Here is a 288,358-nt window from a genome sequence, read left to right on the forward strand (position 1 = left end):
ACACCCCAAACCCCTCCTTCCCAGCCCCATTCCGAGCCCACACCCCCAGCCAGAGCCCTCAACCCCCCCGCACCCTAACCCTTTGCTCCAGCCCTGAGCCCCCTCTCACACTCCAAACCCCTTGGCCCCACCCCCACCACACATCACTGCCATAGTGGTGCATATAACAAAATTCATTCTGCATATGGACGTAAAAAATTAGAGGAAACACTGCTTAAGACCCATTAATCTGATGTTACCTGGGCCCAAGCACTTAGGAAGTGGGATAAACAATTTGTAAACAAAAGGTGGGAAACAAATAGAACAGGTACACCACCTTCGACCAATGCATCAAATGTCTGTTTGGATGAGGGGGCTGGACAGGATAAGCCCACTGATGCTGAAGAGAGTGGTGGTGGATGTTGTCTTCTATAATCCCTGTACTTTCTCCTCAGCGGATCTTGAGACTTGGAAGCAAAATCCTGGTATCTGCATGGCAGTTGAGGATTAAACTGTTGTTTCTTTGTTGCCTGAGTATAGTACCCTATGTCGCCCCGGAATCTTTTAGGCTTCTAGGTCCTCGATGGTCTACTGGACTTCTGAGGAGATCCCAGACGACTGTAACCATGAACATCTCATAGAAATGGGTGATGCCAGGGTTTGAGCTGCCATGTTAGTGCCATCTAAACTGTCCTGAATAGCAATTCTACCAACTAGCTTGCCCTCACCCATTATCACTTCAAAATTTTGTCTACGGTCCTCTGGTAACTTGTCTTTAAATTTATAATGCTTTCCCAAAGGGTGAAGTCATAGTAGCTCAGCAGTGCCTGTTGGTTTGCAATCCTGAGTTGCAGATTCCCTGTAGAAGAAAGGTTGCATCCAACAAGTCCAGCCTCTTCAAAACTTTGCCTTTGGCTGTCGATGGTTGGTGTCCTTGTTCATTAGCATACTCTCCTGTTCATTAGCAACTGCCACCACCAAGGAACTTGCGGAAAGGTGAAAGTATAAATGGTCATACCCCTTAGAGGGGATATAGTATCTCTGTTCAGCTTGTTTTGCTGTTGGGATAAGGAGGATGGTGTCTGCCACAGTGCCTTGACTGGCTCTATAATGGCTTCCTTAATTGGGAAACCACTCTGGAAGAATGTCCACTAACTTGTGACAGCTTTCACGCATCTCCTCTGCTTGAATGTCAAGAATAGAGGACACCCTTCTCAATAGATTTTGATGAGCTCTGTAGTCTTCTGGTGGTAGTTGATTCCTTGCTGCCTCAATAGCCTCATCTGGCAATGAAGAGGATGCCACAAGATTCTGAGGTGGTGGCTGCTCCATGACTTGTGCTGGGGAAAGCTGCCTGAGTGACTTCTGGCTGCTCAGTAGTGGGTACCGGAGAATGATGCTCTTGGTGCCGATAACCCGAGAGCAGTCTCAATGACAAAGAACTAGGTGGTTGAGGGGGGGTCCTAGTGGGAAAATGGGTGCCCCACATGACCAGAATGGCCACTCATATGGACCTGAGACCCATCCTTGACTGGGCAATTGCTCCTTAGAAGGAGGCCAGTGCTGTGAGTGTGGCATGACCTATAGTTCCCGTCTCTGATGGACAGTATGCCCTCTGTCTTGGATGTCATAAAGATGAATGCACCTCTGAGTCCGATGAGGAAGAATCTGAAATGTCTGACAATGAGGCACAGGGGGCCAGAATCAGTTGAAACTGGGGGTGGGTAGTCTGGTACCAGGGATATCATCCTAGGCATGCCCTTGAACTACACTGGCCTTTGCGGAAGCTTGGGAGGTAACGGTACTATGAGGGAAGCACTGCAAGCATCGGTACTGAGTGTAAACCTTCTTGTGCTGTTGAGGATTTCGGTACTGAGAAGCTTAGAAGGTCCCTTGAAGCTGCTTAGGCCTCCACATGATTGAGAGCAAGCAATGACTGGTCCTTGGGAACTTGGAGTAACCAGAATGTTGCTGTGATTCTGGGTGTAAAGGACCATCTGTGACAAAGGTAGGCTTACCTGGGTGGCAAACAGATCAGAGTACCCAAGTCTGTGACTCCATATAAGGGCCATTATAGTGTCTGAGGGGTTTACACTTGCTAATTTCATGGTGAAACCTAAGTATAGAACTCTCAACTAATTTGGGGTTTGTGCCCAGCTTTTTAACAGTCTGTCCTGAGGTTGGTATTCACACTTGATTAGAGCCACTGCTGGACAGCTTGACACCTTCCACTCCTACTCAGCCAGATAATTTAAAAATATTTCAGGATTTTTTGTGTCACATAGAAGAGACTTTAGACATTCCTGTGGAGGTTGTGCAAGAAAAACTGCATATGCCACTATATAATCTGCACTCCTCTTATGCCTGGTCAGATTACCATGATCATTAATGAGGGGCTACTAGAACAAGAAAAACATTTGTGGCAGACTCCAGCATCTTTGTTGCTCTCTCCCAGTGCTGGTGCCACGACTACACAGCCATGTTAAACCGCTGCTGTGGCAGCGCTTTAACATGGCTAGTAAAGACATGGCCCCTAGCTGCATGAGGCCACACCAGGGGAATTGCTCAACCTTGCCTGGAGACAGCAATGCCCACCCAGACATGCCTGGACTTGTGCTTTCCAAGCACATGGATTGAGGGTATAAAACCAAACACCGGGGGCCCATGCTTGGCCTTTCTCCTTCACCCACCTATACTGCAAGCAACGGGGACACTCTGAAGACTCCAGCTGAGGGGATGTTAATGAGTCCCCCAAAATATTTTGTGTTCCCAAGAAATTATTATTACAATTATGCCTAGAGACTTAAACTGAGCTGAAGATCCATTGGGCTAGGTACTATACAAAGAGTAAGAGAGAGTCACTGACCTGAATAGATTACAGTCTAAGGTCCTGATTCTCCATGTGTCTACTCATTTAAATTTACAACGGTGAGTAGTTGCATTGATTGTACAATAATAAAGTTAATCATGTACGTAAGTGGTCATATCAGGGCCTAATTTATGCAAAACGTGCGAGGAAAGGGACATAACATACAAGCAAAGTGATGTAATGACTTGAAGTGTCAATCAATTTTTTTATTTTGAGTTTTAATTTTTAAATCTGTAAATGCTGCAGTGCACAGACATTTTCTATATTGATGTTTGACACATTACTACACTGATGTGCTTTTTGAGAAGACATTCTCTACTTCGGTCATGAGTGACACTATGTTTAAGTATCATGGTGATAATAGTGTACAAAAAATAGCTAGAGAAAGACACAATGTTGCCTTGCGAAGTGCCTGTGGCTGCAGCTGCCTGGGCAAATGAGATAGGTTACCCATGTAGCCACTCAGAGGACAAAGTGAACAAGCTTTCTTCTCCTTTTCATGGGTAACGTCATACCATTGCATGCCTGACGTCAAGCCCTCAAGGGTGACGTAACCACCCATACAACCAATCACAGCTCGAAAGATGACGTAAACGACCTTAGCAACAGGCCCAGTCCGAGCCGGCCAATTAGAAAATCGATGGGGGTGGCAGGTAGCCAATGGGATACGGCGAGGGAGGAAGGCGGCAGGAGGCCGGTCGTCTCCCTCATCTTCCCTCTGACAAGATGGCGGCGGCGCTGGCGATGGCGGCACTAACGGCTTTGTGTCCCTTCAGTGCCTGAGCTCGGTTCCGGCCTGGCCGGGGGTACCGAGCAGCGGCGACATGACCGCGGAGCCCATGAGGTACGGACCGAAACACCCTCCCGCCAGGGTCTGACTGGCCCCCGCTGAGGAGAGGCGGCTGGGGATACTGTAGTCGCTTTCCTCCCACCCATGGAGTAGAGGCGGCAGCGCCGCTCCCCGCTGCGGGCCGGTACCGCAGGAGGGTGGAGGGGGATGCTGGGGAAGGCATCGCCAGAGAAGGCCGCGGGGCTGAGTAAGGGATCGCGGGCGAGAGGCCAGGCAGGGGGAGGGGACCGGCGGGACGGAGGTTAAGTGCGGTCTGGCTGCTGCCTGCGTGCGCGGGACTTAACCCGGCCGGGCTGAGGGAGAGAGGGGCCCGTGGGCTTGGGGGCAGTGCTGCGCCCCCGGCTCGGCCTGGTCCCTCTGCCCGTCCCACTGCGGGGCGGAGGGGGCCCCGCTCCGAAGCCTGCGTTCTGAAGGTTGGGGGCGTTGATGCTTCGTTTCCATTCTCTGTCTTGCCCGGAGAGAGCCGGAGCGGGACCTGGCTTGGCAGAGCAGGTTGAGGGGCGGTGCCGTCTCCTGACCCCCAGCCCTGGATAGAGATTTTTGCGTCATCGAATGTCTTGGTACCACAGTGGTCCTGCCTCTTCTCTCCTCCTTCCCCAACGTGTTTCTCCCACAGTGAAAGTTCCTTCTCCTTTACTGCCCCTCCACAGTAAAGGATCTATTTTTGTATCACGATCAGTGTCTGCCACCGCAGGAGAGCTGATCTTCACACAAGGTGTTCACCCTAAGCATCTAGGCAGACTTTTTTCTAGCTTGCAGACTGGAAACGTTCTCTCCTCCCTCCCAGCAGGGGAGGCTTCTTGCAGTTCTTTGCTTTCTAGGACCTACTCTTGTCTGCTGTGTTTAAATTCCTTTCTTTGCTGCATACAGTAAATTATGCTATGCAAGGCCACAAATCAGTGCCGACAGACAGGTGCTATGTTTTACCATTAATACATAATTAGTTTTGTGCGCTTTCCAACATACAGACATTTCAGGGGAAGGTGACTAAGGAGCATGGTCCATCAACTGCACAGCACTCTGAATGCTTAAGATGTGATATGAATAATAAACAAATGATTGTCAGTTAACCTTCATGATTGTTGACTAGCCTTGTCCACAAAATCAAAACAAAAATTGAAGGGAGAGTAGCATCACATGAACTTGTATTATGATTCTCAGTAAAGATTCTTAAGTAATCATAATTGTTTACATGGATTTTTTTGCTCTGTAGCTCTAAACTCTTTTTGACATCTTTGCAGTTGGTAGCACACTAACAGTACAGCATCCTCTTTGTGAAGTTTGGGTTTGATTACATTTCTATTTGTTTGTATTATTTTTCAGTCAAAACATAGGGGGGGGGGGGGGACTGATTTTTTTCCTTTGCTTTCCCTTGTTTGCGTAGTTGTTTGTAATTTACCATAAACTCCCAGTAGGGTTTCTGCTAGTACTGATAGAAATGGTAATTTTCTCCCCTTATATGTTCCCTGCCCTGAAAGCCTTTTAATTTCTTAGTTAGCTGTGCCTGAAGGCCTCTAGCAGTGTAAACAAAAATACTAACCCAGTTAACATAAAGCAGGTTGACCAAATCCAGGAGCAGAAACTACAACAAACAAGCTGTCCCTAACATAAAATAGGGTGACCTTAAACAGATACAACACAGACCCTGTGATGGTGTATATACATTGATTTATTATTTTACAGAAGGAGCAATCTCCTCAGACACCCTCCCCCCCCCCCCCAGACACCCTCCATGAGCCTTTGGGTCATGGTCTCCAAAGTTTGGGAAACACTGGTTTGAAATGTTCAGTATGAGAATATAAAACAGAAGCAGTGTAGTCACTGGAACAAATTAACCCTTAAAGCAGGGGTTCTAAACCTTTTTCTGAGGCCCCCTCAACATGCTATAAAAACTCCATGGCTCACCAGTGCCACAACAACTGTTTTTCTGCATATAAAAGCCAGGGCCAGCATTAGGGGGTAGCAAACAGGGCAGTTGCCTGGGAGCCCCCACGCAGCTACATTGCTCAGGGTTCAGGGCACTGGGCTTCAGACCCATGCGGTGGGGCTTCAGCTTTGTGCCCTGAGCCCCAGTGAGTCTAATGCTGGCCCTGCTTGGCGGGCCCCCTGAAGCTTGCTTGTGGCTTCCCAGGGGGCCCTGGATGACTGGTTGAGAATCACTGTCTTAAAGGATCCTTCATGAGTAATGGTAACACACTGTTTTGGGGGTGTGTGAGATTTGGTATAGGAGGGGGTAACAAACTTGGTTATTTTCTTAGAGGAAGAAATTAGTCACAGAATTATTCTGTGCTGGTAGTATGGGGTGAAAAATTGATAACTTTGGAATGTACTTAGAAATATTTTCAAAAAGTCAAACAATACTAAAGATAGTTTGAGTACAAAATATCTACTGCTGGCTTCTTTCAAATTAAATTATTGCTGCATTACACAACATGCAACATGTCATGCTGCAACATCACTCGTTCAAAGTAAATGGATGCAGGTTACCTTAAGAAAGAAAAATGAGATCAGGTTTCCCACCAAGATTTTAGGGCAAATCTCTCAACATATGCTCTGTACAAGACAACTATTGAATGTATTAACTTAAAAGCTAAAGCAGAGTTGTTAGTTCTATTGAACTATGCATTATTAATCTGTAGCATCATTAAGGTTGCATTGAAAAAGGCCCCTTTACTCAGCAGAAGACAGGTAAATTTTCTACAAAGGTGTTGTATGAAGTTTTTTCTAACTGCAGAAGAAACATTTTAAAATAACTCCCTTTCCAAGTTTTCTCTGTCTTCATATTTCTTTGAGTTCTGCATAGTCCACTCAAACTTCACATCTGTTCTGGTAATATCTTGGACGTAGGCCATTTCTGAATGTTTAACATTAAACATCTAGTTAGCTATTCTTCTTATTTGTCATAACCTTAGTACCTCCCCAAGATTAGCAGCAGAACTGCTCAGTTACTTTAATTTTAAACGCTGGCAACCTGGGTTCCAAAAGCATGACCCCAAAAAAGTCTATTTTCAATAAAATTTCATTTTTGACTGGGTTTCCAATCAGTTCTATCCCTGACTTGCCAGCTGTGCTCTGTACCAGAAAAGATGAACCAGAAAAGCTTGCTGGACAGCAGTAGGCGCTGGGGTGGACTGTGGGGTGATATCAGACGGTGAGCAGAGATGCAGGAGTCAGGGAGAAAGAACGGGGCTTGTGGGAGAGAATGGGGTTAAGCAGGGATGATTAAAGAGAGAGTCACCCATGGCACAGTTTCTGTGCCAAGGCATTAGTACAGTGGCACAGTTTCTGTGCCAAGACAGTACATCAAGGGCTACTCTCATACTGCTGCTCTCCTCTCCACCTCTTCCCCTGGTTCAACTCAGCTTAAGCCCAACGTTTCAATCATATTCCCTGCTTACTTCCCATGGTGCCCTACAACTTCATGCCTCATACACAATCCCACTCACCCATAGAACAAAGGCTGCAAGTTGTCCAAGATGAAATATATTTGGGCTATGGATTATGAAAAGCAGGTAGTTCAAGCTGAGAAGGGGAGTTAATAAGTGGATCAGAGCTGGGCATCGAATGACTTAACTGCTTATTTTCTTGCTGTTTAGAGTTTAGAACAGGCATCAAACATATGGGCCAGGTCCAGCCCAACTGATGTATTTATGTAGCCTATGTGACATTCAGATTGTGCAAAATACTAGCTTTCATTTAAAAAAAAAAAATGTTTATGGCCCTCCCAGTTTTGAAGAAAACCTTCCAAATGTGAAAAACAGTAAAGAGATGTAGTAATGCCTTCCCAAATCTGCAAACAACCTAAAACAATGGCTTAGAACAGTGAACTCCCATATCCCCTATTAATCTCAATGGAATGGCAACAAAAACCTTTTAATGTGAACACTAGCTATCGCACTGCTGATCATTTTAACAGATGGGAGTGAAGCTCACAGGAGGGGTAGAGGGAATAGAAGTTGCTGCAGGAAAGGAAAGACAGAGGAAAAAGTAGAGGCTATACAAAAAGACAAGGAAGCGGGAGAGAAACAGAGAAAGAAGGGTAAAAAAGGAAGAAAAACAAAGGATAGAAACAGTAGCAGCCCAAACAAGGAGCATATTTTCACTGTAGACTAGTGCAGAATAAGTGTGTGTTACTCTGAAGTTCTAGCTGCAGAGTATACGGTGCCTTGAAAGTTCTTGTAACATTTAGAGACCAGACAGCTGTCACTGAAAGATAAAATTAAGGCTTTTTTTCAGAGGAAAGCTTGAAGCCTTGAAAAATCAACAAGGCTTGATTACTCAGACTAGCAGTGTCAACACCAGTGCCCTTCAGGCGACTTATTTGGTGTGTCTGCAAATCACACAGTTGTGTATGGTGTATATTAGGGTTACCATACGTCCTCTTTTTCCCGGACATGTCCGGCTTTTCGGCAGTCAAACCCCCGTCCGGGGGGAATTGCCAAAAGCCGAACATGTCCGGGAAAATGACGGCTCTGCTCCTCCCCTGACTCTTCGGCTCTGTTTAAGAGCCGAGCTGCCCGAGCGCTGCGGGTGTCGGGCAGCCCCCTTGCCTCCGGACCCTGCGCCGCCGGAGCCCGGGAGGGGAAGTGCCCGGCTGGGGGCGCAGGGTCCGGAGGCATAGGGGCTGCCCAAAGCCTGAGCGCTACTGGCTTCACGGTTTGCCGGGCAGCCTCCAGACCCTGCGCCCCCGGCTGGGCGCTTCCCCTCCCGGGCTCCGGCGGCGCAGGGTCCGGAGGCACGAGGGCTGCCCGAAGCCGGTAGCGCTGGGGCAGCTCGGCTCTTAAACGGAGCCGAAGAGTCAGGGGAGGAGCAGAGCCTCCAGCCGCAGCGGCTCTGCTCCTCCCCGACTCTTCGGCTCCGTTTAAGAGCCGGGCTGCCCGAGCGCTACCGGCTTCGGGCAGCCCCCGTGCCTCCGGACCCTGCGCCGCCGGAGCCCGGGAGGGGAAGTGCCCGGCTGGGGGCGCAAGGTCCGGGGGCATAGGGGCTGCCCAAAGCCCGAGCGCTACTGGCTTCACGGTTTGCCGGGCAGCCTCCAGACCCTGTGCCCCCGGCTGGGCGCTTCCCCTCCCGGGCTCCAGCTGCGCTGGGGAAGCGCCGGCCGGGGGCGCAGGGTCTGGGGGCTGCCCGGCAAACCGTGAAGCCGGTAGCACTGGGGCAGCCCTTTCCGCGTGGCTGGGAGTGGGAGGGAGGAGGGGGCGGAGTTAGGGTGGGGAAGGGGCGGAATTGGGGCGGGGCTAGGGGTCGGGAAATGGGCAGGGCCAGGGCCCGTGGAGGGTCCTCTTTTTTTATTTATTAGATATGGTAACCCTAGTGTATATGATTGTTTCAGAATTTTGTTAGGGTTAGAAACATCTACCAGATAACATGGTTTCTCATGTTTGTGACATGGTTGAAGATATATGAGAGAAACTGCTTTCATAACTTTGGAAAAGTCTCTAGCTGGCAATTCAGCTTGATGAGTCAAAAGGAATCTGAAGATATCTCTCTGAGAGTATGTCTACACTGCGAAGTTGTCCACAAAACTTTTGTCTTTCACGGGTACTTAAAGCCCACCCCACCCCCCACAAAAGACAAAAGTTTTGCTAACGCAAGTGGCAGTGTGAACACGGCTTTGTCTTCTGCTGACAAAGCTAACACCGCTCCAGGGCTGGAAATATTTTGTGGGCAAAAGTGCTGACAAAGTACTGACAAAGAGCGTTTACACACGCTGACTTTTAGTGACAAGGCTGTGTCCACACAGCCTTGTGCTAAAAGCTGCGTGGTGTAGACAAGCCCTAAGATACTGCCTGATCTGAGGGGTGGTTTGATATCTCTGGTGCTACACAGCTAATTTTTGTAAAGTAGGTTTCTGATGGTTCTGTTTGAGACTTGATCTTCTGTAAAGCACAACAGTAGAATGCCATTCAAGACATTTCAAAATGTGTTTAGACTTCCACATTTCGTAGGAGCTGTGTATGATTATCTGGATGCATAGTGCCAAAGTGGTGACAGATAAGGGTAGTGTACTAGTCCACTGATGAAGAACATCACACCAAATACATCCCTGCCTCACTGTTTCATAAACTGCTAAACTGTTGATAAGAAAATGTCTGAATGTCTGTGTCAGGTCATAGATGAATTCAGAACTTTTGCATTGCTCTGTAACTACCAACAATCCTTTCAGACTGAAGAGTTGTGAGACGATTTTCCTTCTGTCTCACAGATGGGAAAGAGATGTAGTGACAAGTGAAGTGTTAACTTGATTCTTTTAATTACAAGCAAAAGTGGAGATTTCCCATAATAATCAACGATCTCCCTGTAGTGAGGGAGCGTGGCCTCCCTCCCAGATGGACAGGGAAACTCCCTCACTTAGCGCCTGGTGGGCGGAGCCAGGGCATCCACACCCACCCCGCTGGAAATAAAAGGGCGGGACAGGAACCAGAAGTATAATGGGTGGGCCCTCAAGCTCAGTTGGGCCAGAGCCGCCGGAGGAGAAGGACATCTCCCACCTGCGGCTCGAGCTTGAGCCTGATGGACCCCACTACAGCACCAAAGCCCCAGGTGCTGGGGATGCCGAGGAGCTGTTGGGGCTGCTATTAGCTGTCTACTCTGGGAAGACTGATGATGACCCTGAGACCCAAGTACCACACAATGGGAGTGTAGGAAGTAGCCCAAGGGAACCAGATGATCCAGTTGTATTGTGACCTGAAACAAGGTCAGCATGTTTTGGGCAGATCCCCGCTGACCAGTGACAGAACACTCTGCCCAGCCCTGGGCTGGGATCCGATCGAGTTGGGTGGGCTCAGGTCCCCCTACTACTCCACCCCTGGGGTGGCAGCCTCCCCATCTCAGGCCAAGATGCGTCTGTTGTCTGCCGGAGCTAGGACATCAGACTGTTTGCTGTCTGTCCAGACAGAGAGCTGAACACCTAATTGTTTGGTGCTCCTCTGTGCCTAGGGGCAGGGTCCCTAGACTCCTTTGCTGCTATGCCCTGACTGCAAGGCACGGCTACTTAACTGTTTGGTGTTCTGTCCTGCTGGAAGCTCAAGCTGCCAGTGCTAATTCCCCCTGAACTTGACGCCTACAGCAAGGGGATGTGGCCTCCCTCCCAGATGGACAGGGAGGGATGAACCGACCTCCTACACTCCCCTTGCTGACACTCTAAATAATTCATATGGGTGGCATATTTAGCCTACCTCATTGACATCTTTGATCACCTGAACCCACTGAACACTTATTTCAGGGCAGAATATGAATGATTCTGCCTGCACAAACAGGGTTAGAAACATTCTTTAGAAAATTTGTTCTTCTGAAGTGCAAAGAAAACCTGGAGTCATGACATTCTGTACCTTGGGGGAGCGCTTTGTAACTCCCGTATTCCTCATTTATATATGATTGTGATCTTGCATATAAAGCAGGCCCTGTGAGTATTGGGGGAAAGGTTATGATCTGCTGATCATTTCCTTTCTCTATCCGTATATGTATATCATTAATGCATATGAAGTTATGAGAATTGTGTTGTATGGTTGTCACTAAAACATGCTATAAGTTGGGGAATCTCCCCAGAGGCAACGGAAAGGAAAGTAGACACCCGGGTGGGGTGTCAAATAACCCATCACCAGCCATTGTCCAGCAAGGGAGCTACAATGCAATGACTCACCTGCATGAGGCCACACCGGGGGAATTGCTCAACCTTGCCTGGAGACTCAGCAATGCCCACCCAGACATGCCTGGACTTGTGTTTTCCAAGCACGTGGACTGAGGGTATAAAACCAAACACAGGGGGCTCATGCTTGGCCTTTCTCCTTCACCCACCTACACTGTAAGTAACAAGGACACTCACAAGACTGAAGACTCCAACTGAGGGGACTGGCACAGATTTCAAGGGTGAAATGCGTACTATGAAGTGGGGTGAGAAAAACTGTTTAATCTAGATGTTGCCCAGCCTAATAGGGTTGAGAGTTTAGGCTGCATGCTTACATTTTTTTTTCTTTTGGTAACTAACTCAGGCAAAAAGTCAATCACTTAATATCACTTAAAATCTGTCACTTGTAGTCAATACATTTGTTTTACCGTTTATCTTTACCAGTGAGTTTGTATGAAGTGTGTGGCAAATCTGCTCAGGTTTTGCAAAGGCTGGTGTAGATCTACTTTCCATTGATGAAGTGGTGAACCAATTAATAAATTTGCACTGCTCATTTTGAGCAGTGCAAGATGGTATATTCCTGAGGTACAGTGCTGGGAGCTGGGGGGATTTGGCTCTGGTGCTTTTCTCTGTATGATTCATGAGAGGCTCTGGGAGCATTCATGCAATCTAGCTGGCTGTGGGTCTCCACATGTGGTTGCGCTGAGTGATCACAGCGCCTGGAGGGGTTTGCTGTTGGTCACTAGCAAGGCATTATGAGAGACGGCCCAGGTTGAAGAGAGTTCAGGGGGCACAGCAGTCTCTCAGTCCCAGGCTGCACCCCGGGGATCCCATCATGGTCATTTTTATCTTCTTTGAGGGAATTTAGGATGCTATCAGACTATCAAGTACTCGTAAATCACCTTTGAAGGGAACTTATGACTTAATTATTAGACTGTTTTTCTACTGTCTCATAGTTGTGGAAAGAAGTTTACCGCTATTGTCTTTACCTTTGGTGGTGTTGATGCTGACTGGGTCATTGCAAAAAAACTGACGGACCACTCTTGGGCCAAAACCCACAACTAACTTGTCTATGGAGTTTCTGCTAGAGAATTGTCTGTCTTCTGAAGGAATCGCCAGCCATCTTTAGTTGCAGAAGCCATGGAAGTTTTAATCTCACCTTCATCCCTTATTTCCGTAAGTCAGGTTTCTTTTCAGTGGCGATTTTTTTTATCACAACTGCCTGTCTATTGAAAGTGAAGTAGAATTGTATCGCCCTAATTCCATTTTGTCTGAAATATCATTCATCAGCAAAGCAGGTTCATTCATCAGATACAATTGTGAATGTATATAGATAGTTCAGCCTGCACCCAATTTAACAAGAAAGAGGTGCTTCTCTACTTGAAAGAGGTGAAGAGAAAGTAGAAGTCAGGAAGAATGGTTGTAGCTGAGGGTATGTATGAAAGAATTGCACAACATCACCAAGGCAATTCAGATGGATAAAAGCACACTAAGTATAAGAACATAACTTTCTACATCCAGAATTTCAGTTTCTATGTCCATTTAGCTTCCCCCTTTCCTTTTAACAGGCTGAATATTGAGAAGAATTACAAGTCCTCAAATGTGGATTTTTGTACTCCGAAAACAAACCTTATTCATATATGTATTAGTGAAATGATAACTAAAACTCAGGAATGCACCTGAGAGAAAGGGGTCATAGTCCACAAATAAATATATGAATTGGTTGCCACCTTTGTGGAAACAGGCAGTGCTGGAGCACCAGATGAGGACAGGAGAGCAAGATCAGTTCAGACATATATCTAAATGAATTTAACAGTAACAGTCTTCACAAAGAATGTGATAGGATAAACTTAATCTTGTTTGGGGACCTTCTTCAGAAAATCTGAATAGGAAGAAGTCTTCAAAATAGTATCTGAGTTGCCTTTGTTATCATTAATTTTTTTGTTTTTTGCTGAAATGCTAATTTTTGAAGCATTGGTTGAAAAATGAAACTCTTCAGAGGCAGGAGTGTGTGTGGTTTTAGGATGAAATTAAGCTCAGTGCAAATGTGTACTGTATTAAGACTAAAATAGATTGGGGCATGGAGGGGGGCGGGGAAGGGAGGAATTGTGGTGGTCAGTGTATATTATCCAAGCTCAAGGTGAAGTGAAGAGACTTGAGCCTGGATAAGACTGTGAAATAAATATTATGTAGACCAAAGGTGCCTCTGCCTAAACAGTTTTTATTGCTTGTTTACTATCAGCAGTTGCACATTTAACAGAAACATAGGCTACCAGGAAAACTGAGCAGGAATGAAAATTGTGCAGTAAACTCTGGAGAGAAAATAGAGCAAACCAAGACAACTGATATCTTAAGAACTGGTGTGTCCTTGTTTCAGGCATAAATGAAATACAGACCAACCTTTAGACTTTAATGTGAGGAAACACTAACCTGGGACCCTTTGCCGGACCTATTTGGCTGTCGCTAGTCCATGACAAAGATATTTGGCAACGTCCTAGGGAGGCCTTCATTCAAAATGAGGTAATGATGCAGCATCATAGAGAGTTTGTTGGAAACAGTTCAGAGGAAAAAACAGAAAATAATAAAAGCAATTTTTGTATTAAAACAGTGAAGTATTTATCTGTCATTGGGTGTAATCCTTGCTTCTGTATATCTAAAACTGTTTTACATGAAAATGACTATTGCCTGTCTGTTTCTGTTTGGTTTTTTATGCTAAACTTTTGCTTTGATTATGCTTTTGGGGGGGGAATCTAGCATTACCAATAGCAGTGTTTCTTAACCTTTTTGTCCTGGCAACCTCCTTTGGACATTTTTTTAAAAAAATATTTTTCCCCCTCTACCCCCCCCCCCCCCCCCACACAGATTAAGCTCAGGACTTCAGCTTCAACTTCTCACGGCTCAGGGTTTCAGCCCAGCATGGGGCTGAAACGTGTAAACTCGCTTTGCAGGGTCTCCTGTGGCGTGGGGCCCCAGGCAATTGCCCTGATTCCTATCCCCTGCTTGTGACACCCCCCCCCCCCCCCAAATCTCTCCAGCAACCCTTGTGAGGATCACAACCCCCAGGTTGAGAAACACTGCCTTATGGTATTTTTATCTATCAAAACTCTCTGTATGCTTAACATTCCTTCACTTGTTCTCCAGTACCTATTTTTTTTCTATTTTCAAGCTTGTCCTAAGTAGTCTTCCTAGTTATCAACTTCTCAGCTTGGTTATTTGAAAAGAAAAATGTTTACCCTTTTAGTGCAACAGTGCAACCTTCAGGAAAACCCATGCTATTGTCAGGTAGTTTGGATACCATCTGAATAAAACTAAATTGTTTAATCTTCCTCGAATAGAGTACAGATTCTCTTAGTGAACTTTTGTTCACCTGTTCTCCATTTCCCTTTTATGAACAGTTAGTGTCTCTAGAGAGTCTTTCGTGATGTTTCCTTTCCTTACTCATTATACTTTGAGGGCATTTCATTCATGTCCCCAAATGGCCTAAAGTTTGCTGGGTATCCTTTGATTAGACCCCTGTGATTATAAAGTCAGTTCTTACCGAAATAAGATATTAATCAAGTAATAAGTTAATGAAATCTAAGAATAGCACCTCAGGATATAATACAGTAATATGGGACATGATGCCTGCGCCGTCTTTTTAAAAAAATCATTACTTTGATAGTCTGCTATTTTTGAGGACATTCATGGTTTGAATTTTCAGGTTGCTACCAAACTAAACTTAATTTAAATTGTTCTGGTAATTGAGTCACAGATGTAAGCAAAGACTGACTTGAAATTGCTTATTTAGCATATACATTTGAAATCATTTACAAAAATGTTCAGTTTTAGCCCAATATTTTGAGCTACCACAACTGCTGCCCCAGTTGAAAACTGTTAATGAGTTTTGAACATTTAAATTAACTACCACAAAGGACATAACTTAAATTGTTTTATATAGATATAGTAGTAAAAACATACTTTTTATGTCATAGGATGGTTTGATTTTTTTACTATGTATTTTGGACTACTATTTGTATACTGTATGATGTGTTAAGTACTTAGTGCAAGGCAGATTTATTCACTTCTCCTATGACTGGTTATCTGTAAATGAGTAAAATATTTAATTGTATACATTGTCTACTTCAGCCCTTTTCAATTTGTCTGTTCCATGTTCTTGAGTCATTTTTCATGTGTATAACTGTCAGACCACAGCCCGACACATTTTATGGGAGAGTACTCTGTAGTCTCTTCCCTTTTGATGGAGACCTCTGAATTGGGGTAAGGCTCTAGACATCTTTTCTTCTGGGTGTAGCGTCCCTTCAGGGTTATCTGTGTGACAGTTCTGAAACGACTGTCTGAAAGTAATGGTCTCATCAAACAAGATTCATAGAGACTAGAGAGAAAACAACATTTAAAAAACATTTAACTGTATGCATAAAGTCCAGTTTGAAACTGAAAACCTTAACTAGGTAGCCTCACTATAGTTTTACTTACAATGAAATAAGAACACTTTAAATTTTTGTCCGCTATTAGATCAGGGAACATTTTGGAGACTTTTTCACTTTTCCTCTCTCCCACTCTTCCACTCTGGCTATGGCTAGCTTATCATACCAGGCACACTTCAGAGTTATTTACATAAATGTTCTCTCTGATGGGGTCATCATTGCTTTAATGAAATAACAATTGTATATTTTAAAGTCATGCATTCTAATGTCCACTGATCTTGTTTAAACTGATTCAAGGGGTTTTATTTTATTTACTTTGCCTTTCTTTTTCATATATTTATTGGAAGGTGCGTTCCTGCCATAATAGATTTTTCAGTCCTCGTTTGCATTTCCTCTATCGCCTGTGTGCTTGTCTTAATGAAAGATATTAACTTTGAAATCAGTTAATTTTCAGTCCCTTAAAGAAATAGTTATATTTCTTTTAGTCATTCCATCTTATCAGAATCCCAACTGTAGATGAAATATGAATTCACAGATGCAAAATCCATCACATTGTAACTGACTTTACCACTTAACTGACACTTTTGGAAGTAAACATATTTAAATGTTGTAATAGGGTGACCAGATGTCCCGATTTTATAGGGACAGTCCTGATATTTGGGGCTTCTTTTTTATAGGGGCTCCTATTACCCCCCACCCTCGTCCCGATTTTTCACACTTGCTATCTGGTCACCCTATGTTGTAAGTACTTAATACTAAACAGACATTGGTCACTATTGACATAGGCTATACGCAGCAGTGATTTTTGAGGTGAAGAAAATCACTCTTGTTACCAATCACTTTAGCCATCCAGCTCCCCAGAATTTTAATTGTGTGAAATTGCAGTGTTGTAGCCATGTTGGTTCCAGGATATGAAAGAGGCGAGATGGGTGAGGTAATATCTTTTATTAGACCAACTTTTGTTGGTGAAAGAGACAAGATTTTGAGCTACACAGTGCTCTTTTTCAGGTCAGAGATACTACGTCATCCACCTTGTCTCTCTATTATGTGAAATGGAAGTTATAGAGGATGGGAGAGTAAAGTGAATTAATACTCCTGTTTATGACAATTTACCCAACCTCTGTCTGCAATTTAAAAAAAAAAAAAAAAAAAATCTGCATAGATTTTAGAATCAGTAAAAAGCTACTTAAATTGTGGCCACTGAGTACTCATTATGCTGCAAGATGCCATTTTACCTTTTAAAGTGGAAAGTGATAATGATTTAACATTTTATAGTTGCCTAAAAAAGGTAGTGAAAATCTTGTGTACTTTAAATATTAAAAAAGCTACAACTGACTAAAGAATCTGCAGACATGTGAGCTTGTGTTCTGATAAAGTAAGCTAATGAAGAACACAAAAATTACTCTTAAAGAGATGGTCTTGGAAGATTTTTAATTTAACAGCGGTTCCTACACCATTGATTGTCAGGAACCATTCAAAATTCAATATGTTATATGTGTGGATAACTTTAAAAAGAGTGGGGTTTCAAAGAGGAATGTGGAAGTAGTTTAGTAAAAAGGAAGGGTATATAGAAATTTATAGTTAGAGTAATTAGTTAATTATGAGGTAGTCCATACCTGTATTTTGAAGATGCGTGAGGAAAGTAATTCTAAATAATACATTTTGGAAAGTCACAAATTAATAGTTTGTATTTTTAAAGCACTTCCATCTAAGGATCTCAAAATTTTTGGAGTATATCTAGATTAGGAATTTTTTTTTTACTCATTTATCTTAGTCTAGATATACTCTAAATGTTTGTAAGGCACTTTAACTAACATGTTTTAAAACCCTAGTGTATTTTAACTTTCTCGGTCTACGCTAAGGTTTTAAAACATTTTAATAGACATTAAAAAAAGTGTTATCCTATCCTATGCTACCCTTATAAAATTAAGACTTACAACACCACTGTGAATGCAGGTCATTACCAAATATATACTGTAGGGAACAATGCTACATGGCAAAGGAATAGACTGTAGGACTTAATGGTTCTATTCTATTTCTGATTTTTTATTAAGAATTTTTTAAAAATTACCATTTAAAGGGTACACAGTCGAAAATTGGATGTCCTGAAAATAGTTTTAAAAAGCACAATTTGGATGTGTCCCTTTAATGGCAGTGTTGAGGGGTTATCTTACACAGGGGTTAGTCTAGCTGATTATGTATGATTTTTTCAGTAACTGTACAAACAGCTGGAAAATGGCATATGAGCACAGGAAAGCTTTTGGACAGTGGTCTCCAACCTTTTTACGCACAAGATCACTTTTTGAATTTAAGATCAACCCAGGATCTACCCGGCCCCATCCTCACTCTCCGTCGCTCGCTCTCCCCCCCACCCTCACTCACCTTCACCGGGCTGGGGCAGGAGGTTTGGGTGTGGGAGGGGGTGCAGGCTCTGGGCTGGAGCTGTGGGGTTTGGAGTGTGGGAGAGGGCTTGGGGCTGAGCCTGGGACAGGGGATTGGAGTGCAGGTGAGGGGTATGGGCTCTGGAAGGGAGTTTGAGTGCAGGAGGGGGCTCTGGGCTAAGGTAGGGGCTTGGGGTGCAGGAGAGGATGAGGGGTGTAAGCTCTGGGAAGGAATTTGGATGTGGGGTACAGGCTCAGGACTGGGCCAGAAGGTTAGGGCCTGGGTCTAGGAGAGAATTTGGATTCAGGAGGGGGCTCTGGCTGGGGCAGAGTGTTGGGGTGCAGTAGGGGGTGAGGGCTCTGGGAAGGAGTTGGGTGCGGGCTCAGAGCTGGGGCAGGGGGTTGGGATGCAGGAGGGGGTGCAAGATGCAGGCTGCGGCTGGGAGGCGCTTACCATAGGCAGTTCCTGGTCGGTGGTGCAGCAGGGCTAAGACAGTCTGCCTGCCTGCCCTGGCCCCACACCGCTCCTGGAAGCAGCTGGCATGTCTCTGCGGCCTGGGGGCCCGCAGGTGGTTCTGCGTGCTGCCGCTGCCCCCGTCCTCCAGTGCCAACTCCGCAGCTTCTATTGGCTGGGAACTGCGATCAGTGGGAACTGCATGGGCAGCGGGCATGGGCCTGTGCCGGCTGCTTCCGGGAGTGGCGTGGGGCCAGGGCAAGCAGGCAGCCTGCTGAGCCCTGCTGCGCCACCAGACTTTTAGCAGCCAGCGATTCACTGGCAGAGGCTCCAGGATCGACCAGTCGATTGCAATTGACTGGTTGGTGACCACTGCTTTAGGAGGTGGGAGAAAAATATGTGGAGGGCCTGAGACAAGAAACCTTTTTAAATAAGCAGTGCTAATAAGATAACTGGGTGAATTAGAGCCTTGTCTTATTCATAAGAAAACTTGTGTACATGGGAGAGAAATGACCAATGGTTCTTGTTCTAAAAAACTGGCTAATTTAAAATTCTGTTGGCAATCGTATCAGTGAACTAATTCAAGTAAAGATATCAGGCAATCATGTGATCCTACACAATTGTCTTTTGACAAGGTACACATGTTGCTGGTTATCTTCTGAGACACTCAGTAAATAAATTGGGATGGCTGGTTTGATGTAAGCTTTGTATGGATAAGTTAAAATAATGTCTGATTCCATGCATCTTTACAATTTTTTTTTCTTTAGGCTGTGTAGAGAAACTGCTAGCAATTGCTGTTTGGGTTATGTATCCACAGACAGACCAATATAAGTGATTCAAATTTTTAACTATTATTTAAAGAATCTCTTAGTTAAGCACAATGTTTTACCTATGTTCTTTTCTTTTAATTTCTTTGAATAGCAATGCACTTTTCTTGGCTTTTGTGAATCTTTCATTTTTTTAATGACATGAAATACAGCTTTTAAAAATGTGACATGCTTTATTGTTAACTTTATACTAATGTAGTCCTAAATGCTTATATTTCAGTGCCAAATCTGCACTTATAATTTTTTTTCAAAATTACGAGTGGGTTATTTTTGCTTATTTTGGTGTCCCGTTTTGAGATAGATGCCTTGGTAAAAAACAAAGCCTTGCTTTGGAAGATCTTCAGTTCTTCTATGCATATGTAGTACTTAAGAACAAGCAGCATTCATTTCAAACTTGAACTATATATTAATTAATAAAGTAGCATGAGATAGTGAGACTAATTTCAAGTGACACTTCTGTGTTTTATCAGTGAAAGCAAGTTGAATACGTTGGTGCAGAAGCTTCATGACTTTTTGGCTCACTCATCCGAAGAATCTGAGGACGCAAACTCGCCTCCAAGACTATCTGTGAGCAAAAGTATAGGTAAAAATATATATATTTTCCCTCTTTTAAATGTACACTCTTATTCAACATCTTGGAATGTAGTGCAATAAAATGCATTTTGATGTACAGATATGCAATATTGTTCTTGCTGTTTCCTTCTTAAGTGGAGATATCTGGATAAATATGCAGTAGATTCTTGTCGTTTGTGAATATAAATGTTCTGTATGTTAAAACATTATAAAAACAACAAAAAAGTATACCAGTATTTGTTCCTCAGTATTCCGTTTCATGGAAGTTAAACTGTGTGTTCTTGGGGTTTGGGATGTTTGTATCTTCCTCTGGGGTACTTTTGGTTCAGATTTCTCATGGTTCCCTATATTAACACTGTGTAATAGACATATCTTGTTTTTCTGCTGAAGTTAAGATCTTTTGACCCTCACAATTGTGGAACAGAGTGTGGGGGAGTTGCTTTCATGTTAATTCACAAAGTGTTTTCACAATTAAGTCAGAAACCACTGAAAACAAAAGGGCTCTTCTAAAGTAAATGATTAAGTTTCTTCTTGAAAATTATTGGTATCTCCAAAAAATCTAATAGGTAAGTGCTGGATTTAAAAACAAACAAACTTAATTTTAACTACATTCAATAATGAAAGCTTTTAAAATAAACACACAGGAGAAAATTATAATCTAATGTATAGTAGGAATCTGGCTTTGTTATAGATATAGACCTTTTTAGACTCGAACTTTCTTAAAATGTTTTCCATAGCAATTAACTTAAAAACTGTTATGAAGTGACTGTGAGAGGAAAGTTGGGATTGTATTAGCTGAGGAATATAGTTTCTTCTATTTTCACACAGATCCATGGGATCTCTAAAGGGACGCTTTCAAGAGAAATAGTTAACTTTTCACTAACAACTCATTTACCTTATTAAAATTGACAGAAATTTAAAATCTAATTTTACTTGATTACCATCTGTGGTTTTTCTCTTGTACTTCTCAGATCATATAGTGAAATAAGAGTGGTCATTTTCACTTTGTAGTTACTTCAGCTTTCTTGTTCTCCTGATATAACAGGATGCAACTGTTTTGCATTTCTAATGTTGTTTAGGAATATTTGAAATAAAAATTATTTTTATACGAAAAAAATAAGTGCTCTGTCAGATACTCAGCATTGATTTCAATGGAGCTAAGAGAATTTACATCAACTGAAGATCTTTATATTCATATTGGGTTATGTAAAACTTCTGTTAAAATCACAAACTTCTGCTATACTTGATAATATCCATTAAATCAAAGGGAGTTCTGCTTAAAATTTCATTTGAAGTATAGCATTTCTGAAAATATTGTCCCCTTATTACTGCACTGTAGTGTCAACACTGACTGTACGATTCAGTTTCTGTTTGGTACTTCAATACTTTATTTCAGGGCACCTTTGCCAAAACCAAACTGTGACATGGATAAACAGATAATATCTGTCATTGTGAAGTTGTTCTGAGGAGGATACTGTTTGCAGCACCTCTTTCCCGGTCCTGTGTAGTTACAAATGTGACTCTAGCTCTTGTCCGTGAAATAGAGAATTACCGTGGAGTAGAGATACACCGATTGCTTACTCCTTTTGACAAATTTCCAGGGTGTGTTTGGGTGATATCACACACATATACATTATATATAATTACAAAACACTACTGTTCCCTTGTGCGTACGAATAATGATAGTCTTTACTCCTTTGGTTGCATGCTATTTTTCCATAGGACCTCCTTCAGTGCCCTGCTCTGGGGATGAATTGTGTAATAAAAAAAGATTGTCTGTAAAGGCACCTTCCTCATTTGTTGGAAGGTGTCTAGTGAATGAGGCAGAGGATTTCAGAAAGAGAAAGGAGGTCTCATGGTCTTCATTGTTGTCCTGGAGAACTGGATTTTGGCCGTGCCTCTGCCACAGAGTTCCTGTGTGATGCTAAACAAGTCACTTAAACCAAACCTTTGAGGTGCTTGCTAATTGTGTGTGTCTCATTTTCTGAGTACCTAGCTTGATATCTTGAAATCTGATTGTCAGAAGTGCTGAACACTCATAATTGAAATCAATGGGAGTTGTCCTTTGAACATATTCTGAAAGTATTCTGAAAAATCAGATCCTAGGATTTTCAAATTGGGTCCCCAAAATTAGTGGATGTTTTTGACCATAATCTCTGTGCCTCAGTTCCCCATCTGTAAAAGCGGGATAATATCACCCCCACATCTCAGAGAAGTTTTGAGAAGACCAATTAATTTTTCTTTGAAGCACTCAGCTTACTATAGTGATGAGCACCATAGAAAAGCCCATGTGGAAATAATTTTTTCTTCATAACAGGATTTGAACAGTCTACAATAAATTGAACAATGAGGAGAAAACAGAATATTGAATAGCTGCTCATTAATCACTGTTTATCCAGTGCACTGAATGAGGGCTGCAGTCCTGTAGAAAAATACTATGTGATCATATAGTTTAACACTATATCGTAAAGCATGCACACAAGGGGACTGAATGAAGCTTGTTTGGGCAACTTTAATCTTGGAAGTTCCTAAGTTTTGTGTGCCTGATTATGCAACCTTAGTGGTCTTTTAACTTAGTTTTTGTGTGTGTAACTTTTTCTCATTTTTTTTTTTTTAAAAAACAACTTCGTTTTTTTCAGTTTGCTGTCATGTGGCATCACAACACCACATGGGTGGAACCTTTAGATACACTACACAGACTTCTGCCACTTGAACTAGTGGAGTAACTGATAGCAATAGTAAGTTGTTATCCTCTATGTGGATCAGTACTAGAGGGACATCAAACACACATTTAACCAGTGGTTTTCACAGATATTTGCTGACAGAGGAGGAATAGTGAGACTCAGGAATCTGCCATTCCAGGCTCTGGAGGGGAGTGTTCTCTAGTGGTCACAGCCACTTCTACCCATTTCCTCCAAACTTGACCCCCTTCTGCCTCATCCCTTCCAAGGTGTTCCAGTCCTTCCCCTTCCCCTCCCCGGCTCCTTGCACCAGTCCTAGTATCCTTATCTTCCTAGGCTCTACTCAAGCTTCTCGTTCCAGTCTTCTTGCCCAGCAAGTTCTTATTTCCCCCTCCTGTCATAGTTCAGATCTCTGACTTCATCATTCTCTCATCCCCTCCCCACACCTAGTCATGGTCTCTGCCCAGCCAGTTCTGATTTCACTCCCTTTTGAGCTTCTTGCCCACTCTCTGTCCTCCCTACCCCTCCTACTCCTCATTGCATTCTCCTTGTCCAGTCTGTCTACCCCTTCCCCACTCTGACTCCTAGTCTTCTTGCCCAGCAAGTCAGTCTCCCCTCAGCTTCCTGCTCCAGCCACTTCATGTCCAACTGCATAACTGTTGTCTCAGTCTCACCAGACTTTGTGTGCCAGTATACGTTCCTTCCTGCCCAGTCTGGCTTCTGTCTCCTGTGTATTTGAATCGGGCAGCTTCCTCCTTCATACTGCACTGCCTGGATGTGTTACAAAAGAGTAGAGGTGTCATTGAGAACATAGGAAAGACAGGCTCCCTGCTCTCAATTCCCCACCCTGATGCTCTCTCAGGTCTGTACCCCTAGACTGGAGAGAACATACTCAGTTGCTGTGTGGTGATGACATGTTCAGTGTGGTCAGCACTGTGATGCGAGGGGTGCAACATGCTCAGTCACTCTGTGGGCACGGTGAGAGTCCGGTAACACGTAGGTGCAGTGAGATTTGAGCATGCTCAGTGAAGATGGATTCTTCAGAAATTTAACTGCTAAAATCAAAGTATTCTCTGCTGAGCATGTGCAAACTGAAATTGTTACTATTTAACCAAAGTTAGGTGACTTTTAATGGGGATGCCAAGAGGCACATCCTTAGCACGTCACCCCTCAGCCAAATTTCAAGTCATTAGTTGTCACAATTTTGGCATGAGTGTACCTTATACCCCTCTCTTGGTCTCTTAAGGGCACCCGCTTAGGGTTAGGTACTCAGCCGTCGCCGCTCAAGTGGAGACATGCATCTCTCTTCCTCTTGATGGGGATTTTAAGGCTTCCCTTCCCAACTCCCTGCACTTTGATATCTCTAGCAAGCCAGTCTACTTAAAGGCCAGTCTACCTGTGCTTTGCTTTCTGTCGAAGGCTATGAACAGCATATAACCATCAGTTTCAAGTTACCATACTGCTCTTTCTAAGCAAGCATGTTTATTCTTAAGGTAAAAGCATTATAAGTGGGGGAGGGGGAGAAAAGTTCCTTCAGGCAATCTAAAAGCTTACCATAGGTTACTCATTATTCTTATAGGGCCTTAGTAGGCCAGAGTCTTTCCAACCCTTCCACAAGGGTTCAGGCCCGCTTGGACAGAAGGTCCTGTCTGTTTGCTAGATCAGAAAGAAGTCAGTTTAAATGCAGCCCTTTTAAGCCAAAAGTCCTTTCTTGGTTTTCCTAGTCTCTTGTAACCCAGTTTGAGTCCCTGTATGCAAATACCCCAGCAGGTCGTACCTGTCTGGTACAATGAGTGATTCTCCTTAATCACCCTACAGTGTTTTAGTTCCTGAAGGAGCTGTAGTAATTCATCCCCATGGAGTAGAACACAGTCATACATATAATTCCTGGCCCACAGTGATACATAAGCATAATATAATGTTTCCCCAAAGACACTGCATATGGTTGCAATATCTGTCACAATAGTCACAGGGTTTAAGGCCTGAAGGGACCACCAGATCAGCTAGCCCGACCTCCTGTATGTCACGTGCCACCAACACCACCCAGCGCCCACATGCTAAACCCAACAATTGAAATGTGACCAAAATGTTAAAGCCCACATAACACTAAACTGTTATGTGCCAGAGGCAGAGAATAGGAGGGACTGAACTGCACCAATGCCTCAAACCCCTGCAATGGCAGGGAATTGATTAAGTGAGAGATACCAAGATGACCCCAGCAAGTGACATGCACCTCATGCTGCAAAAGAAGGTGAACCCCTCCCCAAAGTCACTGCCAATCTGACTTGGGGGGAAATTCCTTCCTGACGCCACATGGTGATCAGAGCCTGAGGATGTTAGCAAGAAAAATCCAGCTAAACACCTTGCTGCAAAACAGAGGGACATGAGAGCACTTAAGAGAAATGGTCTGAAGAATTTAATACATAGAAAACATACTTTTCCTTACTTTCACTTTCATAAACACCTGCATTGTATTGGCTGAAATTTTTCAAAAAAACATTAAGCCTGAGGCAGACACAGCCAGTGTGGAAAAATTCAACCCAAACAGTTTGCATAGTTATAAGCAACTGAAAATAGGTCTTATAATGTAAAGAGTGCTATGAACCTAATCTATAATAATCACGTGATATCCTTATGAAAAATAACATTTTTGTACTTCCCATTAATCCATTTCCTGTGAGACTACTTCTAACATTCTAAACCTTTGAGCAATTTCATATAGCTGCATTATAAAGAATGCTGAAACAGAAATATTCCCTTCTCCCCCTCAAAAAACCTGTAACATTTCTCTCAGAATTACACTAAGTGGGGATGCAGAACAGGTAATAATCAGTCCTGGACCAATGACATGTTTAAGGTTTAATATCCCACAACCCATTAGGGCTAGAAATAGGTTGGTATATCTGGAAAAAGGAGAATCCACAATATCAAATGGGATACATCACTTACTTTTAGCTGTGCTAGACAGGTCCTTGATATATCAGTCCTTAAAGTCACAATGTTATGTACAGAGATTTCGGGAATTTATTGGTTGTTACTGCTTTTCGTGTAAAGCATATATAGTTCTTTATTGGTGGAAAAAGGTTGAAAAATAGTAGCAATGACATTTAAAAAAAAAATTCTAATTTTTTTTGTAAATTATTTGGCATATGTGCAATAAATGATGCTGTGGTGTTATGCAAAGGTTTTATTGTGATGATATAAATCTCACTCCTCATCCCCACTGACTAATTGTCCAATTAGTAATGTTTTTTAATAATGCTGATAAAATGTTTATACCAAACCATCATTTATAATTTAAAGAATTGTTAGTGGTTTCTACCATTCAGTGAATTATACTTTTTCCCCCCCCTGCCCAGGTAAAAGTAGTGGGCCTGAAAATAGTCCAACTCCAATGGAAAACAACAGGGAAGAGGTAGGAATAAAGTATATGGTGCATTTGATTTATAGTAATGCTGGTAATACAAAAATGGCTGGTATAAAATATATTGATTAAATTTGAATTAAAATCTGTATTGGATTACACTACCATATCTGCTGAATGTGAAAGTTGATTAGGGAACTTTTTTTCTAAAAGTTGAATTAAAAAACCACAATATAACCTTTTAAATGTATATGAATGACATCCATTATGACTTAGGAGCAATTAAGCATTCACAATTTAAAAATAAAAATAATAAATTCAATGTGCTTTCATAGTTTTGACTATTTCCGTATTTTTCCTATTCATAATGCATGAATAAATGTATACTTTGTGGAAGGTATCACATTGTACTATCATGAGGCTTCTAACCACTATTAAATCTTTGCTGAGAAGTGGGGAGCTGCTGAAATTTTGTGAATTATCATGGTTGAGGATTGGCAAATGGCATAACAGTAAGTTATACCCCTATTCATGGAAGTATTAAGGCTGTCAATTAATCGCAGTTAATTCACACAATTAACTAAAAAAAACCCCCTAATCACGATTAAAAAAACAATTGCGATTAATTGCAGTTTTAATTGCACTGTTAAACAATAATAGAATATCAATTGAAATTTATTATAAATACTTTTTGATGTTTTTTTACATTTTCAAATATATTGATTTCAATTACAACACAGAATATGAAGTGATCAGTGTTCACTTGATATTATTACACCTCTACCTCGATATAACGCTGTCCTCGGGAGCCAAAAAACTTACCGTGTTATAGGTGAAATCGCGTTATATTGAACTTGCTTTGATCTGCCGGAGTGCGCAGCCCCGCCCCCCCCCCCCCCCCCCCCCCGAGCACTGCTTTACCGCGTTATATCCGAATTTATGTTATATCGGGTCGCGTTATATTGGGGTAGAGGTGTATTTTTGATTAGTTATTTGCACTTTGTAAAAGGTAAACAAAAGATACTGTTTTTCAGTTCACCACATATAAGTACTGTAGTGTGATTTCTTTATCGTGAAAGTGTAACTCATAAATGTAGATTTTGTTTTGTTACATAACTGCACTCAAAAACAAAAGAATGTAAGCCTTTAGAGCCTACATAGTCCATTTAGTTCTACTTCTTGTTCAGCCAGTCGCTAAGAGAAACAAGTTTGTTTACATTTATGGGAGATAATGCTACCCACTTCTTATTTATAATTTCACCTGAAAGTGAAAACGGGTTTGCGTGGCACTTTTGTAGCTGGCATTGCAAGGTATTTATGTGTTAGATATGCTAAACTTTCGTACGCCCCTTCATGCTTCGGCCACCATTCCAGAGGACATGCTTCCATGCTGATGACGGGTTCTACTCCATAATGATCCAAAGCAATTCAGAATGATGCACGTTCATTTTCATCATCTGAGTCAGATGCCACCAACAGAAGGTTGATTTTCTTTTTTGGTGATTCGGGTTCTGTAGTTTCTGCATCATAGTGTTGCTCTTTTAAGACTTCTGTCAGCATGTTCCACATCTTGTCCCTCTCAGATTTTCGGCAGCACTTCAGATTCTTAAACCTTGGGTCGAGTGCTGTAGCTATCTTTAGAAATCTCACATTTGTTCTTTCTTTGTGTTTTGTCAAATCTACAGTGACAGTGTTCTTAAATCGAACAGTGTGCTGGGTCATCATCCGAGACTGCTATAACATGAAATATATGGCAGAATGCAGGTAAAACACAAAGCAGGAGATATAGAATTCTCCCCAAGGAGTTCAGTCACATATTTAATTAATGCTTTATTTTTTTTAATGAGCATCATCAGCATGGAAGCATGTCCTCTGGAATTGTGGCCGAAGCATGAAGGGACATATGAAGGTTTAGCATATCTCGCACGTAAAGCGAGCAGCATTATCTCCCGTAAATGTAAACAAACTTGTTTGTCTTAGCGATTGGCTGAACAAGAAGTAGGACTGAGTGGACTTGTTGGCTCTAAAAGTTACCTTGTTTTGTTTTTGAGTGCAGTTATATAACAAAACAAAATCTACATCTGTAAGTTACACTTTCATGATAGAGATCGCACTACAGTACTTCTATGAGGTGAACTGAAAAACAGTATCTTTTGTTTACCTTTTTTACAGTGCAAATATCTGTAATCAAAAATAATATAAAGTGAGCACTCTACACTTTGTATTCTGTTATAATTGAAATCAATATATTTGACAATGTAAAAAAAAAAAAAAAAAGTCCAAAAATATTTATCATTTCAATTGGTATTCTATTATAAACAGTGCAATTAATCACACCCTCAAGTGACTCACGAATATTGATGATATGCTCTTGAGTGAGCCACACCCAGTCTTTAGCCCAGAAAGTTGTGAAGTGCGAGCCTTAACTGTTAAATGGACCCTTTGGGATGGGGGATTGCAGGGAAATAAAATCTTATTCAAGGGTCCTCTACTATTTTTAATACTTCCTTAATTTCCTGCAAATTTGGTGCATAAGAAATACGGTGTATGATTCTGTGAATTTCTCAAATCACAATAATATTCCTTTATAATTTCTGATGCAGTGTATGCTTGGTGGGGTTCAAAGTATACATTAATTTTAAGAGATCTTAATCCAGGTAGTAATTTATAAACTAAAAAGTCTCGCCATTGAACCCAGCTACATTTACAAGCAAAACTTCAATTTTTGTTCTGCTGCCCTTGATATGACATGTAGTATTAACAAGAAATGGGATATGATTGGTTTAAACCCAGGTAGAAATTGACTTCTGAGTTGCTGCTGTATACCTAAGAATCCAAGAAATTAAATTTTTGTTGATGTATGTTCTGGTCACACACTAACAGAAGTTTGTGACTTCAAATTTTTCCTTGTTTTTAGGGCAATAGCTCTTCAGAAAGATCCAAATCTTTAGGATCATCACGTTCAAAAAGGTTAGTTTGAAAAGGAAAATGTGAATAATACTATTTGTAACTAAGTGTCTTCCCTGACTTGGTCTACAGAAACAATCCACGCCGGGCCAGATTACCATAAAGTGTAGATTGGCATGGAGCCATTAACCTCAGGCTGATTTACACCAGCTGAGGAGGCTCATTATATCAAGTCCAAATTTACCCCCTTCCTGGAGTATGGCTTGATTAACAAAGTCTTTATGGTATCTTGTTTTCTATCTCAAGGCTCATCAGGCATAAATGCTCATTGGGTTCCTCTTTCAGGACTACGCACCCCACACCCAGGATTTTTTTCCCTTGGAAAAATCATTTCTTTGTATCCAAGTGGGGTAATGAGTTTACCCTGCCTCAGTGAGTCAGTAATACTCAGTATCAGAGGGGTAGCCGTGTTAGTCTGAATCTGTAAAAAGCAACAGAGGGTCCTGTGGCACCTTTAAGACTAACAGAAGTATTGGGAGCATAAGCTTTCGTGGGTAAGAACCTCACTTCTTCAGATGCAAGTCATACCCAGTTTACTCTTTACCTATAAAATCAATACCTGGTAACAGTATGGGATATTTCAGGCATACACTGCCAGCCTGATGCACTTCAGTTTATTAATTTTTTTTTTTTTTTTTTTTGTTTGTTTTGTTGCTCTCTTTCAAGAAGTAATGCACTAAGGTAATTGCTTATCAGTTTGTGCCTAAAGAAAACAAATTCTCAGTGTGGCCAAAAATAACTGCATTTTAGCAACCTTACACTGATCACATTCCTTCTTGTCTTTTGCTGTCTTATGGTAAACCTTACGGTTCTGGCCTTCACAGCCTTTTAAAATATGTAAAACAAAACAACATATCTTTTCTCTGGGCGGATTAAAAAAAAACCTATGTATCTCTAAGAACAAAATTTCCCTTCTGTTGTTTACTGTTGTCACTCTTGCCCAGTCTATTTCTCTCTGCTTCGTCATCTCATGCAGTTTAAATTAGATTAAAAAATAGAATTTAAAATTACAAGGTTCCTGATCCATTGAGATTGTGTTTGATTGCAAAGCACCATGTACACCTAAATTGCTATAAAATATTTATCACAAATGTGGATTTTTTTTCTGTTCATACAGGAAACCTACAGTTGTAACAAAGTATGTTGGATCAGATGATGAACAAACCTTACCCGAAACTGTAAATGAAGATGTTTCAAATGAAAACTCAGAAAATGATGTTGATATGAAAAGCTTACCTAAAGGTAGATCATGCGTTTTCTGTGTGTCTGAGTTCTGTGAATTAGTGTCAAGACTGTGATGGAATATGCATAATAGCCACAAAGGGAAACGTTGCATACTTTGTCTGGTTTTATTTATTTTATTTTTTTTGTAATATGCCAACCTTAGCAAGCAGGATACTGAGGACCTACTATGATTATAGCATTCAAAAGGTTAAAATATTTTGTTTTAAATGTCTGCTTTGAACCCCACATACATAAATCACTGGATCTACCAGGATGCACTGATACTTAATTCAAAATATGCATTGAAATCCATATTTTTGTGGAAATAAAGACATGAAACAGGAAATGGTATTTTGGTTTTGGTTTTTTGTAAACATTCTGGGTAAAATTTTCATAAGTATCTAAGTCCCATTTGAGAATGGGATTTAGTTCTTGTAAGTGACTGACTTTGAAAAATTTACTTTTAAGCAAAGGGTATCAGAGGTTAGGCCAGATCTTGAAATATATTTAAAAACAAAACAAAACAAAAAAACTTGTAATTTTGGGTTATTTTTAGGTACAATACTTTTAAAACACCCTCTACACCATATTTTTAGTTTTAGCATGGTTTAAAAACAACAACAAAAAAGCTTGCTTTTCTTAGCTCTATAAAAGCCATAGTATCCCAGAGAGACCACTACTGCCCCTTGTGCCAGAAGCAGTCATTGTAGGGTTATTTTTACAGAATGTTGTATTACTGCAAGTTCCCAGGAGACACAGGATTGAAACCCAGCTCTAAATATGAGATTACACTTTTTTCTTCCTGTAACTTTGGTTAGCACTGTTCGGTTTTGTTTAAACATTAGTAAATTTAAGAATTTTGTAAAAAAGAAAATGAGATTTTTGTCCTGTTGGTGGGGGAGGGAAGAAATTTCTATGGCTTTTGAGAGATGCTCAGTTAGCTGTCCTAAAACTCCTGGAGCCACAGAACAGTTGCATTGCAAGCTCACCCACATTGTCTCACTGTTATGCTTTATTCTGTTCTTCATGGACTGCATCTGGGGGTAGAGAGGATAGTTCGCTCTCCAGGGTCCATTCAGTTTTTGATCTCTGTCGTAAAATTGCAATATCAGTGCCAGTTCGAGGTGTGTGGTATTGATATTTGTAATATGGACACATGTGCAGTAGGATATGTGTTGTTTATCAGTCAGTCATCATATAGCTTGTTGGGGAAAAATATATGCAATGTTGGCTTTTATTTAAACAGGAGTCTTGCAGTTCACTGGAATGTCACTTGGATATGTAATGGTTTCCAACTTTTAAATGAAATCATTCTAGGTACAGTGGTTGTACAACCAGAGCCAGTGCTGAATGAAGACAAAGATGATTTTAAAGGGCCTGAATTTAGAAGCAGAAATATCGTTAAAATGAAACCTGAAGCTCCCAAAAAGCGTGGAGGTAAATACATTTTATAACATGTTTAAAATGGGTTTAAACTGCTGTTTATAGCCACATTTGGTACATCCAAAAATTGTACATATTTCCTAAAAATACCTCCACTCTTCTGGCTTTTAGTTCACTAAGGGTTCTGTCCTGCCGAAATTAGCCTCCATTGCTGTTCCTACAGTGCAGCAATGAAAGCTAAGATTAGTTTTTGTAAAATGTCCTGCCTTGGGTAGCCATAGCATGCTTCATTAGGTATTCTGTGTAAATCTTCTTCACTCTATTCCCAAGAGTTTGATTCCACTCTGCTATTTTGCCATACCCTTTTTTAGGGAACAGTGGCATACCATTGCATACACCAGAATTTAAAAAAACATGGTTGATCTGGTAGCCTGTGGGCTGAATCTCACCTGCAGGATAGTTCCATCTGGCCCCTGAACACATATTGTAGAACAAAATGGCATCCTCCGCATAGTGAGACCTTGTACATACAGTACATCTGAAGACAGTGTGTGAAGGGTGCAATTTTGGACTTCTTAAGGCATGCAAGTATAACTGCATGCCTTATTAAAAATGTCATGCATGTCACTGCTAGGGAAAGATGTTGGAATTCCACTGAATGTATTTTCTGAGGCTCCAAGAAATCCATACACATGTAAGCAGAGACAGAAGATTAGTTGGTGAGGAAGATGTTTTTGTTTTGAAATCCCAGATTAATTTCTTGGCACTTCTCTGGCTATTGGTTTTATACCTTAGGTAATATGTGGAAAGTTGTTATGCCAGCCAATTTTCCTCGACCTCTACTAGAATTGATATGCAAGTACATAAATGTTAATGGATAATATAAGTTCATCTTTTATGGACTTGGCAAATAGAAAAGAACAAGCAAGAGGCCATGCATAAACTACTCTGAAAAAAATAAGTGACTTTACATTCCTTTTCCCTCTATAGTACAGGCAGTTTTGTAATTCACATAGGAAAAATAGTAATCAGTAACTTACTCCAGCCTAGTTATTCCTTTTTTAGTATATTAGTTTATATAAATAACTTTTTTCTTCCTCATATGTAGTTTGGGTAATTAATGGGAACCAAAAAAAAAAATGACCGTGAAAAAGTTTATTTGCTCTTTTGTGTGTGCATGTGTGAGGTATTTTAGGAGTTTTTTTGAACATTGATCTTTCCTCTAACTAGATGGTTTATTTTTAATTATATTATTAGATGTTACATTCAGGACAGAATCTCATGGTTTTTTTTCTGAAGTGATAAAGGGCGATCACTGAGGTCGTTCCTGCTCACCGCCACATGGTCCGAATTGGAGCCTCTAGTGTTCTCTTGTCTCTTGTGATGTACCTTTTAAAACACAGGGAAAAAAAGACTCTCTTATTCTTTTAAATGGTATTTTTGTTATTTTTGTAGTAGTTTTAGTGTTCGTAGTAGTTTTTAGTATTTTAAGGACGTTGGGACGCCATTTTGCCGCTCTCCCTCCACTCTTCCAGCACCCATGCCTGGGTACTGGATTATGCTGAAGACACTGGGGTTCAAGAGCTGCGCTTTCTGCCCTCGCTCGTTCTCAGTCCGACAAGCACCAACGCTGCCTTTACACATTGCATCCAAGTGCAGTATCTGCCTCTCCTTCCCAAGCCATACCCAAGAAGGCTGGGTTCTCAACCTCAAGAAGCACCTCATGGAGGTTGCTATGAAGCTGCAGTTGGATCTAGATCAGGGGACCCCCTCGTAGATTGGTCTGAGCAATCGAGGAGAGTGCCTCCTACCAAGGAGCTCCAGTCCGGTTCTGCTGGTACTAGTGCTGTGGACCCCGGGCTGGGGCCTAGTCATGAGTGAATATAATGGCAGTAAGTTTTCCTCCAGGCCCAAGAAGGATACTGCTCCATCCACGAGTTCTGTCCACAGGGAAGTGGCACGTTCCAAAGCTTCCAAGCATGATAAAAAGTTGCAGAGACCATTGCATCTGCTGGTTCCATCCACTGAGCCACGTACGCCTTCCAGGTTGGCACCGCTGAAGTTAATGGAACCTTTGGTTCTGAGGCAGTCCTCTGTTCGGCTCCTTTTCTGGCTCTGGTTACGACTACAGTGCGTGCCACTGACACCAGGGAGACTTGAGTTGGCCCCTGAGCCTCATGAGCTCTTTGTCACGGAGGAAGTGAGATCTCGGTGATGGCACTTGAAAACACGTTCTAGGGGAGTACGCTCTCTTACATTAGACTTGCCTGTTACTCTATGGCTTCCATGGTTCTGCTGGTTCCAATGGCACCACCATTCATACCAGACTGACTTTTCAGCATTGGAGGACTTGGACAGAGTCTGCCCCTCCCATACTACCAATAAAAGTACCCCAAGTTCTGCTGACTCAATGGCAGTACCCTCCCTTTCCCCAGCAACAGAGCCATTGATACTCTGCTCCTTGGGGTTCTCCATAGCAACTGCCGGATCTGCCTGGTTGGTCCTACCTGGGTCGCAAGGTATTCTCCTCTGCCAGCCTCCAATTTCGTATCTCCAGTTACTTGGCTCTATTAGCTAAATACAATTTCCTTACCTACAGGAAGTTGGCAGACCTTGCAGACAAACTTCCCCGGCAGGATTGAGCTCGCTTCCAGGCTATCCTACAGGAGGGGAAACTAGTTGTGAGAACAAGATTCCTGGACGTAGCAGACATTTCTTTGCAGATGATGGCTATGGGGATTGCTATGTGGAGGGAATCATGGCTGCTTTTGTCAGGTTTCCCAGGGGAAGTCCAGAATAGCATAGAGTGGTGTCCCTAAACTGTGGGGCATGCCCCCCTGAGGGGGCACGGAGGAATGTTTGAGGGGGTGCATGGTGGGGCCTGTATCAGCCCCCATGCGGGGAGGGAGCACCAGCCAGTCGCAGGTCCGGCCCCAGGCCAGCTCCGCCTATAACCTCCGCCCATCCCCAGTTCTGCCTCCAGCTCTGCCTTCAGCCCAATCTCATCTGCTGAGCCAACTATGTGGTGGTGGTGGTGGGGCATAGACGCATTCCATTACTGGTAGGGGGGAGGAAGGGTGACAGGAAAAGTTTGGGCACCACTGCCATAGAGGACCTCCTTTTCAGTGAATCTTATTTCTTCAGTCAGAACACCTGATTCCCTTCACTCCCTTGAAGACTCCAGAGCCACTCTGTGATCTCTGGGTATCTACATATCTGCATCCAAGTGCGTGTTTTACCAACCGCAACTGGTGCAACATTCTAGAGCTCCCCATTTCTTCCACCAGGAGTCCTGTAGCTGCCTCACAAATGGCAACATGCCCTCCGGGTTCTTCTTCACAACCTATAGCATCTCATACTCAGTCTTTGTAGAGGGCACCTAGAGAGCCGGCAACCACCCTACCTCATGCCATACTTCTGACCCACCCCCTTCAGGAAGCATTTAGCACACTTGTTTCCAGTTTGGAGTGCAATAATAATGGACAAATGGGTCCTGGATGTCATTTGACATGGCTATATGATCGAGTTCACAACGTTACCTCATCCATGTCCTCTGGCCTCGCCTCAGGGACCACACTCACGACAGTATCCTTGCTCTAGAAGTGGTCTCCCTATCGCAAAGGGGAATGATAGAACGTGTTCCTGTGACCAGTCTGGCCACAGGGTTCTATTTCACTTATTTCCTAGTCCCCAAGAACATAGGCGGTGGATATAATAGGCCAGGAGAGGCTCTGCCTCCCTTGTCCCAGCCACCAGACCCCTAGTTGTGCTGTTTGGTGATGACATTTTTGCTTTATTATGCCCCATGCAGGTTCCGGGGCGGCTGAGGAAGCAGTATGTGCTATTCAGCTTTCCGGGTTCATCAGTAATCTCCCTGGACTCCAGAGAGATTACTGAGGAACCCAGGAAGCAGAGTTTGAAATATCATCTCAGCCACCACGGAACCTGCATTGGGCATATCAAAAGCGTTGGGAGAGACACTTTTCCCTGGGGCGGTTTGTGGTCTGGGGAGGGGAGGTGTAGCTACAGCTGTCCTAGGGCATGGGCAGGGCAGGGCGCTCCGGACAAGTGGGAGGAGGGCTCGAGGCTTCAGCCAGCCCGGGGCTTCTCCCAGCCGGGAGAGGAAGGGGCATGCTTGGGGATTCAGCCAGCTGGGGGAGTGGGTGCACTTGGGGATTCAGCCAGCCCAGGGCTCCTCTGGTGTGGGGGGACGGGAACAGGACACATAGGTTCGGGGTTTCTTGGGGAGGGGCCACTTGTGTCTTGGGCCACGGCCCGGGCGGGGCTGCAGCTGGAAGTGGCAGAATTGGGGGTTCCACCTGCTGCCCATGCTGAAGAAGAAGACTGATCTTAAATCTCTGTCGTCTCAACCGCTTCATATGCAAGCCAAAGTTTCATATGGTCACCATAGCAGCCACCATTATTTTGTTAGAAAGAGGCATGTTGTTTATGGCCCTTTATCTGTAGGACGCTTACTTCTACGTGATATCCATTCTACCCACAGACATTTCTTGAGATTCACGGCAGGCCTTTATCAGTTCCAATACAGGATTTTACCGTTCCAAATCACCACTGCTCCATGGGTCTTCACCAAAGTTTTCTTGGTACTGGCAGCCCACCTCTGGCGCCAAGGGATCCTTATATTCCCATCTCTCGATGATTGGCTGCTAGCAGCGTAATGAAAAGGGGAGGGTTGCGCCTTGACCTCCATGCTGCTCACACTCCACTCCACTCCTCTTTGCGGGTGAGTGTAAACATTGAAAAATTGCCTTTGGATCCTATACAGTCCCTGAAATTGATTGGGGCCCACATCCATGCAATCTTGGCATGCGCCTACCTACTTGAGGACAGGTTCCAGAGCCTACAAGAGCTGAGTTTCCAAGGCGATTTCGAGTCCTTCTATTCAGCCTAAGACTTACCTTTGTCTTCTTGGCCACATGGCAGCTGGCACATATGTTACTGCCTTCACTTGTCTCCACTTTTGCTGCCTACAGTTGTGGCTCCAGAGGACCTATTCTCCCACACGTCACACCATGGATTTCCTACTGACTGTTTCCCACAAGGTTCTCTCCTCCCTCAAGTGGTGGATAGACCCAGGCCAGGTCTACACCAGGATACCATTCCTTCTATCCTCACCAAGCATGACAATCATAACAGAGGTGTCCTCGTTGGATAGGGCGCCCACACGAGTAAGCACATGACTCAAGGGAGTTGGACTGCTCTGGAATCCGGGATGCACATCAACATTCTGGAACTTCAGTCCGTGTGAAGAGCGTGTCCTACATTTCTCCCATCTATCCACTCCTGTTATGTTCTCACCATGTCAGACAACACCACCGCTGTTTGCTACATCAACCAACAAGGGGCCTGCGCTTTGTGTGGAGGCAGTTCGTTTTTAGGATTGGTGCATTGCCCACAAGATCCTGTTGTCGGCAGTAGGGATGTAAAAGTTTAACCAGTTAACCAATAAGCATCAGTCTTATTGGTTTTGGTTAACGATGAGATGAAACCTGAGAGTCTCTGGATTAAGTTTAGAAGTGTGAGCCACAAGGGTGATGTCGTGGTGGGAGTCTGCTATAGACCACCAGACCAGGGGGATGAGGTGGACGAGTCTTTCTTCAGGCAGCTAACAGAAGTTACTAGATCATAGGCCCTGGTTCTCATGGAGAACTTCAGTCACTCCGATATCTGCTGGGAGAACAATACAGCAGTGCATAGACAATCCAGGAAGTTTTTTGGAAAGTGTAGGGGACAATTTCCTGGTGCAGGTGCTGGAGGAACCAACTAGGGGCAGAGCTCTTCTCGACCTGCTGCTCACAAACAGGGAAGAATTACTAGGGGAAGCAAAAGTGGATGGGAACCTGGGAAGGCAATGACCATGAGATGGTCGAGTTCAGGATCCTGACACAAGGAAGAAAGGAGAGCAGCAGAATATGGACCCTGGACTCCCTCAGGGAACTGATGGGCAGGATCCCTTGGGAGAATAACATGAGGGGGAAAGGAGTCCAGGAGAGCGGCTGTATTTTAAAGAATCCTTATTGAGGTTGCAGGAACAAACCACCCCGATGTGTAGAAAGAATAGTAAATATGGCAGGCGACCAGCATAGCCGAACAGTGAAATCCTTGCTGATCTTAAACACAAAGAGAAGCTTACAAGAAGTGGAAGATTGGACAAATGACCAGGGAGGAGTATAAAAATATTGCTCAGGCATGCAGGAGTGAATCAGGAAGACAAAATCACACTTGGAGTTGCAGCTAGCAAGAGATGTTAAGAGTAACAAGAAGTGTTTCTTGAGGTATGTTAACAATAAGAAGGTGGTCAAGGAAAGTGTGGGCCCCTTACTGAATGGGGGAGGCAACGTAGTGACAGAGGATGTGGAAAAAGCTAATGTACTCAATGCTTTTTTTGCCTCTGTCTTCACGAACAAGGTCAGCTCCCAGACTACTGCACTGGGCAGCACAGTATGGGGAGGAGGAGACCAGCCCTCTGTGGAGAAAGAAGTGGTTAAGGACTATTTAGAAAAGCTGGACGAGCACAAGTCCATGGGGCTGGATGTGCTGCATCCGAGGGTGCTAAAGGAGTTGGCGGATGTGACTGCAGAGCCATTGGCCATTATCTTTGAAAACTCACGGCGGTTGGGGAGGTCCCGGATGACTGGAAAAAGCCTAATGTAGTGCCCATCTTTTAAAAAAAAAAAAAAAAAAAAAAGGGAGGAGGAGGATCCGGGGAACCACAGGCCAGTCAGCTTCACCTCAGTCCCTGGAAAAATCATGGAGCAGGTCCTCAAGGAATCAATTTTGAAGCACTTAGAGGAGAAGAAAATGATCAGGAACAGTCAGCATGGATTCACCAAGGACAAGTCATGCCTGACTAACCTAATTGCCTTCTATGACGAGATAACTGGCTCTGTGGATGAGGGGAAAGCAGCGGACATGTTATTCCTTAACTTTAGCAAAGCTTTTGATACTGTCTCCCACAGTATTCTTGCCAGCAAGTTAAAGTAGTATGGGCTGGATGAATGGACTATAAGGTGGATAGAAAGCTGGCTAGATCATTGATCACTACACGTTGATCCCAATGGCTCCATGTCTAGTTGGCAGCTGGTATCAAGCGGAGTGCCCCAAGGGCCGGTCCTGGGGCTGGTTTTGGAGGATGGCGTGGATTGCACCCTCAGCAAGTTTGCAGATGACACTAAACTGGGAGGAGTGGTAGATTTGCTGGAGAGTAGGGATAGGATACAGAGGGACCTAGACAAATTAGAGGATTGGGCCAAAAGAAATCTGATGAGGTTCAACAAGGACAAGTGCAGAGTCCTGCACTTAGGATGGAAGAATCCCATGCACATCTACAGACTAGGGACCAAGTGCTTAGGTAGCAGTTCTGCAGAAAAGGACCTAGGGGTTACAGTGGACGAGAAGCTGGATATGAGTCAACAGTGTGCCCTTGTTGCCAAGAAGGCTGACGACATTTTGGGCTGTAAAAGTAGGAGCACTGCCAACAGATCGAGGGATGTGATCATTCCCCTCTATTCGGCATTGGCGAGGCCTCATCTGGAGTACTGTGTCCAGTTTTGGGCTCCACACTACAAGAAGGATGTGAAAAAATTGGAAAGAGTCCAGCGGAGGGCAACAAAAATGATTAGGGAGCTGCAGCACATGACTTGTGAGGAGAGACTGAGGGTACTGGGATTATTTAGGCTGCAGAAGAGAAGAATGGGGTGATTTGATAGCTACTTTCAACTACCTGAAAGGGGGTTCCAAAGAGGATGGATCTAGACTGTTCTCAGTGGTAGCAGATGACAAGGAGTAATGGTCTCAAGTTGCAGTGGGGGAGGTTGAGGTTGGATATTACGAAAAACTTTTTCATTAGGAGGGTGGTGAAGCACTGGAATGGGTTATCTAGGAAGGTGGTGAAATCTCCTTCCTTAGAGGTTTTTAAGGTCAGGCTTGACAAAGCCCTGGCTGGGATGATTTAGTTGGGGATTGGTCCTGCTTTGAGCAGGGGGTTGGACTAGATGACCTCCTGAGGTCCCTTCCAACCCTGATATTCTATGATTAAACTCCGCTGTCGCCTGGCATCCCAGCTGCTGCCCGGCATCTCAGCTTCCAGCCCAGCATCCAGGGGCTCTCCTGCCGCCCTGCATCCAAGGTTCCGTTGCCAGCGCGGGCCAGCAGTCGGGCCCAGCATAAGACTTGGGGGTGCTGCAGCACCCACCACACTCTTAGTTCCCTGCCTATGTGGATCCTTAACGGCTAACCATTTAACCGATAGAATTTTAATAGTTTTAACGGTTACTATTTTTAAACCCTATTTACATTCCTAGTCAGAAGCATGCCTTTCCAGGACGCAGAACGTAATTGCAGACTCTCTCACCAGGAAATTCATGACTGACCACAAATGGGAGCTCCACGACTCCGTGGTCACCAACATTTTCGACTACTGGAGGACTCCTACCTGGACCTCTTTGCCTCCCATACCAACAGCAAATGCACCCAGTACTGCTCTGGCGGGGGGACTTGGTGCCCTTTCTCAATGCGATGCCCTTTCCCTCCACTGATTGCACCAGATCTATTACACCTTTCCTCCCCTACTGCTCCTGAGGCGTGTCCTACACAAGATCAGACGGGAGAGAGTGACTGTCATTCTGATCAGCCTGTTCTGGTCTTGCCGGTTCTGATTTCCCCTTCTTCTCCACATTAGCATGTTCCCAGCTTCTGCTGCCAGCTTTCCTGGAACTCCTCATTCAACACGGCACGAGGATCCAGCATCCCAATCTACAGACTTCACCTCAGAGCTTGGTTTTTGGATGGACATCTTTATTAGTGTGGGAATGTTCATCAGCAGTATAAGAAATCCTCTCAAGTAGCAGAGAGAAGCCTAGAAGGTGGTCCTATAGGGCCATGTGGAAGCATTTCACAGCATGGGCCCGACAGAGGGGTCCTGCTCCTGAATATGTGGACATCCTTCTTCTTTTGGATTGTCTCCTCTTCCTGAAGATGTCAGGCCTCACTCTCAACTCGATCAAGATACACATAGCCGCTATCAGTCCCTTTCACCCCTCTGTGGTAGGGCACTCCCTTTACACACCTCCCTGACTACCAGGTTTTGGAAGAGCCTCCTATGGACTTATCCTCCTGTTCAACCCATTGCACCTCAATCTTGTCCTCCTGGCATTGATGAAATAGCCCTTTGAACCTCTGGCCTTCTGCTCCCTGTCTCACCGCTCCATGAAGAGTGCCTTCCTGGTACCTATTGCTGCCGCGAGAAGGATTGGCGAACTGAGGGACATGATGGCAGACCTCCCCCCTCTACCATATTCATAAGTACAAAATTTCTCTGAGCTTGCACCCCAAGTTTCTGCCAAAGATGGTATCCCGCTTTCATCTTAACCAGTTCGTACGCTAAACCTCACGCCTCAGCAGCGGAATACCACCTTCACTCCCTCGACATCTGCTGGGCCCTGACTTTCTATCTGCAGAGGACGAAATCGTTCAGAAAGTCTCCTAGACTTTTTATCGCTAGAGCGGGAAGACTTAAAGGCAAGCAGTCTCCACTCAGAAGGCTTCTAAGTGGGTTTCAGGGTGCATTACACCCTATTATCAGTTATTGGAACTGTCTCCACTCCTTGGGGTACAAGCCCACTCCATGAGAGCACAAGTATTGATCACAGCTGCGCTTCATGACTTATTGTTTATGGACTTATGTAGGGAGGCCACATGGAGTTCAGTACATACATTCTCTTCCCATTACGCTTTGATGTGAGACTCTGCAACGGAGCCTCATTCGGTGCAGCTGTTCTCCGTTCCACGGTTCCATCATCATCTTCGCACCCTCCTCTTAGCTAGGTACCCTCAGTGGAATACACTAGGGACCATCGCTTGAAGAAGAAGAGGAGGAGGTTACTTACATGTAGCTGGAGTTCTTTGAGATGTATGGTCTCTATCTGCATTCCAGTCCCACCCTCCTCCTCGTCTGCTGTAGATTTCTTGGTTTGCGATGGAGAAGGAACTGAGGGCATGGTCGGTCCGCCCCGCCCTTTATCACCTCAGATGAAACCATGAGGTGTAGCGAGGGTACATGCATGGACCAATGGACACTACTACATTCAAAATCTCTGGCTCTGGATGCATGGTGCATTTATATAACCCTTCAGTGCCATACAGATAGGGACCGCACATCTCAAAGAACCTCCAATTACATTTATGTAACCTCCTCTTATTACAAATAGATCCTATCAAATTGTCTCTTTTTTTTTTTTTTTTTTTTTTGGTGAGACTAGAAGTTTGGTTCATAAAGGTAATACTATTGATGTACTAGACTTCTGTGAAATGCATTTGACTTGGTACCATACAACATTTTGATTGATTTTATATCATTTTAGGGTTTTTTTTAATGTGGCACATGTTAAATGGATTAAAACTGTTGGATAGGTCTCAAAATGTAATTGTAAATGGGGAATCCATCATCAGGCAGGTGTTTTTTCTATATAGGGTCCCATAGGGACTGGTTCTTGGCCCTATGCAATTTAAAGTTATCAGTGACCTGAAAGAAAACCGAATTACAGAGTGTTTGAAAATTACCCTGCATTCCCACTCAGCCACTCCCCTTCCATGTTATCCTGCACCCTCCTCCCATTCAGTGTCTACCCAGTCTTCTCTCCATCAGCGCTTCTGAATCCCAGTCTGTGACACCCCGCGGCCCCAGCAGCCCCATGTGCCCCATGCTGTCCGTCCACCCATATCCCATGTCTCCTGACCTGGCCCCACAGGCAGGATGCTACGAGGAACACAGCCTCTTCTTTTCCCTATGTGCAGTTGAGGCTGCTCCCTCTTGGAAGCAGCTGCTGTCCCGGCACCCCAGCAGCTCCAGGTGGGTGAAAGCCGTAATTGCAGGACTTCTTTGGCAGAATGTATTTTCTGTGGAGAATAAAATATTCTGTGCAGGACATGAATTCTGCATCTGCACAGTGGTGCAGAATTCCCCCAGGAGTAAAATAAGCACTCCCTACAGAAGGTTACCTTCTGTTAAATGAAGTTTTCCTAATATAGTGCTTCTGAAGAGTCATATATCAGCCCTTCCTTCTTCAGAGTCTATAAATACTCATGAAGAGTGAGGGTCAGAGAATGGGTAGAAGGGTTATGTGACCTTTTATAGTAGTATTTTCTAGAATGCTCAGATCCAAGGGCCCCATTATGGTTATACTGTTAAAGGTTTCTTGGCTCCTGAGCGTGGTATGTGATTCCTACATTGTGGTTCTGCAGCGGTAATGCATTTGCACAACTCAGTTTTTGCAGTAGTAACCTTCTGTTTTGCAACGCTTCATGTCATCTTTATATGATGTATTTCCTGCAGAAATATCTATAGGTCCCAATACATGCAAGGGATGAGTGGGATGTGGAGAGGATAGTTTTGCAGCAACTCTACAGTTTTTCATGTGTCTTCCTGGAAATTCTATATTGCTTGACATTGGAACCCCTTCATGGTTTTGATTCCAAAAGATATGAATTTTCTCTCAGAATCATTAAGCTTGTATGAACTAAGAAGATGCATGGGTTTAACTAAAGGTGTGATAATATTAATGTGTGTAAGGGGGATGATGATAAATTAGTGCAGTGCAGTGTCACACTTCTAATTAAAATGGTGCAACTTTGTGTATAGAGAAGGCCTTTGTGTTGTCTTTACTGGTGCTTTCTACTTTTTCATGTCCAGCTGAGGGGTGAGTGATCGCTCTGTGTAGATTGCAAAACACTATAAAAACAACAGTGCAGTGTTATGTAAAATTTTACATAGTGAATAGTATTCATTACTTGGTGGAAACTTAATTGTATTTTTTTCTAACATATTTATGTGAGTATAGTACTTGTGAAAACTGCCAAGTTGGTACCCCTGGAAATGAAAACCCTCGTTCTATCCATGAAACAAGCATAGCACAGGCTGTGGCAGTGCAGATTTTCCCCATGCTGACATGGTAGTATGCTTCCATCCGATTTTGGAGGGACTACGTCTCCTATGTCTCTTAACCTCTAGATCAGTGGAGGTGCGCGGCAGGAGGAGTGCTGCTTTTTTTTTTTTTTGCTTCGTCAGTTCGGGTGGGAGTCCGAGCAGCTTTTTTTTTATTTTTATTTTTTGCTTCAGAAAAAATGGTAGAGCAGGCACGGCAGAGGGTGCGTGCTCAAAAATTTTTACTGATAGGGTGTGTGATCAAAAAAGTTTGGAGACCACTGCTCTAGATAGTGTCCATTGTATCTTTGGCTGTCTTCTAAATGTGACAGTTTTGGTAATGTTTTGTGTGTGGTTTCCTGTCCACTGTGTAATGGACAGAGACTAGCAACTCCTCTTGCATTAGACACCAAGCACTCATTGGCTGATAATGACTTTTGACAACTATCATCTTGGGCCACATTTGGTCGTGTGACCTAGTTGTGATAGGCTCTGTATTTAATTAGTGATTGCCTCATAACCATCTAACTCCTGTCTTCCTTAACTATTCCTCCTTTTCCCCCCAAATAAAAGTTTTGGTTAAACTGAATGTTTCTGAGACTCTTGCTGCCTGCAGATGTACTGATAAACATGGCCTCATTTTTTATCTTGAAATACTTTTAATGATGGTAATGTAAACCATTTTAGCAAGAACACAGACCTTGTAACTTTATTTAAAAAAAATACTGTAACCTTGCAGTATAGCTTGAATAAAAACAAGCATAACAGTCAGATATTGATATAACCAGGTATTTATTTACCATGCAAATCTGTTGAAATTTCTGTGAGGAGAAGACAGAGTTTTGAATACTCTGATATTCATGAAAATAGAACACTGATAATAGCATATGTAGTATAAAATCACTGACCAGATATACTAATGGCAATATTCTTTGATTCAGATCTTGTCATGGTCATCCATACTAGTAGTCTACAGTATTGAAATAGGCTGTATCTGGCACACCCCTTACTACAGGATGTGGCTATTTACCTTGTGAGCAAGAGAATATTAAACATATATTTCATACTCGGCTTTGGCAGCCAGGAAACTTCTAGGTGGAATTCAGGATTTTAATTACCATTTTCAAAGTGGCACACCTCTGTCAAGAGCTGCTTTCCACACTCTAACCTGCCACACAGTTTGTATTCATATCAATCTAGTGAACCAAGCTTAAGGTCCTAAAGGATGAGGCTTGAGTGGGCATGGAGTTCCTTGGTAACAGGATGTCAACTATGGAATTTTACTGCCAATACCATAATATTATAAAACTACAGCTTTTTCCTATTCTTTGGTTCTGACCTTTATAAGAACCAGTTTAGACACCATGGGAGGGATAAAATCTTCAAAATGTTTGAGGAGTTACAGAAATGGTGCAACTGGCCTGGGATTGGTCAGGTCTTCATGTATTCTTTTTATAGATGTGGTGCTGAACAGGATTGTAAAGTGAAAATACTAGCCAAATGTTTCTTGTCCTCTTCCTGGTAAGCTGAATTGTCAGTTAAGAGATCTTACCATCTTGTCAAAATTAAGGATAATCTACTGATTCTGATCCAGCTATAACCTGCAGTTCTGCAGGATAAAACACCATAAATCTTTGCCTCTAGACTAGGTCTTGGAAAAAATGGGGTTGAGCAAGTCAAACTTGTATATCCTGTTGTGAGGTGTTCGGGACTCAAGTGCTAGCATAGGGAATTCCATAAATAAAATAACATTTTTTCCTTCAGTCACAAAAATGTGTTTCTTGTTAGCCAAAGGAAGGAAAAGCCAAGCATATACAACAGGGGCTGGAAAGCTGTCTTGCTGTACCTATTTTACAAAACCCATCTTAAGCCTGAAGTTGGTTTAAAGATTTGAAATGCCCTTTCCATTTCATATCAAGTACTTTGTTCTAAGTATCCCAAAATATTCTCAAGTCTGTTAACCCACTCTGATGTACCCAACAGCTGAAAATTTCTGACTCTGAATGAGATTTATTGTTTACCTTTCTTTGTAAAGCTTTCTTCTTCTTTACTTAAGCCTAACAGGCTCTAAAGCCATTTAAGGCTCTGTCTCCAATTTCAAAATCTCTGAATCTTTGCCAGTAGTCTGTATTTTGTTATGGAAAAGTTCAGTAGGTTCCTGAACTCTTTTTGGTATTTGTGCCTGATTCTGTGTGTGTGTTTTAAAGCCTTTAAACAAAGTCTCATTTTTTGGATTCACAACCTCCTGAATTGAGACAGGCGGGGCAGGTTGCAGTTGACATAAGTCATCCTGCAGCCTTCTCTTGATTTACTGCTTGATACCAACTTAAAACACTGGCTGTGGGGTTTCTCAGGTGGCTTCCCTTTTTTCTTGTCAGCATCACTGCTTATAAGTAAGAATAAAAGTTGTTAAATTGAACAGTTTGTACTAAAAGACCACACTACAGGTGGAAGCCCTACCACAGCAAACAGGACTAAACTGGAGTGGGAGCTACCAATAGGATGGTCAAGGTGTATTTTTGTCAAACTGTCATTTCAAATACAGAAAACATTTATAAATGACAAGATAAATGTGAACTTCCAGGACAGTGTGTTGAGCAGAATGGTCTGGAGGTGTCCTGTACAATTGCTACAAAATATTGTCTTAATCTATTTTGATCTTATATAACGTTTCACACGAAACCAGAGAGGATTTTATTTATATTTTTAACTTGTTTCATAGACTTGTTTTCCTTATTTCTCATTCAGAAATAAATTTAAAAATCTGAAGGAAATATAATTAAAATATTTATTTATAAACTGCCATGGTATTTTATGAAGAAGAATAACTGAAAGTTGAGCGATTTCACTGTACAATGCAGGACCATGATTAAATGTATTTTTACTGACAATTCAGGTATGTCCTCATAAAATAACAATTTAATCCAAGTGTATAACCTCACAAAGGAAGACATTTCTCCTGGTTAAATTTTATCCGGAAAGGAGATAATGGCCCAAAAACTCTTCATTAGCCTTTTAGAAAAAGGTGAGTGGTCATAGAAAGTTTCCTTGAAAGCTGGGTGGTAAAGCATTAGAGTGGGTTTTGAAGTAAACAAATAATTTGACAAACCAAAATGTTGTAACAAGGAAACACAATAGTTGTTCATAGATTTCTTTTAAAAACTAATATGTGGTTTATAATCCTCTATAGAGGAAGGATTGCATGGAATTGTGAGCTGTACAGCCTGTGGGCAACAGGTGAACCATTTTCAAAAGGATTCAATCTATAGACATCCTACACTGAAAGTCCTTATCTGTAAGGTATGTAATGAGTGAATTGTACTCAATGTGCCTTCTTATTTAAAAAAAAAAAAAAGGTGATCTATCACTACTTGTTTTCTGTGCGTATTGTTTTCTCTTGTTAGCCTTTTAAACTTTGCAGTGTACGTAAACAAGGAAACTGGTAGCAGAAAAGGGAAAAGCAAGTATTAAAATGTGAAGTTACACGGATAAAGCTTATACACCACAAATGTTTAATATATTGTGGTTTCTTTGGAATTTATTTTTAAAGTGTTAATAAATTTGGAATATATCATGAAACTACTCTAATTTTGGTGTTTATGGTTTTATATGCTAATTTATGGGAGCTTTCCCACTGGCTGTGAATGGTCAGTACCACAGTCCAGAATTCTGTAGCACTGATCGCTATGGGTAGATCACCTCCAGTCCATGTCCATTCCATCATGCCCCTACATAAAAGCCTTTTAAGGAAGCAGCATAGGGTGGCTTACATTGGCCCAATGCTGTGCCTGCAATGGGGGAATTCACCCATGCCCTGTTGTGTCAATGCTTTTAAGCTGGTGGAGTGGCATATAGGGTCTGTGATGTGGGCTGTATTTGGCCTTCAGGTATTTTAGTTAGTCCAGTATTATATCCTTAAGAATTGACACACTGGATCTGAACTGAGGTCCATCTTGTCCAGTATCCTGACTCAGACTATGGGGCCAATACCAGCTGCTTCTGAGGAAATTACAAAAACTCTGAAGAAAGTAGCTACAGAATAACCAGTCCACAAGGAACCTTGCTTCCAGTCCCCAGTAAAGCTCTGAATCCTTTCCAAAACTCTTGATTTTTTTTAATCCTTACCATTGTAACTCTGAATAGTCTTGTTACATGTATAAGTGTCCAATCTATTTTTTTAATCTCGCTAAACTCTTAACCTCAACTATGCCTTGTGTCAGTGAGTTCTACTGATTAATTGTGAGGTGATATTTACTTTTATCAGTTTTGCATTTCCTTTCTTTTAAATTCATTGGATGCCACCTTGTTTTTTAATATTATAAAAAGGAGAACAGATCAGGAATTCTCTATATCTTTCATTATTTTCTATCCCTGTGTCATTTCCTTTCTTATTTGTCTTCTAACTAAAGTAAACATTGCCAGACTTTTCAATATCTCATAATGCGGGAATTTTCCTGTCTCTCTTAACAATTCTTGTTGTGTGTCTCTGAATCATGTTTTTGCTATAACTTTTTTTGATATAGGATGACCAGGTATTGAACTCTGTATTCCAGGTGAGGGTGCATCATTACTTCACACACACCACATATAGGCAGATTCCGAAGCTGTTTTTCAGGATTGTGAAGACAGTGGGTACAAGTGAGGGCAGAATTTGGTCTACAGTCTTTAGGCAGCCCTTATTCAAGGAAAACTGATAAGTCACTGGAGCGCTACTTAAATAAAGACTGAATAAGGACGTCAGAATTTGACCTAACAAATTCAGGAACTGCAATCATTACTATTAATCAAGTGAGCTTAATGTTTAGCAGTCTTTGGTGGCACACAAATCTTATTTAAAAAGTTTTAAGCGTAATTTCATAAGCTCTGTTCCTGTACTAATTGTTGTATTGCTAACATCAACAACCACATGAGGTTGAAATGATAGATTGAATAAAATTCTACATTCCAATGAAGGTATGTAATTTTGGTTCTTACTGTGGTGCCAGTGTAGCCTGCTAGTGTAGACGCAGCTTATACCAACAGAAATTTTTCTTTCAGTTTGACATTAGCTACATCAGCGGAAGCCCTCTTCCATTGACATAGTTGCAGCTACACGGGGGGTTTTGTTGGTTTAGCTATGTGGGTCGGGGATTTTTTTGTTTTGTTTTGTTGTTTTTTTCTTTCCACGCCCCTGACCAATGTAGCTATGCAGACATAAGTATAGACCAAAACTGAATATAAAAAATAATAGTCAACTTGGAAGTTTTAGAATACAAAAAAACTGTGGCCTTCAAAAGAAGGCAAACACATTTAATTTTCAAATAAGGCTTGTACCATTCAATTCAGAAAAGTCATTGTTTGGGAGCTGCTGTGTCTTTGGAGACTGTTAAAATTAGTTACAGTTTTGTAAACAGCAGGTGAAAATGAGAGAGAACATTTTAAAGGGGTTTCTAGTTTTCATTTATAGACAGTGATCCGAAGTTCTAAGAACATTTTAAGAGTCTGACTTTAATGCATTCATTAGACTAAGTCATAAAGATTTATTAAATTCCATCTCACTTTAATTGAAAAAAATTCCTTGTCCACCTATTTCCCTTGCAGACTTGCTACAAATATTATATGAGCGATGACATTAGCCGTGATTCAGATGGAATGGATGAACAGTGTAGGTAAGTATGTAAACACCACTATAATATTACCCACATCAATTAAAGCAATAATGAAATGCCCACTGTCCAGCCAACAGGCCCATAATATTATGTTGATATTTCAATTTTAAATTTTAGTACAAACTAGGAAAACATAAATATAAGGAAATCAAATAGTTAGCCCTGTTGGTTAAAAGTTGAATATCACATGTCTAAAACCTAAACATCAGTTTATGTATATTTAGTTAAGTTTCCAACACCAGCTTTATATTTGTCTTCTGATCATTATCCCATAAATAACATTTATCAATGGGCCGCTAAAGCTCACTTTCCCAGAGAAATCTTGATATATTGGTCTGTAAACTGCAAACTCACTAACATATATATATATGAGGTAGAAGCTAAAACCCTCACTCGCTATTATGTCATCAACCAGAGGCCACGTTGTCTCATATTGCTATCCAGATATGGTCCACTCAGAACTTTTGCATCTGTCCAGTAACTGTCCAGTAAACCAAGAATAGGTTTATTCTATCCCGTTCACTTTCTGGTCTTGGTCAGACTATGTGCTCCAGACATGTTCCAAAAAGAAAAATTTTCTCCTACGTACACTGAGTATACACGGTTCAGGACACCTTTTCCTCCCACCCCATCCAGTACCTCATGAAACCCTGCAAAATGGGCCTCAGTAGCCCTGTACCTATGATATAGGTCAGAAAGGGACGTGCAGTTTGTATCTTTGTACTACAAAAGACTGTACTCTTTAATTCTCGTACTGAACAGGGAAGACTTAAGTTTCTTTCATGTGGCAATTTTTTAGGTTCTCTTGCTATCATATGGAGGCTAGGCAAGGGTTTTTGGAGCTGTACTTGAATATTTCTGGTTTTCTGAACTGTTAGTTCAACATTTTAATCTACTGCCTTTCGATGTCTCTTGTTAATTATTGTGCTTCAATAATGTTCTAAATTAGTAGATATCTGCTTGCTATCTTTTGAAATGAAACTTTTGCCTTTGATTAGTAACTTTAAAATATTATAACTGTTTGATAATTTTTAAAGTTTGATTTAATTAAACTTTATTTGTCTAAATAATTAATGTAATTTGGTTTTGGGTAGCATTTTAACATTTCCCAATCATCATTTCAGATGGTGTGCTGAAGGTGGAAATTTAATTTGCTGCGACTTTTGCCATAATGCCTTCTGCAAAAAGTGCATTTTGCGCAATCTGGGTCGAAAGGAGCTCTCAGCCATAATGGATGAAAATAACCAATGGCATTGCTACATTTGCCACCCAGAACCTTTGTTGGACTTGGTCACTGCATGTGACAGTGTTTTTGAAAATTTAGAACAGTTATTGCAACAAAACAAGAAGAAGATCAGAGTTGAGAGTGAGAAAAGTAAAATATATGATCACACACTCAAATTTTCTCCAAAGAGAAATATTTCAAATTGTAATGGAGAAGAAAAGAAATTAGATGACTCATATTCTGGTTCTTTAACCTATTCCTATAAAGCACTAATGGTGCCAAAAGACATGCTTAAAAAGACAAAAAAACTGGTTGAGACCACAACTAATATGAACGCTAGTTTTGTAAGTTTTTTGAAAACGGCAGCAGAAAATTCAGAAATAAACTCTACCATACAGCTACGTCAGCTGAAAGCTTTTAAATCTGTTTTGAGTGACATAAAAAAAGTTCATTTAGCATTAGAAGAAGGTCTGAATCAAGAGATTCAAGCTTTGGATGTTAAAATCAAAGAGAAGAATACCAAAGAGAAAAAAACTGATATTAAACTAGAAAAAAATGAAGTGAAAAGAGATGAAGGAAAGGAACATACAGAGTTGAAAGAGGACACTGTAAAGTCAGTGAAAAAAGCTGTGTCAGAACAGCCTGACAATGAGCCCATGGACCAAAATGTTCCAGCAGCACAACGAACAGAAAACAAGAATACTAGCAGTGAAGATAAAAAGTCTGAGACAAATGAAGAGCCTCAATATGAACCTAATAGTACTGAGGCTTTAGACATGGATATTGTGTCTGTTCCTTCATCAGTCCCTGAAGATATTTTTGAGACTCTAGAATCGGCTATGGAAACTCAGAGTGCAGCAGATGAACAGGGCAATGGAAGTACAGCAACAGAGCTGGAGACAGTAAATGTTAATATAAAATGTGCTACAGCTTCAAAAGACATTAAAGGGGGTACCAAGTTAAAAGCACCAGCTAAAGTAAGAAAAGAATTGTTTGTAAAACTGACTCCTGTTTCCCTTTCTGATTCTCCAGTTAAAGCTGAAGATCAAGACAGTAATCCAGTAAAGGGAGATCAGAATGCTGATGTAATACCCAAGGCAGAAAACTGTGATTCTGGAAAAGAAAATCATTACATTGGTAATGAACGCTCACCTGAAAATGAAACTGTCCCCTTGGTAGAGGAATCTGATCTCAGGAGGTCTCCACGTGTGAAGACTACACCTCTGAGGCGTCAAACAGACATGAATCCTTTAACATCTAATTCAGAAGAGGACAGCAATGACGCATACTGTGAGAAGCGCAAGCAAAAATCATCAACCCAGTCAATGAGAAAAAAAGATAAAAGAAATTCTTCTGACAACACTACTGATCATCCTAAACCTAATAAGCTTTCTAAATCAAAAAAATCAGACATATTGGACCAAAGTTCGGATTCAGATGAGATGCCAGCAGTCCTTAAAGAAGTAGCCATGATGAGTCCTAGTTCCTCGGATATTGATAGCAATAGTGAGACATCCAATAATATTCAGAAGAATGCTTTAAATGATCGAACGAAACAACCAGTGAAGTATGAGAATGGAAAGCGCAAAAGAAAAAGCTCCACTTCTGGTTCAGATTTAGTTGCCAAAAAAGGCAAATCAACTAAAGGCTCCACTTCTGCAAAAAAGAAACGACAGAACCCTTCAGATTCTTCAAATTATGACTCCGAGTTAGAAAGAGAGATAAAGAGTTTGAGTAAAATAGAGTCTGCAAAAAAAGCCAAAAAGAAATACCCCAGAAAAGAAGAGAATTATGATTCTTCTGAAGAAGAACAGAATAAAAAAGGATCTACTAGTAAGAAAAAAATAAATTTGAAGAAACAGCAGGTTGAATCATCTGATGATGCTGAGAAGTCATCCCCAGAGAAAGAGGAGACTAATCATTCTTCTGAAGATAAAAAAATTAGGAAGGGGACAGCAGTCAATGAAAAGAAAAACAGAGATTTAAAAGAAAGAACTCCGAAGGGGAAGCATGACGGATCATCTGATACTGAGAAATCATCCCTGGAGAAAGAGGAGAGTTGCCATTCTTCTGATGGTAAAAAGAGAGCAGAAGCAAAAGAAAAGAAAAACAGAAATTTGAAAAAGAGAAAGGTACAGAATGATTCTTCTTTGGACGGAACTGAGAAGTCTGCAGCGAAGGAGCAGAGTTGTGATTCTTCAGAAGACAAAACCAAGAATAAAAAAGGAACAGAAGGTAAAGAAAACAAAAAAGAAAACTCGAAAAAGAAAAATGATAAGAAAGAACAAGATGGTTCTTCTTCTGATGGAGATAAATCATCCCCAGAGAAAAAGAGTTGCATTTCCTCTGAAAATAAGAGTAAAAATGAAATGGCAGTTGAGGAAAAGAGAGAGAGAAATTTGAGAGAGAGAACATTGAAAAAGTTGCAGAATGATTCATCTTCAGATGCTGAGAAGTCCCCAAAGAAAGAGGAGAGTTCTTCTGAAGATGTTAAACAGAATAAAAAACGAATAGAAGCTAAAGAAAAGAAAAAAGTAAGCCACAAAAAGAAAACCTCCAAAAAAGAACAGAATGACTCATTGTCCTCTTCTGATGAGGAGCCTTATGAAGACAATAAAAAAAAGAGTAAAAAGAGTTCCGCTAAGGAGAATAAAAAGGGTAACTTAAAAGTGGAAAAAAGAATTTCTAAAAAACAGAAGGATGACATCACCTGTTCCTCCTCATCAGATGAGGAAGAAAATGATGACCAGAATTCAGCAATCGATGGAAGCAGTGATGAGCAGAAGATTAAGCCAGTGACTGAAAGCTTAATACTGTCCTCCAACACAGGATTTTGTCAGTCTTCAGGTGTGCAAAGGCCTACAATTTGATTAGTATATTAATATGGGGAGGTCGATAGTATGAGTTGGGTAGTCATATTGATTTAATAATCTAGTAGTGCAAATGCTTAAGTGAAAATATCTGTAAATGTGACTGTGCATTCCAAAACTTAAGCCATATTTCTAAAACCTGTTTTCTAATGTGATCAGAAGTTTTGTGATGCCACTTGCAACCAGTTATCATTTGACTTGTACTAACCTTGGCAAACAGCCTTTTAACTTAATTTACAAATCACCTCGGCTTTTTATTTAATTGTAATACCTTTTCTAGGAAGAGATTTGAAAAACTGGAGCCAGAGTCTGTAATACCTAGTGGTTGCATTGTAGGTTGGCTTTCTTATGCCTATTCTTAGTTGCTTTTGTCTGCCTAATGAATACAGAACATGAATTGGGTTTAGGTAGTAGAGAACAGGAGAGCTCACATCAGATCTTCTAGCTTTGGGTCATGTAAGGGAGAAGAGTATCAAGCCTTGCGGTATAATGTGGCTTTTGGAGGTTTAACTATAGTTATGCATGTGCACTTTTTAAATTGGGCCTGATTATCTTTGTTTCCCATGAAATAGATTCTAGTAATTTTATTTAACTAAAGTGACACCTGTTGCTAAAGTCTATCAGGCTGCTATTTATTACTTGAGCAGATTTTTATGCATTTTAAAAGTGCTTCTGAGAGCATGGGGGCTAATTCTTTTTCTCTCCCAGACTTGAGGGGAGGACCCCCTTTGATCAGCATCTGATTAGTCCTTTATTCTCTTTAAAAAAAAATGCAAAGCATCACAGCTGGAACTTTTAGGCTTGGAGAACCTAAAAATAAACAGGAAGGGTGATCTTGAGGCTAAAACGACACTATCAAGTTTCATTTCCAGCTGAACAACTTATATCTACTGTTGTTACTAAGATTACTCTGAGAGAGAAACTTTTTCCAGACTGTTTCCATTGACATTCTATAGTACTTCTTTCTGTACTTGATTTCACTGCATTTCACCCCCTTCCCCATGACTTGTGAGACTGTAGCTGAAACAGAAGATTCAGTAGGCAGGAGTATGCACAGAGAGGGAAGAATGGGGACGAGAGGGCATTGTTGCTTTTTAGTCTTCCTTCTCAAAAAAGTAACAAAACCAAAAAAATCGAAAATGTATTTCAAAGGAGACTATCAGAAAATTAATTAAAAAAAAAAATTAATTCAGAGAATTCAAGTTGACAGTGTTCCTGTAAAGCACAGACCTCAGGAACTCCCAAGTTCTGTTTCAAGTTCTGCCACAGACTGTTTGACTTCTGGGGAATTATTGAACCTTTGTGTTTTATTATCCCTATTTGTAAAATGGAGAGAATACTTGCCAATTTCATAAGGGTGTTATAGTACTTTATTCAGTAATGTTTGTAAATTACTTTGAGATCTTTGGATAGAAGGCACTATAAAAGAGCATAGTTTTGTTAATATATTGAGCCAATGCTTTTAGAGTAGTATTTACTGATACATTTTGTTCATATATTACTATTCTGATTATAATAGGGTCAAAATCTAAAAGAGTTAGGCAGAAATCTTGTAAAAAAGTTGATTTTCATGTACAATTAGAGTGGAGCTGGAACATGCTAATTTACCTAACAAGCAGTGGTATAATGGGTGTTGTTAAATTCTGAAGGGGTTGTTTTTGTTTTTTAAATCTTCTGCTTTAGGGAAAGATGATCTTATGCTCATTGTTAATGTAGGAGCTTCTAATCTACCTAGTATCAATGGATTGATTTAACCATTCTTAAATTAAAAATTTAAGGCTCTTCGCTGGTCTCTTATTTAAAGAATTTAGACTGTTCAGAAAGTCTGGCAACTGCAGATAGTTCCAGTTCTATTTATAAGATATGTTCCCTGTTTTAAGTTATTTTGATTTGGAATCAGTGCGATTAATTCAGCTCTGAATATGCAGTAAGCACAAATTTTAACATAAAGTTTTCTGTACCTCTCTCGTGTGTTCCACCTAGAGAATACCTTAGAGGAGATTTGGTGTGTTATAAGAGCTACTTAACACTGAGCCATTATTCAAATTCAACAGGTCATTTTAGTGTATGTGTCAGTATGGATTCCAGTGCAGTTGTGCATGCATGTGAGATTGAAGTCTTTGGACTAGAAATGTCTTTTGGAGCCATGTATGTGCTGTGTGTCTACTCACGCTACAGTGCCGGGGAGAAAGGGTGAAGCAACTGTAGCCCTTCCCTCAATTTCTCTTACCACCTATGGCAGTGAGAGTGAACAATGGTGCTTGAGTCGCTACTAATTTTCATTTGCTGATTATTCTACCCAACAATTCTTATCTTGCCAATCATCTGCCTAACTAGTAGGAAATCTTAATGTCCAAAAGACCACTACACAATTTGACATGACATATACAGTAGTTGTTAAGTAGAGGTTCAAAAGTGAAGCTGCTTGATATATAGGTCAATATTGTGGAGCATTAATAAAAGATTTCACTATACCTGACTTTTTTGCCAGTACTATTAGTCCATTTTTCAGTGGGCTATTAAATTTACACAAGTTCATGCCATTTAATATAAAAATGTAAAGAGAATAGAATTAAAGATATAGAATGTTTTTCTTCCTTAAATGGGCGGGCCATAAACTTCAAGATACTACTCAGACAAGGATCTAAGGGTGACAAATGGAAACTTAAACCATTATCTCAATGTCTGGCAGCATTTAGGAATTCAAGCATACCTATATGGTAGAGGAGTATACCACAAACCATAATGGTAATGTACAAGATAACATTATTTCTGCAGCTTCATGAAAGTGCAAGGTGAAGAATTTTATACAGTTTAAAGAGAGACTCCTCTTCCCCAAGTCCTTACATAAAATTACATCAAATAATCTAATAGTGATACCCTATAAGGAAAACGGTTCATCATTTTGTGAATCATATTACACGAATGATATCAAAAAATTGTAAAGAAGTAAGAAGCAGTGTAGCCCATAGGGCAAGTTTGCCCATGATATTCCCCCCATTATATGCACTGGCTTGCCTTCTATTCTATTCTGCTGTAATGCAAGAAGACTACAGGCCTATATCCTGTAAGATATTAGCTGGAGCATAAGTTAGCATAACTGTGGTTAAGTAGGCTGTCTCCCTTAGCACAGATCAATGGTTACCTTTAGATTTGGGGAACTAAGACGTTTGTTCAACAGTAGGAGCTAGAATGTTCCAGTAAGTGCTACTACAAGGAACGTGGAAGTAATAACTGCAAATCCACTTAAGCAAGGGATGACGGTATGATCATGCGCTGAAATGGTAGTCACACATATCAATATGTTAACATATAAAATAAGTGCACCTCAGTATTATACTGGTAAAAAGGCTACATGTAAGCATATGAGCAGATGATGCTTAGGCCCTGTAATAGGGCAGTCACCATGTGGTCCGGGGCTGGTCTTTCCCACTGGGCCTCTTCCATTGCTGTCTGCTTCTTTTCTACTTGACCCTTCAACTCATTGGGGGACTTGTACCATTGGACACTGCATGCCAGAGACAGAGTTGGTCCATTTGTCCCCAGCTAAGGGTGTGAACATGCAATTCTAAAGCTTATACATAGAATGATACCACAGATTACCCTGATCCTGTATTATCTTTATCTTATGTGACTTGGATCATTTCTAGCTTTCTCCATTATTTTAATAAAGGTATCTAAGGTTTTATTTTGCCCTCAGTGTGAGTGTCCTTGTTACTCACCCTGAAACTCCCCACAAAATATCGAACTCCTTAGTGTGAATTCTGTGTAGCCTGATTCTGGGAGAAGAACCTTATTGCAGTCAGATCAATTGGTCATTAATCTAAACATTATCAACCTTAAAAAAGGTCAGGCAACAATAGGAATGAGAGAGCGTCTGAAGCTTATACCTGTGGATTAAAAAAGGTTATTGGAGGGGTGTGGGGGGAGAGGGGGGGATTGCGGCATATGGAAATGGTGGATGAGGCTCAAGCACATGATGGAATGAAGTTAAAAGAGTTGGGTGCTAAGGAACTTGTCCAGCTCCCTTGGATTTCTTTACACCTTTGATTCCCATTGGAATTGAATTGAGCCTTAAGAGACTTTAAGCAGAGGAGAAAATAATTTGTGTGTGGAGTGGACTTCTAAAGGAAGAGAAGCTTCAAGTGTTAACATATTAAAGGTGACCTACAAGTGGAATTTAAAAGTAATCCCCAACACACTAGCAATATCTGTTGAATGTTCCTACTAACCGAGCAGAGGGAAGTATTGAATGCAAGAACTCTACTGACACTTCACCGTTCTTTAGTAGGTCCCCTGATATTCAGTCCTACTGTTGATTGCTGGCTGGCTCCCACTCTATGGCAATGTTACATCAACTAAAGAACCTTGAAAGCCATATGAAGTATCTACTTTACCGCTTATGGACCAATTACTCTTTTCATTGGTGTTCTGTAGCTGCATCAACGTTTCTAACTAAAAACAGTCGGTTAGTAAGAGTGCTAGATATCACTGGACCATCAGAAATTTGTTTTTAAAAAATGATTTTTCAGTGGGTAGACTGAATGTCCATAGACTATACTGGAAGTAGTTTAGCACACATTGCCAGATACTCTTGTGTCATTATAATTCCATTTGCAAGCCAACTTTTAAAAGACTTAATAACATTTTAAGGAAAAAATACAGTGTGAACTAAAAAGGTAGGTGGCAGGGTCAAGATGCTCCCTTCTCTTATATATGTAATTTTAAGGAAGGAAAAAATTTCCTCCTGCTTAAGTTGACTTCTGGTTTTAATAGATAAGTTAGGTACATTAACTTCCTGCATTTGTGAGGTATGTTATATAATAAGCTGAATTTTGATATTGTTGCTCTAAGGCTAATGAACATAGTTCTCAAAATATAAGTCTTCATATATAAATGTGCTTGCTTTAAGATGGATGGGTGTCATGTGGTTTTCCTTGGTAGTACAGAGAGGGAAGTAGATCAGCAGGAGAAACTTTTCCTGCTGGAATAGTTCTTGTGAAGACTAGGCAGCTCAGTTCTGAGTAAGCAAGCTCTTGTATACTTGGAAGTTGATAGTACTGTTGCTTATTTGCCATTATCTTTTCAGTCTATGTGAATTTGGTGATGGGAATTCAGTCATGAACAATAAAATCTTAAATTTTTATTTTTAAAATACCTGAAGAATGGATCATTCAATTATTGTGCATTTTAAAGTAAAATCTATACAGATTATGGCTTCATTTTATATGGTATTAAAGATTTGCTTGCCACTTACAATAGTAGATATAGATGTTAACAAGGCTCTTGCTTCAAAGAGCTTTCTACTGTTAGATATTGTATGGGGGAATACTTATTTGTCTACGTAAGATAGGTCACATATAATAGAAAATTTATATGTGCATTGCTGGTTTTATCCTTATGTCAAATGTCTCTGACTTTTTTCCCAGGGGATGAAGGAGAGACTAAATCGGGGGCTGTTCCAATGGAGGAGGAGGAGGATGATGACGATCCTGAGAATAGGTATGATTCCATCCATAAGGACTTTAAAAAGATTATAACACACCCTAGGCGTGGGCGCAAACCGGCGCAGCGGAACAGCAAGCAGGTTGTAAAAACCAGGACTGCCTGCCTTGTAAAGACTCGCTCACAGGCTTCCCGCAAGTTTGAACGAGAGGCCAGAAAACAGAGGCCAAAATCCAGAAATGCAAAGAAAATATTTAGAAGTGTTAACTAACACACCTTGCATAGGGTGTGTTATAAATGCATTGCAGCACTGTCTGTTTTATATTCCTATGTAAAATGTGGGTTTTGTGATAAGCTCTTCATTGAGACAAGTAAAAGCCTGCTTTGATAAATGTGAATTTCAGCTACTTATATGAATAGATGATAAAAATTGGCATCTGTGCAATATACAGTGATAAAATCTTTATAGTGGATCTTGATTATTAGTGCTACATAATTTTTTTTTTATTAAAACACCTTTTCTCATTAGAAAGATAAACCAATGAGGTTTAATTAATTGATGAGTACCTGAAATCACCTACGTGATGGTTAAGGTCTTGATGCTACAAGCACTCATACATAGGCTTACTTTCCATCAAAGGAACTACTCACATGCGTAGTGAAGCATGTGCATGAGTGATTTCAGGATCTGGGCCTATATATTATTTAGTTTTAAAATTTAAATTTATAAAAACTAATAGATATAACTTTAGTTTTAGGTTGTTTTTTTAAACGTATGTAATATTTTACTATTACAATGTAGTCGTCAAAAAGTAGCTTGGATAGCGAATAAAATAAAATGTAAAAGTTTGGCTTTCTAATTAGTAACAGCATAAACAAAGTATTAATTTAAAGGGACTCAATGCTAAACACTCAATTATGAGCAGGAGTTTCTTTTTGGAAGCTGTTGTAGTTAGATTAAGTTTTTCCAAGAAAACTTTATATAGTATTTCTGAAACTGAATTTTTTTTGTCCTGTAGTAAATGTGGGACCGACTTTGTAACTTTGCAACACAACTGTTGATGGAGTCTGCTTTTCTGCTTCTGAGCCTTATTAGCATAGAACATGGTGTCTGTTCCACAAAGTAACTGCCTTTTGTTACATAGCTGAAGTGAATTTAAAAACATAATTTTGTTATATGGACTTCAGTTGGGTACAGAAATATTGCTGCTAATCTAGCTCTTCTGTATGTTCAGTTTTAAAATGTAAGCATTTTAATTCACTTTTTAAAAAAAAACTTTGTAGGGACTGACAGCACAAGTTCATAAGCACAACATTTAAACATTGTTAACCTTATTTTTATTTAAATATACTTTAATTTCACTCTACCTTTGTTACATTTTTAAGAATTTGTGGTTGATAATTCAGCTGATTTAAAGCAAATATTTATCATAGAAAGCGCAGCATTTTACAGTACAAATGTTAACTGGTAGATTTTACCTATTAGCTTGGGGGGATTATCCTGTTTCTCAATACAACCCCAACAGGTCTTGAACAAAATAGATTTGATCACTAAATATCATTATTTTCTTTTAGGTGTTAAAATCAGTTTATGTAACTTTTAAAACTGAATAATTGTTCAAAATATTTCCTAGATAAAAATGTAAATATACATTTCTGAGTGTAGGGGGAGATAACTGTTACCAAAAACTCTTTCCAACCTTCAGGAAGTAATTGATAACTGAACTCACTAATATTACATTCAATACTCATTGTACTTGGTACCATAATCACTGGTACAAAATTGTAAAAAGATCGAAGACATTTTGAGAAGATTTAAAAAAAAAAATTTTTTTTTCTTAACCCAACTTAAAAAAAAATATTTTCTCTCTGACTCAGACAAGCTGCCTCTTTTCTACCAGACCAAAGAGGGTACCTAGTACCCAATGAGATATTTATAGTGTGGGCACTCATGGTTGCAAGTCTCTAGTTTAGAAGTTCTGTTGTTTGAATACATTTGAATGTGAATGACATGAATAATTTTTTTTTTTAAAGTCTTGAAATCATCTTTGCCAAAGTGCAATATCTGAGTGGGTCATAATATGACAGGCAGTGCTGTATGCTGTCATTTTATGTTGTGTATTTGTTTATTGTTGGTCCTTTTTGATCTTTTACATGGTACTGTTAATATGTTTGCAGTAGTTTTGTTTATTAAGAGGTAAATAGTGTATTAATGCAGAATGCCTTTAAGTATTTGATGGATGCAATAAATTTTTGTAAAACATTTTTCTTGTCCAAGCATTTAATTTAATGGTAATACTTCTATGAGAGTTTGAAAATCAGATCATTGAAACAAAGGCATAGTACAGTCTATAGAACAAAGTATTTGATAGATTATTTATCTCAAGGAAAGTATTTTTGTGTGTGTACTAAAAGTCAGTGAAACATACGTATATAAAACTATAAATAAAAATACAACTAAATATTAAAAATATGCTAAAGGTTACATTTAATTACATTTCTAATAGTCTTAAAGGATGGTGCTTTCTATTAGCACAGCCTTATGGTTTTGTCTCTTTAGCCATTTACTTTGGACAATTCGATTATACATATAACTAATGTGTGTTTATGGACACCACCTGTGAGTTGATTTAATTTAATTAAGAAACTTAACACATAGTGTTAATAATTATTTTTAGTTAAATTCTTAGCTAAATTTGTTTTACAGTGGCAACATTGTATCCTCAAGATTTTTGACAAGCTATAAATGAGTCAGTCCTTGCCCAAAGATTACTGCCTATTTAGACATTACAGGGCATGGGGAACAGAGTCACAAAGATGTGAAATAACTTGCTAAAGATCACACAGAAAGTCAGTGGCAGAGCTGGGAATAGCATCCAAGCCTCCTCACTTGCAGCCCAGTGTGCTATTGAGTGGATCGCATGGCCCCAGTTTTTGTTTTTGTTTTTATTTTCATTTTAAAGTTTTATAGCATTTAATTGTAATTGATGTTGGCTAAGAATCCACCTCAGTTCTCTGCTCCCAGGAAAATAAATAAATAATCCCCCACAGGTTTGTTGGGGGAAACAGATTTTCACACTATCATAACCAGTATTGTCTTGGCACTTCTACAGTTTGATGGTTAAACAAGTGCTGAAAAGAATAAAAGTTTGTCAGGGTAGGTAACTGTTCATCTTCAGTCTTAATTACTTTCTAAAGATTTGGAAGTTGAATTTGAAGTTGGAATAGATTTTTATTACTTTGAGTGAAGATATAATTTAACTTAATAAAACTGATTTCAAGAACTAAATATCCAGTTTCACATGATGATGTGAATACTGTTATGCCAAACATTTACCAGAAACATTTATAGGGTTTGATCTGTTCAGCACTGTCTTTTCGGTATTGTTTACCCATTTCATTATATATAATCCTTTGATTACACCAAAAGTGGAAAAATAGTCCTAATTTCTAAACATGCTTTACATTTTCAGACTAGAGCACCACTTCAGTGGAACATACTAGAGAGAATCTAGTTTTTGAGGCCCATAATTTGAATCTTTTCTACTAAATAAATAGTTGCATCCCCTGTTGATGTGAAGTGTTTGAATTTTCATTCACTAGCTGAAAAATGAGTGTTTTTAATATCTTGTGGAACATAAAAGTATTTAGTTATTAATCTGCCAACTTCAGAAATGCTTATTCATTAGTAATCATTAAAATTATTCAGCTTGAGGAAGTTCAGATGATCATCATACTGTGGACAGTGACCTTGGGACCCTTAGGAGCAGTCTGGAATAGAGAAGAAATAGTATTATATGTGTGCATACTCGAGTTTGTACTTGTGAAGAAATTCTGATGAATGTATTCTTTAGATTTCTCTCAGCAAACATTATTCTGTAAATGTGAAAAAACCCTTCCTTTTAAGAGTCAAAATCCACTTTATTTAAAATATAAAATATAATTTAAAAGATGGCTTGCAATGCAGGTAAGAATTTATTATCCAATTTCAATTTTACTAACTCTTTTAGCACTATTGAGGATAATGTGAAATCATTTAGGTGTACTGGTACAGGACAGTATGTTGAGACTTCTGAACTTAATTTTAAGTTTTGCAAATTTGTTTTCATTTCAGAACCTTAATCCTGTCCCAGTGTTGAGTGGGTTTCTTATGTAAAAGCTAGCAAACCTACTGGTGATGTCCGCATTACCTAGATTATACTTTAAGATTAAAATAATTTATATATGAAAGTTACAAAATAATTAAAAATAAGGAAATAGTTCCCCTTTTTTGAGAATCCAAGCCATTGTATTCTGAAGAAAATTACAACTGATCTGGGCAAATAAGTACAGTATTGAAATAAAAACTACAAAATGTGGAAGATTTAATTTTCAAATACAGGTAACCATTTATTCCTCCTGTCAGATATTACACACATTCATTAATATTTAAAATTTACTCTGTCTTATTTCTCCTACACGGACTGATACAAAGCTAATTGAAATGAATGGGACTTTGTCCATATGAACTTCAATAAATGTTGGGTCAGGTCCACAAAATTAAGTTTGTTCATATAAGTAATTAAAAGCAACTCTTTAGGTAAACTTGTTTTTTAAAAATAGCTTTACACCATGACTCATCTAGTTATATATGGGTCAAATAATTCTTCAGTGTCTTAATATTTTCACTCTGGATGCTGCATATCAGTGTGACTTAGTGCACCAACCATAAACATCTTCATGCTCTTGGATAATTTTTTAATTCCCCCCTTTCTTTTAAATTAATAACAATTGAACATGCTAGTCTTGAACTCTTATTTGAAAACATATTAACATGTATTAAAAGATGGAAAATATTGTATGGTTGAAGTGTAATTGCAAAAAACGTGGGAAAATAAAATAGAATGGTCTTGCAAAATTTGGCATTGTTTTTGGGGCACAAATTACTTCCTGGAAAATTAAATAAAATAAAATGTATATTTTTATAGTTCAGTGTGACTACTAATTACTTGAATTATGTGACATAAAAAGCAACACAGTAGGGTCAGTTGTTTCTGTGCCAGTTCCAAATGAAGCATAGAACTGTTCAATTTCCTGGCTTTTGAACTTGGTTTCTGATTAGATATAGATATTTCCCCTTTTTGAATAATACATATAGAAAATATAAAATGCTTTTCATCATTACTGCTGAAATGATCGGGTCTGATTGAGAAAATACATGAAGTCTTGCAGTTAACATTGCAGACAGTAGAAATATATTAAAAAATATTACTATTTTTATTCCGCAGTTCCATAGGACCTGATCCCCTATGAGGGACAATTCTTTTTCCCCCCCTTGAAGTAAAGTATCAGATTAAGTCCACAGTTTTCTTGTCCATTTGTACATCACTTTTCCTGTATGTATTTTCATACTGGATTTTCCTGTTGTTGAATTTGTTGAAAGATCCTGTAAATAATGCATTTTTCATAGTCTAAATTATTTGTATTTTAACTGAAAATATTTTTGGGGTGGAATGGGAGGCTGAGAAGTTGATCAACCTTTTTTTTGTTCTACAGGAAGTGGGATAATAGTCTGACTCTGCAAGTTTATATAGACCTGTAACTTTTGACAAATCACTGTTTTCTTCATCTGTGGGTCACTATGCCTAAGAGGGTTGCTGGCAGATGTTCGAGGGGGTGTGAGACTGCTCTCATCCCTTTTCTCTGGTCTTTCACTGATGTAGATTTTCCCAGCCGTTGCAACCACATCTTCTTGAGAAACCGTGTGTGCCCTATAAAACACTGCACTTATTCCTGCTGCATCTCCTTTGAAGTACAAGGGCACAGACATAAAGGATTGTAACACATACCTCAGGAACATCTGTCAGGAGCAAAATGTGGAGTTATAGTATAAAAAATTGTTTTAGTGCATATCCTTTACCTTCAGAATTTAAGGTGTTCAGTGCATACTGCCTTTACTACTAATTAAATACATAGAGGAAAGTGTGCAGAGATTGACTGTTGCTTTAACACTATTTTTGTCTCTAATCGTTTAGAGACTTGGTCCAAAACACTTACATGTTCTTGAGGCCATTAGAGCTATAAATAAATTGTTCAGCTTAATATTGCGTCACTGTTGATTAGAAAAGATGACTGACATGGAAGATGGGACAGGTGGGGAGGAATAAAATGGGCCCAAGTTATTAAATATTGCTTTAAAAAAACACATTTGAGCAAATCTGCAATAAACATAGTTTAAAATTGGAAAGTGCTTATTTGGGAGCACTGTAAAGAACTGTTTTCAAAGCAGATTACCATGTTTAACATATGAAATGTCAGTTAGAATATCCTCTCATTACCACCATGATTGCTCTCCATTCATAATTCTTTCTGAGCTCACAACCCTGTTACTGAAGTTCCGAATTATATAAGATTACATTTGTCATTCATTGATTTATTGTGTAAGCGATGGAATACATAGTATTTTTTGTTTTACTTCAAAGAATTGCCAAGAAAATGCTTTTAGAAGAAATCAAAGCCAATCTTTCCTCTGATGAGGATGCATCTTCAGATGAAGAATCAGATGAAGGAAAAAAGAAAACTGGAAAGAAAAATGAAAACGCAGAAGATGACGGTGAGCACCAAAATGTGGCAGAAAAAAGTGGTGCTTTAGAATCTGTCATAATTTCAGAAGTCTTTCAGGGAAAAATAACAGCAAAATCAGTAAACAATCCCCAAAGAACATACATTTTTTTGATGCCAACTGCTAAACTTGTTCTGTGGGTTTCTCTGTTTGACTTCTGTAAAAGTGTACTTCTACTTTGTGATCATATCTTTATAACCAATTTAGAACCGAGTATGTGCTAAGCAATATTTGATTAATAAAAGACAAGAAGACATACAGGTATTATTCCTGGGGGAATTCTGCACCAAAAAATTAAAAATTATGCGTACATTTTAAAAATTCTGCATATTTTATTTGTCAAAATAATGCAATATAATCATGCTGGTTTCAATTATTTTGGTGATTTATTTAAACTACAATACAATGGATGGAAAATGGGAGTGGGGAGCACTGGAGAAAATCCCTAAACCCCCTTGTCTAATAGTAATGTAACTAGGTTTGACCTCTTATTTCTAGTTATTAGACATCAAATAAATGCTGCCATATGCTCAGTGTTACATCATAGGCAACTGAAGAGCAACTGAGGGCTGTGGAATCAAACTCACAATTTATATTGGCTACTGACCATGTCCAGATAGGTCAGTAGCAAACAGTTCATGGAGCACATTTTGTTAGGAAATTTTTTCAGTCCAAAAGTTTAGTTCAGTTCTAATCAGTAAGCATTTATAAGGCCATACTGTCCTTTACACCAGTCTGGCAATGTGTAAAGGAGCCTTAAAACTTTTACACCTGTTTTATACTCCTGGGGGAATTCACAAAGACAATGGGAACAATTCACTAAGCAGGCCGGCTGCTACATTCTGCTCTCCCTTAGCGGACATGCCTACCTCCTCAGAAACACCTCGACGCCCTGCTCGGCATGGAGGGGCATGCCGCAAGAGCAAGCGAGAGGGACAGTGTGTGTGCCTCTCTCTCTCTCAGGCATGATTGCCAAGCCCTCCCTCCCTTACCCTCCTCCCCAACAGTGCTTTACGTCTCTACTGGCTGCTCCAGGAACCCAAATTGACCTGCCTGCATTGCCGGGGAGGGGTGTGTGACCACTCTTGTAGCTTCCCTTTGCTTCCCCATCAGAGTTCATTTTTCTTCAGGGAAACAAAGAAATCTGTGGGGGACATGAATTCTGCGCACGCACAGTGATGCAGAATTTCCTCAGGAGTAAAGTATGTGAGATATGTATGACTAGAAAATAAAATTGCTTCCGTTGATAATCCATGTGATAACTGTAAAATCAAACAGTTTCCATTGCAGAGATAAAGTGGGGTGGGAAGGGGAAGTGCATATGTGCGTTCGTTCAATCACATCTTCCTGGAAATACTTAATAGATGAAATGCAACTTAAATGAGCAAATAGCTACCCATTTGAGTTCTGTGCTGACTTTTCTCTCTGACAGAGGAGAATGAAAAGGAAGATAATTCTGAATCCGATTCAGATGATGAAGAGTCTAGGAAGCCTAGATATAGACACAGGCTGCTGAGACACAAGCTAAGTATGAGTGATGGAGAATCTGAGGAAGAAAAAAAGGGAAAATCTAAAGACACAAAAGAAGGCAAACGCAGAAATAGAAGGAAAGGTACAAAATTTAAATGTTTGTGTGGCAGGATGTATTTGTGATTTGATGAAATATGTTCAGTTATGTGGCGTGATGGAGCTTTCCAGTGAAGAAAAGATTTCCTGGAATTCCAAGTTGTCTTCCTCACACCTCCTCTTACACCTTCACACCATTAGTTGTTTCTTGTTTTGCAGTTGAGATTGAGGAAGTCAGTGCCATCAACTCTAAGGGAAAACAGTGTTGTTGTCATTGAATTTTTGTCATTAAGGTGGTGGTGGTGGTGGTTTTTTTTTTTTTTTCAAAATACTCTAATTATAATCTCTAATCATGGGACAGTGTACGCCCCATGAAATTATTTGGTAAGTTCTTGATTCATTAAATAATAATTAAAAAACCTAACTATCATTGAAACTATTTGAAAGATTTATTTAGAAGAGCAAAAGCTAGCAAATTCAAAAATAATGATGTTAACTCAAACACATTTTCTTAAAGTCCATTTAAACTAAATCAATGTATCTAAAACTAGAACAATTTGGACAGAACTCAAATTTTGAACTAGGAATTTTAAAATATATTTTTTACACACCTCCTCCTGCGCTCTCGTCCCAGACTACTGTTATCTGTTTTTGTTCATTTACTAGGTTTATTATAACACAGTGACTATTCCAGGGTAGTTTACTCTTATTTAATCCCCTCCTCTCTATTTAATCTCCCTCCCTCTCTTCCCCCCACCCCCTAAAAAATTAGGTTAATCTGGTTGAGTCCTCAAATTTTAATACCAAATCAAATAGGTATAATTCAGGAAAACCCAATTTTTCCTCCTCTTCCTCACACTATATATAGGCCCTTGTATCACCAGAAAGTTCCGTCATCCTAGAGAGTTAAACTCTACATCCCTCCAAGTCTTTTTAGGTGATTCACAATGGGACGGCAGGTGGAACTCTTAAATGAAAACTTGGGTTTATTTCTTATTTTTCTTGTCTTAAAAAAGCTAAGAATGTAGCTCTTCTAGCTTTTTCTGGGTTGAGCAGCAAGGGAATGACTGTTAGTGCAGATCTCTTACATCTAATAACCATGGGACCAATGGGGACCAGCACCGCTATTGCAACTGCAAACTCCAATAACCATGGCATTTCAGAGTGTAAATGGTTTGTTTACATTGGAAGCAAATTATCCCTATTGCACAATTTGAAAGTATAGTTATATTTTTAGTGTTGCAGTAATGGTAGTATACCATGCATGAGTAGTCTTCCATGTACCTAAAGATGAATTATCCTGTATTGTATTATGTTTATAGTGTTCCCCCATAAAAATTCTCATTTTTGTGTCTTCTGTGATATTATTGTAACTTTTACAGTATTTTAGCAAATAAAATGCCAGACCAAGGCATGGCCGGACCAATCTCTAGAACCCTTTGGTCATACGTCTCTTCAATTACCTCAACCCTGACCTGGAGCAGTAAAATTTCTTTCACTTCAAATAGCTCAATGACTTGGTTCTCCATTATTATACCTCTCCAATAAATTGCCTAGGGAGGTTGTGGAATCTCCATCTCTGGAGATATTTAAGAGTAGGTTAGATAAATGTCTATCAGGGATGGTCTAGACAGTATTTGGTCCTGCCATGAGGGCAGGGGACTGGACTCTATGACCTCTTGAGGTCCCTTCCAGTCCTTGAATCTATGAATAAGTACATAAAACAAACAAAAACCTAACTCACAGTTACTTATATTCTGTTATTTACTGAGTAACATTTTATTTATTTATTGCAACATATACCATTTAGGAAGAAACTCATATAGCTTTCCAGTGTGTTCAAAATTAATCTTAAATGATAAAATAGGACTGAATAACATACCATATTTTTAGCTGCTTATAAATGTCAAACATTAAAAAATCATGAGTCAGACTCCCCAGAATTATGAACTATAGATACTGGCTTCTTTTTGAGTCTTCATGACTTAAACGTAATGAGCTCATGATAAAATCATTAAAGATGGCAATCTGGTATAAAGAGGTGGCACACTTTGCATGAGATGGGAGAAATGAACTGAACTCTAAGCACAAAGGATTTAGATTGGCCTTTTTTTATTGCTTAGAAATTGTTGATCCTGACATTGCTTGTTGGCATTGGCAATGCTGTTATCCAAAAAATCCATAAAGAGGAGATAACAAACTAGCCCTTGCAGTGAATGTTTAGTGTGACTGAGTAAAGCAACATGTATTCGAACTTGGTCTTTGCATCAGCATATTAAATCCACACACTTCACCAACAATCACAGTATCTCAATCTGGGTTGAGCTCTTGGTTTTCATATAAAATATTCAGATTTGTGCATGTTTTAAAACTTGGTTATGTATATCAACTTTTACTGGTGGTATGATTGATTCCATTTACAACTCCTTTCAGCTAGAAAGGTCCTAATCTGGGAGTATTTTCTACATCACTGACTTGATTTTTGTAGTACTTATTTTAATATGAATTGGATAAATACTACATTCCACTTCCTATGCACAAAGCATGATTACAATGGCTATAAATAAGGAACTGCGCAGGGCTTGAAGGAAACACTACGATCAACCCTTGGAAGCAGTGCGGGATGGCTCTGTAGATCCTCTGTTCCTGCTCTTGCAGCTCTCGAGTAACATCTGTAACCTCTGAATACACTCTGAATCTGCATTGTCATTATCAGGGTTGGGGGACCTTGATTGGCTTCAACAGCCCTGGGAGTATTTACTTGTTTTGAATAAGTATCTATTTATGTACACCTCTTCTTCAACTACCCCCTCTCCTGTTTTAATGGGAAAAACTGTTCAACTTCCTATCCGGAGATAGCGATCGACTGGGAGAGTTTCCAGGATCGACCAGTCAATTGCGATCGACTGATTGGTGACCACTGTACTAGACCAATAAAGGAAAATCAAATCCAAGCAAAACTGTTCAGTGAATTAAAAGGATAATAAAATATTACTGTTAATATTAGGGTTTCTAACAAAACATATTACTTACAATATACCTTTAAAAGACCTCTTTATTACCTTTTGAGTTATTTTTTTAAAATTTGCATTGGATTTTTAATATGTAGCAGTTCAAAGCCATATTTGTGACATTTCAGGCGTTTCATGCTATCTTCTCTGCTCTTTCTATTGAAACAACTATTGCTGCACTACCTTACTGAGATACTTTATTAGCTGCACACGAGGGTATTTATTGACCAAGAATGTACAAGTGCTATGAGCAACAGAAATTAATTTCAAACAAATTACAAGTACAAAACTATATTGATATTACTTCAGGTTACAACAGACGTTATGTTGTTGTTGTTTTTTATTCTTAAAGTGAGCAGTGATGATTCAGATGACTCAGAATTTCATGAATCTGGAGTTAGTGAAGAAGTCAGCGAATCTGAAGATGAGCAACGTCCTAGAACAAGGTATAAATAAACTTTAGTTCTAGTCATCTCAGTTGAGCTTTTTTTTTTTTTTTAAACTGATTATTTGGAAGGTACAATCCTGTCACATGCCATGTCTGAAATATTTATGTGTGTTCTAAGAACCTGATCCAAAGACTGCCATTGACTTCAATGGGTTTTGGATCAGACACTAAATTTTAGTTATTCATCTTACAGAATTTCGGTATCTACAATTTAGTTTATCTCAAAAGCCTGGAAGTTGAGTTTAGTGTCAAAGTTGAAACTTCCTCTTTTATGTCTCAGTATAATTAGGAGAGATGAGAGGTGAGACGATAAGACCATTAAAAACACTTGGTATTTTTCTAACAAGTTTGTGCAGTCAAGGAACAATGGGTTCTAATTAAGGATTGAGTTTTAGTGAGGTTATTGGAAGTTGTCTAGGATGTAATCTTATTGTTTGTGTAGTGTGAAAGAGACAGTTGGAAAATAAACCACTAACATTGATACTATTTTGCTATGGAAGTGATGTGTGTACAAACCAGTTACAATATAGGTGTCACAATACTCAATACAAAACTATGATGTGGCATTTTCCTTTACCCCTTTAGAAATTATAGGACCCAGTTGGTAAACTGCAATCTACTACATTATTGCCTGATAAGGTCAATAACTCATCATCATTGCATATCTGAAAATAGTAAAGGGGTCCACATTACAGAGGAACATATTGTTTTGCATTTCTGTTAAGGAATAAACAGCTAATCTAGAAAATTGATATAATAGTGATGCTCTTCTTGTAAATAATGTTAGTCTATAGGGTGAAAAGAGAGAAATTCACCATTGTATTGAGTAGTAGAGTATTTTATAAGAGAAAAACTAAAACATTTGATCCATCACTGTTTTTCTGTTTATCAGTGAGATTTTTTTCAATTTCTCAGATCTGCTAAGAAAGCTGAGGCAGAAGAAAATCAGCGCAGTTACAAGCAGAAAAAGAAAAGACGACGCATAAAGGTTCAGGAGGATTCTTCTAGCGAAAACAATAATAAGGTACTATATAGCAGTGCCTTATATTCCGACCAAATTGTTGAAACATGATGATGACTAAGATTTTGTCACAGATATTTTTAGGGACAGGTCATGGGCAGTAAAGAAAAATTCACAGAAGCCTGTAACCTGTCTGTGACTTTTCCTAAAAATATCCATGACAAAATGGGGAGCTCAACTTGGAGGGTGCGAGGGGGTCCCTACACTGCCCGCAGTGGCTAGGCAGCTGTGGGGTACCGCTCGGAACTCCGGGGGCCCCCCACCACCCACGGTGGCCGGGATCTCCAAGTGCCGGGTTATCCCACAGCTTCCAGCCGCCACGAGTTGAAGTCATGGGTGTTGCTGGAAGTCATGGATTCCGTGACTTCCGCAACATCTGTGGAAGAAATCATAATCTTAATGATAACTAGATTTTGCTTTCACAAAGTGCAATTACGGAGTCTTCATTTTCTGTGTGTCTTGTGACATTTAAAATTTTTAATTCAAATATTCTCTTTATTACAATTACAAGTTTTACATTAAACTATTAGTAGGTGATTGAGTCTGCCAAAGAAGATTAAACTTCAATCGCAGATGACTGTATACCTAAACTTCTGAGGTCTTTCAAGAGTCTTTATTTTTGGCACTTGTTCTGCCTTATGAGACTTCAGTCCAAACCTAAATTACAGTATATCACAAAAAAGTTTGGTCTAAATGATCCTATTTGCTGATGGCATTCTTTATACACTACAAACTAATCCATAAGCCCAGTACTCTGGCAGCCTTCAAACTCATACTTGAGATTCTCTTCTTCTGTGACACTTCCAATATATTGCTGGTTGATAATAGGTACCAAATAGAATTACTTATATTATTAATATTCATTCCTTTATTAATTCATTCTTTATTAAAAAATATTTAAAACCTGTTACTTTTACATGCAGCTTGTTTTTGTAATCTTATTTTCCTGTTAGTGTCACTCACATCTTCTTTCCCCCATCCCTCTAATATTTCCATGCTTGCATCTTGTTTTAAACTAAATTGTAATCTGTTGGGGTTAGAGGTAGTCTCTTATGTGTTTGTACAGCCCCAGTGCATTGGGACACCATTCCTGATTTGGGCAACCTTCTGGATGCTATTCTATTGTAAACTTCACTTCTTGACTCTTTTTCCTGTTTACATGGGGTTGGAGGTGCCCACCATTCTTCGCCACGCCTTCTGGTCAGTGGCAATTGTTTGTAGGTCTTTCACTTCCAGTCCCTTTCTCTTCAAACTTCTCTTGACATTGAATCCTTGGTCTACTATGTTCTTCCGTGCTGTCTTCTTCCTCCCATGCTTTTTTTGCTGGTCGTTCTTTTCCCATTTCCATTTTTATCACATCTCCAGCCAACCTCAAATAGGATGTTATTCTAATACTAACAATACATAATATAAATCTCTACACACTTGATTTTTTTGTTTTATTTATACCCTTTAGTCAGAGACCCTGTGCTGGAATGGTAGGGATATGGATTATTAAGAGATCAGTTTGAGGAGCAGTGGCAGACTTCTGTGGGGAACAGCTGTCTACAGTATGCCTGATTCTAGCCAGTGGTTTTGATCTTTTAAATGTTGAACAAGACATATATTTTGCGTTTAGACAAAATTTGAAAACACACATTAAGTAACAGTTGAACACCTTTCACTATATCTCACGATATGGTGCAATTATAGTGTCTGACTCTGAACAGTGTGGGGGAAAAAATGTAAAGCAGGTGATTTAAAATCTGACTTTTTTTGGAATGTCCTCTTTATTTATGAACGCACAGATAATATATTTCTGTATATGACTACCTATAGAATAATATGTACATTTTGTTTAATCAATGGACGTTTTCAGAAAGATACAGGCATGCAGTAATAGTAAATATTCAAGATTAAGAAGGGAAACCACCAAGTATGTTTGTCTTGTGTATGCAGAAAGATCCTCAGTTTATTCAAGTGGAAAAAAATAGAAAATAAAAAAATATATATTAATTTCTTCCAGGTGCAATAGTGTAAAATAAAATATGTACTAAGCAGATTATTGAGTTTAGTATCTTTATTTAATTCACAGAAACAGAGAATTCATTAGCACACAAGTTATAATTGCTACCTATTTTAGAGGTCATCATAATCTTAGGTAAAGGAAGGGAAAAGGAATTATTCTGATGTATAGTTTGTATAGCTATCTAAGGCAGTGGTTCCCAAACTTGTTCCGACGCTTGTGCAGGGAAAGCCCCTGGCGGGCCGGGCCGGTTTGTTTACTTGCCGCGTCCACGGGTTTGGCCGATCGCGGCTCCCAGTGGCCGCGGTTCGTTGCTCCAGGCCAATGGGAGATGCTGGAAGCGGCAGCCAGTACGTCCCTCGGCCTGTGCCGCTTCCAGCAGCTCCCATTGGCCTGGAGCAGTGAACCGCGGCCAATGGGAGCCGCGATCGGCCAAACCTGCGGACGCGGCAGGTAAACAAACCGGCCCAGCCCGCCAGGGGCTTTCCCTGCACAAGCGGCGGAACAAGTTTGGGAACCACTGATTTAAGGGATAGATACAAGCCGTTAAACCATCAAAATCCATTGATAGAGAATCCTGGCTGTTTTTAGTAAAGTTGTTCTCCATAATTGTTGTATCAAGCAAATATTTTGTTGGGTCACAAACTTAAAAAATACATTTATTATTTGAAGTTTGTCTCTTAATTTAACAGGGTATATATAACACACACTAACTCTGTATACATTTTTGTGGGAATTTACAGTAATGCCCTTATGTAGTGTTGGTTAGACTAGTTAGTAGCTATTTCAAAACTTTAAATAAACCCCTTACGACTTTCTTTCACTTTAGAAATAATGAAACTTGTGTGAATTAATGTCTGAAGAGAATAGTTTCAGCTGACATATTTTCTACTTCAGGATCCAGATATTTTTAGTTGATATCCATAATGGAGCTTTGAAAGGCTCTTTCAACTGGATTATTATTTCAGGTCTCAGTTAAAACTTGTCTCAATATATTGTTTGTGAGGGGGAAAATCCAGCGTTTTTGTTACATTTCTATTTTTCAGAATATTTCCCAAGGAGTCACATTTAGAGCTCAAAGAAACATTTTTTTTTTTTTTTTTTTTTACAGTGAACAGTCCAGTTTTCAGCCATTACAGTGAAGGAGTGAGAGAGTTCTTCCCAATTTTTGATTTCGCCTGCAGATCTCCAACCTGCTGATCTATAGACATCACTTTTTTCAATCAGAATAATCCCTTTTTTCTCTAACTGCTTAACAGAGTACTCACATTTTAAACCTATAGATTGTACAGTGGAAGAATTTTTTTTTCTTTCATTGTCCTTAGACTTTCTAATAGTTGATTTTTCTGTCTTAGAAGTAGCTAGTTAACCCTGTGAATGAAGGACATTTCAGATATCAGACTTTATTTTAAAATCAGGTGTTCCTGATGATAAACTATTTGATTTAGGACATACTTAATTTCTCTTTGGTTTTTGATTCATATTCTTTCAAGCCATAAAACAGTCCATATGAACAGTAAAAACAAATACTTTAAGTAAAACAAGCCAAAACAGAACTATTTTTTCTTAAATAAGAAAACTGTTGAGTAGACTAGATAAAATTCCATTCATAGAAACTAAAACCAGCTACGTTTTGGAGTTAGGTGAAGACACACAGCTATTACTCTTAAGTAAAGGGGAATTTCTTAACCAAACTTGAAAGTGTCATTATCCACCTAACCAGTGGCAATAGCTGGAGCAAGGAGTCAACCAGATCTTGCAGGATTTTACTGGTTATACCACATTGAATAGCAGTAATGGGGAGGAAAATATAAGCTTCCCTTTGTGTTATCACAACTGAAATTACTGGTGGTAGAAATGGGTTTAGGTCCAGGTATCGGTATGTCTAGTTGAAAAGGAAATGAGTGCTTTTTTTCATTGTTGGCAACGTCATTTGAAAACACCACTTACCACCTTTTGTCGGTATAATTTAAAATAATGTAAGCTGTGTTTTTTAAATGTGTTAAATTGTCAACACAAGGTGCTAAAGGATCTTTCAAATTATGCTGGATAACTCAATTTGAAAACTCCTTTTTCTGTTTAGGTAAGAACTGTGTCACAAAGTTTGATCATTTGTTCAAAAGTCAGGATTATAATAGTCCTTGTGTCTCAGGTTTTATACTAATGATTAATTGTTTTGAATTGCAATAGAGTAATTCTGAGGATGAAGATGACAATGATTCAAAATCTCCTGGAAAAGGCCGGAAGAAAATACGAAAGATTCTTAAAGATGATAAGCTTAGAACAGAAACACAAAATGCACTGAAGGAGGAGGAAGAGAGAAGAAAACGTATTGCAGAAAGAGAAAGAGAGAGAGAGAAATTAAGAGAGGTATATCTCATTTATTTATTTTTACTTTTGCATGAGATATTGTTTGAAAGTTCAATTGCTGATGGTGTTTAAAGGCATAAATTTAGCTGAGGATAAGGAATTTGAAGTGTTTAAAAGGTATAGATTTGTGTAACCATTTGTAATAGGACGACAAGCCCCTTAAGGATAGTAAGGATTAGTGGTCAGGCATCTTAAAGCGCTGGTTCTCAACCTATTTTCCACTGTGGGCCACATATGCAGCTCTCTGTGTTATGTGGACCACATCCACATAATATATGTACTACCTGTATGGCCCTGAGGATGTTGCATGGGCCACAACTCTGTGCTGATTGGGCCGCAAGTGGGCCACGGGTTGAGAACCACTGTCTTAAGGGGACACACCACAGAACAGGTGTTGACTGATCACCCTAAAAGGGACAGTCACACGATGAATCACACATTCATACTTAAACTTAAAAAGAACAGGAGTACTTGTGGCACCTTAGAGATAAGGCTCTTCTATTTAAGGTTAATGATCAATAAACAAGGAATTATTGTTTCGTGTCTCAATTGTTTAAATTATTTTTTGTGGAAACAAATCTTGAACAGAGATGTTAGGAGATAAAAGGAGCATATTGCTTAATCTTTCTTTTTGGATTTAGCAAATAGGGCCTTGCTATTTCATTGAACTTGTGTGTTTAAAAGGGCCTGAATTATTCATGTACAAAGCATTCCTATAATACATTATATTGTTTGCTTCCAGGTGATAGAAATAGAAGATGCTTCACCTCTAAAGTGTCCGATCACAACTAAACTGGTTTTAGATGAAGATGAAGAAACCAAAGAACCTATAGTACAGGTTCACAGAAACATAGTTACCAAACTGAAACCACATCAAGTAGATGGTAAGAAAATAGAAAGAGAATTATGTTAATCAAACTTTTTTTTTTTCTTGTGCTGGCAGGGCCTACATGTTGAACTGGTGTCTTATGTACAATTACTTGGTAAATGCTGCTAACTTTGGGTTTTTATTTTATTGTGTTGGAAATATCTTAATCTGCTGATTTATATAAAAATATCTTTTCAGATAAGTTCTTTAGTAAATTTAAAATGTTCAATACTTTTTAAAGGAGCTCTTAAAAAAAATTCTCTCCAGGTGTTCAGTTCATGTGGGATTGCTGTTGTGAATCTTTGAAAAAAACAAAGAAATCTGCAGGTTCCGGATGCATTCTTGCCCATTGCATGGGTCTAGGAAAAACATTGCAGGTAAGTGGCAAAGGACTTTTGATGAGGCATGTCCTGTACTCTGGAACCCACTCCCTCAGCTGGTCTAACAAGAGGCCAAGTTTAATAGCTTTCAGGACACTGTGTAAGACCCACCCCTTCTCCTGGGCAATGGCCCGATGAGGTTGCTTAAAAAGAGGAAGTGCGTGTTGGTAGAGATTGGTCCTCTTTCCTCAAAGAGTTGAAGTTAATATATATTTGCCGTTTATAAAATATGTTCATGCACCCTGAGCTCTATCAATGTGCATATTGTACTTGCCTAAAAATAACTAAATTAGATTAAAAGCGTATGATTTGTATAAAGTTAATACAGACAGCTTCTTTGCATTCCAAAATAGTATGTAGCTAGAGGGGGATGAACACACACCTGTTATGTTAGTTTGAAACCCATATTTCTGAATTTGTTTAACATTACTCTTATTTTTCAAGTAGGCTATGTTCTCTAAAACATTCCGTCTTCAGTGTGTGTGCTATTTAAATTGATTCCTTTCTTCAGTGGCTCCTGGATTATCCCCTGGTCATGTCTGAGATTTTTCTGTTCACTGTCAATGATTTCATTTGCGGTACTACTATAGCAGAGTTCTGTAGAGATTTAGTCCTTGTTTTCTCAAGGGGTATGAAGTTGTATTAAAGTCAGGCAACTCAGATGCAGTATAGATTTTAATATATTAAAAAATAGTCTCATCTCCAGTGTGAAGAGACTGCTGTCTTTAGAAGTAGCATCCTTTTGGAAGTTATGATGCTTCTAAGAGTATCAACATTTATGGATGTCACACATGATTATTTTGTCAGTCTTAAGTCATAGGAAGTGTTATGGTTTCACATAAACCTTGAAATTGACCTTTAAGTATTTCCTAAAACAATTCCGAATTCTGAATTAGGCATAATATAACTTTTAGGCAAACCTTTAGTACCTTATACTGGACATTGCAAAATATTGGAGTCTATTAGTGACAAATGTGCTAGTTGGATCATCTGATAACTCTTTTCTTTCAGTTGATAATTATCTATTAGGAAATATTTTCACAGCAGAATGTTTCTTTTTCTCTGTCACCTATAACTGCTCACATGATTACAGAATTAATGGGTGTAACTTTCCTATAATTGGACAGAAGGCCAATAACAAACATACATTGTGTCTTCATGGGCATTCTTTGCAATCTAATCACAATTGATCCCTCTGCCCCCCCCCTTTTACAATTATTTTTCAGTACTTCCTCTCTAACCGTTAGCTGCTTCTGTGTTCTTTTGTCCTCCACTTATTTCCATTGTAAGAAGTAGATTTAAGACAGGTTTTAAGAGATTTTCTATAATACCTTGAAATAACAATAAGATGAAAGTCAAGTAAAATGAGTGGCCAAAGTCTCCAGGATGGCTTAAATTACCAATTTCTATGGGCACTCTTTCCTTTCACATTTGAATATTTTTAGCATAAGATGTTAACAACAACTCTCATCTTAATAAGAGCAGGTCTACTAGTTCTCCCCCTGGTGATGGCATGCAGCATAGATCCAAGGGCTAAAAGCAGTTTAGTGTCCGTTGAACGTTGCATATTTGCAGCACAGTCCTGAAGTTTGGAATGAACTGTTACATGGTGTACAGAACTGGTCACCATACTGAAGGAATTGTTAACTTGGAAAGCACGTAATGCAAGATTGGTGCCAAGTTTCAAGAAACTCCAGTCTTTCCATATAAGTAATTTAAGGAGTGGGCTTATTCTCACTAGTAAAAAAAGGAGGCTCAAACACAGGGGCTGTCCCTAGGGAGGTGCGGGGCCTGGGACAACCCCCCCTACTCCGCTCCAGGCCCCGTCCCCACTCCATCCCTTCCCCCAATCCTCCATCCTGCCCTGCCTCTTCCCGCCCCTGTCCCACCTTTTTCCAGTTTCCAGACCCACCCCACCCCCGCGACGCCAGGAGCTAGCAAAGCGGGGCGGGCTGGAGCCGCTTCCTGCCAGGGAGTGCGGGCCTGACCCCCGCTGTCGGCGCCAGGCCCCTCGCTAACCCCCTGGGCCAGCCTAGCCCCCCGCACCATAACCCTACCTGTTCCCGGGCCGGCCTAGCACCCCCTGCACAACATGCACACAGAGCCTAGGGTATGGTGATTCGGGGCAGCCACTGCGGAGCCCCCCAAAGTGTGGGGCCCAAGGTGGCTGCCCCGATTTGCCATACCCTAGGGATGGCTCTGCTCAAACATGACCTAATAGAAACTTGAAAAATTACAAAAATGATTAATGAAATTGTGAGAGGATTTTTATGCTCGTGAAATGGATCAGCTATTTGGAGACGACATCCAAAATTGGGAAGCTGTGCATAAATTAAGAACTTTGGCAGACCAGTTTCACACAGAGTAATAGATGTATGGCATAAGTTAACCAGAGAAGGAAATTTGAGACATACAAAGTTCCAGAGACAGTTAGACTTGATCTTGAAAATGAGAGGATTGAAGGAGATCGTTTAAAGCAGAAAAGTGAGTTGTTTAACTAGTACTCCCCAAAAAAGGGTGAGGCTGTTTGGTTAGGAAGATTGTTGTTTGTATGCGTTATTTGGAGAAAATGAAGACTAGACATGGATGTGTGCGTAATGATGGTGGTTCTGTGTGCAACTTTTTTTCCCCCCTTAAGTATTCTCATACTAAGTAATAGTTTGCTTGGTTCCCTTTACAGGTAGTGAGTTTTCTCCATACAGTTCTGTTGTGTGATAAACTGGATTTCAGCACAGCTCTCGTGGTGTGTCCTCTGAACACTGCCTTGAACTGGCTGAATGAGTTTGAAAAATGGCAAGAAGGTTTAGAAGATGATGAGAAACTAGAGGTATTTAATTTTTAAGAATTTTTTTTTTTAAGTCCCTTATAAAGCTGAACAGTTTGAGTAATTATGATAAACTTACACCATTCGAAATACACACTAGAGATTGTGTTTTATGTATACAGAAAATTTACTTGTACTGATGTAGTAAGTGTGATCTAGGTATGTAAAAGTTGTGTAGCACTCTGCAAGGCTCCTGTTTTGTCTTTGTTAAAAGTAGAGTACAACATCCAGTATTCTCTTTCAAAAGGTCTCTGAACTAGCAACTGTAAAACGCCCTCAAGAAAGATCCTATATGCTGCAGCGATGGCAGGAAGATGGAGGAGTTATGATCATAGGCTATGAGATGTACCGTAATCTTGCACAAGGCAGGAATGTCAAAAGTAGAAAACTTAAGGAAATATTTAACAAGGCTCTGGTTGATCCAGGTAAGTGAAGGTTGTTAATGTAAGGACTCAAAGTAGCAATTAAGCTGCCCTTTTAAGGGGATGGGCTGAATTTAGAACTCTAGCAAGTTGAAAATGTTTTTGTATTTTTCTTTTTAAATATACTTTTAGGAAAATCATTTAATGATGTATAAATGAACCCACTAAGCTATTTTATTTACAGTTAACTTAGTTTCTGCGTGGGTGATTTCTATAACATAGCTATCTTACATAAATTTGCAGTTATGACTTAGAGTATTTTAAGTTAGGACTCTCTTGCGGATATGAATGAGATGTACCCGTATGAAAAAAGATACTAGGTACAAGAAATATGTTGATGACCTTTCCTCATCTGTTAAATATCCCTTTTGGTCAACCTTGTTTTTTCTTCAAGTGATTGCACATGTCCGTTCCAGTGCAGGTGTGTGTACACCCTGAGCACAGTCGCCAGAAATTTTTTCTTCAGTAGTATCCATCAGGTCGGCTCTGGTGACCTCTGGTGCTACGTGTCCATTGCGCCGGTATAAAGGGCCCTGCCAACCCCACTCCCCCTCGGTTCCTTCTTACCACCCATGACAGTTGCTGGAACTGTTCCCCTCGCTCTTGCAAGTTCTCAGTGGACTTTGTCTTCTCTGTGTTTTGTACATAGTTCTCAGTATTTGCTAGTTGATTGCCAGTGTTGATAGTTAGTTACTTCTTGGTAGTTAGTTTAGTTCAGTTCTCTCTGTTTAGCATCCGCTCTCAGTACCGAGGCATGCCTTGGTCACCAGGCTTCAAGCTTTGTGCTTCTTGAAACTAGGCTATGCCCCTGAGTGACCTGCACTCCAGTTGTCTTAAGTGCTTGAGCTCATATTGGGGACTTCTGCAAAATTTGCAGAGACTTTAAGCCCCATACCAAAAAGGATGGGGAGGCTAGACTGAAGTCCCTGCTAATGGAAGCAGAGCTGAGACCCTCCTTGGAACTGTGCCATTAGGATTTGGCACCGAGTAACTGAGCGTCAGGAGTCACAGCACCATTTGTCATCTCCAGTGCCAAGGAAGAAACAGAAGAAGCTGCTGACCAAGAGAGGACATTCTCCAACCCCAAGGATGGCCAGACATGGAGACCAGAGCGGAATGTGACCTGTATCAGGTCACTTCTTGGCTCTGGCAGCTCGGTTAATGCTTTGATACCGGCCCCTATGTGAGCTCTGTTGAGTCTGGTACCAGCCGAACTGTCAGCACTGGCAGGTCAGCATGGTGCCGGGACTATTGCGATGCTGTCCACGCTTGAGGCTTTAGCTTTGGCCAGAAACTTGCTCTCGCTGTTGGTACCAGAGTCACAGACAATACAAGAATCGGTGGCATTGGTGCTGGCGGGTGGAAGGGAGCATGTGGCCATTGGTTACCATTTGGTACTGGGTCCTTCAGTGCCATCTAAAGGGAAACTGGCCATGTTGGCTCAGTCCTCGTCTTCCCCACCCCGGCACTGGTCACCGGCACCAGTGGGAACCACTCCTCCATGGTCACCATGCAGAGACAACTCCTCCAACAATTTTAAATGAATGGGTAACACAAGAGATTTTAAAAAAGGGCAAGGAGGATCTAGTTCAAAAACCTAAAACAGGGTGAAAAGATATTTAAAGACATACTGACGAAACTTATATGCATCACAAAACTAAGTGATTGGGCAACAAAATGGCAAATGAATTTTAATGTGGATAAATGTAAAGTAATGCACATTGGAAAAAATAACCCCAACTATACATACAATATGATGGGGGCTAATTTAGCTACAACAAGTCAGGAAAAAGATCTTGGAGTCATCATGGATAGTTCTCTGAAAATGCCCATGCAGTGTGCAGAGGCGCTCAAAAAAGCAAACAGGATGTTAGGAATCATTAAAAGGGATAGAGAATAAGACTGAGAATATATTATTGCCCTTATATAAATCGATGGTACGCCCTCATCTCGAATACTGTGTACAGATGTGGTCTCCACATCTCAAAAAAGATATACTGGCACTAGAAAAGGTTCAGAAAAGGGCAACTAAAATGATTAAGGGTTTGGAATGGGTCCCATATGAGGAGAAATTAAAGAGGCTAGGACTCTTCAGCTTGGAAAAGAGGAGACTAAGGGGGGATATGATAGAGGTATATAAAATCATGAGTGATGTGGAGAAAGTGGATAAGGAAAAGTTATTTACTTATTCCCATAATATGAGAACTAGGGGTCATCAAATGAAACTAATAGGCAGCAGGTTTAAAACAAATAAAAGGAAGTTCTTTTTCACGCAGCGCACAGTCAACTTGTGGAACTCCTTACTTAAGGAGGTTGTGAAGGCTAGAACTATAACAGAGTTTAAAAGAGAACTGGATAAATTCATGGTGGTTAAGTCCATTAATGGTTATTAGCCAGGACGGGTAAGGAATGGTGTCCCTAGCCTCTGTCTGTCAGAGGGTGGAGATGGATGGCAGGAGAGAGAGATCACATTGCCTGTTAGGTTCACTCCCTCTGGGGCACCTGGCATTGGCCACTGTCGGTAGACAGGATACTGGGCTATAAGGACCTTTGGTCTGACTCGGTATGGCCTTTTTTATGTTCTTATCTCCAGTGGTTTGATTAATGTGCAACTCTACTAATTGGGAAGCTCAGATCCCTGGATGCTTTTTTTCTGAGTAGGGAAATTAAAAATTAAGGAAAAATCAGTATCTGTGGGAGGGAAGAAGTCAACAACAAACTAGATATTTTGAGCGGATTGGGAGTCTGGAAAGCTGCAGCTGCCTGAAGTGGAGAGCCATGGCAAAACTGTTTACCTAATAAGTAATCTCCCTGCTACAGACAGGATTGCCTTGGCTTCCCTGTTTCATGCAGTAGGGTGGCCACTGAAGTATAACAAGAGTGAAGAAAAGTTGTGAACTCTCTTTAGCTGAAGCTAAGGCAAAGATATGGATCTTACCTTGAGTTATGGGCTAGTTAATAAAAGATGGTCTGTGGATGTCATGTTTTATCCTTATTAAGAATAGTGGCATTGTCTTTGAGTGTAGCTGACCTGCACCACTCTTCTGATGACTAGACCCTAAATAGTTCTTGGCTTTCTGATGGCTCATTGTATTCTGCCTTGTCTCCATCTCCATCATGTCCAAACTCATGTCCTTGTTCTGGGTTGGTCCTTCACAGCAGCATGGGAAAAATTAATGGATGATCAAATGACAATGACCACAAAGCAAGAAAAATGAATTTTAAATTCTACGTCTTTGGCTTCATGAATGTGCATTGGGCAAAATGCATTTAGTCACAAAGGAGTTGCCAGCTTATTCTTACTGATGAGGAAAGCGTGGTCTTGTGACTAAAACACATGATTAGTAGCCCCGAGATCTGTCTCTCTTTGATTTTGGATTTCTTTGTGCCTCAGTTTTCTCCATTTGTAAAGCACTTTGAGATTCTTTAATGGAAAATACAATATAAATGCATTGTGTTATTTAATAGGTACACCTTGAGTTATGGATCTCTGATCCCAGCATTAGCTTCTAGGAGAATGAGGAGCTATTCTACAATGGCCTAGATTAGACATGCATATTTGTCATGAAAAAGTACTAGTCTAAGCACAAAACCTAGTTATTTGGCTTTGACTGTGATAATGAAAGAAACAAATTGTATGTTACTTGTTAGAAAAGACTACTTATCGTGGATTAATGGGCAGGTAGAATTTTGCAACGCTGTACTGGAAACACACTCTCTTTATGTGGGATTGATCAGGCGGCTGGCTTCCTAAAAGAAGTTTTCATATTTTTTTCTCTCTTGCTATCTTGGCATCTGAATTTGTAGTGGTAGTTGTAAATTTAAATCTTAAGAATTTTTGTGTAAGTTAAATATCAAGAAGTGATTGAGATGTCTTGGCATTAAACCCAATAAAAATGAAGTTGTTGCTTTGCTTGAAATTATGAAATTAGTGTAAAAAAATGTTTGGGGGGAACTTTGAGCTGGGCCTTTGATATTATTTGACATCAAATAAAATTTGCCTTTTACCAGTGGGCAGATCAGGCTTACCACTTGGGTAACTTTCATCAGGCTTTCAGCTCTATCTGTTAAGTAGGATATTGCATACTGCTCTGTTGTCTTCATACAGAATGTTACTGTTGGACTTTGGTTCTCTTCATAACTTCTTATCAGTCACCAATAGATGGCAGTGTAACGTGACTTTTAAAAATGTGTGCTTATGAAATTTGACAGAGAAAACGTGCATTACTAAGATACATTTTACAGTGGTGGTGTTGCCGTGTCGATTCCAGGATATTCGAGAAACCAGGTGGGTGAGATAATACCTTTTATTGGACCAGCTTCTGTTGCTGAAAGAGACAAGCTTTTGAGCTACCCAGAGCTCTTCCTCAGGTTCAATAAAACGTATTCCCTCACTCATCTTGTCTCTATACTGTATGTTTAGACATTTTTAATAGGAATGTACTGTAAAACTTTTTCCTTAATCCTACCCACTAATACATTGTGCACTATGCTATGTATCTTGGAAAAATCAACTACTATGAATGCATTTGCAAGCCAAGAGTATGGGCTTTAATGCCCTTAAATCTAGAGAGCTTTATTTAAAAAGAGCATATGGTTGCCTGTTAATAGAGTAAATTCAGACTCTTGTACAGCCAGTGTCCTAGTGGTTACAGAAAATAAAGTTCATTGCATTAGACATCTTTGATTTTCTTCTAGGCCCTGACTTTGTTATATGTGATGAAGGGCACATATTAAAAAATGAAGCTTCTGCTGTTTCTAAGGCTATGAATTCTATACGATCCAGGAGGAGGATAATTCTTACAGGAACACCACTGCAGAATAATCTTATAGAATGTAAGTAAATGCTTCTATAGTCAGTGCAGAAAACATTTCCTTCAATACATTTCTGCCAGTATAGTAATATATTATTATAAATGTATTTAGTTTTGAAGTAGGAGAAAATAATGTGTTCCTGGTGGTACCAGATCACACTTTACAGCGATTAGAATAATTTTCATTACTTTTTAGTTTACCTTCTGGATAAGTGTGTTAGCATGTAAAGCAGTTTACATCTCTAAGTCACTCTTGGAAGTCTAGTTAATTTAGAATGAAATCGCCCAGTAATGCGTGCCTCTACTGACTGCCATAATTTTGTTTTCAACTATTACAAAACCTACTATAAATATAATTTTGCTATATCATTGCTTCCCTGCATATTTAAGCCCACAGGCAGTAAGACATTCCAGATAAGTCTTACATCAGATCGACATTTATGCCAAGTTTTCAAAAATGATTAATACTTTCTGAAAATCTAAGTACTTAGGTGCCTAAATATGGGTGGTAGGTGTTTAACTTTAAGGACTCATTTGGGAAAAATTTGGCCTTAAATTACCTTGCTTAACAGAAAAGTGTTTATGTACACACATCCATTCTCTTCTTTTCTTAAAACAAACCTTTCCATAGGAACTATTTAATTTTAAAGAACTGGAGTTGATCTTTCTCTTCCAGATCACTGCATGGTTAATTTTATCAAGGAAAATTTGCTTGGATCAATTAAGGAATTCAGAAATCGGTTTATAAATCCAATCCAGAATGGTCAGTGTGCAGACTCCACCATGGTAGATGTTAGGGTAATGAAGAAGCGTGCCCACATACTGTATGAGATGCTAGCTGGATGTGTTCAGGTATGGAAATAGTTTACCACCACGTTAACTCAAGTAATTTAATATTATAGTAATCTACTTTCCTTTGAATTAAAAAATATTATGGTCTGGGTCCTCTAAATTTGGATCTACAATTGCTACATACATTGTCCAGTAATCTCATTATCATTTTGACTCAATGTTAGTTTTCATAACTAGTTTGAATTGTAAATAATTCAGAAATCCCATATAAACAGAAAATCTTGTAAAAGCTTTACAGTCTTTACAAACCCTGTCAGTGTATCTTAGGCAGGACACATACAACTTGGAGAATTGTTTTCCTGACTTACTGGACAAGTAATTTATATTATAGGGTAGGATATCAGTACTTCAGTTTTGAAATATTCTGAATTTAAACTTAAAAAAACAGCCTGCCTTTTACTGTTTCCTAAAATGTATGGTAAGATGGTGGGCCATGGAGAACTGTCTAACTGTTGAAGCTGGCTCCCCTGTTTCCATTGGAGAGAATCAAAACAGATGGAAGTGTGGGGCCGGGGAGATGAAGACTGATAAACTTTTTTTAAAAGGACGAAACACCTGTTGCCCGAAAGACAACTAAAAATACATAAATCCTTTCCCAATACACCTCTACCCCGATATAACGCGACCCGATATAACACGAATTTGGATATAATGTGGTAAAGCAGTGCTCCAGGAGGGCAGGGCTGCGCACTCTGCCAGATCAAAGCAAGTTCAATATAACACGGTTTCACCTATAACGTGGTACGATTTTTGGCTCCCGAGGACAGCGTTATATCGGGGTACAGGTGTATTACTTTTTCATGTTTAGGCAGTTGCTAGCATTGCCACAGAGATGTTATAAATGATTGTGAAGGGGCGTGATGGTGAACCATGTGGTCATAAATAGGAAAGGGGGCTGGTACATCAGGCAGTGTCTCTGTTTATTTAAAAAAAAAAAGTGGTCCACACTGGAAATTTTTTGGTATCTCCTGCACCAGTACATCTGAAAATGGAAAGCCACTGGAATGTACATGGTAGCAAGAGGGGCCTGACCCTGAAGCTAAATATACAGTAGTACGGTACTGGAAAACTCATAGACTCATAGACATTAAGGTCAGAAGGGACCATTATGATCATCTGGTCTGACCCCCTGCATGCTGCAGGCCGCAAGACCCTTCCCTGGACTCTACCGTTGAAGTCCCCAATCCTGTGTTTTAGTGACTTCAATCGGCTGAGACCCTCCTGCTAGTGATCCCTGCCCCATGCTGCGGAGGAAGGCGAAAAACCTCCAGAGGCTCAGCCAATCTACCCTGGAGGAAAATTCCTTCCCGACCCCAAATATGGCGATCAGTAATACCCCGAGCATATAGGCAAGAGTCTCTAGCCTGACCCTTGTTGGCCATTATGCTGTTCATGTACCATTGCTGTACCATCAAAACCAGCCATTCCCACTGAGCTGTCCTGCTCATATCAGAAAGAAGGAAGGCAGCAACTATGAAAATCTTAATACATAAATAATGTAATACTTAAGCATTATTAGATGTCCTAAGCTAGTCCCTGGGTCCAACAAACTTCTCTTGGTTTGCCACAAAGGAATTAGCCCTGTGACAAACCGTGGGGAGTTTGTCAGCCCCCAAACTGTCAACACCTACCATTTTGAGGGTGAGGAGGCAGATGAAGAGAAGCAGAGACTGTAGGCAAGTGAACGAGGAAAGGGATTAGAAATAGCATTGCCAAACAAGCATTCAAAAATCATGAATCACACTCACCTTCCAAAATCATGTGTGACTTTCCTGTGGAGTCACAATCCGTGTCCATATACAAACATTGTCATTTGTGTCTCGTTCACCCAGACCTGAAGAAGGGTAACTATGCTGAAGAGAAGCAGTCACTGGCAACAACTATTGAAACTGCATTTGACACAGCAGAGACTTAAAATGTGTGCATAGAGGAGATGTGTGTAGTGTGCAGCCAGCTGCACTAGATTAAATGGTCCTGGGCAGATGGGCTGGTATAATTAGCTTTCATTGCGTATTATACTTTTTTCTCTGTGGTTAGAAAACATCCTAGAGATGGCTTGTGTGGTACATTTTGTCTTTTAAGGTGCCAAAGGTTTTTAAACTCTAAGAATCCATTTGCTTTATACACACTTATCTGTTTGACTAACATCCTTTTGTAAAATTACAGAGGAAAGATTACACAGCATTAACAAAGTTCCTGCCACCAAAATATGAATATGTTCTAGCAGTTAGAATGACATCGATTCAGTGTAAGCTGTATCAGTACTACTTGGATCACTTGACAGGTAGGTAACTAAAGTACACTTAGGTAATGTGATTAATCATCATTTAATCATTTTTTCCATGTTTTCATAACACGCTACAAATGGTCCCTTTTGGTTTGCCGTAGAAGTCCACTTTGGCGCTAATGGTTGCATATAACTAAATATTTACTGAAGAATACGAATACTTACATTTCTTGTTTGTGGTTCATTACTCCTTTCCTTTCTCTTCATCCCCAAAAATATAATTTAAGTAATTCATACATTGTGGACTAATTACTGGTACTTTTTAAGCAAACATGTTATTTCAAATGGACTTTGGATTATTACACAAGTCTCTTACATCTGGAGCCCCACATTTATTTCCAGAGGAAATTAGTTGATTTGATTGCATCCTAGACCTGGTTTGTCCCTTACATTGTGCCAGCTACCACAAAGATTGGCACGAGGGCAACTCAGAATTGAAGTGCAGTGACACAAGTGTATTTCAGAATCTTTCAGCGTGCCTTTGTTTGTTAATCTTTCAAGTTATTCATTTGCAAACATGAGATGGAGTTCCCACCCTCTATCTCATTCCACATCCCACTGGTCTGGTAGTGAAAAGACTTAAGTTTGTCATCAGATTTCCTTGATGTCTCAGGATCAGTCTGCCTTTCTAATTTTTTACTCCTTTAGTATTTTCGAAGCAGCAAGGCCATACACAAACTTGTTGAATTTAAAAAAATCTTACAGCTTGAGCAAAGGCATGTTCAAATGCTGTGAACTGCTGTGCTCTTGACTCTAAAATGTTGGTGGTTTTCTTGGGGCTTGCAGTTCAGCATCTTGTAAGACCTGCAAGTGTCAGCAGCACTTTTAAAGTGATAGTGTCGTATTTACCATCAATAATGGTAACTCAAGAAGCTAGCAAAGGCCTTATGTACTCAGTGGCACAATTGGACCAAATTCCACAGCAGCAGCTCTATAGTTCTATAGCAACAATCCCTAACTGTGTAGCAACACTAATTTATTTTATGATGCTGAAATATCCTTCATGTTAAATTCTGTAGTTGCAGAATACATGGGGTCATGATGATGATAATCATATTTTTATCTAATGAATAACCTAGCATACATTTGCTTTTTAGAACTGCTACTAAATTAGTCCATCATGCAAATGTACTAACTCAATCTTTTTAGCATTGGACAGGCTGAAGTATGTGGCACAGTTTAAATTGATTGTATATACCTGCTGCAGTGACTGTTCATGATATTTTTGGCTGTTGCAGTTACCCTCCCAAGTTTAATTCAAGAAAAGGATGATAAAAGATTAATTGCATTTTGTATCGAACTGTGATTTACCGCAGATGTTCAACTTGGATATGATATTCACAGTGTTCTCTTACTTGCTTGGATTATAGTTGGGTGTAGTTTGTGGTGTCTTAGCTAAATTGCCGGCTAGGTTCTCTTCTTCAAACTTTGTGTGGGCTGTTTCCTTTATTTCAGTTAAGATGCTAATCTAAATAGTCATCAAGGACCAGTGTTGGTAATTTCATTTATTAAAATTGCAGGTCTGAAAACCAAAAGCTATTTTACAGTTTGTTTTTTTTAAATAAGGACTAAAACCTTTATTTAAAAAACATACCTACATGAGTATGTTTCAAAGCAGAACACACACAGTGTTTTGATAGTCTTGTAGAGCTCATCACTAATCAACCCTATAACTTAGTCTATTCTGTATTAACAAATTTATTTAGGCATAAGCTTTCGTGGGCTAAAACCCACTTCATCAGATGCATGGAGTGAAAAATACAGTAAGCAGTATATGTATTACAGCACATGAAAAGATGGGAGTTGCCTTACCAAGTGGGGGGTCAGCATCATCAAGGATTTACGACGTATCCTGAAGGAGATCCCTCACTCTCACAGATCTTGGGAGACAGGCCAGTCCTCACTTACAGATAGCCCCCCAACCTGAAGCAAATACTCACCAGCAACTACACACCACACAACAAAAACACTAACCCAGGAACCAATCCCTGCAACAAAACCCGTTGCCAACTCTGTCACATATCTATTCAAGGGACACCATCATAGGACCTAACTACATCAGCCACAACATCAGGGGCTCGTTCACCTGCACATCTACCAATGTGGTATATGCCAGCGATGCCCCTCTGCCATGTACATTGGCCAAACCGGACAGTCTCTATGCAAAAGAATAAATGGACACAAATCAGATATCAAGAATTGTGACATTCAAAAACCAGTAGGAGAATGCTTCAGTCTCCCTGGACACTCAATAACAGAATTAAAAGTGACAATTCTTCAACAAAAAAACTTCAAAAACAGACTTCAACGAGAAACTGCAAAACTGGAATGAATTTGCAAACTGGACACTATCAGAATAGGCCCAAATAAAGACTGGGAGTGGATGGGTCACTACAAAAAGGAATTTTCCCTCTGCTGATACTCACACCTTGTCAACTGTTGGGAATGGGCAACGTTCACCTTGATTGCACTGGCCTTGTTAGCACTACAAAAGTAATTTTCCCTCTGATATTCACCCCTTCTTGTCAACTGTTGAGAATATGCCACTTCCACCTTAATTGCATTGACCTAGTTAGCACTGACCCCCACTTGGTAAGGCAACTCTCATCTTTTCATATGCTGTAATATATATACAACCTACTGTATTTTTCACTCCATGCATCTGATGAAGTGGGTTTTAGCCCATGAAAGCTTATGCCCAAATAAATTTGTTAGACTCTAAGGTGCCACAAGGACTCCTTGTTGTTTTTGCCAATACAGACTAACACGGCTACCACTCTGAAGCCTCTATTCTGTATTGGCTCTCACCTATATAAATACACTGAAGGAAAATATATTTGTATTCTGTCTGTTACTACAGCATTCCAAATGTATATCCTCCTAAAGTTATCCATGTGCTTAAAAATAAGTCAGCTGTAAGTTTCATTGAAATAGCTCAGTAGGTGAAAACACCCTGCTTCCTCATAACAACTATTTTCCATCAAAGCAATAGAAGTAGTTTTGCGAATTCTTCAAAACTTTTGCTGGCTTCTTATACATGTTTGTCTGCTGAAATTTGTTAATATCCATCCATATTGCTATCTTCTAAGCCATTTGACTGGTCCCTAAGTTAAGAGCCACTCTCTGCATTTGGTATTCCAGCAGTTTCAACTAAGCAAAGTACCTTTTGATTTGTATTAGTTAAATATCTGAAAAACTAATCCTTCTACTGAGGGTGAAGTTCCAGTAGAAGAAATTTCTTTTTACCTGCAAATACAAATAAAAGTCAAAAGTTCACTGTTTTGTTGAAGTACTTTCAGATGTGGTACAAGTTGCCACTAGAATACATAATCTTAGAAAGTTAGTTTTTACTCCAAATCTGAAAATAGTTTTTCTACTTTTCATTAATGTAGAAAATATTATATATCATCTGTAATAATTTTGTTAATTGCATGGCAGATTTTAGGGGAGATGGTCTCTTTTCTGTTTCTGTAACATGGAGTTAGGGCATCTGAACTTAGCACTTCTGTAGGGACCCTTCCAAATCCATGAGAGCCATACCAGCTACCACAGTGTTATTTTTACCTTTTATTAGGAACATAAAGGAATAATTATTACGTGGAGCTAACTATAGAGTAACTCTTTTTAATGTGGCAAAAAGCAGCTTGCTATCATACTTTCCCTTATGCCTTCATTTTACTACAGTCTTATTCTATAGCCTGTTGACTGAAATTCTTGAATAAGGTTTTGAGTCTGGTTCATCCACAGGCATACATACTTCTGCCTCTATTGAAAATGTATGATTTTTCCAGTTATTTTGTTTAAATAGGCTTCACTGTACAGATAAGTCAGTTTCAAAAACTTCAAGTTGATAGTGTTTTAGGCCAGTGGTGCCCAGCCTTATTACACAGGAGGGCCGCATAAACCTAAGCACAAACTTGTGTGAGCCAACAGATTCTGTTTTGTATGTATTTAGATAGGTTGTTTCTATGTACAGTATTGTCTATTTAAAAACAAATAAAGAAATCCAGTGCATAAAACGTGTATCAGCATTATAGAAAACAGGAAAAAAACAGCATAGAACACATAAAATGATGTAAACCTGACAACAAAATACTAATGAATCGTCTGTTACTATATTGTGTTGAAGCAGGCTGCAGGCCTTATGAAATGCTCAGGTGGGCTGTAGGTTGGACACCTCTGCTTTACGCTATTAAAAATAAAAAAAATTTAATCCAGTCGTTCACCACAAATGCAGTTCACTTTTTGCAGCAAATTCAGCTTAGTCAATTAAAATAGACAAGGTATTTACACCTTCTGGCTGTTTTACATTAGGACAGTTTTAAAGTTACAAAATATGCAAGGAAAATGATTTGAATTAATTGAAACTTTAAAAAATCATAACGTTTATGTTAATCTTAGGTTTTATAAATAATTGCTTTCACAAACTTGAATAAACATGAGTGCCCCTTCACTGGGATTTATATGAATTCCCACTGAGGAGAGAATGCACTCCTTTGTAAAAATGTTATCATGTAACTCATTATCAAGAAAAAGATGGAAATCTAATTTTGACCATTTTAACTAGGAAAAAATCCTGTAACTAGGTAATTTGACCTCTTTAAAAGAGAAATTACAATGTGAGATGTGCACCTGGAGAGAACACTCTATACTAAACAAATGTGTTGTTCAAAGGGGGAACAGTATATGGCAAACTTACTTCAAGCTTTCATTCTATAATCTGAACTTTATTGTCAGGTGTAGGTAGTAGCAGTGAAGGTGGAAGAGGCAAAGCTGGAGCTAAGCTCTTCCAGGACTTCCAGATGTTAAGCAGAATCTGGACTCACCCTTGGTGTTTGCAGCTGGACTATATTAGTAAAGAAAATAAGGTAAATTAGATATATCAAAATACATACTTCTGCCTCTATTGAAAACTTTGACATGACAAATGCTAGGTAGATTTTTGGCAAATTAATGGAAATTTCTGTTGCTGTGGGGCACAGTGATTTTGCCGACTATTTCAATTATGGCAAGTATTCCTTTTTTCCTGGAAATTTTGTCATTATTAAAACATTTTGAAATGTTGATCTTTCACTGAACTCTTCATTTGTTTAAATGAAGAATAAACAGATGTTTAAGTGTTTGAGGCTTAAGTCTAGATGATGGTACTTAGTAAAATCTGTGTTCTAAGAATATTAATTTTGTTTTTCAGGGCTACTTTGATGAAGACAGTTTGGATGAGTTCATAGCTTCAGATTCAGATGAAACTTCAATGAGTTTAAGCTCTGATGATTATGCTAAGTAAATTGAGCTTTTCTGTGTGAAACATACATGCTTAACTTAAATTCTGTTAGATTTATTTATTTTCTTTTAAAGTTATGAAAATTTAAGCAATATTTGTGGGTTGTTGTTTTTTTGTTTGTTTTTTTACTGTTACAGCTGTTGGATCTCTCACCTGCAGATTTTTAAATAGTGAACATACAATGTTATGTTTCTAGGAAAAAAAAACCCAAGGGGAAAAAAGCGAAGAAAGAGAGTAGCTCAAGTGGAAGTGGAAGTGATAATGATGTTGAAGTGATTAAAGTCTGGAATTCAAGATCTCGTGGGGGTGGAGAAGGGAATACAGAGGAACTTGCAAACAACCCTCCATTGGCTGTAAAGTCAGATGAAGGTGAGTGTAATGTACAAGTAAACCAGGATATGATGCTGCATCATTTTGGAAAAGGTGATCTTGACAAGGCTGGGAATTAGTACAGTCCATGCTTATACTATGCCTGGTTATGACTGATGAGTCCTCAGTTCAATAAAGCCATTCTCCCCACCAATTCCCCTCCCCCAAAACAAACCCCAATATAGATACACTTGTAATGATATATCTTTTAGAAAACAAAGGGAAAATCAGCCTAAGGGAGAGTTTGTGTTGTGACAGAGCAACTAACAAATAATTGTTTTTTCTTTTATTTTTGAGCAAAATGCCCTGCAAGCCTGCTTCAGGTGACATAAACCAATTGTTCTATTCTTGTAAAACTTAAGGTCATTTCAGAGTAGAATTCAGAGGTGAATAGTGCTGCTGGATGATAGAGAAATGTTACTTTTCACCTTCTTCTAAATGGGATCTATGAGGAAATCTGAACAGAAAGATTAGTAACAACAATATTCTACATTGATGCATCTGGAATTTTATTTAGATGTTGAGCTAGCAGATGGCTTTAATAGAGCTAGAATAAGGTGGCTGTTTTGAGATTGTTGTTCAGCCTGCATACATCTGTAAACTACACTTTCAAACAGTTGTTTTTAAATAATCTTGTTTTCTGTTTCTGCTGAGTGATGGGAATCATTTGTAAGTGAATGTTTTGGCAGTGTGTCATTTTATGGGCTTAATAACCTTTCCTAGATAAATTACTTTAATGACAATGAAGTTGAATTCATAATTTAAATACATTTGTAAATTTGTTCTCCCTTGTTTTTATAAACAGTTATGATTAAAATACAGTTGTAAAAGGGTGGTGGTCCTTTTATATATAGATAATATATATAGGAATATATTACCAGCATTAATTTATAAGAATAAAAAGGAGATAATCTGTCATACCATTTCTTACTAATCACAAATCACTCCAATGTTAGTGGGTAATACTAAAGGTTCTACTATCCATGACCTCGTCTAACTTCATATACGTAGTTTTAAAATGGATGCTTGGTACAGTGTGAGTTTGAGGAGGCTTTGCCCTGTTTCCATCTTGCTTCAGATATAAAAGGTCCACCTGCACTGTAGACTGCTGCGAGTATGCTGTGTGCAAGTTCTGGAATGAGATTAAGGTGGGAATAGATGTGATCCCATCGCACATATAAGTATAGGCTTGTCCCCTCGCATATGCAGGTATCATTTTGAACTAAGTGGCTCATTCACTGGCATTTGACTCATCTGGATTTATTGGTGGATCTTGGATCGTGTCCCGGGTCTTGTCCGAAAGGATGGGGTTCAGTAACATAAGGGATGAAGACTGCTTTCCTTTCCTGTCTCCACTTCTCTTCCCACACAGGATCTTGCTGATTTCTTCCAAGAAAAAGTTGATAAAATACAAACCTTCCCCCTCTGCTAGGCTTGCCTTCCCTTCTCTTCCTATAGTTCTCCCCTCCTCCTCTCTCAAAGACACAGAAGTTTCTCATCTACTATCCTCCTCTAATTCCCCAGTGACCCCATGCCCTCCATCTCCTGCTCACCTACCCACATTCTCATCCATTTCCTTACTCTTCTCCAATACTCTGACTCTCCTGTTTTTTTCCCCCTCACAATTCAAGCATACTTCAGTTTCTCTCATCTTAAAAAAAACACACCTTTGATCCATTTGCCTCTCCAGCTATTGCTCCTTCTTCCTTTCATCTCTGAGTTCTTGCATGTGCTGTCTACAGTCAGTCTCTGGGGTTCTTCTCCAGTCTATCTTCTGACGCTTGCACTCCACTGAAACCACTCTTACCAAAATCTCTCTAATAACCTCTTTCTAGCCAAAGTGCTGAACTAATACTCCATCCTTGTCCTCCTTGAACTGTGAGCTGATTTTGACACTATTGACCATTTTCTTCTTGAAATCTTATCTTCCCTTGGCTTCCATGACTCTGTCCTTTCATAGTTCTCCTCCTTCTCTGATTGCTCCTTCAGCATGTCCTTTGGAGAATTCTCCTCACCCCCCCAACCCCCTCCCAATTTTTTGTGTTGTTCCTTGTTTGCCTTCGCTTCTCCCTCTACACCTTATTTCTCCTAGATCTACCTCTACTCCAGATCTGCCTCCTTCTGTCCAAACTAAAATCTCAGCCTCTCTCAGATATGGATGTCTCGCATCTTGATTTCTGCAACATCCTTTTCTGTGGCAGTGATAAATGTAATCTTGCCCTTCTCATATCCATTCAAAATGCTATTGTAAAGATACTTTTCCTCCACTAGCTCTCCTTATGCTTTTGCATCAAACATAAGATACTTGTCCTCTCTTTAAAGGCTCTTCACAACCTAGCCTCACCCTACCTATCCTTACTCATTCACTACTGAGATGTCAACTCCTGCTTTCAGTCACCCCATGCTGCCAGCCTCCATCACACACTTGTTAAATTTTCAAACAAGGACCTTTTGCACATCCTCCCATGCTTGGGGGGACCTCCCTGTAAATTTCCTCAACACCTACTTCATAATACTCCTTCAAAACCCTCCTTAAACACTCCTTTGTTGTGGGTACAAAATGCTTAAAGACGTTAGGCTGCTGCTGTGTTGAAACCACTGTCTAGCATGCTGACCAATATTGTCTCATAGTTTTTGTACTCCTCTTTCTGTCTGTCCCTCTGTTGGACGCAGGGTCGGGGGCCACACCACGCTTGAGGTGAACGCTGCTCGGAGCCTGCACCCCTGAGCCTCTCCCCATGCCCCTGCCCCAGCCTGATCTCCCTCCCACCCTTGAAATCCCTTGTTCCCAGCCCAAAGCACCCTCCTACATCCCAAACTCCTCAGCCCTAGCCCGCACCCCCACCCGAATTTTGTGAACATTCATGGCCCGCCATACAATTTCTACCCCCCGATATGGCCCTCGGGCCAAAAAGCTTGCCCACCCCTGATGTATACAGTGGTTCTTTCATACACTTATGCTGATTTCACAGTCTGTTTAACTTTTTAAAGAAAATTCATATATTAGCAGTACAATTAAATGTTGTGTGATACATATATACTTTCAAAAAAGGAAATTTATAGGTGAGACATGCACAGCCTGCATCCTTTACATGCTGCATTGTGTCAGGTATTAACATCAAACAATGTCATTAACATGAATTAAACACAGTCACACCAGCCTACATTAGGGACAGAATTCAGCATTTATGTAAAAGTATGCTTAAAAAAATCGGTGCAAAGAAATTTTCAAATGAGAGTTCTTTTGCAGGTATTTGCAGAAATGTTGAGGATGACTGTTCTGTCATGATGAAGTTGCCTTTCAGCTAGTTTGCTATATGTGGTCTTAAAAGTTGAATGTTTTGAATTAGTAGCAAGATAATAGGAGAAAAATATTCTGTATAAGTAAATACTTCAGTAAGATCAAAGTTTTTAAGTGAAAGAAAGTTTGTATTGTAATTCTAATAAATCAATATTTATCACACTAATGCAAAGGAGATTAAAGGCAGAAACATGCAACGCCATAAAAAGAATTTAGGTAACATAAATAAAGTCAGCTCCTGATTCCTGTCTACATTTCAGGATCAAATGATGAGGTTGCAAATAAGTCTTCATGTATATGTGAATTCAACGGTGTTTCACAATAGATAAAGAGAATACTGATACCTTGGAAGGAGAGCATGCTGTATTTCAAATAGTTCACAACCAGGTGTTGTTGAATGGCAAATCTAGAACTAAACAAATGTTGCTTGTTTTGTTGGGTATGCAGTTATTTTGGCACAGAAATACAGTGAGATACAGACTTTCCTAATTCTCTCTAGCTTGTCAGATTTACCCCCTTTTAATCTTTTACATTTTTAGGAAGAGTGACTCAGATGTAAAGTATCATCACTTGCTTGAAGTTTGACTGAAGTCAGCTTATTAGGGTATAGAAGTGGCAAGTTAACTAAAAGTTTTATGTAAATAGCAGATTAGACAATTATTTATGATCTCAAGTCAATAACATTATATAGACTTGAATTAGGAAGACATTTATGTTCCAAAACAAAATGTAAACTCTTTGGGGAGAGACTCTGAGTGTACTTGTACGGTGCCTAGTACAAAGGATCTTTCCTGATGAAGGCCTCTGAGTATTACTTCAGTATGGATTTTTAATAATCATATAAAAATTGTCTCCTCCTTTGCTTTTTTTGTTAAACAACTAAATATTAGAATCCCTTTTCTAGGCAAATATGGATGACACCATTAACAGGAATGTGTTTTAAAAATATTGTGTTTTGTACTTGATATTAACTGTTGCAAAAGAAATAAATTCCAAACTCTAATTTTGATGGTACTTCCTGTATATTGTGCCTTTTGCAACAAGTTTTTTTTTTTTAAGTCTCATCATTGAGATAATTTAAAACTATTTTCCCCACCTCCTACCCCCTAAATACAAGAAAATGTATTGTTGGGAACAATCCTGCATAGCTCTGGTTGGATGAACTAGATAACCCCCAGGCCCAAGTACAGTATTCTTTCTGAGGGTTGTCGATATTTGCTTGGGATTTAAGATCAGTATTTTAAAAGCAGTTATATTATTCTTGTAAAATCTGTGATTGAGTTTTAGGAAGCAAATATTAGTTGTGGGTGAAGAAGATGAATGCTACTTTAGGAAAATGGCAGGTGACAGGACTATGTGTTAAAACAGTACATAACACAGAAAAAGTGTGGCAGCTAATGACCCTCTGAGGATAACAGACTAGTCTCTAAATTTTTTCTTTAATTCCATACCACTAACTGGCAGAAACTTTGGTTGAAGGGAGAAGCCTTCTATATCTTAGACCATAAGAATGGCCATACTAGGTCATACCAAACGTCCATCTAGCCCTGTATCCTGTCTTCCGACAGTGGCCAATGCCAGGTGCCCCAGAGGGAATGAACAGAACAGGCAATCACCAAGTGATCCACCCCATCGCTCATTTCCAGCCTCTGGCAAACAGAGGCTAGGGACACCATCCCTGTCCATCCTGGCTAATTGCCATTGATGGACCTAATCTCCATGAATTTATCTACTACTTTTTTGAAGAAAAAAGAAAATCCTATCTTGGCCTTCACAACATCCTCTGGCCAGGAGTTCCACAGGTTGACTCTGCGTTGTGTGAAAAAATACTTCCTTTTGTTTGTTTTAAACCTGCTGCCTATTAGTTTCATTTGGTGACCCCTAGTTCTTGTGATATGAGAAGGAGTAAAGAACACTTTCTTATTTACTTTCTCCACACCAGTCATGATTTTATAGACCTCTATCATATCCCCCACCCCCACCCCAGTTGTCTCTTTTCCAAACTGAAAAGTCAGTCTTATTAATCTCTCCTCATAAGGCAGCCGTTCCATACCCCTAATAATTTTTGTTGCCCTTTTCTGAACCTTTTCCAATTCCAGCATATTTTTTTTGAGATGGGGCAACCACATTTGCATGCAGTATTCAAGATGTGGGTGTACCATGGATTTATATAGAGGAAATATGATATTTTCTGTCTTTCTTATCCTTTTCTTAATGATTCCCAACATTCTGTTTGCTTTTTTGACTGCCGCTGCACGTTGAGTGGATGTTTTTCAGAGCACTAGCCACAATGACTCCCAAGATCTTTCTGGAGTGGTAACAGCCAGTTTAGACCCCATCATTTTTTACATATAGTTGGGATTATGTTTTCCAATGTGCATTACTTTGCATTTATCAGTATTGAATTTCATTTGCCATTTTGTTGCCCAGTCACCCAGTTTTTAGAGATCCTTTTATAGCTCTTCACAGTCTGCCTGGAACTTAACTATCTTGAGCAATTTTGTATCATCTGCAAATTTTGCCCCCTCACTGTTTACTCCTTTTTCCAGATCATTTATGAATATATTGAATAGGACTGGGGGATACCACTATTTACCTCTCTCCATTCTGAAAACTGACCCTTTATTCCTACCCTTTGTTTCCTATCTTTTAACCAGTTACCAATTCATGGGAGGACCTTCCCTCTTATCCCATGACAGCTTACTTTGCTCAAGAGTCTTTGGTGAGGGACCTTGTCGAAAGCTTTCTGAAAATCTAAGTACACTATATCCACTGGATCCCCTTTGTCCAGATGCTTGTTGACCCTCTCAGATAATTATAGTAGATTGGTGAGGCATGATTTCCCTTTACAAAAACCATGTTGACTCTTCCCCCAACAAATTATGTTCATCTATGTGTCTGACAGTTTTGTTCTTTACTATATTTTCAATCAGTTTGTCCAGTACTGAAGTCAGACTTATTGGGCTGTTACTGCTGAGATCACCTCTAGAGCCCTTTTTAAAAACTGGCGTCACTTTTAAAAATTGGCATCTTAAGAGTTTTTAAAGTCTTAAAATCTTTAAAATCTTAAGAGTTCTTAAACATTTGCATTTTAGGAAAAGTCTCATGCCTTCATTTTAAGGAGATTCTTTTTAGTTTAATAGTATTTTTGTTCTACAGGTAAAGCCACATCCTCTTCCAACCCAGGCAGCCCAGCTCCAGACTGGTACAAAGATTTTGTCACCGATGCAGATGCTGAAGTATTGGAACATTCTGGGAAAATGGTGCTTCTCTTTGAAATTCTTCGCATGGCGGAGGAGCTTGGAGATAAAGTGTAAGTCATGTTAAATAATATATAAATTTGTGGAAATTTTGTAAATTGTTTAAATATACTGTTCTGCCTTAGCATTCTTTATTGTCCACCCTTTGTTAACGCTTATTTTGAGCTCAGAGTTGTAGCTCAATTTGTGTTAGCGATGTGTGTGTTTAACTTATTTTTATCAGAAGAGCGTTCCATGCTTGTCCTATACTCCACCAAAGACATTCACTTTGTTTTAAAGATCATGATCAGGGTGAAGGAAGAGAAGTAAAGCAAAACAATACAATAATTACATGTATTGAATGAATTTTAGTGGAAAACGTTGTATATTTCCGTATTTCTCTTTTCAGTCTAGTTTTTAGCCAGTCTCTAATATCACTGGATTTGATAGAAGATTTTCTGGAACTGGCAAGCAGGGACAAAACTGACAAAGATAAACCTGTTATTTATAAAGGTTAGTATAGCATTTCTATATCTTCCAAAACAATGACAGTAAAGAGAATTTCTTTAATATCATTTCCTGCTACAGATAGGATAGGTGTGAATTTTAATCCAATCCAGGGTACACGGTTTTTTTTCACTTAACTGACCTATTGCCAATTCCTCTGGTTTCCCTGCTCGTCACTGGGGATCTCTCTGTAGAAAACCCAATATTTGACATATTGTGGTCCAAATTCCTTTTTAAAGAAAAAGTGAAACATTGGGTCTATCTCAAGATGTTATTTGATTTATTGTAACATTCTCTAGAAGGATAAATTTGTGTAAAATTGATTTAATTCTCCAGATGACTTGCCAAAACCAATATAAATAAGTTGATCTACAGCTAGTTTTTGTATTTTTGGGACAATACATTGTATAATTTGGTGTAGCATCTGTAATATTTTCATCTTTCCACCTCAAAATTGTTCTGTAAAATTAATTTGGTGATGAAGGCATCTGCAGAAGGAAGAATTATTTTTGCCTATGAAAGTCATTAAGAAAATTAGTTATTAAACTCCTTAATGTATTTGTTCTTGAATATATGTATGCTAATTCTGTAGTTGGAAAGGTATATGGTTTTGTGGACTGAATATGGGCCCGAGGGCCAGGAAGTCTTGCATACTAATCCGACATCTGGCACAGTCTCACTGGGTGGCCTTCAGCAAGTCACTTACCCTGTCTATCTGTACCTCATCTAAAAGAAGAGGATGATAATACCTAACTCACATGGGTATTATGAGACTCAAACTGAAGCACAGACATTAATCAGACATGTAAAATATAATAGGTAAATATTGTTTGTTTCAGATGTTAGTTCCATTCTAAACCTTGTGGTCAGCTATGCATAACACCAAAAAAAGTACATTTGCTGGTGACATTTTTCAGGCTTGGTTTCAAATGTGTGACTCATTTTTAAATTTATTTAACATGTTGAGGAGGCTATATTTTATCTAAGATTTTTTTCAGATGTTTAATTATTTTGCATTTGATTATCTCAAAAATGGCTCCTTTTTAAATCTTTCAATTTGGCACATTTATAATCTTGAATAAGGGCTGTGTGCTGTCTTGTTTGAAAAAAATTGTTTTTGAAATAAATGTTCTGGATATTTGAAGAGAGCGTTCTGAATGGAAACAATAGATTAGTTTCTTAAACTTCACAAATAGAAACCAGTATGTGATACTCTGAAGCTTTCCTCTTAATCATTTAGGGTTGTCCAGATGAAGGAGTCCATTATACAGCTAGTTTATTAACCCTCTAAAGAGTATGGATCTGTTACTCAGGTTGAACGCTGCTTATCACCCTTTTCCTGTGACAGTAACGCTCACATTTCCTTCACATTTCAACTTGTCACCTGCACAACAGACTTTAAAATCGTGAAGCTAATTATTCTTTTTTAGCTTTTTGTTCGTTCTAGATGGAAGGGAGATGAAATAGCTAATTCATTCTCAGACCGGAAGAGTTGCTACTCTTTCCCAACATCACCAAATATGGGAGGGCTATTGGTCCGATTGCATGCTGTATACCCCACCTGCTGTGGATCTTAGGCTGTTGCTACTGATTTCAGGCGTGTGCTATATTTCATGTATTTGTTATATTCTAAGCAGATAGGATGTCTTTCTTCTAGAAATAGTGAGCAGAAGGTTTAGTCAGGGGCCATACAAAATGAAAACAATTTTACAAATGGAAAAACACTGAGTCTGATCCTCATTTTTAAGAGAGGGTTATTAAAGGAAATGACAGTGGCTGTTCTGAAAAATTTAACATTTTGAGATTTTAATCACACACACACACACACACACACACACACACACACACATTTCTAAACCTGCTCCCTTGTGTTGCATTGAATTAGGCTTTTTCATGTTCTCACACATGGGACAAGTTATAGTGTATTAATCATATTTTCTTAGTAATGTGTCGGTAGTATGGACTTTTTTCCTCTAACCAGAGATGGACATGTGTACTGTAGCATTTTGCTTTACATCATCTCTGTAATCTTGCAGTAAAAGACCTTCACACTATTTTTTATATGAATTCATATAACATTCCTTAAATGTTGGCAGCATGGTGTTGGGCAATTAAATACCAAGTGATACGGGGACTTAGAAATATCAGTATCATAGTTAGTTAGCTAGAAATAGATAGATCTCCAGCTGCTGTCTATTTATATATGTATTTATTGCTCATTGCTGCTTTATTACCTGGAGCTCTGTTGTCCATATAGCAAGCTTCTAAAGAATATTTCCAGTATTTTGCTTCAGAACATTGGTCATTTCTGACCTCTGAGCTGTATATGTCTTTATAGCCTGTCCATATAACCTGAGCTAATTTTACATGGTCTTTGTTTTTTCCTGTTTGTGGTGGTTCTGTTGATGTACAACTAGGTCATCAATTCTATATAGACGTCTCTGGCATGACTTAGCATGCATTTTCTCATAATTCATTGTCACTCAGCATTGCTACTTCCTACAAGAGCTGCTCTGATTTTAATCGATGGCCCAGTGGGGTTCATTTTGTGTAAATAAACCTTGACCTCCAGAGAAAATGAAAGGTTAGTTCTAAAAGGGAAGAAAAAAATCTGCTTCTATCAGCTGTAATTTTTTTACGTTTGGCAAGAAGTAGCCATAACTCACAGGCTAATTAAACTCAAGCAGCTGTTCTAAATTTCAGTTCCAAAATGATTATACCTTGACTTTTTGAAATCCCCTTTCAAGCCTTTACCTAAGGGGTACAATTTGTATGAGAGAGACTGCAGCCTAGAGTAATTGGAAACATACAAACTACAAAGATCAATTAGAAAATTAGGGTTACTGGCATAATGCCTAAAGGTTAAATGTAGTTACTTTTTACAATTAACTTTTGCACTGAGGTTAAACAAGAAACTCGCCTGATTTTGTTGCAAACGTGTCCAGACCTCTAGAAATTTGATATGACAAAGGGGGCTGGGAAACACGCGAATCTTAGAAGAGCTAACTAAAGGTTACTGAAAATATTGCAATTAAAGTTTGCCCTCGGTGTATAAATCTTAATTGTGTCTCTAAATTGCAAGCTGTGTAAAGCTGCTTGTGGAAGTATCACTTAGCTCAAGTTTTTTAAATTGAGAACTTTTCCTTGAAGAAGACAATACTGCTGGACCCTACATAGGGGGTAGAATCCTATTCAGAAAATAAATTTCATTTCATTCTTCGCTAACTCTAATTCTGCACTTCTTACTTTGGGCAAGGCTACCTGCATATTGGGGAGTATGAGCTATGAGATATGAACTATTAGAGGAAAGGCTTTGGATACTTACTGTCCCAAATTATGATTACCACTATTTTCTGTAATCCTGCTGTGGATTATATTTCATAATTCAGGTTACAATGAATCATTTTCACAGCTCAACTGAGACAAGCAGCAATGGCAGGTATCCCCTTATGGGTTCTTCATTTATTTGTGCACATGTACTTTGGGGCACGGACATCATAGAAGCAAGTTCCTTAGGAGTAAAAGATTTTGATGGTTATAGAATAGCTGGTTCATGTGAGGTTGCATGATTGCTCCCTTAACTTTTAGTCTCAATCTGGCCCTGAAAGATCAGTATTTAAATCATTGTGCTACTAATATTTTCATATTGTGCTGGTGTCATTTAATCACCTTACCTTCAAATTTCTAGGTGAAGGAAAATGGTTCAGAAATATTGACTACTATCGTTTAGATGGTTCAACCACGGCTCAGTCAAGAAAGAAATGGGCTGAAGAATTTAATGATGAAACTAATGTGAGGTAAGATCATTCTATGTAGCTTGTTATTTCCTACCTCTTTTCTTCCTACATCTGTTTTGTACTTATACTAACTTATGAACTCTTTTTAAGATAGTGCAGATACCAAAATATCCTACCAGTGATAGAACTTTAGTTACTTTTAAAGATATTTTACATATGTTTTATACCTGTACTGTTGCCCCTTCTGTGTGTGTGTGTGTGTGTGTGTGTGTGTGTGTGTGTGTGTGTGTGTGTGTGTGTGTGTGTGTGAGAGAGAGAGAGAGAGATTTTATAGGTAAGTTGCCCAGCACTTTGTTACACGATCCTGTTTTCAGTTGCTCATAACTTTGCTGACCTATGTAGTTTAAATTGAAATTTTCTATGTCGCGTGTCTGCCTCTGATTATAGGCAAGTCATGTAAACTAAAACTTTCACAGTGTGTCCCTTCATTTTCTTAGTATCCAACTTGAGACACCTGGGGTTTGATTTGCAGAATTGCATCAGAGGTGAATGGGAATTCTGTTCTGGACATACAAAATGCTATTAAATGCTAATTATGCTGAAATAGTAGGCTCTAGGTATCTCAAAGTGAGCACCCAGAATTAGTTGACAATTTTGCCTTTAGTCTCTGTGCCTCAGCTCCCCCTGTGTAAAAAAATATTGATACTACCGCACCTCATGGGGGTGTTAAACTTCAGTCATGAGATTACATGGTGCCACTATATGGCAGAGTTAAGGAATTTCAGTACCCTAACTATGTATTTTTGTACTTTTAATTTTTTTGTTTTCTTTTATGTTTAACATTAACTCTGAATTTCCTGGGTATATACACCTGGCTTTGGGATAATTGCAAAATCCATATAATGTACATTACCCTACATTACTAATATGTACTCTTAACATTAACTCTATCTTAATGTAATTTTTGTCTGGGAATTTTAGTCTTACCCAGGAGAGAATTTTTTCTCTCTCTCTCTCTGTGTCTCTCTCTCTCTCTCTCTCTCTCTCTGTGTGTGTGTGTGTGTGTGTGTGTGTGTGTGTGTGTGTGTAATTTCAACTATGCATGTGCAAGGCCACTGCACCAACCTGTTAACATTTAAATTAGTAATGTAGTTTGTCTCTGGACACTCTCTCAATACTGGCCCATGTGAATGAATTTTAAAGACAACTATTTACACTAAACATGGAGATGACCAGACTGCAAAAACTAATGAATTAAATAAGGGGTAACACAATAAGCTTTCATATTGATTTTTCTTAACTTTGAGTTAAGTCAGTGAAATAATTAAAAACAACTTTTAGTTTTGACTTGTGAGTTTGACAATGTGTGGTTCCGCCCTTAATGAGGAGAAATGCATTTGATGTTGGGATTTTATTTGAGAAGAAAGGACTTCTGTCATTTTGTTAAAGGTTTCCTATTAAGTTGGTTGATTATAGGGTTTACTCTATGCCACATGCCTTGTCCTTTGATGTGGCATGCATACTATCCCTTGCACATGTTGAATATATTCAGCCAACTTCTGAATGGAACAAATAGGAATCATTCTGTTGCAGCATTGGCCCATTAACCTGACAATAAGTGCATCTCACTAATATTTACTAAATTAGCTCTAAATGAATGAAAAGGTTATCACTTATATCTCCTCAACCCGGTTAGGTTTTCTCCAATAAACAGTTCTCAGTGTAACAGGTATGCTTTGTATTGCATTTTCATAGCTATTTGTGTACAATTTTGAATTTTCATAAATATAAATGTTCTCTTTCTGTAGCACTGTTTCATGGATAATTTAGTTATAGTTGGAAAAGACTATTTTCAGATGCATATAACAGTTTGAATATATTAACTGTTGGCTGATATTTTTCATGATTGTTGACATTGGTTTTTGTGGAGAAATTCTAGTAAAATTCTAGCTAGTTTCGTTTTGTTTTTTCAGGCCCCTTGTTGTGTGTAGATAAGTTTGAAATATAAACTTTAAACCATACTGATTAAACCTGTCCCTCAATTTCTCTGTCAATTTGGTTTTGGTTTTATAATTATATTTCCCTCTTTCTTAAAATTTTTCTTCTTCTGTTGCAATGGAAAGGCTTACACAAACAGGGGGAAGAAGATTGCCTGTACAGTGAAACCAGCTATACCCTAAGTTTTTATCAGATGAATAAAGCAAACTGAAAAACAGATTTTTTTTTTTTCCCCTCTAGTCTAATTTAGAGTCATCTTAAGTTTTATTTGTAACAATAGCAGTTATGGAACCTCTGTCTGAATTTTTTTATTAAATGTTTGAAAATTGCATATCAAATATACAGGAAGCTAACATTTCTGGATCCTGACACTGCCCCAGTCTGAGACATTTGAGCCATGACATGCTTCCTGCAAATATGGGAGGCTGTTCAGATTTGTCAGTGAGGCCATTGAGCGTGACCACTCTCCTTCTGCTTTCATGCCAAAGTCTCTGCCTCAGTTTTGAAAATCTACAGGATCTAGAACACAAATATTCTCTTTTTATCCTCTCTAAGATACATGCACCAGTGGCATCAAAGTTAAAATATATGTCAATACCTGTTGTGGGGGGGTTTTCTTCCCTAGATGGAAAAATAGAAGCCATCCACAGAGGGAACCTTGAAGCTGTTTCAGCAGCCCAATGGGGCTTACAGGGCAACCACATGCTGCAGATGACCTAAAAATCCTTAACTCCCAGAACCATGGTTGATTCAAGTGATATGCTAAGTAGAGTGTTCATAGTGAATAGATCCATGGGACATTAGGAGGCTGGCAACAAGAGCCACTGAAGCTAATGCAGTGACCTGGCATTGACTCTAGCTTAGTTCCTGAATAGCAGATAACTATTCAAAGGAAATCCTTTGTGCCTCAAAATTCTCAGATAGAATTCTGGTTGGTGAGAAATCCAATGAAGTTCAAGAAGGGCTACAGCCTTATATAAGGGCATAAGCTCCTTTTATTCGCCACCCCCTCCTCCCCAAAATACCAGAAAAGAGATGCCAAGTGGAAGTCCAGATCAGAGAATGGGTCCAATCCCTCTTTCCAATCCAAACATTACGTATTAACGCAACTAGAATTACTTCCATCCACAAATTAGTTTAGAGACAGGCTATTCCACTTCTCAGACATCGTTTTAATCAGCATCAGACAGGCGATCGTGCAACATGAATACTTTAGTTACTCTGGACCTTTAAACACCTTCATATCCCCTCTCCATCCTCAAGAAATAGCAAGCACTTTCAAAGTGTTATTCCAGATTTTTCTTAGTATGAAAAAAACTAGAGGAAATCCAGCTCAAGAGAGTAAAAAGGTTATGAAGAAAACAATTCAGAATGGAGACTCTAGCTTTTGCTACCATTGGAATCTCTTCAGAAGACTTTGTGGGCTCAACAGAACCTTATGTGCATTTTCTAATCAGGCCCTATTTTCACCAATTTCTTCATTTTGCCTGCAAAAATCACCAATATTAATAAATAACATTTACCTTTCAATCTGTCCTCTGCTCCTTTGGTATTCACAAAGCCATTTGGTTACACTAACTTACTGAAGGAGTCTAGAGATTTATCTATGACCATTCATTAAAGACAGATTCAGCATAGCATCTTTTTCAGGGACCACAGAGGAAATTACGTTAAGGATCCTCTCTGTACTTCAAGCATAAGAGTTCCTAATAAACTTATCTGTTTTTCAAGAGAATCATCCACCTAGGGAGACCCAATGAGAGCTAGAGTCTTCCTGAAACAGTAGAGATTGAAAAGATCCAGGCACTATTCTGGAAGGTGTCACAGAACCGAAGGTCATCCATCTATCTTTACCTGCATTTATCTTCTATCTGAGGAGTCATCAGTGTTCAAGAGACATGACAGTACATGACAGAGCTTCAGGGATTCCTCTAGAGGCCTGGAAACATTCCCAAGAAGAGATGATGTAAAGGAAAGAAAAGAATGAAAGAAAGTTAATCATTTCCCTGCCATTGCAGGGGCCTTGGGCATGGTGTACCTCAGTCCCTCCTATTCTCTGCCTGTAGCACATAGTAGTCTAGTCTCCTGTGGGCTGTAATACTTCAGTCTAAGTTTGGTTGTTGGGGTTAGTATGGGGGTGCTGGGTGGGGTTGGCAGCCTGTGATATACATCAGGTCAGACTAGATGATCTAGTGGTCACTTCTGACCTTAAACTCTATGGTTCCATGGTGTTAGAAAAACCCATATGATGGCAGGATCCTCCTTCTACTACCCAGTCTCTGAAATCTTATCTACTGATACCAGTATTTCAGATTGCAGAGCACACATGGAGCATCAAAATACAAAGAGGGATAAAAAGGTCAGAGGCAGAAAGGTTCCTGAACAACATCTTGAAAGAGATCTAGATAGAGTTAGGCTGGCTCTTCAGCATTTCTGTGAGTGCTAAGGGAAAGAGAATGTCCTAGTTCAGACAAAAAAAAAGAAACCCCACAACTGTGGCATATATAAATCAGTAGTGGAGTACAAAAGGTTCAAGTCTAAATGCTGAAACAATACAGATTTTTTTTTTTCCTGGACAAAAGCTCAGCTGGCCTTCTGATATCCATAGAGCCAGGTGCACATTTTTGCATCCAGGTGAGACTCAGAGGTGTGGCTTTTCTTCACCAGGGAAGCAGACCACAGATTACTGAGGCCACACTGACTCACAGATAGCTAGACTGGCTTTTTTCCTTCTTCCCCCTCTTTTGCCACTAGAAAGAAAGTGATTTAGTAGATAAGAGGAAACATCTATCATTCTTCTCACTGCAAATTGGCCAAGAAGGTATTTAGACCTAGTGGAAACATTGCAAAAGTCCCTGCTCCATCTTTCCATTAGGCAGGATCTCCTGTTCCAATGTCTGCTCCTGCATTCTGCTCCAGACTGACTGAGCCTAAAACTTTGGCTTTGAGTAGCAAGAACTGAACAAAATGGGATACTTCTCCAAAGTAATATTCTTCTAACCTCATTCAGGCTGTCATATTCTCTGCGTATGCAAGCTTTTGATCAGAATGCCTGTAAGGATGTTAACATACAAAAATCAGCACCAGGAAATCAGGCATTCCAACGCTCTTTGGATTTCTTGCACCGGTGGCCTAGACTTGAATCTTAGACTTCCTTCCATAGTATCTCATGTCTCAGTTTTAAACTATGCCATAAACTCATGCTCATCTAAATATCTGATGTCATCAAAGTAGCTTATAGTAGTATAACGGTCCAAACCAACCATTAGGTGTATCTTTCTTATCTAGAATTGGCCCAGAGTGGTACAAGGTCTTATGAACCATCCGGTGGCCTGAAATGCCCTTTATTTCTTTTCTATGAAAACTTTCTTCTTGGTTGTAACCAGGTTGGCAAGAACAGTCTTGGAAATCTCTTCTTTTAGGAATACGCAACTTCTTACTGTATCTTCCATGATGACAAAGTAGTTATTGGTAATCAAGGTTAACTCTTTCCTAACTCATAGGAAATCATTTTGTCTTCATTTACTTTGAATCTTTGACACCTGAAAGAATATGTACAGCATATGTCAGAACAGCAATTAAAATATTCCTAAGTAGAACTGATCAGTATAGAAAATCATCATCTTTGTTCATTTCCATTTACCCTAAATGTCCAGCCTTGAATGCATCCAAATACTCTGTGGCTAGGTGGATCAAATAATGTATTGCTGAAGCATATTAAGCCACAGATAGACTGATTCCAGAAGAGAGAGAGGAAAAAAAGACTATTCAACTTGTTCCACAATAACATCCTGGTCAGAGTAGAACATCAGCTACCATAGAGGAAATCTGTGAAGCTACCACGTTGTCATCCATGGATACTTTCTTTATCAGTATAGACAGAAAAGTGTCTCTAAACGATGTTGTCTCAAAATAGATTAATACCATTTTAGGCAAGGGGAAACCGTTTGCTTCTGTCCTACTTATGTCTTCCTCTCTCTAATATTTTCTTCCTGCTCACTACATCCCAAATGTCTTGGACTTGGGGAACTTTCAGGATTGAGAATGGAAAATTTACCAAATTACTGCTTTTCTGGGTCTGACCTCTCCCAATGTCCACTTCACTCAAGATGAGTTTTGCAGGTATGTTGATGATGGTCTGTGCAGGGTCCATCTGTTTAGTTAACACAGTTGAATTCGGCATTATGCTTGTTTATGCTTAATTTAATAAGGATTCAGAGTTTCCATAAAGCATTGGAAGTTCATATCTGGAGTAAAGGCAGAAGGGGCATCGCCAAGCCCTGGTGCCTCATGAACTACCTCTGCTCTGATATATCATACATATTGTACATATTAATTTAAGCTCTTTTGTTTCACGAATTTTCCCAAATACACATGTCAACATTCAGATTAATAGCTGTAATGCAGCCAGTTGTATATTTAAAAAGCAATAAATGAAATAAACGTAATTCATGCAGTGTTAAAACTTGGACTTTAAACTGCAGTAATCAGTGACTTTTAAGTTACATTCCCAAAACTCTGCCATTACTTACATGCTAAGTCACAAGTTAAAACTTACGCAGTAATAAAAATATTACATCCTTGCAAAGAGGTACAATTACTGTTGTTAGAACTTAAAGATCCCAGCATTTTGTGTTTTTTTAAAATATCAATCTTAACGTTACATGAGATTTTTTACGTTGTTAATTTTAAATTAATCTTGTGTGATAGTGACATGTAAAGAAACAAAAGTGCATCGTTTTATAAAAGATGTCCTAAAAACGGTTTCATGCCAAGGAATTTTTAAAGTCTGCTTTCCAGATAATAGTTCCAATAACCCCAACCAGCATGTATTCATTTTTAAATGATGGTTTAACTTGGCATAACTAATTTTCTTACATTTGATCCTGAATTCAAGTGTCTGAAGACATTTTTTTTTTCCCCACTCAGAACAATTCTTGGTAACAAATGACTTCTTAAAGTCCCTGACCTGTAGTTCTGACAGCTGGCTAGCAGCTTTGCCCTTTTATTTAGAACATAACGGATGCAATTTTCACAACTTAATGGTTTTAGAAGATTTTGAATCATTATAATTTATGAATAATTCATAATAGGACCCCAGAGGATTTAGATTACAGCATTTCAAAAACTTCAAGGTAAGAGAGGTCAGTTTGTAAAATATTAAATTTCATAATTTTTTGTTGTTCCAGAGGCCGTTTGTTTATTATTTCCACAAAAGCAGGATCCCTTGGAATTAATCTGGTGGCTGCTAATAGAGTGATTATCTTTGATGCCTCTTGGAATCCATCCTATGATATTCAGAGTATCTTCAGGGTTTACCGCTTTGGGCAGAACAAACCTGTGTTTGTGTACAGGTTCTTGGCTCAGGTATGTACGATTTGGATGTTTCTCATTCATCCTTTAAGGCTCAGATCCTGATATCTTATCTGTAAACATGGACCCTTACATCCTCGTGGACTCCTGTTGAAGTCAGTGGGGGGCGACACAGGAAAAGGGGTCCATTAGTGTAGATCAGATAGTTGAATTGGGGCTTAAGATTGTCAAACCATTAGAAAAGAAAAAAATTGTGTATATTATGTCCAGAAGGGTCTATTAAGATCAGTTAGTCTGACCTACTCCATAATACATACCGTAGATTTTCACCCATGATTCCTGCATCAAGTTCCCAGCTTCTGGTTGAGCCAGAGCATATCTTTTAGACATCCAGTCCTGATTTAAAGACTCCCAAGTGATGGAGAATCCACCATATCCATAGGTAATTTGTTCCTATTTTTGTTTAACCTCACTGTTTAAAAATCTGTGCCTTATTTTTAGTCTGAATTTGTCTAGCTCCAGCTTCAAGCCATTGGATCTTGTTCCTTCTGGTAGATTCAAGAGCCGTCTACTACAAGAATTTTTTCCCATTTAGGTAGTTATAGGTCATCTTCAATTCATATCTTAATCTTCTAATTATTTATCTTAATAGCTTGAACTTCTTTAGTCTCTTACTATAAGATAGTTTTTCCAGACCTTAAATCATTCTTGTAGCTTTTATCTGAATCATTTTCAATTTGTCAACATCCTTTTTAAAATTGTGAACACCAGAACTACACATGCAATTCTCATTTAATTTATATAGAATGCCAATACTATATAAGACCCCTCCCTACATCTGCTCTCTCTTCTCCTGCTTATACATTCAAGAGTCACATTTTCTTACCCACCGTATCACACCAGAACTCATGTTCAGTTAAGCCCTGACCCATGTCCCCTAAGTTTTTTTTTTTTTAAAGCTGTCGTTGAATGTAACTCATCTATATTTCTTAGTTAGTGTGATTTTTATTTTTGTTTAACTTAAAATAAGGTGAACAATGCAATAGAATTATCAATTTTTTTCATATTAATCTTTTTAAAACTACAATTTAGGGAGGTTGTGCAAAAGCCAATTTCTTCAAGGAGCTAAAGAAGTTAAAATATATTGATTACTCTAATAAATAGACATGCACCATTAGTTGCATCAGCAGTTCATGTTCCTTTGTGGTGTTTCATTCAGGGACTACATTCATTTTTAAACAATTTAGCAAACTACAGGAGATGTATTGGGCTAAAGTTCTTTAGCTGTTTTAACAAACATTAATGATAGAGTAGTGTTGTTCTTACCATTCCTGTTTTTCTCAGTGACAGAATAACTTGATCCCATTTGTGTGTTTAGATTTATAAAAACAAATATTTGGGGTTTTTTAGGGAACAATGGAGGACAAGATATATGATCGTCAAGTAACGAAGCAGTCACTGTCTTTCCGAGTAGTTGACCAGCAGCAGGTTGAGCGTCACTTTACCATGAATGAGCTTACAGAGCTTTATACCTTTGAGCCAGACTTGCTGGATGACCCTAATTCAGAAAAGAAAAAGAAGAGGGATACACCCATGCTGCCAAAGGTAACATAATTCACAAATCTTTCATAAATCTTTAAGCCTGTTCAAGTAGACAATGCTCTCTTTCTTAGGAGGGAAAGAGTGTTATGAAAAGTTTGGGTTTGTTTACTTCTAAAAGGAAACAAATAAGAGGGGACATGATAAAAGTATATAAAATAATGAATGATATAGAGAAGGTAAATTGATCTTCTTTTCTTCCTGACCCTCAACACAAAAACGAGGGGACCTTCAATTCCTTTAAAAGGTGAGAAATTCACTACCAAAAAAGGGAATACTTTTTCCCGCAACATGTGATTAAACTGTGGCACAGGAAGTCCTTGAGGCCAAGATTCAAAAAGGGATTGGATGTTTACATGGATGTCAGGAATATTTAGAGTTATCACACTGAATGATAAATTTTTAGTGGCTATTAAACCTTGTTCTTCGGGGTTTAAGTCAATCTGTCAGTCTCACAGTAACGTCAAGTAAAGAAAATGTATTATAGCCATAAATGCACAGAGCACTTGTTTTGTTCATTGTTTTCAAAACAGATTTGAAAATAAGGTAAGTGTAAAATAGCTATTGTTTGTAGTAAATGTATTTTTATTAACTGTGATCTTAAATGTAACATTAAATATAGTCTGATAAAGGTTAATTCCTGAGTAACCAACCTATTGTGAAATTAAGTCTTTCACTTAGTATAACAGTCATTTCATACAACTTCACATTTTCCATGTATAAAATAACTTAAGTGGGTCCTTTACTTAGTAAAGTGATCATATTTCTTTCAGTATTATTTGTAAGTTTTATGTAGTTGGCTCTTGGAGAAAATATTTAGGGCTTTTTTAGGTAGTGGGTTCCCCCCCCCCCCAGTTTCAGCTGAAGTAGTATTGAATGGTTTCATAATATTGAAACCAAGTGGACCAAATTTCAGCAGGACCTAGGAACGACCACAAACCCCACCACCAAGTGCAAGACATATTCTTTTGACATTGCATTTGCTAATATTAACATATAAAAAAATACTATTTAATTTTTTTTTATTCCCATGCAATTCCTGAGGAAAGGAAGGGAGAAAGAAAGAAACCATGCATGGTAAAAGCTACTCATTTAACTTAATGTATTTCTGTTAGGCACTGAGGTACTACAGTAATGAAGGCGCTATAAGAACATGAAAAAAATACAGTAGAATAGAAATGATGTCAAAACCATGCAATTAAATTTGTTGTAAGCAATTAAAGAGCAAATGTTCCGAGCATACCTGGATCGATTGGTCTTCAACTGTCGTTAAGACTGCGCCAATCACAACATGTCCGCCATTCTTTTTGCCCTCTTGCCTTTCTTCTCCACGTTCGTCCAAAACGTTTAACAATGTCATCTTCCCATCTTCTTGGAGGCCGACTGGGTGGTCTTTTCTGTTCTCACGGGTACCACTCAGCAATGACTGCAGTCCACCTATTGTCCGTGAGCCGTGCTGTGTGGCCCGCCCATCACATCTTGTTATATCTGCTTTCCACGACAATGTCTTTCACACCGTTGTGTTCTCTGATAATTTTATTTGGGATGCGATCCAGAAGGGAAATTCCCAACATAGCTCGTTTCATTGCCCTTTCAGCTACCAAAAGCCACTGCTCTTCTCTCTTTGTCAGTGCCCACGTTTCACTGCCATACAGCATCTTGTCGATTTTTTCCTTTGAGGACGTCCTTGATGGAATTAAATGCACACCATCCTGCCCAAATCCTTCGGGAGAGTTCTCCGTTTAGATCTTGTGCATATTAACTTCTTGGCCCAAATATATGTACTGTTCCACTTCTTCAATTTCTTCTCCTGTTACCGTTATTCGGGCTTTTCGTAAAACGTCTGATTGCATGTATTTTGTTTTGCAGCGGTTCATCTTCAGGCTAACCTGACAGCTTTTCTTGTCGAGTCTTCGTAGTATGCTCTGCAGTTGGGTGGTGCTTTCGGCAATTTAGTACGATGTCATCCATGAATCTGAGATGATCGTTCTCCATTTATGTTGACACCACTCCTCCAATTGATCTTGTTCATAACCATTTCAAGGCAGGCGGTGAACAGTTTCGCCTTTCTCGATTCAGATGCAGGGGGGAGGGGAGTTTCGAGGAGAGTAATGTCTGTTGTACATCCAGTATTCTCTTCCTTCAACAAACTGATGTACTGCATGTCAATACCCTGCTCTATGAGCGCCTTTAAAATTGTGTTAAACTCGATGCTATCGAAGGCCTTTTCATAGTCGACGAAAGCAATGCTCAGTGGGAGTTCGTATTCCCTCGCTCTTTCTAGGGCTAAGGGTAAATATATGTCGATCGTGCTAAAATTTCTTCGAAACCCTGCCTGCTCTCTCGGCTGTTGTTCATCCAGACACTGCGAGAATCTGTTCATTATCACCTTTGTAAAGAACTTGTAGATGTGAGAGAGCAGGCATATAGGGCAGTAGTTCTTAAGATTTTCTTGATCGCCTCCTTCCAGCTTGATGATATTTTTCCTTCTTCAAGATACCGACTGAACCTTAAAGCGAGGGCCTTCCAAAGTTTTTCACCTCCTGCAGAAATAATTTCTGACGTTATTCCATCTTTGCCTGGAGCTTTTCCCTTCTTCATCTGGTATAGTGCGCTTTCGACTTCACTGACAATTATTGGGGGGACGCATTCTTCTGACTCTTGGAGTGTTGGGAGAGGGATGTTGATTCTTAATTTGAACAGTTCTGTATAGAAGTCCTTGCAGACCTCCTCCATCCCTGCTCTATCGATTACTGTCTCTCCGTCCTTGTTCTTCAGCACTGTTACGCTCAATCTATACTGCATCAATTCCTGCTTGCATGTCTTGAGGCTCTTGCCTAATTCAGCTGTTTTGAGGAGCTTTTCTTTCCGGAAGTTCTCAGTCATCCTTCAGTTTTCGCCATATAAGCTTGCACAGAATACAGGTACTCGAGGTTGTTATCCGAGCTCCTTTTCATATTTTTCTGCTTCTCCAACAAGCTTTTCGTTTCATTTGAGATTCTTCCCTTCGCCGCCTTCAGCTTTTCAATTTCAGCTGCTTTTATGCAATGTCTCAGCTTGTCAGCAAAGATGCTGTAGTCCTCAGCACACTTTTCCATCTGGCTCCAGTCAAACCCAGAAACTCCGAGCATACATGTGAGGAAAATACAGATATTTCTAAATGACTTGGTTGCTACTGTATTTAATTGATTGTAAACTGCCCGGGTGGAGGGGGGAGAATGCTTTTCTCCTGTTTTATTGTGACCATGTTTCTTTTTCAGTGAAAGATGGCATGTTCTCCATTTTAAAGATAATCTATTTTTAGATTAACAATAATGAATCATATTCTAGTAAACACCAGACTGGTTTTCCTTGAATTGTTAGGCCAGACACTATATTTTTTTAGATGGATTTTTACTAGACCACCTAGAGTGCCAGGCAGCTGTCAGAGGGATTTAGGAGATGTTAGCCTAGTTCAGAGCCCCTATAGCGTGGTCATTTTTAAAACACTTGAAAACAAACTTTATCAACTCTATCTAAACCCTTCTTATTATGAAGTTTTTCAATTCAAGCAGTAAGTCATAGATCATTTTCTTAATAGTGGTTTTATTGTTACTTTGTCAGTGAATTAAATCCTCTATTTTTCATCAGTTTAGAATTAACATATGCTTTAAAAGAAATTATTTTTCAAGTTAATATATTATGCTATTTTTATTATTTTATTTACTGTATGTTGATAGCTCCCCAAAGAATAATTGATGCATCTCAGGATATTTGTATATTCCTAACAATAGTTCTTCATAATATATCAAAATGCCTCTTCAGTAAAATTTGGAGTGTTTTTGGTCGTCATGAAATAATCTGATTATGCTTAGTGATTTTGGAATGTTGAGCAAACCATCTTCTGTAGTAATTGTACTCTGAAAGTTATGTATTTTCTAATGTACAATTTTAGTAATGCTCACAACATTCTATCTAGTTGTGAATATTAAAATACCACTAAGGAGTTAAATGTTGGAAATAAATTCCAAAAATATAGATTTGTTTAAATTAAAAGTCCGTATCATTAGAACGAATATCTTGACATAGAGACATGAGTGTAGAAAAAAGACAGATAAACGAGTTGACAAACTGATATTATAATACTTCATCTTCAGAACAAATTTGCAAACATCAACTAAATTCCTCATCCCATTGAAGTGATAGGCAAGTTGTGAAGAGACAGACTGAACATGAAGTTAAGTTATCCACCTTGACACAAAAGGTAAAAATTACCCATTCAGCATATGGGATGGGGAACTAGAGACATCTTATAAATCTATTTAAAAGAAAGTTGTACTGATTTAACTCAGCACAAGAATTTAAACATTCATTTGTTGAAAAACACTTAATTTCAAATATTGGTTTAGGTTTTTTAATTTATTTTATATGTGAGTGGATTGCTGGCTGGGGCAGTCTTTCTTGAGAGCAAACAGTCTTCAGGGCTGGTTTTAATATTCAGAACAATTTGTGTCAACATTTAGTTTTAAATATTAAACTTCACACATTAGTTATCTTTCTATCATCCAGATAGAGACAGATGGGCCAGAGAGTGAATTCATGCTCATACACAAGTCACCTTGCTAGAAAAAAGAAAATCTCTGTATATTGTAATTCTGCTTGGCTGTTCCTTGGTTCTCTTTCCAGTCCAGTTGCCAGTCTGGTGTTCTTTTAAGGATGTGCACTTCATTATATGCTATGTACAAACTTCTAAGTATTTGTAACTTTTCACTGGAAAGGCTATAAATTATCAGTTATCTCCTCGTTTTAGCAGCTTCTACATTTGGCTTGCACAGAATAATTTCTTGTGTGCTGTTTCCTGTACCCTCACAACACTAACTGAGAATACTGGTTATCTGTTAACTCATAAGGGGTCTTTCCTTTCTCTTTCCTTTTCTCCCTCCTCCCCAACTAGATTTTTGGGTATGATAGTTTAATATCCAGTCATGTGAGGTGCTGAGCACTCTCAGCTCCTACTGAAGTTGGGAATTAAGGGTGCTCAGAACCTCCCTGGGGATACTCATTGCCTTGCACAATGGGCACAAACTTGCATAAATCATGAATCTGTCAAAGGAGGTATATAATTTTTAATGTATGTTTTCAAACAGCACAGTGTGGCATAGATCAGCAGTTCTCAACCAGGGGCCCAGGGTCCCCTGGGGTGCTGCAAGCAGGTTTCAGGGGATCTGCCAAGCAAGGCCAGTGTTAGATTCAGGGCAGAAAGCTAAAGCCCCAGGCCTTGAGCCTTGTCAACTAGGGCTGAAGCCGAAGCCTGAGCAACTTAGCTTTGTGGAACTTCCTGTGACATGGGGCCCCAAGCAATTGCCCTGGTTGCTACCCCCTAACCTCGGCCCTGGCTTTTATAGGCAGAAAAACAGTTGTTGAGGCACAGGTGGGGCAGGAGTTTTTATAGCATGTTGGGGGGAGGGGCGGGCTCAGAGAGAAAAAGGTTGGGATCCTCTGGCATAGATGACACCCAGTGTCTCTTTGCATCATGGGCCAGTTTATGCTGAAACCTTACAAACCTGTTTTAAAATGTGAGGTTTTGAGGAATATAAACCTTTTTTTTTTTTTTAAAATCAGTTTTTGTGAAAGTCCTTCTTAAAGAGCAACTTGTGTATATTTCCATGATTTCCCAATTGTATATTTTTTCAAGTACAATTAATTTGACACTTATTTCAAAATTAAACACAAAAAAGAAAAATTACTCTGAACATGGAGCCAGGCATTTTTCTGTCCATAAATTAGGGCAGAATCAAATTCCATCTCCATTAGATTCAGTGGGAGAAATTGGGCAGTTTGCTACTTTTAGTTACTTTGGATTCTGCAATAATTTTTTCTATAGCTTTGTTTTCTGTCTTAACTTTGTTTTTGTTTTTTTTCCATAATCAGATGATCTTTTTTCTCCAAAACCAGCTATTTCCTTACACTCCTCTGCTTAATCTTTCTCACAAGTGCCAGGTTCCTTGCCTGAATGTTGCATTATTCTCATAGCTTTCCTCAACCACTCCTCCTCTTCCCACCCACGAACAGTCTATATTTTGCTCTTCCAAAATCAGCAGCCACACTCCCCAAAACCATTACTGTAGAGTCAGTGAGTAACTGGAAGTAGCTATAAATTTATGATGAGTAGAATTTTGGGACTTAGTCAAGCAGCCTAGCACTGGAGAGGGCGAGGAGGATTGGCCAGAGGTGTGCAATGAAAGAAGACTGTTTTTGCAGGACCATCAGATATGGGCGTGCAAATTACTTGTCATCTCTTGAAACTCCTGGATACTATCTGCCTACAAAAAATATATAGTTAAAGAAAACAAAACTACACATAGGAGAAAAAAAATCACTTAAGATTCCAACTGACCTAAAAAATATTGTTTTCTCTCATTAAAATTAATGGAGAGTGATTTCGTTCCTGTCCTACTTTGCCATCACAAGTTGGCAACCTCTTTTGATATTTGTGACTGGTTCTAACAGCAATCAGAATATTCCAGCTTCATCAGGTATTTCTCAGGTACAGTTTTATATTAGGGGATTGTATATGTGAAATATTTTTCATTCTCTCCCCCCCCCCCCCCCAGCCCCCATTTACTATGGAAAAAATTGAAGATGAATCCCTGGAGTTTTACTTTAATTCCTTTGGCTTCAGTTCACCTTGCTTTTTTTAGCTGTATTTATTTCTTCACTGTAAATTTGATTAATTCTTTTTTGGTTCCATCCTTTCCAGCACTGAGTTATTTTACCTACAAATCCTTGAGTAGTCCAATAACCATTTTGACTGCTTCTTGATCCATACATTTTACATATAAATGTCATTGTTGATTGTGTCTTACTTATGGCTGTTACTTATTTTATTTCTTTTGAATTATACCTTATTTTAAAAAGTGTCTATCTCAGGCTCTAGGCGTCTTTAACATAAAGACAAACATCAACATAAATCTATACAAAAGTAGCATAGGATGCACCAGCCTTCTTCCACACTACTGGTTTCAGTCCTAATAACTATGGTTCCTACTTACTGTAATTTCACCAGTTTTCCTTCTAATATCTGTGATTTTTGGTGTTCTGTGAATTTATGACTATTCATGAGAAACAAGAGGAAGTCTAAGGAAAGGGTTAGCCCATTACTCATTAAGGAGGGAAAGGCAGTAACAGAAAATTCAGCAATGGCCGGAGTCTTAAATGCCATTTTTTGTTTCAGTTTTCACTTAAAAGTTTAGCAGTTATCAGATGACTAACAAACGTCCATGAAAATTGGGTTGGATCGGAGGCTAAAATAGGGAAAGAACAAGTTAAGAATTACTTTGACAAGCTAGATGTCAAATCGACAGGGCCTGATGAAATACATCCTAGAATGCTTAAGGAACTGGCTGAAGAAATCTCTGAGGCGTTAGATTTTTGAGAATGCATGGAGGAGAGGAGAGGTCCCATCAGCTGAAAAGGACAAATATAGAGCCTGCCTATAAAAAGGGAAATAAAGACAACCCAGGGAATTATAGGCCAGTCAGCTAACTTTGGTACCAAGAAAGATAATGGAGCAAATAAACAATCAATTTGAAAGCACCTAGAAGATAATAAGATAAGTAACAGTCAACATGGATTTGTCAAGAACAAATCATGTCAAACCAACCTAATATCCTCCTTTGACAGGGTAACAAGTCTTGTGGATGGGGGGAAGGAGTAGATGTGATATTTCTCAACTTTATTTAGTAAGACTTTTGTTACAATCTCACACAACCTTCTCATAAGCAAACTAGGAAAATACAGCCTAAACGAACCAACTATAAGATGGGTGCACAACTGATTGGAAAACCATAATCAGAGTAAATATCAATGGTTCACAGTTAATCAGGAGGGCACATTGAGTGAGGTCCTGCAAGGATCTGTCCTGGGTTTGGTTCTATTCAGTATCTTCATAAGTGATTTTGATAATGGCAGAGAGTGTACACTTATAAAATTTGCGGATGATACCAAGCTGGGAGGAGTTTCAAGTGCTTTGGAGGACAGGATAAGAATTTGAAATGATTTTGACAAACAGAAGAAATTGTCTGAAATAAATAGGTTGAAATTCCATAAGGTCAGATGCAAAGTACTACATTTAGGAAGGAATAATAATTTCACAAATACAAAATGGGATATGACTGCCTAGGAAGGAGTACTGCCGAAAAGGAGCTGGGGGCTGTAATGGATCACAAACTAACTATGAGTCAACAGTGCAATACTGTTGCAAAAAAAATTAACATTAATCTGGGATGTATCACCAGGAGTGTTGTAAGCAAGACACGAGAAGTAATTATTCCCCTCTACTCAGCAGACCTCAACTGGAGTATTGTGTCCAGTTCTGGGCAGTACATTTGGGAAAGATGTGGACAAATTGAGAAAAGTCCAGAGGAGAGCAACAAAAATGATAAGTCTAGAAAGCACAACCCACGGGAGAAGATTGAAAAAATCGTTTGTTTAGTCTGGAGAAGAGAAGGGGGTGAGAGGGTGGGACACATAAAAGATAGTTATAGAGAGGAGCGTGATAAATTGTTCTCTTTATCCGCTGAGGACAGGAGAGGAAGTAATGGGCTTAATGGCAGCAAGGGAGATTTAGGTTACACATTAGGAAAAATGTCCTAACAGTAAGGGTAGTTAAGCACTGGAACAAATTACCTAAGGAGGTTGTGGAATCTTTGTCATTGGAGGTTTTTAAGAACAGGTTAGACCAATAGTGGGCAACCCGCAGCCCATCAGGGTAGTCCACTGGTGGGGCCATGAGACCGTTTGTTTACGTTGACTGTCCGCAGGCGCAGCCACTGGGACCTAAGGGCGACCGTGGCTGTGGACAGTCAATATAAACAAACTGTCTCGTGGCCCATCAGGGTAATCTGATGGGCCGCAGGCAGGCTGCAGGTTGCCCTTCCCAAACCTACATTTTTGTGATTCTTTGATTCTTTCTTTAATAGTTTGAATTCAGGTAGTTTAATAGCATTAGAGTTTCTCTGTTACCTTCCTGCTATATTGGTGTTTTCCTTATTTCAGTGTAATTTTAATAGCAGTGCCTATTTCTGGCTTTATAATTGTAATACCTGCAATATTAACAATAAGACAAATTCAGTATCTGGTTCATACTTGGTTCTTTTGCAAAAATCAAAACAGAAGTAAGAGTCATCTAACATTAATTATATTTAGGAAAACATTTTATTATAATATTCATGAATTGCACAGTAATCAGAGAGGAAAATCTTGGTCAAAGTCATGTTGCATAATTAGATAGTTTGTTCCTGATAAATTTAGCATACACAATCTGATCTCTACAGCCTTTAGTAGGGAACAAAGGCTAGTAAAACCTATTACAAATGTTTACCTGCATTTCTTCTTTTTGACACTGAACTGCCTATACCTTTCTTACAAAGACAGAACTGTTCCTTTGTAATTATCAGAAAAGCAAGATAGGCATTTAAGCTAACGTGAGGCTTTAGTTTTGTTTTTTACAAGTTTGGGGTATAATTTTCCCCCTTGTGTTCAGGCCCCTTCAGCTTTTATTTCTTCAAAGCATAGTTTGCTGCACAATGATGTCATTGTGCAATTTTATTACCATGCAGATGGTAAGATAAGGAACTTTTGCCTCTGTAATCCTTGGCATTGGCAAGAAATGCACCACAGTAATCATGCAAATGTACTAGAAGCAATATGTGGAACTACAGCTAGAATCTAGAAAAACACCCCTCCAAACCCCAATACATGAACAAATGTTGAAAACATGGATTTTGAAATTTAAGTGAATATATAGTCAAACCCTTAAGGCTAGTTCTTTAAAGGGGGTAGATTGTGAATTGGGTGATGTATTTTCTCTTCCATCTTTCTCTACAGCCATCAAAATGTAGATTAGCCATCTTTCTCTAAGGTCTCCTCATGAAAAGGTTACTTGCTAGTTGAGTGCAGACCCAGCACACTTTTGACTTCATTAAAGCCCAATAGCAGGGCTTTTCCAGCTCTGCTAGGAGGAGTTGCATACATTAGGAAGGAATTGTTGAAGACTCCATAGTTAAATTGAGTCTAGACTTCCTAGACTTATCTCTACCACCTATAATTTATGATTTGAGCAGTTGATTTGTTTGTAAATTCTTTTGCTTTAAATATGTTAGGATTCTTCAGGTGCTTTTGGAAATTTTATAATTAAAGACTTTGTATAGGTTAGATAAACAAAAATTGCCTGTTTTCTAATATTCTTAGTGTCTGTAAATTTTTGGCTTGTTTTCTTAGTGCTCTAAATTTGAGATGTATATCTTCACACACATACAGTTTCCTTATAAAGAATAATTTGTGGAGGAAAAAATATTCTAATTATGTGCCAGATCCACATGGCAAAAAAGCAGGAGTATATAAATTTGCCTGGGAGTTAGCAAAATTAATCTGTATATAGCTAACAGTTACATTTTTAAACATCATGCCATGTAAAATTTTACTGGTAGTTAAATACATCTGTGTTTACTGTTTTCACCATAATGGGCTTTTACAATATCTCATTACTCGGGTGTTGAATTTTAAGAGATCGTCAATAATAAAAACACAAAACATCAGAGTTACAAGGAATGTTTTAATGTCAGATTTTCTAATATAACAATATTGCTTCCAAATAAAGAGCAATATCTGGGGACATTATGGGTGTAGTGGTAAGAGGGCCTGAGACATAAGCCCTAGTATCAGAGGCCTGGTATGAGGCCTGGGCTAAAGTAGTGGTCAAAGATTTGCTGATATAAACCAAAGTCCTGCTGTGAGCTAGGCAGGGCCTGCACGTAGAATCTGGCAAAAACAGGGCTGATATTGCAAAAACACATTCCTAAGAGGTGCTAGGCACAAAGCATGCACATAAATACATTCCAGAAGGGTGGTACCAGAGCACCTCGATACCAATACATTCCCCAAAGGTAACAAAAACACATTGATCCATTTTAAAAACAAGGTCCGGATAACAACATGATGGATAGAAATGTTTTAATCTAACCAACAGGCACAAGGTAGTGGGTGGTGGTTAGCTACGTCAGAGAGTGGTCTCTAGGTACATCAGAGAGCAGTAACTAGCCACGTCAAGGGGGCAACACATAACTTGTTTGTATGTGTGTATAAAAATGTATCTCAGAGGAAGTGTCTTTGTCTGGCCGAGGGGAAAATGGAAAGTCCTGCCATTCACTGAGCTGGTCCATTATCTTGAGCATACATGTGTTAGCGTACCTGTAACCATTGAGCACCATGCTTCATTGGCAATAAACCTGACCAAGTTCCTTCGCTGAAAACTGAATCTGTGAATTTATTGGGCAGGTCAGTCAAAATCTGCTGTCTGCGCAGAGCTGGGACACCATGTTAAAAGAACACATGCAGCTGAACATCTATCAACAATGGGGATTTTTACGCTGCTTTAAAAAAAAGGGGGGGAGAGGGGGGACCCATGCCAGCAACTCTCAGAACCTGAGTCAAGTGATTGGGGCTCACACTACAGAGCTAAAATTAGCAGTGTAGACATTTGGGCTCGGGCTGGAGCCTGGACTCTGAAACCCGCTGAGGGGGATGTTCCTCAGAGCCCAGGCTCCGGCGCAAGCCTGATCATCTACATTGATATTTTTAGCCCTGTAGCTCGAGCCTGAGTCAGTTGACCCTGACTATAAGACTCGCTGTGGGTCTTATTTTCAGTGTACACATCCTCTATTGTGAAAAATTTTATCATTATTTAGATTACGTAAAAATGAAGAAAAATCACAAAACTTTCACAAAGGCAAGACAGTAGTACTTTTAATCAAATATTGAACGGGGGAAAAGCCACCTTACAGATTTCTGTATTGATGGATATCAAGGCATATGTCATAACTTGTGCACGTTTTTAGCCTTCTCACTAAACAAAAGCAATGACGCTTACAAGTTGAAGTATAACCACTGCTTATAGGCATATACTTGGCATTGGAAATATTTATGCAAAATTTGCATATATAACATCTATGTTTCCTTAACATAGCTAGCAACATTTACATGATACAAAGGTTAACTGGAAGGAGGTGGAAATTTGTTTCTAAAATTTTAGTCTTTGGGATTCTTTTTTAAGAAATCATCCAAGTGATTGTGTAATTTGAATTGTTTTAAAAATTCAGCTGGTTTCAATTTCATGAGATCTACATGTGTAATCCAAAAACGTATTGCTCCTATAAAAGTCATAGAAACACAGGGCAAAAACTTAGTTGAGCTATAGTTATGGTTGCAAAGTGCTACTAGAAAAAGGACATTCACTCAGAGCCTCATTTTACCACCCTTAATCACGTAAGGGTTTGAAGGCTCAGATCCTTGGTATGAAATATAATAAAGAAAGATTGGAGGTAGATGTCACTACAGGGAGAATGTTAAGATAATTGCCCAGAACATAAATTTTCAGTTCACTGGTGTGTGCAAATAAATAGTGTGGTGAGCATGGTATTACTGCTTATTTAGGTAAGGCTGCTTATTTACTTAAGGCTGGATTTTTAAAGGTATTTAGACTGTTAATGCCCATTAACTTTGCTTTTTAAAAATATGATTATACTGATACATCTTTTTGATTAGCACTTAACAGTACTGACCTAACTGTTGCATAACAATTTGTGTTTGTTTTGGAATAAAGATGGCATGACTGCTAGATCTTTCACTGTATTTTGTTTATGATGATGTATGTACGCTAGTGATTGTGTGACTCTTGTCACCTTCAAAAGAGTTAACATGTAGCTACTATGCAATTTTTTGGTGGACTATATTCTTCTTCAGTCCCCATCAGTACTACCTTTTTATCACACAGATAGGCTGCTGTTGTGGTCTAATATGTTTTCCAAGGAATGCGTACGTTGACTCTTCAGTACTCCTAGTCAGCTTGAATATTGAGAATCTGGTTCTCTGTAAGGCAGAGCACTATTGCTAGGATTTTAATTTAACACTAGTTGCTGAAAGCCCTGGCTGTCACAGAGGTATAATTCATAAATTCATGTGTTTAAAAAAAAAAAAAGGCTAAAAATGGAGCTTTTATTTCTGTGCGCTGTGTTTGTAGTGAGCAGTGTTGCTGTTTGTACACAGAGCTGCCTCTTGGATGGAGGCACAGCCACCTCTTGCCTCACATGGCTGATACTCCCATCTTTCCTGATCAACTGTCATATTCCAACCTCCACAAAACTCTCACATTCCGTCTCATTCTCACAGCATGCATTGATGATTGAACCTGGTGATATTCTAAACAAAAAGAGCTCTCAACCATGCTTGTAGCTGTGTCCATCACTTTACACCAGTGGTCCCCAAACTTTTGACCTCACGCCCCACCTCTTACCCCTGTCCGTGTCCCGTCAATCCCTCCCATGCTCTCCCCCTTCCCCCAGGGAGCGGGGCCACGGCTCCAGGAGGGCGGGATGCGGACAGTGGTAAAGGGGCTGAGGCTGGTTCCACAGCTGGGGACGGGGCCAGGAGTGGAGCCGGCACGTGTGGCCAGGGACAGGAGCGGAGCAGGGTGGAGCCCTCCACCCCCCACTCCCCTCGTGTGGACTGGCTCGGGCCCTAGCTGTGCCCTCCTGGGAGAGCGGGGGCACATCCCACAGTTTGGGGACCTTTGCTTTACACTGACTCAGTTGACATTTGTGGCTTCAGAGTGACACAGAAAATAACGTTGTTGGAATCTTGTTATATAGATACTAGTTTATTTTTTAACAGTGCTATTACAGGTCTGTTGCATCTTACGCGCATTTAACATGCGCAATTTCAGCTTTACGCTGTCGGCAAAATACAAGAAAAGGAACCATGAGGAAGACAGATTCAGTTCTTGATTTTTGTGTTTAAAAGGCTATTTTTATATTTAAAAAGTTTTGTATAAAAGTACACAAAAATTATTAAATTAGCCTTAACTTTCACTGATTAAAAGCAAATTTTTATTAATCCACTATCTCTGCATCTTTGCAAAAATACTGTATTAAAAATTATCTCTGTCAGTCCAAGAAAAGCGTACCAGGTACACTGTGGCTGATTAATCAGTGGCTCAAATTTAGATGATGTAAGTATAGAAATAATTACTGTATATGCAGTGGGCTTTGTGTAGATTTCTGTTAGGCTGGTGACTAGTTATCTAATCCAGATTGAAGTTTTGGGCACTTCAAAGCGTTTTTAGTTTTGTAGAACAGCAGATTAAAAGGTTAGAAGGCACACTGGAGCTATTACCTTTCCTTGAGAGAGTTTAAACAGAACTTTCTCAGTTAACATCTGAAATATAATAAAAAATATAGTAATGTTTTGCTTTGCGTTGGGCTTTTTAGCAATGGAGGTGGGTGCTTTAAATAAATTGACTTATGAGTACTATTATAGTATTTTTAAATAGATTCTCTCAAATTTTTACACTGAACTCCCACAGGATTATGTGCTGGGGGAAAGATTTAGCGCAGCAATTCTCAACCGGGGGTCCACGCCCCCCTTTGGGCCGCAAGCCCTTTTACAGGGGCCCTGGGGCTGAAGCCCCGAGCCCCAGCATGTCCCGCGGGGCTGAAGCGCCAGCTACCTCCACCCTGAGCTACCCTCTTGCCCGTACACAGCCCCTAATTGCCCCCTGCCTGCACCCTGAGCAGTTTCCAAACTTTTTGAGCTGAGCCCCTCCCCCCTTTGAGTTATAATTTTTGGTTGTGTGCCCCTCCCAACCGAGACAGGCCGGATGGTCTTCTGAGATGAGTCGGGGGATGGAGGTGGTGCTCCCTCCCCGGACCCTGCTGTGCGGAGCTGCCCCAAGCCCTGCCGGGCCCTGCCCCCCTCCCCAAATAGAAGTCAAACTATGTCATAGCATGTTGGGTCAGGGGGTGGGGGGAATCAGAAAGAAAAAGGTTGAGAACCCCTGATTTAGCGCATATTAAAGTAACTGTAAAAAGATTTTTCCCCAGTTGTTTTGGCTTTTTCATTTTGTAACAGATATGTTCAAAGTGACAAGTTCAAATAGTTGTCACTTCACTGCTTACAGCCACTGGCACTAGACTCCCCAAAGAGGTGATGCTGGAGCAGACCAAAGGCCAGGTGGGGAGAGGTACTCTAGAGGCAGCGTGTCTGCCTCAGATACAGTGCTCCAGAAGCATCCAGTAGTGTGTACTCTGTCATTTATTCCTGTTGTTGTCTCAAGTCCCGAATGCCATCAGCAGCACCCCCCAATCAGCAAAAGCAAGCAATGCATTAATGCAGATGTAGTCCATTATTTTTTGTCAAGATATAGTCAAGGTCCAGACTGCAAAGAAAATAATAAAAAATGATTAGAGTAAGTATATAAAAAGATTTTGGGGTCTGTTCAAAAGCATCTGGCAGTCTGGATTTGGCCCCTGGATTTCCACCTCATTGACTACTCCTGCCTTAATGCCATAGTATTTATGTTATTAAATGTAGGATTGGCTGCATTGGGCATTGTATCTCATTAGCAGTCGTTTGCAATATGTAAGCGTTAATCGTCTGGGATTTAGCAAGTGTTTGCTTTTTCATTGTCGTCTAAGAGGAGAAAATTTGTGACTGCTTAAAAAGCTGCTAACTCCAGTATAGTAAATTTCTCTGCTTCTTTTCTACAAGTCACTGAATTGGTTGAGAAAAAGTATTTATTTTATGACTCAGTATATAAGTTGTGTGCCTTCCTGGATTAGTGTTCTTTTAGATGCAGTTCTTCTGTTGCATTTAGTTCCATGAAAAATTGAAAATGACAGCTGGGAGAAACATTTTTGAAGTTTGGAAACATTTTTCAGCAATTTTCAGTTCAGCACCAAAATTGCATTTCAGTATAGTTTTAAAAACCTATAAACCATATTGCTAAATGTTTTTTTAATTTCAGAGTATACTAATGCAAATCAATAAACTTTTTTGCTGAATTTCACATAAAATTGAATTAATTCGTTTTTCAGTGTAAAAACATTTAAGAAAATGTAATGGCGGTATCGTACTTAGCTTTCAATCGTCATCGCTTTATTTAATACAAAATAAAGTTTAGACAAAGAAAAGCAAACATACACAGTTGGATGTAATTTAAACCACATTTTGATGACTCTGTTGGCCAAGTGAGTGTGGATTATATTCCAGTATTGTTTTCAGTAATAGTGTTACCATGGAAACTAATGCATATGCATGTATAAGAACCCTCCACACACTTATGTACAGCTACAGTATGTTGAGAAAGCTTTTATTGTGTTAACTTAATTTTGTAATCTCTTCTGGACTTTCACCCACCTCCCTTAAATGTTTTCTGTGTATCCTATTACCACATCCTTTCTCTTCCCCTAAATCCCATTATTTGATTCATGTGCCCTTTAGTCACACGGATATGTCACAGGGATATATCACAGAGTTTGCTCCTAAGGGGCTGGAGGAGAATGTGGTGGCTCCCACATGAAGAGGCCAGTTGATAGGACAAGGATGAAACAAAGAGGTTGACTTTTAAAAAAAAAGATGTTAACTGCTTTAATACTCAAAATTATGGTTTGTTTTTTGCCTGTGTAGCAGTATAAAGTGTAGAAGCAGATAGTAGTCACTTGTGATGAAGGAATTGGACTGGGATTCAGGATATCTGGGTTCGCTTCCTGGCTCTGCCACTGGCTCCCTGTGTGATCTTGGCTACAAGTCACTTTTTCTCCATGGATCAATTCCATACCTTCTACTTGAATTTGTTTCCCTTTCTCCCATCTTAGGTCTATATAGACTGTGAGCTCTTCAGAGTAGGAACACAGTCTGCACTTTGTGGTCCCAACAGGGGCAGGATCTAGTAATCTTATGGGCCTTGTTTCTGTTGATCCTCAGAGGCATTGCTTTCATTTCAACACCAAGCATTGTCATGTGGGTGCCCATGGAGAAGGAAATGTTGACTCAGTAAAAATGAAGACTGCTAAATCTTTAACTTTAATTTTAAGATACAAGCAGCTTTATTCCATCCATTCTTTTCTCCTCCATTTGTTTTTATTTCACTTTTTAATTGAGATAACATTATCTCCTTACCCGGCATCTGTATTCCTAGCAAGGACAATAGCACCTAAATACTGTATGTTAGTTACCTGCCACGTTATCTCTTTTATTTGCTTAATTAATAAATTAGGGTTTTTTAGATTAGTGACTGTGACTTTTGAAAAATAGTAATAATTTTTAACAGCGCTCCATAGGACCTTTAATATTCAGGACTTTGAAGAAAACAATTTGCAACTGTTGAGGTCATTTAAATATTTTCGTTATTATAAAAGAGTAAAAGTATTAGGGTAGTATAGAATGTGAGTGTCCAAAGCATGGCCTGTTGGCCAAATCCAGTGCATGGAACCCAGAAATGTGACATTTTAATATAGAGGTGTGGAGACTACATATCCCAACACATGCATCTCGCCATTTTGAAAAAGGTGGCCTCCTCCAGGGGCATAGAGGTGAAACTGCTTCTGGAGTTTTAGGTTGAAATATGCAATTTGGACTCAAATACTATCCAACAGGGAGGCTCTACCTCATCACTGAAGGAGATTATCATAGCCTCCCATCAGGGGCAGGGTACAAGCATCTCTTAAAGAAGCAATTATTTGGCACATTTCATTCTATTTAGGTTCTATACTGCATCAGTCATTGTGGAATCTGGGCATACTGTAGGGGTGCATTAAGTGATTTGACTATCTGATGCATGAGGTTGTTTCTCCATTACTTTTCCTATCAGGAAAACTGCATTTGTTTTTTGTTTTTGTTTTTTAATTTCTTTTAGTTTTGTTTATATATGAAGTGCTTTGAGCTCTATTGTGAAAGTCAGGTCAAAGAAATATGACTTGCACATGCTCAACAAAAATATTCTGTAGCACTATTACAGACAAAAATATTTAACAAGTGACCTTCATTTCATGGTACTTTTTCATTTAATCAGGATACAATTCTGGCAGAATTGCTTCAGATCCACAAAGAACATATAGTGGGCTATCATGAACATGATTCCCTCCTAGACCATAAAGAGGAAGAAGAATTAACTGAAGAGGAAAGGAAGGCAGCTTGGGCAGAATATGAAGCTGAAAAAAAGGTAAAGATGTCTGCACTAACTTAAAGTGGGTGTCAAGTGTGTGAAAATAACCTTCAGTTTAAAAAAAGAAATTGATTGTTCTGTGAGCATAATGAATCTTTGTAGAAATAGCTCTATTATAGGCTTGAAAATGGGCTTCTGAATAATATTATATAAAATGGTAATTTTAAATATCACCTCTATAAAAGCTAAACCGACTATGAAAAATGAAAAGATAGATGCTGTTTTGGTGGTGGACTTTTGTATGTATTTGCTCCAAGATATTTTTACTTAGTGTTTGTTACTTTTTTATTAATAATTAGCTTTGTAGTTTTCACATTTTATATTCTACATCCAGCTGACATTCTTTACTATATTTCATTTTGAAAATTTATGGATAATCTCTACCTTTTGAGATTTTTTTTTTTAATGGAAAAATGGGCATCTGGTTTCAAAACAAGCCCTCCGCCTTCCCCTAACCCCAGAAAATATTATCAAGTTGAGGCATAAGTAAATACTGGAATTGGCTGGAGAGTTTGCCGTTTATTCATTCCTAGATTCTTAAACTAGAGACAGTTCTTTTTGATCTAGTGATTCCTGGGTTGTTGTTGTTATAATAATAATAAAAGTGGGAGAAGGAAATAGGGTGCATAACAAGGATTTTATAAAACTGTCAAAAAGGGAGAGACCCACTGATGGTCAGGTGATTACTTTAGTTTGAATTATGGACAGAAAGACAGAAAGTTTTAATGGGAATGGTCATTGCAGTAAGTAGAATGAACTTTCTAGTGTTAAGAGAATAAAAATATCTGTTCTTAAAATAGGCTTATAAATTTGTGACTTAGTTCAAAAGTCTTGAAAATAATTACAGTTCACTGAACCCACTGGGAGAACAGAGAAAACTGAAACTAGTCTCCATTATCATACTGTACAAGGAGAATAAGAACTTAAGTATTGGTTTGTTTGGTGTAAATAGGAGTACACCTCTACCCCGATATAACGCTGTCCTCGGGAGCCAAAAAATCTTACCGCGTTATAGGTGAAACCGCGTTATATCGAATTTGCTTTGATCCACTGGCGCGCGCAGCCCCGCCCCCCCATAGCGCTGCTTTACTGCGTTATATCCGAATTTGTGTTATACTCTAGCAACAATACACTTCTGCTGCCTTTACATCCTGTAGAGGAATACTCTAGCAACAATACACCTCTACCCCGATATAACGCGACCCATATCGGGTCGCGTTATATCGGGGTAGAGGTGTATTGTTGCTAGAGTATTCCTCTACAGGATGTAAAGGCAGCAGAAGTGAAAAATGCCTGAAAGTCTGAAAGATGTTGTACCTGGGTGATCAGATCTGATAACTAATCTACTTTCTCTTTTAAATTCACAAAATGGGAAGTATGGAAAGTTGCTGAAGATTTTAAGTGGGCATCTGACTCAGTTTAGAGAGAATTTCAGGAGTTCACAGATAGGTAGAGTAGTTGGAGATTTTTGGTAGCAAGGTAATTTATCTGAGGGAACCGAAGTACTGTGTGAGATATGACACTAAAACATCTGGATGGCTCCAAGTGGAGATACAAGTTTAACAATCATCGATATGCAGTTGCGTAGGGCCAGAAAGGACCATGAACTCATGTCTTGAACTGTTTATCGTTTCTATCATCTGTTTTCAATCTATTTTTTTTTTAAATGTCTAGTCCTGAGGACAAAAGTTCTCACGAAAGAACACCATACCCAGTCTGGGTAGAGGACTATGGTCAGAGGAAAATGTCCTATGAGTCCCCCCTCCAAAAGGGATTAAAAACCTTTAATTTACTATATTTCATGTGTCTTCCAAACTTAATTTTGAACAGGACCTAGAACAAAAATACCCAAGAAACCCTTTCATTCACACCTGGGGGAGAGGGGGAAAGGCTTCTGAATAATTCTTACTGTTAGAAGAGCCTTTTTCCAGTTTTATCATCTTATATAGTGCATAAGACCTCATGACACTTATTTTAACAAACATGTAAAGTAGTATCGTTTCCATTAGACAAAACAACCTGCTTGAATGATACAAGAGCATCATGCATGAGTACAACCCTGCGCAGTGTGCAGCTCCTGTCTGGAGCTTGTATACACTAGCGTGACCAGGGACAGCTGCCAGTGGCCCTAGTGCCCACCCCAGCGGGTGGGGCTGGGGTGGTACTGCCATGCTGGAGGAGCTGCCAGCGTGGGGCGCTGGCTCCTGAGAACAGCGGCCCAACATGTTGCTACTTTTGTCACTGTGGTTCCCGGTAGAGCCCTTCAGCTCTGCGGATACCGATTTATAGTCGCGGATATAAATTTTGTATCCGTGCAGGGCTATGCATGGGGCTTAGAATCTAAGGACTGGAATGATCAAGCAATTGAAAATCTATTTTCTCTATTTCTTTTCAAATGTGAAGCCCTGCAAAATTTAGATTTTTGGAAGATTGTTGAGTGATTCCTACCAGTATTTTGAGAATTCTATGTTCATTTGTATTTAATAGGAATTCTATAGTAAAAAGACCTTTTTTCAATTTTAAAAAAATAGGCTATATGTGAATTACAGTATATGAGAATCCTTAACAAACACAGGGTGGTTTATGGCAAAGCTGAAAGTGCTATTAATACACCTGGCTAGTTACCAACTCCTAATGTTACTAATTAATTCACATTGCCACTATTTTTAATACTTAAATCATACCCTTCATAAAACAGAGTAACAGCTTATAGACATATAGATTCTGAAAGAAGTCTCCTCAGGGTTGTCAAACTTCATTATATAACTACCAGATTATGAACTCTGAGAGAAAGTTAACCACTTCAGATCAGACTGTGATTAAGAGAAAAAGAATAATACCTACTCAGGATTGATTCTGTGATATCCAAGATAAAATTATACAGGGTTGATTTATGGAGGCCTAGATGTTTGCAAAGGCATAGCTTTTATACCTGCCTGGCAAAGTTGCTTTTTTAACAATCCCAAAGGAAAGAATTTACTATATTGGCATCTGTAATTCAAATTTATTTAAAACAAAAGTATTTGTCTTTGCTTTTTGCAGAAGGTGGGATTATTTGTTCTTTTAAAGAACAATGGTGGTTACACTACGCCTATTTGGGCATTGGTGTCCCTCCATTTTGGAAATACAGGTTTGCCAGAATATCCTAATGGCTTTGTGCAACCAAGCATGCATGCCTCTCAGTTGCTTTGTGGTATAATTTGTTTGAATATTTTTGTGAAATATTTTTCTGCTTCAATAACTTTTGTGATCTAATTGATGTTTTTGACTTTTATTTCAAAATGGACTTGTGTATTTGAGAATTATTCCTTGCAAGGGGTCTTGTATTTCTTTCTTCCAATGAATAAAACTCTGCATACTGCATTTCTATCAAGTCAGACTAACCCTGTTCAGCTGGTTTTTCTGTATTTGATAAATTCATTTTTGAAGTCCTTGTGCTGATGTATCTGTAATGGTGTCTGGCTAGACAAACGTGTGCTACTGTATCCAGATCACAGTACTTCAGCATGTCCTTAAAAATCAGTTATATAAACCTTAAACAATGTATTTTGTCAGACAGTATACGTATCACATACACACTTTTACATTAGTGTAGTATGTATCACTAGACAAACTGAGGACATTGTTAGGATTTTCTTCTCTTACTGTGTTTATACCAGTTAATTATAGATGAACTAGACTCAAATCTCAAGACAAGTACTGAGGCTTCTCTGAGTGGTTGGAAACTTAATCATTTTGATTCCACGCTGTGGAAAGAATTTTCAAAACACTCAGATGGTTACAGTTCTAAGGGTTAAAACTTTATCTATAAGATCTTTGGTTTCTCTTGTAGGGTGTCTTTTGTTTGTGTGTGTTCAATTCTTTCCTAGAACTGACAGCAGTGGCATGCTATAGAACTTAGTTTTAGCTACTGTGAATATACCTAAGTACGATTTTTGTTTTTAAGGGTCTGACCATGCGCTTCAACATGCCAGCTGGGACTAATATGCCCCCTATCAATTTCAACTCTCAAACTCCATATATTCCGTTCAATTTGGGAGCATTGTCGGCAATGAGTAACCAACAGCTAGAGGTACGTAGTGAAATCCAAATGGCACAGTGTATCGACATTGCTTTGAGCATGTCTCAGATATTCAAATTAAGTTACAAATCAGTAATTACTGAAATTTTTTAACATCCTGATAGTTAATGCCTTCTAACTGAATGTCACATTTTTTTTAAAGTAGGTCTCTGATATGTCTGTTAGTTGAAATCTACTAATTTGTGTGTGCATATTGAAATGCCTATACCAACAGTGTATTCTGATTATAGGAAGCTGATTACTGAAGCATATGTATAGTATTAGGCATGTACTAGTATAATTTAAAACAAGAAGTAATGTTGAACACAGTCCTAGTGAGTGTGAATGTGACAATTGTAATAATTTTACAATGCCAACTACAAAAAGTTTGTTAGGTGTAAAATTTTGTCACTTGGGTTTAACACTATTTTGATCGTCTAAAAAGCACTGAGTGAGCAGATTGTTTTCAGTTGACTTGTTTGTATTTTCTGTTCATTTACTTACCTCCAAAGTCTAATCGTGTGTGAATTTATTTCCATCCTATTACCCAACTCGGTATGTTCACTTGTGTAAAAAAGTTTTAAATGTAGTTACATAAATTGGTGATGGAGAAAAGCATTTCTAAATGTGATAACTTAAGCTCTTGCTTTGCACCTATCCTCTATAATTCATTGTCTGCTATTCTCTCAGGACCTCATTAATCAAGGAAGAGAAAAAGTTGTGGAAGCAACCAACAGTGTAACTGCAGTGAGAATTCAGCCCCTTGAAGATATAATTTCAACTATAGTAAGTAAAATAGATCTTAATCCAAATTTGGTCAGGAGCTGGAAAAATGTTAAGAAGCAGTGTCAAGCAAAGAAGTGACCACTGATTGTAAATAGTCATCCAGTTAATTGTCATATTATTTCTTCTTTATTAATAAAGCAGTATTTTTAATTAGTGCTGATTTCTGTTACCGCAACTTGTAATAACAGCTAATTAATGATGAGGTGGGGTAATAGCACTTGTGTTCATAGTAGAATCTTGTAGTGCCAACGATTTGGTCCATAGCACCATGTCAGTATTTACCATACAGTGAAAATGCTGGCTCCCTGCAAATGAGACTGATAGGCTTAGCTGAGTGGTTTCTCCGCCCCCCTCCTCCCCCCCCCCCCCCGTTTTCTTCTCCATACATTTTCCCCTTTTAAAATAAAATCCAGGAAAGCATGTTTTTTACTGGCAATATAAAGATCTAATAACTTCTGGTTATAGTTATAAAACTGTACTTCCCCAGAATATTTCCTGGAAACTGGGCTGTCATTCAATGCGAACTATATTAATCCAGCTCTGAAAAAATTGCGAGAACGTGATTGCCCTTACTTTTCTATCAGAGTGACTAATAAAATTTTTTTTTTTTTCCTTTTCAGTGGAAGGAAAATCTGACCCTGACAGAGACCCAAGTACAGGCCTTGGCCCTAAGCAGACAGGCAAGCCAGGAGCTTGATATTAAGCGCCGAGAAGCCATCTACAATGATGTCTTGACAAAACAACAGATGGTAAGAATTCTGAATGCCTTTTAGATAGTTATATTTATTTGGATTGGGGTGTGTGAGTGACACCAACCTGGACTAGCACATGATATTAAAGATGGTTTTTGTAGAATGCCAGCTTCTTATCAATCCCTTGGGCCCAGTAATTACCAGTAGTATGCTTTGCTCCTCCACACCAGAAAGTGTTGAATCACACAATGTTTTGGACTAGCATTGCTCATTTAGGGAGATGTCGTGTAAAGTAGGTTGCAAAATACAGTCTCCCGAATTCTACTATTAATTCATGTATTTGAAGTGCTTGAAGACTAAGTGGCTTAAAGAAAACCAAATACCTAACTGGTAATAGGCATGTACATGTAGCATACAGTGACCTTTACACAAGACCCGGTCTCCTTAAAGATGTTAACTTTCTAATTGTATATAGGAACTTGCATCTCTTCAGTATGGTTCAGTTTACAGCATTTTAGTTCTATGGGAAAACAAATCAAAAGCATTCCTCCATGCATTTTATCTTCCTTAAAATAAGTCAGAAACCAAAATAATCTATGCCAGGGCTAACTTTTTGAAACCTTTCTCATCACACTTTCCTGGTGTGTTCCTTTACCATTGACAGGCTTTGTACTGGAAAGTTCTGACTCCTGGCATTAAGGAATTATTTTATGCAGAATGCACATAACTTAAAACCACACAACTCATTAGTACTTTAAGTAATCTTGAGAAATCTGAAACTTTCCCAGTAGGTGCTACTCCAACTGGAAGTGTTTTCTCCTTTGGTGTTTGTCACTAAATGTTTATTTGCCCATCAACTTGTAGGATTTTCAAAGGGATGATAAATGGTACCTGACAACAAATGCTGTAACTAATACATGGGAGTAATTTCACAGTATAGTGCATATCACCATGGCAACTAACATAAATGCTGCCTGCAATACAATAGGCAAGTCATTAGGAGAACTTAGTCCTAAATGGTGTTACTAACTGGTTTCTACAGTAATCAGCTTGTGAATGCCATCATGTTAGTGATGGTGATAACAATAATGCTTTTTTCTTCAGCCATGGTACCCCTAACCAATTGATTTTTAACTCTAAACTTGATACTTGCTGCATTAAGACAGGTCATGCACTTGTAACAACTCCACTTTCCCTCCACACAGTTAATCAGTTGTGTTCAGCGGATACTTATGAACAGAAGACTACAGCAGCAGTACAATCAGCAGCAGCAGCAGCAAATGTCTTATCAACAAGCAGCAATGAGTCATCTCATGATGCCAAAGCCTCCAAATTTAATCATGAATCCTTCCACCTACCAGCAGATAGATATGAGAGGAATGTATCAGGCAGTTTCTGGTGGTATGCAGCCACCGCCATTGCAGCGTGCACCACCCCCAATGAGAGGCAAAAATCCAGGACCTTCCCAAGGGAAATAAATGTGATTTTGCACTAAACGGATTGTTAAAATCAGAGAGAGAACTTTTTTATTTTTTTAGGAATCAATGGCTTAACAGAACTCAACTGCATAAATAGTTTGGATCCCTTAAATGTCATGTTCCATATTAGTGTTTCAACTGTGGTTTTTAAATAGGATGTAACATTTTTCCCTCTCATGTCAGTGATGTTGCCTAGAATCTTCTTACATGTGTTGAATACAGGAGATATCAAATTGTTTTCAGTGAAAACAAGCCCTTCCATAATAGTAGCAGCTCCACAGGTTTACTGTCTAAAGTCCTATGCTTGTTTTTAGTAGCCATAAAACCATCATCAAACATGAGAAACTTAGGAAAGACAACAGATCTGTATGTTTCAGTATGCCATATATAAAATGTACACAGCTGAGTTCTTGATTAGAGTTGATTCCTCAAATTATGGAATTATTTTCTTCTTACCCATTTCTTGAAATTAGTGAGTGTGATAAGACAGAGAGAAATGATCTAGTTTCCTTTTGACTGAAGTTTGGACTCATTCTATATCATCTGTGAGGAATAAAACAGGAACTGAAAATTCTCTTGAGACAAAATTGAGTGCAATATTCTTAAATACTACGGCTCTGAAACTTTGTCACGCAGTTATATAGAAACTGTGTATACAGCCTTAAATCATGACTTGAGAAGAGAATTTTTTCTTCTCCAGTCTTCTGCCACTTTTTATTTTCAGTTTTATGTGATGGAATAACTGGTAAATTTAAATTTACAGCTTTGTATCCTTCACACATTATTTCACTTTTTGCTGACTCTAATACAAAGCACATTTCTGTTAACTCCTTGATGCTGGTGCTAGTGTCTCTTCCCATTGCTGGCAATGGGATAGGGACCAAAAAAATCAAATTACTGGTATTTTGGAGGTTAAGATAGTGGTGGTTCTTAGGGTCACTCCCTGTTTTATAAACAACATCACAGTGGCAGAACCATTGCCGACTTTAAATTCATACAATGAATGTGCTTTAACAATTTCCAGTGCTGCCAGATTTGTGAAATAAATCTCCTTGTACAGATAAGGATCTCTGCCTACCATGCTCTTCTCACTATCCTTCTCACTACCCCTTCTTTCATTTTGGTAAGAATATAAGTTAGAACAAAAAGACCTTGATTCTCTGGGTTTTTTTTTTTTTTTTTTTTTTATTATTATTTTTTTTTTTTTAAATCTAGACCAAGGTACATTTCTGATTGATCACATGTCATTAACACCTATGTTTCCAACATTTTAATGGGATAGTAGCACATTTTCTGTGCTTATGATGATCCACACACACACACGGCTTTTCTTTGCATATAGTTTGGCTGATACTATTTTTAAAGGAAAACGTTTTTAGAATGTGGGAGACAAATGACAGGAATATTTGAAGTGATACTGCATCAGGTATTGAAAACAGCTAGAGAATTGTTGATAAACGAAAGCTGGATGGAGGGATTTGCTGTAGATATCACTGTACTCGCATGACTCGCTGACATCAGCTAGAAGTGTTTTTGTTTCTTGAATCCCACTCTTGAAGGACTTTTTTGAGTTTTAATGTTCTCAAAAGAGAAGTGTTTCCGCATACAAATCTTGTGAGATATTTCATTTGGGGATTGAATTTTGGTTTGTGATATGACTAGAATTTGTTAGATCTGCTGCAAAGCCAGCTAACAAAATTGTTGGTTTGGATTTTTTCTGTTACAAGACATTGCAAGAAAACCCTTTATGTTCTAAGCCTTTGCCAGCTCCGTAATCAGATTTATTTAATTTGCGGGAGAGGGGAGACAAAAAAGGTGCATTAACTTTAGAAGAAGTTAAAAAAATTAGACTTTGTGAGACAAGCATTTGAATGCAAATGTACTCTGGAAACTGTCACTGATATTCCTGCATGTCGTGAATAAGACAAATATGTTCTACCAGACCTGGGAATTTTCAATGGAGTTCTACGATAACTCGCTCAAAGACTTAAATGTGGAAGTTTTAGGCAACATTTAAAGGCACATTTTTCCACCGTGGACAATACTATGGATAACAGAAGACTAATGCATAAGAAGATTAATCAAAGAAAAGAAGCATTGAAATAAAACTTGGACCACTTTGTATACATGTTCCTCACTTGACATTTTAGCTGCATAATGTGTGTATAACATGAAGCTTTAACAAATATTTAAAGACAGAACATTACATCAATAAGGTAATAAAAGGCTCATTTTTATATTTGTTTTAGATGTTTTAACTAGTTGAAATGGCTTAAGATGACAAATAAAAATGTTGCTTGTAATACAGTTTTGCCTGCTAAATTCTCCACATTTTGTAACCTGTTTATTCCTTTGGATGTAAAGCGTTTTTGCTTAGTATTGTGATATTGTATATGTTTTGTCCCAGTTGTATAGTAATGTTTCAGTCCATCAACCAGCTTTGGCTGCTGAAATCATACAGCTGTGAAGACTTGCCTTTGTTTCTGTTAGACGGCTTTTCAGTTCTGTATTAAATATCTTAAGTACTGTAGAAAAGATGTCACCTCTTCCTATAAGGCTGTTTTGTAATATATATATAAGGACTGGAAATGTGTTTTTAAAGAGAAGAAGCATTCAAGTATGACAATATACTATCTGTGTTTTCACCATTCAAAGTGCTGTTTAGTAGTTGAAACTTAAACTATTTAATATCTCATTTAATAAAGTGACCAAAATACATAAACGTGTGGTGCTGCATTTTTAACATGCTGTTAGATCCACATTGTTTACAATGCATGAGGAATTTGTCATTTGAGAAATAAACTAATGGTTGTGAGTGGAGCATTAACTGACATCTCTCTGGTATAAACTATCTCTTCGCATTTTTAGTTCAGGATTCAGGAAAAATACTAATAGGGGACCCAAGAGAGAGTTCCAGAGGTATTAGCTTCTACATAAATAGCCCCTGCCTTTGGAGATTCCCCAGAGATTCATGTGCACTCAGGATCTGTGGAGGGCCAGATGACCACCACCCTGGTCAGTTCCACAGATGTTGGAAGAGAAAAATACTGCAACCTCTTTTCGTGATGCATCAACTAGAAAAATCTCTGCAAACGGATCTATCACAGCTTCCTGGGATTTTGATCTTAAGTGCAAGAGCTATCTCTTTTGCCCAACAATCAGATAAACTAAATTGTACTATAAAAAGACATTGTTCAAACTGAGTTTGGGGAAAGGGTAGCAGATGCTAAGAGGTGCTGAGCACCTGAAACTCACTGACTTCATGGGAGCTGCAGGTTCCCAAACCTCCCTTAGTATTAGGCCTCTAAGTTTGATATTCAAAGTTGTATTTTTTTAATATTTGCTTTAATGACTGCAAATACAGTCATGTTTTATTAATACCAACTATTAAATACTAAGTGATCCATGTGACTTTAATCAAAGCCCAGTTCAATCACAATTACCACTTATTACAGCAAAGAATCACACAATGTATATCTTAATTTTCTTCTGACTCTTCTCTATACATGTTAACAGCACAGCAGGTAGAAGCCTGTGTCTGCTGTACCTAGCATATTGATCTGCTGATCTGTTTGTTGCATTTTGGTAATTTTTGGGGGGTGTAGTTAAGAAGAAATATGAGACTCTTAAATCTTACATTAAGCCGGCCTTGCAAATTTTATATGCAAACTTACCAACACTGGCACAAAATCTACTTCCCTCACCCTCTTCCCTCCATGATGGGGAAAAAAAGTGTAACCTTTCAAAATCAGTTACTTGCTGTAGGTGAGTAAAACTTTGGAAGGCTGTGCTATACATACTGTAAGAATTACTCCTTAAAACTCCTTTGCCATTATCACTACAAAACAAAAATAAAGCTGTCGGTGTGCTGAGACTACAGGCCTATCATGCAAATCAATATTGTCTCATTGTTTCCTTGTGCTCCATCATCTGTATGTATCCATGGCTCTCTCTTAGGGTCTATTTAGATTGTAAATCCTTTTGTTCCGTGTGTGTTCAGTGCCTAGCACAATGGTGTCCTAGTCCATAACTGGGACTCTTAGGTGCTATGATAATAAGTATTTATATGAGAGAGAAGGTGGGTGAGGTAATATCTTTTATTGAACCGACTTCTGTTGGTGAGAGAGATGAGCTTTCAAGCCACACACAGCTCCTCTTCAGGTCTGGGAAAGCAACTCCCAGCCTACGGCAAAATGCAAGGTGGAACAGATTGTTTAGCTTAAGTAGTTAGCACAGTAGTTAGTTGGCCCAATAAAAGACATTACCTCACCCACCTTGTCTCTAATATCCTGGAACCGACACAGCTACATGCATACAAGTATTTATATGGTCCACATCATTCCCATTCTTCTGCTCATGATACATCCTGTGACCTCAATAGTTCCACTCTCCTTGGAGTTGACTTCGCTTGACATCAGGATTAATTTATTCCTAAACTGTACTGAAGCAGATCAGACTTGGAGTTGAAATAATTGCAATACCATGCATAGATTTTTCCTCTTTCAGTCCTATATTCTTTTTTCCCCACCCAAGACCACATCCGCCATTACTACTTGTGCCTGCAGAAGTCAGTCAGTATGGTTAGACCAAATCACCTAATATGAGTTTAAAACCTCCAGACAGCTATACAGTGAAAAGTCCAGCCCTTCAGTGAGTAGCAGAGAAGGGAGAAGTCAACTGTTTTTCAGAGTGGGGCTAAAATGCGACTCTAGAATTAAGAATTCTAGAGAAATTAGCAATAGTATTAGGGCAATGTGCAGCCCCCTACTGAAAGGAACTGGGGTCTGTCTACTGCACAGGTTAGGGTTAGAAGGCAGATTTTTCTGGAGCCCAGGAAGCGGGTCTGTATTCCTTGGGTGCTACGGAGCCTAGTATATGAATCCACTGGCTAACATCCCCTACAAAGCTGAAGAAGAACAGCAACGGGCTACTGTGACTGCAAGGTTGGTTCTTCCATTGTGCCCTAACCTACAGGGAAGAGCACTTCCCTTTGAAATGCAGCTCCCTTTGAACCAAGTAAAGCTAAAATTGGTGCAGAAGAGCAGATGGTCTTGTGATTAGGGAACTGAACTGGAATTGTTACTTCCTGGGTGACTGAACGAGTACTTTAACCTCTCTGTGCCTTCACTTGCTCCTGTGAATGTAAAATCCTAATCACATTTTCCTTACATGGTACTAGAATATTTTCCTAACCTGCTGTGCTCTACATGCAAAATAGCATTCGTTGGGGGAGGCACTTGATACTAAAGCTCTTTCTGGCAGGAATAAAATCTTTAAGGTTTATCCATAGCACCTGTAACTGTCCAGGTGGGTTTCCTCAGGACTTTGCACAAATGGAGCAGTGAGAAAGGGGCCCCCATCTGATGACATGCACCCACCTGCCTTACTTTAGAGAGATTTTAAGATGAGAACTTTAAACTTTCAACATAAGGAAACAATATAAATAACCAAAATATACGTTCAGTTTTTCTTTCACTAATTCAAAACAAGTTTCAAGTTGAAGCATTGCAAACATTATTTCCTATGGAACAGGAGTTACACAGCACCCTTGGAACTTGTCTGTCAGTGCAATTAGTGTGTGGAATTTTCATTATGGAAATTATATGATTGTAGGAAAAACATTTCACCCAACGCCTTTCATGCTGCTCTACTGTACTGATTTCAGAATCCATCTGCAGTTCCTGTCAAAAAGACGACAAGCTATGGGAACCACTGACACAATGTAAAATACTAGCATTTCCACCACATTTACAAGCGTAAAAGGTACATTTTATTACACTTTTCACAAATGAGCCTAACTCTGACTTCTGATATAGGTACTGAGACTTAGATGTTTCAGTGATGACTCAGAGAATAAAGGTAAATAAACATTTTATTTCAGACACTGGATTAAATTCCTTCATGTCTAGCTCATTCAGGTAAAGCTCTTTTAATCTTTACCTTGCCACGTGTAGTCTGCTGTCTGAGGTGGTGGTTGCATTGCGTACGCTCAGCTGCAAGGACAGAAATGTTTGGGAGAGCAGAATACTGTTGCAAGGAACTGGCAAGATTGTCAAGAAGGGGAAATGATACTTGGTAAAAAACCTGTGTGCATCAGACAGAGCTGTGTTAACTATATAATACACATGAAGCGACTGATCTGACCAGCCTTATTTTGGTAAAACTACCATGGGAATCAAGTAAGGATGGTGGGCTAAGACCTACAGGAGTTTGTGATTCCCATAGCTATTCATTCAGCTCCTTAAATGCAAAACTGAAAAACAATGCTAAAAGATGAGGTTGCAAGCCAAACATTTTTAAAGCTACAGGTCTTGATTTTCTTTTACATATGGAGACTTAAGTGGCTCTGTATCTCAGCCATTATTAGCTCTTTGTATTTAAAGTGCAGGTGTACTCTACAAAGTGACCATATGAAAATGGCACGTTCTTATTCAACAGACCTGCTCTCTACGTGTATTCAGAGTCAAACTTGCTGATGTCAATGTCAACATATCAATTGGACTGTTGGCCCTGTAGAGGCCATAGAACTGAAGAGAAAGTGAGCTGGAATCTTGAGCTTTATCCGCAGAATTGTTTGTTAAGTTACACGCTATCAATTGAGGGTACAGTGCTGCACAGGTGTTGTCAAGGGCTTAGAAGACACTGGGCAAGTTGTACTGTAAAACCTTTATCTGTGATAGTGGGGGTGGGGGACAAGAGCTAGAGAGAGACCAACTTAATTTTCCAGAGCTCAGGCTGAATTTGCAGGTCTAGCAGGTAAAAAAAAAAACACCATCTTTTAGCCCATGAGTCACTAAGTTCATCTCTCTTCAGTGCAGCATTTAATCACAGTTAAGTGCTGTGCTAAATCAGAGTCTTAACTTGATGACTGAGCACATTTGACATGGAATCAGTGGGACAAAATTAACCAAGCATCCCATAAGGCGGTTTTCACAGAGAGAACCCTTCAGAGTTGGCTCTGATTCAGGAAAGCATGTCAGAAGACCATGTGCCCCAGGGCTTCCCAGAATTAGGGCCTTTTAGCAGTAGCAATGAAGGTTGACTGGGAAGGAACTGCCCATTTCTTGAGAAGTTAATGCCAGACACTGGCTATTCTTCCAGCAATGCCTGTTGCTGAAATTGTCATTACTGTGATAAGGTAAATGTTTCTAAATATTCTAGAATTAATGTTTTAGTTTTTGCTATGTGTTTTCTCTCTGCAATGCCTTTGCCTATGCTCATTTTGACTATTTTTTGCAGCATGAAAGCTGGGCTGGTTGGTTAGTCGGAAGGTTGCTCAATGTTCTATTTAGTTTTTAGAATGGACCTTTAATCAGTCCTTAATTCTGTCGTGTGTACCAGAGTCTCATTAACACTACATGGGTAAATATTGCATATTTGTTCAGGCTACTTTGAATTCCTTCAAGCTCTTTGCTATCCTGCAGCATTGGTTAGTTAACATTTGTAAAGTACTTTGAAGATGCAAGCACTAAGTGGTAATATACTAAAAGTGGTAAAGATGTGTTGAACATTGTATTGCCTTCTCATCAGTTATGCACGAGAGAGCCTCATCCTTGTGCCATTGTGAGATGTCTTTTGGGGGCTAAATCTTGCCCAGTGTATTGTTTTATTTTGCCTATATTACTGCAACTGAGAAATGTCTGAGTGAAATCCTGGCTCCACTGAATTCATTGGGAGTTTTGCCCCAACAAAACTTTATCTTGACCTGATAACCTTGATGCTGGTTAGGCCTCAGCTGGAGTATTGTGTCCAGTTCTGGGCACCGCATTTCAAGAAAGATGTGGAGAAATTGGAGAGGGTCCAGAGAAGAGCAACAAGAATGATTAAAGGTCTTGAGAACATGACCTATGAAGGAAGGCTGAAAGAATTGGGTTTGTTTAGTTTGGAAAAGAGAAGACTGAGAGGGGACATGATAGCAGTTTTCAGTTATCTAAAAGGGTGTCATAAGGAAGAGGGAGAAAACTTGTTCACCTTAGCCTCTAAGGATAGAACAAGAAGCAATGGGCTTAAATTGGAGCAAGGGAGGTTTAGGTTGGACGTTAGGAAAAAGTTCCTAACTGTCAGGGTGGTTAAACACTGGAATAAATTGCCTAGGGAGGTTGTGGAAACTCAATCTCTGGAGATATTTAAGAGTAGGTTAGATACTGTCTAGACCATCCCTAATAGACATTTATTTGGTCCTGCCATGCGGGCAGGGGACTGGACTCGATGACCTCTCGAGGTCCTTTCCAGTCCTAGAATCTATGGATCTATGATCAGGTGCTGCTTTTGAGTGCTACCTTTCATTAGCGCTGGGTTTTACAGATTTGTGCTGCACGTCCCAAGGTTCTCATCGTTGGTTTGTTTGCCTCCACCTCAACCCAAAACACTGTGCTGTTCATTCTCATGGTAAGCGAACAAAACAAAGTTAGTGAGAAATCCACAATATAAAGACAATTTTATTGCCAATAAGCTCTTAAAACTCTTTTTTTCCTGTTTCAGTAGGACCTTATTCTTCCTGATGAAAATCCGGTCATAACATCTCTCATTAAAAATAAAATTATTTTGAAATAAATAAATATATAAAATAAATATCATATACATTTTATAAATAGTTTTGTCCTTATGCACAGTATCTATGCTTACATCTTAATAATGTTTCCCACCCTCACTCCCACCCTCAACAGCAGGAAAAAAACACACACATCAGGACCAGTCCATAATAATCCATGTCGCAAATTCCAGGGCCACTTCAGCAGGGTACCATTTGAAGGGCATCTTCTTAAAACATAACCATTCCAAGCTTACCAGCAGCATCTGTATCAGTTCTGTGGTCTTTTTCTTTCCTGTAATCAAGTTGTTGTGGTTTGTTTGTTTTTTGTTTTGAATCATCATTGCATGTGAATATTCCACCTCTTTCATAACCACCAGGTAAAGACAATGAAAGATTATATGGAGGGCTCCCTTCCCATCCCCTATCCCCCACCCCCACAAATAACCCAGCTTTGATATACACTTTAAACGGCAGTGTTGAATTCAAGGTAAGTGCTTTTCTATGTTATCTAAGTTTATAGGAATGATGGAATGACTATTAATATAGTGCTCCAGGAAAAAGCTTGGGAACCCAAGTATGTACATTGATTGGACAGCTGCAGGAAATATCACCTATAGTGGAAAAGATCTCTGTACATTGCAGGTATTTTAGCAGGGTCCACAGGTCTGGGTAAAAAATGAGTGAACTTCTGGTGTCTCTTAGTCCTGTATCCTTCACGAGGTGAGCCATCCTTGTTCAAAGCCACATAATACTGTCTCTCAGAGTCGGAATGTTTGTAGAGAGTCGAGGCATAGGTGTTGTACCAGTTTTCTTCAAACTGCTCTCGGAAAACGCACTCCCTCGTAAGTTTCTTCTGTGTTGGGGGGGTGATGAGAAGGAGAGAAAAGACACACACGTGAACTTTATACTTGTAATTTGTTATAAATTCCATTTCTTCCTCGTCTTGCACCTCAATTTCCTGAACTTTCTTGGCTTCCTAATTCTGGCTCCCCTGAGGCTAGCCTCTGCTGACTGTAACGTGCACCTTTGCAACATGCTTCATTTCCCCATTCATTAATGCTAGAGATAAGCCCAAAATTATAAAAGTCCAAATTCAAATACCCTTGAACTTTGAGAGGGAAGGCAGCAAAATCCAAATTGAGATCTGGAGCTGAATTTTGCTGTTTTAAAAATAGACTGAACCAAAACTCAAAACCTGCACCCCCCTGGAATAAGGAGTGTTTGCAAGCTGTATCTGAATGTTGCAGCTTGGCTACATCTTTAATTCATACAGGGAAAGGCTCTGGCCTAAGAGGGCATCACCGTGCTTTGTATGCTGCATGATGCACAGCATTAAGGGCTGCTACAAGGAGATCAGAGTTTGCCCATCACCTTAAGCACAAGACTTGTCATCTATATAACGTACAAATACTTTTAGCTGACCAGCGATTAAAAGTGGAAAAGGGTGTAGTTAATTTCAATGGGTTAAATAACCCTGACATGCACTTTGAACTCTCAGAGCACCCAACCATATAAAATAGAATAATGAAAGGTCTAGACAGGCTATAATATCTGGAAAAGCCAGAGAACTGTGGCCTGAGGCCATAAACATAATGGAAAAAGGTCTTTGTGCTCAGCGGCATAGTATTGTCCTACAGGCAGGGCACCAACCAATAATGGTTGGTGCCAGATCCTGAAGCATAGTGTGGCTGCTGTGTGCCAACATTGCCAGCCAATCTCAGTCACAGGCACCACTGGGTCCTTTAGTCTGAACCTCCTGTATATCACAGTCCACTACCAGCCCCTGCACACTAAACCCAACAACCGAAATGTGACCAAAGTATTACAGCCCGCAGGAGACTAGACTGTTCTGTGCCCCAGGCAGAGAATAACAGGGACCGAGGTGCCAGGGAAATGATTAAGTGAGATATACCCAGATAATCCTGGCAAGTGACTTGTAGCCACTGGGTGCAGAAAGCAACCTCCCCTTCCCCCCCGCCCCCAAAGGTCACTGCCAATCTGACCTGGGGGGAAATTCCTCCCAACCCCTCATATGCTGATCAGTTAGACCTGGGGTAGTCAATTATTTCTGGTCAAGGTCCAAATTTCTTGGTCAAGGTCCAGACTCCAGAGAAAATAATAAAATAATAATAGAAAAAATAAGTAAATAAAAAGATTTTGGGGTCCATTCAAAAGCATGTGGCAGTCCAGATTTGGCCTGTGGTCTACCTATTTGACTACCCCGCGTTAGACACTGAGCATGTGAGCAAGAAATAGCCAGCTAAGCACCTGAGAGCACAAATACTCGGTGTCACCTCAGAGCCCTGGTCCTCCCTTCCAGTGTCCCATCTCCAGCTGTGGCCATCCTGATGCTTCAGAGGAAGGAGATAAAAAAAAAAAAACTCCCCAGAATACATTGGGGGAATCCCTTCCTGACCCCTGCTGATGGTCCACTAAAACCCTGAAGCATGAGCTTTAGGAACATAAGAGGCAAACCGGAAGTGAGCCATAGGACTGCTGAGCCTCTGTTCCCACCATCACAAGCAACCCCATCCTACAATTGCACTCATAAATTTGTCCAGCTCTCTCTCAAAACTATTTAAGTTGTTTGCCCCCACAACTCCTACTGGGAGGCTGGTCTAGTCTGGGCATGGAGCCAGTGTAATCAGCCATCAGAGGATCATCTCAGCATAGGGGAATTCTCAGGTGATACAGAGTCACTAGGACATAAGGGACCTCCCTCTCTCTCATTGGGCCTGGGGCCTCCCTCTCTCTCATTGAACCCTGTCTGCCATAACTGCATCTTGGCTTTTGGCTGCTGGCGTTGACGTTAAACAACGTGCAAGAGATATGCACCAAGCTGACAGCATGGCATGGAGAGTAGCATGTTTCTAACTGCAAAAGGACAAGTTAGATCTGTCACAGAAAAGATTTGCAGTCAACCCTCTACATTTAGCAACATACAGATTTATTAAATGGAGAAAAAATGAAAGCACTGAGGGAGTAGATGGCTTTTATCTTTGGGGCTGTTAAATTCACACACACACATTTATGCAAGATTGGCACAGAGAAAAATGACTTCCTTACTGAACCTTTACAAAAACACTAGACTATTCTACAGCAGTCTCCCAAAATATGGCCCTAACACCAGTACAAGATGCCATTTAATGGGCCTTTACTGTAGAATACTGTTATACCTTTTAATAAGGGAATCCTGGTCAAAGTGTTGACACCTCTTCCAATATTTGGTGTTTTTCTTAAAGCCCTAACTCTTGGAATCCTATGATTACAAGAGAATCTCTGTTTTCACCTTTTTTTAAAGAAAATTTCTAGTCCTTCATGATTGCAGAGAAAAGCTTGCAAATGTCACCTGAGTTGTACCCTGAAGGCAAATAAAATTAATACAAAAATTATTGTATTTATTATTTGTTTTTAATTCTCATGTTTTTTTAACATTTGGACTTAATGATACTGCTGTTAAAGCCACCTGGCCAGTATGAAGAACATTTTCTAATGCACAGGTCTGTGGTGGCAGAAAGGAAAAGTCCAATGATATTGTACTGAAATTAATTCTGTTACCAACTAAGATTATATGCTATTATATTGACATTTCTGTGGCATGACATTAATGGATTCTGTAGTTTGATTGGCCTGATTGTGGGACTGTCTGTTACTTTAAAATTGCAACTACAGTGCTTCAAAGCAAAACAAGCAGAATGCAAGTTAGTTTCTTACGTTTCAATAGTACAACTTAAGGTTCTGACCCAGAGGTGGGCAAACTATGGCCCGTGGGCCACATCCGCTGGCGGGACTGTACTGCCCGGCCCCTAAGCTCCCGGCCAGGGAGGCTAGCCCCCAGCCCCTCGCCTACTGTCCTCCTCCCCCGCAGCCTCAGCTTGCCGTGCCACCAGCGCAAGCTCCTGCCGGGCAGCATGGCTGCGAGCTCCTGCCGGGCAGCATGGCTGCGAGAGCTGCCGGCCTGCCCCAGTGCTTTAGACTGCACAGTGGCGTGGCTGGCTCCGGCCGGGCGGCATGGCTGCCAGTCCTGGTGCTCTGAGCGGCATGGTAAGGGGGTGGGGGTTGGATAAGGGGCAGGGGATCCCGGGAGGAAGTCAGGGGACAGGGAGTAGGGGACGATTGGATGGGGCAGATGTTCTGGGGGAGGGGGCGGTCAGGGGACAGGGAGCAGAGGGGGTTGGATGGGGCAGAGGTTCGGGGGGTGGTGGTCAAGGGACAGGGAGCAGGGAGCGTTGGATAGGCATGGGTGTCCTGGGGGGCCTGTCAGGAGGCGGGGGTGTGGATAGGGATCGGGGCAGTCAGGGGACAGGGAGCAGGGGGGGTTGGATGGGTCTGGGGTTCTGAGGGGGGCAGTCAGGGGGTGGGAAGTGGGAGGGGGCAGATAGGGGGCAGGTGCCAGGCTGTTTGGGGAGGCACAGCCTTCCTTACCCGGCCCGCCATTCAGTTTTGGAACCCCGATGTGGCCCTCAGGCCAAAAAGTTTGCCCACCCCCGTTCTGACCCCAAGAGATGGTGAGCACCCAACTTCTCCTGACTTCAGTAGGAGTTGTAGTAGCTGGGCTCTTTTCAGAAGCAAGCCCTACTTCCTGAAGTACAATCTCATTTTTTGTTATCTGGTATAATTGTTGTTTAAATTAAATTAAAATTAAATGAAACCAAATGGAAAACAAGAGTGACAAGAATGCAGATTTAGGGTCCCTGCTGTTGTGTGGTTTAAATTTTCCAACCAACATTTTTCTCAGTATTTATATACCAATAGACACACAACAGGATCTCATAATGTTTCCTTAGACATTACCCCCTAAGGGCTCTGCGTATGCCTTTTAAAACAAGTGTAACTGCACATTCCGTCCTTCTGGGCTGTCTTTCTAATCTGTGAACATGCGGCACATCAATTGAGAGAAGAAGCTTTCTCCCTTTTGCTCTATTCTATGCATGTGTAATGCCATGAAGTACATTGGTATACTATCCTCACTTCCACCGAGATGCTTACCAAAAATTAGCCATCTAATGTGGGGTAGGTTGTAGGACGCTTGGAGGCAGCGGATAATTATTAATTTATAGGTTATCAAAGAAAAACACCAACAACCCAAACTTCCAGTAATTTGGAACCATTGAGTCATGCTCATCACTAACCTACATAAATGTGTGATCTGATCATTGTTGCTCTCATCTTTCCTCCTTTTATTTGTTATACTCATTTGGTGCATTTTATTTCGAAGTAGATAAGTCTTCAGGGCGGAGAGTGTGTGCAGGTATGCTGATGAGCACAATGGGGCCCCAATCCTAATGGAGGCTTTTGCTCACTAGGATGATTTAAATAGTTCATAATAATGATGATGTGGCAAGTTTTGATTTTGAGAAACAAGGCTAAGGTTTGAGCACCACCATGTCATAAATCCTGTATCAGCTACATTGCACATGCCATATATATTTAGACATGCAGTGCATAGCTTATCAGTCAGTTAAATATATGCAATATAGGTGAATTAATTTTACTACACACCCTTGACTGCCTTTTTTCTGTTTAAATGTGTAACCTTAACATTGCATACATGTAGGGCTCTGCATTTAAATTTTGGGTTTTTTTATTTGGAGGGGTATTTTAAAGGACATGAGGGGAAAAGGGGGAAATTGCCTATGCAGAGAAGCATTAAATTATCCCTCTTAGGCTTTGAAGTTCACACCTCATGAAGAGAAATGGGCTTTGTGCAAGTGGTAGTGTGTGGGGGCAGCAGGAGGAAGAGGGTGAGTTCAGAGTTTTGCTGCTATTGTTTATTTGGCTGGTTTTCTATGAAGGTTTGTACACCCAGAATACACCAGTTTAATGTACGGTGTGATTTTAAAGTGATTTGGTTCAATCAGTGTAAAAAGCTGGGTTGTCCTGTTTCAGTTTGAACAAGCTTACTTCAATTTGGATTAAATTGATTAGGAATGGATTTAAACTACACTGAAATAAGCTCCTTTTAAACAAAAATAAGTGTGTCCACGCATGGGTTTGCATTGGTTTAACTAAACCAGTTCAAATTTGTGAGTGTAGAAAAGGCCTGAAGGGGATATATTTTGCTTTAGTTTAAGTCGATTAGCTCAAACCAATTCCTGACCTGAAAGAACACACTCCTAAACTGAAATTAAAGGCTGAAACCCTAGCCACGTTGAAGTCAATAACAATTTTGCCATTGACTTCAATCGGGGTCAGGTTATCATCTGGAGCATCCGCAAAGAGGTCTGCACTAGTTTAACTAATCAGTTTAAAACCCAATTTAAATTAAAATTGGTGCAGTTTTCTCATGTAGACTCAGTGTAATTTTGATGGATTGTGCTGGATGTATTGTAGTAAGACATTTCCAGTCTCCATTCTGCAGCAGCCCAGGGGCCTATTTCATCAGGCAGAGACACTATCCTATGGGGATGTCACAAAGGGGGTGGAGCTTCATTAACGTCCACTAAAAATCTTAGCGGATGTCTGTGCCAAAGGATTTTTCAATCACAGAACTTTCTATCCTTCCCTGTCCCAAATCAGTGCTACCAAGGCCTGATTCCTCCATAAGAACCATTTACAGGCATTGTTTGGAGGGATTTTTCCAGCTATTTTGGAGTTATTGGTAAGCAAAACAAGTCTCTCTTCATCAATTTTAAACAGGCTGAAGTGACTTTCCAATGGGATGAGACCAAGAATAGAAAATTTCAGTGCCAAAGGGGCATTTTTTAGAAGGTTATGAGAACACAGGAGTTATAATGAAAGTCCCACCATAGCTTTAAGTACAGCTTTCATTATTGAAAAGCTATAATATAAATGTATGCATCTGCAGACGTGTATATATATATATTCCTGTGTGAACCCAGATCATTCAGAGAAGAAAAGTGACAGGCTGTTCAGATGACAGAACACAAACACACACCCTGATGGTGCGCTATAATTTATTTCCTTGCCTTTAGTTTATGATCACCACAATACCCCTGAATGGCAGAACCACAAGTGAGCTACACAAAGCTCCCAAACAAAGGCTAATAATAAAAGCTTTATCCTCATCATGTTCTTGTGTGTTTTCTTTATCCCAAATATTTGTCAGGTTTTGTCAGAGCTTTGGTAGTCTCTCTGCTTTTTTCTACTTCAACTTTGGTTGCAACTATGACAACAATGGAATAATTGATAGGGGTGGAGCTACATGACATCCACAGGTTCAGTGCAGAGTCATTGGATTGGTTGTAACAGGCTTGCAGATGACCATGTGCTTAGGGAAGGCTGGCAGCTTATGTGATGACCCTGTCAGACTCTCACACGTTATATGGGCAGTACCCAGGCTAGCCCAGCTCTCAGAAGGCACTGTGTAAGTTTTATAGTATTACAATGATTATAAAACCTCACACTTACCGACCCATACAGCTCGCCTCTCTCATTCATTCCGAGGTAGAGTCCTGAATCCACCCCACGGATACTAACCAGCCCCACCGCCAGGCTAATGAACTCCAAAATCCCTAAAGAAGAGGAATACAGATCATTCAGAGAACAGAACTGACACCAGGTACAAGTGACAAAAATAAATCAGCCTTCCCCAGCCTGTTGGAAGACCTCTTTGTTTACAGGGCATTCCATGGGCCCTGACTCTCCTCTTGCTCACACAAATGTAACCCATTGCACTCTGAAATCCTCACCTGTAAAGCATTGCTATATTCTTCAGGAAGAGTAATCCTTTATGAATAAAGTATCATGAGTTTCCTTACCAGTCACTGCAGGACGAGACAGGTGAGTATTTTGTCCCTGGTCTGGTAACTGTCCTTAACATTCTGGAAGGCTCTATAGTAACAATGTTTATTATCCACTGAAAGTGAGGTGGTGATGGTCCCCACCATGCTTTCTGTTTGTGGACAGCCTGGGGGGACTGGCTCATCGGAAAACCCTTCGGAGGTTTGCAGTGACGGCACGGCAAGGCTATGGACGATTTCCCTCTCTCTTAGTTCAGAGGTTGGTTATGTACTTGTCTCTGCCTGCGTGTGTGCACCCAGGCATCTCAACTAATTCACTGAGAGCCATGGCATGGAAGAGAAGAGTGTGTTCACTCCCCCAGTCCAAGCTTCTGTTTAAACTGATGGGAGAGAGATTTCCACTGACAGAACATCTCCCTCCTTCTAACCTTTCATACTGCTCTGAATCTATTGCCACAGCTCCTAGAACGTCCAGCCCGGGGTGAGCACACCTCCCCCACCCCGCTCATGTTACCTCACACGGCTCCTCTTGTGCGTGTGCCCCAGAATTCTCAATGCACCACCTGGAGTGAGTTCACCATCTGCCACCTGCTGACTTTACTGGGAGTCACATGGCTTGAAACCCTCCCTTTCACCCACATCCGCTTTTGACTCTTTGGAAAGGTACCTTCCAGTATGTCAGGTGTATCGCTCATACAACAAGGACGGTATGGCTAAATATAGGACAGATGTCCCACTTTCCCTCCACTTCCTCAGTCATAGGGTAGGTAGCCTTCTCACTCGGCTGTGCAGTACACCTGTGTCGTGCTGGCAGCTAAACAAATGGCAATGAGGTAGACTTCCTAGTTCAACTTAAATTTTGCTCCCACAGATAAGCTGTTTTTTGGTTTTCTTCCTAGCTTGTGCCTTGACACTTGTGTGGTGTTAGAACTATTCCACCAGCAGCTATAAGACTGGTAGCCCTTCTTTTACATCTGCCAGCTGTGAATGTAGTCCCAATTTAATCTCTCCACCCTCCTGACTAACATACCGTGGACCAGATCAAACTTCCACTAAAGTCAGTGAGAGCTGCTGGGTATTGAGCACTTTTGGAAAAAGGTCACTTACTTAACAGCTGAAATATCGACTTCAGAGCCAAAAGGTAGACTTCTGTTTTTTTTAAATCTTGACCTAAATGTTCTTAATGGATTGGCACACACGTTTTCTAGAGGGTTAAATCTGAAGCTATATTCAGTTTGGGAAAACCTATCCTTCCTATGACCCCAGACTTGCTTCTGCCAGTGAAGTGAGTCACCCTGTTGTGACTCTACTACAAAAAAATGGAAGAATACAAATTATTTCCTTACGTTCTGTGCTTTCTACAAAGGGATATGTGGCAGGATCCAGAAATTACTTGTTTTCTAGCAAGCAGGGAGTTAACTCCTACCTTAGACAAAAGTCCCAGTCAGCCAGTCTGGGGCAATACAGGGGACTCTCTAAGAACAGGCCTTTGGTACTCAGCAAGGAGAGAAAGGGGGCTTTTTAGAAGGCCCAGTGGACACAGACTGGCTTTTGCTTTAGACTGTGGAGGTTTTCTGCTCACTACTGATATGTTTTCTGGGAGATGGCACGGTCCAGTGAACTGAGAGTCAAGAGGCCTAGTTTCTATTTCTTCCTCTGCAACTTGCTAATTCTGTAACGTGGGGCAAGTTACTTAACGTCTGTTCCTTTGCAAAGTGCTTTGAGATGTCCAGATGTAAAGGGCTATATAGCTCTTAACTATTATGCTACACCATTTTGTTTTCTTATTGTACCTTTAATCCATAAGAATCCCTTTCCTAGAGGCAGAGTCCGTGCTGAATGAGACTATTTTTATTTATTCTATTTTTTTGTTGCTGAAGCAACAAAATTCAGTTAATCAATTTACAATACTTTGGGGGTTTATTGCATTTGTGTTGAGTACATTTATCCCCTTGCAGTTTCACAATCAGCAACATTTGGGATGGGACATGAGGCAATGTGCCAAGGGGATTAATAAATAAAAGGGGGAGGGGGGAGTTGTAAATTGACTGGGCAAAGTCTGAATGAGAGTCTCACATAATGGAACAGGAATATAGCACTATCTTAGAAGCTAGGAGCCTCTTTCTCACCCAGTAAAATTAATTAATTTTTATTTGAGTGAGAAATGCCTGAAAATGTTTGAGAACAGTGAATCTATCTAAAGTACTTATACAACCCCTATTTCCACAGCATCTAAGTGCCTCATAACAGCCCCACTTTACATATGGGGAAGTGAGCACAGAAAGCCTAAGTGACTTGTCTAAGGTACAACAGGAAGACTATGACACAGCTGGGAGTTGAACCATAGTTTGCAAAGTCCTGGACTAGCATCTTAAGCACTAAACTCTCCTTTTCCTTTCCAAACGGATGGGTAAACAAAACTTATCCTACTCTGGGATAGATGTCTACCTCTATTTTTGCAGGCACTTATCTCTCTTCCAGTATACCCATGACAATCTCTTCTGACAATGTCACTTGTAATATTCTTCTTTTCTGATCATCTGAGTGGCACTTAGAGAAGCGAACCAAGGACAACTATGTTGAAATAACATTAAGAGTGTAACTTAAACCCACAAAAGTCAGGAGAGAGAGTGAAAGCTGAAAAAAATGTGGGCGGACATCCATCTTGTCCTTAACTCACTCCAACTGCTAGACAAAATTGCAGCTTTATGCCTCTGATCTCCACCAGCACAGGGAGTGGCCACTGGGGTTAGATCAAGAATTTACTTTCTAACTGTAGTGGGGTGTGTTTATGGAAGTACGTGATTTTCTTTTCCAACACTTGTCTCTTCTTTTGTGGCTTGATTATTCATTCGGCTTGCTCTTTGAGTCCCTCTACATAATATTCAGAGAGATTTGACTAGAATTATTGCTGGATGAAGTAAACACTGAAGAGATGAATAATCTTCTACCCTCCTTTGTAATGGCCAGATCCCACTCACTGTTACATTACTAAATGAATGTTTAAGGAACTGTTCAGCTGGCCGCACCTGTCCCTTTTTGCACAACTATATCCATGTGCCTGGGTGTAGGAATATCAGATGTTGTAATGATCTCTACAAACCTAAAGCTTCAGCTAAAAACCTCAACAACTGTTTGGTAACAGGTGCACTAAAGTATGAATGTCCAAGTCTTCAGAGGAGCTTCCTCTATGGATTTCATTAGCTTCCCCCCCAAAAAACAAACTTCAATACAGACTTTTTAGATCTGTGTTTGGGGGAGTTGTGTTTGCGGTCCTTATTACTCTCCAGTCTAAACTGCGACAGCCTGATTCTCTTCTCAGGGCTTGTCTACACTGGCAATTTACAGCGCTGCAACTTTCTCGCTCAGGGGTGTGAAAAAACACCCCCGAGCGCAGGAAGTTTCAGTGCTGTAAAGCACCAGTGTAGACAGTGCACCAGCGCTGGGAGCCGCGCCCCTCATGGAGATGGTTTTTTTAGAGCGCTGTCAGCGCGCCGTGACCACACCAGCCACGTTAAAGCTACACTTATAGATTAGATTACCCGTAACTTTGTTGAAGTCAGTGGAGTAACACTGGTGTAAAACTGGCATAAGCCAGAAAAGAATTGGTCCCTGGTTGCAAGGAGTTCCCCAGTGAGTCTAGCATTCACATAAGGAGTGTTTCTCCCTGGGGAGCTGATGTTAATTCAAAATCCCTTCCAGATTTCTTCTAATCATCCATTTCTTTGGTATAGGAAAAGGTCCTGGCAGACCAGTAATAACTGAGATATGGTTTCAAATTCTTCCAGTTTCATCTATGATTCTTTAGGCAGGACTACTAGTTTTGTGCTGACATCTGGGAACTTCTCCAACATGAGACCTAGCTTTTCTCTACACATCCTGGAGAGTGTTTCTCCAGATTCTGAGCTAATCCTATTCAAAGAGGAATGTGCTTCAACCTTTAGGCTACAGTATTCTCCATAAATATGACCCTGTTATCTTCTTTATTTCCTATGGACATATCTCTTGAAACCCATACTGGAACTCCCTCCCTTCGCCCCCAGAGGCTAGGAGCTCCCCATCATATTACTCTGATAGCATTTTGCTTCGTTGTCTTACTTTAAAGAAAACTTTGAAGTCTTGTACAGATTTAGACGCTGTACTCTGGGGATGGATCAGCAGAGGATGGTGCAGACACGGTACACTTTTTCCTGAACCCCATCCAACATTACGAGATAGATAACAAGTCCAGTTCCACCCCTTATCCCAGCTGCAGTTGGATAGATGCCATCGCTGTGGTGGCCCAGCGTGTTATCCTTGGAGTGGATCTAATTATCTGCTTAGGAGGTCAGGGTGCACCTTTCCAGTCTATGGGTCCTGTCAAGCTAGCACCCAAATCTCAGGAGTTTCTAAATCTGGCCACATTAAACTTAGTACCCTAAAGTAAACCCCATCTGTAGTCTAGGTCCTTCACCATGCTTTTTCACTTCCCCAGAATTGTGTAGTTTGCCTATTTCTGTAATAATTCATTGTCTTCTGACTGCTGCATGCAAAATTCAGGAATGCATTGGTACATGAAATTCTAATGCAAACCAGACTAGTTACACTGGAATTTAAATATTCATGGCTACTGAATGCAGATGGTGAAGACAGTGTGCCAATACATTATTACTTTGCATCTCTGTTGCAGCTAAGTTCAGTCCAACTTTATCTGAACATGAGGATTCCAGTGTAATCCTCTGGGGTCTTGCCCTGCAATTACAACAAATAACTATTTATTTTACACTGCCTTTGGGAAAACCCCGAAGGAGAAATCTGTAATATTTTATATCTGACGTCTGGTCTAGTTTATGTAGCTGGATGCCGACTGCTAAAACACTTATGGAATGCGAATGTTTCAATTTATTGAACACACACTATGATTAACTCTTAATCTTAACCTTGCAAAACTAATGAAACGTATTTGCTTGTTTTAATATGTGCAGTTTCCAAACTTTGTTTAGAGACAAATTAATTTTATCTTAAGCTTCAAAAAGTGGAACTGGGTGAGGTTCTGTCATTAGATGCTGATAGTTTATTACTACTTTTCTGCTCACTTTTTACGCATCTTTAGAAAAATAAAGTGGCAGAAGTAGATAAATATACAATAGATACAAAGGACTTTCTTTCAGTTCCCCTTAATATGGGAACCCATCACATGCTGTGAGATGAAAGGGAAAAGATGTGTGTCTTTCGGGAGGTAATTAAAGAGCACTTACCCCATGAGTCTATTACTACCTTACTCTGACCTGTCGGTTATGACTTTTTTGTTGATTTAGGCAAGGACATGCTACCTGCACCTGGTGTTTATGCAAGGTACAGTACACAGTCAGGGATTTGGGTTTTTTTTGTTTGATTCCAATCAATTCAAAATCCTTGCCTTCAGACAATAACAACAAAAATATTCATAAACTATTATTTCTCAGATAAAATGAATGAGTAACAAACCTTAGAAGACAGAATAGAAATCCTTTCAGTGAGGAGTTAAATTATTGCAAGCCACAAAGTCACAAGAATGTTTCTTACAACCTGTTGACTGTACAATTGAGATCACCAACTTGGGACTTGTTGATAGTTTACACAGACACCTGCACTGTTTGCCAAAGTAGCAGGAGTTTTTCTTAACTCTGTTCAGACTTACTGTACTTCTGTGCTTGTGGCTTGAGATGCATTTTTCAAAGATTACATACAGCCTCATGAGAGATCTGTGAGTTTCTGTGACACTAATACAAACTCTAAAGTCTTTTTCAGCTTTGTCCTGGATGCTAGGTAAATCAGCAATGTTCTGCCTATCCTCATTTCTCTTTTCCTTCTTCTGAAGGTTAAGGTCACCAAATATTTTCTCAAAAAAAAAAAAAAATCTTTCTGGACCTGCTGATCTGATTCTGCTTTGGGGACATTCTTAATGGCTCCGCAAGTAAGGCAAAAGAAAGGACTTTAGTCCACAAAATCTGCAAAGGCAAGGGGGGGGAAAAAAGGTTTGTTTTTGTTTGTTTCCCCAACGTGCTGTCTCTTCTTTCTTTTGCCTTTCTAGCTACCCTGAGCTTCAGAGGTTGGAAAAGAGCTGAAGTAACCAGCAAGTTGCTTTTTAAAAAAATCATGTTTTTGTGCACCTGCAGAATAACTTAGCAGTAGTAGAATAGGAAATTGAAAATAAAAATGCCCAAATGTCTGGGAAGTGAGCGCATTTGTTTAGAATTCTAATTCTATCCATTGCAGGGATGATTTATATTAATAATGTAATTAGTTTTGTATGTGAGACAGGCGGCTGGGCTCTTTGAACAAGTTCATAAAGAAAACAGGCACCCTCAGAGCCATCGCGTGTATTCAGCAGAGAAAAGACACCTGTTTCTTGGATGGGGGAAGATGTGGAGACCACTCTCCCACTTGGAGGGGAGGAGAAAATGGGGCTAACCCCTCACTTTCGGGGGGGGGAAGAGATCACAAGGAGGCATTGCATCGAATTCAATGAGGAATTTAAAAAAGATCGAAAAGAAACAGGAATAAGCAGAGGCAAACACGTGGTTTGGAAGCTAACCAAGTTTGAGGTTTTAAGGCTGTAAACAGTGTTAACAAGGTGACTCGTGGGTACTTTTCTCTCCTTTTGCACGATTCCAGCGAACTTTTCCGCAGGATAAGGTACCCTCAGTGATTCTGCCCCTGTCTCACCGCCAGGAGAGGACTCGGAGCCAGGCACTGAAACCCCTAGGGATTAACCTGACCGCACAAAAGCTTTTGCACCCTCCCCAGTTGCCCTGGCTGTGTTCAGGCGGGACAGACCTCTCCCCAGAATCCTCACTGCCTCTCTCTCCCCCCGCTTCCCCGTGTGGGAGTCTTGATTTGGCGTTTGAATCCGTGAACCCCAGTCGGACCAGGCAGGCAGAGAAGATTCCCTGATCCGCCTGTAGCAATGCAAAGAATGTGGCGCTTGTCTTCTGCTCAAACGCAGGGGGAAGAAGTGCAAAAAGCAGACTTGGCACAGGCCAAAAGAATGTGGAGGCAAATGGAGGTGAACTCAGGATCCTCAACCTGCTTTGTCTGGGACTGCAGGAAACTCAGCCCAGACCCTAAGCAATCAGTGGAAAAGCGAGACTGGAACACCCCGCCCTTGCATTCCCCCTTCCACTCCCCCCCAGCTCCCACACGTATAAGGAAAAATCAGTGATAAAGAATATAAGCTCCTTTCTTACCGAATCTGCTGTGATCCTGCCTGGTGCCATGCACCGTGCCATTAGGGAAGATTTCCAGATGGAAGCCCGTCCTGCAGTAGAGCTGCCTCCGCCTGAGAATACCTTTAAGGTGGGCAAAGTCAGTTGGAGATCCCCTCTGGAGCCTTCCTTCAATCTGTCCCAATCTCTCATTCAAAAAACCAGGAGAATCAGCTAAAGCAACATTCCCAAGAGAGGAGGAAAATCCATGCAAATCCAAATCCAGAGATCCAAGAAAGCCCCCTACCTCAGCCATCGCAATAGCAGAGAGTGTGTGTGTGTGAGAGTGAGAATAGTGAATGTCTGTACAAACAATAAAAAAATTGCTGGTCTCTTTTAAAATGTGTGTGTGTGTATATTAGATATAACTGATCAGCTGTGAGCTTGGCTGCCTTCAAGTAACTTCTCTACCCTCTCACAGTGTCTGATTTGAACGCCTGACCTTGCTTTGAATAAAAGTATTGTTTTTCCTTTGCATTGATCTCCTCTTGCCTTTCATAGCTGGATATGTCCAGCTATCAGATGCAAACTGCACTTTATATACATACACACTCCCCTTACATTGACATATTGGATATTTAAATGCAAGCCACACCTCACTGGCATCCCCTTTGGCTATTGCTTTTTTTTTTTCTTTTTCTTCTTCTCTGATCCATTTGGCTTTTTTTTTTTAAGAGAGAGAGAGAGAGAGAAGAGGGAAAAAAAGCTTCACTCCCTCTTTTATTATGAAAAAATGGCAGGAAAAGGCTACACATTGCAGTGAGGCATAACAGCTTTTGGCAGGTTCTTGTAAAACTGCTGATGAAATCATGGAGCCCTGTGTATGCAACCCTACTGATCCACAGACTGCACAGTGCTGCTGGCTATCCAAAATACTTTGTGCGTGTGTAGCAGTTTGTCTGTCCCCTTCCTTCAGTTCAGTGCGTCTGTTTAGTTATATCAAGCACACTACTTTCGCAAAGAAACAAAACCAACGGTCCCATCCCCCATCTCCTATTTTTCACACCAACCCTAAATGAATCACATTAAAACCCCTTCCCTATTCAGAAATCTGTATTGTAGGCGAAGGTTTTATTTTGTGGGGCTGAGGTTGGGGTTTGGAAGGGGAATGCATTTCAGACACGGTTTTTTGCAACATTAGACCCATCTGTAATTTTTTGTCCTGCACAATAGACATAGTGGTAGTGGTAGTGGGGGAGGGGGATAACATATAAGGAGAAGACTTTAGAAGCGTTTTTCAGCTAAATATGTAAAAACGGAAAGAGATCTTTTTGAAAAATGATACTGCAGATTTTATTACTTGATTTTACAAGCCACTTGAGAGAAGAATATATGGAAGGAGTTTCCAAGCCTGTTGTGGGCTTTCTCCCCACCTTTTTCATGTTGGAAACAGGTGTTTCCTAGCTCTCTCTTGCCCTGTGACACTGTATCTGTAACAGCAGCTGCTGGGTGAGCTGCAGACAGACAGAGTCAGGCACAGGGAGACATGGGGACCAGAAAATGCGTGGGGGGAAAAACTAAACAGGAGGGGAGCTTGAACCCTGCCTTGATGCAATAAAATGAACATTTTTTCAGAGCTCCTTTTCCTTCTCCGTCCCCCCCACGCCCCACTTTAGCTCTCCCACCCTCAGTTTCTGGGCTGCATGGTCAGACAGCAGAGGACTCCCAAAGGAAAGGAGTGTCTGTGCTCTTGACCGCTAGAAGGCGCTGTTGCTCGCTGTATTGCCTGGTAGCTGCGCTCCTGTCCTTCCACTTGGCCTGTGTGTGTGTGTGTGGGGGGGGGGGGGGGTGACCCGGCCCTCCCCCAGCCAGCTTGGAGTGGGGAGGGGGCAGTCTGGGGAGGGACAAGGCGATGTGCTCTCTACCGCCGCCCACTGGAGAGCAGCAGGGCAGCGCTTAGAGCCAGGGGAGGCAGCCAGCCTGCAATGGAGACACAGCAAAGGGGGTTAAAAACAATAATAGCTACAGGGAGCTGAAAATACTGGGAGATTAATATTCCTAAAACAGCCAACCCCCCCCAACCAACCAACCCACCCCCACTATTCAATGTCAGCGTTTCCGAGGAAAATGATTCCTTCCAATAATACTTTGTCCTCCTCCCACTGTCCGTCCAAGCCCATCACACCCCTTAACAGATATGACTAGAACCTCACTGTGTGTGGGGGGGTGTATTATCCCCATTGTATGGAGGAGTAAACCAAGGCACAAAGTGGTGCAGCGACTTGCAGAAGGACAAAAAGCAAAAGGAAGTGAAGCCAGAAGTCCTGCTTGGCACTCTGCTGCTCTACGCCTCCCTAGACCCATCTTTTCTTATGTGAAATATAATAAATCACTAACAATAAAAGGTGACAAGGAGTCTGGTGGCACCTTAAAGACTAACAGATCTGCTAGTCTTTAAGGTGCCACCAGACTCCTTGTTGTTTTTGTAGACACAGACTAACACGGCTACCCCCTGATAAGAAAAAGTGAAATAAAATCCCAAGTTTATGTCTGGAGTGGAGGTAGAAACAAGTTTTAAATGAGGACTAATGTGTCCAAGAGATGGCTGTGAGTGGATGATTGGAATTTTGGCTGATGTTAATAGTGATATTTGAAGCATAAGAGGTTGGTTTTTTTTTTTTTTTTAATTTCTTCCTGGAATAAAATCTACAGAAATTTAACAATTGCCTTTCACTGTCTGTTCTTACATTGGAGAAATTATCTCTTGGTGGGAGAAAAATCTGTCAGTGGATGACTGAAGAATAGGCTGTACAGGGTGAAAATGGCAAAAGTCCAAGATAAAACAGACCCTATCAAGTTAAATAATCATTAAGGTCTAATAGTGCAAACTCCAGGTGTAATGCTAACAGTCAACAGGATACTCACAATGGAGTACACTGTGGGTGAAATCTTGGCCCCACTGAAGTTAATAGGAGTTTTGTCATTGATTTAACTGGGGCCAGGATTTCCTCTTATGTCTGGAAGTAAGTGTTTAAAGGGTCAGGGCCTAGATGTATTAGAAAAAGGAGAGAGAGACAGAAACACTCTTTCATAATGGGCCTGATCCATATCCCACTGAAGGTATAGGCGGCTCTTTCCACGGACTTCAAGGGGCTTTGGATCGAGTCCAATATCCTTAAACCAAATCCAAAGGAGGACTAGAGGAGCATTCACGAAACTGACTGGTACTAAGGTTCAATTACATTACAGTAAAATCCAGGATTTAATAAAAAACACAAACCTACATGCTTAATGTAAAACAAAAGCAGGGAAATCCCCAGCCCAGGCTGACATTCCGCTCTTAACTCTGGTGATTATGGTTAGCTTTTGCAGCGTCTGCAATACAGTCTGTAGGAAATTATATAGCCCACTACAACAATGCAGGATGTTTAGGCACAATAGGATGAGGGGAAGGTAGCTTTCACTTCCTTTTTTGTCTTTATTTTCCTGTTTTTTTGCTAAGAGGATGAAAAAAAAAAAAAGAGTAGAGAAATTTGTTTCCTGCAGTGTTACAAAATATATATAATTTAAATTCAAGGGTCTGGACTGACTCCTTTAAAGAAGGAATACTTAGTTAGCTATTTTCCCATGTATTATATAGAATATAATTTTGTACTAATTTATTTCTTAAAATGCGGGAGAAAATTATATACAACATGTGCCACAATAAAGGGGAAAACTATAATTCTATAATACAATGTATGTATGTTATAATCCATGTAGTTTTCTCTAGGTTTATGTGTTGATTAAAGTGTATATTGTCTATCGGGGGAATTGGAATGATTATAGCCAAACTACTCTCCCTTTCTATTTAAACAAGTTGCAGCAATATTTATATTAATTTGAGCATAATGGCCCTTTCAGAGCCATTACCATCTATTGTGGGAATGCACATTTAGCCAGGTAGTAAAACTCCTAATTACATTTATTTGTTAAATAATTACTGTTCATAGGCAACAGCCACATTTTATAGCTCACCTACTAATTGTAAAATCAAAGGCTTTGATCCTGCAATTGACTCTTCACAGGCACAGGACTCCACCCATCTGCAACAAATTGCAGGACAGGGGTCAGAGTTATAAATTAGTTAGAAAAGTGTAAAATAAATAAAATAATCAAACCCTGATACTGTAGAGCCTCTGCCCAAGACAATGCCATTGATAAATGATTCAGGTAGGGTTGCCAATTTTGTTTAGATATGTTCCTAGAGATTTCATTACATGACATAATCTTTAATTAAAGATTAATCTTTAATTCCTGGAGACTCCAGGCCAATCCTAGAGGGTTGGCAACCCTAGCCAGGCCTAGATAAAAATTTGTTAATAGCATTGATAGCTATGGCCACATACAAGAAATCAGATATATGAGGAACAAGACAATTTAGAGAATAAAGAAGCATGATGGAGACCCTTTTCACTGTATTATAATAATACCTTCACTACTCTAGCACCTCCACCATCCAAGGATCTTAGTGCACTGTACACATTTTTCTGAATTAAGACTCACAACCCCATTCTGTAAGGTAGTGAATAAACAGATTTTCTTAAAGGGGAGAGTTTATTAAATCCTTTAATTGACTTTGATTACATTTGTTGTTTAATTTATTATTGTAATTATGGTGGTAGCATTTAAAGGCTCCAATCTTAAATGAGGACTCCATTGTGCTAGGTCCTGTACAAACACAAAACAAAAATACAGCCCCTGCCCCAAGGAATCCTGGTGACTTTACTCAGGGGAAGGAATCCTATTGATGTACATGACATGAATAAGGTGAGCACCTCATATTTTATTTAATTATGGTTAGAGTAGGTGGCTGAGCCAGGATTAAAATCCAATGCTAAACCTGTCACATTTGGATGCCTAAGCTTAGGAGACAAATATGTAACTAGGCACCTAATTAAGTGGCCTGATTTTCATAGGTGATGAGCACCCACACTCTCATTTATTTAGGCACCCAAACATAGAGACATTTTAAAATAGTGGCATTAACATGTAAGAAACTCAACTCACCAGGTAGCACAGCTCATTTGGAAGCCATGTTGTTACGATCTCCCTTATGATGAGGCATTATTGCTACCTGGTGACTAGGAAATCTACATCATCCTGAAGGAGGCATTCTATGAATGACAGCTCCTCCTTAGTTCCACCCTAGCTGGGAGTTGCAAGTGTTCAGCACCTCTGAAAATCAGGCTTCTTATTTAGGTGGGTAAATGTGGATTTAAGAATCTGGCTTGAGGTGTCAAGCTAATACACTTCAGGAGCCTAAAGCACTTTGATCCGTATAGCCAAACTCCCCTGCTCCAACTTCTTGAGAATCAGTGTGGTATGAGAATCTCAGTCAGGAAAGGGGCATGCTTCTTTACTCAGGGAGAGCACTGCATGTTACAGCAGGCTCCATTTCTAAGTGTTTTAGTGGTATGTGTGTTAGAATAACATGAGCCTTGATAATTCAAGTTACAGACCCACTGCCTTTTGTGTTAATAGGCCAGGTTTGTCTACACTGGGAAATTTACTGGTATAATTATACCACTATAGTTATGCTGGAAAATTTCCCCATGTAGATAAGCCCACAGTAAAAGTGTGGCCCCTCAGTTCTAGTATCTGAATTATGGCAGTGAGCAGGAGTTGAATAAACTTGCAGAGCTCTATTAAAAATGTGATTTAGCACTTTGATATGTCCTGACTTTGGAGACTTGTGTAGGATCTTTCTACCTGCCAGTGGCCTGGTGCTATTATTAAGAGAAAACTGGATCTTCTTTCCTCCTCGTAGCAGCCTGCACCCAATCTTGTAACTATTTCCTAGTAGAATATGTGCACTGGCTTTTATGCTCCGACAAAGGAGAAAATTTCTTTTCTTTGCTTTCCCTCTGTACTTACCTCACATATCTACCTACTATGAGCTTATGGCATAATACTAGGCCAATGTAGGTGTGGTTCTTTGTTAACTTGCTCAACCTGGGGTAGTGTTGGTGGATGGCAGAAGTGTAGTGTCCTGGTAAAATCCCCTCCAGTTTCTTGACCAAGCTTAGTAACAACTCAGAAAGGAGAGCCTCAAATAATCCATTCTAGTAGGAGTACTTGAAGAAGTGGGCTGTAGTCCACGAAAGCTTACATTCTAGTAGGGTGTCTCATGAAACATGAGGACCTAGAGTGCTGAATTAATAGCGAGTCACTTCCCTCTCTGATTTCACTGCTGAAGAGGGAGAAAGATGGCCTGGGAATTGCAAAGTATGCAGCATAGGTGTAAGAGTCCTAACGGAACAGGGCCTCAAGAGGTTGATTTGTGCTTAAGGTTGGTCTTGACCTCAAGTTTTACCCTAGGCCTTGTTGTAGGCTAGGGCAAGACTTAAGGAGTTTTGGCTTGTGAGTGTTGCCACATTCAGCAAAGCTGATGGTTACTTTAATACCCAGTCTTAGTGCATCAAGTTAAGAAGCTCTCACTCACCCAGGTGTTTTGGTTTAAAGATGGAATCTGGGGCAAGGTTGGATCTAGTTCTTTCTGAGTGGGTTCACCTGACCTTATTGCTAATCTGCATGACATATAATGAAACAGAATTTAATATCCTATTTTTTCTACAGGTGAGAAACTACATAAGGAAATCCCAGAGAAACATACAAGAAAGTTCTATTCCAATGCAAATAAGATGACTGTTGCCCGGTATGATTGTTACTCTTCTTTTCTGCTTCAGTTTCTATCCTTTCCTATTTCAGATATGCATAGAAATGCCTATTGGGAGCATGTCTGTATGGTAAATATATTAGTTGATACATGGTCTTGCCATTAAGACAAAGGATTGGGAGTCAGAACTGAGTTCTATATCTGCCTGTGCCCAGGCTTGCTTTGACCCTCTCTGTGCTTCTGTTTCCTCATCTGTAAAATGGAGATGATACTCGTGTCTCTCTCATCAGAGGGTTGTAAAGCTGAACTCATCAATGTTTTGTAATGTGCTTTGAAAGCCTCCTATGAAAGGCCCTACAGAAATGGGTAGTACTAATATTATCATATGAAATTTTGAAATAAAGGGTAGTTGAAAAGGGGACAAGAAAGTGAAAAGTGAATGCCTGAGTATTCTTAAATGCCATGAATGTGGGTCCTAGTAATAGAGTGCCGTTTGAGATACTCATGATGGTGTTCTTTGTGGGACCCGGAAATGGCAAAGACTGAACATAGCTAAAAATCTGGACGGCTAACATTGCACTGCTCTATGGCCAAATTGGCAACTTGCTGCTCAGAGATCTTGGGCAATAGGAAACGTCCTGCTAGGAAGGAATTAACAGAGAAACTGCAGTTTCTATTTTTATGGTTCGCTGCCATTGTGGTTGTACTGTTAGGCTTATATTCATTGTGTAATGACACAAAAATACAAGCATATTTTGTCCTTGCTCACCTATTGCTTTGGTTTGTGTGATTTTTTTTTTTTTTTTTTTTTTTTTTTTTTTTAAGGCAGGGTAGTAAGCCATTTATTCTGTCTTGAACTGTACATTATGCAGATGATGATGATGTCTCTGTTAAGTGATCCTCACAGCTCAAGGAGGAAAGGAACCAAAGAGCATGTTTATTGGTTTTTTTAAATCTTTCCAAGCTTTCCCTTTTCACTTATTAATGAGCGGGGGAGGAGAGGGGAGAGTGAGAATGCGTGCTGGGATGTGAACATACATGTTTGAGTTTGTATGCTTTTACGGTTGAGAGCATGTGTATGTACAAGCATTTGTGGGCATCTATAGGCTTCTCTGAGCTTTTCAGTTCTGCAGGTTAATTTTATCTTATACTTCTGACACTGCAGTTTTTGGGCCAAACCTTGCAAACATTCCACATGAGTAAAGTTGGTCACATGCTTTCATGGAGGATTGGCCCGTATAATTACAAGGTGACCCATTTATACTAAGGGAGATGGTTTTTAAAAATTCTGTAAATAGTATTCTTGGTTTTTGCTAATTATTGTGTGAGTTCTTTTCTTTAATACATTTCCTTAAATAATGTACTGCATTCCCATTGCCAAAAAGGCACCTGGGAATTTTTGAAACTAAAATAAATCTGTGTTAAACCACTAATGGCAAGCAATCAAATTCCCAGCTCCCACTCTGCCCTAACACCGTATCTGTGCAGAGGGGAGTTAAATAGATATGAAAAGCCATCCCAAACAGGCATACCTGTGCAGAGTCCTGAAAACAGCCAATGGATAGGGAGGGAGATATTTCATGGAGGCCCTGCAGCTTTGTCCTGCACTGAGGGCTTGATCTTGCAAGTTGTTCTTACTCCCAATAAAATCTGGATCGAGCCCCTTGCAAGATGTGAATGGTTCCTTTTCAGAACAGTGATAAATTAGTGTAAGCTGAACTCAGTTATAACATGAGCCTCATCTTAGTAGAGCTGGTTAAAAATGGTAAAGAGAAGCTAAGAAGAAACAGTAATGCACGTATTTCCCTATATCTCATCTGACAATACAAGTGAGCTAAGTCAATCGATACCTCCAGGAGGGTTGCTACCTCCCACTATGGTTTGGGGGAGAATTCTTTATTCAGGACCAGTTCTAGGGGTGAACAAGCAGGGCAGTTGACATGGGTGCCTCTTTCCAACGGGCTTTGTACTGCCTTTTTTTCCCCCTATGCCATTTTGGGGTGAGGAAGTCTAAAAACATTTTCTACCCTGGCCTGCAAAATGGCCAGGACTGCTCCTAACTGGGAATAATCATGGAACAATTAAAATTGCACTTATTCAAAACTATTTTCCTTTTATGTCGTACTGAATGGTAAGCATAACCAAGGATCAATCAATGACACTGCATTATTTACAAATGTAGACTCTGCTCAGCGCTGTTCAGTTCTAGGCCCTGATTCAGCATAGCACGTAAGCACACGCTTCAAGTTGCATTGACTTAAATGAAACTACATTTCAATAGGACTTCAGCAATGCACTTAATTTTAAGCTTGTACTTAACTGGGGTCCTAATAAATATTAATTAGAAATGAATACGTTGACACAAACTTTCTCAGTTGCAGAGCAATGTGTATTCTACCAGACAAGTGGATAGGGGATTTAATTTAAGACCCAATCCTGTATTGTCCTTAAAAGTGTTCTGCTGAAGTCAACTTTGGGGAAAAAAACAAAATACTTCAGTTTAAGGACAAAATTTAAAAAAGAAACATTGCAGGGAAAAGGGGACAAAGAATAAAGTGCAATGCTTCAGTTCAAAGGAAAATCTCCATTCTATGCAATGGGACCAAATCTTTCTCATTTTACTTATACAAGGTTTCCCTTTGGCTGCTATATATGATGGAGATTTACAGAGATACTCTGAGGCTTGGTCTACACTACCCGCCTGATTCGGCGGGTAGAGATCGATCTTCTGGGATTGATTTATCGTGTCTCATCTGGACGCGATAAATCGATCCCAGAAGCGCTCCCCCGTTGACTGCGGAACTCCTGCTCACCGAGAGGAGGAAGTGCTGTCGACGGGGGAGCTTGCCTGCGCCACGTGGACCTGCAGTAAGTAAACTTAATTCGATCTAGGAAACGTCGACTTCAGCTACACTATTCTTGTAGCTGAAGTTGCATTTCCTAGATCGATCCCCCGCCCCAGTGTGGACCAAGCCTGAGATAATGAAAACCTAAAAGTCAGGTTTTGTTACAAAATAAAAATGTTACAAAATTAATTAAAAACAATTTCAGGAAAATTTCTCTTCATTTAAATAGTTTTAAAATAAAAAATCATTTGCTGTGTTGCAAACCCCAACACAGCAACATTAGACTAATTTATGAGAACCAGAAAGTGAACCTGAGTAGAAATTAAAAATGAAATAATCTCATGTAGTTTCACTGTCCTGCCTAAGTGAAATTCAAGGTGAGAATGAACTGCATAAATGGTGAAAAGTACGTGAGTTTTAAGTTACCATTAATAAGCATTTTTTTTTAAATATGGTGTTCCACACTAATGACAAATGCTGATACCATGTATCGATTTTACATCGTACAAGGTCATAACTACATGTGCTGGATTCTAGTTTCTGTGATCATTCTTGCACATTTTTTAAAAAGAAATCTACAGGGGTGGGGGGAATAACTAGGTCAGAACAAATGGCCAAATGAATGTACAATCATCAAGGCTGGAATAAATGCAGCCTGCATAATGACTATACTTTTAGATAGGAGTTTCACGATCTGAAAATATTTTACAAATGTTTAACTAAGTCTTACAACATCTCTTAGAGATTGCTATGCATTACTATTACACTTTTTTTTACAGATTGGAAAATTTAGGAACAGAGAAGTTTAGTGATTTAGCCAAGGACACGCAGGGTATGTCTTCACAGCAGAGCTGACTTGGATGATTGGCACCCAAGGTTAGCCTACCCTGGTTGTGAGCAGCTACACAACAAAGCCCTCCCTTAGTTACTGTGCCAACACTCCCCCGGGAGTGTCTGCTACGACTTCTGTGGGTATATCCTAAGCTGAGCCACTATATGATTCTTCCCCAGTCAACTGTGGGACAATAGTCTGTCCTTCTGGGCACACACAGAATTGTGGGAAGGCATTGGAGGAATCTCAGCACTTGAGTGTCCTCACTGTGAAGTGGGTGGGTTCCCATCTGGAATTAAAGTCTTACTTGGGTTTGACCCTCGAGCCCCAGATAAGCTGGGTTGAAAGGATCACCAAAGTTGGGAGAGTTTTGTATGTGGATGGGAGGAGGCTTAGACCCAAGTCAGAGCTCATGTTAACTTAGACACAGAGTCAGTGGCACAGCTGAGCTAGAACCCAGGAATCTTAACTCCTAGTCCGATCCTCAAACTGCAAAATTCACTTACAACAGACTTCAATAAGGGAAGGAGAAGAGGAGGATCTTCTCAGATAGTCATATCAGAACATGATGGAAAAATCCTGTTGCTGGGGTCTCCTCTAGATTAGAAACCTCCCATTGTGTCTCCCCCAACCTCACAATAATTGTACCAAAAATTAAAAGTGAAAGTAACCCTTGCCCCTTTCCAGACACTTGGCTTGTTTACACGGCATTTTGGACCCAGCAGGAGTGAGTCTCCCAGCTCAGGCCAACAGACTTGTGCTCCTAGAGTGATGCTAGTGTTCTAAAAATAGCTGTAAAGATAGAGCTTTGAAGTTACAGCTATTTCTAGAAAGCTAGTCCTGCTAGCTGAAGGGTGTCGAGACAGGCTGAGACGCTTGGTCCACAATGCTGTGTAGACATATCCTTGGAAACATTGCCATGCTTTATACGTGATGTAGTGACAGCTGTGACTCATGACTGATGTTGGCATGATGATTTATCTTTGTCTGCACCATTTCCTTTCCTTATGGACAACAAAAGCAAACGCAAAACAAAACAAATAGCATGTTGACACATTTCTTTGCAAACAAGTGAGAAACCTGAAGGACAGGCTGGATAAGGGCACAATGATGCCCAACTGGTATAGCTAGGTCTAGGTTTGGTAGAAGGAAATGATAGGGTCTCAGGTATAAGCTACCTCACAGGAAGATTGTAATGAGACCCAGCCACCTATAAGAAAGAAAACAAAACCTACTGATTTTAGTCCCGGGGAAGAAAGAGAAAAAGAACAGATGCATGAGTTCTTCTGTCCATGCACAAACTGCAATCAGCAGTGCTGAGTTAGAAGCAGATAATAGCCTAGACTTCTTTTCTTATTGTGCTTCCTGCTGAAGAAATGCCCTGGCTCACAGAGCAAAAAGATTTAATTTGGGGGGGGAGGGAGGGAGAGGGAGAGGGAGAGCAAGGACCTCACACAAGAACTGACCTAAACGCCAAGGAGGTTTGAATAATCTAATTTACAATAAAATGGTATTTACAATGTTATCAGACAAAGCTTAGCAGTGTTAAGTTAAACAGCATATAATGTGATTAGTGAGGGGGTCATGCCCATGATGTCATGCAAATTCTCTGAACTCTCAGAATGGGGAGATAATGTCTCAGGCATTTATTCTCTTGTGACATGTAAAAACTCCCTAAAGGTTTGGGGTGGACGGGGTTGGGAGGGAAGCGCGCGTGTGTGTATGTATGTGCGCACACACACATACAATATATATACACAATAATAAAGGAAGAATAAAATCCTAATGTGGCTTTAGTTCAGAGAAAAATTATCTCATTACAACAGAGCTCAACTGCATGTGCATACAAGGGATAATGCAACTTAGTGGTTAGAACAGGGACTTGGGAGTTAGAAGGTTTAGGTTTTCTTCCTGATTCTGTCACTGTATTGCTGTTTTACCTTGTGCAAGTCATATAACCTCTCTGTATTTCTATTAATCCCATATTTAAAATGGAGATAAAGTAATAATATTCACCCACCTTTGTAAAGTTCTCCGAGATCCTTAGGTAAAAGACCCCATATAAGTGCAAACTATTATGATTCTGCTCCTAATGCAAAACCAATATGGAATATGCAACAGCAAGTTTGTGTAGATTAGAGTGGAGAACATCATTGTGGGCAATGGCTCATATGTACAGCATTAGATCCTGGCATCCCTCTGTATGTAAAAATGCAAAAATTGTGGTTTTTTAAAAGCAAATTGTCTAGACTAATTAATCTACAGACCATTAAAGAATCAAAATGACAAAAGTAAGATAAAAGTTTTAAAATCAAAGATAATGTGATGCTTATTTTAGAACATATTTTGAGTCTAAAGGAGCTCTTCTAACAGTTAAATCAGAAACAGTCCCTTTAAACTTTAAAACCCTTACAGTGTGTATGACAGGCCAGACTCTGAACTCAGAGACTGTCTACACTTACTGAGGGATCGACGTGGGGATCAATGCATCGGAAGTTGATTTAGCGGGTCTAGTGAAGACCTGCTAAATTGACAGCAGATCGCTCTCCCGTTGACTCCTGTACTCCACCAGATCGAGAAGAGTAAGGGGATTCGACGGGAGAGTGTCTCCCGTCGACATTGCATATTGTGGACCCCGCGGTAAGTAGATCTAAGCTATGTTGACTTGAGTTACGCTATTCACGTAACTCAAATTGCATAGCTTAGATCGACTTTTCCCTGTAGTGTAGACAAGGCTGAGTAACAACATTGAAATGAATGGGATTACTCCAGATTTACACCATATAAACTGAGCTCAGAACCTAGCCCACTTTATTTTATGTTTATTCTTTAATGGAAGTATACAGCTTCTTTACTCCCACTTCTTGCCATGAGGTGAAAACAGTATTAATTGTTTCATTCTAATTTAGGGATTGACTATGGTATTTCTTTTCTCAATGATGAAGAAAATAAACACTGGCTAGACATAAAGTCAAGTGGAAGTTGAAGTTGCTCGGGACCTCACAAGATCAGGCCCAAAAGCAGAATACAGAAAATCTTTATTTCAACAAGGGGAATGGGGTGGAAAAGGACAGACAGGATTTGAAACAAAAGACCATGCAATATAATATCCATAGGATGTGGCAAGCTCAACAGAGCTGTATGATGTGCGTCTTTTATCATGACAATGATCCTTTGTATTAGCTGGAGCACTGATTGATGTTTAGGGCATTATCTCTGCTGTGATGAAGAATGCCTACATTAATTTTATTTGACTGCAGCGGGATGCCCTTGGGAATAAATCACTGTTTGGAAAAGGGAAGCCAAACTTTTGTCTCTGCATGGCTGATGAATCAGGAGCAGGAGCCAAGTGCAATATGCACAGAGCACAGTGGAGCACTAGCCAGTCAGCTCAGGCATGTGGGATGTACTAATTACAAGAAAGAATGAAAGCAAAGCCTGCAGGTAGTCACCTTTTAAATAATCAGGGCTGACAGTTTTATTACAGTAGCAGAGGTTAACACTTCGTAGGTATGTGCTACATCATGTATGCTGCCTGTATGAAATATTCTTTGAGCATTACATAATGTATTTAGTGGATCACTTTTATTTCAGACATTTTTATATTACTAATGATTTCCCCATCTTAGAGTTAATTATAAAAGGAATATCTTATCTTATTGTTGCTGCAGGTGCTGCCAATGGATTATGTTGGATGATGCATCATATATCGTTTTCAGATGAGCTATGGTTAATTCACAAAGGAGGGATATACGTTCTAAAACTCAGAACATTTCCAAGAATTAATATTTCCAATACCTCTTTGTAGAATATGTTAAAATAAGTTGTTGATTTTTTTATACCTGGACAAACAGAGGCAACTGTGGTCAAGCTGACGGAGCATAGTGTGATGAGTCAGGAGACCTGGGTTTTCTTATGGACTCTGCAACTGACTTGTTGTGTGATCATGGTCAAGCTAGTCCATGCCTCTGTTGGCCCATCTGTAAAAATGGGGGATAATGATACTTTTATCTGACCTTTGTAAAGAGTTTTGGGGTGTATGATGAAAAGCATTGTGAGAATATAAAATATTGTACTTACATAGTATTTAAGTAATGTCATAAAGTTTTGCGCATCTTAAAGCATGAATCTTTCTGGTCACAAGATGTCCTCCTCATAGCCAGGGCTGATGAGACTGGGGGAAAGGGAAGATAACTGTACCAGGGCCCTGCCCTGCAAAAAGTTGCACCTGGGATGAAATGGGGGGACAATGGGAGGGGAGGCCCCAGCCAACATGATGTACCAAGGCCCCAAATTTTTCTCAGTTGGCCTGCTCATAACTCCCACAGGAAACAAGTTAATTGGTAAGCAAATAACTATAGCTGCAGTATCCCCTTGGGGCCAAACTCCTGTTCCAAGTTATGAAAGCAATAAAAGGTGCCATGCCCTCAGCAGGTGCCGCACAAAGGGCATATCTCCTCTTGCCTCTGTAAGGCAGAAATTGTCAGGGCACTAGGTTCTTGAGGCTCAACACAGATTTCCAAACCCAGTGCTAAACAGCTGTGTGATAGAGCCTTGAAAAATTGGTAGTAATCTAACTAAATAAATGGGGATTTATCCAAATAGAATGTAGCTGCAGAATAACATCCAAAAATTCTTACTATGCTCTCCTTTGGTAAAACAATCCCTCTTACTTCATCCCATGTAATGTAAGCTGGAGACGAGAACTAATGTTTAATCATAGGATGTTTGGGTCCACACTGTGGAGTTACAGCACACAATAAGTAATGAAGTGGAATAATTCCATTAAGTGTGACCACCTTGGCTGTGTTAATTAACACAATAATAGCTTCATCTAGATCAGGGATGGGCAAACTTTTTGGCCCGAGGGCCACATTTGGGAATAGAAATTGTACGGCGGGCCATGAATGCTCAGAAAATTGGAGTTGGGGTGAGGGCTCTGGTTGGGGGTGCAGGTTCCAGGGTGGGGCCAGAAATGAGGAGTTCAGGGTATGGGAGGGGGCTCCAGGCTGGGATGGGGGAGTAGGGTGCGGGGGGGGGAGTAAGGGTGCCAGCTGCGGGGGCGGGCTCTGTGGTGGGGCTGGGGATGAGGAGTTTGGGGTGCAGGAGGGTGCTCTGGGTTGGGACCAAGGGGTTTGGAGGGCAGGAGGGGGATCAGGGCTTGGGCAGGGGTTCAGGCACGGGGAGAGGCTCAGAGGTGCAGGCTCTGGGCAGCACTTGCCTCAAGCGGCTCACGGCAGCAGCAGCCATGTCCCCACTCTGGCTCCTATGCGGCGGCATGGCCAGGCGGTTCTGCGCGCTGCCCCATCCAATGGGAGCTGCAGGGGTGGCACTTGGGGCGGGGGCAGTGTGCAGAGCAGAGCCCACTGGCTGCTCCTACACATAAGAGCTGGAGCAGGGCCATGACGCCGCTTCTCGGAGCGGCATGGAGCACCCCCCGACCCTGCTGCCCAGCTGGAGCGCTGGAGGGGGGCCATGCCGCTGCTTCTGGGAGCTGCATGGAGCGGCCCCTGAACTTGCTAGAGCACTGAAGCAGGGCAAGCCCCAGAACCCGCTCCCCAGCAGGAGCTCGAGGGCTGGCTTACAATGGCTGGGGGCCGGATCCGGCCTGTGGGCCACAGTTTGCCCACCCCGATCTAATCAATCCATAAGCAATTTACACCTACAAAGACGTATCGCATCAGTCACCTCTAAAATACCGTCACCTTTGTGTGGTAATTCAGGAGTTGTTTAACAGCACTCAGTTCGTAGCAATTCAGGATGGGAGGTAAGAAGACCTTTGTTGCCACATATCTTCTGGATTTCGCTGCACTAAACTTCCTGATTAGTGTCCAGGCTTTCATGATAGATCTTGACATATCCACTTCTGAGATTGCTTTTCTCCAGTGTGCTCTTTGGGCTACATACATGCTCTCTAGGATGTTGTTGTCTATTTCTGGATCACTGGATTTTTCTTATTGTTTAAGGAGGCCTGCACATTTTTTTCATCCAGATATCGTACATAGTTTCTTTTTGGCAGCCACATGGGATGGACTTGGTGGTGGCGAACTTCCTGACTCGCATCATCCAGAAGAACATGATACCCAAGATATGGTGAAAATCTGAGGTTATAGCTTTACTAAAACTTGGTAAAGCCCACTCTTTTAAGTAGCCAACTATTACCCAACTATCACTTCTGAATTATAGCTACAAACTCCTACATGTAGATGATTCTACAGAGAATTATGCCCACGATAGAACAACTTTTGAGTGATGATCAGGCAGGTTTCTGAACAAATTGCAGCACCCGTGACCCAGTGATAGCACTTACTATGTACCTTGAGAGTACATTTCAACAGATGCAGAAAACTAGAGCTGTCTCTTTTGACCTTACAGCCGCCTCTGGCACACTGGTCTGCTGTACAAGATGTCAGCAGTTCTTCGTAATGGGTTGTCATGGCAACTGAGCTGATGCGCCAAGGTAAAGATTTTCAGTTGGCTCTGGGCCACAAAACCAGCACCTGGAGATTCTAGAAAAACAGACTCCTGCAAGGCTCTGTGCTGGCACCAGCTTTATTTATTTAATGTATTCACCTATAACCTACCAAACACCATCTCCTGGTGGCTCACATACACAATGATATCTGCTTGGCCTTAAGGAACCATGATTTCTAAAAGATTGAAGAGAGCCTGAACAGTGATATGGTTGCCATAGGTGACTATTGCAAGAAATGGTGATTGAAACCAGGTACATCCAAAACTGTGCCAACATGCGTCCACTGACACCATGCTCAGAGCCAACTTGAGCTTATCTTTTTGGCACAGGATACAAAGACTCTGTATTTAGGGGTCACCCTAAATTACGCACTCCCATACAAATACCATCATACTAAAGTCATTCAAAAGATCAGGAGCGAAACTCTCCTGAACAAATGAGTGGGGTCTATCTGGGGAGCAAATGTGCCAACACTGTATCGTTTGGGGTTTGCTCTCTGCTATTCAGTTGGTGAATAATATGCCGCCGTTTGGTTAATTTCTGCCCATGCTAGACTAGTAGACGCACCATGTCTTACTCATACCATAAAAATTATCACAGGTACACCAAAGCCAACAAACTTTATAGTTACCAGTCCTAGCCAATAATCCACTTAATAGCCAGTGTCTGAATGCAGCCAACAAACTGATCACTAAAGTACAGAAAATGACACACTTCAGGGATATATGGGATGCACCTTTCCACCGACTGCATAGCAGAAATTCTGTCTGGATAGTGTTGCATACTTTCTATCTAGCTAATAATGTCATCAGCTTACTATGGTGGGCAGAATGGGAGCAAGCCTCTGCCACTACCAGGAACTTCCAAATCATCACTAGACCAGATGCATGACTACCTGGCTTTGGGCTCCCATACCACCTCTGGAGCCAGCTTAACAGGTTCAGATGTGGCATGTTTTGCTGTGCCAAGACCATCCATGCCTGGGACATCCAAGACAACCCATTGTGTGTCTGTGGTGAGTGCTGCATGCAAGGTGGATGACTGTTTATTTTGTGTTGGGCTCTCTGGAGGTCTTTGCAAACTGAACATTGCTGACTCAAAGGCCATTGACTGGCTCAAAACTCTTTTTAGCTGTTTTTTTTGTTTGTTTGTTGTTTCTTCTACTATCTCCCACCCCCGCAACCTTGCCTTACTAGTCTTGCTCATATGTAATGACTATGTAGTGATTTAGAATACTTTATTAAAATAAAACTACAGGGGGCAAGTTTAAGAAGATGTAATTATTCCAAATGCAATTTCATTAAGACTTTGGAATTGTCTCCCATTTTCAAAAAGTGATCTGGGATCATTGATTTCGTCTTTTTTGTTTGTTTAGTTCTGGTAAAGCATTTTGAGATGCAGGTCGTATGAAAGATGGTTTACAAAATAACTTTATATTGTATTAATGAGCATAAGTAGTCAGGGCCATTATTGTACATCGGCTCTTAAAGATGACACCTGTAGCAGCACTTTTTTGTTCAGTACTGAATCAGAGGGCAGAGTGCCACACACTGATCACTTGTAACATTTTCTACAGCATCCTCCAGTGCTTCTTGGAGGTCTGCTCTTCTTCAAATACTGGCTAGACATGACTCTCTCCTTAGCTTGTGAGACCTGTCATATCACTTAACTGTAATGGTTAGACTTGATAGATAAGACTAAAAAGGTGAAATGGGGGAAAACAGATATCAAATGTAACTGTAAGCTAAGTAACTACTAAAGACTAACACAGGAAAGTAGGATACGTCCAGTTAATTATTTTTTAGAAAAATCAACTGTTTTCAAACTGCCAGTAGTTTTTCCTTATTTCCAGGTCCTAAACCTTGCTCGCAATCTTGTATCTTGCAACGTGTATGTGCTCAGCAAAATGATCAGAACTTAAACAGCAACAGCTGTCAGAGAAGACCAAGATGTACTAGCAAATCTATGGAGTATGGAAGTGAGTTTTAAATTAGCTATTGCACTAAGCTCAGCACTAACAAAGGACCATCTGCAGGTCTTCCACAAAACAAACTAGAGCATCTAGTTAAAATAATGGAAGCTAGTCATTGGAAAGGTTTACTCCTTATATACCTAATTGGAAACAAAATACTTCCTTTGGTAGTTGTTTCAGAGTAGCAGCCATGTTAGTCAGTATCGGCAAAAAGAACGAGCAGTACTTGTGGCACCTTAGAGACTAACAAATTTATTTTAGCATAAGCTTTCATGGGCTGCAGCCCACTTCATCAGATGCATAGAATGGAACATATAGTAAGAAAATATATATACAAACACACACACAGGGAGAACATGAAAAAGTGGAAGTAGCCATACCAACTGTAAGAGGCTAATTAAGATGAGCTATTAGCAGCAGGAGAAAAAAAAAACTTTTGTAGTGATAATCAAGATGGCCCATTTTAGACAGTTGACAAGGAGGTATGAGGATACTTAACATGGGGAAATAGATTCAATATGTGTAATGACCCATCCACTTCCAGTCTCTGTTCAAACCCAAGTTAATGGTATCTAGTTTGCATATTAATTCAAGCTCAGCAGTTTCTCGTTGGAGTCTGTTTTTGAAGCTTTTCTGTTGCAAAATTGCCACCTTTACGTTTGTTACTGAGTGACCAGAGAGGTTGAAGTGTTTTCCTGGTTTTTGAATATTATGATTCCTGATGTCAGATTTGTGTCCATTTATTCTTTTGCGTAGAGACTGTCCAGTTTGGCCAATGTACATGGCAGAGGGGCACTGCTGGCACATGATGGCATATATCACATTGGTAGATATGCAGGTGAATGAGTCCATCAACCTCAGCCTAGACCAATCCAAACAAGCGGTCCATTTCCTGGACACTATTGTGCTAATAAGCGATGGTCACATAAACACCACTGTATACCGGAAACCTACTGACCGCTATACTTACCTACATGCCTCTAGCTTCCATCTAGGACACACCATACGATCCATTGTCTACAGCCAAGCTCTAAGATACAACCTCATTTGCTCCAATCCCTCAGACAGAGAAACACCTACAAGATCTCTATCAAGCATTCTTAAAACTACAATACCCACCTGCTGAAGTGGAAAAACAGATTGACAGACCCAGAAGAGTACCCAGAAGTCACCTACTACAGGACAGGCCCAACAAAGAAAATAACAGAACACCTCTAGCCATCACCTTCAGCCCCCAACTAAAACCTCTCCAGCACATCATCCAAGATCTACAACTATCCTGAAAGATGATCCCTCACTTTCACAGATCTTGGGAGACAGACCAGTCCTCGCTTACAGACAGCCCCCCAACCTGAAGCAAATACTCACCAGCAACCACATACCACACAACAAAAACTTGCAACAAAGTCCGATGCCAACTCTGTCCACATTTATATACAAATGACACCATCGTAGGACCTAATCACATTAGCCATGCTGTCTTCATTTAATAAAATTTCTCCCTTTTCCCGATTTATATACAGTAAAATGAGCCTATTAATTACAACCATATTTCTCTCTGTGCTGATTGGTGTTTGTTTGGGAAAACCTAGAAACTACATCCACAAATCAGGTGGAAAGATCTGCAGTGCAAATTCCTCATAGATTGCCAGATTAAGGCTTTAATCTGGAAGATAGTAAAATAATCCTGAACTTCATTATCCTCTTCTGTGTTTTGGGGCAGTTCTGCTGAATTATTTGCTGAGTTTAGTGCAAAGTGGGCCTTAGTGGAAATCAGAGGAATGAACTCATTAGAAGTTTGCACTGGAGCTAAGATTTGAATTGGAGCTATTGGGGATCCTTTATCAACCAAACCAGCCTGATTTCCTTCCTCATCCCATTAGTTCTGGAGCTAATTTTCAGATAAAGTAGAGAGTGGCTGTTTCTTTTTGCTATTTTTTTTCTAAATATTGCAGAGATTCTAATTTAGGGCAGGATGCTGCCACATTGAATTCAATGAGAAAATCTTAATGACAACAGGATCAGGGCCTTAAGGCAGCAGGAAGGAATGCATAGCCATAGCCTCCCTAGAACAAGGATCAGGGGGTAGCCGTGTTAGTCTGTATCTACACAAACAACAAGGAGTCTGGTGGCCCCTTAAAGACTAACAGATTTATTTGGGCATAAGCTTTCGTGAGTAAAAACCTCCGAAGAAGGCATCCGAAGAAGTGAGGTTTTTACTCACGAAAGCTTATGCCCAAATAAATCTGTTAGTCTTTAAGGTGCCACCAGACTCCTTGTTGTTTGCCTAGAACAAGGACTTTTCTTGATTATAGTATTAGTTTGGTAATGGAAGATGAGCTCACCACTGTGAAAGATTAAATAAAGTATCACAACTTGGCTGGCCTTAAACCAACTTCATTCTCAACTATGTTTTGAAATCTTGCAGCCTACATGGTATTCTGTAATTTGAAGAGATGGTCATAAAGATGTTTGCAAAAATGTGGCCAATGTCTGACTGCAAGAAGACAAAAGCACAGATGGATAAAGGGCATGACTAGAGCTGATATTTTCTCTTTCTAAAGTAAAAATAATGTATTTGGGGATTTCATAAGCAAGTGAAATTAACCAGCCCGAACCCTGCCACTAATCTGAACACTTCTGAGCTTTGAAGTTTTTGAAATCCATATCCAAACTTTGCAGCGCACATACTTTTCTGTTCAAAACCCATTTATGTCAATGAAGCATATAATGTGAATTATTTCTTAGGTACAAGATGACATGGCAATAGGACTGATATTTACTCATTCAGCATGGGATGATGGATGTGGTGGGTGTTGTAATAGGAATGAGTGCTCTTAACATCGTGACTGCATATATAATAGGAGAGTTGAGGTATTCTAGGTTAGCAATGTTAACCAGTCTTCCTTTTTCCAGATTCGGAAATGTTAATATCACTTTGCTTTGTGTGGTCACTGTGATGGGGTGTGCTCCCCATTCTGGCCTTGAAAGAGTTGAATTAGGCTAGATGGGCCCAATCAGCCAATTAAGCTGCAAACAGTGGCGATTTAGGCTATGTGGAGGGCACTAATTAGAAGGAAGCTTACCTATGAGGGAACTGGTTTGTTTCTATAAAGCCAGGAGGCTGGCAACAATAGCTGGGTGGGCAGGGAGAAACTTCAGGGAAAGAGGCTGCAGGCTAAGGGAGAAAGAACCCACACATCAGGAAGGTTTTACTTAGTAGGCCTAAGAGAGAGGGGTCTGACTAGGAAGGCTGATAAAGGAGAAGCTTAAGGAAGCATAGTAGGAAGTAGTCTAGGGAAGAGAACTGGTGAAAGACCAGCTCTTAAATGCTCACTGTAGGGTCCTGGACTGGAACCCAGAGTAAAGGGTGGGCCTGGGTTTCCCTATCATCCACTGCAAAATGGCATTGCTTGGGACAGTGAATGGGGAGACTGCCTGAGTCACTGTGGGAGTCATGTAGTCAAGGAAGCAGGCGTGAGGACTGCTGGTGCAGAGAGATGTTGAAAGACTTTCCTAGAAGGGGAATCACAGTGTGACCTGACCGGAGGACTGAAGACGCAATTCTGTGACTCTGTGAGCAGGAGGAGAGTTGCAACAGTGGAAGAGAAGAAAGGGGGAACTGAACTGGGTGGAGTTAATCACTAGAAGGGGGTGCCACCCAGTAGTGAGTAGAGCAACCTGTAACAGTCACTTTAAAACACTGGCGTTCAAGAGGAGGTATTTTTTTTTAAGCGGCTTTTTAGTTTATTAATGAATTTTATTTTTCAGGTTGAATAAGCTGTGCTAATGACTCAAGTTGTATGTTCATTCTGGTGCCATGCCATGCCATCTCTTGATCAAATGTATCTTAAAAAGAACAGGAGTACTTGTGGCACCTTAGAGACTAACACATTTATTAGAGCATAAGCTTTCGTGGACTACAGCCCACTTCTTCGGATGCATATGCTCTAATAAATGTGTTAGTCTCTAAGGTGCCACAAGTACTCCTGTTCTTCTTTTTGCGGATACAGACTAACACGGCTGCTACTCTGAAACCTGTCGAAATGTATCTTAGTTGTCCTTTATTTTTAAATATTTCTGGATAGTTTGATTGTTTGGAGTGTGTCCCCCTCTAAAGACATTTCTACATTTTAAAAGTGTAGTGTGGAAGGAAGAAAAGAGCCACCTCTGATCACTTCACTGGAGTTAAAGAAGGGATTAATTTAGCCCATTATTTACACATGAGACTGGAATAGCTTCTTTGGATGTGGGAATGATCTGCCTGCTGGCTACAACAACATTGTATGCTGCCTGACTCATGCTATCTACCTTAAAAGCAGATGTCATGACATCTGACTAATCTGGCATTTCTTTCTTGAACAACCTCAGAAAGAGGGCTGTTAATTAGCTTATTTTCCTTCAAAATGTAAAATAAGGAAGAATATAATAATATTCCACTGGCAAGTGTCTTAACTCTAAGAACTCTTAGAAATTCAAAGAACTGGAGGAGATGTCTGTGAAATGTACATGCAAAGTGGAGAAATTCAAGCAGACTGGCTGCCAGTAACTTGAAGACACCCATAACGACTCCTTGTACTTGCATGGTTTATTATGACTCATAACTACACAGGCAGAGTTCCAAACAGTGCATGTAATTCCTGGAAGGTAGGAGACCCCCCTAAAAGAGAATTTTTAGTTCTGTACATTTCTTTAGCATTGCCAACTACTACTAACCTGACAACACTTCAAACAGTGCTAACCACTGTTGATCAACGCCATAGTGCTTGTACAGTCCTCGTACCATCTGTAGAATCCTATCCAAAACATAAGTAAATATTCTATCCAGTCTGAGGACTCCACTTATGTTAATTTGGATAGAAGTTGCTTTAGGTTTGGGCTAGCCACGACTAGCCCAACTTAATGAATAGCGTTACCCATGCAGCCAAATCTTATATGAAAGGGCTAACAATTCTACAAATGTGGATTTGCTGATTATTGTTGAAGAGTCAGTCCTTTATCAAGTGTAGTTATCTGAAATCCTTTGGCTAAAACCTATGCTAGCAAGTGCTTTTGCTTTTCAGAAACTATATGGCTTAATATTGGTATACAACATGTGGCAGATGGCAACTTCATGTGCAATCAGGCATTAATGTGCACCTCAGTTAGCCCCAAATAACCAAGATATGGGGGCTGACTCTCCTCTCCTCTCCAGAACACCAGTTTTACACATGTATAACACCATTTACTTCAGTGGAGTTACTCCTGATCTACACTGGTATAAGTGAGAGTAGAATTGGTCTCATAGTCTTTCTAGTTTTCTCTTTCAGCAAACAAACAAACAAAACCCACATTCATCTGTGGGTCATTTTAGGTGATCTTTGCTTTACAGAGCTTTGTAGCTGAGTGGATCTAGAGAAATGTGACTACAATGTATATAACTCTCTGACTCTTCACTGCCCTACTAGAAAGCTCAACAGAAAATTAGAATTGCTTTATGAAGCCACTTAAGTTTGAACAGAGAGGACAACAGCCTTTCTTCATTTTAAAGTACAGAACTTCTGTTAATGAGGAACCAGTTGTGGATATGAACATTGTATTTAATAAGTGGCTATAGATGCAGAACCTTTAAAAGATAGAGGAAAAGAACACCGAGTATCCCTTTCTTGTTGTGTAAGGTACAGTTATGGGGATATACAAACTCCACATTGGACAACAAGAGGTTAAGGATCTGTTCTGGGTGCAGGCAGCTCTACCCTGCCACACCTTCATGGAATGCAGAAGCTGTAGGGGGAGCTTAAAAGGGTAGCAGAGCAACTCACTTGTTGGCAGACCAGGGAAGAAAACAGACCTTCAGTTCTCAGCTCCTGAGGAAAGGGCTGACTGAAGGCAGGAGCTTCCCAGATGACCACTGCCTTGAGGGAAGGAAGGACCACATGTTGATGCGCCTTGAGAGGGAATCATTTCCCTCTATTTCTTATTGACTCCGTTTATTTGAATTAATTCCCTTTGTCTTTTGTTCGCAGACGGCCCTGGAAGGGGAGAGACTTTCAAGTGACCTGGCTGGAAGCTGAGTCGGAGGAAGAGGCAGGTCACTGCAGAGGTGGAGCAGCTGTCAGCAGGAGACACCCAGCAGGGAGAAAGCTGCTACACCACACCTAGCTACAAGAAGGTGGCAGCGGTGAGTCAACCCCTTCATTCATACATACATACATACATACATACATACTGCGGAAGTTCCAATTTATATATTAAAGTCATTTCTGTGAGGGAGAGAAAATGTGATGATACAATATGGGGCTTAATTCCACGCATTCCAGAGTTGTCCCATGCAAGTGATTAAAAGCTATATGATTAGTGGAAAATCAACCACCAGGAAAGAGAGAGGCCCAATCCAAAGCCTGCTTAAGTCAATGGGAGTCTTCCCTCTGACTTTAATGCACTTTTTGGCTCAAACCCATGGTTCACTTATTTGTCTCTTAATGTTCTGAACTTTCTGTCTATCTGGTTCTTGGTAAAGATGTTTAAGAATATTAGAAGGACAATCAGAAACTAAGAGGTGTTTTCTCCACTGCAGAATTGCAGTGGTAATTATGAGGCACAAAGACAGGTGTTGAACAGTGATAAAGCACTTACTCTTCTGCAGCTCTGAAAGGTCTGACAGTTTTTTTGGATGAAACATCTGAGTATTAAGAACCTCAAATTCTTTCCAAGGAATCTCACAGATAGCTGGGAGTGAAGACGCTGAGTCACTTCTTGGGAGAGGATTGTGTTTTTTACCCTCAATGTAGGGTGGAGCCATAATATTAATCATTATTATGGATAAAAACAAACAAATTCAGACTACAGTGTTGACCCGATCTGTTTCTCTGCTTTTCTGCACTGATATTAACTACAGTGCATAGTATTCTTATGTTTCTCTCTTCCTCACAATGGTTATGTTAATAATTACTTCAAATAGAAACAACCGGAAAGAACAGGTCCCAGCTCCACAAACCAACCAGTTTTTTAAATTCTTGAATTATGAAGGAAAGTCCTTCTATAACATAATACTAATGTAACTGCAGTAGCCAGAAAATTAGTACTTAGAACACAATGCCCACAGGTTAGACATTCCTTAGATGTGTAGTCATTAATGTATATGTAACTCTGTTCTAAGGTTTTAATCTTTGTGCTCTTTCAAAAATGTGGTTTTGATGGAAATTTACATGTTAATTGTTTTATACTTTCCACTTCTTCAACTTTTATTTCTAAAGCCCTAATCCGTTAGGGCCTCCTGACCAACCTATATAACTCTTAATGCATCATTAGCATTAGCATGCATTGAATTCTTGATTCTTCTTACATCAGTATCCCACACATCTTCTGCCTTCTCCACTCCTCCAGCTTCAATGCTCCATTGCTCTCCTTCTTCCGCTCCCATCTCTGTTCTTTTCTCCAGGCATGGAAAGCTCTTCTTATTCCAGTTTTCCAAGCCACTCCCTTCCCTCATTCAAAGCCTTCTTTAGGCTCACTTATTCAGCAGGGTCAATAAGAAGTGAACCAACCAATCAAAAACATATTTCTGTAACTCTAGATTATTCCTCTGGCCCCATGTACGTCATATCTCTTCTTCTCTTTTAACACCTCAGGGCAAGTACTGTCTCCATTCTGTGCATTGTACTACATAGAGCAGGGGTCGGCAACCTTTCAGAAGTGGTGTGCCGAGTCTTCATTTATTCACTCTCCTTTAAGGTTTCACGTGCCAGTAATACATTTTAACGTTTTTAGAAGGTCTCTTTCTATAAGTCCTAGATTCATAGATTCATAGATTATAGGACTGGAAGGGACCTCGAGAGGTCATCGAGTCCAGTCCCCTGCCCGCATGGCAGGACCAAATACTGCCTAGACCATCCCTAATAGACATTTATCTAACCTACTCTTAAATATCTCCAGAGACGGAGATTCCACAACCTCCCTAGGCAATTTGTTCCAGTGTTTAACCACCCTGACAGTTAGGAACTTTTTCCTAATGTCCAACCTAGACCTCCCTTGCTGCAGTTTAAACCCATTGTTTCTGGTTCTATCCTTAGAGGCTAAGGTGAACAAGTTCTCTCCCTCCTCCTTATGACACCCTTTTATATACCTGAAAACTGCTATCATGTCCCCTCTCAGTCTTCTCTTTTCCAAACTAAACAAACCCAATTCTTTCAGCCTTCCTTCATAGGTCATGTTCTCAAGACCTTTAATCATTCTTGTTGCTCTTCTTTGGACCCTTTCCAATTTCTCCACATCTTTTTTAAAATGCGGTGCCCAGAACTGGACACAATACTCCAGCTGAGGCCTAACCAGAGCAGAGTAGAGCGGAAGAATGACTTCTCGTGTCTTGCTCACAACACACCTGTTAATGCATCCCAGAATCATGTTTGCTTTTTTTGCAACAGCATCACACTGTTGACTCATATTTAGCTTGTGGTCCACTATAACCCCTAGATCCCTTTCTGCCGTACTCCTTCCTAGACAGTCTTTTCCCATTCTGTATGTGTGAAATTGATTTTTCCTTCCTAAGTGGAGCACTTTGCATTTGTCTTTGTTAAACTTCATCCTGTTTAACTCAGACCATTTCTCCAATTTGTCCAGATCATTTTGAATTATGACCCTGTCCTCCAAAGTAGTTGCAATCCCTCCCAGTTTGGTATCATCCGCAAACTTAATAAGCGTACTTTCTATGCCAATATCTAAGTCGTTGATGAAGATATTGAACAGAGCCGGTCCCAAAACAGACCCCTGCGGTACCCCACTCGTTACGCCTTTCCAGCAGGATTGGGAACCATTAATAACAACTCTCTGAGTACGGTTATCCAGCCAGTTATGCACCCACCTTATAGTAGCCCCATCTAATTTGTATTTGCCTAGTTTATCGATAAGAATATCATGCGAGACCGTATCAAATGCCTTACTAAAGTCTAGGTATACCACATCCACCGCTTCACCCTTATCCACAAGGCTCGTTATCCTATCAAAGAAAGCTATCAGATTGGTTTGACATGATTTGTTCTTCACAAATCCATGCTGGCTATTCCCTATCACCTTACCACCTTCCAAGTGTTGGCAGATGATTTCCTTAATTACTTGCTCCATTATCTTCCCTGGCACAGAAGTTAAACTAACTGGTCTGTAGTTACCTGGGTTGTTTTTATTTCCCTTTTTATAGATGGGCACTATATTTGCCCTTTTCCAGTCTTCTGGAATCTCTCCCGTCTCCCATGACTTTCCAAAGATAATAGCTAGAGGCTCAGATACCTCCTCTATTAGCTCCTTGAGTATTCTAGGATGCATTTCATCAGGCCCGGGTGACTTGCAGGCATCTAACTTTTCTAAGTGATGTTTAACTTGTTCTTTTTTTATTTTATCCGCTAAACCTACCCCCTTCCCATTAGTATTCACTATGTTAGGCATTCCTTCAGACTTCTCAGTGAAGACCGAAACAAAGAAGTCATTAAGCATCTCTGCCATTTCCAAGTTTCCTGTTACTGTTTCTCCCTCTTCACTAAGCAGTGGGCCTACCCTGTCTTTGGTCTTCCTCTTGCTTCTAATGTATTGATAAAAGTCTATAATATATAACTAAACTGTTGTTGTATGTAAAGTAAATAAGGTTTTTAAAATGTTTAAGAAGCTTCATTTAAAAATTAAATTAAAATGCAGAGGTCCCCCGGACCGGTGGCCAGGACCCGGGCAGTGTGAGTGCCACTGAAAATCAGCTCGCGTGCCGCCTTCGGCATGCATGTCATAGGTTGCCTACCCCTGACATAGAGCATGTAGCCAGTGATGATGATTTGCACTTATGTAGCACCCTATACCTGAGTATCTGAATGCTCTTTACACACATTATCGTACTGGCATTTAGAAAGCAAGATAGCTTGAGGGAGGCTGGATCTGGATTAGATTTAGACTAGAATTTAGGGTTCAAGATTGAATCAAAGGTAGAGTTTGGATTTGGCAGAATTATACACTCAAACAAGATTTTTTTTTTTGGCCATCAAATGGCAGAAGTCTCTTGATCGATCACTTGATCTCTTGAAATTGATCAATCTGTTCCAGATTTACAGCTGGGTAGTTAAGAGCAGGGTCTGATCATAACTTTTTTTTTTTTTTTATCACTCTTAGAATGTAAACTGAAAAAGAAAAGTTTTGCCAAGTTCTGGAAATATAACTGTGTGATACTGGTAAGCCAAGTGCCAACTCTGGCCAAAGCCTAGGCATTGGCTGAGAACTGACACACCCGCAGATTGAAGCCAGGCCAATTTGCTTGTGTATTAGTATAGTTCAAAGTGATTGTTGAATGTATTTGATGAAAACGAACGGATGGGTGGCATGCTTTTTCACTCACGTGTATCCTGTTATAATGTAATAGCAAACATTTCCATTTTATATACTCCTCAAATGAGAGAAAAGCCTTATGTAATGCAAATGAAGAAAACTTTTTAACAGGAAAGTGCTAATTCTTGTGCATTTCAAAGTAAGTGGTCATTTTCTGTGAAGATTGGCAGAGGTGCTGGAACAATTTTTATAGTGAGGCTTCTGAGAGCCATTGAACCAAACTGTAAAGCCTGAAACCACTTAGAGCTAGGGGATGCGGCAGCATGCCTAGTTCGAGCACCTATGATGATTGGAGATCAAAGACTCTAAATACTTTCCTCTCTCTCTGTAATTACCCCCTGAGGTAAGGGTCGCCCACCCGCATCCAAGCCCCTGCCCCAGTCCTGAACCCACTCTCGCATTCCAAACCACTTGGCCCCAGCCCGGAGCTCCCTCCTGCACCCCAAACCCATTATCCCTGGCCGTATTCCAGAGTCTGCACCGCCAGCCGGAGCCCTCCCCACCCTCCTCATTTCTGGCCCTACCTTGGAGACCGCGCCCCAGCCCAGTGAAAGTGAGTGAGGGTGGTGGAGCGTGAGTGATGGAGTGAGTGAGGGTGGGGCCTCAGAGAAGGGACGGGGCAGTGGCAGGGCCCCGGGGAAGGGGGGGACAGAGGGTAGGGCAAGGGTGTTCAGTTTTGTGTTATCAGAAAATTGGCAACCCTACTCATCGTGTCATTACAAGACAGGTGTAAAACACCCCCGTATCGCTAGAGCTGCGATAAAATCACGAGAGCTGGAAATACAGTTACGGCCTTGGAAAATAAGAAAATGCAACTGGCTGCCTGGGATATTCTGTGAGATTGCCCTGTGAGCCTGTGCAGGGCTGCAGCGACTCCCATGCAGTGAGGCCTCCTGGCCAGCAGGGGCAGCGGCTGCTGCGGTGCCAACACTGAGGACAAGGAGACTAACTTCTCTTCATGCTCCCCTGAGCGGGCCCCCTGCCTATGTGGTGCTACAGTGTGGGAGACAGGAAGAGATCCTGGCTGGAGGATTTGCTGGCAGGGAGGTGAGGGCCAGAATGGGGCGTGGAAACAGGAGTTCAAGGGGGGTAGGAGTGGGGTGGGAGGGGCTCCTCTTGACCTCCTTCTGCCCTATACTGTTTTGCTAGCCTGTTCCCCTCCTTGGGACCCTGGCCCCTCATTCTGTCTTATTTGAGACATGATCTATGTTTAATTCTGTTAAAAACCTGTCTGTCCTGGAGCACAAACTATGCCCAAACAGGTTGCCAAGTAGGCTTCTAGCATATCTGTTTTTAACTCTTTCTGAACATGATGCTATGGTAGCTAGCCTAGCTTGGGGCTCTGGGGAGGATTAACGTTTGATTTAAATTTTAATGTGGTAAGTGAAACCATGCTATATGCTATCTATATGCTGTGTTTTAAATACGTTTCCAAACCACAGCATAGATTTACAGGCCCATATTTTCAAAAGCAGCCTCAAAACAGGGTACCAAATATTTATGGATGAGCAGTTTGGAATGCCCCACATTTTATATTCATGTGTGCAAATGGCATTTATGTATGTGAATTAGGTAGGAAGATGTCTTTGTCCCTGATCTGGAATGACAAATGCCTTTTTTATTCACTAACTGAGTTTGTGGATGAACAAAATCACATGCAAACTTGGAGGTGCAATGTTAGTCTTGCAGATTTTAGAAGCTGAATTGAGGTCCTCTGAAAACTGTGCCTAACTTAATCCCATTGGGTATCAAACCTACAATAAGATGCAGTTGCATTATCAAAAGAATTCTGTAGGCAACAAAAGCAGCAAAGCAAAAGTAGAGAGGGTTGGGAACCAGGTATGACCGTTTTAGGAATGTATGTGCACGAGTGCAGCCTTTTACTAAAAGGTCAGCAACAGCCGGGTCTTGTATGTGGTCTCTTGTGAAACAAAACAGCAGCAGTTAATGTATGTTGTGAGTAAAGATGCAGGCAGTATCCTTTGAAAACTGAAAAAAGCACAAATGAGAGGTATAGTCCCTGCCCTGAAGGTCTTAGTTTTTCGGTTCTGAGTTTATGTATCTGTTTCTCCTAGTTCAAATACCATCCTATTCTGAATCCCACCTAAATGGCACATGCTAGTATTCAGAGACTTTGTAGTGCAACATTTCTGCCACCTAAGAAAGAAGAAAAATAGACCCTCATATGGTTGGCTGATCCATATAAGCCACTGTTTAGTGAATAGGTCCTTTGGTGTGTCACTTCTTTCTGCTTGTTTGATAAACTTGAGACATAGTTACTTTGAAGCTTTGGCACTATATACCTGGCTTGGGAATGGTGCGATGAAAACTGAGATTGGATCTCTGTGCTGCTGACTTGCTAATTTTGGACATAATTGCGAGCCTCAAGGCCAGCATGCCTTTCAACAGCAGAATACAGTGTCTGATACATAAGAACTTACTTCAAAATAGAACTCTTTTTAAGCTTTTTAGAGTTACTTTTCCCCCATGGTCTAGTTCTAGCTCATATGTCACCCCAAAGTCACTGGTTTGACCCCAGGTCCAAAGCTGTTGATGACAAATCATTAGTATGTAACGGCTTTTCTGTGCATTATGTGAAATGAGTTGGTCGCCACATTCTTTTACTGGGGACAAATGGGGATCATTTGGAGGGCGGCAGGGAAGATACTACCACAATCTGCCCTCCTGTTGGCTAGGGTTACCATATTTTGTGCCTCCAAATGGAGGACACTCCACGGGACCCCGGCCCCGCCCCCGGCCCCGCCCCCAGCCCCGCCCCAACTCCGCCCCCTCCCCAAAGTCTCCGCCCCCTCCCCTGCTTCCCGCGCGGGAAGCCTGAAGCAGGTAAAGGGGGGGGGGGGAGGAGGTGCGGCCCAGGCTGGGTCGGCTCGGGCCCTGGGGTCCCCGGCGGCCCGGCGCACCCCCGGCCCCGCGATCCCAGACTGGCTCCCGGACCGGCCGCCCGGCTCAGCGCACCCCGCGGCTCCGCGGCTCGGCGCACCCCCGCGGCCCGGCGCACCCCCAAGCCCCGCGACCCCGGACCGGCTCCCGGACCGGCCCCCCGGCTCGGCGCACCCCGCGGCTCCCGGCTCGGCGCACCCCCCCAGCGGCTCCGTGGCCCGGCGCACCCCCGCGACCCCGGACCGGCGCACCCCCCAGCGGCCCGGCCCGGCGCGACCCCGGACCGGCTCCGCGGCCCAGCGCACCCCCCGGCGGCCCGGCCCCGCGGGCCCGGCCCGGCTCCCGGCCCCGCGCCCCCTGCTCCCCGCCCGGCCCGGCACTGCGACACCGGCCCGGCACCGCGCGCCCGGCTTGCTCCCGGCCCGGCACCATGCCCCCGGCCCCGCACTGGCCCCGGCCAAAGAGGCCCCAGCCGAGCCCTCCCTCCCTCCCGATTTTCCCGGACATGCCCGGCTTTTGGGGATTTCCCCCCGGACGGGGATTTGAGCCCCCAAAAGCCGGACATGTCCGGGAAAATCCGGACGTATGGTAACCCTAGGTACTCCCAGCTTTGCTGGCATCCCTGGCTTACCTTAGAGCAGGCTCTGGCGACTGCTGCTGCTCCCTGACTCTTCGGCTCTGTTTAAGAGCCAAGCTGCCCTAGTGCTACCGGCTTCAGGCACTTCTCCTACCTGGGCTCCAGCTGAGCTGCTCCTCCCAGCTCAGACTGTAAGAGCTGAGCTGCTGGCTTCGGGCAGCCCTCCCCTACCTCAGGACCCAGAGCTGGCTGGGCACGTCCCTTCCCCGGCTCCAACTGAGCTGCTCGGCTCCGCCCCCTCAGACTTACAGAGCAGAGCTGCAGGAGCCAGCGTTACCGGCTTCAGGCAGCCCCCCCCCTGCCTCCGGACCTTGCACCGTGGGAGCAGCTCAGCTGGAGCCGGGTAGGAGAAGTGCCTGGCTGGGGGCTCGGGGTCCGGAGGCTGCCCGAAGCCAGTAGCGCTTGCTCGGGCAGCTTGGCTCTGTAAATCTGAGAGAGGAGGAGTGGAGCAGAGCCACAGGGGGAGAGGAAGTGCCGGCCATTTTCCCGGACATGTGTGGCTTTTCAGCAATTCCCCCCGGACGGGGGTTTGATTGCTGAAAAGCCGGACATGTCCGGGGAAAAAGAGGACGTATGGTAACCCTACTGTTGGCAGACGCATCTGAGAGGCTAAGGAGACTCAAAGAGGCCAATGGGCCATGGAGGCTGAACTACTCTTATCACTAGAGGTAGTCCCTCCAAAATAGAACTCAGGCATGTCAGGAAGATGGGAGGGGGAAGTTTACAGTGCCACTGATCATGCAGTTCTGTCAAACCATCACCTTTCTCCACTGAGAGGCATTGCACTGAATCTCTTCATTGGCAGTCATCCCAGCTAATTAGATATGACTGTGATCAAAAGAGACTATTAAATGGGTTCTATGGCAGCAAATGTATGTGCATCCCTTTCATTTTTGCTAAATGGTTTTGAATAAGAGCTGAAACAGCTGACATTTCAGCAGTCCAGTGCCTGATGAGTTTTCCTTTTCATTGATATCTAGTTATTTCATTTTGAACACAAGAGAGTATTTTTAACAGACAAAAGTACTACAATGGTACAAAAAAAAATCAACCATTATTAATAAAAGGTAACCAGGGTTTGTCCTTGGACAAACTCACAATTAATTTAGTTACGCAATGACTCTTGACTCTTTATTTTGAGTATTCTTCAGATAAATTGTGATGTGTTGGATTTAATAGCACTCCCCACACCACAGTGAGAACTGCCTTGCTTAAAGAGTGTTGGAGCCAGGACTCAATGTACCCCTAGTTATGAGGTCAGTGTCCCTTAACAGGTGTTAGGCGTAGCCAGTAGAGGAGGGTCCACCTCGTCATTGGGATGGCAGCCAGGAGTCTTACACAGGCTATTGCTGTGTAAGAACAGTATCTCCCACACCAACAAATAATGTACTTAAACTATGGAATTTAACAGCTAGCTGGAACCAAACACAACTGGAAACAGAAAAGACAAGTATTTCTAAGTGCTGCAGTTTTCAAGTCATGATCCAACAAACCTACACAGAGTAACATTTGCTTGTTTCCACAGCATAATCAGATGAGGAGGACTTTTATTTTGCATTTAATTTAAAAAGACATATTAAGAGAAGAAATGCAGCATGATCTAGTGATTAGAGTTCTGACAGTCTAGAGATGCAGGTTCTCGCTGCATGACCTTGGGGAAATTGCTATACCTCTTTGTGACTCAATTTACTCTCTGGAAATGGGGAAAACGTGTATGTCAGGTGAAACATGAGTTAATTTTTTTCTTTGACGAGGGAGACAGGGCTGCTTATGAAGGATATTTTCTATTTAATCCCACCAAACTGCAATATGCACTATGTTTTTTACATGCTGCTTCTGAAACCTCAAACACAGTGACTGTCTTTGGGCAGATCAAGATCAGATGCATGCAGCTTCCCTTAGATACCATCAGAGCTATTCTTATGTTGGCTGGAGAGGTGACTGCAGGACCCCACAGGTGATACTTGTCTGATTGTCTGTCTGGAAAATTGAAACTGTCTTTGGAAATGAAGCTGGGGACTTTTGGATGGTAATATTTATAACTATTGGTACCCTCTGTTAAAGTGTTTTGGGGAGAATCAGTTGTTTATGAAGAGTCTATAATAATAATGATTAACAATAAAAAAGAATGTTAAGCTAGAGGATAACTTCCTACTACTGCTACCAAGTAATTAAGATACTCCTATAGCCTAAAGGGTGGGAGTTCTGTGTTGGAGTGCTGAAAGGCCCAGGTTCAAATCCTACTGATATCCCATGCAAAGGGTCCTCAAGTGTGCAGAAATAGGAGAAGGAGGTGGTGTTCAGATCTATATTGAGTTAAGATTTGGGTGTTCAGGCCGAATCTGGGCTAGGATTGGAATTATTTGATGGTGAAAATTTAACTTTAGTTCTCACAAAATTTTGGCCCAAGATGGCAGGACAAGGACAAAATCATTTTTGTGATATTTCCTTCATCTTGAATGGTGATGAAAACTTGTGAGAACTTGTCATGAGGTTTGGGCACGTCATATCTGGTTCTAGAATTGGGTTCTTTCTGGATTTGGCTCTGTTTTTCTGGTTTCTTATCAAAGGCAGCGTCTTTCGATATGGGGATTTAAATCCAAACTTCTCAGCCCCAGTTCCTATCTGAAGGTCTGATTTTAGGCAATTTTCATTTAGGGAGTGACTGTTTAAATAGCCGCAGGAGCCCTAGAAACTGAAGTCTTTTGTTCACAAGCCACGTACAGTGCAGATGACAGCAATCCGTTTTCCCCATGCATTGCCAACAAGCTTAACCCTGAGCTGGAAAGACTTTATTCTGGAGAAGTAAAAGGAAATTCAATCTCTGAGCTAACTCAGCCCTTTATTTCCTTGGAACAAACATTGCCAAGTGTACAAAGTTCTGATGATTATGTGATGAGAACCATTGTCCACTGAGGATTTAAGGACCCTATGACTTTAATGGAAGACTGCAAAATAAACGGTCCCACAGAGTTGGTGTTATGGAGATAGGCAGCAGAGCCTCCATATACTTATCCCTGTTATACTTGGACACCATTGAGAGCTTCAAGGTAAAACTTTTGATGTCTCTTTTACAATGATCTGTTTCCTTACATATTTTGAAACATCTGTTCCAACGGTACTAAAAGTTTGCTGTGACTGATAACTTTTCCAATGCTAAGCACTTGTTAAAATCATAACATGTGTTCAGACCAGACCTGGATAAAGATTGTGCTATTCTCCAAATTATATTGAAAGTTTGGCAGTTTTCTTCAAGTTACAACATAACTTTCCCTTGAAGTCTAAATATAGACTTAAGTAAAAAGTCTTTCCTGTTTAGTGGAGAATAATAGTGACCTTTACCTTGTCCAAATCCTATATTTAAAACCCAGTATTCAGGGATGTGTTGCTGTTTGGGTATTTTTTCAATTAGCAATTCTAATGGACAGTGTCCTGTTTTCTGAGCAATGCCACTTCAGTTGCCCAACTCTTAATTTCTTTGCAGTCTTTCTTATGTGAAATGTTAACCTACTTGATCAGCATCTGATAAATGCTGCTTCAGAAGGACATTTGTTACCTTTGAGTCTCTCTCTATCCATCCATCCACCCACCTGTAATGTGTACATTTTGGGCCAGATTCTAGCTGATGTAAAATGGCCTAGCTCTGACTCCACCAGCTGAGGATCTGTCCCTTCTCACTAATGAAGACCAAGGTGGTGGAAGTTTTCCTGGCCCTGCATGAAATAATAATTTTTTTTTAAGTCTTTCATTTAAGATTTTCATTTGTTCTGACTTTGAGTTAATTTTGTTCTAACATTTTCTAGTAGTCAGAGCAAGGGACTTTTGGGTTCTGTTCTTCAGTTTGCCACTGACTCACTTTTCAAAGTTAGACACCTTACAGTCTGATACTACAAACACTATTGGCTGTAAAGTATCGGAGGGGTAGCCGTGTTAGTCTGAATCTGTAAAAAGCAACAGAGGGTCCTGTGGCACCTTTAAGACTAACAGAAGTATTGGGAGCATAAGCTTTCGTGGGTAAGAACCTCACTTCTTCAGATGCAGACGTGCATCTGAAGAAGTGAGGTTCTTACCCACGAAAGCTTATGCTCCCAATACTTCTGTTAGTCTTAAAGGTGCCACAGGACCCTCTGTTGCTATTGGCGGTAGTGCTTAATAACATATGTAGTTTCAGTTGTTTTAATGGGACTACTCTTGTTATTAGTACTTAGAGTCTCTGGGAGTTGTGGATGCTTAGAACCTTTGGCATTCACACCATTTATTTAGATGTCTAACTTTTTGAAGGCACCTGTTTTGAAAATGTTGATACACCTCTACCTCGATATAACTCTGTCCTTGGGAGGCAAAAAAATCTTACCGCGTTATAGGTGAAACCGTGTTATATCGAACTTGCTTTGATACACCAGAGTGCGCAGCCCCATCCCCCCGGAGCACTGCTTTACCGCGTTATATCCGAATTTGTGTTCTATCGGGTCACGTTATATCGGGGTAGAGGTGTATTAATTTTTCAATTACTCATCTTACAAATGGGCCTAATGCTACCCAACTCATAGGCACATCATGAGGCTTAAGAAACCAATGTTTGTAAAACACTTGTCAATCCTCATTGAAAGGTTATCTATAAATGCCAAATACTGTGGGGATAAGTGATTCTGTTCATGTTTTTATTCACTATTTCACTTATCTTACTAATGAAAATGATCTCTATACAATGATCTCTGACAGGTTTTATCTGTTCAAGAAAATTGTTCACTCAGCATTTACTCTGAATGCAGGCCTAATCCTGCAAAGTGCTGAATTTCTCTAATGAGCTGCGCCTCGTTGACTTCAACATCTTGCCGGATTGGGTCCTATACTTATTCTTGATGCTTCAGATATCTTTGCTTGTAGGGCCCTAATACATAGGGAATAATCTAAAACTGCATTGTTTGATTCTTGATGAATCTTGGATCTTCATGAAATTCTTTCTGTTCAAGCTTATTATTTTAGAGTTTTCCATTAATAGTGAGATTTATGCTAGGCAAGTATGCCAATGCAGGGCAAGAGCTCAAAGCCTTTAATACCAAGTATTTTATATGCCTTCACAGTACGTCAGATAAATCCAATTGAAAACAGCTCTTTAAATCTTTCTGTAGCAAATACCAAACAGATTTTTCAAGGAAGCTTTGTGTGTGGTTTCTCTTTTCTTAATTTTTTTTTTTTGAGAAGAAGGCCAGAAGTTGTACTTTTTTTGTTACCATAGTTTCTTCTTTTCGGATCCAAGTATTCCTTATAGTCATTGGGAAATTGATTTGAAACAAAATGCTAAATCATATTTTTAGGAACAAAATTCAAGTGTTTCTGTTAATCCCTCTGAAATAATATGGCTAGACAGACTTTTTCATTTGGTAACCTCAGATTCAGTTTTTGAATCTATTATACTGGTCAATAAACTACTTCCTTGGAAATCCATAAAGTCTTGCCATTATGGGGTGAGGGTGGGGAGAAGGACCAAAGCAGGGTGGTATTTTCACACTTACAGGGTGTTACAATGATGGATAGCAAAAGTTACACAACTTTAGATATTTAAAATATTGAAGGGAGTGTTTGTCCCTTCTGTGTCAAAGCTCTTTAATGGTTTTATAAGCAATCTAGATTTATTCAAAAACCTTCTGTTCTAAAGACTATTCTGATCTTGAAAAAAACAAAATTCCTGAAATCTCCTTAGAGCCTTATATGTCCGGCATGACTTTCAGAACAGAATTTCAGATAAACATCAGAACCTTGGAGACTTTTGGGGTTTGGTTATCATTCCTAGGTATTTTTTTATCATTTTTATTTTTCTGTGAATTTAGTGCTCATAAAAAGGGGTTGGACTGAAACCATTGGAGACTGAAATTGTCTTGTTAATTATTATTTTTTTAATTGTATTATAGTGGTGTTTAGAGGCCCCAACCAGGACTAGGATTCCAATGTGCTAAATATTGTACAAATATACTATGAAATTCCCTGCCCAGAAGGGCTTACAACATACATTTAAATTGTTAAATTTAAATCTCAGTTCACAATGTGCAGACAGTGCAATGTATGTTATCCTCCGTGTTGCTTCAACCCTGACTTAGGAGCTAGGTTTTCATGGCCCACTCAGTTCTTGGCTTTGCTTCTGAGATAGCTAACTAGGTTGTTGATTTGTGTTGTAATTTTTTTTCCCTAAGTAATTTGGACTTTGGGAACTTGACCGAGACTGGCAAATTCACTGCGCACATGCCACTGCACAGTCATCAAATACTAACCCCTTTCAGTTGCTACTGACCTGGGCTCAGTGAAGTAGCAACGAAAAATAAAGGGACCAGGCCTTGGGAGTGCATTTATCCTACAGCCACATTGAGAGAGCAGCGCAGAGTTGTGGGGCAACATATCCCCCTCATATCCTCTCAGTGCTTGTACCTAAGCCTGGGTTGGATTTGAACAGGTGAATGGCTGTATAGTCCATTAGCAATCCCCTGAACCTATTCAGGCCCCCAGTTCCCTTTCCCACCCTTGACACTCAGTATAATTTATGTAGTAATTACACTTCAGTTGTAACTCAATTCCCAGTTTTGCTCTTTGTACAGAAATTAGCACTGAAAGGCATAGCAGTGATGGAGGACCCTGCAATAACAACCAGGCGGTTGATCTATTTAATAAACATTTGTCAAAGATACCATTTTAATGACTTTGAGAACACAATAGGGCTAACTGTATTTCAGAAGTTCAGCACTGGTTTACACTCTCTTTGAATTTCATGCTGCAACGTCAGCGTTGAGTGATGCTATTAAAGACCTGTGAAATGGAGAACTACCCTATTCCCTCTCCAAAATAAAAAGCAGAGAAGAAAAACAATGATTCTCTGAATTATTTATCTTTATCCAGTTCCTCTGTCAGTGAGGGGATGAAGCGAAAAATTCAGAACAAAGTAACTTAAAAAAATCAAAGGATTAAAACCCTATGCATGTGATCCTGATGAATTGGATGATTCAGAAGATGTTAACCAGAGCAACAGCTGTAATGGAAGGAAAGCTTGTAACACACAGGTTTTCTGATTTATTGTGGTAATCAAGCATAGAAGTGGGCAGGCACTGGGTGGTACAGAATACCAATTCCTCCCCTCCCCCCTTCCCCTTTTTGGTGCTGCCTGGGAGATATATTTCAGTCTATGGGGAAAAAAGTTGGGTTTTATTCCCCTTTAAAGAATAAGGGAAAGAATATTTTTCCCTTCAAAAATGAAAGCATAGAACCAGCACTTTCCTGACTCTCACCTAAAATCTTAGGTTTAAAATGACTATTGATGTGGACTGTTCATTATTAGGTGTTTGTAAAGTGCCTAGCATAGTGGGATTCTGATCCCAGTTGAGGACTGCAGGTACTACCATAATGCAAATAAGTGATCAGAAACTGAAAATAAAAATATAGACACTGGATTGATTAGGAAAATATAAAAACTCCATAGCCATTAACCTCCATTAATCTGAATATGACAGTTTGATAGGGACTAAAGGTCATGTACTATTCTTATGAACAATCTCATGGGCTTTATGAAAAGGTTTCAGTTAAAACCAACCCTTGATGTCAGTTGCCTTGCCAACCTCATTTTTTAGGGTAAAATCACCCAAGAACATGATGACCAAGATTCAATAAGACTTCAGAGGCAACATGTGAGGGGGGCATGTGGGGACACCCTCCTCTCCCGCTTGTACTGAGCATGTTCAGTAACACTGCTGAAGCTGGCTGCCCTCTCTCTGTCTCCCCTGTCAGCAGGCACAGGTTGTCTCCAGGGCCGGCTCTAGGCACCAGCAAAACAAGCTGGTGCTTGGGGTGGCACATTTTTAGGGGCGGCATGGCCGGCGCCAGAATGCTGCCCCTAAAAATGTGCCCCGCCCTAGCTCACCTCCGCTGCTGCTGCCAGGGCGCGCGAAACAGCTGATTCACGCACGGCTACTCGCCCTCCCTCCCAGGCTCTCAAACCTGAGAGGGAGGGGGAGATCCCGAGCAGCCACGGCGCGCAAAACAGCTGTTTCGCGCACCGCTGCTTCCCCTCCCTCCCAGACTTGAGAGCCTGGGAAGGAGGGGGGAAGCGGCACCCGTGCCGCGGACACTCGGAGTCTCCCCCCTCCCTCCCAGGCTCTCAAACCTTGGGGGGGAGGGAGACTCCGAGTGGCCGTGGCGCGGGTGCCGCTTCTCCCCCTCCCTCCTAGGCTTGAGAGCCTGGGGGAGGAGGCAGGGCTGGGGATTTGGGGAAGGGGCGGAGTTGAGGCGGGGCCGGGGGTGGGGTAATTAAAGAATGGGGGGGGGGCAAAAATCCTAGAGCCGGCCCTGGTTGTCTCTGCCTGACCTTGCCAACATTCTTCACCAGTAACAGTCAAGCTTCAGTCTGGTAGTACATGGGATGGAAATGGTCTTAATCTTTGTAACATAGATTATTTTTCTATCTGTTACTATATTTTGGACCAGGCATTCAATGAGACTTGGGCTCCTTAGTCATGTAAATGCTTTTGAAAATGTTACCCAATATGTACAAAGACTGGCTGTTCCGAACGCAGCACAAAACCTAGCTTTCCACATGAGGTCTCCTTCATCAGTAATAAGGGCTCAACAGTCACCCAGTATTTATCATGATTAGATAGGTTTTTGAAAAAAATTCTCTGGGTAGAGGATTCTTTTAGCAGTAGTGTGTGTGTTTGCAAAAGGGACAAGAACATGCAAAGTCCATGTAAATTGTAGGTAAACAAATTACAAAGTAAAGTATCTGCCAAAACACAATTTCAAACTTTGCATAGTAGACACATGTCTACAATATTTGATTCTTTACCCTGACACAGATACTAATTATTATCAAACATTCCTTAGGCTTAAACAATATCATGTCTTGTTTACTATCTCTGAATTTGTAATACAATGTACTTAATGTCTGGTCCAAAATATAATAAAACAATATCAAAGAGTAGTTTGTTTATTTCTATTACTTTTAATCCATTAACTTTAATAAAGTTTCAGGTGCTCATCACCTCTGGAAATAAGGCCTCTTTTGCTTATTTGCCTAATATTGTTCTAGGTGCTTAACTTCAGGCACTCAAGTTTGAAAAATTTAACCTTCATGCTGTAGCTCAATCAGAAGTTATGTGCTCGATGCAGAAATTCCTTGGTGAAATTATATGTCCTGTGTAATGCTGGAGATCAGACTTGGATGATCATAATGGTCCCTTCCAGCCTTGGGGGCGGGAGGGATAGCTTAGTGGCTTGAGCATTGGCCTGCTAAACCCAGAGTTGTGAGCTCAATCCTTGAGGGGGCAACTTAGGGATCTGGGGCAAAATCAGTACTTGGCCCTGCTAGTGAAGGCAGGGGGCTGGACTTGATGAACTTCCAGCTCTATGAGATAGGTATATCTCCATATATTATATTATATTATATTATATTATTAAATCTGTTTTGACACCAAGGGCCAAATCCAAAATCCACTGTAGTCAATGGGAAACTTTCTATTCATTTCAGTGGCCTTTGGATCAAAACCCAAATGCCCTAAAATATTAGAATGGGCTGGCATTGGGTACCTAAAGTTAGGCAGGAATTTAGTTGTCTAGATCAGGGGTAGGCAACCTATGACATGCATGCCGAAGGCGACATGCGAGCTGATTTTCAGTGGCACTCACACTGCCCGGGTCCTGGCCACCAGTCCGAGGGGCTCTGCATTTTAATTTAATTTTAAATGAATCTTCTTAAACATTTTTAAAAACCTTATTTACTTTACATACAACAATAGTTTAGTTATATATTCTAGACTTATAGAAAGAGACCTTCTAAAAATGTTAAAATATATTACTGGCATGCAAAACCTTAAATTAAAGTGAATAAATGAAGACTCGGCACACCACTTCTGAAAGGTTGCTGACCCCTGGTCTAGATTAATGTACCAACTTTGTTGAATAGGAGGAATGCAAAGAACAAATGTAGAGGAGAGAGCAAAATATGTAAACTCTTTGGGAGTACTTATGGTATTTTATATCTTAAGTATGGGGAAGACTGCAAAGACATTGGCAGAAGTAAATATTGTACATCCATTTTTAATGGTGCTCACCAATAACCAAAAATGCCATAAAAAGTGCACTTTTTGAAAAATGAGTCAGTATTTACCCATCTATGCAATATGTATCTGTTTTCATGTGGAGAGTTTTTCTTTCCAAGTTCATCTCTAGAAATAAAAGTCCTATTTATTTTTGACGAGACCCTGCAATGACATTGCAACTGCAGGTGAAGACTTGTCTCTTGTTTCTTCCTCTTTATTGCTCGTAAACCTTTGCCATGGTCCCAACAACACCGTGAAATGTTAGTTTCAGGTTCCTGTGGAGTAATACAATAAACCTCCTGGTTAGCCTTATGACACAAGGACTCTCAAAACTGCCGGTGAACAACACCAACCATAACTAATGGGCCTATGTAAATTCTAACCATGAGTGAGATTGGGGGGGGGGGGGGGGGGTGAGAAGAATTATTATCCCCAGTGCTTTTGTTTTAAAGGATCACTATCACTTCCTAGTCTTCTGATTTCTGTTTGTAGCACTTCCATTGTCTGTTACATTTTTGTTGAGAAAATCATTTTTTTTGTTCATCACAAATTGCCAGGGGCGGGAAAGGTTGTTCAGATACAGGGGAGAATTTTTGTTTGGTTTCCTATCTCAGTGCTGGATGCACAAAGCAAGAAAAAGTCTCAACATTAAGATGTTGCCTCTTGAGGTGATTATAGAGCCGAATATATAATTTATCACATGAATTGAGCTTGTTACTTTTTGTGTGTTTGTGTAAGCCTATAAGCAGACTGTGAATTTCTTGAACTTGTTTTATACTTTTTTGACTTAATCATCCATCTATATTAGGATTTTTTTGGCTAAGCTTATGAGGCCATATACTCATCTTGATGGCCTTTCTTTGTCGGTCTGTAATGTGATAACTTTTGAATGCTGCATCTGATCAATTCCAAAATGTCAGGGAATATTCTAGGCATCAGTGGGCATAACACTACTGATTTTGGGGTAAAATAAATTAAAAAAAACACCTGAAAGGGGGAAATGGGGGGTCACATGGAGTCCTTAGCCTGTGTTTAACACAGCCATAGATTCAGGCACCTCTGCAGTTGTCTGGAGATCAAACAACTAGGTGCTGGGACCAGTTAACACCTTGCAACTAATACCTCTATCTCATCTCTGTCTAGCCTCCCAGCAGAGTTTAACATATTGACTCGCCAATGATTTATCTCCCAGAGAAACAAGAAATAATAATGGGGGGAAGAAAGGGGGATTTTGCACAGAGCCTCAGACAAGGGGGGAGGGGAGAATAGAGAACCTGGAGTGGGGGGATGGGGGAGCACGCAGAGCCCCCGTTGGGGGATCCATGGCACACATAGCCCCTGCAAAGGAGGAAGAGGAGAATGGGGGAGTACACAGAGCTGCTGGCTTGGGGAGGCAGATTGGGGGACCATTTTTTATGGGGGAAAGGAAGAAGAGGGGCACATGCAAAATCTCTGACATGAGAGAATACAGGACCCTGATATAAGTAGAATAGGGGGTCCCACAGAGACCTTGGCATGAGGAAAGGGGTGGAATGGGGGGGAGGGGTAGCCAGAGACCTTGGTATGGAGGGAGAGAATGGGGACAGTGGTGTGTGGGGAGGAGGACATGGGCAATACACTGAAACCTTGCCCTGCGGGAAGAGGGGAATGGGGAACTCATAGCCCCAAGCATGAGGGAGTGGGTAGAGAGAGTTGCAGGGAGTCCGAGGCATGAGGGAGAGGGTAGAGGGGGTTGGGAGGCTGGCATACAGGGAGTTTGTGAGCAGGGCCGGCTCCAGGTTTTCTGCTGCCCCAAGCAGTGGGGGCGGGGGGGGGGAAAAAAGCCGATCGGCGGCAGCTCAAGCGCGCCGCTCCATTCTTCGGCGGCAGTTCGGTGGCGAGTCCTTCACTCCCTCTCTTCTTCTTCGGCGGCAGCTCAAAGAGGAAGAGAGGGACTGAGGGACCCGCCGCTGAATTCCCGCCGAAGACCAGGACGTGCCGCTGCAATACCGGACGGACTGACGCCCCTTTGCATTGGCCACCCCAAGCACCTGCTTCCTTAGCTGGTGCCTGGAGCCATCCCTGCTTGTGAGACTGGGGAGCGGGAGAATGGAGGAATGCAGTAAGTCCCTAGTGTGTGCAATGAGCGCAGCCTATGGAAGGTATGCAGCATGCAACCCTCTAGCTTTATAAAGTGTCTATTGTAGCACTAAATGCTTATGATCTGTTCTCTGCAAATATTCAATACTTGTAATTCAAGCTTTTGCTTAGTTGTGATTGGTCAAGCAAGTCACGTGGTATGGTTTCTGTTCCATGAGTGGGTGAGCATGCAAGCTCTTTTGACATGAATTCTCATTTATGCACACCTGACACTGAATTTTGTTTTGGCAAGCAGCTGAACTTCTCATGAATGGTCAGGGAAAGAAAGCACATAAGAACTTCATGAATTATTAACCAAATTCTAGCAGATATTTCTAGAACCTTTCGTGGAGTATTTTCCTACCTTTGCCCAGGCACTTCAATAAAAGTACCTATTTTAAACTCTAGGCACTTGCATCACTATTATTATTTACTATAGTAGTAGTGCCTAGGAACCCCAGTCAGGGACCAAGACCTCATTGCACTAGGCACTGTACAACACAGTATTTATTTAAATGAGAAACATCAATAAAATCATATTGTGTCAGGAACTCAGCTGGTTCTGGGCATGGTTGCCTGGCAACCCAATGAGCTTGGCTGGGCCCAGTAAACCCTCACTAAGTGACTGTTCCCCCTGATAGGACAGGAGGGCCAACAGACTCCTAAGCATGGTAGCAACAGCACCACAATGCCTGCTCAGTGTGTTCCATGCCAGCAGCTGTGCCAGACCTGTTTCTGGTTGAGCCCTTGCTCCACTTCTTGCTTATTCTGTTCCAGTTAGGGTTGCCAACTTTCTAATTGCACAAAACTGAACACCCTAGTCCCGCCCCTTCCATGAGGCCCTGCCCCCCCACTCACTACATTCCCCCTTCTTTGGTGGCTCACTCGCCCCCACCCTCACTCACTTTCACTGGGCTGGAGCAGGGGGTTGGGGTGCAGGTGAGGGCTCCGGCTGGGGATGCGGGCTCTGGGGTGGGGCTGGGGATGAGGGGTTTGGAGTGTAGGAGGGGGCTCTGGGTTTTGGGGGGGCTGGGGCACAGGCTTATTTCTGGCAGCTCCCAGTCAGCCGTGCAGTGGTGGGGCTAAGGCCTGTCTGGACTCCGTGCTGCGCCCCGGAAGTGGCCAGCAGGTCTGGCTCTGAGGTGGAGGCCTGGCAGGCATTGTGCAGGAGGTCAGTGCATTGTGCAGGAGGTCAGACTAGACGATCATAAAGGTCCCTTCTGACCTTAAAGTCTATGACTCACCTTCATACCCAATCCATACATGAAACTACAGAATAACAGTTCACCCATAGCAATGTGTGGCTAGCAATTTGAAATATGTATGTGTGGTGGCCACTCTGTTCTTCTCTTGCAGCGTAGTCATAAAACATCAGAACTGACGTGCTGCTACCCAATCACTAACCCAGTAGGAGCAGTTTGGTAGATCTAACAATACATCTGATGAAGAACCAAATACTTTTTGGTCATTCTTAAGAGAGATTTTGCCCTGAAATTTAGAATCCTGTAAATAATGACATATGCCTGGATTCACCTGTGGCTTTTATATAAAGCTTTCATTAGTGATTTTTATTTTTAAAGGTAAGGGGGCATAGTTTATCATGCAGATGGTACTTTTAGATTTGTTAGTGAGACACCATTACCGAAATTCCACAATCAGAACACGTTTGGTTGCTCTGTTAAATTTATCATTATTTGGCTGCCTCTACTCACATCTGTTTGTATTCTTACTGTTAAGTGTATCTTTGCCATCATAATGTTGATTATATTTGAAGCATACTGTGTATGTAATAGATGTCGGGGGGGTGGGGGAGGGGAGGCGGGGAGTGGTGATAGGAGGGAGACACTGACTTAAATGCCACAGGAGCAGCAGGTCCGGCTCCTAGGCAGGGGGTAATTTTCAAAATTATATTTACTGGTAGCTGCGAGCTGGACCCTAGAGTCTGTGTGTCAAGAATGTGTTTTAACCTGAGTATTTTGCAAACATGACATGAAAGAAGCACAGAGAATTGATCTCTGTTACATTCCATTGAAACTTTGATTCATTTTCAAAGCCAAGGGTAGGTAGGTAGTCCATAAGGAAGAAAAAGCAAGGGGAAAACATCTGATGGGAAGAACACTTGGGAAAATGCAAATATTTGGAAAAAAACTTTGGGTGGGGGAAGAGCTGCATCATCATAAATACAGCATTTAACTCCGTGTCTCCCTCCTATTACCACCCGTCCCCCCACTGACATCTATTACATGCATAGTATGTGATTTCATGAAAAATGCTTTTGTGTGTGTGTGTGTGTGTACATCTCTGATATAGATCATTAGCTAGACTGTGCCTAGTCTTTATCAGGGACACAACAGAGGGAGGATGAGGGCACAGGGAACCTACACATATGTATTTTCCCTCCCCCCCCCCTTGTGCTCTCGGTATACAAAGCCCAGGAGAGCCTAGCACTGACAGTGGCAGTCGACTTCCCAAAGAGGAAGGAAGGGTTTGCCAAAGGTGGACTATGGCCTTATGCTGAACCATCCAGCAGAGCTGGCTCAATACGGGGCCAAGGAGAGTGCATCTTGTATTCTGGAAAAAGGGTGTTCCAAAGCCTTCTCAGGCCAGTATACCTGACAGCCTTGTGCCTGCCTGAGGCACAATGCGTCTGGGAATGATCACTGGTGCAAAGGCATTCCTCACCTCTGCCCCAACATGGACAGTTCAACTGTTGAGTCTTTTCTTTAGTTAAGCAATACAAATGAAAAGAACCTTAAAGTGGTACAGGTAATTAGTTAAGCAGTTGCTTATCTAAGATTTATTTTATATCCTATCTTTCTTACAACAGGCTGGTGAGTGGGTGACATATAGTATTTTTGCATGTCAGAGACTGCCTTTTGGAATCATTGTAAAACTGTCTGGAAATTCAAACTTTGTAAGTTATGTTAATGTTAAAAACTTTATTTACTGGTTTGATAGACATCAGAAATGTTTTCATCAGCTTTACATGAGTCATAGAGTATAAAAATATGAATCTGAAGTAGTTGCTTATAATTGTACTAGTAGCTGAAAACCCATGCTGCCACGCAGGAGTGGCAGTCTCTCTCATAGAACCAGTGAAATTGTTGCATGTAAACTAGCTGTAGAGTAAGTGTGGTAGTTGGCTGAGTTACCTCTGATATTGTGACTTACATTCCATCTAGTCTCTATGATGCTAATCATTAATATAGAGGGGTATTAGCTCATTCAGGAAGGACAAAAAGGATGTGTTGTATTATACATCAAGAATATATACACTTGTTCTGAGGTCCAGAAGGAGGTGAGAGGCAGATCAGTTGTCAGTCTCTGGGTAAAGATAAAAGGGGTAAAAAATAAAGATGATATCATAGTAAGGGGTCTCCTATAGACCACCAAATCAGGAAGAGGAGGTGCATGATCCATTTCTAAAACAAATAACAGAAATATCCAAAACACAAGTCCTGGTGATAATGGGGGATTTTAACTACCTAGACATCTGTTGGAAAAGTAATATGGCAAAGCACAAAATTACCAATAAGTTCTTGGAATGTATTGGGGACAATTTTTTTGTTTTTGAAAGTGGAAGTAACCAAGGGGACAGCCATTTTAGAGTTGGTTCTGACCAACAGGGAGTGATCATGGGTGAAAGTGATCATGAAATGATACATTTAATTATTCAAAGGAAAGGAAGGAGTGAGAGCAGCAGAATAAGGACAATATACTTAAAAAAAAAAAAGACTTTAACAGGTTCAGATAACTAGTAGGTAAGGTTCCATGGGAAGAAAAACAACGGGGGAAATGATGTTCAGACGAGTTGGCAGTTTAAGGAGACAATATTAAAGGCACAACTGCAAACTATCCCGAAGTGAAGGAAAGATGATAAGAATAGTAAGGGGCCATCATGGCTCCATCAGGAGCTCTTTAATTACCTGAAAATCAAAAAAGAATCCCTCAAAAATTGTAAATATGGACAAATTGCTAAGGAAGAGTAAAAAAGAATAGCACAAGTATGTAGGGACAAAATCAAAATGTCTAAGGCACAAAGTGAGCTATGCCTATCAAGGGACATAAAAGGTAATAAGAACAGGTTCTTTAAATACATTAGGAGAAAGATGAAGGAAAATATAGGTCCTTTACTTAGGCCTTGGCTACACTTGCAGATGTACAGCGCTGTGAGTTAAACCTGACTTTGTGCAGCTGAGTAGGGAAAGCGCTGCAGTCTGTCCACACTGACAGCTGCCCAGCGCACTGTCGTGGCCACATTTGTGGCAATTGCAGCGCTATTGGGAGCGGTGCATTATGGGCAGCTATCCCACAGAGCACCTTTTCCCATTCTGGTGCCATGGGCTGTGGGAAGGGGGCGTGGGTGCAGGGCATTCTGGGTCCTGTCCCAATGCCCCGTGATGCATCGCTTCACATCCCAGAAATCCCTTTGTTTCTGTCCACTTTTGGCGCCATCTTTCAACGGTTTCTGTGCAGCGCGATTTGTCTGCGGGAAATGGAATCTGAACTGCTGAGGTGTATGCTGACAAGTCTCGCCAGCACGTCACGTTTGGCTGTCGAACTATTCCTTAAGATACAAAGTGACAGTGAGGGTGAGGAGTCCGACGATGCTATCGAGCCGCGTAACGCGTACGACACGAAATTGCTTGTGGCATTCACGGACATGCTCAGCACCGTGGAATGCTGATTTTGGGCTCAGGAAACAAGAACCGAGTGGTGGGATCACATCGTCATGGAAATCTGGGATGACGAGCAGTGGCTGCAGAACTTTCGGATGAGAAAAGCCACTTTCATGGGACTGTGTGAGGAGCTCGCCCCCACCCTGCAGCGCAAGGACACGAGATTGAGAGCTGCCCTGCCAGTGGAGAAGTGGGTGGCTATTGCAAGCTGGAAGCTGGCAACTCCAGACAGCTAACGGTCAGTCGCAAACCAGTTTGGAGTGGGAAAGTCGACCGTTGGAATCGTGTTGATGCAAGTTTGCAAGGCCATTAATCGCATCCTACTCAGAAGAACCGTGACTCTGGGTAACGTGCAGGAAATAGTGGATGGCTTTGCACAAATGGGGTTCCCTAACTGTGGAGGGGTGATAGATGGGACGCACATTCCTATTCTGGCACCACCCCACCTAGGATCCGAGTACATTAATCGGAAGGGGTATTTCTCTATGGTTCTCCAGGCGCTTATGGATCACCGTGGGCGTTTCATTGACATTCACACAGGCTGGCCTGGAAAGGTGTATGACGCACGCATCTTTCGGAACACTTGGCTGTTCAGGAAGATGCAGGCCAGGACTTTTTTCCCAGAGCGGAAGATCATGGTAGGTGAAGTTGAAATGCCCATTGTGATACTTGGAGATCCCGCTTACCTGTTAATGCCGTGGCTCATGAAACCCTACACAGGGAGCCTTGACAGCAGCAAGGAACAGTTCAACTACAGGCTGAGCCGGTGCCGAATGACTGTGGAGTGTGCCTTTGGCCGTTTAAAGGGCCGCTGGCGATCTCTGTATAGGAAGCTGGACTTGGCCGAAAACAGCATCCCCGCAGTTATATCCGCGTGCTGTGCCCTCCACAATATTTGTGAAGGGAAGGGTGAAAGCTTCACTCAGGCATGGACCTCCGAGGTTCAACACCTGGAGGCTGAATTTGCACAGCCAGAGAGCAGGGCTATTACAGGGGCCCAGCGCGGGGCTGCAAGGATTAGGGATGCCTTGAGGGAGCAATTTGAGGCTGAAAACCAGCAGTGATATCTGGTGCCCTGCACGGGAGTGAAGTGCAGTAGTTCCAATCTTTAGGAATCAGTGTCTGCTTAGCAGACAAGCAGACTTGCAGTGCCTGTTTATTTCCTGGGCTAAGGAGTCTTTTACTTTATGCAATAATAAAGAATGTTTTCAAAACCAAAGAATCCATTTATTGAAAAGAAACAAGGGGGTGGAGTTGGGAACAGAATCACAGATTCGCATATGTCCTGTCTGGTGTGCTGTGCAGTGAGTGCTGCACTTCAGGACAGCTATACTGCATGGTGATGGGGGTTGAGTGCAGAGGGTAAGGGTTGTGGTTTTCAGGGCTGGGTGGTGAAGATACTGGTGTTGGAGGCAGCGGGTGGCGTGAAGAACACGGAAGTTGGGGAAAGTGGGTTGGAGGTGACAGTGGGGCACAACAGAAAGAGTTTTGGGACAAGGGCTGTGGGAGGGGTGGTGTTTGCGGTACTGCTCCTCTTTCTGCATGGCTACCAGCTCCTGGATAGCGTCTGCTTGGCGCTCCAGGATGCTTATGAGCCTATCAGTGCTTCGCTGCCGGTGCGCGGTGCTTTGCCGCTGGTGCGCTGCATTTTCCTGGCGGATCCTGCTTTCTCTCTCCCTCCAGTCCTGTGCTTTCTCATTCTCTTTAATAGATTGCCACATCACTTCTTGCAGCGTGTCTTCTTTGCTTTTTCGCAGTCTCTTCCTGAGTCTTTGCAGTCTCTGAGCAGGCGATAAGAGGGACGGCTGAGGTCTCAAGGTTGATGCAGCTGTATAGGCAAAATGCAACATTTAACAGAGGCAGCATTGTTTATACCAGACAGAGTAATGATTCCCCCTGCACTTAAGGAGTAGAAAACACACAGGGTCTACACAATAGCATAATTTTCCCATCCGAAACAGAGCACACATATCCCATGGGAGCCTCAAAATGGTGAATAAGGGGGACTGATTGTTTCAGGGCTGCACTGTCCTCTGGGTTTCTGTGCCTTGGAGGGAGCCAACAGCTTCAGGGAGCACCTACACTGAACACTGTCCCAACATTTTCCACAGGAGTTCGTTCTGATCGATATCTCGCTGCTGAGGGTGACCTGGGAAGCAAGGGAGGGTCTTCTACTGCAATGCGGCTTCCGCCCTGGCCCATATGCAGCTTGCCTGTGTGCAGCAATGGTCCCCTCGCGGCACAGTGGCGCGGACACGTTAGCCTGGCTGGGACAAGGACCACGGTGGCTCTCCCGATAAACTTTCGCAAGCGCATTGCACACATTCTGGATGAGACATTCAAGGAGATTACCGAGGCCGATTACCACGATGTGATAAACCACATCAATGCACTATTCCGCATCTAGGCATGCATGCCTAACCCTCCTCTCCCAAAGAGCCCGCGCCGAAAAAATTCCTTCCCGAACAAAACAACCGCTTACCGGGAACGTGCTCTTCTGTTTGTCCTCCACCAAGTACCGGCTGCTGCGACTGGCTACCTTCCTCCTGGCTCGAGAAGAGCTCCTGGCTGCATGGCTCCAGGGATTCCGGGGTGTCTCCATCTGGCCCACCACCATCACTCCCATTTTTCCTCCTCCTCCTTTTCCTCCTCTCTCCCCCCCGCCCCCCACCAGCTCTGAAGTGTCTGTGGTGGTGCTCGGAGTGGAGGTGGGGTTAACCTCAAGTATTGCATCCAGCTCTCTGTAGAATCGGCAGGTCGCGGGGGGAGCACCCGAGCGGCTGTTTGCGTCGCAGCCTTTGCGGTAGGCACTCCGCAGCTCCTTCACTTTAATCCTGCACTGCAGGGCGTCCCGGTCATGGCCCCTTTCCATCATGTCCTTTGATACCTTCCCGAAGGTATCGTAATTCATACGGCTGGAGCGCAGCTGGGACTGTACAGCTTCTTCCCCCCAAACACTGATGAGGTCTAGCAACTCGCCATTGCTCCATGCTGGGGCTCGCTTGGCACGTGGAGGCATGGTCACCTGGAAAGATTCGCTGATAGCACTCCACACCACCCCGGGCTGAGCAAACAGGAAGGGGATTTTTAAAATTCCTGGGGAATGTAAAATGTCGGTCACATGGTTGGTTACCTGAGGCCAGGGCAGTAGAGTTTGAACTGATGACCAGGGTGGCTAGAACAGGCATTGTGGGATACTGCCAAATAATTCTGGAGGCCATTCACAGTGCATTGGGCGGCCACACTGGCACTGAAGCGCTGCAGCGGCAGCGCAATACTTGCTATTCCTCTCGGAGAGGTGGAGTACATGCAGCGCTGCAACCACGGAGATACAGCGCTGCAAATGCCTTGCCAGTGTGGACGGGGAGTGAGTTACAGCGCTGGGGGAGCCTTTACAGCGCTGTAACTCGCAAGTGTAGCCAAGGCTGTAGCCAAGGCCTTAGTGCGAAAAGAGAACTAGTAACTGATGACATTAAGAAAGTTGAGGTGTTTAATGCCTATTTTGTTTGTCTTCCATAAAAAGATTAATGGTGACCAGTCATTCAACACGGTTAATATTCACGATGATGGGAAAGGAACCCAATCCAAAATAGGGAAAGAACAGTTAAAGAATATTTAGATAAGTTAGATGTATTCGGGCCTGATCAAACTTATCCTAGGGTACCTAAGGAACTAGCTGAAACAATCTTGGAACCATTAGCAATTATCTTTGAGAACTCATGGAAGATAGGTGAGGACCCAGAGTACTAGAGAAGGGCAAACATAGCACCTATCTTTTTAAAAGGTCACAAAGAGGACCCAGGGAATTACAGAATGGCCAGCCTAACTTCGATACCTGGAAAGATACTGGAACAAATTATTAAACAATCAGTTTGTAAGCACCTAGATCATAATAGAGTTTTAAGGAATAGCCAGCATGGTTTAGTCAAGAACAAAGCATGTCAGATCAATCTAATTTCCTTCTTTAACAGGGTTACTGGCCTAGTGAATGGGGTGAAACCAGTAGACCTGATATATTTTGATTTTTATTAAGGCTTTTGACACAACCACATGACATTCTCATAAGCAAACTAGGGCAATGTGGTATAGAGGAAATTACTATATGTGGGTGTACAACTGGTTGAAAGACAATACTCAAAACGGCTTAGAACTCAAAACAAGCTGGACAAAGTTGAGAATTTGTCTGAAATCAACAAGATGAAATTCAGTAAGGAAAAAGTCAAAATGGGGAATAACTGGCTAGATAGTACTGCTGAAAAGGATTGGGGGTTATAGTGGATAACAAATTGAATGAGAATCAACAATGTGATGCAGTTGTGAAAAAGGCTGATATCATTCTGAGGTGTATTAAACCTGACCTGTGAGGGGAAAACTGAAAAAAAAAAATGGGGCATATTTAGTCTTGAGATAAGAAGACTGTGAGGGAGGGGGGGGGCTGATAAGTCTTCAAATATGTTCAGGGCAATTATAAAGAGGACTGTGATCAATTATTCTCCATATCCACTGATGGTAGGGTAAGAAGTAATGGGCTTAATTTGCAGCAAGGCAGATTTAAATTAGATATTAGGAAAAACTTTCTAACTATAAGGATAGTTAAGCACTGGAAGGGAGGTTGTGAAATCCTCTTCGTTGGAGGTTTTTAAGAACATGTCAGAGAAACACCTGTGTGGGATAGTCTAGGTTTACTTGGTCCTGCCTCAGTGCAGGAGGCTGGACTAGATGACTTCTCGAGGTCCCTTCCAGCCAGGGCCTTCCTTAGGCATACGCAGCATATGCAGCTGCGTAGGGCACCAAGAAATTTGAGGCACCAAGAAATTTGAGGCACCAAGAAATTTGAGGCACCAAATTGCCCCAAATTTCATGGTGCCCTAGGCAGCTGCATGCTGTATACGCGGCAGCACCAGCTCTGGCAACAAGCCCTATCCCTCGGCAGGGCCGTCCCTAAGGGGCTGTGGGGCCCCGGACAATTCCCTCCGCCCTGCCTCTTCCCCCCTGCTCCTCCCTGGCCCCATTCCACCTCTTCCCCCAGCGACCCCACACTCACCAGCAGTGGCGGGAAGCAGAGCAACCTGGCCCCAGCCCGCTCTACTCTACCAGTTCCCACCCGTGGCGCTCTGCTTCCCGCTGCCGGTGAGTGTGGGGAAAGGATTGCCCCCTGCACTCACTGGTGGCAGGAAGCAGAGAGACGCGGCCCCGGCCCGCTATGCTTCCCTTGCCCCCGCCCCCGCCCCAGCCATGTTGCTTGGGTTGGGGAAGGACCGCTCCCGGCTCTCATCGGCGGCAGGAAGCGGAGTGCCGCGGCTGGGAGCTGGCGGAGTAGAGCGGGCTGGGGCCGGGCTGCTCCACTTCCTGCCGCTGCTGGTGAGTGTTGGGGGGGACCCCTTCCTCCAAGCCCCCTCCACCGAGCAACATGGCTGGGGCTGGGGCGAGGGAAGAGGAGCGGGTTGCTTCTGGTCCCCCGCTAATCCCCTGTGCCACTCTGGGCCTGTAGGGCCCCCAAAAGTGACCCCCACAGCTCCTGCCTCCCAGACCCCTGGGTGGGGGAGGCCTGGGGCCCCACACAGCCGCCCCACAGGGGGGGCTGCATAGGACACCTAAATGGCTAAGGACGGCCCTGCTTCCAGCTCTACACTGCTATGATATCACAATGGTCTAGGACTCTTGGCATGGCATAAATATATGCCTTACTGTAGCTGTACACCACACAGATGTAATTCATAAAGTCAAAATTGCTGAGAACTTAAAAGTACATGTTCCCCAAAGTTTGTGCACAGAGCTGCTCCCTAGCTGGAGGTACAACCAGCTCTTTGGTATCCCACCTTGCTGTTACTCCCACCTTCTCTGATCAACTGTCACATTTCAACTGCCACAGAACTTTGGGACTCCAACATTCCATCTGGTTCTCTCAGAGAGTATGGCTGAGTGTGGGATGAATGTGTGTGTTCTGGGAGATTTGTGTGGGCAGTAAATGAGGGGTAAATGTGTGCAGCTATGAGAGGCGGTGTGTGTTTGGGGTTAGTGTGTGTGCTGGTTGTGGTGTTGTTTATTTGGTCTTTAAGAACTGTGGTAGTTGGGGCAAGTGATCCATCATCTGTGCAGTCTCTCTTATGCAACCAATGCAGTTGTTGCATGTAAAATAGCTGTAGAGTAAAAGTGGTGATATCACAGCGCGTTAGGACTCTTGGCACAGCATAGATACATACCTCACTAGCTGTACTCCACATGGGTGTAATTCATACAGTCAAAATGGCTGAGAACTTAAAAGCTGCATGGCAACAGACCATGTATCCAGTAATGACTGAACTTGGTGATAATCTGAACAGAAAGAGCTCTCAACCATGCTCGTCGCTGTTTCCATCACTTTTCTAGGCTTCAGAATGACAATCCTGGAATCTTAATAAATAGATGGTAAGAATACCATTAGAAATATCAGCATGTTTTGAATATATCTCTGTGCGTGCATGTGTGTATGTATGTGCATATGTGCATGTTTCTGTTTGTGTTTGCAAAATATGACTGGTATCACATTGTATTTATAAACATTTCCACTCATGGGATTAAAATGGTATCTTCCACAAAGTCTAGATATTAAATTATTCCTAAGTGTATTCTAGCTGAGATAAACTAATGGATGATCTTACTGACTTAGCTTTTTCTCTAAGGCAAATCCTTTTGGGTTATCTAGTAGAAATGTTGCTTACTGACTACATGGGTTTCAGTTCAGGTCCTGGACACAGAGATATGCTGACTGGAAGGGAGACATTGTTGGATGGTTAAGCTTCTCTAGTATGTCTAGCTGTCTCTGGCAGGTGCAGCACTCTTCAAATGGTTTGGAAACTGACAGCTGATTGATCTCTCATTTATTGATTTTTTTTTTCCTTCTTCACCCAATCTTTCTTTTGGCCTGATCTAATTACAGATTAGGACAGTTAGGAAGCTATTGTTTGAGAGAACTACTAGACAGTCCCTTGATCAAACTCTAACTTTGGCCTATTGCAGACAAGATTTTGTTTTGTAAGACAAACTTAATGGGAATGGTAAACTGTCAAAATCCTGTAAACTGAGCTCTGTGAAATCTATCTGAACTTGAGAGGCACTAGTTATACTTCATCAGTGAGGTAAGAAAATAAATATATTCATATACCTTGGCTCAAAAAATATTTTAGGCAACAGAGAGATCTCTGGTTAGAAATACAGTTAGGACTTGACAGTCTGGCAACAGTTCCTGCACTGACACTGAGTAATAATAGTGAGTGCTATTTGTTTCACAGAAGTTGAAAATGTGTTGACAGTTCTTCCCATGTTATAAACACAGTTTCAGGTCAGAAGTGGTAGGGGCATGCCTCTTGGAGAAGCCACACACCGGATGTTAAGCACAGCAGCGCAACTGGCTAATGTATAAAGTTTTTTTTAAAAAGACAAAATAAAGCTCCCTTTTTATCTTGCCTTATTTTTCTATTAAGACTACTCAGCAGGGAAACCTGCTGGATGGAGGAAAAGAAAAAAACACTGAGAAAGGGTCAGACTTTATTTACTTATTTATTTTTGGAAGAAATTTGTTTTCCTTCCCTCCCTTTTCTCCTTGTCTTTCCTGTTGAAATCATGATAGTGCTTCTTGTTTGACTGGCTACCCCTCTCTCCCATCTCTGTTAGGTGAGCAAAGCCTAGTATGGATCCCCTGCTGATAGTGAGATATCACAGGGTATTTCTGGTACTCTCCAAATGGTTTTCTCAACAAAATAATCTGGGAGCATAAATCAGAAATTTATTTTAAGAACAAAAAATAAAGTATTTGTTATTTATATTACAATAGCAGCCAAAGATCCCAGCCAGGATTGGGACTCGACTGCATTAGGCACTGAGCAAACACAGGATACATCTTCTCTGAAAAGATTTCAATCTAACTAAGGACAAGATGCAAGAAGTGAATGTAGCAAACAATAGGAGGGAAGGGGAAAAGATAATGAGGGTAACAGTAGTAATGTCATATGGTCCACAAAATAGCAAAAAAGGAGGCGAGGTGGACACAAGAAAATCTCCCTAAGATGTCTACACTCTGATAAAAACTGGAGCCTACAACTGTGTACGCTGTAGTGTGAACTGTATTGTCTACAACTGAAAGCTTCAGGAGTTTACAGGACTGTATTTTTTTCTATGTTTAACTATGCATTTTAACTGCCTCACAGGATTTTGGGGGTAATAGAACCATCAAAGTTAGCATTTTTAACCTTTGGGATGTTTAGAATCTCAACTAACTTTATTTAATAGGATATTATCCAGATAGATTAGGCCCCAAAATTGATTTACCTGAAAAGCTGTCATAATGTAAGAGAGAAGTTAGCATGTCCCTAAACTAGTTATCTTAAACTGGATGGTATTGGCAGTTTATTAATGGCAGAGATAACTCTGACTGCTAGTGGTTGTAGATGGAAGGCAAACTCTAACTGAAATGGTGAGAAATCCAAGTATTGAGCATGAAAGAAAGGGGAGGAGATTGAGTGAGTGGATGGACATATGGCATAATTTAAAGCTTTTCTCTGTGGCACTTCTACCATGTATAATGTGCAGAGCTCTGTTCTTACATCTGAGTTTCTAATTTGAGTGTCTGGAGAGATTAGAAATGTAATAAAACTGGCTTGTGTGATGTACACTGCTGCCCTGTGCTGAACAAAATCTGAACTATTCCCCAGTGTCATAGCCTTGTGTGGCTAATGAAGATTTTTCTTTAATTTAAGCAGTAGAGGTTTGTGCTTTTGGAGCAGGAGGATCAGCATTTCAATCTTGTCATGAAACATATGTGCAGCCCTGGGGGTAGTACAGTGGAAACCACAAAGTTTCTAGGTGACGGCATATTAGTTAAAATGTCTAGTTAGGTGTGTGCTATCCGGCAACTCCAGAGCTGAGTTTTCAGGAAACCTTTACAGCTTTTGCAATAACAATAGCATTCATACACAACTTTGTTTGTCATCGGCCCCTACAATTAATTGTTTGGGTTTTATCTGTGAAATTTCTGGCCAGCTGAAGGACTGTTTTTACAAAAAATAAATATAGTTTGGAACCCCAAGGGACTTAAACCCTTACAAAGAGAAAACAATATTTTAAGGAAAATCACATTTTGGGCCCAACAAGTTTGACCATGATTATTACTGCCAGAACCTTAAATGCTGTTGTGTTTAGCAAACATTTCCATCAAATTCTACAATCATTTGGAATGTTCCCTTTTTAAGTGAAATGAATGCTTGTAAACTGCCAGATGATTAACAGTGTTTGCTGCGATGTAGACAACCAAGGGCGCCCCGAGAGAATCTGCTATGCTTTGCTACTGTAATTTCCAGTAAAGGTTTGGTCAAGATTTGAAGCTGTGTCAAATGATGTATTTTGCAGCTTTAAGTTAAATTCAAACCTGCCAAAAGGTTCTTGATTGCTAGTTTTTCTGGCTGAAAGCATTTAAATGCGCACTCCACCAAGTCTCCATAGCGTCCCTTGTTCTCCCATTCAGAGCACTCCTTGCCTTTCCCCAACATCCTAACTTTTCTCCTCTGCCCCCTGACTCTCCATGCAGAGTAGCCACCCCCGCTTCCCTTCCAATCCCTGACACCCTGACTCACCCTTCCTAATCCTGATGCTCCAACCTCCCTCCTCTGCCCTGGTTTACCCTGCTCCTCATGCAGAGAAGAGGAAAGAACTGCTTCTTGCATATTTTTAAATAAACTGAAAGCCGCAAATCATAGTTCTTTCAGTCCCACCAAAACATTGCAGTTCACAAATTCATAAAGTTGCATTAACGTTACCCCATCAGCACATTCAGTAATTCGTAGTGCGATGGCAATGACTTTTGCATGAATATTTATTGTAAGTTATATTTATTTATGAGCTATAACCTTCTTCAGCATAAGAAAAAACAAGAGCTGGCACTAGTCAAGAAATGTTGTACACTGCGTTTTCAGGACCATTAATTTACTCACCCTAATCACCAGTTAAATTATCTCATCCTTAATCTTTTCCCCCTTATTTTGTCACTCTAAGGAAGGAATACTTGTATCATGATGAAGATTGTTGTGTATTCAAAACAGGAAGCAAAAACTACTATTGCCCAGCTATGCTGGAAGGACAGGAGACACCGGATATGGTTTAATTAGACCACAACTTTTCCCTTCTAAATGTCTGAAAGTACACAGCAGATAGAATTGTGCAACAGAGGTAATTCCATAATCATTTACGTAGCAGCCCCCTTCCTCATGTATGTCAGCTCTCCCCGTTTACCCATACCGGTTTTCTGCCAACCTGCTGCTGGGACCCTGCCACTTCCTCCTAGAATGAGGGGGCCGCTATAAAGGAGAGGGTAGTTGTTCCCTGCTGTACCCGTCATAGGAGCCCTGAACCTCCCTTGTTTCCATTCCTTAAAGAATACTGCCTTTAAATCCCTTGCCAATCCATTCAATCTGATTACCCTATCCCTTCCCTACACAGTACCTGCATTGGACCTCCACTACAAGGAGGTGCCAGCAATTAGCTTAGGTGCCTCCCCCCCATAACTAGCCAGGTTCCCAGACATCTACTAATGTCTTCTTTAATATTAGCCAAAATATGTTGACTCCTAAGTCTGACAGGTGGATCCCATCCTCCCTGAATAATTCTGATGCCCCATATGCTATGTCTGGATGAGAAATTACTGACCACCCCCTCCCCCCTGCCATCTATGAATTTAGCCACCTCTGTATTCACATCCCTCCTAAGGTTGTCGACCCAAGGTATCTTCACAGCTCCCTGCCACACCCTACATTGCAACATGTCTGACCAAATAACTTTTACTCCTGGAAAAAGTTTCAGGATCTGTCCCAAGTGCCTCTTAGCTCTGATCATTAAGTCCATCCCTTTACACATTGTGGTTCACCTCAAGGAAAATTATTTGGCAATCAATCTGGTGCCTTGGTTTGAATGTGCCTTTCATAGTAAAAAAAAAAACACAGTCCTTCAAATTGCTGAAAACACTGTTCAGGTGATAATTGTATTTTTTATTTAAGCATCACTGTGATCTCAGCACTATACAAGAGAATAAATAAAACCATTTCCTGAAATGAGGCACTTAGGCATGTGATAAATGAAGGGGGGCGGGAGGTAGCTGCCTTTTATGGACAGCCAGCCAGTAGCTATAAAATCCCTCTTAGTAGCTGTTCTCTAATTGCTCTACTTGTAAAGGGTTAAAATGTCTCATTGCTATACATAGGTAAAAGAAAGTGAGTGGGCACCTGGCCTAAAGAGCCAATGGGAAGGCTAGAACTTAACCCCCCCCCTCCCCTTTTGTCTGTCTGTCTGTTCTCCCAGGGAGAGGAGGACAGGGCAGAGCTCTGCTGTAAGAAGCTTGGGCCAGGTATGGAAAAAAATCATCAATATCATACCTAGAAACTACTCATTTAAAACCCCAGATATGTAAGTAAATCAGGAAATGTCTAGGAAGATGTGATTAGATTTATCCCTTTTATTTCTTTATGGTTCGTGGATTCCTCTGTGCTAACCCCAGGTGCTTTTGTTTTGCTGGACCTCAAAAAAGTTATTCTTGATGCTTAATCCTTGTATTTACTCTTTTTAAATCTAGCAATAGCCTGAGTTCCCAGATGTATTTTCTTTCTTTAAAAAAAAAATACCTTTTTTAAGAACAGAATTGGATTTTTGTGTCTTAAGAGGTTTGTGCATGTTTTTTTTATAATTCTTTGGTGGTGGCAATAGCTAATTTCCCCCCCCTCCACACCCCTTTCTCAGCTTTTCCCTGGTGTGTGTGTGTGTGTGTGTGAAAGGGCTTGAGAGTACCCCACAGGAAGGAATTCCCAAGGGAGCCTTCCTGGTCTGTCAAAGGGGTTCTGCATTTGGGTGGTGGCAGCATCTACCAATCCAAGGTCAGAGAAAAGCTGTAACTTTAGGAGTTTAATACAAGCCTGGAGTGGCCAGTATTAATTTTTAAAATCCTTGCGGGCCCCCACCTTCTGCACTCGAAGTGCCAGAGTGGGGAATTAGCCTTGACAGGCACAGAAAAGATCAGATGCCGAGGTTAAAAAAAAATAGTTTGCTCAAGGGCAAAAATGTAGCACCCAGTGGAGTCTGTAGCCTGTACAAAGAAAATTTAGAGGGAATGTTGCAGGGAATGGCTTTGTTTCAACCCATAGCCTCAAAATGGTTTCATATTGCTACATCTACACTCTGACAAGGCAAGTGATGTTGATTTGTTTCTCTCTCTCTGTCTTTGTCACTATATATAGTATGCATGTGTTTGGTATATGCCCATTGTTTTTCTGTCCCATTTTTCTCCTCCTACAGCAGTTGGATGCACAACAACAAATGTATGTGAGAATTTGTACTTTGTAGTTCTGTTAGTATGTCTGTGCAAGAAGAGAAATGTATGTAGATCACAGTTGTGACTTGTGCAGTGCTGATGGATACAAGAAAATTCCTGAAAGAGGCATCCTCACCAGAACCACTGGACCCATCAACTATGAAGTGCGAGTTACTGAATTTTGGGAAGATGCAGTTTCTGCTAACAGTGTTATCGATGACATGCCTTCCTTGTCATGTGACAAGGAAAAAGAATGTTTTGAGATGTGCTGTCACTCTGAAGCAGCTGCTCCTCACCAACCAACTAACAAACTTGAAGAAACAAGAAGGCAAACAGGAAACAAGAATGAGTGCAGAACATTTCAAGCCAGCTGATCCAGTCATTACCCATGGCTAAGCTTGTGTCTTTGGATAGAATGCAGCATTTTTCTTCTGTTATTGCAGGGGAAAAGCTCAATCCGTTAACTACGAATTAAAATAAAGCTGAAGATGCTTTCACTGAGAAGGGTTATAATCATTGGAAGAAGGTGACAGTAAGGTTTGAAGAACATGACAAAAGTGATCTTCATCACAAACTCAAGATGAAGTATCTGACACAAGGCTCACTGTCCTAGTGCAACTGAATGACCAGCTACAGTCTGACCAAATTGTACAGTGAAGGATGTTGATGATTCTGCTATCCAGCCTGCATTTCTTATTAGGGTAAGGCATGGCAATATGTGGACATGATGACATTCTGGAAAACCTCTAAGAGCTGAAGACAATCCAAATGTCACTGCATGGGTTGCATAAGATTGTGAATTATCTCTCTTACGGGAAATGTGCTTCTACAAAGCAAATTAAGAAAAATCCAACAATACTGTTGGTATGGTGGTATTGCTGTTGAAGCCACTGACCTATCTTAAAAGGAACAAATGGCTATTTGTGTTAGATGAGTTGACAAATTATTTGACATTCACAAAGAAGGCATAGTCCTTGTACTCCCAGACAAAACTGATGCGCAAATCTGTGCACAGTTGTGAAAGGTACACTGGTTAGTTGCATGTTACCCATTTCTGCCTCACAGGGTCAAGCTTATGATGGAGTGGGTAACATAGCTGGGAAATTTCACAGACTTGCTGCACAGATATGGGAAATAGAACCATCAGCATTATATGTACCCTGTTTAGTACACTGTTTAAACTTGTGCCTGCAGGATGCCAGGCACCAGTGTCACAATAAGGAATGCTTTAGGTATTTTGCATGAACATTGCAAAACTTGAGCAATCTTTAGCTAAATGGGTGGTGGGTTGGGTGTTGTTGTTTTTTTGAGCAATTCCAAAAAGAGTTTTCATTAGAAGACGCTTCCATCAAGCCTCTCTGCCCCACCAGATTGACATTTCAAACAGGTGCCATCAACACTGTTTTTGTAAACTACCATGCTCTTTTGGAATTATTGCCATGAAATCAGTTACTTGAGTTGTTCTCATTGAACAGTTCAAGGTATATTTTTGGCCTTCAATTAGCCCATCTAATATTCAGTTCAGCTGAACAGACTTCCCAAGTTCTGCAAAGAAAAGTCATCTTTGCAAGAAGGCTTACAATCTGAGTGCACTGTAGCATTTCTAACACATCAGAGAACTGATGAAGCATTTGAGCTATTTTATCAGACCATAGTTGCAGAAGGGACAGACTTAACAGATGAGCCTTCACTACCCAGAGCGAAGATGATGGATCAGATCCTCATCAATTTGAAACACCAGAAATCTTTTTAGGCAATATGTTTTTGGGTGAACTAAGATGGCAGTTTGATGAAACCATTCTGGGATCACGAAGAGCCATAAAAAAACGTACAAATTTCTTGTGCTAATGGGGAAAGAAATCAGCAACAAGATAGTGAAAACTTTATTCCTCAAATTATTCAGCTCATGTATGCAAAAGACTTGGATCTCACTCATTTACAAAATCAGCTGTGGGCTCTACCAGATTTGATTCATGCAGCCAGTAAGAATGTTCCGACACAGAACATCATTAATATCATGAAGGTAGGCACTTCGATATGTTCGGTGCTGTCCGATCCGCTTAAATTTTGTTCTCTGAAGTTCATTCACTTTTGTGATGTGTTCCTCACTTTACCAGTATACACTGCTACAGCTGAGCAAAGTTTCTTGGCACTGCAAAGACTGAAAACTGTTCTCAGAACAATGATGACCCAAGAACATTTGAACAATACAATGCTTTTTTGCATAAACCAACTGCAGATGAACTGAAGATGTCTGAAATTGCAAAGGTTTCAGAGTAGCAGCCGTGTTAGTCTGTATCCTCAAAAAGAACAGGAGTACTTGTGGCACCTTAGAGACTAACAAATTTATTAGAGCATAAGCTTTCGTGGGCTACAACCCACTTCTTCGGATGCATATAGAGTGAAACAGATATTGAGGAGATATCTATAAACACATACAGAGAGCATGAACAGGTGGGAGTTGTCTTACCAACTCTGAGAGGCCAATTAAGTAGGAGGAAAAAAAACTTTTGAAGTGATAATCAAGATAGCTCAGTACAGACAGTTTGATAAGAAGCAAGTGTGAGAATACTTACAAGGGGAGATAGATTCAATGTTTGTAATGGCTCAGCCATTCCCAGTCCTTATTTAATCCTGAGTTGATTGTGTCTAGTTTGCATATCAATTCCAGCTCAGCAGTCTCTCGTTGGAGTCTGTTTTTGAAGTTTTTCTGTTTTAAGATAGCCACCCGCAGGTCTGTCATAGAATGGCCAGACAGGGTAAAGTGTTCTCCCACTGGTTTTTGAGTATTATGATTCCTGATGTCAGATTTGTGTCCATTAATTCTTTTGTGTAGAGACTGTCCGGTTTGGCCAATGTACATGGCAGAGGGGCATTGCTGGCACATGATGGCATATATCACATTGGTAGATGTGCAGGTGAACGAGCCCCTGATGGTATGGCTGATGTGATTAGGCCCTATGATGACGTCACTTGAATAGATATGTGGTCAGAGTTGGCGTCGGGCTTTGTTACAAGGATAGGTTCCTGGGTCAGTGTTTTTGTTCAGTGATGTGTGGTTACTGGTGAGTATTTGCTTTAGGTTTGGGGGTTGTCTGTAAGCGAGGACAGGTCTGTCTCCCAAGATCTGTGAGAGTAAAGGATCATCTTTCAGGATAGGTTGTAGATCTCTGATGATGCGCTGGAGAGGTTTTAGTTGGGGGTTGAAGGTGACAGCTAGTGGTGTTCTGTTATTTTCTTTGTTGGCCCTGTCTTGTAGGAGGTGACTTCTGGGTACTCAGACGAGTTTGAGGAGTGGTTTGGTGGGCGCAGTTTGAGGAATGCACAGTTCAGCTTGGGGTACATTGTGTCCAGAAAACTGTGTGTCAAGAGACATACAGGTTTGATAACTTAGTACACTATGTAGTATATTTGTTTCAGTATTGACCTCAGGGCCCCCGCCCCATTGTTCAAAGCAAGCTTGTACTGCTTATGGGCAAGAGGCCTTGGAAGAAATGGTCTTGAGGAGGGACTCAAAGGATGAGTAAACATAAGAATGGCTATTCTAGGTCAGACCAATGGTCCACCTAGCCTAGTATCCCATTTTTCAACAGTTGCCAATGTCAGATGCTTCAGAGGGAATGAACAAATCATCAAGTTATCCATCCTCTGTTGCCCATTCTCAGCTTCTGGCAAACAAAGGCTAGGGACACTTCAGGACATGATTTTGCATCCTTACCCATCCTGGCTAATAGCCATTGATGAACCTATCCTCCATGAACTTATCTAGCTATTGTTTTTTTAACACTGTCATAGTCTTGGTTTTCACAACATCCCTTGGCAAAGAGTTCCACAGGTTGACTGTGCATTGTGTGAAGACATACTTGCTTTTGTTTGTTTTTAAACCTGTTGCCTATTAATTTCATTCGGTGACCCATAGTTCTTGTGTTATGAGAAGGAGTAAATAACACTTCCTTATTTACTTTCTGCACACCAGTCATGATTTTATAGACCTCCATCATATCCCCCTTAGTCATCTCTTTTCCAAGCTGAAAAGTCCCAGTTTATTAACCTCACCTCATAGGGAAGCTGTTCCATATCCCTAATCTTATTTGTTGCCCCTTTCTATACCTTTTCCAATATATATTTTTTTGAGATGGGGTGACCAGATCTGCACACAGTACACAAGATATGGGTGTACCATGGATTTATATTGAGGGAATATGATATTTTCTGTCTTATTATCTATCCCTCTCTTAATGATTCCAAACATTGTTAGCTTTTTTTGACTGCCGCTGCACATTGAGTGGATATTTTCAAAGAACTATCCACAATGACTCCAAGATCTTTCTTGAGTGGTAATAGGTAACTTAGACCCCATCATTTTATATGTATAGTTGGGCTTATGTTTTCCAATGTGTATTGCTTTGCATTTATCAACATTGAATTTCATCTGCCATTTTGATGCCCCGTCACCCAGTTTCATGAGCTCCCTTTGTAACTCTTCACAGTTTGCTTTGGACTTAACCATCTTGAGTAGTTTTGTATCTTCTTCAAGTGCTTGCTCATGTCCATTCCAAGTAGGTGTGTGCACGCCCACGTGTACGGTAGCCAGCGATTTTTCCCTCAGCAGTATCCATAGGACCAGCTCTGGTGCCCCTTGAGCCCTGTGCTTATGTGCCCTGCCGCCCTCTCAGTTCCTTCTTATCGCCAGTGACGGTGGCTGGAACACTGCTTGCTCTTGCAAGTGCCCTTAGTGCTTCTTGAACTCTGAGTTGTTTCTCCCACCTGCCATAGTAACCGCTCATTCCACCCGAGCACAGGCTTCCTCAGTGGCCTTCCTAGCACAGGATATTGGTCTTCAGTCCATACCTGATTAAGCTAGTTAAAAAAAATATATAAAAGATATGTCTGCATTCTGGCAGCTGGCATGGCAAAATTATCAGAGGCATATTAGAACTGCTGTCTTTTATAAACCTGTAAAACGTGGAGTTTAAGATGAAAAAAGGACTGACATTATCATAACTCAGAATAACCTGGCCTTTGTGTATACAGTTTCAACTGGATACAGTATTCTTCACTTCCTGTTATAAACTGTAGTGTTGGTATGTGCTTTAAAACAGTCACTGTATCCTGCTTCAGAGGTGGCTGCATTTCAGCGCTGGATAAGGTGATTACCATGTATAATGCAGTATATGGCCCAATAAATGCAAGCTTACATATGAATTGTGTCCCAACATGTAGATGTCTCCTAAATGGGTGGACAAAAGTGTTTCAAAAGCAATATAAATATGTGCCCAAATTTTGGCTAGTAGCCAATTAGTGCACAGACCATCCATATCCTCAGATTATTTGTGCTCCTAGCATGAGGAATCTGTCAGGGTGAGGGGTGTGTGTCTCAGGTGCACCTTTCTGGGTGTCTGGGAGCCAAGATTGAGGTAGACGATGCCTATCCCATGTTAGTTGCAGGTTCACTGGAGGTTCCTTTTGCACAGTGCTCTGCTACATTTTTCAACTGTAATTCATCTTGCCTGTGGGGAACATTTTGGGGTGAAAAGCTCTATGTAAATATATATTGTTGTTACTACTGCATTGTTTCAGCACTCAATGGGGTTAGTTACTGTAAGGAATCTTTAAAAAAAAAAAAAAAAAAGACATTGGAATGGTAATGATCCTTTCCTGACCAAATAGTAGAGATGAGTTAAGAAAGATGCAAAATCCTAAAATTATTTTTGAGTACCACAGCACCAGATAACCTTCTAGAAAATACTGAACTAAAGCCAAAAGTACATGAAAATCAGATAAATCAAGGGAGCATGTGAAATGTGGATCCTCTATGAGAATAGCCAATTTTAGTTTTGTGAGTTAGTAGGCTACATAGAGGGAGCCCTCAGAATCCTTTGTGACATAACCTTAGCAAGGGAAACTATTCTGGGGGGCTTTTGCCAGTTTAGAGAGGTGCTGTGCGGTGATCTTGCACTGCGATGGGTGGGTGAGATACACTAGTTGACCTAATCGGTATTGTCCCATTTCTAACCGCTCTCTAATTCTGTAAAGCGTGTGCACTCAAAAGTCCATTGTTAACCTCAAAGTTTTGCATTTGTCCTTCTATCTTTGAAAAGTAATAGAGGTGGATCACTCATGGACAGTTTTATTCATTGTGTGTGCTAATGTGTTAAACAGTTCTAGTGTCTTGCTGTAGTATGTCTTTTATTTTTAAAAATCACATGGAGGTGTTTAACTAGAACAGGTAAATGTTATGGTTCAGGGATGTCAGCTTAAGTATAAATGCAATATGTGTCTTGCTGGATTTCACTGAAAGACCTTCCACTCCAGAAGGATTTCAAAGCTGTACAGAGTTGCAGAAGAGAGATTTTTCTCTTTTCCTTTGTTCACTGGTTTTACTCCTCCTCCTTCTGTGGGCAGCATATCAGTGAAGGAAAGGGAAAGTGCAGCTTCTAAGCAGTACTGAGGGCACAGTAATAACAGTATGGCAGGGCACAACTACAAGATGAGAAGAACCTTCCTCAAATGGCTTGACGTGGAAAACTTTCCTGCTGAGTGTGGAAGCGTTGACTGAGAGTATGTTTGCTTTTGTCTCTGACCTCACAGCGAAAGATGCTATTTCAGGGTTTGATAAAATATTTAAAGAGACAGAACAGTGGACTTTTTTCAACACCTCACTATACAGAGCAGGTTTATGTGATCCTATATTGATCCTCGATAATGACCCCCCTCCCGCAGCGCCACATGCATAGCTAATGGGGAAAGTCTTTGCATACTAATTCCTAATTGTCCCTGATCATGTGTTTACCTTTATTTTTTTGAATAAGCATTGTATGATGTAAAGCAATGATAGAAATAAACATTCTTGATGTAATAAACTTTATTTATAAAACATGTATTAGCACAGTAGAACATTCACCCATTCCCAGGCAGGCCAGCTGACATTGCCACACCAAACAGCAATAGCAGAGCCTTACAGAAAAAAATTTGGGGGAAGGGAGAACCATGAAAGTGCATGAACAAGTGAAAACAGTGAAACCATGTACAAGACAGAAACCCCCTATGCTGGCATGTCTCCTGGCCACCTGTTCTTCTTTCCCCATTGGCTGTGCACGTGGTGCTGGGGGAGGGAGGTGGAGGCATCCACAGGGCAGGGGGTCAATATGGAGGGTTGCATAGGGTGAGGTTGCCCTGGCAAGCCAGTCATGAGGCCCGATTGCATGTGCCATCCAGCCACGGAGTCTTCCAAGCTGCTTCTGGACCGCAGCATAAGGTAGCATGCAGGGGATTCAAGCTGTAGGTGGTGCCGCAGGAGCTGTTCCTCTTGTGGTCATTAGTGATATGAGCCACTCAAACAGTTCTCTCTGTTCAGCTCTGTCCTCCTCCCTTAGCCATCATTCCTGTTCCCAGGAACTGCAAAGCAAGTGCCTGCTTCTGCGCTGAAACATAGGCGCCGATTCTGTGGGTGCTTCGGGGCTGGAGCACCCATGGAGAAAAATTGGGTGCTCTGCACCCACTGGCAGCTCTGCACCCACTGGCAGCTCCCCGCCCCCCCGCCCAGCTCGCCTCTGCCTCCTCCCCTGAGCACACCGCGTGCCTGCTTTTTCCCCCTAGCTCCCAGCGCTTGCGCCGCGAAACAGCTGGAAGGGAGGGTGGGGGGAGGAGAGGGAACGTGGCGCGCTCAGGGAAGAGGCAGGGCTGGGGCGAGGTTTTGGGGAAGGGGTCCAATGGGGCAGGGAGGGGGCAGAGTTGGGGTGGGCACTTTGGGAAAGGGGTTGGAATGGGAGCGGGGAAAGGGTGGAGTCGGGGTGGGGTCAGGGGCAGGCACGAGCACCCACCGGTGCCAGGGAAAGTTGGCGCCTATGTGCTGAAATCCTGTTCTCAAGCTGGGCAGGCATCCTGAGCCCCTCTCTTGCCTTACGGTCTGCCTTTCCTCTAGCTGCAAGTCCCTGTGTCTTTGGTACTGGACTGGCTTGTTGACCTTATCCCCAACTTCAACCATAACTTTCATCACAGAAACGCTTCCTCTTGGAACAGTCCTTGAAGGTACGTTGGCTCAGACTTTTGGTGCAATATGGGCAAGCTGTGGAGGTACTGCGGCCCCAGTAGAGGTTGAGGGGTCTGGAACTGGACAGGACATAGAGGGTTATTATCTCAAATAGCTCACTGCAGGAACTCAGAAAAAATCTTCATGGAATTTCAGGGACATAAAATGATACTTTTACAAACTGAACTTCAATATATTGTGAGAAGGACGGTTCATACCGGAGAAGCTCTGTGCCTGTAAAAAAGTTGCAGGCACAATGGTAAGTTAAAAATGCAAATCTGCTTTTTTGGTTTTAGAAGAATTGCAAAACTACTTGGGTTTGGAGAGGTGGGTGGGTGGACAGGCTGCCATCAGTGGCTATGCTACAAATGCTTTTTCTATGATTTTAGACCTTCCATATTTTAGAGGACATAACAGTTCTTGTAGTGTTCAACTGGAAAAGGGAGACATTATTCCAAGCTGCTGGTGGGAAACTTGCAGTTTATGCAACAGAAATATTCAACCATATGATGACTGAACAGAACATCAGTGAGTCGTGTGGACCGGTCAGCTACCGAGGTGGCCCTGGAAAATATGCCCTTCCCTAAAATGTGACTACCTATTTGAAGTTCCTGCTTCAAGGAAAAGTTTTTGTAGCTATCAGCAGCCAGGATTGGGTCAGAATTCACAAGATGCCGTGTTAGCTTCCACATGGCTTAGCCTGTGTATGACTGCATGCAAACATGCTGATAACCACAATCTTCCTCCTCCCCACCTCTGCTACATTTCTAGACAAAATTTCAACCTGCGCTTACAGCTGGGACAAATCATTTTATCACCTATGGACTACCTCTGACTTAAATGAAGTAGATTTGTGAATGGAATGCATTTCCCCAAGCAGAGACACAGTTGGCTGTTTCCAGGAACCTCAATAGGCCATAGAACGATTACAGAGCAGCATACTTACAGGTATAGCAATGTAATATTTTTTTAAAAACCGGAATGGCTCTAGCAAAGATTTATGCCACTCCAATAAAAATATACGTTAACAGTGTTCTTTACTGTTTGTATGTCCCAGTCACCATTTTGAACTCCATGTGGTGGTGGTGGTGGGGAGCCATGCCACTGACATACAATCTGCCATTAGTAATACACGCTGCTAGCTGGGCTTTCTCCGAACTTTTTCATTGGTTCATAGAATGGAAATCCTTTCCATTACTGGATTAATAATAATTAAAATGGAACCAGAAACTTACTGGGCTTAGGGGTGGCTTCTGTCCCATCTGTGTCTGCTGCAGGCTCTACAGAAGGCTGTTCCTCAGGGGGGCAATAGCTTCTCTAAGTATGGACCCAGAATGTGCTGCTGCTGCTCCAAAGCCTGCTCTGGAACCGGTTTCAGCAACAGAGCGACTTCATTGTCCCCATTCAGTTCTTGCTGCTGGGTCTCCAGGGCTGGAGCACCCACAGAAAAAAAATTAGTGGGTGCTTAGCACCCATTGGCAGCCAAGCTCCCCCTCCTTCCCAGCACCTCCCACCCACCGTGATCAGCTGTTCTGCAGCGTGCAGGAGGCGCTGGGAGGGAGGGGGAGGAGCAGGGATGGGTATGCTCAGGAAGAGGTGGAGCGGAGGTGGGAAGAGATGGGATGGGGTGGGGCATTGCAGGAAAGGGTGGAGTGGGGGCAGAGCGGGGGTGGGGCATTGCGGGAAGGGGTGAAGTGGGGGCTTGGGGAGAAGGGGTGGAGTGGGGGCAGGGCCTGGGGCTGAGTGGGAGTTGAGCACCCCCCAGGACAATTGGAAGCCAGCGCCTGTAGGTGGGTCCCCATCAGTCCTCATGCTGGATTCTGGGGCCAATTGACCAGGTCCCATGCTGGGAGCAGTGCCAAGCAGCCAGTCAAACTCCTAATAAATTGGGCATGAATTCGGCAAGTTGCCCAAGGTGTGGTTTCAGGTTCTTAGATTTCCAGTTTTCACTTTTGAGCTGCTTAATTCACTCCCTGCACTGGTTATCGGTCCAATAAATTTGCAAAGCTGCCAGGTTCTTTGCTATTTGCTAGTCTGCGTGATCATTCCTAGTACAATTACTAAAATCCACAGTTTTGCTGGCCTTACCAAAATCAAGCTATGCTCCTGTGACCTTGAAGCAGAGTGCTTTGCAAAAAGGCTTGTTCTGTTCAGTCTCCATTCAAAGATTATCTGATGGTGTGTTTATAGCTCAAAGGTCAGAAGACAATGCAAGGGTTAATGCTGACTCTGCACCAAGGATGCTTGCTTCCATTTTCAATAGAGTGATTCAAGATTCTTGGAATAGAGAGGACAAAGGACGTTGGCCCATGAGATTGTGGGATACTTCTTGGAGGACTCCCAGGACCTGAGTCCAGTGGGGCTGTGTCTACATTGCAAACCACTAGGGCTTGAATCCTGGGTCGAGGCTTGACTGGACTCAGACCATGCAGCCCCGCAGGTCCTGGGACCTTGGGTTATCATGATTTATGTGTGGATGGAAGGAGGGTTATAGGCTTGAACCCGAGTCTTAGCTCGGGCTTATATTGCAGTGTATACATACCCTCTGAGTACATTTCCTAGATCCAAAGAAGAGCTCTGTAAGCTTGTCTGTCTCACCAACAGAGGTTGGTCCAATATAATATATTATTTCACCCACCTTGTCTTTTATTGTGACAGTGACTTAGTCCAGTTCCTAGTGGATAGGTGTAAGGATATGTCTGCACTAAAAACTTAAGTCGACCTGTATTAGGTCAACTTATAACCATCACAGTGAGGCAGCACATGTTCGCACTACCCTTCTTGGGTTGGTGGCATGCATCCTCACCAGGAGCGCTTCCACTGACCTAAGAGGGGCAGTGTGGAGCTGAGATCCCGGTCTTTCAGCTCTGCTGGCAAGTCCCTGTTGGGAGCCCGGCTGCCTCCTGCTCCTGGCAAGCTGCCCCCCCTTTGTTCTCTGTTGGGAGCAGAGGAAGTCACCAAGGGCTTCTTGCCTCCCTGTTGCCACTGGGAGGAGGAAAGCCACCTGGGGCTTCTCCCCCCTAGGGAGTGGAGTCCAGCTGCCCTGACTTCTTGGCCCTCTCCTGCTTCCCACCAGGAGTGAGCAGCCTGCTGGAGTTGTGAAATTAATAAGACAGCCTGCTGGGAAGGTTGGGAGGGAGAGAAAGTTGCCCGGGGCTTCTCATCTCTCCGCCAGGAGCGGGGTCCAGCCACCCGGGATTTCTCGCCTCCCCATTCCCCACCGGGAGCAGGGTCCAGCCTCCTAACTCTCCAAGGGAATAGGGGGCAGCTGGACTCTAGCTGCTGGGCTTTCTTGTCAAATTCACAGCTCCTCTGACAGGCCTACTGCAGCATCCTCTGGATCACATTGACATTCTTGTGGTACATGAGTAATGTTTCCGCTTGGTATCTTTGCATTTGCCGGTCTATATTCTTCATCAAGCAGAACACCTGAATTCACAGTTGATACTCAGAGATTTATAATGGAAATGACTCTGTAGCTCGTCAAAGAAGGACTATTACACCCTTACAATTCTCCTGTAAAGCATTACTATATTCCTTCCTGAAACTGGCTGAGAAGTGGTTTGATGTCTATTTCCTTTCTTTGGACTCTGTCTTGCAGTATAGCGGTTTAGATTTGATAATCTAGTCTTTTCCATTTTGAACTATTTTGATCCCCAAATGAACATACAAGGGACTGATTCTTGATACAATGTAAAATACTCTTATCCACAATGCCAAGCTCATCCCTGCTCTGTGAATTTCCCATTGGATCGGAGAGGAGTACAGAAGATGGTCTCCATAGTTTGGAGAGAAGAATTTGCCCTACGTTTTTGTTTGTTTGCTTGGTTGCTTGGTTTGGGGTTTTTTTGTTTTGCAGAGAGTAACACAGGGGACATGATGTGAAATATTTGACCTTGGTCATATGGCAAGTCAGTGCTGGCATAGCATAGGGGTCTCTGATCATAGGCTCCCTCTGTTCCAAATGGATATGCTTCAAAAAGGTGACCCTGTTTTTGCTCACTTCTCAGATGCCCTCCAGAAAACCCTTTGTACTAGCTATCTCAGCATCTGTTTTTGTTTATTTGTTTTAAACACCACTGCAACCTTTGCAAAAGGGTTATTTTGGAGGAGGAAATGACATGACTGAAGGACTGGATGGCCTGCTAAGAAAGGTTGGTTGGTGCGAGGAAAAGATCAGGGAGTGATGGATCTGGAGCAGGGCTGGGCAAACGTTTTGGCCCGAGGGCCACATCTGGGTATGGAAATTGTATGGCGGGCCATGAACGCTCACAAAATTGAGGGTTGGGGTGTGGGAGGGGGGCGAAGGCTTCGGCTGGGGGTGCGGGTTCTGGGGTGGGGCTGGGGATGAGGGGTTGAAGGTGCAGGAGGGTGCTCTGGGCTGGGACTGAGGGGTTCGGAGGGCAGGAGGGGGATCAGGGTTGGAGCAGAGGGTTGAGGTACAGGAGAGGGTCAGGGGTGCAGGCTCTGGGTGGTGCTTACCTCAAGCAGCTCCCGGAAGCAGCGGCATGTCCTCCCTCCAGCTCCTATGCAGAGGTGTGGCCAGGTGGCTCTGCACAGTGCCCCGTCCGCAGGCACTGCCCCCATAGGCCAGGGTTGCCGGCCAATGGGAGCTGCTGAGGCAATGTGCTGAGTCCCCTGGCTGCTCCTACATGTAGGAGGCGGAAGGGGGACGTGCCGCTGCTTCTGGGAGCTGCCGTGGAGCCCCGGCATGCATGGAACGGGGCAAGCCCCCAACTCCGCTCCCTGGCTGGAGTTCAAGGGCCAGATTAAAATGTCTGAAGAGCCAGATGTGGCCCCCGGGCTGTAGTTTTCCCACCTCTGATCTGGAGGGACCAAATCTGTCTCTTATTATGACATCATGCCCCCAGCACTGGCCCGGAGTAGAAATGGCAGAGTACCTAAGTACATTATACTGTATACTGATTAGTCTCACTGGAGTTTTAAATAACTCTAAAGGACTCAAATTTATTTATGGTGTTTTTTCTATTGTCTTCAGGGATTAATTTAGATGACAAGGATGTATTTGGCCCAACAAGTAGAATTTCAAAAGAGCAAATTTGGCAAAAGATCTGAGAAGTAACAGGTGAAGGTAAATAAAATTGAGCTCTGGAGGAAAAGGATGAAGAAGGAAAATGGAAAGTGTGCAAAGGCAAATATATGGCCAAAGACTGGGGCCAAAGTCATGTACAAATACATTTAGGGCCACATTTTACCCCCCTGCTGACATATACTTGTAACGTCCTCTGATTTTATTGTGAAAACAATTTCAGCAGTGGAATAAAAAAAAGTAGTAAGAGGCAGACATGTCTGTATGAACAATTGTCCTAACACTGAGTTGTCGATGAGAACTGATATCTTATGTATGATTGCATAGTCTGAGAGAGGGGGGATTTATTCTTTCAGCATTCCAAAACTTGATTATGATTCCTACAGGATTTACATTCAATAGATTTCCTGCCTGTAGCCTTTATCTTAGAAAGATTTCTGACAAAATTATTTATCTTATGTGATAATATACACTCTTACCTGTGCTGATGACAAAACTTTGTGCTGAAGAGTCCATTTGCAAATACTGAAAATTCCGTTCAGATTGCATCTAGAGGTCACACATGACTCCTTATCAAGATCAGCTACGCAATAGAGCTCAGTAAACCCAGAAGACAGTGTTACTATTGTATGTAAAGACTCTCAAATCAGGGCCCCGAATAGTAAACTGCTTAAGCACGTAAGTCATCCCATTGAAATTAATGTTACAACTCACATGTTTAAAGTTAAAAGCTTGCTTAAATTCTTTGATGGGCCCCAATCCAAACTGGCTTTCGGTATATTATAGAATGACTTCCCAGGAATGGCACCAAATTAGAGGTGTGCTAAAGTATTTGTAACAAGATGAAAAATGACAATCCAGGGCTTTTAATACTTTTTCAGTTTTATATGAACACAAAAATGAAACCATTTGCATCACTTGGGTATATGAAGTTTCAAAAAGAAATGGGCTAATTTTCTAAGTGAAGGTGACTGCATTGTGAATAGTCACTTTTTTATGTGTTTACGATGCTGAAGTGGTTTTATCTCCAAAAATTAGGTATGAAGTGAAACTTTGGGGCTGTAAATTAAAATAAAATAAAAAATGTGTAAAAAAAATGCTGAATATTTCTCATGGTCTGCACAGAGGCAAGTTAATAGCGCTTTGCATGGGCAAATGGGTCCACCCATGCAGATATGATTGCAAATTAGGGTCTATGTGTGTAATGTAGAAGTATGTGCATATTACTTTCAGTGCTTCCTAGTGGTGGTCCTATTTATACCTATTTATAATTAGTAAAGAAATGTCTGTTGAGGAAAATAGGAGCATAAACTCTTGCAAACGAAGTGTAAAAATACAATTAGGAAGGCCAAAAAAGAATTTGAAGAACAGATAGCCAAAGACTCAAAGTAATAGCAAAAATGTTTTAAGTACATCAGAAGCAGGAAGCCTGCTAAGCAACCAGTGGGACCAATGAGCGATCAAGATGTTAAAGGAGCACTCAAAGACAATAAGGCCATTGTGAAGAAACTAAATTAATTCTTTGCATAGGTCTTAACGCTTGAGGATATGAGGGAGATTCCCAAACCTGAGCCATTCTTTTTAGGTGACAAATCTGAGGAACTGTCCCAGATTGAGGTGTCATTAGAGGAGATTTTGGAACAAATTGATAAACTAAACAGTAATAAGTCACCAAGACCATATGGTGTTCACCCAAGAGTTCTGAAGGAACTCAAATGTGAAATTGCAGAACTACTAACTGAGTCTGTAACCTATCATTTAAATCAGCTTCTGTACCAAATGATTGGAGGATAGCTAATATGACACCAATTTTTAAAAAAGGGCTCCAGAGGTGATCCCAGCATGTACAGGCCAGTAAGCCTGACTTCAGTACCGAGCAAACTGGTTGAAACTATAGTAAAGAACAAAATTGTCAGACCCATAGACAAACATAACTTGTTGAGGAAGAATCAACATGGTTTTTGTAAAGGGAAATTATACCTCACCAATCTACTAGAATTCTTGGAGGGGGTCAACAAGCATGTGGACAAGGGGGGGTGTCCAGTGTACATAGTGTACCTAGATTTTCAGAAAGCCTTTGACAAGGTCCCTCACCAAAGGCTCTTGCGCAAAGTAAGCTGTCATGGGATAAGAAGGAAGGTCCTCTCATGGATTGGTAACTGGTTAAAAGATACGAAACAAAGGATAGGAATAAATGGTCAGTTTTCAGAATGGAGAGAGGTAAATAGTGGTGACCTCCAGGGGTCTGTACTGGGACCAGTCCTATTCAACATATTCATAAATGATCTGGAAAAAAGGGTAAACAGTGAGGTGGCAAAATTTGCAGATGATACAAATCTACTCAAGATAGTTAAATCCCAGGCAGACTGCAAAGAGCTACAAAGGGATCTCTCAAAACTGGGTGTCTGGGCAACAAAATGGCAGATTGTAGCGGGCCATGATGACTCACCAGCGCGGTGCCTCCTGCCGGTCATCCTGGGAATTAGCTATTCTGCTCAGGAGTGCCCTCTGCGGCCCAGTGCCTTGCTTGCCGCTGGACCCTCATGTCCCTCCTGGACCCCGGTGCCCCTTCTCTCGGTGTTCTGCCCCTGCAGTACCCCACAGTCTAGCTGGGTCTCCCCATCCCGGGGAACCTCCAACCCTCTATCCCCACCTCACCTCAATCTTGGGCTACTGCCAATCACCATCTAGCCCCCCTCACTGGGGCAGATTGCAGTATAATTGCCACTCATCATTGGCAAGGAGGGTTTGGACCTGCTGCCCCTGCCTACCCTTGGGCTGCCCTCTGCATCCCCAGTACCCTTCCCGGCCTTTAGAAAGGCCTGCAGCCTGGGGGTTTTCCAGGCTGGAGCTCCCCAGCTCCTCTCGCCTTCCCCCAGGCCTGCTACACTCCAGGTACCTTGCTCAGCTCCTCAGCAGTGAGGCCCATCTCTCTCAACAGCCAGAGAGAGACTCTGTTTGAGTGCCAACCTAGCAGCCCCTGTATAGGGCCAGCTGTGGCCTGATTAGAGCATGGCCCCAGCTTCCCCAATCAGCCTTTCCCCAGCCACAGCCCTCTCCAGGGCTGTTCTTAACCCCTCAGGGCAGGAGCAGGATGACCACCCCGCTACACAGATGAAATTCAGTGTTGATAAATGCAAAGTAATGTACATTGGAAAACATAATCCCAACTATACATATAAAATGATGGGTTCTAAATTAGCTGTTATCACTCAAGAAAGAGATCTTGGAGTCATTGTGGTTAGTTCTTTGAAAACATCCACTCAATGTGCAGCGGCAGTCAAAAAAGCGAACAGAATGTTGGGAATCATTAAGAAAGGGATAAATAATAAGACAGAAAATATCATATTGCCTCTGTGTAAATCAATGGTACACCTACATCCTGACTACTGCGTGCAGATGCGGTCACCCCATCTCAAAAAAGATATATTGGAATTGGAAAAGGTTCAGAAAAGGGCAACAAAAATGATTAGGGGTATGGAATGGCTTCCGTATGAGGAGAGATTAATAAGACTGGGACTTGTTATCTCTTTTCCAAGCTGAATAAGGGGGGGATATGATAGAGGTTTATAAAATCATGACTGTGTGGAAAAAGTAAATAAGGAAGTGTTATTTACGCCTCATAACACAAGAACTCGGAGGCACCAAATGAAATTAATAGGCAGCAGGTTTAAAACAAACAAAAGGAAGCATTTCTTCACACAACGCACAGTCAACCTGTGGAACTCCTTGCCAGAGGATGTTGTGAAAGCCAAGACTATAACACGGTTCAATAAAAAAAATAGATAAATTCACAGAGGATAGGTCCATCAATAGCTATTAGCCAGGATGGGCAGAAATGGTATCCCTAGCCTCTGTTTGCCAGAAGTTGGGAATGGGCAACAGGGGATGGATCACTTGATGATTACCTGTTCTGTTCATTCCCTCTGGGGCATTGGCCACTGTTGGAAGACAGGATATTGGGCTAGATGGACCTTGGGCTGACCCAGTATGACCGTTCTTATGGATGACACATTGACACTATCCAAAATCCTTGTCACGAAGTTGGGAGTGCCTGTATTTGGAGACTACAAATCATGGTGGATTGTTATCAGTAAATCTCAAGTACTGTCTGTCTGTCTTTTTATTTATTCCTGAAGAAGGTTTTGTTATGATGTGTGCATGAGCTGCAATATTCTTCCTTAATTAGACCCAGAGAATAATTTGAAACTGTGTTGCAGTTAGTTTTGATTACTAGAGCTCTGGGTAGCTTGAAAGCTTCTCTCTCTCGCTCCCTCTCTCCAACAGAAGTTGGTCCAATAAATCCTCATCCACCTTGTCTCTGTAAGGACATAGCATATTAGTTGCATTTCTAAAAGGCTTTTTTTTTTTTTTTTTTTTTTTTTTTTTTAAATATCAAACAACTTGTTAAACATGTGTCTAGACTAGAAATTCTCCCCTGAGCTCCTGGTAACTACAGGTGCTTGTCTTGCTCAGGACACACCCTCTGTGTACATTCCTCACATACCACAAGTGACTTTGCTTATATAACCTTAACTACTCTAGCTCCCTAATAGCTAAACTGCAGGTTTCTTTCACTTACCCCACATGACTATCTTTATCATTCCAGAAGAGCTTACTCTGCACAAATCCATTCTCCATTTCTTGTTCCATAACTCTTATTACAATAGCTAAACATTAAGGCCCCAGTTCAGGAAAATACGCTTATTCAGAAGAGCACTTAAACACTTGCTTATGTCCTACTGAAGTCAGTGTGATTATTCATATTAATCATTCTTTCCAGTGCAGTTTATTTTTAAAAGCTATGAGGCCATGTTTACACTATAGTACAAACTTTGGATGCATGTTATACATATGCCAAAGTTGTTATATCACTTGGGCACATGAATACTTGGGTGCTTGCACATACAAACCAAGTATGCTTGTGTCAATGAAAAGAGTGGTGCACCATGGGTAGGTATCCCAATGTGCCTCATGTCGCTGTTCATCGTAATAACTTTTGAGAAATTTTCTCAATGTGTTATGAGATAGAAATGGCTCACCCAGGGATCTCTGGGAGCTATGGGTCAGAGTTCCCAGCATGCAGTTTTCTCCATTCCATAATGTTCCATAATTTTCATGCCTTTAAAAAAAAAAAAAATCCCACAAACCCGGGTGGCACTTCTCGGTGTCTGCCATCAGTGACAGAAGCATGGAGCCCATAGAGCTCTGCACTATTCTCATGAATGTTGCAAGTAACAGGAGAATTGTGATTCCTGTATTTGCAGACCTGCAGGAAGCACCACAACAACAGGGAACGAGACCAGGGCTGGCGCAACCACTAGACGAACTAGGCGGTCGCCTAGGGCGCCAAGTGGTTGGGGGTGCCAAAAAGCGGTGCCCTGGCTCAGCAGGGAGGAGCCGCCTTCCGGAGGCACCAGAGAGCCAGAGCTTTGGCTTGTGGGGGCGGCGAGCCCCTGCCATGGAGGATCTGGAGCGGCACGGGGGGGCAGCAGCCCTGAAAAGGCGGCGCCGCCGCTAGCTGGGAGTAGCCGCGCCCCCCACCCCTCCTGCCCAGGCTGTGCCCAGCGCCCACCTCCCCCCGGGGACTCCTGCAGGCTGCAGCAGATGCATGCAGGCGGCGGTCCCCATGCACCCCTGACACCCCCCTCGCTGCGCTCGGGCTCTGCGGCTCCTGGGCAGGTGAGCTGCCACCACTGGGACGCAGGGCCCTAAGCCTGCTTTGCAGGGCTGCTGCCCCCCAGCGCTGCGCTAGCTCCTCCATGGCTGGGGCTCGCTGCTGCTGCAAGTGGGACACTCTGGCTCCAGTGCCTCCAGAAGGCGGCTCCTCCCTGCCGAGCTGCTGCAGCGGCCCAAGCCCGGCAAAGCCAGTGAGTGGACTTGGGGCGGGGGCCGCCAGGGTCAGGAGGGCTCGCGGGGGGGGGCTGTGCACCCTCCAGGGGAGTTCAGTGGGCGGGGAGGGGGAAACCTGGTCTGGGGAGCAGCCCCTGGGCATGGCTGGCCCCTGGGGTCTATAAAGGCTCATTGGGATTTGCCCCTCAATGAACTGATGTGCAAGGGAGTGGAGGGGTGCAAGGTGGAAGTTTCACCTAGGGCGCAAAATATCCTTGCACTAGCCCTGAACATGACAGTTTATTTGAGGACAGTTTGCTAAGGAACATAGCAAAAAACAATTCAGGGTTGTTGGTGGCATTCACAGAGCAGCTGCAGGTGGTGGAGTGCTGCTTCTAGGCCTGAGAAACTAGCGCTGTGGGATTGCATCATAATGCAGGCTTGGGACAATGTACAGTGGTGCAGAATTTTGGTATCTGAAAGGCCACATTCCTGGATCTGTGTGGCAGGCTGACCCTAGCCCTCCAGTGCAGAGACACAGCAATGAGAGCTACGCTGACCGTGGAGAAGTGAGTGGTGATTGCAGGCTGGAAGCCTGCAACACCAGATTGCCTCCAGCCAATGGGAAATTATTGGAGTTGGAAATCCACAGTGGGGGCTGTAGTCATGCAAGTGTTTAGAGCTATTAATCATCTCCTGTATGTGACTCAGCAATGTGGATGGATTTTCAGTAGTGTGGTTCCCAAACAGAGGTGGGGTGATAGATGGCACATTCATGCCTATTTTGACACCAGCTGATATCTCAACCCTGAGGGTAACAAAGGCACAAAGAACAAAACTGTTTCTGGCATCCTAAAGCCACCCAGGCCCACATGCTGCTAACCTGTTAACTGCAATCATGCCGCCCAAACTCATCACAGAGAGGCATAGGAAAGTGTCCCACCCTAGAGGAAGAAATAAGGCAGCCATCCCTGGAAATCTTCAGGAGAGGACTGCAAAGTATCTTTCTGTAGTGTCATTGAGATCTCTCAGGAATATGAAAGGGACATTGCTCTGTACGTAAACAAAGTGCTCCACATGACCTCCCCTCCCCATGCCTAACCCAACAGGGGAATGAAAAGCAGATGCCAACTCTACCTCTGTTTGTTGTATCTCTACCTAGTCTTATATGAGTAAACAATGAAAAATCAATACCTTTGTCTTGTTAACCTAGGGATAGGCCAAACACCATCTTTAAATTTAAACATAAGGGAAAAATAGATGCACACACTTACCTGAGTTTCCTTCCCCTTCATCAGGCTGATCTGTACTTGCCTGGTGGGGCTGGCTAGATTGTGGTGGAGTCATGAACAGGTCCTGGCTCTCAGCAAGACTGGAGCTCCTTGCTGTGTTTCCCCCGTCCTCCTCCTTGCTTTTCATGGCAGGGGACCCTGTTTGGGGCTCCTGTGAGGTATCCGCAGTGCTCTGTGGGGTGCTGGTGGGGACTCTGCCACGTATGACATTGTAAAAGTGGCAGATCTGTGGGGCATCACCAGATCCATTGTTGGCCTCCTTGGCCTTGTGGTACACCTGTTGCAGTTCTTCACTTTCACATGGCACTGCTGCTGATCCCCGTCATTCTCCTTTGCCTGCATTCTTTATGTAATCTGTTCATAAATCCCGATATTTCTACAGCTAGACTGTGGCTATGTTTTTGCAGCATTTTCTCCCGAGATATCCAGGAGATCCAGTATCTCCTGTCTACACCAAGCAGGAGCATGTTTAGTGTGTTGAGTTGGTGTGGTTGATTGGGCAGTTGCACGCAACAAAGGTGAGCTACTAGGTATGGTTGCCTAGATGGGCAATTAGGAAAAGGCATTTCAAAACATGCATAGGGCTTTAAAGGGTGGCTTCTGGTCTCTGTGAACACTGGACAGTGGAGTTTACAATTATGATCAGAACAGTCACTTTGCAGGGAATCGGCCAATGGAAGTGTGGAGCCAGTGCTTGGGGCAGGGACAGTGCACGGAGCCCCATGGCTTAGAAGCCGGTCCTGCTGCTGGCTGCTTCCGGGACGCAGCGTCGTGTCGGAACAGGTAGGCACTAGCCTGCCTTAGCTGGACAGCACCGCCGATGGGACTTTTAACGTCCTGGTCGGTGGTGCTGACCAGAGCAACCCAGTGCCTTACATGCTGAAACCCAGTACTGGGTCGCGACCCGAACTTTGAAAAACGCTGGGTTAGAGCACTGAACTCAAAGGTGCTGTTGTTGACTCTGTGTTTGAATCATAGTGTGACTTTGGCAAGTCATTGCAACATTGTGTCCCTGTGTTTCGCCATCTGTAAAATGGTAATGATAATACTTACCCATCTTTTGTAAAGTACTTTGAGAGCCTTTGATGAAAGATATGATTTAAGTGCCAAGTATTCTTACAGTCATTTATAATAGTGCACTTGAAATAGATTCCCCCTTTACTTACCAGCAAAGACCTGAGTTCAGGCTTGCATTTTTCTCAACGTTTGCTGAGCTTTTTGGTGTCATTAACCATTGCAGGGGGAAACATAGAAACCAAGAATTGCTAGGTAGATAAAAAGGAAAATTATTTTTAAAATTTTTTGTCTGAAAATAATTTTGTATATCATGGATTTATTATCTTCACTAGTTTTCAGAAATGATTCTCAGAAGCTGTCGCGTTTCATCTTTAACCATCACTAATATTCATCTCAGAAATCTTTGAGAGAGGACAGCCCTTTAATATATTATAAATATGACTTCTCATATTGGGAGGTATTGCAGTGTCTTTAACTGTAAGCTTAGCCCTGGAAGACATTGGTTTCCAATACTGCCTTTAACTAGAATTTAGCAATAAAAATATTAATTGGGGCACAGAGCTCATGAATTTGCATAACCCTTGGAATGTTAATAATGTCACAAAAATATAGATCAAAATATGAGTTCAAAAAATGTCTACTGTATATCTTGAAAGTTTAGCTAAGGCTCCATCCAGACTGTCATGCCAAGCCTTACACCCATCACAGATCAACATGGATTGTCAAACTGATGCGAAGATTCAGGATCAAGATTAGAGAGAAATGATATCAGCATAAATAAAGCATCATCAGTTCAAATGAAGCTGTTCTTTCCTCAAAAAGAAGAACAGGAGTACTTGTGGCACCTTAGAGACTAATAAATTTGTTAGTCTCTAAGGTGCCACAAGTACTCCTGTTCTTCTTTTTGCGGATACAGACTAACACGGCTGCTACTCTGAAACCTGTTCTTTCCTGATGCTTTTGCGTCAGTCAGTTATCTGGGGTTTTAATTTAAATGTATTTGCTCTATATCTCTATTTATTTTTAAATTTTTGGCTAATTTACCTTCATTAGCAATTTTTATAACTTTCATTTTTCATTTCTCAAATGCCTTCAATTTGTGTCAGCTAATTCCTTTCCAGACTTCCCTTTATGAGGCTTATCTGTTGCCGCCATATCAAATGTTTTCTGTTTTTGCTGGTGCTGCAGAAATCTCACTGATGACCTCATGTTCTTGTGGCTTGGCTTTTTTGCTCTACTCTGATTTTTAAAGGTGACCTCCAAATGTTTTTTTTTAAATTGGTCTTGTAGGGCTTAAGCTCATTTTTGCTCTTCATCTTGTATATGAAGAAGGCCAGAAATATTTTTTCTAAAATAATAATAATAATAATTAATAATTGTTTTCCTGTTTGTTTATTTTCCCGGTGAAATATCAGGACTGCAAAGCTGGTCTTTCCTGGTTTTCCTGGAAGAACTTTTGGTGGTCTTAAAGCATGTGTATTTGTATGTTCCTTACACCTTAATTAAAGGAGTAGTGTGTGTGTTTGGAGCTGGATTTTTAACAAAGATATGTTTCCTCCAAGTTGTGCATTAGTCATTGAAGCTCAATAAGTGTTTATTTTTTGTTAACAAATAAAAAATTAAAAATAGACATTACAAATTCCTCTCACTCCCAATTGCTCAGTCTTCACTCTTTTGACGCTGGTGTTGTCGTCATTTCACTAATTCTCTAGTCATCACAGGGTCTTCTTGGGTAAACAATACCTGAACATCTAATGTAGAAAAACAAGCAAAGAAAACTCCTCCTTAAATTCCTTTCGGGTCATATTTATACATTAGAAAGTAGCAAAAAGGCAAAGACCCACCTAGTTTTCTGTTTTGTAGGTCACTTCTTAAAGATGTTATAGACTGAGCAAAACAGAGGCTGGTTGGGCCCAGACGGGTGGCCTTCAGGAATAAACCAATTTAAGCCCAACATGTCTCATTTTTCAGAGGTGCCGAGTACTTGTGACTCCCATTGAAGTTAGTTGGAATGATGAGTACTCGGCACCTTTAAGAATGAAATGATTTATTATTATTAATTTTATAAAACACAAACATAAAGTGTGTCAAGTTGGAAACCCAAAAATTGATGCACTTTTTGAAAATGTAGGCCATATTGAATATGGACATAACAATTTTCTTAGAGCAGTGGCTCTCAAGTTTTCCAGGCTAATGTACCCCTTTCAGGAGTCTGATTTGTCTTGCATACCCCAAGTTTCATCCCCCCCTTAAAAACTACTTGCTTACAAAATCGGATATAAAAATACTTCACTAGGAATATAAATATGTACTTACTTTTCTGTATATAGTAGTATATAGCGCAGTATAAACAAGTCGTATGATATTTTAGTTTGTACTGACTTCGTTAGTGTTTTTTCTGTAGCCTGTTGTAAAAACTAAGCAAATATCTAGATGAGTTGATGTATGCCATGGAAGACCACTGCGTACCCCCAGGAGTACATATACCCCTGGTTGAGGACCACTGTCTTAGAGGCCCTCCTGAATATGGGCGTAGCTCTGCAAAGTGCTTTCCATTCCCACTGGCTCCCAGACCCTGCTCTCTGGGCACCTTTGGAACTCATATACACATGGACCCCAGCCGTCCTAGCCCCAGCATGATGCTTCCCTGAATAGGAGCAGCCTACCTGGGCTGGGACCAAGGGGGAAGAGCAAGCAGGACTTTGGGGAGGAGCGTGGGTGGGGCCACGCTGGGCTATTTGGGGAGGCACAGCCTTCCCCAGTCTACGCAATGCGCTGCCCATGCATATCCACACTAAATCATTCAGTAACCCTCTTTAGGCAGGCCCTGTTCTGGAATTGCAAAGGTGTCAGGTGCAATGCTAGAGAGCTTATTCATGGCTTCTCTTTGCTGGGCTTTGTTATTTTGGAGGGATGTATTGTGACAGGTGATATGCCTCCTTAACTCTCAATGTCTTTACTTCAGTGTGCTCAGCCCTTATCAGGACTGAGGGCTATAATCACCAAATTTCTCATCTATCTTAGAAAGTAAAATAAAAATAAAAATAAAAAAACAACAGTTGTGCAAATGTGTTCTTTAAGCAAGCTGAAAGAATCTGCTACTGACATGTATCGCCTCTGTCTAGGTACTCACATTGATGCATTCTATTTGCTTGTTATAAATCTAAATTGCCAGGTATAAAGATATTTACAACTAGATTATCTAGTATAAAGTTATTTAGAGAGAGATCATCTAGCACAGGAAATACTTTGTTTGAAATAAAGAGAGAACTGGAGAAATGAACTGAAAAGGCATCAAGTTTTGCACTGTTAAACATTCTAAAAATAAACTGGCAACATTAAAGTATCTGATTTTTTCCCCCCCTTTTCCCTCTTCTCCTCCTCCTCCTTCTCAGACATGTGTACTCATAAAATTTAATGGAGTGGAATTGCTTGAAAGAACTGGACTATTTTTTACTCCTTGATACATATGTGAACAATTTTAATAATAAAAAAAAAAGTTGATTCTTAAACAGCTTGTGGTTGATAATTTGTACCGGACAGATGGATTCGGTCACTGTAAGCCAAATAAATAAATTAGCGCTATCTTTGAAATGTATAGCCAAGCTTGGCATCTGCGGTTACCATACTCTCTTCAGTTCAGATACTTTCACCTATGCTGCTGAACCAGCCTAACTTTGTTCTATTTGGTCTTGAGTTAGAACAGAGGACCACCTGCATGGAAGAGATGGGAAATGTTATGCGTGCCTTTGTAATGGGATAGAGTACCAGAGAACCAAGTCTGCAAATATTTTACTGAGCAGGTCATGTATTAAGTAGAGAACTGAAAGGTAAGATGATAAATGATGAGGTCATCCCTTTAAAACTGGTGTCCAGGTGGTGAAAAGCCAGAGGTCCAAGGATAAAAAGTTAACTTCCTTTTAGGTTAGCCAGCTTAATGTATTTGCCTTAATTTTCACTGTATTTACCAATTTGTCTCAAAGTTTTTTGGTTGTTTTGTATATAAATACAATGATCCCACTTTAAAATTACAAAGGGAGGATATGTTTAGCTGTTCTGCTTAAAAAAGATGAATTCAGAAAAAATAAAGTGATGCTCTTGGGTAATTTAGGCCAAAATAGTACCATTTTACCAAGTCTAACATGAATATTTTAATGAAATTTTTCCAGTGATATTTTTCTCTATGGGCAGTCTCATAGAGAAACCCATGAGGATTGGATTTAAACATTCCACTCCAGTTTTTATACCCTATACATTGCAACATTGGCTAGTACATGAGACTCCAAAAGTGAAACTGAATGGAATTGACTATTCCAAGCTAAGTGAAATGTAATGAACAAACAGCATAGTTGATAAAATGTAACTTCTGACTTACAGTATTAGTTTTATTATAAAATGTTGTTAGGTGAACAGGGAAAGAAATTGATTTATTTGAAATTATTTTTGTATCTGAGATTGTTCCTTTAATTAAATATGCATATCAAGATGGCCATGTGTGAACAAGTGTTCAATCTCATCCAAATCTAACAGTTAGACTAATATATTTGTGTGCGTGTATTGGTGCACGTTCATATGCAGGTTAGGTTTATTTATGTTTTGTGCCAATTATACGTGGCTTCCCATTTATTGGTAGTGGGAGAGGGCAGTGCAGTTGGAAAAAATTCCAACTATCAATCTGTTGATACAACTCTCAATCACAGGGAATTCTGATGGAAATAAATTCTGATCAGAGTAACATAGTATTGCAAAGGCAAGGGGACCCACTGAATAGGGCACTGATGGGAACCAGGAGACCCTGGTTCTATTTCCAGCTTTTGTCATTTACTTGCTTTGGGCAAGTTATTACAATTTCTCTGATCATCCTTGTCACACCAGGACTTTTTTTGGTTTTGCGAGAGGCGGAGACAGTGGGAGAATAGATATTTTTGCCTAACTGCAAAGGGAATTATACTTTGGGTGAGAAGGAAGACTTTAGGCTGCCAAAGCTGTAATTTTTTGTGGAATATCATTTGTGAAGCTCACAAGCACCAGTTTGTGTTCAGATGTGGGCTGAGCAATATGGTGGGAGCATTTTAAAATCATTAAAGTTGATACATTTTCTGAAATTTACTGGGATACTTTTGGTAGCGGCTCATTGCTTCAGTGTGGGCAGCTTACATTTTTGGTGCATGCATGGTGGAACGTTTTCTGATGCTTTCATTTTGCTGACAGTTTAGCAATTAGTAGGTGTAACGTTATGTTTACTTGCAGTATATTATTCAGCCACTAGATGTTTCTGAGTTCTAGACAGGGTGTGGTCTCTGGTAATCAACAGGGACAAACCTGAGACTCAAGCTGTGTGGAAACCTGTATGTGTCTATAGTCTGTTTTTAAAAAAAAATGCCCCATTTAAGGTAGACAGTGGTTCCTTATATCATGACAGTAGGAAAACTTATTTCGGAGAGGCAAGTCACCTATGTAGGTCAATGATAGTTTTGCCTGACTAAAGCTTGCAGGATCCAGCCCTTCTGTGGAAGTATTTTGCATGTACCAGATGTGTCTATTAGTTAGGTATGGGCAGCTCAGAGGCATATCATGTAGCTGAAAGATGTAGAGAAACTTTTCTGTATCAAAATATGTTATGTTCATTAGACATTATAGGTGGAACTTTCAAAAGAGTCAAAGTGACGTAGACACATAAGTCTGATTGAAAGCCACTGACTGTCAATGGGACTTGTGCTCTTAAGTCACTTTGGTGCTTTGAAAATCCCCCACTCCACCAAGGCTTTGAACTCATCAAGCAGTGGAACCTCTCAGCAAAATGATTAAACCAGAAGACTACTCTAGCTTTCGTATAGTAAGAGTCTACCCTGGTGAGATCATGGATGCTGCCTGTAGCATGCTGCGCACCCTTGACTTCCACTGATGTCAGCAGGCCTTGAGGATACCCAGCACCTCACAGGATTTGACCCTCACAGGGCATTGTCCTGGAGGACTGCAAAGATCAGTATAAAACTAATCATGCAAACATTATTATAAACATAGTCCCAGCTAAAAAAGAAAAGGGGTAATAAGAATGATTGGAATTCTTTACCCATTATTTGCTTTTATCACAATAAGATATACAAATATGAGACTCTGGAGTGGTCGGAATCCTTTTTCAAGGAACTTTTTTTTTTTTTCCTTTTAATTAACTTGAGTGGCATCTAGCAAGAGTGAATAAAGTAATGGTAACAATTTGAAACAATTTTTTTTAGTGAAAGGCAAAAAACCTTCCATGAAAAATGTGCCGTAATAATTTTTTCTTTCTTTCTTTTTTTCCAGTCTTTCCTTAGTAAATGCTAAGGAGTCTACCCTGAACCAGATGTTGGGAGTCTATAGTTTAGTGTTTCTGGATCAGTGCCCAAACTTTTACCTATCTTTTCAGCTATTTACATGAGTTTTATTTCTCCAGCTGTGCTTTCATTGATACTGTACAGTTGCAGACCTGCTAAATTAAGAGTCACTAGTGTAGGGAATTACTGTATTTTCACTGAGACTAACAGTGATATTAAGCATCAAATGAAAATCATTTTGGCTTTGTTTCATGAACAAGGCTTAATGAAGGATGTGAAGAAATCTGCCATGGACAACGATAACGTAGAGGGAGGGAAGGGAGGAGTGTAGGAGTTTTTTTCCAAAACTATCAGAGAGGCAACAGATAGCTGCTGCATATGTATGGAAAAGGTGCATGGGGATGTCTTTTGTTTAAAGCAGACTAAACTTTCATTCTATTGTTTGACTTTAAAACTATTTTTAGTTTTAATGGTTTCTACTTTAGTTGCCTTTTCAGTTTCCATCCTTACCTTGTACATTTTGTTTTTTTTAGATTTGTCCTCGTGAATTAGAGTATCACAGGCTTATTCTCAAGAACATTTTTGACTTATTTATACTTCAAATATTAGTTGAAGGCACGCACTCTTCCAGCCAATATAGTATAGAGCCCACATCTAGAGGGGCCTCCAGGGGTAAGGTCCATGGGGTAAGGTGCATGGCCAGCTTTGTTTAGCGAGAGGTAACTAAAGTACTTTGATAACTTTGTCTTTGTGGTACTGTGAAATAAGAACATAAGAATGGCCACACTGGGTCAGATCAATAGTCTATCTTGCCTAGTATCCTACCTTCCAACAGTGGCTGGTGCCAGATGCTTCAGAGGGAATGGACAGAACAGGTCAATTTTGAGTGATCCATCCCATCCAGTCCCAGTTTCTGGTAGTCAAAGGTTTAGGGACACCTGAAGCATAGGGTTGTGTCCCTGACTTTCTTGGCTAATAGCTATTAGTGGACCTTAACCGCCATGAATTTACTTAATTCTTTTTTTGAACCCAGTTATACTTTTGGCCTTCACAACATCCCCTGGCAACAAATTCCACAGGTTGACTGTGCATTGTGTGAAGTACTTACTTTTGTTTCTTTTAAATCTTCTGCCTATTAATTTCATTGGGTGACCTCTGGTTCTTGTGTTATGTGAAGGCGTAAATAACACTTCCTTACTCACTTTCTCCACACCATTCATGATTTTATAGACCTCCATCATATTCCCCCTTGGCTATCTCTTTTCTAACTGAACAATCCCAAGTCTTTTTAATCTCTTCTCATATGGAAGCTGTTCCATACCCTTAATCATTTTTGTTGCCCTTCTTTGTACTTTTTCCAATTCAATATATCTTTTTTGAGATGGGGTGACCAGAACTGCATGCAGTATTCAAGGTGTGGGTATACTATGGATTTATATAGTGGCATTATGATATTTTCTGTATTCTTATCTATCCCTTTCCTGGTTCCTTTTTGTTAGTTTTTTTGACTGCTGCTGCACATTGAGCAGATGTTTTCAGAGAACTATCCACAATGACTCCAAGATCTCTTTCTTGAGTGGCAACAGAGAATTTCAACCCCATTATTTTGTTTGTATAGTTGGAATTATGTTTTCCAACATGGATTATTTTGAATTTATCAACATTGAATTTCATCTGCCATTTTGTTCTTCAGTCACCAAGTTTTGTGAGATTCCTTTGGAACTCTTCACAGTCAGCTTTGAATTTAACTATCTTGAGTAATTTTGTATCATCTGCAAAGTTTGCCACCTCCTTGTTTATTCCTTTTTCCAGATCATTTATGAATGTATTGAAAGCTGTGGTCTCACTACAGATCCTTGGGGGATACCACTATTCTCTCTCCGCTGTGAAAACTGACCATTTATTCCTACCCCCTATTACCTATCTTTTAACCAGTTACTGATCCATGAGAGGACCTTCCCTTTTGTCCCATGGCTGCCTTCTTTGCTTAAGAGCCTTTGTTAAGGGACCTTATTTGACAAAGTCTTTCTGAAAGTACAAGTATATTGTATATACTGGATCACCCTTGTTCACATGTTTATTGGCACCCTCAAAGAATTCTAATTGATTGGTGAGGCATGATTTCCCTTTACAGAAGCCATGTTGACTCTTCCCCAACCTATTGTGTTCATCTGTGTCTTCTAATTCTGTTCTTTACTATAGTTTCAACCAATTTGTCTGGCACTGAAGTTAGTCTTATTAACCTGTAATTGTCAGGATCACCTCTGGAGCCTTAACTAATGTGATGCTGTTTTTTTTTTTTTTTTTAATCTGCCAGTCATCTGGAATAGAGGCTGGTTTGAGTGATACATACCATAGTTAGTAGTTCTTTAATTTCATATTTGAGTTCCTTCAGAATTCTTGGGTGAATACCACCTGGTCCTGGTCAGTTACTAGTGTTTAATTTATCACTTTGTTCCAAAACCTCCTCTATTGACACCTCCATCTGGGGCAGTCCCTCATAATTGTCACATAAAAAGAATGCCTCAGGTATAGGAATCTCCCTCACATCCTCTGCAGTGAAGACAGATGCAAAGAATTCATTTAGCTTCTCCATAATGGCCTTGTCTTCTTGAGTGCTCCTTGAACACACTGATCATCTATTGGCTCCTACTGATTAATTGGCAAGCTTTCTGCTTCTCATGTACTTAAAAATGTTGCTGTTAGGTTTTGTCTTTTGCTAGTTGTTCTTCAAATTCTTTTTTTTTTTGGCCTGCCCAATTATACTTTTACACTTGACTTGCCAGGGTTTGTTTCTTTCAATTTTCATCAGTAGGATTTGACTTCCATTTTTTTAAATGTCTTTGTCTTCTACTTTGTTGTTTAGTTATGGTGGTGGGGTTTTTTGGTCCTCGTTAATGTTTTTTTAATTTGGTGTGTGTGTGTGTATCTATATCTATATCTATATCTAGTTTGAGCCTTTGTCGTGGTGTTTTAAAAAAGTTTCCATGCAGTTTGCAGGCATTTCACTCTTGTGATTGATCCTTGTAATTTCAGTTTAACTAGTATCTTCATTTTTGTGTAGTTCCACTTTTTGAAATTAAATGCTACTATGGTGGGTTTCTTTGGTATTTTCCAGCCTACAAGGATGTTAAATTTATTTACGTTGTGCTCACTATTACCAAGTGTTTCAGCTGTGTTCACCTCTTGGACCACATCCAGTGTGCCACTTATGACTAAATCAAGAATTGCCTGTCCCTTCGTGGGCTCCAGGACTAGCTACTCCAAGAAACAGTCATTAATGGCATCTAGAAATTTTATCTCTGCATATCAACCTGAGGGGGCATGTTCCCAGTCAATATGGGAATAGTTGAAATCCTCCATTATTATTGGGTTTTCTGGTTTGTTTTTTTCAGCCTCTCTAATCTCGCTGAGCATTTCACGGTCACTGTCACCATCCTGGTCACCATCCTAACATATTCCCATAGCTACACTCTTACTATTCAAGCATGGAATTTATATCCATAGAGATTCTATGACACTGTTTGATTCATTTAAGATTTTTACTATATTTGACTCTATGCTCTATTTCACATATAGCCCCACTCCCTCTCCGGTGAGACTTACTATGTCATTCCTATATATATTGTACCCTGGTATTACCATGTCCTGTTGAATATCATCGTTACACCGAGTTTCTGTGATGCCTATTGTATCAATATAATTTAATCCCAGGCACTGAAGTTCACCCATCTTAGTAGGTATTTAGACTTCTTGCATTTGTATAGAAGCACTTATAAAAGTTGTCCCTTTTTAGTTGTCTGCGGGAAGGGCGGCCAGCACATCCCTCGGCCCGCGCTGCTTCCCGCAGCCCCCATTGCCCTGGAGCGATGAACCGCGGCCAGTGGGAGCCACAATCGGCCGAGCCTGCAGAGGCAGCAGGTAAACAAACTGGCCCGGCCCGCCAGGGGCTTTCCCTGAACAAGTGGCGACCTGACTTTGAGAAGCACTGACTTAGGTTCAATAAGGGCAGTGACAAGGTAGGCTTCCCCCACAGCATGTCTAAACCCTATTTTTACAGAGCGGAGTTCAGTTTTCATACCTACTGTCTGATCAAAACCCATTGAATTCATTAGAAAGACTCCCATTGACTTCAGTGGGGTTTTGGATCCTATAACCTTGGTCTTTCTAACAAAATACTGACATGGAGGCCAGGCAGTAATGGTGATTTTGAACAGATGTCTGGTGATAATCCACCAACTCTTATCAGAACAGTCACTTAAGAACCATCCTCTGATGAGCAACTTTGGTTACTATTGATGTAGTCTGGATTTGAACCAGTGCCATTGAATCATTGGTTAGTTCAGTACAACTGTATTGTTTTGTGGAGTTTTTCAAATAAACTACATCTGCAAGAGTATGTCTACAGTGCACTGGAAGGATGCCTCCCAGCCCATGTAGACAGACTTGTGCTAGCTCTGCTTGAATTGACCTGCTAAAAAGAGCAGCGTGGATGTTGTGGCATAGGTGGCAGCTTGGGTTTGCCACCTGAGATTGGACTGATGGGGTCAGGTGGGCTTTGGACTTAGGTAGTTAGTATGAGCCGCAACGTCCACACTGCTATTTTTAGCACGTTAGCTTGAGCAGAGCTAGTGAGTCTCTTTCCCGGGCTGGGAGTCACGTTCTCTGTTGCAGTGTAGACATTCCCTCAATGCTTTAGAGAGAGTACAGCTGGAGAGCTAAAAGCAAATAACAGAAGGAGAGAGAAACAAAGAGCTACAGGCAACGGAAAATGGGGAGATTCAGGAAGGGTGTTATAGGATTCTGGGTCCATTGAGACAAAGGCTGTCTGAGTGGCAATGATAAGTTTGAATAGCTGGGTGAGATTCAGAGGAACTGGGCAATTACAAATCAGTTTTTGTCATCAGACTTGCAGTGTGAATACTGTACTTGCACAAATTATATTAGATGAGATTCAAACAATTATAAAATAGTCCAGGTGAGAGAGAACTTGTCAGGATGGACATAGAGGGCTCCAGAGCTACTGTAACTCGCCAAAACTGAAATGAGAGAGGCCTTGCAGAATGGTTGTATTGTACAGGATCACCACGTATGCCTCCAAGTGAGCTAGTTGTGGGCAAGGAAACGTTACAGACAAAATACATGGGATGCTCAAGATGTTATAGACTAGTGCCTTCAGCATCCTTTTGGGATGGCATTCTTACAAGCACCCTAATGAAGTCACAGATATGATGTGTACAAAGAAGGTGTGTCTGGACTGGTTTGGACTGTGGTTCGAATACAAGATTGGGGTCAGGCATCCATGTGTTCTAATCCAGACTTTGGTACTGACTTCAATCTGTGGAGTAAATTAATACCATAAAGCTCTTGCTCCTACAGTTCCTGTGCTCCCACAGCATTATCTGCTAACAATGTTATAATTCAGGCTAAGATTTTGTCATGGATATTTTTAGTAAAAGTCACAGACGGGTCGTGGGCAATCAACAAAAATTCACGGAAGCCCGTGACCTGACCCTGACTTTTACTAAAAATAATTGTGACAAAATGGGGAGCAAAGAGGGTCAAGCACCCACCGCTGCTGGGCAGCTATAGGGTCCTCCCACCACTCACGGCGGCTTGGCAGCTGCAGGGTCTCCCTGTGGCGGCTGGGCACTTCCAGTCCCGCTGTCCTAAGGCTGAAGTGGAAAATGTCCTGGAGGTCTCTGGAAGTCACGGATTCTGGGATTTCCGTGACAAAATCTTATCCTTAGTTATAACATATACCTTTTTAGTAAGGAATTAGAGATTTTTACACTCACGATTTTTGGCAGCTTTTATTATTTTTATCCTAACAATGTGTATAGGTTGCCAAGCTGATTATGGTGGTTGAAAATAAATAAACTGCTTCCTCGCTTACATGTCTTTCCCATTCCAAACAGATTCTTGGAAATTTGGGCCTAAGTTTTTTTGTTTTTGTTTTTTTTGCTTTTTTTAAGATTTCTGAAAATGCACATGTACTCACTTGCATTTGCACACTCAAAACTGGTATGCACAAATTTGTGAGTACACAAATCCTGCTTACAGTCAGATGGGTTTGTGCATATGTAGATGGCTATCGCGCACACATAAATATCTGTTGAAAAGTGCCCGTTTTATGGATGTACATGGGTTTTATGCACATAATTAGTTGCATTTACAGATGCTGTATGTGCATTTTTGGAGGTTGTTTTAAAATTAGACCTTCTACCTTACAACTCACGAAGCTGCTATGGGACCAAATCCTGGTCCTATTAAAGACGATGGGAAGTGATTGCCACTGATTTTATCTGGACTAGGATTTAACCTTTATTTCTATAACTTTCATAATTCACCTATAGTCTTCTGATCATCTGTTTCCCTTCCCAGCAACCACCTGGAACTTTCACCTTCTTGTTCTGGGAACACAAACACCCCTTGGCCAGCTTTCTGTTCTTTAATTGGAGTAGCAGTTTGCTACAGTCTGTACAATTCAGCTCTGTCTCTTCTGGAGTCTTTTGTACATAGTCATGGGTGAGGGAAATAACAGATGTCAGTGGAAAAGCTTATTTTCAAGTGGAAAATTTGTGAAATGTAAGAATTTGTTGACATTTATTTCTTCCCTTTATTGGACAAACTGAAAGGATTTGCAGGCAAATATTTGTGAACCGTTCTCTTTAGAGCTAGAAGGTTCACAAAGTTCACGAGGTATCCTTTATGTGATCCCATGGACCAGCCAACTTCAAGGCTTCATGGTTTGGTTCTCAGCAAAACAAACTTATTCTCTGAGCGATAGGAGTTGGGACTGGCCATAGGTTCTCCCCTCATGACAGGAAAGTTTTATTCTGGTTAATTTTGGTTAAATTGAGAGAGGTTTGTGTGACGATTTCTCTCTCTCTCTCTGACTCAGAAAAGCAAAACAAAAATGAAACGTACCTCAAAGGTAATTTTTGCCCTGCATTATCTTTGTTCCTTTTATAATGGAAAGGGAACTGATCTAGTGCATTAATCAGTCAAGAAGCAACCTATTCTGCTTTCTGTCCATAGTTTATAAGAAGTGTCCAAAGAATAGAATTTGCTTGTGCATTTCAAAAACTGTAATGGCTACGCTAGTAGTAAAAGTGTCATAAAAGTACTGTAAAGTTGCATGAGTTTTGGCCATAAATCTTATTCGCCTCAGCTAGATCTCATACTTTAATTCACAGGGGTATAAAATACTATTTACACTACTTCTTAGTTCACTTAATCATAATTAAATGACTTCAGAGGGCAATAATTCCTAGAGACTCTTTCTTTGATGTGACACAAATAACAAACTCTTTGTAATGTGTAGGTGTTCTACTTCACTTTTACATTTGCCACAGTGTTATACAACATCTAATGTTCTCTTAAGGTACAGGCATATGCTCTAGTTACATGCAACATATGGGTCACAGATGGGCTGACATGGCCACATGACATCTTTTTAAATTTCATCACACTGTATTGAGGATATGCTTGGACCTTTTCATAATGGCTTGAAAGGGGTCTACTAAGAGTTTTTTTTCTTTTTCTCCACCTGTGCATTTGTGTACCAGTTTTTTGCCTTTAGATTGTGTCATATTAATAAACAACATTATCAAAATCATACTATGATGATGACGAATTTATTGTTGCCTTAAGCATGGCTTCATTGCTAAGTATTCACAGCTTCTTTTCTGATTTGTGGACATGCCTGACATGCTTGGGCTTGCTTTTTCTCCACTGATCCCCAGCAAGAAGACATTCTTAGGAAGCAGAGATGGGCCTGCGCCAAAACCCTGGCTCCAAATATCCCTGATTTCGGAGAGTTTTTGAAATCTAGATTTGAATTTTTGAAATGATCTGAACCAAAATAACAATACTTTGCTCTTCTATAGCACCTTCTATCTAAGTATGTGAACCATGGCTGCTGATACATCTCTTCCCTGATATAATGCGACCTGATATAACACGAATTCGGATATAATGCAGTAAAGCAGCGCTCCGGGGGGCGGAGCTGCACGCTCCAGCGGATCAAAGCAAGCTCGATATAACGTGGTTTCACCTATAACGCGATAAGATTTTTTGGCTCCCGAGGACAGCGTTATATCGGGGTAGAGGTGTACCATGATTGTTAGCATGGATCAAACTCAAGACCTTCAGCAGCAAAAGCACAGGTCTTTAGGCCAGAGCCTGAATGGAACCTTTGGGTTCTACCAAAATAGACATAATAAATAATTTTAAAAAATAGTAAATTGCAGAGATTCATGTGCTGTGCTTGAGGAACTGAGGTTATCAAGACGTAATCCTGGTTTGGAAGTGAATGATTTCTTTAATTTCAATATCAATACATCAGCGTTCTCAGAACCTTTGTCAAAGATCTGAATCTTGTTGTCTATGGTTGAGGAGCTCTGACATGATAGCACATTGGATTAGTGCCAAGAGAAAATATAGGTGTTACCATATAAGAACAAACCACTGGGTCATTTATCCAGCCTCCAACAGTGGCCAAAAATACTTTAAAGGAAGATGAATGCCCCATTTGTACAAGACTGTGTAAATGTGAAGATGGGAATTATTTGTTATGTTATGTCTGGTAGCCAGAATATAAAAGAGAATAACTACAGGATGGTGAGTTTGATTCCTTACAAGTATCGCTGGCAGTTGATCCATTACGATACAAGCAATCCCTGTTCATTCAACAGTGAAACTAATACTTGGCAAGACTGACTAAGCACTCCAGCCTCTGACCTTTGTTTCCCACTATTAGTTGGGTGTTCTCCTCCTGGCCTAATGTTATGGTATGGAGACTGAACTAACACAAAAGCTTAGAAGAAGGAGGTGGGGTGAGAGATACTAGAGCACCCATCCAACTCATAAATTGTCTTTCCTGCCCTTTGAAGTTCTTTTGTACTGCCCATGAAAGCCCCGAAGCCTTGCAGGTTTGTACTTTCTGCAATAGAAAAATTGCAGTCAAGCCAGGAGTTAGTCATTAAACTAAAATATTTTATACTTGAGAAGGTTTCTTCTTTCTTTTCCAAAATGTGAAAAATAAGCTGCTACTTCAGGAGCACTTGTCAGATGTGCAGATATAGCATTTCTTTTCCCCAAAGTGACCAGGTCTGAAATCAAAGCTGAGAGGAGGTGGGGTAACTAGGAACTGCTCCAGTAACTCAGCAACTAAGTTGCAAGTCTGTTGTTGTTGTTGTTGTGTTTCCAGACCAGATTCCTTTATTCCTGAATTTCAGATTTTTGATTACAAGTTGACACAACGGATGAAAAAACAGACTTAAAAAAGTAGATCTTACAGTTGTGCTGAAAGTATATTTCTGTCACATGTTTTAAATTTTGCTAATCCCTTTTAAAATGCAAAGCTTTCTCTGTGACGTACTGGTCAGATGGTTTGATTAAGCAAATATAACAACAGGTTTTTTCAATTATCTGACCCATGGTATCTGAACTTACATCATGCATTTTCTTTGGAGGCAATATGAACCCGGAACCAAAACTCTCTAGGTAAATAACTGGGAATTTTACGTTTATTTCTATTTCTTTAAGGAACAGACTCAAACCCTATTCCATTGTTAAGACTTTATGCTGAATTGCATACGTTTTTTAAGGCAAATATCTATTAGAACTACCCCAGAATGGGAAAGTGTCATGAAAATACACTAGTCTTTGGATAAATTTGCTTCGCATATTTCATATGCTTTAATTAAGAACAATACTATTGGCTCTGGGTGAAAAAAATGATTTTTTGGGGAGAGAAAAAGAAAATATATTTTCAATAGAAATGTGCTTGGACCAATGCCCAGATTAAAATCTTCCCTAATTTTGTGAAAATTTAAATCTAGAGCTAAACTTTGTTTTTTCTGGCTATCTATAATTTTATGTATAACATGATATAGTTGAGATTTTGTTAGTTTTAAGATAAAATCTATAATCACTGATATACTTGCTCTTGACAGATAAGATTTATCCTTTGAGAGGAAAATTATTTCAAATCATCTACAGTGGATTCAATATTGTAAACTCATGAAGCCTAAATTGATGATAGTTACTTCTATAATCCCTTTAAAGTACTTTTCACCAGCAGAGAGGGGACCACAGTAGAATTGATGCAGCCCTCAAGTGTATTAACTCTGGAAGCTTTTCCACAGGGTTAGAGGATGGAAGGGGAAACAATGCATATGGTTTTTCCACCTTACCAGTCTTGCCTTTCTTTTCTCTGACCTGCTCCTTCACTAGTCTCAGATCTTCAACCCAACTTGTTTTTTGTCAGGATTGAGTCGAATTCTGACCTCTCAAATTTTTAATCTGCTCTAAATCTAGAACCCACCGTTTTTTTGTAGGTTTTAAATTTGGCAGAAGTTATTGCACTCATTCCAGGAACAGAGGATGAGAGCAGAGAACAAAATAGGAGAGTTTAATTCAGTTCTCCGTTTTTCTACATCATGCATAGGGACATCACTTGTACTATACTTATGGGCTCCATGTTTTCCTTTGGCCACTTGGTTTATTGACAAAAAATGCATTATTGTTTTTAAAGATGTTTTGTTCATTTTGTTATCCCTTTAATATGTATCCCCCTTGAACTGAATACATTTGTCCCAGTTTTCTCTGAATAGTTCCCTGCAAAGTATTTTGTTTTAGAAATGAATTAGGTTTGTAGTTTGTAAATACAATACACTTACCAAAGCTTGTCACTTTTCCGTAAAACAGCCTCTGAAATCTATCACCCTCTCCATCTCATCAGGTAACACCCTGGTCTAGTCTTTGGCCAACGCTTACTTGAAACTCTCTCTCCCCTCTGCCATCCCAACACCGAACCTATTTCCTTTTAGTATATGATCCATTCAAAATGCTGCAACCTATACAATCAACCTCAGTCACTGAAGGGTTAAAATTCATGTGCATTTTATATAACAACCTGGTATATGGATTGTGCCAGTTCTTTTCCAAGCCCAAAGTCCAGAATTTGGTCAAGAGACCAGAGGCCTACCAAATAGTGATCAGCTAAGAGAAAGCTGGGGTAAACAGATAATCTTGTTTTGCTAAAATAATCCTAGCTAGCAGATTGCCAGGTATTGGAGCTGAGTACTGAATAATTGTGCCTTATTCAGAGTTGCAAATTGGACAAAAAGAACAGGAGTACTTGTGGCACCTTAGAGACTAACAAATTTATTTGAGCATAAGCTTTCGTGGTCTACAGCCCACTTCATCGGATGCAGCATTTCAACAAAGGAGCCCTGTTTGTTGTGTTAGTTTCTTTTACAGGGAGATGTTCTTCCCACATATCCAACCTTGAGTTTATGAAAGGTTGGAACATGTCAGTATAAGATATGGCCACCTCCCTTTCCCAGGGACCAATGCCTGCCTTAAGGCCTTAAGACACAAAGGAGACAATCTTTATTGACATATACTTTCACTATTTCTTTGCTTTAACCCCTAGGAATGTATCTGTTGGACAATCAGAGGAGTTGCTTCATTCCTATTGACCCCAAATCAGAATTCAACATACATATTTATTTATTTATTTATTTATTTTTATACTAATACATTTATCAAAGTATTAATTAAATGTTAACTCATTAACTTGCTCTGACCCTGTTGATCCTCAACAGGTTTTCAGTCACCTGTATCCTTTCCCTCATCCTCATCATCAGCTATAACTCTGCTGTTGCCTGCATCTTAAATCTTTTACCACTTCCTGTCCCCCTTCACTCCACCAACACCACAGTCCTGACTACCTTCCTTCAATCCTACCCGACCTCCTGGGTATGTACTTGGATGGCTAGCTCAAGCCTCTGCCCATGCCAGCGCAGTGGTCCTGCTATTTTTAGCCTGCTAGGTTGAGCAGAGCTAGTGTGTTTATGTCTGCCTGAGCTGGGACTCTCACCTCCAAGCTGCTGTGTAGACATACCCTTTGTATTCTTCTCCTAGGGCTTGGCTACACTTGGGAGTTAGAGTGCATTAAAGCAGCCCCGGGCGTCATAGCTCACTACCCGTCCACACTGGCAAGGCACGTAGAGTGCTCTGACTCCAGGGCTAGAGCGCTCCTGGTACTCCACCTCGGCAAGAAGATTTAAAGTTTAAAGGAAAAATGCACAATTTTTGACTTTGTGTCAACAGCTATACCACTACTTGCTCTCTCTCAGTACAAAGAGTGCACAGACTTCTAGTTATTGGCAGTGAAGAAATGGAAGTGAAACCAACTCAGGTACTGCAAGGAGGACAGTCCGATTTCTGAATGTTATCTCTTGGTTTTTACAACTTCGTTTTGTGATTACTAACTAAAGATGGATCTGAAATCTGTGTAAATATATTCATTCATTTGTAATTTTACTATTCTACAAAAAAGAGCACCCATCCAGTGCTCTGGACAATCCGTTAAAAATGCACTAATATATAACGATTCCCATACACTAAAGAGTCCCATCAGTTTTCCCAAGATCAGATCAAATCAGATATTAATTAACTTCCCAAAACACAAAATCTCTGACAGAGTCCCACACCATTTGTATCCACTCTTCCCATTTCTTTGTGGGCCAGGAATAAGAGTTGTGCTTTACAGTGTTCTCTGAACATTAACAAACTTAAGCTGTTATTGACCAAGATGAGGAGTGAGTCCCAAAGGCCTAGGGTCCTAATGGAAACTGTCCTGCCAATGCCCCCACCCTTATACCAGTGGGTCTCCAGCTCTGGTGTCTCCACTGACCACAGTTGTGGCAGTATGTCCCAGGGCAAGAGATGTGAAAATAAAACCCCTTAGCAAGTGACCTATGTCTTTGTAATGGGCCACGCTAGAACCCTAGTTTCAAACACTGAATGCTTGTATTCAAACTGTTGGTTTAACTCCTCTAGGCTTTTCTTTATTTGGTTTTATTAAATCTGGTTTGAACTCTTTGGATGGTGTGAAACTACACAGATGCATGGAAGGTAAGAGAGGGTTTGAGAATGACAGCATCTTGCTAAAATCTGTGGAATCTAATCATATCCTGATTAGCTGGGTGGAAACTATTTCCCCATTTTGCAAGAATTTTCAAGATTTCAAACATTTTTTCCCATTCCAAATCAGGGCAAAAAGTTAAAATCTCAAAAATATTCACAAACCAGAAATCCGAAAAACAATTTGGCTCAATTGAAATATTTTGTTTCAATAATTTAATTTTTTTCCCATTTTGAACCTGAATATTTTTTAAAAATTTTTACTATAAATTAACTTAAATTTAACTTAAATTTTGAATCAGCTTGATATTGCTGTTTTGACCTAAAAAAGGAACTTTTTCATTTTGAAAATGTCAAAACGGACATGTTTATAATTTTAAATCCTTTTTTTCAAATTTTTTTCAAAATGGGAAATTAGTCAAAAATAACTTTTCTGCAGTTATGGTTTTGAGCAATTGGCATTTCCTGATTTAAAAAAAAAAAGTTGAAAAATTCTCAACCAGGTTTACCTGAAAATGCCACCTGATTCTCAGTGATCTTGATGTGAGCTGTGCATGCGCAACCAATATGCAGATAATCGGTGTTATTTAGAGTGGATGAAGTGGACTGGATAAAATTAGAATGGATATGAAATATTGCTCAAAAGTATAGATGGGCTTATACTGCTAAATGTGCATTTGCATTTTGCGCTCCTCAATGAATGAAGCTGGTGATTGGAACCAGTCTTCTGGTTCAGGATCCATGTTTGCTCCAAACCTCTTGAGGTTAGTTTGTTCATCCACCCACAAAAGATGTCCAAGGTGCTCCTTGATTCTCCACAGTTGTTTAAAGAATTGGTTTAGGTTACAGTGTTGCACCTTTTGTCAGCTGGCTTTTGTAAAAGATTATACAAAGGCAAGTAGTCCTATTTTTGTAGACTTATCTTTCTTAAAGGTCAGGGACTTTCTTCCTCCTCCTGAAACCTTAGAAGACCCCTAGGCCCTATATCTCCCTCAGACATTAAAGGGTACATTTCAAAGCAGTGAGTGTGGGAGGTACACACACAAATCTTTTAAACAAATAATGGGATTTATTTCTTACTTGATCCTCTTGAGCACCACTTAAAAAACTCACCTCTGAACATGTATCTGAAAAGTCCTTCAGTCACCACACTTTGGGATACAGAATTTGTTGGCAGGCCGGGTGTGGACATTGTTTACCTTGGCTGTGTGGGTGGGAGGGAAAGTAAGAGGCAATTAATGGCTTCATAGCCATTTAGTTCCCGTGGGGCAGCTGCTGCCTAAGCTGACCATGGCAAGACACTACTATTCTGGAGTTTGCGTCCAACCTACATCACATCTGCGAGTTAAAAAGAATGTATGTAGGCCTTTGGCAATGAAGAAGCTTCCATCATTTTCATAGCCCTGCTGCAAGCATATCAGGGCCACACAGATCACATTGTTAAACTTGCATTGTGCACTGACTTCTTATCCAATCCCAGGTCTGTCTGAGAGCCTGGCCCTTATTTTCAAAGCACGAAGTTTTCCAAAACTAAGTTTTAAGTGATCCAGGCCCAAGTTATTGGAGAGACTGACTATGACTCTACACCCCAATGCAGTGCAAACAGTGAGCATGCTGAAACAGTTGGAGCCCAGATTTAAACTTGTGGGAGCAGGCAGCAGGGCATTCTCAGTGGAGGAAATCATTACCACCAAAGAGAAGACTGAGTCCAGAAGAAAAGTTATAGGAGGAATGTGAATGAAATGAGAGCAATGACTGTGGATAAGAATGGGGAGGATATCCCTTAGGTAGGAAGCAGCATAGAAGAAAGGACAGTGATGGCTGAGGGAGTAGTGGATGAAAGGGGCATCAAGACTGAAGAGAGTTTGGCTATGTGTGCCAGGAAGATTTATGTTGGGCATTGAAGGTGAAAACAAGGAGCCTAATCCTTGGTGTCTGCTCATTCCCTTTTATGCCTTACAAGCAGCGCAAAGGGGATGGAGAGCTGTCTTAGCAGGGTAACTTGAGATTTCTCTTCCATAGGGGAACCCCTAAATGGCATAAAGCTGGTGTACGTATATGGCACTTACTCCTGGGCTTCTGTTCGATGTAGTGGGTGTGTAGGGGGTGGGAAGGATTGTGACTGGAATACTCAGTATGGGAGGCGATCCTGGGATGGTGTAATTGCCTTCAAGGAGCTATCCCAAGCAGTGCAATTTAGAACAGCACTGAAACTTCTTTAACGTGCTGAGTGGGCCAAATTGGCTCCTAGCTGCTCCCAGTATTGGTGTTACAGAAAGATGACAGAAAGCTTATCTATGCCTCCTTTCCTGAGGTGTTTCAAGCGCAGCTCAGCTGCACCTAAGAATCTGATCAAGAAATTGATATGGTGAAGAGGAAACTAGTGAAGGGATTAAATAATGGAGGTGATGTTGTCAGATGGGGCAAGAACTAATTTTTGAAATCTGTTTTAGATTTAGGGTCTTGGACTTTAAATCCTCTACTTCGCACCATAGTCCCTTAACCCAACTAACATCAGCTCAAAGTAATTCAAGAAAAAAAGTTTGATTATCCCATAGAATACTGAACGTTTCCTTTGTTTTGTTTTTAAAATTTAAAAAATAGTTTTGGATGAGATATTTCTTTAATATTGTGTTACTATTGATATATGACCCCTAGCAGGTTTATTCCATCCGGATACACGGTTCACTCAAATGAATTATTAGAGCAATCCCAAAATCCATAGTGGAAAAGCGAGCAATTAACCTTTACTAATGAGAGCCAGAGGTAGGCTTTGAGAAAGTAAAAGTGAAGTAGGTAGCTGGTGTTTAGTTTCAACAGCTAATTTTAACACCAGCAGATGGTGCTAAAATGTCCATTTTTTAAAACAAACATCTCAAATTTCCTTAAAATCATAAACTGTCAGGGAAAGATAAATTGAGATACATTAGCTAATTGCTGTGGAAAGTTCAAACTAGGGTGATATTAGTCATCATTTTATTTAGACTAGCATAACACGCATGGAAACTTATGTAGTCCTTTTTTATTTTGCTTTTAAGATGTATCAGTTTTCCTTGAGTCAGGTCTTTACCTTGAGTTAAGTGTATTAATTAAAAGTGAATTAAAGTATTTCAGGAATTTCCATCCATATGCAAATCTGAAGATTAAAAACACCCTGATGTACAATTTTTACAGATAATTAAGAGAGATTTATGCGTTTGATTTATTTTTCCTTTATCTGAGTACAAGCTACAGAGGAAACAATTGGTAATTCTTTATTCCCAAGACATTACTCTGCGGCGTTGAAAAATGTTGCTTTGTTAGTTGCTAGTCTATCTGGAAAGACGTACTACAGTATTTTTTAACCTGTAGTAGCCCTTAATACCAAATGGAAAATACAAAAAATTAAAGTACAGGAACTGACTGGATAGCTCAGGGTGGTTGGTAAAGGGACACAGAGGCTAGGCTGTTCAATGGCCTATGTGAAATGAGTTGGTGTGTCTCACAAAATAGTTCATAGTGGGTAAAAGTCCATATACATAAAAATGATGACCACAACTGGCACCATTGTTGGTAGTTTCAATAGAGAGGCAAGGACTGAATAGGCCACTTAAAATAAACTATTCTCTAGCTGTTAGTGGGAATGTAATGTGTTGGATTTATATGCAGATATATGCCTATATGATATGGGGGAGAAGACAGAGAAATACCTTATTTTCTGTGGCTGGCCCACAGAGTGGGTAAGTGACCCCACAACTAGAAAAAGCTAAGAGTTTTCCTGCAGCTCAAATAGTAAAGGTCTGTGTTTCTGGATCAGAAGGACCAAAGTTTGAGTCTCATCTCCTCACGGGTGAGTGTGTGATTAATATAGTAATTGTCTGCTGCACATGGATTTATAATAGCAGTCTCTTTAAGTAAGAATTGAGGCACATTTCTCAAGGTAGAGTGGGGAACTTGCACTGCCAATCTCCAGGCTTTATATGTTGTGTGTAGAAATGGAAGGTTTCAGTCTCCAGGTCAATCCAGCACCTTTCATTATTATCATCATCCTTGTTTGTAGTCTGGTAGCACCTAAGAGTGAGTTCCAAATTCGTTTTAAACACAAAGCTTTACTCTCTGTAGATATATTATACAGTTAGTATGAAGAAATGAGTATCGTAATAATATTGTACCTTGTTGTACAGCACCAGATAATACAGCCACAGGGCAGAAACCAGGCAGACAACCAGCTTGCACCCCCAAATACTATAAATCCGCTTAAAAAACAGACATGGAGGGTGGGATTTTGACTGAGGTCACTGGAGCAAACTCAGTTTAGGTCTTCGGGTTTTTTGGTAAACAGTATGCACAGAATACATAGACCTCAATTTATGTACCTTAGGGAGATGGAGTACATCAATCCTGGGAGTCTGGGTATCTCAAACATGAGTCTACAAAATGAAACCATCCTTTCCAATGACCTAAAGACATATTTAAAAGTTGCTTGTCTTTGTCCTGCAAGTCTGGAGATTATTGCCAGTGAGGTATTTTAATCATTGTATTCAATAGCTGTGAGCCAGACCCTGATGTCTCTTCCATTGACTTCAGTGACAATTTTGCATGAATAAGGATTGAGAAATGACTTCAGAATGTATCCCCATAAAAATAACTTGATATGACTATTGAATGTTTTAGCCAGCCATGAGCTCACTTTGTACAATGCAGCATCCTGCTGCTCACTTTATAAATACCCCTACCATAGCAGTCGCCCAACTGATGCAGCAGACTAACACCATGAAAAGGTATCCACAAAGACTTATTAAAACTGGTATGTAACTATTTTTGGCAACGATGGGTGTATAATTATTTGCTGACCTATTGAATTGGTCATTGAAACACTGTGAAATTCAGGTTTTAATAAGCATTGCCATCATGATAATTAAAGGCTGTGTCTTATGGGAATGTGTGCTTGTTAAATTGTAATTTGGTTTAAAAAATAATTAAAGACAGAGGTTATTTAGGAAGGAAGGCTTAAGACCAAGATTGTATCTGAAAGAGATTAAAGACAGGAAGCCCCAGGGTATTGCAGTCCTGCAATGCAACTCTTATTAAAGAAAATAAAGAATTATAGGCAGCACAGGTAGTGATGCCTATAGTTAAAGTTGTCCAACACTTTCTATTATAAGATTCTGTTTTCAGTTGCTTATAACTTTGCCAAACTTAAACCATTTGGGCTGAAATTTTCCATGCCAAGTGTCTGCCTCAGACTGAATTTTTTGGAAAGTTTCAGCTAGAACGGTTCAGCCATTTCTCAGAATGAGAATGAGGTTAGGGGAAAATACATTGTTTTGACCATGTTAAAAATCCTACAACTATTTCCTTGAGAAGCTCTAATGAATGCCTCTATCCTTTGGAGCAGGGATTTGAAATTTTGCAGGGGAGTTGCCCTAATGTCAGGGCTTTGCCTTTTGCCACCCCTATAAAAATTCACCCAAATTTGGCCAATTTAAAAAAAAATCAGTTTTCATGTGCCTAGAGACTTGTTAAAGTCTGGCAGCCAACTTCTCTGAAGAGTCATCTGCAATTGGCATGCTTTATCTCTTCACTGCTGTATGTACCAACTGGACTGCATATGCACCATCCCCAGAGTGACTGAGCATGTTCCATCCCTGGGCAGAGCCGGCGCAACCCATTAGGCGACCTAGGCGGTTGCCTAGGGCGCTAACATATGGGGGACGGCGGCCGGATCTTCGGCCGCCCCGGTCATTGCTGGTATTTCGGGGGCAGGACCTTCCGCCGCCTCTGTTGGGGGGCGGCATTTCGGGGGCGGGACCTTCCGCCGCCTAGGGCGGCAAAAAAGCTGGAGGCGCTCCTGATCCTGGGACTGCAGGGGCTGATCAGGATTTCCCTGCATTTGCTCTTCCTGGTTGCTAGACGCTGCTGTGGCACTCAGCATAGGAACTGAGAGCGAGAAGATAGTCTGTCTTATGCTCTCAGTGACCCTCCTGCTTGTGCCCAGGCAGTGTAGAGGAGAAGGAAGAATCTGCTTGACTTGAAAGCAGAGAGCTGAGGGACAGGGAGTGGAGTGAGGGGAAGAGATGCAGGGTGGTGGGGACAGTGGCAGGAGTAGGATCTCAGGGGCATTGGGGAATAGAAGCCTGGGAGGGAAGGAGCAATTGGAACAGGAGCTGGGAGAGGAGGACACAAGACTTGGAGGATGGCTAGGAAAAAGAGGGGGAGAGTATGGGCAGGAGTCATGGAGTGGAAGGATAGAAGCAGAAGGGGACAGGCTGGAACAGGTATAATTGCAGGAAGTGGGGATAGGAGCAGAAGAGGAGTCTGGGAAGGACAGGGGCAGAAGGGTCTGTAATCACCAGAGGACACTCCCATATAGAATTTGGAATTCATCCCATTATTTCTGAGTCTCAGCTTTCCTTTTCTGTTTAGCAAATAGGTTTGAAACCCTCTGACAAAGTGTGTTTCTCCATCCCCTCTAGTGGCAGGTCCACACAGAAGATAACAGCCTTCTCCTACTAGCAATTGCTTCGTCAGTCAAGAGTAGGGTGACCAGACCGTTCCGATATTTAGGTGTTTGTCCTGCAGCACTCGTTTTTTTTTTTTTGCTCCGCCGGCAGATCCTTCCCCCTCTCCCCCCCACCATGTGTCCAGATATTTTCTTCCTCTCATCTGGTCACCCTAGTCAAGAGGATTGTAATGTGGCTCTTAAGGTCCCAACCCTGTGGATAACTCACATTGGGGAGTCTGTATGATTTCACCTGATATATTTTTGTTTGTTTGTTAATTTTTTTTGGAAATTACATAATAAAAGACATTAAGAGACTGTTAAGGTTGCAAAGTCAAGCACTAAAAAGTTAGGAAATGGTGGAATTAAGTTTGCCATGTTCATGGCAAGCCATCTTGATTATGCTGTCAAAACCAGCATGTTGTTTTATGCTCTCTGTCCAAAGCACTTTCTTAACAGTCCAATCACAATTCTCAATTCAGATTCTTTGTTTATTTTTAAATTATTATAATTTTTTACAATTGCTGCAGTTCAGTTCAAGAACCAGTGATGATCCATGCTTTAAGGTACAGCTGTAATCAGAATGCAGCAGTATAAAAATAGCATCTACATTAGAGATAGACCAACACTAGAACCTCTAATCCAAACCCTTAGAATTTTTTGGTGGGCCTATATGGCTAGGTCTACACTACCCGCCTGAATCGGCGGGTAGAAATCGATCTCTCGGGGATCGAATTAGCGCGTCTCATCGGGACGCGACAATCGATCCCCGAATCGACGCTCTTACTCCACCAGCGGAGGTGGGAGTAAGCACCATAGACGGGGAGCCACGGAGGTCGATTTTGCCGCTGTCCTCACAGCGGGATAAGTTGGCTCAGATAGGTCGAATTCAGCTACGCTATTCGCATAGCTGAATTTGCGTATATTAAATCGACTCCCTCCCCCCCCCGTAGTGAAGACCTGCCCTATGAGTGAAGTATTAATTTCAAATTCCTGGATCTATATCCTGCCTCTTTGGTTTTGTTTCTGGATTGAGTCCAGAGCTGGAAAGGGCCTGGTTTCTGGTTCAGTTCTCACAAGAACAGCTTGCAAAATGTTGGTCCCGTTGAACCTACATTGCTCCCCTGTTTTAGCCTGAGCGTTAGCCTAAGCCTGATTTCGATCTGGATCCTTATCTGAAGGCTTCTTCCTTATCCCATCTGTACAGCTTACTCAAGCTGCTCCTTTAGGTTCTTGGATTCACATCTGTTTTATCTTGGATTCACAAAATCTCTTTGTCCGCCACTCAACAGCAGCAAAGAAAAAAATTATAAAAAGTTGATCATCTCTCAGACAGTACCTACAAAGGTGTACCAATAAGAAACTAGCAATGCAGGATCTTCTTTCTGAGGTGAAACTAAAAATCTATTCTAAACTAGAGACCATCTTTAAATGAAATGAAATTTTCATAGACTTAATGTGTAAGACACAGTCTTTGGCATTTATTACACAGTTATTAGCCACACTGAAATCCAAACCAATTATTAGCTTGTCCGCTGTCTCAGCTGTCCAATCTTCAAACCCAGTTTTCCTAGTTTTTGGATAGGTACACATTCCTCAGTCGCTGTCTCCATTTGAGACCAATTAGTTCAATTTTTGATCCCCTATTTCCTAGCCTTTTTAGCATGTCTGGTCTAATAACTATTATGTTTGAGCTGGTGCCCGCTATTTCCATGCATTTCATAGATCCTATTACACATTCAACAGCCAAACTCCCATTATTGTTTAACTGTTTAGATGTAAACAAAAACTGTGGGGCCCATCCTTGCACCTCCAAGCTTTGCCCCTTCAGCTTGACCATTTCCCAAATTGGGAGTGGGGCATTCACTAGACACTTGTGATGCTCTGTTCTGGCCAGCCTTGCATTTTTAACAGTCCTTGTTTACAAACCAAATTTATCACTTTTTTCTAGTCATTCAAAATGAACCCTCTTTTCCATCATACATATTAGTCACAGAGTTGTACTTACAGGACTCCTGGCGATCAGCTTCTGTCTTCCTCACCCATGGCTGCTTCCTCTTCTGGTACACTGCTGCTAATTTTACAGTCTCACAGAGTGTTTTTGGCCTTTCTCCAAACTTGATCTACAAGTTCAAGTCTAGCTGTCTATAAATTGGTTCACTGCCAATTTCTCCTGAAAGTCCTTGCTGGTGTCTCGGTATGCCAGTAACACAAGTCTCCACAGGTCCTCTGCCAGTTTAGGTGGGTAAATTCTCTTTTTTCCCTCCTCTCTCTGTCTAGTGCTTAGTTGTACCAGCCTGGCTTCAAACAACATATCAAGGGCTTGTACTATATCTGGATAACTCAGTCTCTTTTCTGGGGGTAAGTTCTGTAGCACCATCAGAGCTGGGCCTCTCCGGTTGGCTGCTGGGATTCCCCCTTTCTGTCCATCTTCCCACCCATTCACTTGGGCTATGATGTTGAACTGAGTCAAATACCCCTCCCAGGGAATTTTTGCCATTATTTGGCCTGGGACAATTTGACCTCTCTCCTCTGGGGTCCTTGTGGGTAACAAACAGGTTAGAAAAGTGTTGCAAGTGTTCTATCTTACCTGGTTCTCTGGCTGGCCCAGTTCCTAACTTTAGTAGGTTCTTACAACTATCTTAAATGAAAGGTGGTGGTAGCACCCAATCTATAACCTAACCAGTGCAGTATACATTGGTTTTTCTCATTGTGGACAGGAAGTCCGAAGCACTGCACCTTTGGAACCTTGTTGCTCCATCCCACAGTGCAGTCCCTGGCATTTGTAAATTGCTCAGCCTCCCTGTTCCAAGTAAGAGTACAGAGTGCCATGGGATAGTTGCTTGAAAAGTCCTGGAATGCACTGTCCTATAGTGAGGTACTGTGGATAATTGCATGACTGCCAACTTCATGGATTTGGTTGAAGGTAATACAGATGGAAGCATTAAAATTGATTATTTTTTCTGCTATTGAATTCAGGGAAGTCTTATGGCCTGTGTTATGCAGGAGGTCAGACTAGATGATCATGTGGTCCCTTATGGCCTTATAATATATGAATCTATTGAGCCAATTAATACACTGAATTGATTGCTCATTTATTTATTTGCTGCGTAGTGGCTTAAGTTCTTAATTGTTTACTAATCATGTCAGTTTGCCCTTCACCTATGGCTCTCACCACACCCTTCCTTCCCCTACTCTCATCACCCTCCTCTTCAGTGACTTACTCTATATGCTTGCTTGCTATTACCCTCTCCCTTCAGTTCTCACCAGTTCTGTATACTCTTTTCCCTCTCCCCTTCTCAGATCCCCATCTCCCACAAATCTGTACCTTTCTCTGCATCCCCCTCTTACTCTAGTGCTGTGAACAACACCATCATCTCCCAGTCACCCAAGACCATAATCTGGGCTTCATCTTTAACTTGGTCCTCTCTTTAGACCCATACATCCATGTCAGGTGTAAATCATGCTGTGTCTTCCTTCATTACATATCAAAGATCTGACATCTTATCTCATCTCACATTTTCCAGACCTTTATCACCTCATACCTTGACCATTGCAATCTCCTCCTCTGTGGCCTTGACTTCTGCAAACTTGCCTTTCTAAAGTCCATGCAAAACTCTGCTATTTAGATCATCTTCCTGGCCCGCCATTCTCACTACTTCACACGCACCTCTTGAATCCTTCCACTGGCTTGTCCTTATCTTTTCCAACTTAGCCCTGCTGTATCTGTCAGCTTTATGGTATTATTACATTATGAGCTACTGTTTTTACTTTGCCAACAATGCCAGCTTTTACATCCTGTTAACTCCCATAAGCACCTTCATGCTTTCTCTCGTGCCATCCTCTTGTGTGGTATAATCCCCCTGAAAAAGTCTATAAAGCTACTACTTTATTCAAATCCTTCTTTAAAACTACCTGCTGCCATGATGCCTAAAGAACAGTGCTAGCTGATAATGATTAGGCAGATGACACACTAAACTGTGTGCCCAGCTGTACTCACATTATTGTTACCTGTTTCTTCCCTTTCCTTTCCATCCCTCACCCTCACTTGTTGTTTCAGCTGTCTGTTTCTTGTCACTACCCAACATCATAAAAACGTTGGAGCAGGGAATGCCTTTTTAGTACATTTGTACAGCACCTAACACAGCATAGCTCTCATCCCTGATTGGGACCTCTAGGCACAGTTGTTATACCAGGAAGGAAACATATCTCAATCTGAGAGATCTAAAGGTCTAGAAATGCATTCAATTTGCGTCCTGAAAAATTATGCTTATACATTTTTCGTGTTCTCATAAGCTGCCAGGCTATGTCATCAGTGTGTGTCTATCAAACAACAGAAAACTCTTCTTATGTAATTTAAAAATTTTATATTATGGATGAGTATATGAAATATTTTTGGAAGATTTTTTTTTTCTTGAATGTACCTTGTGTATGTTGTCCTTGCAACAATGCTTTTTGCTATGGTAACAACTTTTTTTTTTTTTTTTTTATTGGAATGGAGCATAAATGTGTAATGCTGCACCAACCCCTTTACTCCTGAGAGAAATTAGCTTTAAGAAGATTTTTCTGCCAAACCTTTTAGGAGGGAAAAAATGTTGAAAAATGTGCAGTAATTGAGAAAAACAAGATTTTATTTTACATAGGAATGTTTCCCAATAGGATGTATCATTGTCTGTTTGATTATGGTCCTATATTTAGAAACATTGACCATTTTTAAATAAAGGGGTGGCGAGATGTTATTTTCCACACTATATTTCATTTCTGTTAGTTTTTCATATCAGAAAGTAAGTGGTTTCTTTCTTGAGTCAAATGAGCAACAGCTGGAACTTCCTGCTCCCCTCCCATACTTCCACTTGAGGATCAACATCAGCTGTGACTTCATGGAGAGGCATAGTGTGGGACTGAGATTGCAATTTAGCATCTGATTTGAGTATGTAATAACAATTAGGAGCTCCAGGGTCCATCAGCACAATTATGGGCCTTGGAATATACTTGTATCTGGATGTGTTCTAAATCTAAGCTCTCTGGAGGATAATAAGTCTGCAAGCAGGCCAAGAAAAGGAAGAGGAAAGAACTTGGTTTGGAGGTACTTTAGGACTTCCCTGGAGGTCCTTCAACCAGTGAATCATCAATGTTGAAATATTTGCAGCCAAATTCCAAGCTCAGGCTGAATTGTGGAATGGGAAAGAGGGAAGCTATATAAATTGGACAGTTGAATTGTCGCCTCAGGATGCCTAATAATTGATAGACACTTCATACTATCAAGTCTGTAATCATAATGGATACAGTTATGCCACATTACTGATACTTCAAGATGCTCAGGAGTTCCTGCGAGGTTCTAACTACCGTCTCTTCCCAATACAGTCAACAGAAATATCTGATCTGGTGATCAAGAGCAGACTTCAGTCTATAGGGCTGTCTATCTTGTACCTTTCTTGTGAACTGTCCTGCCATGCATAAATAAATGAAATTTTAGATTTCTCAAAGGTACCGTGAGAATACAAAATGCTATATGTGCAGTCATAGTGCAGGATAACTGTATCTGTATTTCCTCTCAGTAGTCCAGCAAGGGCACCCACTCTCAGGCTTCCCGCTCCACAGCCATTCCCTTTCATGGGTGGAGATGTGACCAGGGCAGTGAGATGCAGGTCTCCACTGGGCTGCACAGTTTCTTGCCTTCATTGTTATTCCCAGCAGAGATAGGCTGCCCAAGCAAACACACCTGCTGGCTTTCACTTCAGAGACAGTTAACAGCGTGACTGTCTAGTTATAGATACCACTACAGAAAAAAACATTAAAAGCAATGAAAAAACCTACATGCATGCTTATAAGCTTACCAGAAACCACTTCAACTTTAACATGGGCTCTGGCAGGAGCAGTCCTTCAACACTCCACTCACAGTGTTTCCTTGTGGTTTCAAGTTTATCTCAGCTTCAGCTCAGAACAAGCACATAGTCTTACAGCGCCTCAGTAGGTCCAGTCCTTCCAACCCTTCCCTAAGGATTCGGGTCCTTCTTGTACCGGGAGTGCTGTCCATTTGCTGGATCAGGAAGAAGGCTTTGAGCCTGTATAAAACCAGGCTTTTTTATCCAAAAATCCTTTCTTTGTCTGTTGTCCTTGGAGAATCCAGTTTGAACTGGCATATACACATCTCTCTGGGTGGGTGACTTCAAAGGGCTGATAATGGAGGAAGAACATTAGCATCCCCCTCCTCATAGACAAATTGCATACAATTCCACAGTAACACATACACAATTGCATTTTTAATACAATGGATGCAAAAAATATTAAACCTAATCCAATAAGGTTTAATTTAATTCAGTAAAGTTTGTCCAGGATATTGTTATTCTGTCACAAGTGTCTCTGAGGTAATTTGTAAGAGAGAAGATATTGTAAGACATTGCTGCTGAGAATGCGTCACCACACTCTTGGTGGCACTGTAACTGCCTAAGACATATTACAGCTGGGATCTGTTCCTGTGTGTCTTTGAGTTTTACCTTCTTATTATAATGACATAAAAACAGTGAGAATTGCAGGTGGCGGAGCATTTACCTGCTGCCAGTGACTGGCAGGTCTGGTTTGGCCCCCAATCTGCAAACAGGCCACAGTACCCATTGTAATCGATCTGTGGACCATAGGACAAAGAAGAATCTCCGTATTTGGTGCATAGAGAAGTAAAAATGAAATTATGTAAAATGTTCCAAGTTGAACATTTTTACCTCTCTCAGCTCCAAGTGGTTTAATTTGGGACACACTAATCATTTTTACTTCTCTATGCACCAAATACTGAGATTCTTCTTTGTCCTATGGTCCACAGATCGATTACAATGGGTACTTCGGCCTGTTTACAGCTTGGGGGCTAAACCAGACCTGCCAGTCACTGGCAGCAGGTAAATGCTCCGCCACCTGCAATTCTCACTGTTTTTTCCCTGTCCCCATAACAGCAGGCAGGTGGAACCAGTCTGTGATTGATGGGATCAATAACAATGAAAGGATATTACAGATTGCCAAGAAAATATTCATTTCCCCAATACTGGCTGCTGGGTGAAGGTAGCTGTAACTAATTTTGTATGCCATTAACAATGTAGTGATACCATCCAATTTTAAAGAATCATTTGCATGGATGTAACACTGTCCAGTTCCAGTGTGTTGTGGGAAGTTATAATTGTAGGCTTTCTGTGCGGCAGCTACTTGATACAACAGGACTAAGTCAAGAGTGCTTTCGTATCCCCAGTTTATAAGCTCCCTGGCTTCTGTGGGTTTTTTCTCCACCCTAATTTTATTTAAATGTAGCTTTTCCATTTTTAATTCTGTTCTCATTAATCCAGTATGCTAAATGGAGGAGGTACTGTAGGGGGTTCTGTGATTGTAAACCCCAGATTCCTACATATGAGATTTTTTTCTCTCTCAGCATCAGCATGAATATGTATTGAGTCTTCTGAAGCCACGACATAGCCAGAAGGGGCCTGATAGTAGAGGTATCATAATTTATTTCTATAGTCTGCATTGCTATATGAACAGCTGAAAGCAGAAAAGGGCGGATACAATATTCCACCATTTACTCCTATTTCTAACAGTTTCAGCTGATTCAGTCATCCTATTTTTATTTCCAATACCAACAAAATAGCATCTGCAAGTTACTCTAGATAGGATAAAAATTATAAAGAATTTGGTTGTCATCCTTGGACACAAGGTGATCACCACTTGTGTCTCTGGAAGGAGTTTCTTCCCATGATTCATAATTGGCTTGGTGTATTATTATTTTTTTATGCTTTCCAGTGAAGCGTCTAAAGTTGGCTACTGATAGAGACAGGAGACCGGAATAGATGGACCATGTCTCTGTTCCATTATGGCACTTTCTATCTACTTAAATCTAAAATCTGTCAAAAAGATGCTAGGAACATTTACTTGTAACTGTCTAGTAAGGTGGGTTTCTTCCCTGTCATTTGGAAAATTTGTGTTTTGTATGTTCATACAATAAAGTTGCTCAGGTCACTCATTTCATATTATCTTTTTCTGTGAGACTAGAGATGTCGCCGTGGAATGGTGTTGTGAAAAAATGCAGTTACAATTAAAACATATCTTTTAATAAAAATAATGAACGAATACAATTAAGAAGTTTTGTTTGGGGGAACTATTTCAGGATTTCTTATTATGTACCTGGTGTCATTAACTTATAAAGTAAACTAACGACAAAATATAAACTGTTCATCTTAAATACTTAATAACAGACCCCTTGCTCACTATTTGGTCTATGGGATGGACTCTATACTATCAGGATTCCCAAAATCAGTTTTCCAAATAAGAGTAGACATGCTTGAGATACATATGACAAGAGGGACTATTATGGGAGTGGCTACCTGGAGTAAAGTTTTGGATGAAATTAAATGTAGTATCAGTTAGTATCGTATTGGGAGAAATCAATGTTGAAGTAGACTCCAGGGGGATTGACTCAATCTAATAGGCTGCTTCCATCTTTAACTATGATCCTGTGGAAGTAGGAAAAGATAAATAAATCCACAATAAAAATTCATTCTACTGGGAGAGGGAGGGAAGGAGAGAAAATGCTAATCTAAAAAAAGACCTGGCAAAAATGGCATTTTAGTATAACTGTAAGCATGGCAGAATTAATATAGATTTGGAAGAGCGAGCTCTATTCATTGCAACAAACCTATCTGATAAATTTTTACAGAAACGTAATTATGTTGTCTTATCCTGCTATTTGTCAACGTCAGTGACAGTGGGACAAGTTAGATGGGATTCTCCCATCAATCCACCAGGGTGCACTGTACTAACATTAGTTCCACTAGTGAAACTGTTTAGTAATCAGTGCTCCTTCCCAAGAGGCTTTGACTAAGAGTGCAGCTGCACGATGCATGTGCTTACAGGAGGGCACCTTCAGGTTAAGAAAACACTAACTTATGTCTGAAAATGGTTCTAGGGTCAACTGCTACCAAAACACGAAAAACTGGATCTGAAGGAGCACTTTCTTAAGGAAAAAACTACAGTATAATGCCAAAGATTCTGTGGGTTATTAGACCTACTGTATGTAATCAATATATTTTAATATAGAGATAATTTATATATATGGCTTGATCCTGCAAGGTATTGAGCACTCATGACTCCTGCTGATTCCAAGAATATGGCCCATAATCTGCATATTAAAATAATGGTAAAGGTTTGACATAACCCTTCAAAAGCCATGGCGTTCAAAGTTAAAGCTTCATACTGGCACTCTGAGGGCTTGTCTGCACATAGTTATTCAGGAATAGCTATTTGGAATAACTAACTCCATGCATGGACACTCTTATTCCAGAATACGAATGTTGATGCTTAGAATTATTCCAGAATAGCTATTACACTTTAAATTGACAACTGTACCTTATTCCAGAATAATTCTCATGTGTAGGAAAGCCCTTACGAATGTTGGCATGCCTGCATGTATGGGTCTGTGGTTTTTTGAAGTTTTTTTTGGATCATGTATGTGTGCAAATTTTAGTGCTCCTGGAAGAAGGTATATCTTGAATGAATGCATTCTTCTGTTATCTCCAGAAAAGATACAAGTTTAGAAATACAAACATCCACACAGCCACACCAATGTGCTTAACCCTGAACAGCTGTGTTATATAAAATGAGTTGATTATTGCCGTTTTTAAATAGGTGATCACGTCAGAGAACCTACAAAAACAACTGGTACTAATTGGTGGCATCCTCTTGGTAGTCTCAGGCTAGGTCTACACTACCCGCCTGAATCGGCGGGTAGAAATCGACCTCTCGGGGATCGATTTATCGCGTCCCATCGGGACGCGACAATCGATCCCCGAATCGGCGCTCTTACTCCACCAGCGGAGGTGGGAGTAAGCGCCGTCGACAGAAAGCCGCAGAAGTCGATTTTGCCGCCGTCCTCACAGCGGGGTAAGTCGGCTGCGATACGTCGAATTCAGCTACGCTATTCACGTAGCTGAATTTGCATATCTTAAATCGACTCCCCCCTGTAGTGTAGATGTACCCTCAGAAAAGAGCCTTAGGAGTGAATGGATATGCAGATTGAAATCCTTTCTCACTCCTAGTAGTGATCTCTCCGGACTCCAGGTCAAGATTGAGGTGTATAGGTTGGGCTAGATGGAAAAAGCTTGTATGTATTGGTACTAGGAGCTAAACCCTAGAAAATGTACTCTACCTGATACATTTTACTTCATAAAATCTACCTAAGTTCCATGCCATGCTTTTATTAGCAACAAGAACATGACAATTAGCCAAAGGGAAATAGAGAATAAACAAGAAATAGGTTAGGAGGCTTTTTATTTTTCTTATCCATTCTATTTGCTTTAAAACTCCTTATGTTACACTCCTATATTAAAGTGGGCTTTCTGCTGTACAGTACTGGCTGTATCTATTAGCAGGCAGGGTGAATCAAAGCTAACTGCTTCCCAAACTAATTAAAAATGCAGGTCCCAAACCCTTTCACTTATGTTTGGGGGAAGAAGGGGGCAGAAGTACCAATATTTGAGTTGGAAAATTTTGCACTGTGTTTGGCATGCAGTACATAAGTCATCTGATCCACTTGTTCATCAAATATGACTGTCTCAAACTTTTTAAAAAATGATTTGTTGGGTCCTTTTCTTTTTCTTTCTTTCTTTTCTCCGATCTCATTCTGGGACTCATCTGGTGCTATCTCACTTGATTATTATGCTTGCCTCCCCGGCTCAGCCTCTCTTAAGAGAATTGCAACCACTCCAGGTGAATTCCTCACATTCCAAGCCAAAAGCAGAACAGATTTAGAAACTAATACTGCTTGGCTGATGATCAGTGCCATTCCCTTTTCTATCACTTTTCTCTTTAATTTAATTAAATCCAAGACCTTGACATTATATTTTTGGAATTGGACCTAGAAGCTGTGCTAGCTGTTTCTCTGTTAATGGTTCTCTGAATCCTTGCATCTGTGATAGTAATAAGAAAAACGACACACACTCCAGGTCTGAACTTGGAAGCTGGCACCTGTTGCCTTTCAGCTCCGGAGTCAACTTGATTCAGAATGAGCTGGAACTCTACTGATTAAGATACAATAAGTGATGCTGCATTTTAATCCATATTAAAGACAATCAGTTCTATTTCTGTTCAATGAGTATCTTCTTGGCTGATTTTAAAAAAATCAAATATTGTGAATTCAGTTACTTGCCAGTCATTGGCACATGTGAATCTAGTGTCAACAGCTCAATAATGCTCTTGTCGAGCCCCAGTAACATTCAGCGTTCGTTTTTTTTTCATGAAATTTAAGATGCTAACCTTAAATGGTTTGGGTCCTGGCAATCTAAAAGACCCTCCTTGTTTGCTCTGAAGCAGTTATGATTATCAGAAGCGCCTGAGCTAATCCTCTGTTTTAAAACAAAGGGGTCTGTTGATAGCTCCTCTCTTCAAAAGGGATCCTTTACTTTGATATGTTCTTGGAAAGACGGGATTTATTTACATTCATGGCATGGCTCTTCTTGGATTTTTTCAGGATGGGTACAGGGTATTGGGATGGCTGATTACTGGGCGTTCGTTTCAATATTTGATGAGGTCCTTCAGTATTGATCTGTCTGTATATGTTGCAAAGTGGCTCTTGGTGGTGAAATATATTTGTGCGAAGTATGCTTGTCCTTGGGTATAATTTATATGTGCACAAATCCTTATGGTTTTAGACGGTCAAAATATACAGTGATAGTATGTACCATAGTTAACCAGTGGAACAACAATCATTCCCCCTTGCCCTCACAACACACAAGCAACACTAAGGTAATGGCACCACCCAGCAAAAGCCTCTAAACATAAAGTTAAAGCTAATAAGTAATTTTATATGGATAGGAGGGAGATTTAGTTGGCATATCCTCAAAGTGGTTATCGTTAAACTGCAGGTTAACTCTTAATAATAGATGTCCAGGTCTGACCTCAAGTGGTTGTTAACTGTCTGCATTTACTGAGGGGTAAAGGTTAAAAGAGAACGTGGTCCTCCTGAATACATTCCTTGTACATTTAGGACTCATGGACTGCAATAGAAGATAAAGTTGCACGGGAAGTACCAGCATGTACATGGGGGTGGGGAGGGATAGCTCAGTGGTTTGAGCATTGGCCTGCTAAACCCAGGGTTGTGAATTCAATCCTTGAGGGGACCATTTAGGGATCTGGGGATTGGTCCTGCTTTGAGCAGGGGGTTGAACTAGATGACCTCCTGAGGTCCCTTCCAACCCTGATATTCTATGTCTGAAACCAGGGGCGGCTCTAGTTTTTTTGCCACCCCAAGCACGGCAGGCAGGCTGTCTTCGGCGGTATGCCTGCGGGAGGTCCCCGGTCCCGCGGATTCGGCAGCATGCCTGCGGGAGGTCTACCGGTCCTGTGGCTTCAGTGTACCTGCTGCCGAATTGCTGCCGAATCCGTGGGACTGGCGGACCTCCCGCAGGTATGCCGCTAAAGGCTGCCTGATGGCCGCCCTCACAGGAACCGGCAGGTCGCCCCCTGCAGCTTGCCGCCCTAGTCATGCTCTTGGAGAGCTGGTGCCTGGAGCCGCCGCTGTCTGAAGCAAAGTGAGAGAGAGAGAGAGAGAGAGGAAAAACTGTTAGCATAAAAGTCTTTGCTATTCTGTCAGTATATGTATAGTACTCCATACCAAAATTCAATATTTGGGAGCCATGGCCTGTTTCCAAACCTGCCAGCATTTGAGATGTAAAGTAAATACTGTAGGGAAATACACCTTTTAAAGTAATCAAAATACATTGCACTAGGAGAGGTTTGCTTTAAACTTTCTTTTTGAGATTCAGAGGGGAAAACACTTAAATTAAATATGAACTGTTGGAATGTGTTATTGAAAGCCTCTGAAGCCTTGTGTAGTTAATACCATAATAAGGGCTGATGGAGCATTATGGGCCAAATTTGGAGAGCTACTGAGCACCTGCAACTCCCATTGCAATCAATGGAAGTTGCAGGTGTACAGCTGCTGTCAGGTTTTGGCCCTGAGCTTGGATGACTGACCCAAAAGGAAAAGCCATAAGGGAAATTAATTAGTGGTATGGAAGAAATATGTCATTGCCCATACTCAGCTGGTAGGTACATATTGGAGAAAGATGATAATTGGGTATCAGGGCCTACACCAAAAAATTTGGCAGAAGTCAAAATGCCCTGTTGTAGTTACTAGGCTTGAGGAAAACTTTCATAGAAGATTATATAACCCCTATTCTATTACACTTCTTATATAACACCAGAGAGAGCCTATTTGCGGCGCTCTGATCTCTCACATGCAAAGGTAAATATGTACATAAGTCTTATAAAATATGCATTGAAAATAAAATGTAGGCATTGAAGTGACATAATGGACCAAATTCTTTCCTGATGTAGCTCCATTAACCTAAGTTGATTAACCACAGCTGAGTGTATTTGCCGTTATTTTCCTGGTTAAATATCTATTTTGGTATTAAATTTATTTATTCAACAAGCAAACAAAATACTGATTTTACTATGAATGCTAATTTAGGAAAGTTATATTATTTACTCAGATCATAATTATTCTAAAGAAGTCATTACCACTGCTAAACAAAATCATTGTTGATCCAAAAGATGGTAAAACCTCTGAAGAAGTTATTGTCCTTTGTTAGTAATGGCTCCAAAAGAGCCAATAAACCAAGAACTAAAAATCCTGTAAGTGTGACTACTGCTCATGTTCTGTCAGGGATGAATGCTGGGAAAGAGCACACAGCCAAAATGAATGGGTTGTGGTGCTAGGAAAATATGCTTAGACTTGTGGGTCTTTGTACACTCAGTTTCTCATGCACTAGCTTAGAGCTGTTTGTTTGGGTTTCCAGCACTGGCGGTGTTCAGGAAAGTTTTTATTATTATTACTGCTACTAGTACTATTGTGGTAGAGCCCAGAGGCATCAGTACGTGGACCAGAGCCAGGCAGTGCACAGACATAGCGGAAATACAGTCAGTGTCACAAAGGACTTAAAATCAACATGTTAAACAAGAGACAATAAGTGGATACAACAATCATACGAGGGAATGCAAGGAAACAAAATCATATGATTGGTGTGATAAGCAGTGGTTAGAGCACACCGGTGTTTAACCATTGTTATATTTAAATCCCCCCTCTTGCATCTCTCCCCACACAAAGAAAAATGTATACATAGATTTTTTTTTAATTTAATTCAATTTGGTTTGTACTACTCCTTTCCACACAAAACCAAGAGACCCAATTCTGCTTCCATTCAAGTCCAATGACCGTTTGCTTCAAAAGGAACAGGAATGGGGATTAAATGTTGACCGTTCTACCAGATGATTCCTGAAATAGACTGAGATTTTGCCTCAGCTCTGGTTCCTTTGACTTTGTAGTTTGTTTCAATTTATTTCCCCGTAGTATCTTCTGCATAGTGTGTCCAGGGCCAGTGCAACCACTTAGGCAAAGTAGGCGGCCACCTAGGACGCCTAGTAGTTGAGGGTGCCTAAAAGCCCGCTCAGGCGAGGAGGTGGAGTGGAGGTGAGCTAGGGCAGGGGTGCGGGGAGGGCTGCCCGCAGTAAGAGGGGGGGCGCACAGGGGAACCGCTCCCTGCCCCAGCCCCCAGATCACCTCCACTCTGCCTCCTCTGCTGAGCACACAGCCCCCTCCTAAGTCTCCTCCAATCAGCGCCGCGAGCCTGGGAGGGGAGGAGAATTAGAACAGTGCCGGCGTGCTCAGCGGAGGAGAGCTGGGGCGGGCTCCCTGGGCAGGGTTAGCTGCCGTGGGGGGCAGGCTCCCCAGGTGGGGTTAGCTGCCATGGAGGGGGTGCTTGCAAGGGGGGGTAGCTGCTGTGAGGGGGGGCTCCCCGGGTTGGGGGGGGGGGTTAGCTGCCGTGGCGGGTGGGGTTAGTTGCCACGGGGGGGTGGGAGGGGCTCCTTGGGTGGGAGGGGCAGGTGGGCGTGGTTAGCTGCCACGGGGGGGCAGGGGGCAGGGTTAGCTGTCACGGGGAGGGAGGGCCGCAAGATGGAAGTTTCACCTTGGGCGCGAAACTTCCTTGCACCGGCCCTGAGTGTGTCTGCATCTCAGAACACCACAGTGAGATGTAATCTTATGACATATAAACATTTTGCATATAATTTAAAGTAGAAATGAGTCTGAGTTGAAAAATTTTATGTCTGAGACTTTGGTTCAGCCCAGGGGCCAAATGTGATGTTCACATCCACATCAGGTGCTGACCTTTCCCAAAGTTTAGGGATGAGTGGATCCAGGGTTCTGGTTCAGACCCTTCTTTATATAATAGATATGGGAGAATGGAGAGAGTAGTTGTTGTATAGTCTCAGTCTAAGGTTGAATTGAAAAGGGTAACTTTTAAGGTGAGATTTGAAGACAGCGCTGCTCAGAGGACAGAAAATAGACTGCCAAATAAATGGGGCAGCACAAATGTAAGAGTGAGCCTCAAGTTTACGGAATTTGCAGAAGGGAAGGGAGATGAAGATTCAATAAATATAGAGAGTGGAGAAATAAATAGGTTGATGTGAAATGAGGTGCATGCAATGGAGCAAATCTATTGATACTATGAAAACCAGAATGGCAATTTTGAGTTTCATCTGAATATGAACAGGAAGCTGATGGAGAATGCAGAGTTCATACTGTATATGATGCGACTGAATTTCCTGGACCAAGACTGAGTAGTGTGGATGTCTGGGGCCCTATATTCTATTTAGACGCTCTGAATTTTTGAGAATGGGATTTAGGAAGACTATAAAAGAGCTTGCTTTGTAGTAGTGACACCTATTGTACACAGGGTATGTCTACACTACGGGATTAATCCGAATTTAGATAATTCGGATTTGAGAAACAGGTTGTATAAAGTCGAAATGAGTGCGGCCACACTAGCACAGTAATTTGGTGGTGTGCGTCCAAGTACCGGGGCTAGCGTCGATTTCTGCACCGTTGCACTGTGGGTAGCAATTCCATAGCTATCCCATAGTTCCCGCAGTCTCCCGCGCCCATTGGGATTGTGGGTTAAGATCCCAGTGCCTGATGGGACAAAAAACACCGTCGCAGGTGGTTCTGGGTACAGCCTCACTTCCTCCCTCCCTCCCTCCCTGCATGAAAGCAACGGACGGCAGACAACCATTTTCGCGCCTTTTTTCCTGGGTGGGTGAACACTACAGACTCCATACCACGGCAAGCATGGAGCCCGCTGAGGTCAAGACAGCACTCATGAATATTGCAAACACCTCGCGCATTCTCGTGGAGTTTATGCTCAGCCAGGACCAGAAAAACGAGGAGAGGAGGCAGCGGCGGCGGCAGCGCAGCGACAAGCATGATGAGGACATGGACACGGACACGGACACAGAATTCAGTGAAACCACAGGCCCCGGTGCTTTGGAGATCATGTTGTTAATGGGGCAGATTCTATCCATGGAACGCCGATTCTGGGCAAGGGAAACAAGCACAGACTGGTGGGACCGCATAGTGTTGCAGGTCTGGGACGATTCCCAGTGGCTGCGGAACTTTCGCATGCGTAAGGGCACTTTCATGGAACTTTGTGACTTGCTGTCCCCTGCCCTGAAACGCCAGAATACCAAGATGAGAGCAGCCCTCACAGTTGAGAAGCGCGTGGCGATAGCCCTGTGGAAGTTTGCAACGCCAGACAGCTACCGGTCAGTCGGGAATCAATTTGGAGTGGGCAAATCTACTGTGGGGGCTGCTGTGACGCAAGTAGCCAAAGCAATCACTCAGGTGCTGCTACGAAAGTTAGTGACTCTGGGAAATGTGCAGGCTATAGTGGATGGTTTTGCTGCAATGGGATTCCCTAACTGTGGTGGGGCAATAGACGGAACCCATATCCCTATCTTGGCACCGGAGCACCAAGCCACCGAGTACATAAACCGCAAGGGGTACTTTTCAATGGTGCTGCAAGCACTTGTGGATCACAAGGGACGTTTCACCAACATCAACGCTGGCTGGGCGGGAAGGGTTCATGACACTCGCGTCTTCAGGAACACTACTCTGTTTAAAGGGCTGCAGCAAGGGACTTACTTTCCGGACCAGAAAATAACCGTTGGGGATGTTGAAATGCCCATAGTTATTCTTGGGGACCCAGCCTACCCCTTAATGCCATGGCTTATGAAGCCATACACAGGCAGCCTGGACAGGAGTCAGGAGCTGTTTAACTACAGGCTAAGCAAGTGCAGAATGGTGGTAGAATGTGCATTTGGCCGTTTAAAAGGTCGCTGGCGTTCATTATTGACTCGCTCTGACCTCAGCCAAAGAAATCTCCCCATTGTTATTTCTGCTTGCTGTGTGCTCCACAATCTCTGTGAAAGTAAGGGGGAGACCTTTATGGCGGGGTGGGAGGCTGAGGCAAATCGCCTGGCTGCTGATTACGCGCAGCCAGACACCAGGGCGATTAGAAGATCACACCATGAAGCGCTGTGCATCAGAGAAGCTTTGAAAACCAGTTTCATGGCTGGCCAGGCTACCGTGTGAAATATCTGTTTGTTTCTCCTTCATGAAAACCCTCCCCCTTTACTGACTGATTTTCTGTAAGGAACCCACCCTGCCCCTTC

The 288,358-nt window shown here is 41.0% G+C and overlaps 2 protein-coding genes across 4 annotated transcripts; one reads left to right on the forward strand and one right to left on the reverse strand.

Annotated features, from left to right (window-relative positions):
* The first annotated feature begins 3,525 nt into the window (after positions 1-3,525).
* Positions 3,526-138,684, forward strand: ATRX (ATRX chromatin remodeler). Of its 3 annotated transcripts, XM_054040410.1 has the most exons (37): positions 3,526-3,692; positions 12,279-12,498; positions 13,700-13,842; positions 19,879-19,991; positions 26,022-26,077; positions 28,944-28,996; positions 30,111-30,235; positions 31,535-31,654; positions 46,732-46,841; positions 49,122-49,189; positions 50,314-53,261; positions 58,714-58,786; positions 65,191-65,321; positions 66,763-66,942; positions 70,260-70,353; positions 71,271-71,379; positions 75,572-75,751; positions 76,494-76,635; positions 76,887-76,996; positions 79,680-79,826; positions 80,071-80,248; positions 84,944-85,081; positions 85,736-85,911; positions 88,078-88,195; positions 92,936-93,066; positions 93,390-93,478; positions 93,676-93,848; positions 100,309-100,462; positions 100,798-100,901; positions 104,584-104,692; positions 111,820-111,997; positions 113,354-113,548; positions 131,427-131,576; positions 135,526-135,651; positions 136,330-136,425; positions 137,046-137,174; positions 138,323-138,684. In XM_054040410.1, exons 3-37 carry the CDS (start codon positions 13,793-13,795, stop codon positions 138,593-138,595), a joined length of 7,326 nt encoding a protein of 2,441 aa, XP_053896385.1. In that variant the 5' UTR covers positions 3,526-3,692; positions 12,279-12,498; positions 13,700-13,792; the 3' UTR covers positions 138,596-138,684. The 3 variants fall into 3 exon arrangements, with proteins under 3 accessions (XP_053896385.1, XP_053896387.1, XP_053896386.1); XM_054040412.1 differs by lacking the exon at positions 31,535-31,654; XM_054040411.1 differs by lacking the exons at positions 12,279-12,498; positions 13,700-13,842 and having other exon boundaries at positions 3,527-3,692.
* An 8,383-nt stretch (positions 138,685-147,067) lies between these two features.
* FGF16 (fibroblast growth factor 16) lies at positions 147,068-162,815 on the reverse strand. The gene is made up of 3 exons (XM_054040130.1): positions 162,040-162,815; positions 154,500-154,603; positions 147,068-147,981 (listed from the first exon to the last, which is right to left on the reverse strand). The coding sequence occupies exons 1-3, from the start codon at positions 162,311-162,313 to the stop codon at positions 147,736-147,738; spliced, it is 624 nt and encodes a 207-aa protein (XP_053896105.1). The 5' UTR covers positions 162,314-162,815; the 3' UTR covers positions 147,068-147,735.
* Between the last annotated feature and the right edge of the window lie 125,543 nt (positions 162,816-288,358).

This window comes from Malaclemys terrapin, chromosome 9 (genome assembly GCF_027887155.1).
Source record: "Malaclemys terrapin pileata isolate rMalTer1 chromosome 9, rMalTer1.hap1, whole genome shotgun sequence".
Lineage (NCBI taxonomy): Eukaryota > Metazoa > Chordata > Testudines > Emydidae > Malaclemys > Malaclemys terrapin.

Bases quoted from the DNA above. Each gene is read 5' to 3' on its own strand.
- FGF16 (XM_054040130.1), bottom strand. From the start codon at position 162,313: ATGGCTGAGGTAGGGGGCTTTCTTGGATCTCTGGATTTGGATTTGCAT. The intron at 154,604-162,039 runs GTAAGAAAGGAG...CCTCTTCTTTAG, and splicing joins GCAGGATCACAGCAGATTCG to GGATTTTGGAGTTCATTAGC. The intron at 147,982-154,499 runs GTAAGTGTGAGG...CCCCCAACACAG, and splicing joins GAGGCGAGCTGTATGGGTCG to AAGAAACTTACGAGGGAGTG.
- ATRX (XM_054040410.1), top strand. From the start codon at position 13,793: ATGACAAAGATATTTGGCAACGTCCTAGGGAGGCCTTCATTCAAAATG. The intron at 49,190-50,313 runs GTAAGTATGTAA...TCATCATTTCAG, and splicing joins GGAATGGATGAACAGTGTAG to ATGGTGTGCTGAAGGTGGAA. The intron at 85,912-88,077 runs GTATGGAAATAG...GTAAAATTACAG, and splicing joins TGCTAGCTGGATGTGTTCAG to AGGAAAGATTACACAGCATT.